Below are 249,113 nucleotides of genomic sequence, written 5' to 3'. Positions count from 1 at the left end.
TCTCCACCTTGACACCAAACTGAATCCTTCCTCAGGGAAACTTACCCGACAATGCATGGGAAACTGCAGGGAATTCAAACACCACCTCTTTCTCTGTGTAAAATTAGGCGAAACTCTGGTGTCTGCAGAAACAGCAGGTTTCAGTCAAAATGTCCTTAGAGCAAACTACTCTCCCATCGAGTGGAGGGAGGGCTAAGGGCCATGAGAAAAACACGGGTAATGTGTGTGGAAGGGCTCATGTAGAGGGAACACGTCAATCCAATCAGCCCACTCAGACAGAGGACAGCTAATCCTACTAATACACCAACAGAGGTAGGTGGGGGTGGATCCAAGGAAGGGGGTCAGTCTGTTCATGGAAACCAGAGAAGGGCTTCTTTTCCTGGGATGAGACCATGTGCACGACCTCTCTGTTTGGGCTGCAGGGCCAAAGCGTCCGTCCGCGGTAGGTCATGACCGTTCAAAACTCCCTCAGGATCAGATTCCAGTCGGCCCCATTCCTCGGCCCTCAGATCTTAGAAGGCGAGGCACTTAGAATATCACAATCTGTGCACGAGGTAATAAAATTCAAGCTGCTTTATGAGAAAGTAAAGCAGCAAGGATTTAATGTACAATGTGCATTTAAATGCAGATTTCAAGCGTACTGGGCTAAGACCTGCTGAAAACAATCTGATAAAACACTTGATCTTATTGGAAACTGCAATAACCTTTCAAATTTGTTGATGGAAAGTCGTTAAAGCAACATTTTGACTATTACAATGATCTATTTTACTGAAAATCCATGCATTATGTAGTTTCAGCTCTGTGTATGTTGCTATACATTTTTTGGGTGGTAAAACCAGTGATTTCTGTCTCTTCTGCATCAAGTTAGAAGAAATTCTGACCCATCTAGTGATTGATATTATGGACAACCTGACTCACTGACTGCAGGGAACTTTGGTCACGTGTTGGTGACAGAAATATAAAGTTGTGAGTCACTGGCCTGTTTTATTTAGTCGATGTGATTCATTTCCTGAGCTTGGGGAAGCAGTAAAATACTGAAAAAAGTGACCCAAGAACAAACCCTTGGGGATCCCCACATCGGATCTTGATCCGATTTATACCAGCCAAATGATTCAAAGTCAACCTGGTCTGCTGAGTATATAGGAGCTGAACGTGCTTGGCACAGTACCAGACAATCCTACCAACTTTTTTTAATTTGTCAATAATGATGCTGTGATAAAACCGAGTCCAGCACTGAGATCCCGTATTGCAGAGAAAGAAGTCTCGGGTATGTTGCCGCTCAGACGCGCATGTTGAGAATTTTACTAATCCAATCTGTCGGGATCAGGGAAGGAATCTTGGGGGAGAGGAGGAAAAGAGTAGCTAACACTTCTCTGTTTCACTTCTGCTTTGACATGGATTACCACAAAGTCTGCTTTCCTGTGTTCTTAATAAAACGTGCAGGCTGGCAATGAATTTCCCTGCAAGACGGCAGCCTTTTGATAATGAAATGCGGTTATTTATAGTGATCTCCCGCAGGCCGACACGGATGATCTTCCTCTTCTTCCTCAGTGAAATATCACAGTATCAGAGGTGCCCCGTTCGCTCATCAGGCCAGAGTACTCTGTAATGACATCAACGGTTGCCGTGACAACCTGCAGGAGGATGGATGACAACATCCTGCCGTGTCTTTCAGAGCGGGAGATCGCGGCACAACTGCAGAACAGCGATTCAGCGAGAATAAAGTTTTGGAATGGACTCGTATCGTCTACGAGGTTTGTGAGCATTGGTATGTTCAGCGAAGAATAAATGTACCCAATACATAAGTAATTACACATGAAATAAGTTCATTTTTCAAAATTGAAATGATGCCTTAATTATGTATTCATTTTAACAACAAAAACAATAGTTACTACAATGTATATTTAAATTTCTCTATTTACCTACTTACAAAAACCGAGTTCGGTTCCCTTTTCTACTTATTAAATAATTCATTCATTCATTTTTTTTAACCACAACTGGAAACAGACCTTACAGCTGAAGCAAAAGTCCTCCAAATGTGTGAGGATTATATATATATATTAGGTTATTGAAGGTCAGAGGCCTTTTCTTGTCTCTGATTTCTGGGGAAACTCATGCTGGCCAGCAGATTGGATAAACTCTTAAAATCCCAGCACACATGACCTAGTAGTGGCAGAAAAAAAAAAAAAAAAAAAAGCCCACCTGGCAGTGTGGCCTGTAGGACGGATGGTTGAGCAAAGGGTCAAACACTCATTGCTTCACAGATCCTCTGATACAGCTCAGAGAAGAACAGAGGGAGAGAGCTGGAGCGACAAGGTGACTTGAAGAAACGGAGCGGCCAGCAGCGCGGCTCCTCTCCCCGCCTGATGTTTGTCATTTGTCATCCTGAGAGGAACTGACCTCACTCTCTCTGTGTGTGTGTGTGTGTGTGTGTGGCACTGTCACACTGTGAGGGGGCTTTGCTTGACTCCGTTCGTTATAAATGACACAGTCCTGGGAGGCAGCTGCATTGACGTCAAGGCTCTCGGCTCTGTCAAGGGCTCAAGCTGCTGAAATCCTCCCAAATAGCCGGATCTAAATTGAGAGAAATGGACTGCTGCTGTTTTATTACTGCCTGGTGAACTCCAGTGGATTGGAGGGGTTGATTAGCCCCCCGTTTTTTCAGGTAATGGTGTTTTAATAAAAAATTTCCAGAAGAGCGTTGTTCTTGTCTCCCCCTTTCCCCCCCAGCATGTTTTGATCTGCGAGAGGAGAAGATGTTTTATTGTCAACCTCAAATGCTGCATCCGTTCTTAATGTTGGAGTCCCAAAGCCTTAGAAATGGGTTTGTATCTCTTACGACCGATAGATATGATGAGCTATTATTCAGATTTGTTCACCTACCTCATGTCGTCCATCAGGTGCTATTGAAGGGAAAAGGGCTAGAAGGTTTCAATTGTTGTAACACCACTAAAGATTTTCCAAATGTTTATTTATTCGAGTATGAACTTCAGCATGTCATTTTAGACCTAACCGTCTAAGGGGAGACGATTGGACGTCTTCTCCAAGTCTACAAATCATATGTACACTGATCTACAATAATCAGAAGAAAAGAAAAAATCCTCCAATTTCTGACTGGATTTTCAAATTAATTTTTAAAACACGACACCAATAATGCTATGCTGGCTAAATATTTTTCTCCTTACCTCAAACATTTTGTTCAAAATATCAGCCATAACCTTTTGGACATCCGGCCGCTGCAAGATGGGGCTATTTTTCCTCCCCCACCAATTAAAAACTGCACTTTATGTTCATCAATCAAAACCATTTGAGTGTGACAAAAAGCAAAAAAAAAAAAAAAAAACCCAAAGAACTCTGTGGCAGTGCACACTAAACCCCAGCAATGAGGTATACAGTCAGAGAGCTGTGTGGAGGACTGGGAAAGCTCAAGGCACCAGCAAGGGCTGATGGGAGATTTTGAGGAGATTAAAGAGAGCAAAGTTGAGGTTCTCATAAAGGCCTCTGCCATGTGATTTATCGCCCTAATCCTCTCCGTCAGCTGCTCCTTTGGAGCTAACTGAACGGATGGCGCATCTTAAATCTGCTTCTGCAAAACTCAACAGCTCAAATCTGGCTTCAAAATCCCCCCCTGGCATTGTTGTTTAAAAAAAAAAAGAATCCAAACATATTTCCTCCCCAAACAGAATGACTTGGGGCCCAGCCCTCGTTCTGCACGGCGCCGTACCCCAGCAGCGGTGAGGGTCAGGTGTCCGGAGTCCTGCTCGGCAAGCTCCTCTGAGGGCAAAGCCGACCAGAGGAGCCGCACTTTCATCTCCTCAGGAGCTACCGACCAGAGCAGATCTGAGCAAACACAGAGTGGGGAACATGTGGGACTAATTATCGAGAAGGACACACGCCAAGCTGAAAAGCAGAGGGTTCAATGTTCTTTCAGTTCGGTTTTACAAATCTGTTTACTGTCCTTAAAAAGGAAAAAAACACAAGAAATTTGGGCTGTTCCTGTGAGGAAACAGGATTAAAAACATGAAGCCAAGTGAGCAGAATTTTTAAAACAGCATCATTCCAGCCTCGTTTTAGACATTTCACTTATTTACATGTTTTTTAAAGCAGATCGCCTGCTTTAAATAACCTAAGCTCCCCTAAATAAATGATAACTGACAGCTTAACATTGCACATATTCAGGTTTATTCAGCTCTCACAGGGAAAATCCAAAAAAGGTTACAGGCAGTATTACGTGTTTCCCAGCCACATAATGCCATTTTATAGTTCAATCAAGTAAATATTTTACCTGCAGTGGTTATAAAAATGCTGTACATACCAAATATGACTTCACAATTTAACAGCTAGAAATTGGGCCTCTGTCTCTTTAAGAAACTCTTGCTCTTCAGGAAGTCATCACATCGCTCCTCTATTAGCCCATAAAAGACGTTTTCACAAGCGTTGCACTGAGAAGTGGCTTGTATAAGCAATTCAGCAGCATCAGCTAATTATTTGGTGTTTGCTAATTGCTCTCGGCTAGTCTGCAGGAGCTGAATGGCTGGAGTCGCAGGGGTGGGGCGCTTTGTGAGGCAGAAGCTGAGAAGATTGGAAGCTGCAGCTCTGAGGAGGAGCTTCATCCTCAAAGTCCCCCAAATGTTTTGCACAACTGAACGGTTGCCACGGGAGATTAAAGGATTTCTCAAACATGCATGAAAGAATCAAGGCAAAACCCCAGGTAGGTTTTTCATAAGGGAATATAATGTGAAGCTACAAAAAAAAAAAAGTTCATTTTACATGGCATGTAAAATTTTACATTTTACATGGCATGGTTTTACAAGTCCCCCCCGACTCCCCAACTCGAGACGTTTTGTAAGAACATTATGAATGGAATTTAAGATCATTATTTCCACAGAAATATATGAACTTCGTCCAGCCAACTGACAATAAATTTGCCCAAGTTAAAAAAAAATGTATGCTTTAGTATACTAAATTTTAACATACTTTGATGTACTTAAACTGTACTATTTTGGAACAACTAATTTTGTACTTAGTGTACTTTAGTAGTACTTAAGCTGTATAAAATTACAACTTTTAGTATACTTCACCATACTTTTTTGGAACAACTTCAAGTTGTACTTAAAGTATACTTTTAAATGTAATATTCAACAGCTTCATTTTTATATTGAGTGTACTAATTCTGTCATAGAATTATATTAATGTACTTTTAATATATTTTAAATATACTACTAATATGCGCAAGTAATGTATTTAAATTACACTTTTTATTTTTGATTTACTGCTATTGTTAATAAAGTACAATTTTAATTACTCATACTTTGTACATGACATGCATAACTACACTACAGTACTTACATTTTTTAGGCTACAATTACATGGAAAGATTAATTACACAAGATGCCCAAGGTAATTCAAATATTGTGTTTTATTACTGACATTTTAAAATTGTCCAATTTTACTCACAATTTTATGAACTTTACATAAATGATCAGTTTACACATCAAAAGTGAACACATGAACATGAAAATGTAAGTGTGACAATAAAACATGACTGAGGATCAACGACAGAACATTCCCGTTCACTGCACCTTACAGGAACCAGCGAAAAAGAACAATAGAGCAATTAAACAGAAAAAGTATTTGTATTTTAAAGAAGAAAGAAAAATGGCAAATAAAAAAATAATACAATTTTAAGATGTTGTGGACTCGCCATGTATGTGACATCATCAGAACTGATAGATGATTGGGACCGGATGCCTGGGGTGGAAAAACATTTCTGGGTGTCGTCTTTGCCTGTTTGTGTTAGAAGTAGAAAAAAATAGTCAGCAATGTCATAGAATCAGTTGATGTTGGCATTAGCTATGAAGCTGTTTTAAGTGTGGACTTAAGGAAAGAAACTACCTTAAAATCTTTCCATCCATGATCTGAACACACTGATCCTTGCAGGGTGGTGACGGGGGCTGGTGGTGCCCATTTCCAGCAGCCATCAGATGAGAGGCAGGGTTCACCCTGGACAGGTCACTAGTCCATCACAGGGCCCTGAAAGCCAACAACAAATAAAGTGTATGAAAGAGAAATGTTAGATTAACAAGGAGAATAAATTATGTCCAGTTATAAATTATGTCCAGTTAAACCAAATCATGTTTATTAAGCACTTGGTGTTGGTAACACAGCAGTTTTTGTTGTTGAAAATGTAGCTAGCTCCTCATTGAAAAAACAAACTTACATCATGAAGACAATGTGGAGGTTCATCCTCAGAGCTGGTTGGTGATCTGGTGGAGTCAGAGCCTCTTCTGAGACAGAAAGTCTTTAGGTTTTCTAACACCTAATTTCTCTGGCTTCTTCTTTCATCTTCATTTGCTTAGTTAGACTGCAAACATATGTTGAAGATAAAAACATTGATGAACGAGTTAGAACAACAACCTCACAATATCAAATTCTCTCTGTCTTATCAAGCTTAATTAAAACCTGGTTAGTTTATGAATTAAAGTTTAAGTCGCAACAAACAGCCTCCAAGCAGTTATAACATGAAGCTGAATGATTGCTATAGTAATAATCATACAAGTCACAATAAAATTGATAAAATAATTATTTATGAAACCAACATAAGTTATATATGAAGATAATTAATAAGCAAACTTACCACCAGCTAGCAACACGTTAGCAGCCTTCGTCCCCACGGGCTCCTTTTGTGACACACATTTCATTTCTATCGGTTGTTGTCCCGTTGTGTTGTCGTCTAACTCGGACTATGACTTCACCAGCTTGAATTTACCAAAATTAGTAACTATTGTCAAGGCCCTCTCTACTTTTAAGGCAATATTATGCGAGTAAAAATGGCGAATTTGAACAGCGTCTGTTATTTTCTCTGCGTTCTTTTTTTCTTCTCTTAGTGGCGTTTTTTAAATAAATGAAAGCGTGAAATACCGCCACCATCTGGTCTGGAGTGTGAACTGGACCGAATGCCGTTGATTATAAGGTTTTACATCACACATCTGAAAATGGATTGGGTACTTTTTTAAACATTACATCATGATTATAATTTTTTTTATTGTATGCAATTTTAATAAATATTAAAAGATTATTAAGGCACTTAAAAATTCATACTTTTTAGGTACTTATAAAGTATGCCTACATATTACATTAAACGCACATACTTCTGCACAAGTATTAGTTTTATTTTGTAATCGGGTTCCTGCGTGTTGCAGACTTCTGCCCAGGTCCCTCTTGAAAATGAGATCTGGATCTCAACTGGGTTCACCTGGTTAAATAAAGAAAATTAAGGCATACTTTATTAGCCTAAAATGTACACTGAGATGTAATTTAAAACCTACTGAAAACAATAATCTAAAGTAGTGTTAAGTGAATTTAAAAAAATTCTATTTTGAGCATATTTTTTAAAATATGCACAAGATATATTTTAAATATACTTGAGAAAGTGTATATTTACACTTGGGCAAATATATATTTTGTTCACTTATACTTTTAAAATATTAAAAGTGTATTTTGGTACAATTATGTTTAAGCGTGTTTAAAGTTCTAATTTCGAAATTGGTACAAGTATACTTCAGATATACTTATAGGTAGTACACTTAATACTTAGTATACTTAAAGTGTACTTTCACAAATTGTTTGAAATGTACTACTAAAGTATACTTTTTTTTCACCAGGGTGTGCTTACCCATGAAAAAAGACAATTCTCAACACGTGCAAAGCAGAGACTCATACCTACTCAGCTGTCACTGCAGCAATAGGTAGTCCTCCAAACACAGTGTGGCTAAACACAAACGCACAGCAACCGATTTGTGAAATGTCCTGAAACATCCATTTCACAACTATAAACTACTTTACTGAACCTTGACATGCAATTTCCGAAATAATGCATTCGTATTTAGTCGTGATGTAATAAAACGTGACAAATCTCTGCGGATGCGTTGCTTCGGTTTCACTTCTCGGTGCGAGTGGCTTTATGGATCGAGGTAGGTAAGATGTGCAGCGAAACTGCAACATCTGCTGAGGCAAACTTAAAAATAAACCTTGTTTATTTGCAGCAAGCTGGCAAGGAAATTAGAAACCAAAGGGTACACAGCTTGTTTGTTACTTTATTTGGATCAAGATACAGTAGTACAGCTTCCCAACTGTGAAGAGAATTCAAAGTAAAAATCAGAGCACAGACTTTGTGATACAGGACAATCGACAATTAAGGTTTACTCAAGAGAATGAGGGGGGGAGGGAGGCAACAAAAAGGAGGGAGCAGTTCAGAGAAAGACAAAAGTTTCTTTTATTAACACAGACCGACGTTTATTCAACCCGCCCTCTAACCACGCCACCACCCACCCCATAATAAAACATTATGCAGCTTTACGTACATAAGCAGCCCCTACAAGCCGTCTTTGAAAGCATGCACTCGTTTGTTCTCCATCTCGTCGAGGTTTCTAAGCAATAAGTCCTCTTACCTACTGCTTTCTGACCTCATGCTGAGCGGAGGACCTGGCTTGGCTTTAAAGAAAAAAAAACAACAAAAAAACTGATTGGCGTTAAAACAGCCGTGGTTTTCTGTTTGCCATGATAGCTGTCAACAATTTAGTTTTACCGTGCAACAAAATACTGAAAAGAATGGCGTCTTTTTAAAAAAAAATTTCCAGAGCAAAGCGGTTTATCCAGGCATAAAAAATAAAAATAAAAAAAAAGTTTCTTCTAAATGAGCAATTCTGTCAACAGATATGACGATAAACCTCACTTGCCTACAAAACATCAAAAAAAAAAAAAAAAAGGGGGGGGGGATCATTATGAGCATCATGCTAAATATGGGTTGGTCCCTGTTACATGATGGGGCAATGTGTTAATTTGACCAATTCAATCTGTGTTACTGCAGGGAACAAACAGTGCAGAGCGACACCTTCGTCTGGTAGATGGAACACTGTGAGACTGATAAGGACGTGCAACCATAGAGAAGGTTCATCAGAGTACATGCAGTAGTACACACCCGTATATAGATATCTATATTCCACCAGGGTGGTTGTTTTGGATGATTGTTCTGTAAAACATTGAAGAAGAAACACGTCTGGTCTGGAGTGCGACCGGAGCTGGGGCCTCGACAGACACACAGAGAGCAGGTTTCACCATCTGCAGCTCGAAGTTTCCGTCCAGCACTGGAGGGAAAAGTGCAGCAGCACAGAAAGCAAGCACAGTGCTGGGCAGCAAGCACAGACGCAGAATGCTGAAGTATGACAGCAGACTGAGGGGGGAGGAAGGGGGATGATGTATGGTTAGCAATGCTTAGCAAGTACACCAGGACATTTGTCAGCATGCACAACTTAATTCAACTTTAATCATCACTTTGCCTGGATAAAAGCGCCCATGTACAGCAAACGGTAAAGAAGCCTGTGCTAGTTTGGACATAGACTATCATTGAACAAATAAAAAATAAAACTAAACCAAAACAAAACTTGAGGGGTGGGGGAGGAGATAAAACAATTGTTAACAGCTTTTCTATACATCAATCAGTTGGTTCTGAACATCAATAAATATATTCTAAACCTGGGTGTATTTTTGTTTCGGGGAGGTTTTCTGGATTAGCCGTGATGGGGTTGGTTATGCTAGTGCCAAAACTGCAAAGAGAGAGAAAGGGGGGAGAGAAAGAAAAAAAAATGTTGTTAAAGACTCAAAGTAAAGCAAATAAAATGAATGTCCAAGTTGTTCCGCAGTAAGAGGAGAAAAATGCTCACCACTAATAGCCTCCTGGGCAAAGTACTTAACATCCATGTCCGAGTCAGAGGCCAGTTTCTCCAGCACTGGCTTCACTTCTGTTTGAAGGGCACTGGAAGTAAACCCAGAGAATGTCAGTTTAATTCATCAAACCAGGTTCTCCACTTTAGAAGAACCCTGTTCTGGTCTGGGGAGAAAAAAGCAAACAACCACCAAACATACTTGCTGTCCAGGACCGGTCCGATCTTCTGAAGTGACTTTGCTACGTTGAAACGGACGTTGGCCACCTGGTCGTTGGACATCTTGAGGACCACTGGGAGCATCTGCTTGGTGGTAATCTCCTGACCACAAGCCTCAGACAAAGCCTTACGAACCAAGTGGAGGGCGACAAGTTAGGATTTGAAAGAGAAACTAAAGCAGCCCCTGTATCCACGGTAAATGGAAAAACGGGCGTTTGCTCACGTTGATGCAGAACAGCGTGGTCATCCTGTGGAGGTAATTGGGGTCGTTGGCCATGCCCAGGACTTTGGGGACGATGGTGTTCTGGGCCCACTCGGCTCCGAACTTCTCAACAAGCTTGGTGAGGTTACTGGTGGCCGCTTCACGGATGGCGTACACTGAAAAACACGGTCAAATTATGCCGATGACTGATTACACATGTTGTTTCTCTGCAGGTTTTTACAGAGCCTGGCTGAGGCAGACCAAACCTTGAGGCCTTTCAGGTTTACGCATCGGAGCTGGAAATGCAGCAAAGGGTACAAAGTGACCAGAACCGCACAGTTTAGCTTAACCACTAAAATCCGATCCTTCTTCCAATGAGTGAACGCATCGTACCCAACCACTCAGATGTAGTGAAGATGAAGCTAGCTCAAATCTGTTTTGATGAAAAGGAAATCATGTTCTATAGAGATCTGTCAGCTGTGAACCACTGAAAGAAACGACACAAAGACGACACTGAACGCAACTTCCTTCTCTATAAAGACGGAGTGGCGGCAGATTTTAGCGGTTGTAGGATTTCTCTTATATCTTTGGCAAAAGACCACAAGCCATTTCACCTCCTAGTTCTAGACTCACACCTTGTTTTGGTTGTATTCACACAGCATGTCCTGCACTATTATCCGCTTCCTGCTTTTTGAGCGGTCACCAATTACCTTGATATTCATATATGCATTTGAACTGCACCAGAGTTCACTTCAACTGAACTAGGTTTTTGGCGGACCAGAGTTTGCTTTTTTGATCACCGCTCAATTGACACCTGCTGAAGCAAACCGGACATTCCAGCCGACAAACTAGATTTTGACTAAAGCAGAATAAAAAGGGCTGGTGTGAATGCATTCCTAGACTGCTTGATGGTGGTTAGCTATAATGTATATTTTTTTATAAAGTCGATCACCTCGTATTTAAAGAAGTTGGTATTAGAAGCAAACTTTACAACTTTACTTTTGAACACAAGATGGCTGAACATGTTGCAGCTGTGGGTGAGGTCACTCAGTTTGATGCTTTTGAGATCAGCCTTTGTCCTCATCGTCGTCTCTTCTGCCAAATACTTCATCGCTACTCGCAGCAAGACAGAGGAATACTGTGAACGTTGTAAATCACTGCTGCTAAAAAGACAGAATCGCAAATTGTGCTTGTATCACAAGCATTTGTGCTTGTGATACAAGCACAAATGCTTGATCAGTAATTTCTAATAGTAATCATATTAATGTCAGTTAAAATAAGTTTATCAGTGACCAAAGATAAACTCAAAATATGCTTGTATGCTTCAAGCATACAAGCATATTTGTATGCTTGAAGCATACAAATATGCTTCAAGCATCAACTCCTTGACCTCCTTAGACATTCAGAAGACATTTAGCTAAAAAACCAAAACCTGGATGATCATCCACCCAAAGAGCCAGCAAATATCTTCATGACATTTTAAAACAAACCACTTGTAAATGTCTCAGCTGTCCTTTAGCTCATACAATTACGCAATAACCCCAAGTAAGAAGAACAGAACAAAGTAATGCATTGCCAGAGTGGGTTCAACGCGCCGCCGAGTCAATTTTAGAACAAAATGCCAAAAAACTATCATGGCAGAAATAGGCCGTCTTAAAAATAAATACAAGGTGTTATCTTTTTAGTCGAGTGTGTATGAGAGAAGCTGTGCATTCAAGTCTGTAGTCCTGTTCTTTGAAAGGCTTATGTAAGGGTGGCACAGCCCTAACCCGAGCCGTTCACACATAGAAACTCACACCAGCAGCATTCCAATGATGTAACCCAGCTGGCCCTTTGTCCTCAACGGCGAGTATCTGCCTCTCTAATTGGAAAACTCGGTGTCAAGAGAACACCGCATACACAGCGAACGCTTCGTGTTAGATATAGAAGTTCCAAGGCTCAGCAGGGTGTGTTGTGCGGCGGCTCCTCCAGTGTTTCGAGTGCAGGCGGCTGCACCGCAGAACAGACATAACAAGCAGTGACGGGGGAGCCGACAGTGACCCGACTGGGTTGTTGGGTTTTTTTTTTTTCTTTGACTGCTTCTTTGTTGAGGTGTACCCCCATTTCATAACCACATGTTGCCATTTTATATCTAAAGTGCTGTGTAAGAGTTGACACTACAAATCAGCTTTTCTTTAGGGATTAAGATGACAAATTTCTGTGAAATTGCTCCAAACCAACTCATTACACATTTTCTCCTCAGACTTCATATTACTCAATTATTCAAGTAATCTAATCTCTGGTTTGATAAGTAGGCTCTTATAAAACCTCTAATACCCCTGATAAAAAAGAAAGAAAGAAAAAAAAAGTATGAACAAGCAACACCCTGCTGACAGATAATAATCAGACATAATCTAATTTACCTAAGTAAACTTGAGCACACTTGAAATAACTTGGTGTAATCAATGGGTGGAAACTACTAATGACCCACATGCCAGAATTTATGATTCATCTGATTAACCTAAAATCAAGTTCAGCTGCCTTAGTAGAACATTTCTGACATTTTCTTACTTGCATCCTTGAGTTTAAAGCCATCGTTTGCAAAAAAAGGGTAAAAAAAAAACAACTTATTGCAGTGGTTCCCAAACTTTTTCTCCTGCGCCCCCCAGTGATTTACAAACATTTTCTGCCCCCCCCATAAATTATAAATGGCTGGCTGGTTGAACGACGCGTGTGAGGGGTGGGGGTGAGAGAGAGAGAGGATTCTTAGAGACTCCCTGTCTCTAAGAAAGGGTGGGGAGGGGGCGCGCAAAATTAACGTACGTAGTTGAACATAGACAACAACATCGGTAGCCTATAAGCTACTTGTTGAGCTTAAGGTGATGTATTGATATTAGCTAGTCATCTTTTAGCTAACTTTACCTGCATCCAACAGCTTCACTCAACAGTCGGTTAGTTTGGGGGAAAAACAGTGAAAAGTTCTTTGTGTTTTGCTGCCATGATTCTAACACACCTGCGTAGCTCTGTACAGAAGCAGCAGGTCTACTTCACTGCTGCGCAGGTGTAAATCCAGCGCGAGCGTCGTAGCGCTCATGTTGCGTTTAAAGGCAGCTCGGAAAAACAGGTTACCACATGTTAACGGATTAAACAGTTTTAACTGCTGATAAAAGTGACAGAGGACACAGATAAGGGAAATGTGGAAGCCCCTACAGTATCAAATTGACAGAGGAATAACAGAGTTGGCCATTCTAAGGTAAAAACCCAGCGCATACAGCGTTCGTTTTTTTTTTTCATCCAGACGGCTTCCAGCACCCCCCCTGCAATGGCACGGCGTCCCCCCCAGGGGGCGCCCCCTACAGTTTGGGAACCTCTGACTTATTGTATGAAAGGCATCAGTCAGGAAAAGGCTGCAAACCAAAGTCCACGCCATTATACATGCACATACTACGGCAATGTATAGACCTTCATCAGCAGTTAAAGAAAAAACACACACCAGTACCAGAAGCTGCGTGATTTTCAAAAACTATTTCAAAAGAACAAAATGGAAACTTGTCAGGAAAGAGGCCTGCGCTATTCCTGCCAACAACAACAACCCCCTGTATTGTCCACACACAGTAGTTGAGTTGCAAAACAGAATCCATTTCCTCCAAAGAAAACATGAAGGCCCTAGAACCCTGAAGCATCATTTATTTGGGTTTGATGAAACTGGATGTAAACATTTGGGCCACAATTCCAACAAGTTTGTTTGGCTCAAAAACAACACAGCAGGTCACCACAGAAACAGCATTCCCAGAGTTAGACATGATGGCGGAAACATCCTAGTCTGCAGCTACATTTCTTTAGTTTTCCTGTAGGTGGATAAAATCCAACACAACCAGGTGATTTCTAGAAAGCATCCCAGCATTTATCCAAATCAGTAAAACAATGGCATCACCAGATAAAGTTACAGAATCACCCCATGAGATAAAACCCGATGCTAAATCAGGGGCATCATGTGAAAAAGACTGTGGACAAAATATTTATACAAAATCTGGTAGATATTGGTAGACTGGTGGTTTAATAATCAAGAGTCGTTAATAGATGCCTAATAATTGAAAGTTGAATTTTATTCAAAATATGATTCTACAAATGATCAGTTTGCCTACACTAGTTAAAATTTTTTTACTATGGATGTTTTATTTTTCCCTATAACAGATTTGTTAATTTTATAGTGAAATGGAGAGCATAAATGTGAAACTAAATGTCAGAAAAATCTTTTAAATGATGTATAATGTAATTGTTAAGCCTGAAAAATCTTGGTTTTTAAGAACACAAGCTTTTCTGTCGATGTATACAGGAAGTATTAAAACATTATATTGTTTAGCGACGTAACATTGACAAAAACAGCTTCACAACTGCTGTCCCTCCAATACAATTCTTTTGTAGCTGCAGAATATAGCACAGTTACAGCTCCTTTACATGTACAATAAAGCAAAGAGCTTCAAAGTGCCACATGTCATCCTTCCTCCGACTCGCTATTATCTCACTCCTAACATTCCTCAGTCTCATTCCTGAGCTCCAAAGTTCACTGGTGTGCTAATCATATACTGTCTGTATGGAAACAGAAGGCCTGTCATGTAACCCAGCAGATACGAGCTGCATCTGCGTCAGAGAAACTCCAAAACTTCAAACGTCGCATTATGACGGCCTCGCTGGATCCGACTCCTGAGGAAATGTCTTAAAGCTGCTGAAGAGCCTTACCGTGATCAATGAGCCAGGCCATGCAAAGAGTGTTGAGCTTCTCATCAAAGAACTCCACCCCCTGAGGAGACGAGAGCAAGCAAAATGAGACCCGACTTTTTTCAACACCTCCTGCCAAATCTGGCTCCGCTAACATGTTTTGTTTACAAACTGCTAATATTTCCGTTCACACACAAGACCGTTCGCATGATATCCGACCACGTGACTCACCAGCTGTCCTGCCAACAAAGGCATGTACTCGATGATGGCCAGGCGGACCCTCCACTTTGCGTCCTCGGCGAGCTCCACGATGGCCGGCAGCAGCGACTGGGACAGCTGGCGTATGCCAATCACCTCGTTCACACAGTCCAGGTTGGAGATGATGTTGAGACGGACCTCGGGGCACTGAAATGGAAAAGGAGACGGTAAAATGTGGAGCCCACGTTGAACTCTTACGCCTTCTTCCTCAAAATAATTGTGCAGTCTTGCACCAAAGTGAACCTGATGGACAATAAATGACTAAACAAAACCTCCAAACTTCCAGTCATGGTGGTAAAATAAGAGAGAGAGAAGCACACCGGAGAAAACGTAGTAACAAAACTTGAAGGTAGTTTGTGCTCAATGCTCAGTTTAGCACAGTTCTGATAAATCCACCACCAAGTGAAATTTGCAAGTCAAAGCCGTCAGTCTGGACTGTAATATAATTAGACAGTGATGGTTGGTGCTTTGAGGAAAATGGGCCATCTTTAAATAGGATTAATATGAGCCGAAGAACCTCCAAAACATTTACATGTCCTTGTGAACAAACTCTTCGCTAATTTCAATATGCAAAACCGTTTTCAAATTGGTGGGATCATTCAAGAGAACGTGAGCTGGAGTTTTTGTTCTGGATTATTCATTTAAACAAAACAACATTTTTTAACTCGGCCTCGGCTGCTGCAAAACAAATATATACTCATTGGAGAGTGAAAAGTACTTTGTTCGACAGAACAAACATCTTTAAAGTCAAACACTGGAACACAAACAATAGGAGATGCTTAGCTGAGTTTCGGTGAAATTACTTTTCTTTTTTAAATGTTTCAAATCTTTACTGTCAAACACATTAAGCGGGAGACTTTCTGGTTAAACTTTATCCAGATTTTCCTAGTATTCCCGTCCCCTCTTAGACACAGCTAGTCCCCAATTAGAAGGTCTCAGTTTGGCTGCCAACCACATGAATCATCCTCCTACCCATCCAGGCGGCAGTCAGGTACATCTGGTGGTTTTGCCTAGGTGGATTACTTTAGAAACACACAAATGATGCCTCAAATTTAACATATTGTGCTAAAAGCTTCAAGAACTTCAAAAACCTGAGCCAGATATACAAGAAAAAAAAACAAAAAACAAAATAAACAAACAAACAATAACCAAACCAAAAAACCTGGTGCTCATGATTTTAAGTGTCAAATTTTGGTCACCTCGTCTTTCAGCTGAGTCAGGAAGAGAGGCAGTAAGTGCTCTATTGTGTTGTCCTTGCCCAGAATGGTGGAAAGACCCATAATGACAGAGGCCAGAGCAGACTTCACATGCTGGTTGGTGTCTGAAACCAGTTCCTGGTCAGGGACAGGACACACAGGAGACAAAGATCAGAACAAACAGAGCAGAGCAGACAGGAAACAATCAACTCCATTGCTATGAATCAGACTAAAGAAAAAGAAAGAAGGAAAAAAAAAAAAACAGTCACCAAAAAAGGAACTGCTATACAAGATATTTTATAATAATAGCATAAAGAAACGGTTTCCAGGAATGAGTGTTGAATGTTCAGGTAATACAGGCTTGAGATGGCATTCGTTTATAGTTTTCTGAGAAAACGCACGAGTGTGTTGCCACCCGTTCAGTTTCACTGTTGACATGTTGACAAGATAAACAGAGCAGGTGTTCCGTTTTTTGTGATTTTGATTTTTTTTTTATACCAAAATTCATCTCTATAATCTGATAATTTTATTGTCACTGATTTCCATAAACTTTATCAAGTTTTAGAGTTGTAGAAATGATAGATTTTTTTAAATGACGTATGGCTTTCTTTAAACACAAAAAAAGCAATAGTGCCATCTACTGGTCAAATTATGAAATTGAGAAGTACACATGCAGTGTCTTCCCCACCACGTCTCACTTAACTCTACAAATAAAATGATACAGTCTTTTAGTAATTGAAAATTCTGCTGCATTTAGAGTTTGCAATCACCTTTAAAATACTGTGACTCTTGGAAATTAATGTGTCGCACTTTCCTGGAATGTCATGTAATTTATTAAGAGGCCAATAGCCAAATAATAAACACATTTTTAATACAAAGAGCTTAAAATCTACCTTAAAATGTATAAACTATATTTTGAATATGGAGTGTGAGAAATATAGCAGCTCACAACCAACCGAATCATCGTCATCAAAAAAATTAAATAAAACAATAAAATGATCTCTAGTCATTTCCAACATCTTGATATTTCAGGTGCACCATAGAACAATTATGAAGTTGCTGTAAAAATAAGTAAAAACTACATTACTCTAAAAGACAGATATCACTGAGACCTAAAGTCAAAAATTAACCAAGCAATATGAACTTTGTTCTCCAGCTCAGAGTAATGCCCGAGTCTGATTGGTTGCTTCAGAGGTTAAGATTAACATTATTTTTGTCTAATAGAGAGAATTGTGGAAAAAAGATGTTTATCAAGTTAACTGGATGTCTGATCTACAGAGAACTGAAGAATATTACACAAAGCCGTGTTGTATTTGGATCCGCTTGAAAAGGCAGGAAACTGTCTAATGACCAGGTGATATTTACACACAGCTGAAATGAAATGAGTACCTCAACATTATAAATTATATTATTTAATAACCAGGATGAAATTGGGATGCGTGTAATTAAATAAGAATCTGTGTGGAAAATTGGATAAATCTGATAATACATCTGTTTGTCTTTAGTGCTTTGTGATGTAATTTGCTGTGAATCAGCACTAAATAAGTAAACTCAATAGAAGTGAATTACATTAACCAAATACTAGGTAGTACATTAAACCAACTAACAAGTCAACTGGTTAAGTGAAAGGTTAAGCCTTTGTCCTAAATGTGGAAATAAATACTTCCAGACAACAACTTAATGATTTCCTGAGAAGATTTGTAACTGTATATCCTCTGAGGAGTAAAACAAGTGGCAATCAAGGACAGTCAACATTCTCAGTTCAGCAATTCATTGCCGTTAACTGACTAATGCAACAAATATATTTAAGAGTGCAAAAACGTTTTAATTCAAAAATAAAATAATGCAAAAACATTTACTATACTAGTTGTAGTCTCTTCATCTGATGGTAGCTACTGGTTGAAAGGCCACAGGCCACATGCCTTTTAAAGCTTCACTTTGTTATTGTTATCGTTTTTTCATATTCCTTGATACATAATAACTTTATTAGTCAGCACCAGTTTGACATATTTAAATCAATTAACTCTGGATAAAACAAACATGGTACTTTTAGGATGTAATACATCACAAATCCCATTAATAGGTGAAATGCAATCAAATTATTAGGTCAGCAGAGATTCATCAAACTAAACCTGGGTGGGTTTACTTTTATGAGGTGGAAAAATTCTCACTATAAAAAGTAAAACCAGCCAGAACAGAAATACAAAACAGAGAAAATGTCTTAAAATTTTAACATCTTAAACAGTCTTAACATATAAATGAAGTTACTGTGAGAGCATCACATGTCTACATAAAAGCCTTAAGGAAGACAGTAAAATAGATAAACCTCATCAGCAGCTAAACTCATGCTCCAGCACTCACAGCAAATGACCAAGCTAAATGTCAGCTTGGTCATTTAGCAAAACACACAAACAGAACCGTGACGGTCTTTTGTGACGGTGGGAGCTGAACCCACAGAAATGCAAAATGAGAAAATCTCCTTACCTTGACACAGGGCAGAATGTGACTCATGATGATCTGCTCACGATTATCTTCTGGAAGATTCTCACAGAACTCTGCACAACAAAACAAATTAAGAATGCAGGACGGGACGCTGAAATAGTTCAGGCCAATTTATTTCACCTTTAACTTTGTTGGCAGCGGCAGCGCGGACCTCGGCTTCACAGTCCTTCAGGAGGTTCTGGAAAGCTGGGACCAGGTCGTTCTTTGTGATCTCTGGGCCTACAGCTTTTTGCAGCTACATTGGAAGGGAAAAAACAAAAACAAACATCTTTATTAACCAACATATTTCTTTTTAGAATAATTATTCCAGATGAAAATTACAAAAATCAGATACAACAGCATTCAGTTGGTAAAAATGAAAAAAAAAAAAAAAAAAAAAAAACATATTCTTGGAGGATGGCGACACATGCAGTATCCTAAGATTTCAGGGGTTTTTTTAAATTGCATTTATAACAACTTTTGCTTCAATAAAAACATTTTTATATATATATATATATATATATATATATAATTACTAATGTTCAGTTATAAGCCTCTCGACATGAGAAATGAGGAAGGAAAAAAAAAGGCTACGCCCATATTTTTGTGCAAGTTTGTACCTGCACTTTCAACTTTGGAAACTAAACAGAACCTTGATCTCAGTTCAAAACATGTTTGTGATCTGTCAGGTTTTATCGATTTATAAAACAGAAATAGCCTTCATTTATCTAGAGTTGTGGTGATGAGAACAGCAGCATGAGAGGACTCCATTTACACATGAGGGTACTTATGAATAGATTTTGGTCACTAATTTTAAAGCACACCGGCGTTTCACTGACTAGCCGTTCAATATGATGTTTTTGGATTTTTCAGATTGAGAGACACAAAAACACAGTTTTATTCAAAGAAACCTTTGTATTAGGTTGTAGAGTTTAATATACGATACTCGGGCAAAACATCAGAAAAAAAGGCATGCGAACTCCCACTCTGAAGAGTTGTAAACATCTAATTCAAACTGTGGTTGCATATTTTCTGACAAACTGTTCATAGCTGCAAAATGACCTAAATTGAAACAACAGATTATTTTGCTGCCACCATAAAAAAAAAATGAACTCAGAAGAAACATGCATTTTTGTTCACAATATATACATTAAAATAAATTGGAATATTGTAAAAACAATTCCAGCAAAATTCTGCCAATAATCTGCTTTACTGAGGAGATCAGACAAAGATCATTGTTTTAACTAGATCACAGAAATATAAAATATGGACAATCAGTGCAATAGAACAAATAAGCACACTTAAAACAGAATAATAGTGAAAGAAGTCTTTAACTTACCTCAGAGAATTTATCAGCCACCATGTAGCGAACCCGCCAGGATTTGTCTTCGGCGGCTTGACGCAGCGTTGGCATCACCAGAGTCTCTAGGTCCTCCTGAGGCAGGAGAGTGGCGATGCTGACACACGCCTCCACTGCAAGCAGCCGAACCGAGTCCTAATGGAGAGACAATAAGGTCAGCTAGGTCATTTAGCAAAACACGCAAACAGAACCGTGAATGTTGCTCACGAAACTAATAAACAGCAAACTTGCTCATACCTGCTCATCAGACGCCAGAGCAGTGAAAAGAGGAATAATGTCGGTTTTTACATATTCCAGTTCCAGAACTTTGGCAAACTCCCCGAGTTTAGATGCTGCAGCGCGACGCACCATCGGTGTGTCATCGGAGCACAAGGTGCGAAAATGCCTGGTGATAAACACAACACTTCGTTTAGCAGCAATCCTTACAACACACCCAAGCATAGAGCTCTGCAAGAGACAGTGAAGTATGAATCACACTGAAAAAAACGGAGCGCCTCAAACTAAAGAATGGGTTCGCTCTCTTAAGTCGTTACTTACTGACGAATCTCGGCCTTGACCGTGCTGGAGACACGAGGATAACACACGCTAAAGAGGCCGCAAGCCGACGTGCGAGAGGTGAACCAGTCACCGCTGGCCAGCCGCTTCACCAAAGGCTCAAAGTGAACTTCCAGGTCAACTGGAGAGTGCTCCTGTGAGATCTTCCGCAGGGATTCCACAGCTTTGTCTCTGACTACCGTCTCTTCGACTGTAGCGAGGCTTTCCAGAGGGGGCTGTGCATCAAAAACAGATTGAGGTTAGAGGAGGGTAGGCTTCTGTGTCAGACTTTATCAAAACAAAAAAACAACAGTCACTGTCAGAAACATTTAAGCTGCAAAAGATTTTATAGACAAAAAGGTACATTTATACATTTAGAAAAATTATCCCTTATGGCCTCCCCAGTACACAATAACATTAAATCGAGTTTTGAAATATGATTAGTAGCATAATAAAGAGTTGCAATCCAGACGTTTCTGTCAAGTTTTGGGGTTTGCAAGCGTTGGAGCATGATGTTTGCAACACAGGACGATTCATTCTTATTCACAATAACAGCAAAAATATTATCTTTTCTAATCCAAGGTAACCATTAACTGAGCAGCAACAAAGGACAGACAACTATGAAATAAGGTCTTCTTATTATGAAGAAGACTGGCAGGTTTATATTGAAGTAAATTTGTTTTCCAGGCTCTGAATATCAGAAGGGTGTATATTTTTTTAAAACTGAGATGCAACAAGCAACCAGACAAAGATTGGAACCAGATTTTTTCTTTAACAGGACAAACAATGACAAATATGGTCTTTAAAAAAAAAAAAAAAAAAAAAACTATTATTAAATTAATAAAAATTAAGAACTTCCATTTTCAGTCTATTTATGCACACCAACCAACAGCTTCCCTGCTCTTTTTCTAATTTCAAATATATAGAACAAGATTAGGGACACTTGTAAATCCTTAAGCTTTATTGTACTCAAATCTAATATTTTTATCAAAATGACTTTATTCATACTCCAAGTAATATTTTGGAAGAAAAACAGACTTTTTAGGCAAACTCACCGAGCAAAAATTTTTATAAATAAAAAAATAATATTTTTATGAGTTGGTTTAAATTGACAAATTTGCTTTCCAATTAACTATTTGGACCAGTCTAACATAAATCCTCCCTACTTCACCAAGCTAAGAGGGAACTGACTTCTCTCTACTGCATTTTCAAATCAGAACAGCTACATTTCACAAGCCACTTCGAAATAAAGTTTTGTGTCATCTGAACAGATCTAAACGTACCAGGAGACAGTGGACATACTCCGGTCCTCCCACCAACATAGTGAAATTGCCAAGCTGCTCTGCCAATGCCAAAAGCACCTCATCTTCATCATAGATGGTGTCTGGAAGTTGGTAGAATGGTTAAGTGAGAAAACAATAAGACGACTCAATAACCTTGTAATTTATTAACAAGCATGTTACCTGTAAGGAAGGGAAGGAGTTCAGTGCGAGTCCTTTCTACGCCAAGAGCTAAAGCAATAGTAGACAGCTTCTTGATGCTGTTCAGCCGCAACTGTGGGAAAAAAAAATTACAAATAAAACAAATAAAACAGGAGATCGATTAATAATGGGTTCACAACTATTGGAGTATAAATCCCTTCTGTTCAAAATCATCATAGAAAACGACAGAAGTGTATTACTGTTTATGTTGATTCGATGCATCTTCATGACTGTAGGCAATTATTTAAAGCAAATCATCGTTCAAATAATCAATAAAAGATAAGTTGAACACTAAAAATGCGGAACTTAAAATACCTCGGCTGTAAACAGAGGCTATTGTCAGTATTTCACTGGGAATGCTAACTGTTATGTCAGTCATTTGGTACAAGATGCTAACGATGCAATAATGCTAGCAGTGGATTCAATGACCTGCTTCGGGTTTTCAAACCATTGCAACAAAACAAGTAACTATATTCATAAATCTTAGCGCCCACTAAGGCAGACCGACGTTAATAGTTTCTCTAGAAGGAGAAATCTTGCCTCAGCTACCAACAAAAACAAGGTTGTCCGGCCAGGGTACGCCCGGCAGAAAATTCCCGACAGGCCTCAACTTGGACGATAGTTAGCATATTTGCTAACAAGCTAGCCAGGAATATAGGGCCCGATTTAAAAAATGCGTTATTTTTACTTTACACAATACGAACAATAGATTTCGTCAATTAATAATACAACCTGGACGTCTTCATTTCGAAGCTCATCAATAAGGACGGCGATAGGGTAAAGAGAGTCGTCTCCATCAGCTCCTGCCATTTTGGATACTATTGCAGTTACCGAATGGCGCTGCTGTTCAGGGCGGCACTACGGGGTTTCTGCGCAAGATCAACCGCTGCAAGGAGCTGCCTCCTCGGTCTCTGCTGTTATGATGCCTTCAAGGTACCACTGAGAAGCGGCATTATTTAGATTCAGCCATTCAGAATACAAGTAAATACATTTGAATGAGTAATTTGATTAAACGCAAATAAAGAAGAAAATACACACGAGTCACAAATGAGTGAAAACGCATTTTTGGTAGAGTAGAGTTTATTTTTGATTAATTTTCAAGAAAATAGCAAGACGAGAAGAAAAACTAACCAGAATCTAAGTTAACTTGACTGGTTTAAAAGAATGTTTAATAGCTTATCATTGAAATAATTTAATGCTTATATTGTTACAAAAATACAATGGAGTTGGAGTCTAAAAGTCATTAACAAGAAAAATGAAACGTTCTCTTCTTATGTTTGATTGAATTAGTCCCAACCAAATAGACCTACATTGTGTGAAGGCTACATTTGAAATAACTGAAATTATAATTTTACTTTATTGTATTGTATGGGAAAATAATCTCAATGCTTCCATCAGATGGCTTCATCAAACTGCTATTGCACACAAAAACTGTACTGATTTAGTTTACAAATCTGAAGCCCAATTTATTAAAAATGACTTTTTTTCTCAAATAATTGCACAAGGAAAAAGAATGGAATGCAATGTATTAATTATCTAAGTACGAGAAGGTAAATTTAAAAAGACAAAAAAAATAATTTTCTGAAATGACGCAGAAGTTAATCTGTCTTTTATTTTGAAACAAGAGCAACCGGATATTTCGTATTAACGTTGTTGTGGAGGTGTCGAGATGGCGTCCCAGCAGCAGCAAGCTGTTGGTCAAATTTCTCAAGCCAATTTACAACAAACTGCATCAATGCAGCAGCAGCAGCAGCAACAGCAGCAGCAGCAGCAGCAACAGCTCAGTCAACAGCAAGACTTTGATCCAGTTCATCGATTTAAGATGCTTATTCCGCAGCTGAAGGAGAGTTTACAGGTAATTACCCCGCTATTAGCGAGCTAAGTACTAGACAATGGATACTGTTGATGCTAATCTGTCTGCTTTAATTTAAAATAGAATCTGATGAAAGTTGCAGCATTGAATTTGACTCATAACACTTCAATCGACAACGGCATGTAAGTACAGTGTCAGTACTTTTTACTGAGGTCCGTTTTAACCTCAGTAAGTTAGCTCTTGTTTTCTGTAACGTGTTTCTTGTTTCTGTCTGTTCAGTAAAAGCAGCGACACTTCTGTTCAGCGTTTTGATAAAAGTTTAGAGGAGTTTTACGCCCTCTGTGACCAAGTGGAACTGTGTTTGGTAAGCATGGACCAGTTACTATTATATTTTCTGCACCACTTGGACATTTCTCCTCCCACATTCGTCAAAATACAGCCAAAACTGGACAATTGACACCAATTTCTCATCATTTGTTGATAAAATCGCATCCAGTCCACATATGTAAAGAAATCAAAGCATAGATATCCATAAATTTATGCGTAATAATTGAAAGGACACTGGAGAAACCTGGTGAGATTTTCGTGTCAGTTGAGCCTTTAGACATACACTCCTGATCAAAATCTTAAGACCAGTTAAAAAACTGCAAGAATTTTCATTTTGCACTATTGGATCTTAAGAAGGTTCTAAGTAGAGCTTCACAATGTTAAAAGAAGCAATCAGTGTAAGAGACAAAAACTTTTGAGCAGGGAATTAATTGAAAACTGCATTTACACTCAAACATTTTTTCAGCTGATCAAAAGTTTAAGACCATAGCTCAACCCCCCCCGAAAACCCCCCAAAACAGAAATCAAAGTGTCCAAAAAAAGGACTCAGTAATGAGTAGCTCCACTATTCTTGTTGATGACTTCAAACAATCGTTTAGGCTTGATGCCAGTGTTTCCAGGAGGCTAGTGGAAACGTTGCTCCAAGTGTTGAAGATGGCTTCACGAAGGGCATCCACTGTCTGGAACTGATGTCCATTTTTGTAAACGTCCCTTGCCATCCATCCCCAAATGTTCTCAAGTGGGTTTAGATCCTGGGTACATGCAGGATGGTCCAAAAGAGTGATGTTATTCTCTTGGAAGAGCTCCTTTGTCAGGCGGGCATTGTGAACTGCAGCATTGTCCTTTTAAAAAACCCGATCATTACCACACAGACGAGGGCCCTCAGTCATGAGGGATGCCCGCTGCAACATCTCCACATAGCCAGCTGCTGTTTGACGCCCCTGCACAACCTGAAGCTCCATTGTTCCATTGAAGGAAAACGCACCCCAAATCATGATGGCGCCCCCCACCACTGTGCCGTGTAGAAAACATCTCAGGTGGGATCTCCTTGACATGCCAGTAATGTTGGAAGCCATCAAGACCATCAAGATTACATTTTTTCTCATCAGAGAAGACAATTTTCTTCCACCTTTCAATGTCCCATGTTTGGTGCATCCTTGCAAAAGTCCAAACGGGCAATTTTGTGGCGTTGAAGAAGACAAGGCCTTTGAAGACGTTTTTTGTTTCTGAAGCCCTTCTCTCGCAGATGCCGTCTGATGGTTATTGGGTTGCAATCAGCACCAGTAATGGCCTTAATTTGGGTAGAGGATCGTCCCATGTCTTGACGGACAGCCAATCGGATCCTGCGGCTCAGAGCTGGTGAAATTTTTTTGGGTCTATCACTTGACTTTTTGGTTCCATAATCCTCAGGATCATTTAAAAAATGCAAAATGACTGTCTTACTGCGTCCAACCTCAGCAGCGATGGCACGTTGTGAGAGGCCTTGCTTATGCAGCTCAGCAATCCTACCACGTTCAAAGTCAGTGAGCAAAAAAGCTCACTGACTTTGACAGAAAATGACATGGAATCCAGATTTTTGCGCAGCTTTTGGCTTTTAAAGACGATGGTCTTAGACTTTTGATCAGCTGAAAAAAATCATGTTTGAGTGTAAATAGAGTTTTCAGAAAATTCCCTGCTCAAAAGTTCTCGTCTCTTGCACTGATTTTTTCCTTCAACATTGTGAAGCTCTACTTAGAACCTTCTTAAGATCCAATAGTGCAAAATGCTAATTCTTGCAATTTTTTGACTGGTCTTAAGATTTTGATCAGGATATTTACTTTGAAAATTGGTGATGTGTTTAAAGCTTTTTTCTTGATTTATTGAATTAGGATTTAAGGGCTTTAGTAATCAGGTGATGTTTATTTTGTACCATGTATAATGTTGTAATTGGTAGCTTTAAATTTTCTAAGATTTATAACATTTTAATATTAATATTGTGTTTTTACGACTTACACATTTTTCCATTCTTTTTGTAGCGCCTGGCGTACGAGTGCCTGTCTCAGAGCATTGACAGCGCCAAGCATTCCCCCAATTTGGTCCCTACAGCCACAAAGCCGGACACGGTGCAGACGGAGTCCATGTCCTACGCTCAGTACCTCAGCATGATCAAGTCTCAGATCTCCTGTGCCAAAGATATCCACAATGCTTTGCTGGAGTGCGCCAAGAAGATCGCGGGAAAAGGACAGCCTCAAGGCATCATGTAGACTCGGACTGAATATTCTTATTCTATTTTTATTTTTTAATTTCTCATGACAAGAAGAAGCAAAGCCACAATTTCTCAGTTTTTTTTGTTGTGGTTTGTAAATGCTGTGTAAATATTCCTGATAGTTATGCTTTATGGTGACCAGCAGGAGGCGACAAAGTTTTCAAGAACTATTTTGTAAGGTATTTGTATTGACGATTAAAACCTCTGCTCATGTTTTCTTTTTTTATTTAGTATGAACTGTAAAATATGCAAAATATTTATATATCTGTTAATGCAAAAGCTGAAAAAAACCAAGGAGCCGACAAATAAAAAAGGTCAAATGTTGATGAACTAATTAAATGGCTAAGCTATGCATGGTTTAGCAACAAACTACACCGTGTAGGCATGCAGAAACAAATTTACAACTTCACCAAAAAGGTGGCAAATCCTTTACTTGTATGGAGCAAGTTTTTGAGTTGAACAAAAACTATCCATGTCCGAGGCACATGAGTGTCTTTGGTCTGCATGCTGCTGTGTTATGGTGCGATAATACAAGCATGTGAAAGTGGTGCATGGCCGGCCAGCAGCTGGCCAACACCTCAGCCACATCTGAGCTACTGACGAGTGCTGCCATCCAAAAATACTTCTCCGGGTCACCAGCATGCACAGAAAGTTCAAAGCATACTTGCGCATTCATAAACCTGATATGCTGTTTTATTAAAGCTAAACTGTTGAGCAGACATCTGATATGGGGAAATGAGTAAGAAGAAAAGATAGGATCAGGTTCATTCACACAACTTTATTTTCAGACATCCTGAACTGGCAGACCTCACTTTTAACACAAAACGTACAAGAAAAAAAAAAAAAATCTTCATTTAGCGAGAGTAATCCCTGCGTTCGTCTACACTCTGCAATAAAGCACAAAGTTCAAAAAGTAAAAACTAACCAATATAAAAAGATTAAGGGCAAGTGTGTTTGTACAAAGATTTCAGTATTTAAAACAGACACTAAAGAGAAACAAAACCGGATATATTCTATGTGCATTGCTTTATTTTACAACAAAAAGTATGAACATTGGCACCTGTTTATAAGCTAAAAAGATAATGTTTACATGACGTGTAAAATTCTATTTTTCAGATTTTCTGACAAAAATGCTGGTGACACAGCATAATGTGGTTTCTTGGTGGGAATGATGTGGACATGTTATGTGTTCAAAGCTTGAGATATAGCTTTATAACCTAATGCTGCTTTAAACTTCTCAGCTTTATCCCTGACTTGCTGTTCCTTTCGTCTTCGTGATGCTGCTTGCTCACTAATGCTCTCTAACAAACCTCATTGGCCTTCATAGAACATCTCCATTCAAACAAAGATTAAATCATACACTTTTTTTTACCAATTAGATGAACCCTGAAGACGATTGGTTACGCTGGATTTCCTTCATGGTTGTCAAAGTAATCATGACACAATTATGTAATACTTTGTGTTGGCTTATATTAAATCCCAATATTTTGGATTTCATTGAAGTCAATGTGATAGTAGTTTGTGATTGTAATGTGAGAAGACACCATTGGGCTAATGCAGTCTTTTACTTCCATCAGATTATCTGTTGATTTATTTTGCTTTGTGGCTTGGAGCTAAACAGGAACTCAAAGTATGTTACTCTGATCTGCTTAGTTAGTGCTCCTGTAGTCATTTTACTGTTTCAGTTGTACCTGAAAAGAAGCTCCATAGACTGAGATCAAGCCTTTTAGAGGCTTGATAATTATTCATCAGTTTAAACCAGATGTGATGGAACAAGGAAGCATCTGTAACATACACTACGGCGTGTGCATCACAGAACAGATATGCGCGACATAATATTTTGTGTCCAGCTATAATAGATTCTTTCTCTGTTTCATGTGCTGTGTGTTTCTGGGGTTGGGGGGAAGGCACCACTTTGAACTGCGAGATGTGTAAATGGCTTTAATTACACGTAAGCACAGAGGCATCAGTATTCGTACTCGGTGTTGCCTGAGCCTTGACGTCCAGCCTTTCTCCTACGATGACCTCTGGAAAAAAAATAGACAAAAAGCTAAATAAGCACCAAAAGTAGTCACAATTTGATTAATCTCAACTCTTAAGAAGTTTGAACCGTTTGCTGTGTACTCAGCAGACAAATGACGTGTTAATACTGACCTACAGGGATGCTCAGGACTACCAAGCTGACGTTGCATTGGGCCAGGCATGTGGACTGGTGACAGAAGCCTGGATACCTTCTGCTGCCATTCATTGTCAAAAGAGTCTGCTTCAGCTGCGGGGAGTAAGATAATGTTTAGAGTTACAGTCAGACTATCTTACAGGGCAGAGCTGCAAAGCTTTCACATACATTCATTCATATTCACGAAATCCTGTTTAAGCTCTTCGGCTCCAGTTTGCCTGTTGTGTCTCTTCTCAACAACATGCTGTCTGTCCTTGATTTGGTGTCCAATTTTCATCTTCTCCAGACCGCTTTCTGAGTCTTTAACAGCTTGACATGTCTCCTTTATCTGGGAGAGACAGCAGCGTTAAAGCTGTTAGAGTCATAATCTTTAAACAACATGTTCATTTATGTCTAAAGAGTTTAGTGAATCTATGAGATTGTTTCATGTTGATAATAAATTCATGCAAGATTGCGCCAAGAAATCGCCTAGTGACTGAAATCGAACTATTTTTGGCTCAACTGGGCCTGAACATCACAGACGATCCCAAGCATCCTCTTCTTTAGGATGTAATACAAAAAAAAAAAATGTCTTCAGTCAGAGGCTTCGTCAGAGGCACTGTAATAAACACCACTATAGGAGATCCTCCATCACCCTCTACTAACAGCTCTTTGAAGAAACTTGGGTAGTTTAAGCTACAATATTTATTTTCCTTTTGAGATTAATGAAGTACTTTTGCACTAAATTGAATTGAAATGTCAGCCATGTAAGCTTCTCACATTTCCATCACACACAGTGTGACATCTCCTCTAGTCCCAACATAAATAACTAATGATAGCTTGTGACAGGAAGGCTGTTAAAGAATACTTTAAACACCAATAATTGGAGCTTTTAAACAGGAGCTGGAATTGGTTAAAATCAATTACTTACCAAAAAAAAAAAAAAAAACAGATCTGAAATTATAGCTAAAAAGATCATTGCATATCTAGATAAATGTGCCAATAATAGCATCATGAATGTTTCTATTTAGAGAGTTTAACTTCAACTTTAGTTCATATTTTCTACAGACAGATTTTTTTTTTTTAGCATCTCTAGACATAAAGCAGGATTCTTCAGCACATCACCACTCATGTACTACAACACTTACTCCTCCCGGGGCGCAGCGAGTCGACGTAGTCGCCTGGAAGACCTTTGGAGGCTCATCTCCAACTTTTGAAAATGACATTACCGATGATGACCTGAATGAGTGGCCGTTTGCAGCTGGTGACACGTCCTCCAAAAAAAAACCCCCCCAAAAAAACCCCACAAGCACAGAGCGTAACATAAGACAGCTTTCACTTAAAAATAGATTTTATTGCTACTTATTTAGCACCATCTATAGAAATAAACAAAAAAGTGTTTATTAGTGAACTCACAAAACCTCTGCTCATTTCATCCATGTTTGTTCTCATGTTGGACATCATGTTGCCAAACATGCTGACAGGGTTCTGCATCATGTCCTGCTCAGACATAAAAGGAAATCACGATGAAAAGTCACTTTAAAAGCTGTACACTATGCTTGATGGTCACTTCACATTAACAAGTCATAAACAGCTGCATCATGTAGGTAAAAAAAACAACATGCATTTACATGCAGAAATATTTTTTTATGTGAATAACCACAATAATAGTGAGCAAACAATCCAAAAGAGGAAAACAAAAGAAGTCACTGAACTCTCACAAACTCTGATTATTGTTCCTGCCAAACATTGAAAGAAAGCCAGTACTTTGATAATAACCTGACCAGGCTGTTAATAATCATTAATGTTTGTTAATTATCGCTAAAGCTAAGGCACCAACCTTATGTTCTAAATAAAATGTACCAATCCCTCTGGCACTAATTGAATACGCCCAAATGAGACAGGAATCTCTCAAAAGACAATAAAATAAGTATCTGTTTAAGATATTTGGCACATTTAGGTTTATCACAAAGTAAGGAAGCACTTCAGTGATTACTCCTCATTTTGATTACTGTTTTTATTTATTGCTTGTTGTCCTATATTCATAGAATGACAGTACTGGTGCACTAATAATGCATCCTTACTAATGGAAATTACTTGCAATGAGTATTCAAGCAAAACCCACTCGTTTGCTGGATAATGCTAAAATCAGTCAGCTGCGGTTAGAGCATGCAGTCGGTCAGGTGAGTTTCTTTACACGCACAGACCCGACTCACCGTGCTGCCAAAAGGCAACAGTGACTGGCTCATGTCCTGAAGATTCAAACGATATCAGTTTAGCATCTGAATAGCTGCATGTTACAAAGACATGTTAAGACACGGAGATCTTCTATTTAAATCAACAGGTCTTGAAAAAGCACACACATTCATATTTCTTATACTTGTCTGCATTCTAACACATCAAAACTGATAAACACAAAACGGCACCTAATTGTGAAGTGGAAGGAAATATAACGTAGTTTTCAAATAAAAGCGTCTGTTGAAAAAAAGTGCCGTCTGTTTGCATTGTAGAACCAATTTTTACTAAAACTACAGCTCTGTTTCTTGGGTTTGTTTCATCCCAGGGCTGTGAGTGTAGACCAAAACCTTTGCCTTTTCTCCTTTATAAAATGACACAAGTTTAGTCAGAGTGAATTAAAAAAAAACATCCGTAGATTTTTTTTCCCCCCATCAGAACAACAAATGGTTGTCAGCAAAAAAAAAAAAAAACATGTTTCTTGAAGTTGTTCCCAGTAAGTGACTAGGTTTTCTTCCACTACTTGAAACAAACCCACACAGCAAAGATTTTGTTTTTTTTTAAAGGCGACAAACTTTTTGTAGCTGGAAACACCTCGACGTTGATAAAAATGGAGCAGCCTCCCACGTCCTGAGTCTGAGCTCTGCCTGCCAAGACCACAGGTGTTTTGTGACCGCACGGTCTTGACCAAACATCTCAACAGCTATCGCTATGTGTGTGTGTGGATTTTCTGGGGTTGCAATGTGCAGGGTTATCGTGTGTAATCAGTGGGGTGTTGAATGACTTGTGTTCCATGTGTAATTTGGTTGCATTGCCAGAGATTAGAGTGGGTTTAACACTGAAAGCGAGCCTCATTCTAGGAAGGCTGTAGTGGGCCGGGCTGGTCCAGTCAGGACATGACTCTCCGGGGGCTAAAGGGGGGTTGCAGAGTTCACGGCTGCACTCTCAGCTCTTTTCAAAAGGTCAAGCTGATGTAAAAACGCTCCCAAACTGCCAATTTTATCCCACCGTGGCATCTATGAACTAATAAATGTCAGTTGGATAGCAGTATGCAGTATATTTAGACATGAGAGAGAGAGTGCAAACAAAGTTAAACAGATACACTCGTCCACACACTGGCAAAAATCTTAAGGGGTTCTGAAATTTCACAATTTTTTTTATGTTTCTTTCACTGTGATTTTGAACGGAACCAACTGATCCAACACATTCAAATAAGAGATGAGAAAAGTAAGATGCACATAGTTTTCATAAATTCACTTTCATCACCTCCTCTACCCTGCAGTAGTAAGAACAAAAACTATTTGATTTAAGCATCTGAAAAGTATTTATTTGACAACTTAAATATTTTTTTTCACCTTTTATTCATTACACTTAAATGTTTCAGATCATTAAACAAATTTTTTATATCAGAGAAGATAGCTGGGTAAATCAAAAGAAAGAAAGTTTTTAAATTATTTAATTTCTTGGGGGACAAAAAGCAGTCCAGATAAACCAATCTATAGGTTTTCTGAAAATCTGTGCCAGTTTTATGAATGAGAAAATGTTCACTTTTATCTTCCTAGGCTAAGGAAAATGTTCCCAAATGTCTTGGGTATCATCAAGATGTTTCCTTACAAAGTGTTTGATGGGCCTTTGAATACTTGTTGCAGTGGTTTCTCCCCATGGATACCATTTTTACCCAGTCTCTTTTCTCATTTTGAATAATGAACCTGGATCCTAATTGAGGTCAGCAGTGTTCCTCAATTCTTTTTCGTCCTCCTGATTTGTTGAGTCGTTAATGTGCTTCTGGAGTAATTTTGGTGGATTGTTCATTCGCAACAATTTTACTGAGCTTATCTTTTCTGACATCAAAAAGATTTAAGTGTAACAAAGAAATAACAAGAACCGCAGACATTTTTTAAATCCACAACTGTGACATCAAGCAAACACAACACTGTTTATCATTATTATTATTAAGCCTTGGCACACTACAGCTTATTTCAATAATCTAATATGGCATTAGTGTTGTTATTTACAATCACATTTGTAAACAGGTGCCTTGATGAATGGAGGCTGTGAATGGTAACCCAAACCAGACACCGTAGGTGTTGGCAAAAGAGAGAAATGTGAGAACTCGGCTGTCGAGGAAGGTGGACGTTTCTTCCCACTGGGATTCTCATCACAGAAGCAAGTAGCGCAACCATCCAAACTTGTGTGAATATTGCGAGCTGGAACTGTGGGTTAGTGTGCCTACAAGCATATTCTGGAGCCATATGTGTGTGTTCTTCGGATGTGTCTCCGTGTGCACATTTGTGCCCGTGATACTGGAGAACAGCTTGGGAGCGAGGCTGTCTGTCATCTAGCTGCTAATGCAGCAGCGATGCCAAGTTCTGCGAAACAGACGGACGAAAAGAGCAACAATGAGGGAATAGAGTGCCCATGACATCTGAACACAGAACACATGCCGCGTCAAAGCCAGCAATCTGAGCGCCGCGGCTTCAGGATTTCCACCGCTGCCGGTCTCAACTTCCTCTGACCGCGAGGGACATCAGAAAGCATTTTTTTTTTTTTATATCAATAAACAGTGCATATCCTGGTTAATACGAGTTGGTTGCATACATCTTCTCATATTTTATGATTCTATTGATCACTTCTAAGTACTGAGAGAGCACACTGCTTGGGACTGAGGTCACACTTCTGATGTAAGCCATTATCAAGGATAAATATACCAGCTCTCATGGGAGACTTGGATTAAAGCAGGTGACTCCGGCTAAGTTTGACTCAGCGGATCAAATATACACCACTTCTCTGCATACAGTACATGTTCTTATTATTATTACAAGCCAGAGAAATTAACACCACAATGGTAAGGAGCAAGTTGGGTGAAACGACACAAATGAACCAAACCGTCAATGGGGAATTACAGAGGTATCCATTATCACCTACTTCAATATCTTTTTGGTGGGATTTGTGAAAAACCAACACAAAGTAGTGCTCAACAGTGAAGTGGAAGGAAAAAGATACAAAGTTCAGAATATATATAATTACTTTTTTTTTTAACCAATAAAATCAAACAAGTATAGCATGTAATCTGCTCTTTTTACAATTTTACACCCAAATAAAATACAGCTGCCTTCAAACGTCACCTAATTATGCATGTAATTTTTATCTCAACATGTTCTGAGGAGGCGTTAAGAGGTTTGGACATTAGAGAATGACAAGCGTCCCGAACAGGAAGGAGCCCACCACGCAAGTCAGCTGACTTTACAGCAGAGTCGGTTTATACGCAGGTTTGTCACTCCACAAAATATGGCTCATGAAGTGTAACAAGAAGAAAGTAATTGAAGAAATGCCCACGTTAAAGTTCAGCAATAGTCGTGAAGCCATCAGAAGGTTCTATTTTTAGATGAGAACAAAGTGTAAGTTTATCTGGACGGTTATGGGTGGTTAGACCCGTAATCAGTGGGTCGCCGGTTCAATCCCTGTTCCGTCTGCCAAAACACTTCAGACCACCTTGCCTGTTGGTGCAGCTGTGTGTGTGTGAGATTCGGTGAATGACTGACAGTTGTGTTAACAGCAGTGACTTGATAAAGTGCTACAGGCTATTTACCGCTGCCATAAAAGAAAATGTGAAAGACACGCTTTCTGGAGAACATGTTTTGTAACCCAAAATACACATTCCTCATTGAGAAGCATGGTGGTGGCGGCATCATACTCTTTTGGCATGCCATTCTTTAGAAGAGATAGAGAAGCAGGCCAGGGTTCAGATTTATACATAAAAAAAAACACACTAAAGTTTGTAGCTATAGTGTGAAAGATGCGAATCCCTTTGAACAGTGCTGTCAAATCTCGCTGATTTCAACAAATGTTCGAATCCAGAGAAGTTGTTTTCAAAAAGAAATGCACGAAAATATCCAAGAGGTCTGTGTATGCAATTATAAGAAAACAGTGTGTTAGTGGAACAATGTGCTATAAATAGGCCTTCTAACCGTTGGGAGAGGCCAACGGGGTTGCCGTCCTACATAACCAGAGACAAACATGGCCAATCACCTCTGCAAGTGGAGTATCGGTTACAGTGGAAGTGGCCAGTTTTCGGAGCCTAACCTTAGTAAACACAGCGCTTCTTCAGGAGAAAGCACTGGACATCTTACAGTACGACTGAAACACATAATTGGAGGGATGTAACAAAGGAGAGCAGTGCATCGTCTAAATTTGAGGAGAGGTGTTCGTTTTGTTTTAAAATCTACGTTCTCACCCGACGCTCATTTCTTCGATCAAAAGAAGGCCTTGGAAGTTCGACCACGTCCCGTCCACGGTTTCTCCCATCTGTGATGCGTGTGCTAAGGTGGGAAGAAGACCTTGGAAGTTCGACCACGTCCCGTCCACGGTTTCTCCCATCTGTGATGCGTGTGCTGAAGTGGGAAGAAGGCCTTGGAAGTTCGGCCACCTCCCATCCACGGTTTCTCCCATCTGTGATGCATGTGCTAAAGTGGGAAGAAGGCCTTGGAAGTTCGACCACGTCCCGTCCACGGTTTCTCCCATCTGTGATGCGTGTGCTGAAGTGGGAAGAAGGCCTTGGAAGTTCGGCCACCTCCCATCCACGGTTTCTCCCATCTGTGATGCGTGTGCAAAAGTGGGAACCAAATGGTTCGGAGAAACTGCGCATCATCCGCCTCATGTGCTCTCTATGAGCACGGAATGGATCCCTGAAGAAAGACAGAGTGAAAGAAAACACAAAAAAAGGGCAGTTTAGCAATCACATAGACTTGTGAAGGATACATGATTTCCAAAGGTTTTTGCATAAAAGGTGCGACGTGTACATGTAAGCAAGCCCCTCTGACTAAATCATTTTTCAAAATCCCTTTTTGAGAGAGTTCAAGTTATGAGTATATCAGCTTTGAGGATCCAGAGCCTTGCCAAGTTCTTCTTCACAAAAGTAAGACTGAGTGAAAAGCATCTTGACACAGATTCTCAATTAGAAGCTACCTCACCTTTTGATAGAAGATCATTCATAATTTTTTTTTTCTAAACACCTCATGGAAGTTTGCTTTAACCGTTGAAACACTTCTATGTTATTTGCATTTTTATCTTTCAGAACAAACTTCCATAATGAAAGAATGAATTCATTTTTTTGCAGTTATATTAAAACTCAGAGAAAGTACAAAGTTGTGGGCTGTGACCAAGAAACAGACAGCCATTTTTACTCCTCACACAATAACTTTACACATACAATGCATTAAAATATACTGAGGAAAAACTAATGCAATTATAACTATAACTGTATAACCTAGCCCTGCTTTAAACTTCTCTAAAACTTTATCCCTGACCTAGCAGGTGTGTTCCTTGAGCTTCATGATGCTGATTGTTTATTAATGATTTCTAAAAACCCCAGAGGCCTCCAAAGAACAGCTGGAAGGCAATCATATTTTAGGGATAACAGGCTGAATACATGTGCACGACACACCTTTTTGATTTCAATAAAAAAAAGAAAGAAATTCACTAATGTGCTTTTTTGGAGATCTACTGAAAAAGAAAATAAAATACATTTAAGTTTGTGGTTGTAACTTGAAGAAGTTTTAGGGTTGTGAATACTTTTGTAAGGAACTGCAATTTCACAAAACGACTCCTTTTTCCTCTCTCAACTCGGAGCTTTCCGTAAATGAATTCTTCAATGAAAGCACCACCATGAAATTAGAAGCACCCCCTAAAATAAATTTAGCCAGCCTTAACACTTGACTTAGAAGTCGGGTCAAGTGTGGCCACACTAACGCTCTGCAGGCCTCCGCTTATGGAACATGTCAAAGTCGGTGCAGCCCGATGACAGCGTGAACACTCACTGAGACATGAACAGAAAGTGTCTCTAAACGTATTTTATTTACCTCTTCACTTAAATCTGTTAAAAACTTCACATAATTGAGTTTTTTATTTGGTTTGTAAACGTTTTATCCTCAGCAGATGTTGCTAGGTAACTTAAAATTAAACAACTTTTCCATACAAGCTCATGACACTTTTTTAAGGATTAAATTGCGCATTGTGTTACATTTCCTGACACTTAAAATTTGTTTACCCACTATTAAAAAAAATTAGGCTGTTTAGATTTATAATAATGTCGGAAAATTCGAAATGTGTCTTCAATTCAAGCTAGAAAATTCTAACGTGTAAATTACTGCCCAGTTTTAGGAACTTACGAAAAGAATGGGTCCTCATCGAAATCCTCCAGCATGCTGTTGTACATTTCCGCTGGTTCCTAAAGACGTAGATATTTCTTTGTTGTCGTTTCTGATATGACTTCACGACCAACACTCACGTCCCCGCTTCGAAACTAACAACAGCAGCTGATCCCGAGAGTGATTAGAACCAAAGTCACTCTGACACCGGCCACGTGATACAACTTCGACACTCCTATTGGCTGTTGTTTGGGTTCCATCCACGCGCTGTCTGGTGGGGTTGGCTGCTATGGCAACAGCACTCTAGAAATTTCTTATAAAACTCATGTGGTTTATCGCTCTAGTCTAGTACACATTACTACAAATGTACTTGTCCTTATCAGAATTTTGCTGAGAGTTAATGTCACCCAAAGTGCAGATAATTTGTTTTAGGTAGATCTATTGTTATTCTTGAACTAAATAAAAAAAAAAGATTTTTTTTACAAGGAGCACACCTAGTTCGCACAAACCTGTAGAACATTTATTTTTTTGCAAATGCAAGTATGTCATACAACCAAATTTAACGTGGGCTTACGTATTGAGTTATATTATGTTCTTAATTATTATTTCATTTTGACACCAAGTGTCTGGAGACTATAATAGCGACAGAATGTCCCAGACGCTGTATAGGTTTACCATCTGGAGGTTCCACAAATAGCTCCGTGGGTTGACTCACCTCCATGAATCTATCTCAACTAGCAACACAACACTGAGAAAACACAAACTTAAATCCCTCAGTAGTACGCATGAGTAGAAGGAATAAAATTCAAGGCAGAGTACAGTGTTACAGTTTTGGTCAGAAGTTTATATCCAGTCAGTCGTGCTAAACGTTTAATGATACATGTACATTTCTTCTTCCAGGTGTAAGGAAGACTATACAACATATAACTTTAGTGATTTAAAAAAAACTGAGGAAGGGAAGCTGGTTCGGATTTTCATAAACAACCAAGTTTAGCTGATCATAAACTAGAAGCTGGTTGATTACCTGTATCACTGGTGCACCAAGAAAGACGTATTTGCTCCAGACAAATCAACACCTTTAAGATTGACTAGAGTTTGTATGTATATAGTTTTTATAATCCGAGGAGGAACAGATTGAACTCCTACATTACAATTACAAGGACTGTGTTTGGAGGATGTCAGAACACTGAGTGGTGCTGGCACCATGTTGAGGTTTTTTTTTTCATTGTCAGTGGCACTGGTGGGGGGAATATTGTAGACCTTTAAATTCTTAAATGTAATCTTAAATCAGAAGCCACAGTTGAAATTGAGAAAAGATTGAAATTTCCAACAGGATGAGGAGCCCAAACACTCAGAAAAGCTGGGTTTGGAACGTATACACAGGCAAACATTAAGCTTTCCTGAAATTAAATGCATGGAGGGTAATTGTAATACTGTATTTATTTGTACATATCTTTACAAATTCTGCTAAAAATTAAATTCTGATCCAAATTCAAATGTCCATTCTCTAAAAAAAGTTGCATTATCACTCCACCCTGAACAACAATCCAAACAAATCATTAAAGTCATATATAATTATGGTATTGCAGATGATTAGGATATGCAAACTTCTGTCTGGAGCAGTAAATATACTTATTTAACTTTAGAAACTCAACAAGAGCCACAGTTTTTTTTGTTAAGGAAAGAGTCATTAGTAAATTTTATTACAATGTACCCAGTCACAATTAACTTTTTATTGAAAGATAAAACATAATGTGTCAAAGTTCACATCTATGTAAAAAAAAAAAAACATCTAACAATAACAGAAATAACCAAATCAAAATCATCAACATCAGAAAAAAGCTTCACAAAAGTGGGGACAGGCATTGTTGTGATGTTCCAAAAGACGACACGATGAGACTGAAAGTGAAGACCTGAACTAAAAACCACGCTGGGAACAAAATGCTCTTGTTGGACGCTGTTGGTCTTCAGGCTACAGGACTCCCCATCAGTCGTTCCTGTCGCAGTGAATTCAATCTGCTCAGCCAGAGATCTTCAGTCGTCTCTTTATCCATGAACAACTGCAGGCCAGCAGAGAGAGGAGATGACACGGTAGGAAGATTAAAGAAAGAAACGGGACCAACAGCCTGAGTGCACTCAGCTACAGGAACAGCTGGGGCAGTTGTACTTTTGCACAAGAGCCACATTTGCCCATCTCTGTTCACAAACGAGCACACAATCATACACTGACACAGATCGGAAGGGTGAAGTTTAGGGGCTCATCAACATAATCTGGAATAAAACTCCAAACTTGAACTGCAATATGAATATTTAATTATTCTGCTTTTTGCTTTGCTAATACGTACATGTTTTTTTTGTTTTGTTTGATCAAGGGGATTAGTAGTTAAAGTATTATCGTTCACCATCACAATGTACAGACTGATACCAGAGTAATTCAAAAAAAAGAAATATAGCTGTATTTGCTATCAGGTTTTGTAATATAAGAGCTTACATGGAATTTGTTTTGCTCACTTTTTTCTCTCAAACTTCCCATAAATTAACCAGCAAATAACACCTTGCGTCATAATGTTCCACACAATAAACACTTGAAAATTACTACTAAAATTATATTTTATCCAATATATAACAATCAGAGCAATACATTGTTAAAGATAATATTTTACATGTAATAATGTGATCTATTATTTTAGCAGCAGTATGGAAAGTTATGGCTTTTGTAATTATAAAATCAATTAAGTCATGGATTTTTGTTATCAATCTTTAGGCTAATATAATTTTGTGATATTTGCAACTTAATGTAATCTAGCATTGAGAATCACTGTATTTGGTGTATTTGCTAATTAGCTTGGTGGACTAATTTTCACTCTCTATCACTCAAATTCCCAAGTTTTTAGTCATGTCCTATAAGACAGACAAGATGTCTCAAGATCTACATGAAGATCTGCAATTATACACCAAATATGAAGGTTTAATATGGATAAAATATTGTAAGGTCTGTGAAGAAAGTGAACTGATAACCCTAAATACATTCCTAACTGATTTTTATATACTTATTTAACGGACAATGTGTAAACAAATGAAATGTTTTACACATTAAGTCAATATTCCACAATGACGTAAAACTGTGTAGTATGTACCATCTTTTCCAGCACCACACCTTGTAGATAAAAACAATACAAATTACCTAAGAGACTGTTTTAATCCGCTATAATATGATGTCATTTATTCCTGCTATTAATTGTGTCTTGTGATATAACACAATCGTATGTCTCACATAAAATAATTTGGTAATTCTAAAAATTCAAAATTTAGGCATTTAATAAATTGTTAGCTTGCACTTTAACATAAAACACAAATATGCAGTTTGAACATCAAGAGCTTTCAAAACTTTGAAAACACCTAATTGAAATTCAAACATATTTAGGGAAGTCAAGCACCCGTACAAACCTCGAGCACCCCGAATACTGCGTCCTGCTTTTTGAGTGACGCCTACTCAGATCCAGCTGCGTGGAGTAAATTTCAGCACGTACCACCTCATCCATTCCTATAAGGCCCCATTGCTAGAAAACGCCTGCTTACTACTTATATTCAGTACATTACCGGCAGCGACGGCACCGACTGTGAGGAGGCTTTAACGCTGCAGCTGCGAGCGTCTGACGGATGAAGGCATCTGTTTATTAGGAAGTAACACAATGACTGGGGATGCAAAGCACCGAGGCACAGAGTGGGAAGATATCAGATTATTCCTATATCCACTGCGTGTGTTTATGCGAGGCTGAGAGATGACGTTGACATGCCGGCGATATGTACATTCTGTACATCTAGGTGTTGATACGTGTATTACTATGCAGATGGTCGAGCAGCAACCCCCGCCGAGCGCGTCAATCCTTCATCTCCAACCTACGCCGCGTACAGCTGCACCGCGTGTTATCTCGTGTTAGACTCGGCACCAGTTCTTGTCTGTCGGCCCTGGGCTGGTGTCACGGTGCTAATGAGGCTGTGTGTGTGGGATGACAGTATCTGAACCGGGCTAATGGGACTCATCTGTTCTAATTGGAAGTGGAGCAGGAGCTGGAGCCGAGGCCGGGGCCTGCCTGGGGCATATTGCTACCATATATCAGCCTGTCTGACAGTGTATGTATGCGTATGTGTGTGTGTGCGTGTGTGTGTGTTGGGCTGGGGGGCATGGTACATCTCTGCGAGTGGGTTATCTGCATACATCAGGGCATAATTTCGTTTCCCCCAGTGGAGATAGATGACTGGGAAGCCCCAGGGAGCGTTATTGGAGTTTAAAGTTTTTTCCCCTCTCGTTTTTCATTTGCAATCAGAGAAGGAGGCCCGTAAAACCGGCAAGCTGCAGAGTCTCGCACAACGTGATGCAGTGGATAGAAACGTGCTGGAATCATGGGCGCCGTAAATAGTAGAGGTGTTAGTAGAAGCAGTGACACCTTTTAAAGGCGGGTAGGGGGGGGGAGTGTCACAAAGTTTGTCCAAATCGCCGTAAACTCAAAGTGTCACACTCATAAAAAACAAGGCGGAAATAAAACCGTAAGGTGGAGGCAGAACTTCTTATCGAGGCTGTGGCGTTTTAGTGCTCTTTAAAAAGTCTATTCAATGAAACTGAGTGACAATTTGAGACGATTTTGGAGGAAGCGGTTGGAGAGGATTTGGCTGGAGGAAACTTACACTGGGATGAGCGAGGGTGCCGCTGTCATCATAGACTATAGACATCGGGAGGGAGTAGTCCTGAGAGGGAGCGCTCTCCGATTCCTGCTTCTTCTGAGCTGCAACAAGCTGTGTTCACAGAAACACATGAAACATAAAGGAATAAACGAATATCAGACTGCAAAGAGCATGCAAATATGGCACAATTATTAACAGAATTACAGCAACAACAAAAAAAGGTTAATTTTAAAACATCTCTAAAGTATGGCTCAATTAATACATTCAATAAGATTATCATACAGACTGTTGCAAACTGTACATTTAAATATTTTTGTAAGAGGCACTGAATTGCGGGGCGCAGCACTGAGACTTGGATCTTGTAATATGATCTTCGTCCAGCAGAGGGCACACACATATTGACTGTTCAATTGTGAAAAACGGTAATAAAAGCCATGCATTCTTGTTAAATTTCCCTGGACTCATTTATCTTTCAATATAAAAACAGCTGTAAGTTATGTATTGTTTTTTTTCTAAGTTATTTTTTTCTTTTATTTAGTTATTTTTAAAGTCCTTTTGTGTTTTGTGCTCAAACCTAGTTAGAAAAAAAACACACTGAACATTAAATTTACAGTAATTCTTAAGGCACCTGTGGGTATATTTTGACTCAAATCCTCAAGCACATCAATTTAATTTATAATATAATGGAAAGAAAAACAACAAAAAGAAAAATCAGAATGAGAATTGAGGATGTCTAAAACCCTGGCTCAATCTCAGGAATAATAAAGAGATCATTATTTTAATTCAGTTTATTAATAATTCACCATTTCACAACAGATGTCATCTTGAGGCACAAAATAAAAAAAAAAACTCATTTTGATTCACTCGCACATACAAGTTAATTGATCAAGTCAAACAGTTTAAAAGACAACTGTATCAAATACTGAGGAAAATGTATAAAAACTTCTGGGTTTAAATACAGTTAAAACATAATCTAAAAATTATCTCTATGGTCTCGCATCTAAAAAAACAATACCATTTTTGTAAGTCTATCTTTTTATACACTGTCTAAATATAGTTATATACCACCAATAAACATAATGCGCATACATGTATGTTTTGGCTTTTTTTTAAATGGGAAAGACAAGAGAACATATCGATTAATAAAGCCAGATCTGTTTAAAGCTTCACTAGTCAGAAAATGTCTAAAATGTCTACTCGCTTAAACCTGATTATACAGTTAGAAAAATAATTTAAAAAGTCTAAAACATAGATAAAGAACCGAGTTTATTTACACCACTGCGATGATTAATTTGATAGAAATGTTTTAAAGATCTTTGCGGAGGGCGCTCTGCATCCCTCACGTTGTCATTTATAGAGCTGATAGGCAGAAAGATGGCTTTTAGAAATGTTCACATCCTGCAGTGCGGAAACGTTACCATATGTTACAATAAGCATCGTATTTGAGTGGCTGGCGTGTCTTCACTGTTACATTTATTAAAAGACGAAATAACTACATTAACATTTCACCAAACCCATTACTGTTTTAAACACCCCCTAGTTCCAGCCCTGGAGCAGATGTTTACCCAGTTGGACGAATCTTTTTTAAAATTCATTTGGCAGGAAACAAAAAGTGAGCAGGATATGAAACACACTGACTAATAAGCATGGTGATGTGCCAAGTGTGAGGCAGAAAAAAACAAAAAACAAAACTACTCATCACATTCCTGGGGAACAATCTGCTGAATATACATTTTTAATAAATGCAGCTTGCTTGTTTTTCTTCTTTTCATTTATTTATTTAAAATGAGGGCTGTAGCTGACATAAAGGGCTTCACTAATCTTTCATCAACTTACGAGTGAAAAGGATTTAAAGTGACTTCTAACGGCACTAATTAAAAAACAGTAAACAATGTGGATTACAGAGATTAAATAATTATTTAAACGGAATATTCGTTAAATAAATTTTAATTGCTGGTAAACATTAGGTTAGCGTTTTTAAATAAGTCAGAAATGTATTGTGGTGTAGATGAAAAATGTTGAATTTGTACTAATTATGGTGGGGGGTTTTGTAATTGGAGGGAAATACGTAAAACATCATTTAAGTTAAGAAAGGTTTTCAACTATAGACGAATGGCCTGAATCTTAATTTAATCTGGAATTTTAAATATCTGATCTAAAATTAAGTGAGTGGAAGTTATAAAATTTCTTTGACTTGATTAGCTGTTTTGTTATAATTCATAAACATAAAAAAAAAACTAACCTGGAAAAATACACAACTTCAGCAAAACTACAAAAGAATTTTTGACACAATCTGTGAAAATGTTTTTCTCTTTTTTTTCAGATTTCATAATTTTTCCAGACTAGGACCTCTTCATTTAGAAATGTAAAACTTTGTTGGAAAAAGTTTTTATTGGATGAAAATTAGTTGACAAATTGATTAATCAGATTAATCAAGTAGACAGATTCATCTATAAAGTACTCTAGCGCAAAGGTTTACGAACTTGGTGATTTGTGTCCGCATGGGCAAAATTTTTATTATCCAAAAAATGTAATTGCAATGTACAAAAACAATCTGCAGGCTGTTCAGCGTTCCTTGTACTGACGCAATACCCTTGTTTGTTTAGCTTAGCAGTCACAGCTGTTTACTGAGCCGATAACTGGGGTCACAAGTCTGTGTCACAATTGTTGTGTTGGTCAAGAGCTGAAAATGTCTTAAAAACTAGTCTATATTCCAAAAGAGTAGCTGTTGTCATAACTTTATTTTGCATTTATCTCAAGAGTATTGATCAATAATTCAAACTTTAAATGGTCAGTGAGTTGTAAAAGAACTCACGGTACTTGCAAAATGATTTTTGATAAAAGTTAATGTGGAAAGCAACAACACAATACATTTTAAAATCAAAGTAACATCAAACTCAAAATTTAAGGTTCCGGTTGTTTTCTGTCATAGAGGTGCATTGCACTAAATCAGTCCTCAAAAATGAATTTGTTCCAATCACTCAAGTCAAAAAGCAATGCTGTGATATATTTAAGGTGCTTATTTCTGATTTAAATACATAAATCTTATTTTATTACCATGTTGTAGCCTACACAATCATAGGGATGATTGTAGACTTCATGGTTATCCAGGAGGTAGACCGGGACTGCTCTTAGAAAATGGTAAAGTCCAAAAAAAGTCATTGCTAAAGAAGCTGGCTGTTCACATAGTGCTGTGTTTAAGCACATTAATGGAAAGTTCAGTGGAAGGAAAAAGTATGTTCGAAAAAAAGCATACAGGTAGTGAGAATAATAGTAACTTTTAGAAGACTGTGAACATTAATGCTGTCAAGATTTTTGGGACAAATTTACAAAATGTGGATTATGTCTGGAGTCGGTTAACACAGAAATAACCAAGGAATGTGGACAACAACTATGGCATGATCCTCGTGTGAAGTCACACCTGAAGTATCTTTTCTCTTCTAGGGAGAACAAAGATCGAACCACTGCAGATTAAAGTCAATTTTTTTTCATTTCACTTAGAAATCAACGTACCAGAGTCGGGAGGATGAGCGGAGAGGCAGAGAAGTTGCTTGATGACACAAGAACGCGACTGCAGACCGCCAGTAAAGCAACATCAATACTTTAGCAGAGTCACATTAATGCAGCAAGTCATGCAAAAGAAACCATGGCCAACACTGTAGTGCATATACTGCTACAGTACCTGAGCATACTTTACAGTAGGACAACAGTCCTGTCTTAAAATTAATAGGTCTTATGTAATAATCTAATGTTGAAAACTGAATTTTGGATTCGGCTGTGAGTATTTGAAAGAAATAAATATTATAAATATTGTAGAATATTTTGAACGGAATCCCTAGAAGAAAAAAAATACTTTGTAATGATAAGATAACTTAAAGAGTCCTAATATAAAATAATTTTTCCATTTCATCCGGTAGATCTACTAAGAATGTTTGTTTTTGGACATGCTGTGTAGCGTGCAACTTCTGCAGCGATCTAAATCTCTTCACTCCCTTTGGCCACACGGGTCATGACTTTTGTGGGTTTGCTGTCGCATGTTGTCGCCTGTATTTTAAAAACAGTCATGAAGTCCAGACAAATCTAATTCCAGCTCTTTCAGAAGGCAGAAACATTTCAATAATGACCTCTGCATTTGGTCTGCCTCTGCCCAACCAGAAAGGCGAGGGGGGAAGGGGGCGCACGGAAACGCAGACGCAGGACGGCTGCCGCCTGCTGTGGCTTTTGTGTTGGGTGCTGCCGTCGTGGAGGAAAAAATAAATAAAAAATTTTGATGAAACCTTCTTGGGTCGGGAGCAAACGGCATTGAATGGGAACGTTTGATTTGGTCTGGGCTGTCTCTAGACAGACGGCGCGGAGCGACGCAGAGGGATGAAATTCAATAAGAAACGGAGCGAAAAAAGCTCAGAGAGTGAAGGGCCAGGGGAGAAAGAGGGACAGAACGCACCTTTGTGTCATCCCGGGAAGATTTGAAAGCCTGAGGAACAAAGGAATCGCTCTCGATGGCCTCGATGTCCTTTATTCTTCGCACTTGCTCCTCCAGAGAGGTTCCCTCTGAAAAACAAGTTAAACAAGGGAAACCATGAACAGAAACACACATACAGAGAAAGACACGCATGTTCTCCATCACAAAGAGTGTGGACCACCTCCTGTCATGATCTGAAAACATTTGGATTTCCTCTAGATTGGCCTCTTCTTCCAGTATAATACTATTTGACACATACAGTAAAAGAAATCTGATAATCCCCCCTATTTTAATCTTGTGCCTCCAAGAAAAAAGGTATTTATGCCTTTCCAAGGGCACGGACTCCCACAAAAGGTAAAGAGGGGAAAAATACTAACAAGGTAATAGCCAGACAGTGAATTACACTCAGATAATGGCATTCTAAAATAATCAAAATATGAACACAAGCTCACTGCAGTGGAATTTCATTACAGGGAATAAATGTGATTAAGTTTTATTCAGTTCAGACCTCATGTATCAGAGAGTATACTTCTCCGGCTTGTCCAATTTCACAAAAACAGACACAAAGGGTTTCCAATAAATTACTCCTGGATATAAACACATCAGGATTTCTGCATATCAGATGACAAATCACTTCAGGAATCTAAAAGCAGTCTTTGTGAGCGTGGGAGGGCAAAAATAGGTGTGCCGAGGAAAGTTAGCGACAGGGGGGGCAGGGGGGGAGACTGAATGCACTCATTATTTTCTGGCTGTCAATCTTTCTACTGATCAGTCAATATTCATCCCTCTCTTTCCCATCTATCCGTCCTCTCCTGCACTCTCCCATCTCGCTGTCTGTCAATCCAGCAGCCGTCCGTGTTTCTGAGCAGCACGGATGTAGGCTGCGTCAGTAACACAAATGGGAACATGCGTAACAGAGTACGATATCAGAAAACTTCTATGAAGGGTGAACCAGATTTTCACTGAGTGATTAAAATATAGTGGGGCCGTGATGCAACTCTTTTTGGACTGAATTAAGTCCTTTTTTAAGTTATAAATGTCTACATTGTAGGGATAAATACCTAAATACCTAGAGTACCTTGTATTTATATTCCTTGAACCCGTTTTACCATCAATACTTTGTACTGTAATTATAGCAAATGTATGTCTGGTGTATGACACCAGCAACTTTACACATCTAAAACTAAATATGTTATGTAGCTTGGTGAAAATCAGCCCATTTGCTTCACACAGAGGGTCTGGACCCCCGACTATTGAGAAACAATTGCTTCCTGGAGGCTTAGACTAAATTTTACCCATTTGCTAATGTTTTCTTCGTAATGTATGTAATGAGCCAGTTCGATGATATGAAGCTTACCGGAAACTGCCTGCACTGTAAACCAGGGATAAAATGTCTTAAACATTCGTGTTGCTCCGACTGTAATTTATTTTGGAAGTGTTTTCATTTCCAAATATAATAAAGACTGAATGTCTTTGTTCACTTCCTCCATTGGCATTACCACACCACAATCCTAATACAGGAAGATTATAATTCAAAAACAAAGCAGAAAATCAATGTCCTTGTTCATAATTCCTTCTGCTGATTGTCCCGATTGGAAACCAGAGGAATCCACCTCAATAGGAAAAAGTGAGATGAGGATTGAGCAGAATTGTGTAGGAAGGCAATGGCCGGGCTAGGCTTTACCCATTATTTCTTGCAAAACAGCTCAAGCCAGGCTAGATCAAATAATCAGCAATTTTCAAGTATTGCAATTCTCATTTAGATTTAGATCTAGATTATTCTAACACGAAATCACTTCAATCTAAAACATCCAATTGTAGCTCTGGCTGAATGTTTAGGATCATTGTCCTGATGGATAGCAAAACTCTGTCGTAGTCTAAAGGGTTTTGTAGCTAGCGTGTTCTCTTCCATATTGTCTTGTATTTAGTTTTATCCGTCTTTGCATTATCTCTAACCAACTTTACTGTTCCTGCTGAAGAAAATAACCCCCACAGCATGCTGCTCTTTGGTGGGCTCTGGGCTACTTCTCTGATTATTGTGTTCCGTTGTTGGCTTGGTTCCAACATAACTGGATTTATGTATGTCATAAAGATGATGTCTATGTATTGATAATTTGGCCAAGAGGGAATGTACAACAAAATGAGAAAAGACCCCAGAACAGGTCCTTGATGTACCCCACAGGACAAGTCAGCTTGTCATATTGCATGTTAATTCTGCTTTATCCTTGACCCATCTGTGTGTTCATTGGTCTTCAGTAATGTTTTCTGACAAACCTCAGACCTGCAGAGAAATGGCTATGTTCAAACCGCACACAGGTAGTAGACTCAATTTAACCAATCAGGCGACTTCTGGTAGTTAAACTGGATTCTATTGAGAAGTGTCAGAGTAACGGGGACTAAAGACAGATGTATGCAACACTATTCATATTTATACCTGATAAACAACTTAAAGACCAAATATCCAACCATGTATGTTTTCATTTTGCTTCACATTCATACTTGATGTCGGTCTATTACATGAAATCCCAACAAAATAACGTCCAGGTTTGCAGTTGTCATGTGACAAAATGTGGAAAAACCTGTAAGGGGTGTGAATACTTTTACCAGTATACTCAAATACAGTATGCATTTGGAGCTGATAAAAAGGATTTAATTCAATCCATTAGCAGCTATAGAAAGGGTGTCACAACACATCTTTACGGCCCCGGCGTTTAATGAATAAATGAATATTTGGTCCAGCCTTCACAGCAAAATGTCACCCTCTATCACGCACACACTTTATTAAGCTTCATAATAGCACTTCAACAACTCTGGTCTGATTTTAATGCGCTGCAGAATTGGACAACTGACTGACGAGTTGAATTAAGCCGTCCTATGTGACAGACTATCGGCTTGTCATCCAGCGCGGGGAGATGTGGCTCCAAAAATAGTCATTACCTTGACTGGGGCTTCTAGATGGGGAGCCTGAACACGGGCCCAATATCCTCCTGGAGGCTGTGGACTGTCCTTCACACCGCAAGCGTGTGTGTTTGTGTGCATGTTTGAATGGAAACTCACGCTTGTGACTAACCCACAATTAATTCAGCACAATTAATTCATTTTTTTCCCCAATTACCTTCCCATCTCTGCTGTCCTTTGAGCATGAATGCCCTACATAAACAATGCCCACACTCGTAGACACACACAAACAAACCCACACACACACACACATCTACCAGCATCTCGTTGGCGGATAGTTTCCGCGTGCAGAGCAGGAATCCATTAAGACCTCAGACTTTTTGACAAACACATTATTGGTAGATAAAATGACTTCCATATGCTGTTTGTCAGATGTCAGCGGGTAAAGATATGTATTTCACGAGAAAATCAAAAATAATGGACTTTGAGTGCGGGCCAAGTAAGCTCAGAGGCGGGCAAAAAAAAAAAAAAAAAAAAAAATCAATACTCCAGCTGGGTGAGCGCACTCTGAAGCTCAAGGAGGTCAAAGTTGATATTTAATATCGACACATTATCTGGCAAATTAATTTAACAGGTCGACTCGATTGTCATCGCATTTGGAACGCTTCTCTGTCAACGATGAGAGGAGGTTAGAGCGAAATCTGAGAGCAAGGAAGCAGTAGGGAAACAAAAGGAGGCGCAATTAAATGCACAGTAGCGGCTGGTTTATGCCGGAAATTTAACAACCCGGAGAAGGAATAAAGGTGAGAACAGCCTCATTATTAGCTGTGAAGCTGTGGGCCAAAAAGTCCTTTCGTAATTGCATCCGTGCAAACGTGTTTACTCTGATTTATATATATATAAAAAAAAAATAGAGTCAAAAAAACTCTCTCGCCATCTCATTACTGAAATTAGTAAGATAGACAGGAGTGCTGATGAGTGGCTCAAAATCAATAGGCTATTGTTCTCCCTAAATAGCTGTTTGTCCACTTCATTGATTAAGACCCAAAGACGAGGAAGGGAAATCAAACCAGCCAATGGAAACTGATTTCAGATGGTCTCCTTTAGTCCTTGAAGGCAGGAGTGTTTCTCAGCAGTTACGCTGAGACGCCAAAAGAGGGGGCTGTTCCACAGCGCAATATACACAGGACGGTCTGAAGCCTTTGGGCTGCAGCGGTGTTGTCTTTGTAAACTTGACTTTGCTCGAGAGTTTGTCAATCACGAGTAGCTGAGCTGAATATATTGCTGCTGCTGCTGATTAATTCCAGTAAGTGACTTCACCGACGAGCCAGCTGAATTACTGCAGACCTTGTTGTTGTTGTTATGTGGAAAAGATGAACAAAAGAGGAACCAACTGCTTGTTTTATAAAGACATGTTTGTTAGTATTTAGGAAAGGGAACGTAAAGTCATTTAATGAACATATTCAATAAATAAGATGTAAAAGTGTGCAAACTGTGTTCCTTAATTTATGATTGTAATGTAATTGATGTTTAGTTAAACAACATTGGGACTTGCTGAATGGTTTCTAATATAAACCAGCTGAATCACAGCGAGTGGGATTCCTTAAAGGGCTCAAAAATGTAAACGCTTGTTTTAAATGTAATTTTCTTTGCGTTACTTTTCTGCATTTCTCCAAGCACAACACATCTGACAAATTAAAAGCCAAACATTTTACAAAACATTATAGCATATTTTGACTGCTCATTTTAAAAATATCTGATTTTCTTGGCTCAAATTTTTTTATTTTAGTCCATATGCAACTTATTTTAAGGCTTGGATTCAAAGGTTAACTATGAATTTATTGGAGAAACTTGCACAGTGGGGAGGCTTTAAATATAGAACAAGAAACAAAAAATAAAAACAAGATGGATGGATGGATGGATGGATGGATGGATGGATGGATGGATGGAATACTAAGTGATTCCCTCCTGTAAAATAATTCCCACAGTAAAATGTCAGTGGGTAAAGACATGTATTTCACGAGAAAATCAAAAATAGCCTTCATCCATTAAAGCCCTTAAAGGTGTTTAAGTGCATGTGTGGTTTTTCACTCAGTAACTTCAAAAATACTTTGTTAATCACATCTAACTAAAAACCAGCTTACATTTATTGTATAAAAGCAGCATAAAAAGCTCACTGTTTGGAACAAATAATTTTTGGGGACTTTTTTAAAAGATCAAAATGAAGCAATGACGCAAGTTCTGAAACTTTTTCTACGCTCTACTGTTTTGTTTTCCCCACTCATCTAAAATTGTGAAATAATTGAATCCAATTTCAAATGGCTTCTAGACTGTGCAGGAAACCTGGGATAGACGTTTAAGTTTGGGATTTCATGTCTTATGTTCACAAGTACACACACTCAGCAGCGTCTCCTTATTTCCCAGGTTTGGGTAGCCATCTCTCTCCCTGCGCCGCAGTAAAAATGTGTAATTCAATGCTCAATTTAGGCCCCGTCTCAGTGGAGATTTTTTTTTGCCTGCTAATTGATAGAAATTAAGCCATTAATCAAGCCACTAGCCATCATTCAAGCCAGGGAAGATGAATACAAACTTTCATAATAACCACCTTCCCCATTTTAGCCCTCATTAGCATTAATTTTTAATGTAATTATGCTATTCTTTTACACTGAGCTCATAAATTACTGCTCTTTTGTTGCCGGCTGGCCTTGTAAAATCTAAAGTAATGCTTTGTAGTCTGATCTTTAAGGCAATTACTGGCTTCTTCACTCTTTTATCTCTCTGCATTTCCAATAACCTGCTCTCTAATGATTTATCTCCGCTGCCCCCCTCGCCATCCCCATCCCTTACCCCACTCTCTCCTGTTCTCTCTCTCTCTCTGCACCAGTGGCCAAGTGCCCTGCTGCCAGCCTCCACCTCCAAAATCCCGTCCGCCTACGTTCTCCCCATCTCTTCATCTGGGAAGCATACAAACACGTGCACGGATGCTTGCCTCCACCACTCTTAACAAAAGGAGCGCATTCGCTGTGTGTCAGCGCACTAACTTTGTTTACAATCTCCTTTAGTCATTTTCCAGCTTCATTAGCACAGATCCAGCTCCAGCAGTGGCGACAACATCAGGGGAACGCCGCGGTAAAGAGAGACCAGGCGCTGCATCTCGCTCTCTCTGTCTCGGCTGGTCTCTCGTGGGCCTTACCTGTAGGCTAAGCTGCTCTTGTTTATGTAACCCCTGAGCTGAGTAAACTCACACATGCACGCACGCGCACACGCTCGCAAGACTTGGCATCAAACTGAGTCAAGCTTAGCAGGGCTGTGTGCTGGGGGCGATGGAGGGGCTTCGGTCTGGCCCCGTTCTCAGCAGCAGCAGCATCCTGCCTGCGTCGGAGTCTTTAATGTGCGATTCTCCGGGCCCAAACAACAGGCTGCTGCAGTTGCATGCCTGAGAACTGGACTAAGCAGTAACAGGGAAAAAAAAAGATGGAGCTGCTCATTAAAATCTGTCTGAAGACATTTGCTGATCTGCACTAAACGATTTCACACGGATGAAGATTGACGTTTCTCCAATTGACGAAGGGCGGAAATCAAGAAACTGAAGCCTTGTGGCGTTATAGAAAGGCTTGCACCTCTTACAGTTCTTCTGTTTTTTTATTGTTTTTTTTTTTTTTGGTCACACTTAAATGATTAATAAAACTCACATGATCAGATAAAAGTGAACACAAAATGAACTGATGATTTCAGCTAACCAGACCTTTTATGAAAAGCAATTAGCCTCTAAACCTAATGACAGGTTATGCCACTTAACAACTTTTTACATTGCTGTGCAGGAGCTTTGACCCACTCTCCTCAGTCATACTAAATGGCCTATTGAAGGTCCTGCCACCGCATCTCATTGTGATTTAATTTGGGACTTTGACTAGACCATTATTTTTTGTTTTGTCTGAGTCATCCAGCTGTGAGATTACAGACGTGGAACTGATAGCCGAGATAATCGTACCAATTACAGCACGATTCCTGAAGCAGCCCCAGAGCATCACGCTACCACCGCCATGTTTGATCATAAATGTGATGGTGTTTTTCTGAAATGCTTCGTGCAGGAAGCAAAGATTCAAGGTGCAAATAGTAGGTGTGCATGAATACCCTGAGTGGACCTTAGCAAATGGGATATGACCCCGTTGTACCCCTAATTGTATGTTATCAATGTTAGTCGTTTCAGACTAGAAAAAAGAACAACATGACAAAAAAATTGATAGCATTCATGTCAGTGAACAGTGAATTTAAACCTATGGCCAGAACTGCAAGTGCAGTTTTCTTTCCACAATAAAATAAAAAAAAAGTGAACATTAGGATGCTCACATATGGTTGCAATGCAACAATGACTTGTGATGCTGTTTTCTGACACCTGCCTGAAACGCGTGGCGGCCGGGGTCAACGGGTCATGGTAAATTAAGGAAAACTCCACCAGTGTGAGCCAGATGTCCTGAGTCTGTCCCAGAGGAGCGCCCTTAGATGTATGTATGTGTTTGTAAGCTGGAATATGAGTGGGGCGATGTCCAATGACAGAGCAGGTGGCTGAGCTATTCTAATCTGAGCTCCCATGAGACCGCACACACCAAGCACGGTTACTTATACATCTTATGCCGACCCCCTCTTTTAAAAACGCTGCATGTGTCTGCAGCCGTGCTATAGTAGCGATGCTCTATTTAGCAAAACAGGCCAAGTGATCCCATGTGGTGCTCACCTTGTTATCAGTGTCAAACGGTCTCTGTGGATTTCTGTCAAATCCTGTCACGATCATCAAGGCCTGTCACAAATACTCTGCTTTCGTAGTGAAACCCTTTATTGGAACAATTTAGAGCAAAGACTATAATATGTCAAAAAATGCTGCCTTGAGCATTATTTAACCTCAGGCTTATATGATCTTATGTGATATCTGTTTGACTTCAGGAAATGAGGAGCAGCTGGGGACTGAGTGTCTCAAATACACACACTTCTGTCCCATCTTCTGCTGATAGTGATCTTCCACTCTGCAGTCAATAAAGGTCTGAATGATGAATTAAAGATCCAAATAACCTGCTAATGACAGGATGACACGGCAGCCACGCGTCATGCTCAGATATCGGCGTCCAAATCTCTGCTGATCCCTCCTTGCTCACCGCTTCTCTCTCCTCCGTCACTCAGCTGAATCCCTCCCGTTAACAGACGCCATCTTTACTCAACAATCCTATTAGAGCAGCTCAATGTGCAGGTCTGGCTTCACTTTGAAGTAAATCCACCTTTCGTCAACTGTCACATTGATGAAAATTATTTATTATAAAGCCGATCACTTTAGTGGAGCTGGTCATTTTACCCTTGACTTACTGTCGACAACCAACAATTTAAAGTAATTTTCCACTCTTGCTCTTTAAAGAAATGTGGTTTTATGACATAGTTCGTAACTCTTGCCCACAGGACACTTCTTTTTATTTGTTTTATCCTCAGTGTCCTCATGGCTTTGAGATGACTTTATGGTCTCTGTGGCTTTTCGTGTTCAGTTCTGTTTGTTAAGTAACAATATTTAAATTCAGTCGTTGTTTTTCACTTTGGTTTAATTGCATAAGTATCGTCAGAAGTCGGCACATTAGTCTGTCCCAAGCAGACATTTTTTTGCACAATTTGTGAAACGTAGCCTACAGATGCGGTCCTGCATAGCATCAAGAAAAATGTTGATGTACTTTGCTCTTATTTCCTAACCCTTATCCCTTACCTTAACAAAAACTTAAATGAGAAGTCATTAAATTATTCATTGTTTATTGTGCTGTGTGCAGTTGTGAATTGTACAAAACATAAAACAGAAGGTACGTCACAGACTGCAAAGGACTTTGGACGGTAGGAACTCAGAGTGTGTTTAGGGTGTGCAGCGACATACTATTACGCCAGTTTGATGATCTTGGCTCGTCTCACAAGAACCTTCTTGAGTTTTGATGATTGAGGGTGATTTCACCCCTTCACCAATTCCTACTTTTGCTTTTTTTAAGTAACGGTGGAAGTGTGCCAAGAAAAATTTCAAAATGACAATGCATCAATTTGCCACCACCTTGGGGAGGTTGACAAACCTCCCCAAGGTGGTGGGGAGGTATAAAGCGTAATATTACGCTTTATTATTGAAAGCGTAATATTTGAAGTAATATTTTAAAACCTTTTCACACACTACTGTAAGGAAATATGATCAACAGAAGGAGGCTACTCAAAAATTCTTTCCAAAGAGTCAACAGACCCAACTGAGATCTGATCTATAATAAGTGGAATACGGTGTAGTATAAAATATTTAGGGAAGAAAAAAATACAATTAAATTGAAGTTATACATGACTGTCTTGAGAATTAACTGATTTTAAGAAACCCCTTTACGCTTAAAGGTACCAACAGGAAGTAGGTTGAGATGAAATGGCATTTTGTGGACACAAAAAGAGAATATGAATTAGTGAAGGGGCAAATTGACCCGGAATGGTCCTGACTCACCCCGCTGACCTGCCAGCACAGTGATGACTGCAAACATGAAGAGCTAACCAAAACCAGCTGGGTGAGCTTCTCTTACACACATGTGTGTGTGTGTGCGTGTGTGTGTGTGTTTTTGAGAAAGAGGAAAAAAGAGAGCAGCATGAGTGTTAGTCGATGTCCTCAGTCTGGGCAGCGTCACAGAATCTCGTTAAACTGTGACGTTTTCACAGGCTGAGCAGTGAGGTGTTCAAGATATCACAGCTACTTTCTGTGTGAACTGTTTGCAAACGGGTATGGGCGGGGTTCCTTGCTTTATTAAATTTCGTTTCCCATTTGTCCCCAATTTGACAAAACACTTTGCCTTCAATGCAATTCTACTGCAAAAGCAAGAATTGCCAAAAAAGTTTATGAATGTCAGGATAAACACATTGTTTTTTTGTATATAGTCACTAATACATCTTTTTTATTAAGTAAAGTCTTGTTTTAGTGTGATTAGAAATGCAGTATCCGCCCTGCCCTTTACCAGAAATAACAAGTGTTTGACTGCATTAACTTGATTTTAAACCGGGCTGTGTGCGTGTGTCGAATGTATGCGTATTTGTGTGTGTGTAAGTGCAGGGAAAAAAGTGCATCGGTCTCCATTTTTCAATCCCAGGCTAGTCAGCAACTCTTTCATGAGCAACTCTATAATTAGGGAAACACCAAGCAACTAATTACTTAATTGGAGCAAGGTCCTTAAAATGAAAATGATGTAATCAGAATCCTGGAAATGGATTCGATTTTAACAGACTAACACATGAATGTCAGCACACACACAGCAGACTAGTACAAACACACACACACACCCTCACACACACACACACACACACGCACACGCACACACACACACACATACCTCGTGACCTACAGTCGTCTTGACAAGTACCCATCAAGCAGCCAACTCTTTCCCCTTAGTTGAGTTGTAATTGATTCTCCCTTTAACTCTGCTGGCTCCTGGCAGCCTCTGTATATGTGTGTGTGTGTACTTTCTGTGTGGTCTGCTACAAACTATATAAGTAAAGGTCATGGTCATGCATGCGTGCGTGCGCGCAGTGTCTGAGTAGTAATTAATTAGGCAAATGTTGCCCACCTCCTCTCCAGCTGACCTCAGTTGTGGACTAACAACCTTGGCAATGAGTTGAACATAACTCTCCTTTAAAGGAAGTCATGTAAAATCATAACGAACCTACAGTGACAGTGTTATTTGAATGTAAATCCATAAATGCCTTCATGGTCTATATAATAGGACGTAAATGCATGAATGAGTGAGCAATAAATGAGTGTATGAATCCAAGGTGAATGAGTAAAATGTCATTTTCGGATATCCTTGAATTCTAGCAGATGTGCAAGTGTGCTCCATGACTCTGTGTTAGTATAAACTTCAGGTGGAGCTAATTCTAAATACGTGGTCAAAGAAGACCCAAAAAGTATACAAATGCATTAATTGTATTTTGAAGCAGAAGAGAAGCACATACTTTTTTTAAGTAGGCATTGGCAAGTATGAGATTTTTATAGGATGATAACCTTCAAAAATGCTAGAGTACTGATGTATAAACAGTTTCTAAATTCAGAAAGAGTAACGTACTAATAGACTTGAGGTACACATGTTAAATAGTACTATATGTTTAGAGGTTCCAGTCCATATGGAGCATCACTGGAAGATTTACAAGTTGTTTAAATAGTTAGGCTACCTGCTCCGGATACCTCCGCAGTCAGCTGCTTAGCAGACATCTAAATTGTAACATGCCAAATGTCAAATTTTAACAGGAGTTTTAAATGAAGCTGGACAAAATAAAAAGATGTCAACGTTTCAAAAACCTTATGTGTTTGTTCTGATAACTTCAGTCGGACGATTCTTCTCTGGACTTTTATTAGAAGGTCATAGATGGTCAAGCAAGGGGCAGAAAACAGGGCGGGAAAGCATTCAGATCTTAGTTATATGCCTTAAAAATGCATCAGGCAAAAATAAAAAATTGTGTGTTAGCTTCATGGTTATTTCCTGCCTTGAACAGATACTTTACTTATACGTAGCACAATCGTATGGCATAACTGCTGGGTGTTTTAAATAGATACTCCATTGTCACACTTCATTATCAATATACATTGTCTGGGCAATGTTCAGAACAATATGCACCGAGGGAGTCATCTACTCTCTGCGCCTGCTGGTGTTTGAGGACAGGCACAGATAAGCCAGTTATCTGAAGTCCTGTCCGGTCTGACCCAGCTGGTTGTATTTATCTTAACCACTGAGTCGCAGCTGATTTTTCACATATCTTTGTCCTCTTAAACTGGCACTTAAAAAAGTTTTCATTCCCCTTCACAGGTTGCTAGAGCCATCTTGTGAATGATAATATTTCAACCTCAACAAAAATCTGTCTAATATTAACTAAGAACGTCTCTTTTTATGCTACAACACCTGATTGTACCTGATATACTATGTTAATGTTTATCTTATGAACATCACAATTATTACAACATTAACGTCTTCCTATTACAAAAAAAATATTTATATTTATGCTTGAATATGGCAACATGCTAAAGTTACTCGTAGGTTTCAGGGAATTCCCTTAATTGCCATAAACACAATGAAAAGTTTCAAATTTCAATGAAACCTTTTAGGAAGTTCAGTTGAAATTAGATGAAAAATAATAATAATAAATAAATAATGTCACCCTGCGTATAGTAGTATTTTTTACAAACTGCAACTTCACTGCTTTATTTGTTCATAAAATACTCACCTTAAAACATACTTGAGGGTCCCCACAGGGGGACTAAAACACAGCCACACAAAATCCTAAGAGACTTCTAATGTCTCATGACAAACCCAGCAGGGGCCAACACATGGCCAGGGGCCTCCCCAATATGTCAGCACTCTGACCCGCAGCAGTCTGTGGGTGTGTCTAATCACAGCAGTCTGTCCACCCTGTCGGGCAGAAGACTGTTGCTGATCAAGTCCAGATATGTGTCAGCCCCTGTGTGTGTGTGTGTGTGTGTGTGCGTGCGCGTGTGTGTGTGTGTTTATGTGGAGGTGGAGTATGTGCAGCCTTTTTATGTTGATATGTTGACAATGGTCTGGAATCTACATCTAAACAACCTTGAAAAAAACAACAAAGAAAAACGCCACAATATTGATGTATTAAGATGTATTGCTGATTAAAAATCAATAACATATTATTGTTTTATTCAACCCCCCCCCCCCCCCCCAAAAAAAATAAAATTGTCCTACTGCTACACACATGCGCACAAACAAAAAAAACAATTTGATATTTAAATTTAAAAACCAACTAAATTTAATATTTTTCATGTAAGCATCCTTAAAAATACTATGGGTTTAGCTATTCTGATCTAACTGGAGTAACACTGGATGTATAACCAGCTGGTTACTTAGTAAGGCTACCTGCTCCAGTTGACTCAGCAGTCAGCTACTGGACAGACTAAGAGAAGGTGTTCAATTTAGTATTAAATACAAATCTATAAGGTAAAAAACAAATACAAAGTAAAAAAAAAAAGCTTTTTAAAATCTTAGTCTAATAGAAGATTTTATTAGGTATCTGATATCTTCTACAAAGTACCCATAAAATGCTTTAAGCTGGTGACTCTTTGGACATTGGTTTACTGGCAACGGGTTAATTGATAAGGTAACCCAAAAAATGATTACGAGTGACAGAGGCTAAAGGGTTTCTGTCAATCATCTGCCTGGATGACCTGGATGAAGTCAGTGTAAAAAGGATACATGGTCAATTTCTGAGTAATGTCGCCTATGGCACAGATAGCTCCTCACTGTTATTGAGTTAAACATGTCATTCCATAGTCATCCTTACAGAAATTATCAAGCCATGGCTTCCTTCCCTGTGGATGTGACAGCCACCATGGGCGGCATCGGCATCCCATTAGCCCAGGACAAGGGGGATGGGAGATCAAATGGGGTTAGGAGAATTCGGCATTCACCGCGACTCGTTCACGAGACCAGCAGCGCTCAGGACAGGAGGTCAACTAATCACCTTGCTGTGCCATTTCCGAAGGGATGAAGGGGGTAGGATGTGAGGAGTAAGCGGGAACAGAAAATCAGCCTTAAATTTGCCGTGATGAAGAATCAATAAAGCAGTAATTGCTTTACTTATTACCATGCAATGAAACAAATTGGGGGGAGAAGGGAGGCAAGCAGAGGGCTGGCATGCAGCATGAACGCTGGGGCTTTTTTTCCCCCCCCGGCTGCTACGTTTGGAGATGAGCACAGAACGGAAAAGGAAAGGAGAGGAAAGGCATTTGGGCTTCAGTGGGCCAAGGCAAGGAAAAAAGGTCTCCTCGTGATAATTAAATCTTCTCACACTGATTTTCTGCCAAATTTATTTCCCCAGGGACCATAACTCTGATTCAGTGCTTACAAGCCATGCATAACTAATCATTTCAAGGGGGGGGGGACCACAAACCTGAATGAATAGGAAGAAAAAGAAGGATGGCTACACTCAATCCCAGGCTTTATTTATCCTTAAATCAGTCCTGATTTAGGCACGACAAAAATCAGATATAACCCTGACTGTTCTTCAGTAATATTGTGTTTGAAAAAGATCTTTAAAGTGATGGTGTAATTGACCGTCAGTGTGCTCAATTCGCAGTGCTGTACTGGCAGAGAACATCCTTTAATTCCTGGAACAAATAGAAGCCATGAAGCCAATGAAGTGTCGGTTCAATACTCCTCTGACTGTTCCTGGCATGATTGTGTTGAACATAATAACACAACAAATAAGGCCATTTATCTGAAGTAACGACAGGAGATGAGGCCAACTCCACTAATCAATACCCAGTCGATACAAACCAGATTTTCTTACATCAAAATCACTGAGACGGGTCTTTCTTCAGCTCGGAGTGCACAACAGCAATACAGTGCCTCCCTCGAGTCCAGCGGTAGATCATATAGCCAATAGAAAAACAACAGTTTAAAACTGGTATATCTTTTATTCTGAGAGAGGATAAAATAAACTACACACACTGGCCACTTTATTAGCCACACCTTGCTAGTGTCGGGTTGGGCCCCCTTTGCCTTCTGTATTGTTTTACTTCCTGACAGCAGAGACAATTCATGAAGGTGTTGGAAACATTCCTCGGAGATTTGGGTCCATATTGATATGACAGCAACACATTTTCTGAGACTTGCTTGCTGCACATCCGTGATGTGAATCTCCTGTTCCTCCATGCTCCAAATGTTTTCCACTGGATTGAGATCTGGTGACCAGTGACCTCAAGAAACCAGTTTGAGATGATCTGATCTTAGTAAATTGGTGCATTATCCTGCTGGTAGTAGTCGCCAGAAGTAAGTTACAGTGTGGTCAAAAAGCTATGGGCATAATCAGAGATGACATTCATATAGGCTGCTTGTGTGTGACACTAAACTCAACAAATTTACCTATTGATAGCTATGCTAGGTGCAGCCGGCTTGGAGTACGATTGTGACCCAGCATTTACCAAGGGGCATCGTCAGTGTGATGCCAGGAATGTGTAATTAACAGGGACGTTTAGTCATTTTTTAATTTATCTTGAGAATGTTTAAGTCAGTTTGAGGGGGATTGATGTTCTTCTACGACAGTGTTTCCTGTGCTCTGGCCAATATTTGTAGTTGAGGCGTTGCATAACTCCACTAAGTCAGAAATGAAACAAATTAATGTACATCAAGACCATCTACGAGTCGTTTTGAATTATTTATTTGCTCCTTATTGGTTTGAGTCATCATGTCATGCTGTGGAACAAAGGGTATAACAACCCCAAACGAGGAAATAGATGCACTTGATTTTTTTTAAGGGGTGTGATGTCAATGGATGACCCCTATATTATTAATATAGGGCCCCAAAGGGTGCCAGGAATATTTTCCAATGAGTGGCTAGTGGAGGAAAACATTCACTTCCACCAGTGGAAGTAAGTTAACTTTGAATTATTGTTTGCAATCTTTGGGATGCTGCTCTGTCTTATTTAATTTCCTACTAGTTTAGACCATCAGTGTTATAGTAAAACGCGTGATCGTACTCGCCAGGATAACAAAAAGAGTTATAGAAGTTCTCTACATTTTGAGGACCATCTATGTTACAGAATTGTGTCAGCTAATGAGACAACTTCCTTTCAGATCTTTACAATAAGAGCCATAAGCAGTATCCTCTAAGCTCATAAAATCATAATGATGAGAATGCAGACTGCATTCCTTGTTCTGGCTGCTGATGGTAAATAATCCCTGACAGTTATGATGTTATATAGACAACATTATGTGTGCATTGCTGATTAGAGAAATTAGATGCTGAGAAATAATACTAATCGCACTAGTAACAGTGATGTTGAGAAAACAGTCTGGGACTAGTTCAAGTCTTAAGTGTTTATCAAATGTCAGCTGTACTTGTGATGAATAGGGGAAATGGTTGATTTCAGAAGTGTCCTTTAGCCTTCTCTACTTCCTCTGCTGTAATTGTTATGTCTTTGTACGTGACAAACTGTCCAGCAAGTGCACAACAACAGCATGGCGAAATTCAAACAATCTCCTTCTTGAATCCCCATGTTTTAGTTAATGTGAAGAGATCACGGACACCGGATTGCTCATGTTTACCAGCACTTGAATTTCACTGCTTGTCCTTCAAGCCACGCGGCTCGGCGAGGTAGCGTGGCACGCCACACCGTGGCCCCGGTAATTAAAACATTTAAAGCAGAGCCAGCCCCCCCTGTGCTCCTCGGGTCTGATATGGGGGTCACGCGCCTGTAGATTCTAATTTGCGCTCCATTTGTATTCATGACAGGCACGTGCTAAATATTTAACAGCAGCCTGGCAGGAGTTTTGTATTGTTAGGCTTTCCAGGTCAAATAATTTGATTTCAAGGCAGATTACATTAAGCGTCAATGTCCAAGCCACCGCTCTCACTTGCCTCTCATTTCCTGTTCTTTTATTACAGCCAAGATAGGCCAGAACTGAAGGCACATGGCTGTGGATTATACAAGAGCTTGTTAGCCATGGATTAGTTATTTTCAATTAGAAAAAAAGGGATTGCATCATTTACTTCATGCACACACGCCCACATTATCATTGCATGTTCGCAAAGAGGAAATTTTCAGCTGACTGCCAAACTGCTCAGCAGAGCATTCAAAAAAACGACGGCGAAGATACGCTTTCCCTAATAACGTTATGTTCCGGTAATATTTAATTGTCCTTCACTGAGGTATCCATCAGTTCAGCAAGGGGTGTGGACTTCGATTCTGTCTTTTTAAGGTAGGAAACCAGAACCAGACATTTTCCAGTTTCAGGCGAGGCCCTGAGGTGATTGACAACAGAGCTAGTTAAACGGTGATGAGGCGTTAATGGATGCTGGGTCGAGAAGGAGGGGGGTAGGATAGTGAGTGGGGGGGTGTTGCGGTTGAATATTTAATGGTCATACAATTCCTGAACATAGACACACACGCGCACAGGCACACACAGGTACACATCCAACCCATGACCTGTCCTACGCACCACGTAATTAGGGAAACAGTCCTTTCGTTTAACAGCCAAAAGAGCAAACGGTAGGTATACTATATTCCCCTAATGATATGGGTTAAAGAGCTATTATACGTCTCATTAAAATATATGATCTCCCAATCTGGTGGCAGTTTGAGGTAATGGGGACAGAGCAGGTTTGAGGCTAAGATACCATCTGTAGGCTATAGGCTAGTGTCCAATCCATATCTACATGATTCTGTATTTTACAGAAGGGCAGCACAGATGAAAAGACGTTTCTCTCAGAGCCTCACAAATGACACACTGGGCTGAGGTTTCACAAGTCGACACTGAGTGTGTGCGTGTGTGTGTGTGTGGGTGTGTGTGTGTGTGTGTGTGTGTGTGTGTGCGTTTGGAGGCTTTTTAAGGAGCAGATTCAAATGAAGCTGTGTTACACTTTACTCTGAAATCTAAAGAGAAGTTGTTCAATTAGGGCAGTATGACACCCGGAAAACACATTGTGTCATTATAAGTTTATTCTGCAATGATGAAATAAGTCAACATTTACCTACATTTTTCTCCTTCTCTATTTTTTCCCTACCTTCACAATGTTTATGCCACTACTAACTATAGGCCTCAGCAAATCTGTGTCTAAATTTCACATCAGACGTAAGCATAAGACACAGTGAAACTTGATCTAAAAGATCAAAATCATTTTGTCCCTTAATATCGAGCAGCTCTCAATAAAACAAATTTCAAAATAATTGTTAAGATTAAAAGCATTACAAAAGATGAAAACAGTTGTGTTAAATTAACACAATATGTTACTGCTGAGGTTTGTGTTGCCATTCCTTGTTCAATAAGCTTTTAACAAAGTTAAAATATGTAAGCTTGGATGGAGAGACTTAGAAGTTAGAAAATAAAATCATGGCAACAAAACTGGAGGGTCTTTCGAAATACGTACAACATACATTATTATACAGCCATGTTGAATAATTTACTTTCAAAAGAATGATCCAAGTAGATCCCTGGCTCTCGATTAAGTGCAATAGCGCTTCAAGAAACACTGTTTGTGTATGTATGACTTATGCAATGTACTTGTTTGAGTATAAGAATCAAAATCAAAATAACAACAGATCCTATAAATAATAAAACTGCAACAATCAAGAAGGGTCTCCACAAACATTTCCATTTAAAAAATCTCACACTTTTCCAAATTCACTTATCTAGATTTGTCACCATGTTTTTAATTACACAAGGAGAAGGCTTCAGATTTAGCAACATAGTAAAATGCCATTTCATTTTGTTTGGGCATTTGGAGAAACATGCATATTGTACAAACTATGATGCTATTTAATGTTGGATCAGGAAATCCAACATTAACCAAAGATCCTTCAAATCACAGTTTAAGATAAGTAATGTCTTTTGTTTCACAAAATTTCAAAATAAGGAAACTTCTATCTTTTCTATTAGCATCCAAGGCCTCACAGTTTGAAAAGTTTGGGTGCAGCTTAAAATCCAGAATTTTAAGTATTTAAATGACAAAAAAGTTTGTGGAAACTTCTCTTTATTTTATAATAGGTGTTTTAACTATTAGTAACTCAAAGATTAAATGTTCAATGAGTTGTGTGAAAACTCAAGTTGTGGTGTGGCAAATTAAAAATAGAAGTCATTATCTAAACACACATTAATGTTAAAATGTTTTTTTTTCTCCCAGAAAAATAGATTTCTATGTTTCAGATAAATGAATGGGGCGTAAACATTTTCTTACTCTCAATAGTGTTGTATACCTATCCGTCCTTGGAAAACAACTAAATCAAATTCTATACTTTTACAGAGGTTTCAACTAATTAATGTAAATAAATTATTTTATGTTGGCATATTAGTAAAATAAATATATAAGCAAGTTGGAAATAAAATAAGAGCTAATTACTAACTAAATAAGTAAACTTAGAAAACAAAAAACAGGGCACAGCAGCACGTACTCCTCAGATAAAACAGGATAAATTGTTATTTTTAGAAAACTAATCACACAATAATGGCTTTTATTGTGACAACTGAGCTTTTATAAAGTTCCCCGTTAAAGTAGAGTCCAAACAAACCAGCTGTGTAACTTTGGCAGTGATTTCCATCTTATTATAGATGGGTCACCAAGTTAGCTTGAAGACCCCTGGGCAAACAAGCTGCATTTCTAAGCTTTAATAGCCTAAACAAGGCATGAAACTAACAAAGGAAGCCTCCACCTCGCTCATTCTGACCCCCTTTCATTTCCTACGCTTCCTATTTCAACCACTAGCATCATCTGGCTGCCCTTAACCAGAGAGCCAAACATTCCTTTTAAGCAGCGACTACTTTGTTAACTGATGACCACGGGGCCAGTTATTGATCCTCTTCTTCCTCTCCCTCCCAGTAAACCTGGCTGATAAACCCCGTCCACCCCACCTCCCATCTCTTCTCTCAGGGCTCAGCAGTACGCGGTTTGCTACAATAATAGCTTGCATATTATAGCATCCACATGAATCAGATCTCAGTGGTTTCGATTAGGGCTAAACTAACTCAAATGCACCGACGGTCTAGGATGCGGATCTATTTATGAACAAGGAGTGTAGGTGGTAGCGTTCACTTCTCCCCTCCCGTTCTCTTTAAAAGGATTTCTCATTTCAGTTGACTTAGCAGTTCAAGTGCAAACTTTGCAGTCGTGCTGACCTCTGAGAGGCCCTGCAGGGAGCGAGGAGACCCCTAGTGATCTGCTGTTTAGCATCAGCAGTGGTCCAACTCTTTAGTTTTAGTGTGCTTGGAGGAAGGGCAGAAGAGGATGAAGCTACATGGTTCTGATGGTGCATTGAGGTACTTGTGATGGAAGCACTTGCTTCTTTTGCAAAGAAAGAGGGCCATCAGGGTCACTTTAAATTGCTTTTCTAAACTTCCTTCGCGTGAAGAAAAAAAAATCTTATGAGGCATACAGCCGATTGTTTTTTTTGTAAGAACTTTGCTTAATAAACAGCTAGACAGAAAAAGAAAGACAGTCACAACTCTCCCTGCAGATGTGAAGTGAAGAAAAGTGACAAGGTTGGATGCAGCTTGAAAAAGGCACAAATCACTGACAGGGAGAAATGAAACTAGTAGATAATTTGCTAGACAAAAAAAAGGGAGAAAGTATTAAAACTATTCATGAAGAAAGAGGAGATGGAGCTCTGAGACAAAGAAAAACAAATTACATTAACGTGAATCATAACGAGACTGGACAGAAACAAAACGGGGCAAAAAAAACGAAGGAAGGGAATAAGTTATTCCTTAAATAAGTGAAAGAAAAAGAAAGTGCAGGGCTAATTAGTTCCTTATAGCTGCGCTTTCATTTGGCTGAAAGGTCAGCTAACTTTAAAGGTCACGCTGCCACCGATTGTACACACACACACACACACGCGCACACACACACAAAAACAAAGAGAGACGAAATTAAATCCAGCAACATCAACATAAGCACAAACTAGGACAAATTACAGTACGACACATATCTGTGCGGGCGTGCACATAGACACTTGTGGCACATTTGATATTCTCATTTATATCATGTCCTGGTCAGTAAAGGGACCTGGGTCATTATTCTATCTGAGGACTTTTATTACTGTTAGTATATCCACTGCAAATTACTCTTGACTTTATTTAAATGTGCATCAAGATAATCTTGAGGCAGTGTGCGTGTGTGTGTGTGTGTGCGTGTGTGTGTCTGTGTGTGTATAACCGATGCTGCTGGTCGTGAAGGAGCTCGACTGAATTTATCACCTGCAATGCTAAGCACGTTTCTTCCTTTCTGCCTGCATTTCCATGCAGATCACAGCTGTCCTAATAAAAACTACAGACTGTAATCAGCATCCCTGAATTTGTGGTTCGCGAAGTAGAGGTGAAGTGTAAAAGCAGTATCAGACATCGGTTGTTTTATGGCGACTGAATGAGACATTTAAATCCAGTTTTCATTGATTTCCATGTTGGCAATATAACATTATGTTTAACTCTCATACAACAGATGCTAATTCGATCTGTAGTTTATACTGATGGCTTTTTGAAAGGCATCACACTTTAAACAAACCTGACTTGCGCCAATACACCTTTTCAAGCTTGGAGCAAAAAAAAAAAGTATTGTTGGAAATTGCTGTACAGGTTTTTTATTATTCCATGGGACTGCACATAATATAGTCCAGGTTCACTGCTAAATTGACCTGCTAAACCTAGCCTATGATGCTAACAATGATGTTAGAGCTAATGCTAAATTTCCTTGAGAAAACACAACAGATCCAAAATATTGCAAAAATACTGCAGCTGTCTACTTTGTCCCTGTATTGAAATAGTTACAACTGTTGAACTAATAGTACTTTAAAATAAGTTAATTGTTTAATATTGTTATTTTTGAGCTAAGTTATATGTAGCAACTGAAAGGAAACCAGTGATTTGCTATTGACAGATTAACAAGTAGAATGAAACAACCAAGGATCAATTAAAAAAACAAAAAGGGATTAAAAGATCGTGCTAGGTTGGTTGGAGATCTATTTCCATTAACACTGTGTAGGAGTGGTTAGCATTGCTCAGATGCAGCAACAGTTTCTATGATTTCTTCAGGGTTTTTCTCCTTCAGTCAAAAACATGCGTGTTAAGGTAATTGGGGCCTGCCATAGCAATGCATAGGAGAGCATTGAAATGCCTTGCCAAGCCAGGCATTTCAGCCATGTAACCATGGCGATGTAATTAGCAAAAACGAGCCAAATTCAAATCAAAACAAATTCTAACTGACACTGTTTTGTGTCTGAAAACAGAGATAGAATTTTGTCTGTAAGATAAATAGTATTTCAAAAGGGACAAAGAAATCTTATGTTTTTGAACAATAACAATATTTGTTGGCAACCTGTTGCTAAGAGATGAGCGCATTTTCTGGTAACCAACTGCCACTAAGTAAACATCTGATTTTTAGTTTTGCAAAATTTACCAACTGACAAAAAAAACAAAAAACATTTTCACTTTTCTGCCAAATTAATTACCTACACAATTCTTGTTAAATAGTATAAGAGAAGTAGTATTTCAAAAGAGCAGAGGAAATCTTATGTTTTTGAACAATAATATTTGTTGCTAATCTGTTGCTAAGAGACGTGTGTGTTTACTCGTAACCAAGTGTCACGAAGTAAACAACAGATTTTTACTTTTGCAAAATTTACCAACTTTAAATTTTTTGTGTCTAAGCAGATAAGGAGTATTTCAAAAGAAATTGTGTTTTATAAACAATAATTAATGTGTTAAGAGATGAGCGATTTTTTCTGGTAACGAACTGCCACAAAGTATAAATCAGATTTTTACTTTTGTGGTAAATGTGTGTTTTATAATATATTTACCACTGACAAAAAATAAATCATTTTCACTTTTCTAAAAAATTCACCAACTGCATAGTTCTTGTTAAGTAGTATAAGATAAGTAGTATTTCAAAAGAGCAGAGGAAATCTTATGTTTTTGAACAATAATATTTGTTGCTAATCTGTTGCTAAGAGACGAGTGTGTTTACTGGTAACCAAGTGTCACGAAGTAAACAACAGATTTTTACTTTTGCAAAATTTACCAACTTTAAATTTCTTGTGTCTAAGCAGATAAGCAGTATTTCAAAAGACCTTATGTTTTATAAACAATCATATTACTTGTTATTAATTTGGAGTTAAGAGATGAGCGGGTTTTTTTTCTGGTAATTATTTATTAGCCATGTTTAGCACACTGAATGGAGGAAGTCCATGTAAGACAACGTGCTAGTTATACCACACATGCCACTGGCAGCATTTAGGCTAGCATTAGCATTTTAGCTAATTTGAGCTTACACACTTATTTTGATATACTAAATGGAGTAAGTCCATGTTACTCAACATGCTTGTGACTCTCCACAGGCTATTGAGTACAATGTAGCTTACTTTAGCAATGATGCTAAATTTTAGCATCAGAACGCTGGGTTCCAACTGACGGGCACACTTTGGCAGGCCTCATTTAAATTTCTTCTGAAATTTTCTAGTTGTCCATACTATAACTTGTGTTCCTGAGCAAGAAAAGTAGCTACGCTAAAAGTCATCTAACGACACACACCATGACCCTAACAGGATTCACCCGGTATAAACATTAAAGAATTTGAAAGATGGAATATATAATCTGGACTGGAAATGAGCTAAAAATATAAATGTCTTACATGACTTGCAAAATGTGCTAACGATGTTTTTGTCCATTATTGTTGACCTAAAAATTAGATCTTCATCTGTATGCAATTTTTGTTTGTATAACTGCTAAGCATAGATTCATGTGTTTGTGGGTCAAAACTACTCTCATTTATCACCCTGTGTCCATTTATTCCTGAATTTTGACACAATCTGTTTAACCCTACTTCCAGTTTTCATATTGGCTAAAAATAGTCAATGTTAGATGCTGAAGTTAGTTTATAAGTCAACGTTTCCAAGTTCTACACATCAGCACGAACACTTACCTTCTTCAAGCTTCTTTCGAGCCTCCTCTTCTCTTTTGGCTACTTTGGCCTTCAGAACTTCATCTGTCTTAGCTGAAATGACAAATGGCAGGAAACAAAGTTAAAGGCAAAGTCAATACTCTAAAAGTTGACTTGATTATTCAGATACAAATTGGATTTTCCTTGATTTCTCATCACGATGCTATTTTTTTTTGTTTTCTGAAGTAGTCTAAGCTAATATTATGAGCCTCGGATGTGAAGGTGAGCCTTTAAGTTTGACATCTTGCTCCAATGTATGAGGCTGGCAGGGAACATAATCATTAATGAAGCTTTCTCTACATTTAGTGTTGCAATATTTCGTGTACTAAGTAGAAAAAAGAAATTTAGAAAGAGTGACAGCTAAAGCACAAATGATTTATAAGTACTATGAAAATACTGGCAACCTGATCGAAAAAACTAAACTATTTCAGTTTTTTAAATGAGCGCATCTTCTCTACTTCAAAATATAACATATGTAGATGGAGTCGCCTCAAAATTTGATAGATATAAAAACTACAACTTATCACTTAGTCCGGTGATTCAAACCTTTTTTCTGTGGGCCAGTTTCCACTAACAAACCATATGCCTCATATTTGCACAATCATGCACGTGTTCACAGAAACAACACAAACAAACTAAAAGCCCATTTAAAATGTCTTTTTTAGTAAAGAAAAAAAAAAAGAAAAAAAAATGAGGAATCTGCATTTCTTTCAAACTATATCAGCCACCCTGATCTCATCTCTGTGTTCAGGGTTCAGATGTCAGGACGAAGCAGCTGGCACAGGCTTGTTTTTTTACTGTGGGAACAAACTGAACTGCCTGATGTGCATGCAGTGCTGAATGAGAGACTATTCTTAAGCGAGCCAGTCAGTCTAAGCTCTATAACTTATCTTATGACAAAACAATATGTTTTTCAGCCTCATCATTGAGCCCTGTGTATAATAACACAACAAGGTGCATAAAAGCAGGGTTTGGTTCACGAGTGCTAATAATTTAGGTGTAGAACATTTTAAATGTCTCCTTGCTAGTGTCCACCGTGACTCCTCTAATGCTCCTCCTTCGTAGGTCCAGTCAAACTTACGATAGTTGATACTATCAGTTTTCCACAAAATATTGCTAAAATCTTGTTTTGTCTCGATCTTGTGACCCCAATACGATCGATCATAATGATACACTTTAATGAGTGCACAGCTGTGCTAAAATTCATAGTAAATTTGCCTCTTTCTTAAATCAATTCTTCATGGATAAGTCAAGAAAGGAAACAATATTTAGCTTTTATGTTTGCAAAACTTATGCTTTCCTTAAGAAAAAAAAATCCCCCTTGCAAGGTATGAGGATTTATCATTGCATAAACATAATCTCACTGCAAGATGGTACCCTTCCTGGCTTTTCATTTATACCTGCGCAAAGTCAGCGTTTCCTCCTAAGAGGTGTTTATCGTTTTGGTATAATGAAAAGCTTAAAAGAAAGTGAGGCAGCGGGAACAAACACTCGTCAGGGCATCTTAAGCGTGGTCTCATCACGAACCGCGTTGTCCCTGCTCTCTCTCCCCCCCACCACCACCACCACACACACTCCCCCCACCCCCCGAATAATCAAGATGTTAAGCCGCATTAAAAAATATAATGCCGTGTATGGCAGGACTATCAATACTGCCTCTAAATTAATTACATTTCCGTTGCGGCGCATCATTTATTTTGCAGTGTTAGGGCCTCGGTGGAGCCATTCGCCTTTATTGCTATCTCACTTGGTTGATGAGTGAGCTATGTAAAATTGAGTCTCCAATATCATTACACTTAATGAGTTTAAACTTTGAAAAGAAGAGGGAAAAACAGGGGAGAGGAACCGAGGCGAACGAGATGACGAGAGCGAAGGGATAGGAAGAGAATGAGACCGCAGCACTGTTTTGGTTAATACAATAGGAGTGTGGGTGTAAGTGTTTGCGAGCGCTTGCAGCCTTGTTTGTTTTCGGGCACAGCTGTGGGTGTCCAAATGGGGTTTATTGCACCACTCATCATGCCTGCGCACACGTATGTTCTGATCGTTAAAAGAGTTTGTGCTACAAGTACAAATGGCCGTACACGAAAACGTCCGGACGCAGGAGGCCGACGGGCTGAACGGCCCGCTTTTGTTCGGTAATTGGTGGAGACAAAGAAGCCATCACAGGGCTGACACGGCTGGTTAAGTCTGGAGGTTCCGCATCTTTGCCAACAATGACTCTACACGGATGATTGAACGCTCCTCCGCCTCCTCTGAGCAGTGAGGGGCGAATGTGTTTGGGAGCAAAGCACTGAGAATTATTGGGCGCTCAAGTTAAGGTGCAGGAGCCTTTCCAGGTAGCAGTGAAGATTTTTGCTGCTTTCTTTCAACCCACAATGCTTTTGTTGCTGGAACCAGGGTCAAATGATTTTATTTTTAATAATTGCACAGTATTTTCTGTCATTGTCTTGTACGGTGTATTTTAATTATTATTACTATTAGCGTTGTTATTGTCAATCTTGTTTGCTATGTACTGTTTTCAACACTAAGAATTTTTTTTTGTGTGATGCTGCTGTTACACCTGAATTTTCCCTTTAGCAGGTCAACAAAAACTGCTTCTATTTCTATTCTATATCAGATTTGAGGACAGAAGTCAACTACTGAAAAACAGACAAATACAGCTCTGTGGAAATTATCACTGAGGTTGGAAACATTTTCATTTCAGTCGTCTCCTTTTCCACTATTTATGTTTTCTGGTCATTTGAAATGATCCCACAGGAATAGTTGGCATTTTGTTTGCAAACACAAAATTTAAACATTCATTAACTCATGCCGAATTTCAGTGCTTTAAAGTGGTTACATTCAAATGCCTTAATAAGATAATGTTTGAATACATTTAAAAAGAAGTGATAAGGAGTTGTTTACTCGTCACAACCACGTTTGAGAAATCAAAACTGGTAAAGTTAACATGGTTTACACTGTTTATGTTCCAAAATACAAATCATATCAGTCACATCTGCCCGAGATTGCGTATCATTAACCATTTTTAAGTTTGAAAAACAGTTTTGGCATAGACGGCATGCTGGACGAGCCCCCTATTTTAAACACCCCCTAACCAATCAAAATGCAGGAAAACATCCAAATTCTGAAGTGGGATAAAATGGGTACCAGTCCCACACAAGACATGCAAAGTACTCTAATAATCTATTCTTAGAAGCAAACAGGGACATTTCTGTGTGATGCTTGTGCACCCCCTCTCTAAAGCCGCCCAGGGCAACTGTCCATATCGAAAGCAGCCACTGGTGAGCAAACTTGTTTGGTTAAATTGATTTAAAGATCATTACTAAGTTGTAGAGTGAATCAGTATAAGCTTGTATAGTTTATACTGAGTGTAATTGTTTTGGCGTTGGGCGAAGATCCGTGTCCTCTGATTGAGACTGAACCAGCAACAACCTTGCAAGAGGAGAGACCCTCTGAGCGTGAGTAGAGGTAAAAAGTTTGGTTTTGGATGCCATTTTGGACACAGCTAACTGTTGGGGAAAAATAAAAGGTTCTGGCAAATTAAGTTCCAGGGAATAATAGTTCTGGGTTGAACATTCAAAACGTACCCCACCCCACCCAAAAAAGTCATAATTCAAAAAAAAACTAGGCTTGAAGAAATGCGGCTAAACCACCGCAGTTTGTAAAAAATCCTGCACATCTTTGCAACTGCTTCTTGTTTGTATGCACAGACACGTCTATGTGTGTGTGCGAATGAACTTCTGGTTGTTTGGTTCACGCCTTGCTCGAGGCTACCAGGAGGCAGGTAAGAGACAGAGCGGAGTGGGGTGTGTGTGTGGGGGGGGGGTTGAGGAGACAGGCAGAAAGATACGGGCCATGCAGGATGAAGGAAGAGCGAAGACAGCGAGGGAAACAGGCAAACAAGCAAAAAATAACAGAGAAGATGGAGGAAAAAAAACATTGCCTGCGTGCACACAAATTTGTACACAAACAACAGGAACGATTTGTCGCCTTTTTTTCTCTGCATGTTTATCCTCCACCTTCTATCCCTTCATCCCTCCTCCAACAGGTTCTCTTATCCTGTTCTTGCTTCCCTGCTTCTGTTTTTTTTTTTTTTTGCCCTATCCCACCCCTCCCAGTTTTTTTTTAGTTTTTTTAATGCTTTTCTCTTCCCTTCTCTTGCTCATCTCTCCGGTACACCGTGCCTGGGGGCAATAGCAGCAAATCAAACTGTTTATCCATCTCTCATCAGTGCACTGCCTCACGGGGGCTCCTGCCCCCTCAAAACAATGAAAGTAAGGCTGAGCGCCGAGCCCGGGATGTGATTTAATTACATCAATAAGGAGCCCTGCTTTAAAAACATGAAGGCAACATACTTTGCTGCACCATCATGAAAAGCCTGTTAACACTACAGCTGTAACAGCACCAAAAAAAATAAATAAATAAAGCATATGAAAATAATCAACAACTGCAACTCGTCTGAGTCTGCGAGCAGAGGCCCGCTTATTGGAAGTATATTTTCTCAGCAACTGAGTGGCTTCAGTTCATTGTAGGGTAATTCTGTGATGGACTTTTATTAAAGTGGGTAATAAACGGCCGGGTGTTAGCAAGAGAGGAGAAGCCTTTCACTTCATTTAGACTTCGTTCAGTCTTGGCTGCAGGGATGGAGAGCAGAAAGACGAGGGGACGGCGTCAGCGGGGAGGAGGCGGAGAGCGTCAGTGAAATCACATTGTGATTATGAGTGTAATTGCAGCTCAGGGGCCCAGGGGCCATGTAGCTCTGATGGCGCTAGAAGATGTTTTATGCGCAGCAACAGAGAAGAAGGAAAGTGAGAATGAGAAGAAAAGAGGGAGAGTGGGAGGCAGAGGCAGGCTGCCAGGATGGACGATTTTTTTTTTTTCCTCTCCCCCTCCTCTCTTACTTCCTTCTTCACCTCTTCCACCAAGGTTTTCCTCCTCTTTCTCTCTTCTTCTTTCCTATTCTCTTTTTCCGTCCTCCTCCCTTGGCAGGATTAGCCGGGTCTCGTTAGAGGGGAAATGTAATAATGCTCCCACCAGGTGGAATCGGGCCCGCTCCATTATCAGTCGGGAGATGGATGGGCCGTGTAGGGCCGGCGGGGGCCAAGCGCGCACGCAATTTAGATTCAATAAACTGGCAAAGCAAGACCCCCAATCTGATTTATCTCTTACACGCCGCCAATGCTTGCTGCTACGATGCTGATTCCCTATTACCGCTCAGAGAAGGACTATTCATTGGATGTAAGGCACGGCAGTCGGAGGAGCTTGTCGGGCCCCCGGGATGGCAGCAAAACAGATCCAGCAGAGGGGTTAATGCGTTTACAAACAGATAAGCAATTAAATCTAAGGCTTAGGTGAGTTATAGAGTTATTAAGGAGGGATATGTGTGCGAGTTTGTGTGTGTGTGCGAGGAGGGTTTGTTATTTAATGTAAAGGTGGACCAGATCAAGCCTTGGGTTGGGCACAATAAGTGACTATAGGTAGAGAGTGAGGCTATAATATTGTCAGGCTCCAAGGTCAAAGGGCAGTTTCCCTTTGTTGCTCAATAAGCTACCTACAGCACTTAGAAAATGGTGGAACAGTTCGACGTCCATCTCTAAACATGAGCAGGTTAGGCCGAGATGTTTGTGAACAAAATATCATATTCAACAAATTTGAATAGTATTGACAATATTATTTATCAAACTAACTCAAGTAAAAAAATAAATAAATAAAAGTGCAGCTTGTAGATTCATGGAAAAGACTGCTGGACGTGAGAGTTGATCGAGACCGTCACCGACTCCGTTAAACCACAAAAGGTCATCGAAGAAGCTGGCTGCCTCATATATGGCCGTTTACCATTCAAAGGTTAAGCGATAGAAAAATGTGCGACAGGAAAAGCTCCACAAGTAAAAAGGATAACAGCAGGCTTGAGTGGGATGTGGAGCAAAGCTTGCTTCGAGAGTTTCAAAATAAAGTAAGTAGGTTACGGGTTAGAATTGTGATGAAACACACCAGACCTAGAGATAATGTCAGGAAAAACACAAAAGATTGGTTAAATATCCAAGAAGGATTTTACCAGAAGCTTGTAGATGTTTACATGAAGGAGGTGAATTCTTTGCACATTTTCATAGACACCACTCAGTGGTTTAAAATCCTGTAAGGGATCGAAGGAGAATTCAATTCAGTTCAATGTATTTATGCCACTGCAGTATCAGTGTGTCCAATATTCATATCACAAAGGACTGCTTGAAATGCACCGATTGTTGGACGACATATTTGAAGTGTTGTTAAAGGTCGAAGAGTGACAGAAGAACAGCTAAATAACAGAGGAAAAAGAAAAACGCACATTTATCATCGCTCATATATCACAATATTTACCAATATTGCCACCATCGCAAGATTTCCTATTCTTGCAGCCCAATTAACAACACGTCATCTCGAGGCCCTTTATAAAGAAAAATGTCAATTTGATTCAGTCATACAGACAAACTTCAAGTCAGTCAAATACATTACGTTTTACCCTAGTTATCAGAGTGAAGTCAAGTTCAGTTTATGATGCAAATTGGTTAAAAGGTTTTCTACTGCCAGGAAGGAGAGGAGAGACCAAAATACAGACAAGTTGAATAAGAGTATGGAGAAACCTGGCCTTCCTGAACATCAGCACAGCAACAGGCTGAGACGGCTCCTGCTATGCTGCATTTGCGCTCACATCTTTGACAAAAAATATGATTTTTCTTCGGTCTGATACAATATTGTGATGTTTTCATTAGTAGAAAACCATAATCATCCTCAAATTCAACAAAAACATGTTCAATGTATCAATTTGTGTAGCGAGCGTATTTAAGATATGACTTTTACTTTTTGAATTCAATTCTTTTAATTCGATTCAGTTCATTTTTGTAACGCCACAACACATGAAGACTCAAGGAACCTTGCAAAAAAAGTAAATTCAATCCAAACATGTAGACAGATTCCAATGCTATCCCATTTGATCTTAGCACTCAAAAAATACAGCCCAAGTTTACATTAAGATAAAAAAAATCACTTTCGGATGATATTTAAAATCATTTTGATGCAACTGTAACTAAGCAAATGTGGAAAAGCCGTAGAAATGCTGGCGGGGCTTTGTCGCACCGGGCGTCATTCTGTCCGACCGCCAATCAAAGTGAATCCGAATGTCAGCAACAGAGGAGGCGTGATAAATCAGCCCCGCGCCCGACGACAAACAGAATATTAGAGGCAGCGCGGCGCCATTGGAAAACTGTCCCCTCCAATCAGCTGAGCACTTTACAGTAAACCGCGCCAGCCGGGCCCCCCGAACCAATACAGAACACCAGAGAGGCTTCTAAGACAATAAAGGAACAAAAAAAAAGCAAAAAATAAAAGACAAGAGGAGTTTGGAACTCGGGCAGACAAAAGTGTCGACGCGCTGATGAGAAGCAGTCCTGACAGGAAGAAAAGTCGAGACAAAAGAATCATAAAAAAACAATGGGTTGTTGGACAGACAGGTATGCACACTGACTGACACAAAACAGGACTGAAATAAGAAAGGCGAAGCAGAGAGACGGACGGGTGATGAGACAGACTGAGAAAAGACCGATTCCACACAAGTGTACAATCGTAAAACGGAAAATAGTTGGAGATGCACCAATTAGTGACCTATTTTTCTATTTGTTGGGGCTAATCTGTGATTGTACTGAAAAGTTTTTTGTTTTTTTTTCCATGCATGCATGAAAATTAATTAACACTAAGAACTCACACCACTCATACACATCAACCAATAGCATGTGTTTCTTGAGTTAGTTAAAACTAGATAGTGGTTTGGTCATCTGCTTTGATGAAGGATAATCTAATTCCTTAATTTTCTGTTAAAATACAAAGTCCTACCACCGTAATAGAAAACAACAACAACAAAAAAAAACCCAAAAAGACATGCAGAACCTTTTTGCCGTACTTTTGTCCTACGACATAATGATCAGTGGCAGCTCAATCTTCAAATAACCCCAGTTTATCAGCGTCAGCAGAGGAAAAAAAGCTTGATCCGTGCATCTTCAAAAACATTAAAATGTAATAGTAGTTAGAAAATGTAAGTATTAAACTGATGACTCTATATGGAAAACAATAAAACATACACCAACGTGAGCAGTGTACTAATGTCACTCATTGGGGTTTATTGTAGGCTTGGATGCCCCAGCTGAGTTATATAATAAAGAACGTCCTCAAAAGATGTCAGCTGAGTTGTTTCTAGAGCGAAAGCACACACACAATGCAACAGCAAGGGTGTCCAGTCAGTTTTAGCTCCAACACAGTTGATTCAAATGGTCCAACTTCCTCCTCAGCAGGTCAAAGTTCAACAAAGGTACCTACAAATGAGCAATCGTTTGATTCAAGTGTGTTGAACCAGGAAAAGAACTGAGACATGCAGGATACCGGCCCTTTGGACACCTCTGGTGTTAAGTTAAAAATTGATAAAAAAAAAAAAGAAAGAAAAAAGAAGGAGTAATACCCTGAAGATCCACTAGGTGGCACAGCACACAGCACAAGTCTGCCTTAGACCTGAGTGTTTACATGCAGGTGCATGAGGATCTCTGTTCACGGCTGTACAACAAGTTTGCACAGATTTTCTAACTACAAAGCATAATTTAATCTGGAATATTATGACAAGATAATATGCAATAGAGAAATTCTAAATCCTGGAGTCAATTTATAATTAATAAAACAATTTATTTTAGATAAATAATAATAATAAAAAACAAACAAAAAAATGTTCTTAAAAGGAGGACAGAAAATCGCAGTCCTGACATCTTTCAGTCAGGAGACTTGAGTGATTCTCATCCCCATGTTTCCTTTTACTACAATCACAAAGCTGAATTAATGACACCCATAAAATATTCACAAACTAAACAATTAGAGAGAGATATCTTACAAAATCAATCAATTATTCATTTGAAATCGTCTGAGAAGCTCTCTTCTTTTCACGGCTATATTGTGATGCTGAGCGCTACATCAATTAGGTCCTCTTCAGTTTAGATGTAATGGATGCTTCAGAGTCTAATTATTGTCTGAATGAAGGAGCAAGACGCCGGGGCTCATGCGATGTGCTGATCTTTGCGCGCTGCTATGGAGTCGTAGGGATGCTTTGAGCTGTTCATTTTAATGTTCAGGGAAAATGTAAACTAGAACCATAAACTTTGGGTCGTTCTACACTTTTTTTTTTATTTTAAGCATGCATCTAACCGCTGACACTTTTCATTTTTATTCCAGTGAACCTCCTGCATTAAACTCTAAGAAAACAGTTTTCTTAAAGTTTTCCTTTTTTATTTTTTTTAACCATGCTATAAAAACTAAAAGAGAGTTCACGGTAGAAGTCAATATCTGAAAATATGGACCTTGAAATCCGTTCTACCTGTGTTTGGATCCTTGCTTCAATGAGGCCAGTCTAATCCGTATGTCCAGAAAATGTTCTGCTTTGGAAAGAGAATCTGACTCCATTGATTGTGTAAACCATTAGGTTCTCTCATTTAGTTCTCTTCTTGCAAGACATGTTGTGTTATTTAGATGGAGGACTTCTGCCCCACCTAAACTGTTCAGTGGATTTCAAACATTTTGTCTTGCCTCAGCCCTAAAAAGATTAATTAATCTACTCAGAATCAGACTGACAGATTTATTAATATCCATGTTCTTTTCCTAAACTTTTACTCAAGTCTTCGACTCAATGATGCACCAAAAGCAAAGTCCACCACAGCAGTGATTTATGTAAATATAAAATTGTGTCATGTATTAGGCTTCACACTGCATCTCAAAGTGTACACACCTTTGTTAAATCGCCATGGTTTTGTGTGGGCTTTACGAAATAGTAACCTGTGGGTGGACACTTAAGTTAAGAAACTGAAAGAACTTGTCGTTTTGGCATCCAATTTAGTAAGTCTACCTAAACAAAACGAGAAAAGCCAAGATGGAAAAAGGGGTTTTATAAACTTAGAAAGTAGAGGTCAATACAAACTATACATCATGGTTTCTGTACCGTAATATTCAGTTAAGCCAAAGTTCAACCTTGAAATTCTTAGCATAGAAATGCCACTTCTAAATCAAGCATGTTCTCTTACTGAATATTAGAAGATTTCCTGTTATTTTAGAAGATTTCCTGTTATTTCTTAGGTTTAAAATGCCAGTGTTTTGTTGGTTTGTTGAAAATCTAAGCATCCATTTTGCATAAACACTAAAGTTCTACAGATGGAAACTTTCCTATCGGCATTGTGTATGAGCATCAAAAAGGTCATGAGAGGGCAATCAGAAAAAATCTATAATGCAGGAATCACACAGTAAAATATTAAGTATCCTGGGGCCTTTGTATGACACCTCAACCTCAAGTTCAAGTCTTTCATATCTCTAAAATCTACTGTCTCCTTCTTATGCCTCTGTAGTTTTTTCCTTTTATTTCTTTTATGTCCTCCGCTGTACTTTGTTTTCCTCCACCTTTTATTTGTCTCTCCTTCAGCCTTTAAATTGGCACACTATTACATAATAGCAACTCTTCCAGATGGAAGAAAAACAAGGTGTGAAATGCACCGTATTGATGTGAAAATCGGGAGGAAAATCTGCCAGTCAAACAACCAGAAAACAGCTTATAGAAGAAGCATATTTGTGTTGTTCACTAAGAGAAAGGTTCAGGAAGCACATAAACCAAAGCCAGTTGTTTTCTAGTATTCAAATCAGCTGTAGAAAAATTCTAAAACCATTTTTTAAGACAATTGTTTTCACTTGGGATTTTATTTATGTATGTTCTTGATAAAAAAAAAAACAACAAGAAGACTGATGCACACAAAAAATCCACATTATGTTGGATTTTTTTTTTACATGCACATTTTCACAAGACAACTGATATACTACTGACATATTTCTCTCTATAATTCCTTAACCTACATTAACTTGCCATACCCACCATTACAAAGGCATTTTATGTTTTTCCCAGCAATATCTGGTTCTGTACAACTGGGTTATAGTTTACTGTTGGGTTTGAAACAAAACCGGGCTACAGAAATTAGGTTTGTGACTCAGGATTACACATGTAGAAAGAAAGAAAGAAAGAAAGAGAGAGAGAGAGAGAGAGAGAGAGAGAAAGAAAGAAAGAAAGAAAGAAAGAAAGAAAGAAAGAAAGAAAGAAAGAAAGAAAGAAAGAAAGAAAGAAAGAAAAATTTAAATTTAAGTTATTAGCTAACAGAGAGCTAATATCAACCGGCTGGACTGCAGTTATTCCGCATGTATACATATTTAAAAGTATACTGTGGTACGTGTGTGCATATTAAAACTCTTGGTTTAAATAAGTGTGTCATTAAGCCTCTGAAAATTCAACACAGACGGCACTTGAACTAAAGTAATAGAAAAGTCAATCGATGTGGAAATGACAAAAGCTGCTTTTTTCCTCCAAGGATAGTAAATGCATATTAGTCATTAATAATGCCTATGATGAAAGTTTTCCACTCAACCGTTTAAAATTGAAGGCAGTTTTGTGTTCATGAATTGTAAAAATTGCCTCTTCGTTATTAGAAAAACAGGGATGAACGTAGAAACCGAAAGACGAGGAGGTTGTGTCGTAGATTAGAGGTGTCTCGTGAATGTGCGAGTTGTATCTGTTCAGTTGTTCAAGTATGAATGCACTTGAGCGGGTTGTTGAATAGCAGAGAATAGGCTCTGATTCCCAAGTTGAAAGCCTGTTGGATGCCATTGTAATGGCACACCACCTAGAGTGCGTCTCATGTCTTTCGCTGAGGCGGCAGTCGCTGCAAATGGGACTTAAATCTCTCGGGGACCCCCGCACATGAAAGGTAAAACGAGGGCCGCTAGTCGCCGCGCGGACACTAGGGGGTTCAAAAGGGCGGCCAATTGGAAAAGAAAGGCTGAAGCGCCGGGACCCCGGCGGTGTCAGCGGGGCCAAGCGCAACTGACATTACAGAAACAACCGCGGATAGACACAAACTTGGTGGTCCTGGTTTAAGCTGGTCCAGTGCTTGGTGTCGATATGATGAATATTCGTTAGATTCAGGGTGAAAAGGCCTTTCCCCCCCAAGCAAGACTGGTAAAACAAAAGCTGTAAGAATCGCTCACTCCAGAATTTTACCAGCTACTTGTCTCTGAACACACTTTAATGTATTCTTGTATAAAAACAAACAAAAAACAACATCTTTTTAATAATGTAATTACACCAACACAAACAGAACAAACAATATGTTTAAATGTTTACCACCACTTCATAGCAATCCCTTCCCAATTCATCCCTTCCTAGATAATTTTTGTAAAATCAGTTCATTTCTCAGGTAGTGAAGTAGTTTTAATAGAACGTGGAATATAGTCATAAAAATTCTGCAGTTATAATTACAGTACTTTATTCTCTCAAAATGTTATATTGTGCTTGTGTCCATGGCTTCTCTGATGATTTTCCAGGTGACTCTTCCAGGTAATGAGAGTTTAGATATTTCTACAAGAGACACACATAGAAAATAGAAAATAACATTATAATTTTTCCCATGCCGCCATGAAACTCTTTTAATAAGTCAGCAAATGCTGCAAAGGGCAGAACAGAGAAGATTTAAGATACTCAATACTGACTGCTTACTTACTAAAATAGCTACTACTTACTGAAAAACAGCTTTGGCATTAAGGCCAGTTTCGCTCACTCTCTATTTCCTATTGAGAAAGTTTGGGGGTCTGTGCCAGCAGCTTTAAATCAGGCCTGTAATGCCACACTGTTATTCTCTTCTTCTTCTACTGACTTCACTTCACCATCTGGAAGCTTGAGCGCCTCTGCTACTTGATCAAATTCACTCTGCACTTCATAAATGTACCCATGTGGTGGTGAGTAACCCATGTTGGGCTAAAGCTGAAGCGACATTACTGATACAGCCGCAGTCAACCACGAACTGCAGGTAAACATAACAGAGCAAACCATTGCAAAATTAATATAACTTCTAGGGCTGGGCGATAAATCGATTTTATCAGCTTAGCCAATTTTTGGTTTTTGAAGATTACATTTTTGGGAAATTTTAAACATGTTCCCCATCAATGCACTCCTTGGGTTTTCATAGTGGAGCATGCTGTGAAGTTATACTTTTGTATTGGTTTGAATGCTAATACTCATTAGTTAATGGAAATAACCTTTGAACACATTAATTAGCACAACTCACAGAAGGAATGATTGATACAAAAGCCACTTTTTAAAAATATTTATAATTTCCTTTTTTAGAAAAGGAAGTGAGACATAAAAAGTCCATTACAATCGGAAACTGGATCTGGTAAGGAAGAAAAAAAAATCGGAGATTATACTTTTAAGCCATATTGCCCAATCCTAATAAGTTAATCTATATTTTGGACCATTAAAGCTACTGTACCAGATTATGAAAAAAACCATAGAAACAACAGGCGTGTGTGTGGTGAGGAACGGGATGTAAAAGGGGGGGAGCCTGAATGCAGGAAAAAAAAAAAAAGAGGGAGATTTGGACAAATGACAGCCCCCATTGAAGGCAGTGCACTGCGCTACCTTATCTCTTCCCTCTTTCTCATCTCTTAATGCTTATTTTCATCACTTTGCTTAAAATATTGATAATCAATTAGCACTACGTCTGTTTTGCTACAGAATCTGTGTCATGGTCTATCACTCTGTCAGAGCCAATTCGCCACTATTTCAAAGTTCATTTTTCCTTGGCGGCTCTGTGCCTTTGGAGGAGTCATTACGTGGGGGAACATAGCCTGGGGTGCAATCACCTATTCTCTTTCATTACTGGGGAGATGGAGAAGGTGAGAGAGATTATTAGAACTTTGGAATGATCACAAAGCTTCACGCCGCCTGTCAGATCCCCCCTACGTGTAATTCATCTGGCCCCGCTACCCCCCCACACTCTCTTACTCATCCCCCTCACCTCTCTCTCTCTCCTCCCTCCTCCTCTGCGCCTCCCACCCCCATCAGCCAGGGGTTTGGCCACAGACATTATTCATGAACATCTGCAGCGTGCTGAATATTCCACAGCCTCCGCCGTGATGAAAAGGGAGCTGCCCCTTTGACTTGAAAATTAACATGCCGGCACAGAGATTAAGGACTCGCCCGCTCATTCCGAGCTGAACTGGACCACGCTGAGTCCGGCCGGGACGACAACTCTGGCTGGGTGGAGCAACGGCAGAATAAACGAATCTGGGAGAGGAATTTGCTCTTTGTAATGGCGAGGGAGCCGTTTTGGTGTCTAACATGGAAACGAGGTTTTGAAATTTTTATTCCACTTCAAAGCAGTGAAAGTAGCCGCGGTGTAAGGTGCACAAACACGGACTGAAACCTCCTCTTAAGCATCAATCAGATCTCAGGTAGAGCTTCAAAAACACTGCAGTCAAGTTAGTTTGATAAAGGTTAGGCAACCTACTCTATGCATCTGTCACAGTTTAAAATTACAAATAAAATGTGAAAACTTGCTAGTGTCTTTTCAGTGACTTTATAGTAATTAGATTTATAGTAATAATAAATTATTATTGTACAATTATTATTTGCAGAGATGTACCAAGAAATTGACCGTTGACCGCAATCAGACAAGTTTCAGTTTGACCAACTGGCCAAAAACGGACACACCTGATCATTTTCAGGTCAGTGAACGCACCACTGTAAGAGCAGCCAGGTCAGGCTGACCTCATAGCTCTTCAGTGTAGATGCCGTCACTAAGAAAAGAGACTTACAGTTTGGTTAGTTTCAGCATCAGTGACGTGTTTGCAAATGGCATCCAAAGAAGCACATCAGATGTAAGAAGCTGCCTGTAAAGGAAACTGTTTTCACAACCATAATGTAAGACATGTCTGAAATTTATTCAAACTGTGAGAGAGGGAATAAAATCTCCAGAACATGACAGAAAGGCTAAATGTAGTACAGCAAAGATTGCTGTTGCAGTTTAAAACCTGTTAGCTGGATTTAAAAAAATGTTGGCATCCTTTTAAAGGAAAAACTTTGGTTTTTAAATTACTAACAAATAGGAATCTAATAAGATCTGGTTCTACGAGATTTTACAATACAGAAGTTTTACCACAATACTTCTAATCAAAGTGAATTCAGTCCCTCAAAACACCTTCTAGTTGCTGTCAGTGTCCGACTTTGTCTAATTGTCTAATAAAGTAAAGTATGCAAGTATGATTAATATGTCTTGGATACGAAGAAAAGCAATTGTAGCTTTATGCGTTGGAGTGTCTATGTTTGAGACCATTATTTTGAAGTCAGAGAGCGAATATTTTCTCCTCTTATTAATTGTGGAGCTGACTGCCACCAGCATTGAAGAAGCCAACCAAGTTTAAATTACTCGCTTCCAATAAACCACCGAAAAACATAAACCTGCTAGTTATACTGGCAGTAGAGCTACAAAGTACAGTGAGAGGCAACTGCTAGCTGCTAATGGTGCTCTTTCGGAGCAAAGCACGTCTACATTAAAAACAATATTTCAGTTTGTGTAAAGACATTTTATCGTCTCTTGCGTGAAACCTAAATTAATTCAAGAGGCAAAACTTTAACTGGATAATTCCACACTGACAAGAGATTCCATAAAAAATATTTAACGTTATTGAGAATTTTTTACTGGCATTTAGACCATCTCAGAATTAGACTACTGTAAGGATTCTTAATCTTAATCAAAATCTTATCTGGATCTCAAAAACCAAATATTGTTCATCATTTTGTATCGTAAGCTGGATTTATAGTTACATGCTAATTGTTAATAGGTGCTAAAGTCAGTTTGAAAAGTAAACTCTGAAATTACTCTGACTTTGTTTTAAAACAAAAGCAAAACCATTTACTACTGTGACTGCTCTCTCAACTAGTATGGACAACTGATTACTGTTTACAGCAGGAAAGCTGTAGAAATAATACTTTAAAGCTGTTCTCGTAATTCCTTCGAATTACAGTTAGACATAAAAATCAGCTAAAATCTGTTTTTGCAGGTCAAAGCTTAAAAAAAAACTGATTAAAATTGTACAGAATACTTTGATATGTGAATCTCTTATTATTTAGTAGCAGATTTATCAGCTAGCATAGTTACTTGCCAATTACAGGCCTTACAGTTGCAGCTCCGTTTCACAGACTGGCGGTAAAGCTGGGTCAAAGCTTAAAAGCTCCTGATAAACACCTCATGGCACCATCTCACCTCTGTGTATCTCTTTCTTTTGTGCTCCCCTGGGTATCTCAACATGAAAAGCTCAGCCAGAGAACGGAGACTCTTCCTCTCTCACACCAGGAGCACCACTCTCTGAGAACAAGCATCCTTCCTCACCTTCTCCCTCTCTCATGTCTGTCTCTTGTCCTTTGTATGTCCTCTTGGACAGAGGATTCTTATTTTGTTCCTTTGACACGTCGGTAGAAAAATATCAACAGGGATTTGTGAGCGGGAAGTGCTCCAGTCACCAGGAAACTACTGACTGTCTGCATGCTAGCTAGAATTACACACATATCACTTGCCTATTAATTTTAGGATTTTTTGGGGGCTCTTAATTAATAAATCAAACAATTTCTTAATAGTGCAACATTAGGTAACAAATAATTTTAAAAATAGGAGTTTGTGTGCAAACTTTGAATTTATTGTGAATCTTTTGCCTAGCATGCAGATTCAAAATGAGAAACAAACACTGCATTTGCTTTTTAATACCCTTTTCATAGCTTTCACCAAGCAAACTTCATTCTGGCTGTACTCAACAGCAGAGCAGTCACTTTTTCAGAAGGGTAAAATGAGGATTTTCCTAATCGTAAGGGTAACCTGCCTCAATGAGTTTTGTTTGGGATTTTTGACCCCTTGGGACACAACCGTGTCCAAGTTTCAGTAATGACTTGAGATAGTGATTTAAAGTTGAACACTGAGGTAGAACTCTGTTTTCATTAATTAATCCATTTGGTCCAATGCACCAATGCCACTGACAAACAGCCCCAGAGCATGATGGTACCACCACCATGCTCGACAGTTTCTCACTGTAGTCCCATCAATGAGAGCTACAAAATAACAAACTTATTTTGGATCTGGTTTGTCTGTGTGGGAAAGATTATGTTTTAGTCAACATCCCTTGTGTTCTAGCAGACTATAGTTCATGGTAGGGTTGAGCCTCGGTGGTTCCTGGAAGGAATTTTCTTGATTTATGTGGAGAAGAAATTCAGAGTAAGTGGGTTGAACATGAAGACCAAAGTTGACCTTCATGGCTACAAATGAATAACCAGCATGTGGTGGAAGAGTTGTATTCTGACCTCTTGATTTGGCTTTAAAGATCTATGAAGACTAGATAATTATGAATCCAGTGCAGAACTTTAAACTTTCACTTGTAACCAAGTTTGATCCTCCTGGGAACATTGAGGTAAGGTTAAGCAACAGTAGTGACAGATTATTCAGCCGAGAAGTTTGGAGGCAGTGTGCAACAACTAAATGATGTCTTCTTTTAAGATTGGCTGCCAATCATTTCCTAATGAGGGTAAAGACAAAAGGTAGAGCAGAAACAGCTGCACTGACAGCAGCCTTGTGTGTGTGTGTGGGTGCAGTAGAACAATGCTTATTGCAGCGAACATTTATGTAGTTGATCTGTGCTGAATATCTGTTTGAGCAAACAAAGTCTATTTGAACTCATTAAATTTGGATATATTTAACTAAATATATAAAAAACTACTTTCACCACAGCTTTCTAAATTATCTCCAAAGTCAGATTACCGCTCTAGTAAATGTAAAACACACCAGTCTCCTGTTGTGGATTACTATTGCATGTCAATTTGAGGTCAATATTCAATAAAAACTAACAAACCAAGTATGATGAAACTTTGAAGAGCTTAGGCATGAAAAAAACAAGATTGTGTTGTTGCGGCAATGGCTTCAGTGCTGAAAAAGCTCTAAATTATATATTTTTTTACCTATAAGTATACAAGTTTTGAGAAAGAGCTAAAGGGATAAGAGTGTATTCCCCAGCCGTATAAAGCATTTAGAAACCCAGTGTAACCTGTTGATACACACCGGCCGGTCAGCTTGGTAAAAGAAGGTGATTACACTTTGCAAATTTAAAAGACAAATTTGTCAATTTGCAATTATTTCCAATAAACCACAGGCAGCCATGTTGTGGCAGCTAAAGGAGCAGCAGTCTAAGATATATCTGTTCTCAAACTCTAGCGGATGTGTTGTTAGCAGCTTGCTACACCAGCCGTACTCTACAGCTTACTTAAAAGTTTACATAAAAACCTTCACTATAAAATGAGTTGTTTATCCTATGCTTTTTCTTAGGTCTGTGTAAAACATTAAAAATGTTGCAACCTTATTGTTGCTGTAATGATGTGTTTGGGAGAATAAGAAATAATTATTGATCTTCTGTTTAAATCAATTTGATCATGTTCTAGATGTTTTTTATGGCGGGGGTGTATTTCTATGTTAATGGGTCAAACTGTGACGTCGTCATACGGTGAGGACCAGCTCATGCTTAATAACACCAATAATCCGTTTTTAAAGTCAAATAGTTTCTCATTTCCCTTAAGGCACGTGTCTGATTTAGATGACAGTGATGCTAAAGCTCATAATGAGTGTCGGGAGCGTCACGAAGGCAGAAAATGAGGAGAAATGTCAGTTAATCAAAAGTGATCCTACAAGATCTTTCCCTGATAATGATCGGCAAAATCATCCATTTTTCTACACATCCTGTGCTTGAGTGTGTCGGTGCTACAGAGAAATCGAACTAATTCGCTTGGGAAAAAAAAGAAGACAAAACTTGAAAAATGACACAGAAAAATCGAATCCATAAGTCTGAGGAATGAACACGTTCAAAAATGCTGCAAGGAGAGAAAAGACAAAGAGTAGAAAAATACACTTTCAATGCCTTTGAATAGAGGAGCAGTCAGAGGGTTCTGACACGGGCTGGGACTCTTTGCACTGCCTCTTGTTGATTGTAAATGGCAGAGCAAGTTTACTCTGTCAGCTGGAGCCAAAATGGAGTCTGACAGCTTTGTCAGGGAGTTTGAGCAGCTCAGTGGCAGGGCAGGAATCGGGTTGATTCAGTTCCTTTCATCTCCAAATCGCCGGCGTACGCTCGTGAAACCTCCGTGGTAATTTAAAAAAAAAAAAAAAAAAGTGGAAAAGCGGAGAGAGAAAGAAAATCCCGGCATAGTTTGTGGATGACGAGCAATTTCTTTTTCCAAAACACTTGTCAATATACAACAGAGGAGCAAAGACTGAGAAAACTGACAGACCAAAGTCTGAAAGAGCTGGATGCAGAACAAACATGTCAGGAGATGTTAGTACTTTCTGCAAAAAAATAAAAAATAAAAACAGATATTAATAATCTGAGTGCTCAGTCCTACCTTTTCTCCCTCCGCCTACGGTTTTCTTTGTAAATTATTCCACAAGATAGCTGTGCATTACAACCCACTCAAGATCGCGGCCTCTGCATTTCCTGACTGCAGCCTCTACATTACTCCGACCACCTTGGAAACCTTTGAGGCTCTTGTTCCTTTCATAACCGACCTAAAAATATGAATCATGTCAGCAAGTGTAAATGCACTCCAGGCCTATTTATTTTCTTCATTTAGTTCCATAAACATTCCACTGCCCCAAAACTCTTCAGCAGAGAAATGTAAATACCAGTCCGGAGCTGGTGTTTGAGAGCTCGGATTGAAAGAATAAAGAAAGTATTACGAGCGCCGCTTTGTTCTCTTACACTCCCATGGCTTTATATCTCCAATCCCCTCTTCTACCTCTGTATGCTTGCTTCTTTTTCTTAGCTTTTTTTTTTTTTTTAAATTACAGGATTCGTTTCTGACTAAACGCGAAGAGGATGTAGTGTAAAACAAATCTCTATCCGATTTTTTTTTCTCCCCACCTCGACAATGCATGTCAGTAATTAGCCAACCAGTTTGGATCCAGGGTTTTTTTTTTTCTTTTTTTTTTTTCGACGGGTGCCTCAGTTTGCCAACTTCTACCTTTTGTTCTTGCCACACAATAACCGCCCACTCGCCCTCGGTGTCTCTCTCTCTCTCTCTCTCTGCTTCACACCCACACAGGGCGTTACACAATTCATCCAAATGTGCTTCGCTTTAAAACCCCATTACTTAGCCCCTGATGCTTTGTTTAACACAATTAAAAGAACAGGCCATTCATGAGATCCGAGAGTCTTGCCCTGCCCCTGTATCCCTCCTCGGTTTCACTCAGCTCTTCTTCTGTGGTTCAGCGTTGGCCGGGGGAGTTACTGTGAACAGCCCAGCTTAGTTCCCCCTAATTCCCCGGGTTTTGTTTGCATATAGGCTTAGCTTGGTTCCATTTGAAACAACTCAATGCCATGCCTCGCACTGCCCCGCCCCCCCCAACTCCTCCCTGGCTGCAAACAGGCCAGTGATCAACTTTAAAGAGTGGCCAGCAAAATGGAAACAGTGAAGTCCACACACACACTCACAGACACTCAAACACACATGTAACTGAAGAGCCAAACAAGGTTGAAGGGCGCTGGCATCTATGTTCTGACACACTTCAAAAGGGTGAAAAGACTCAGAGGCTTTTTAAGTAATGACAACTTAGTCAGACTTGGCAAATGGTCTGCTGGTAATTTCAGGTTGGAGCTCTTCACACAAGTGTGTCAGTCCCGCAGGAAGGACTTAGTTTAAAGGCTAGAGAGGCAAATGAGAGACAAAGGATGCTGGTCAGGTGTGGCTGGCAGCTCCCTGTTGAAAAGCGACAGAAATGTCTAAACAAGTTTATATTTTAGATGGCTAGCATTTTTAAAAAAAAGAAATAGTTAATTGAAATAGAAATAGTTATTTGTGGTGTTCAACGAGTTTCTCGATATCTTGACAAGTTTCTACTCCCAGACTTTGGTCAAATTTTCTGAATAATTGACTTGAAATATGCGACTGCTTGAGGTAAAACTACATTCAATCATCCAATGTCTTCTGCTTATTCGGGTCACATGTATGAAAACTGTATCAAAAACGTAAGACAATAGAAAAACAGATTTTATAGTTTTTTTTATTGATCTATAGGTCTAATGATGGAGGAGAGCTCTATACACTCTGAATATCTGAACCATGTTTTCCCTCTCCATCACAAACCAAAGTAATTAACTCAACCTTTAACACTGATATCAGTCGGTACCGTGTTCTGTGTGCCCGTCAGGATGAGATATGGCAAAGAGTGGAGCGTGGCGTTGCTGCTAGTCTGCTCTGTGGATCAGAGGTCTGTGTTTTGGCCATTTGATTAAAGTTTAACTCATTTGTTCTGCGGACCAAACAGCACTAGAGGATCACTGACAACAATAATGAAAGCCTGTATTAATTATTTGACCATTTGCAATCAGGCCGCCCTGTACAAGCTCTCACTACTTAATCATGTTAATTAATAAAACAACCCGTTCTTAATAGGGTAATACCATATCCATAATTAATCTGATGAATTATGCATATGGGATCTAATTGTTAAGGGAACGGCTTTAATTGTTGGAACCGTTCATTTTCATAGTTTTCCAAACAGCACCAAATGTTGTGGTTTAAGAGGGAAGGCAAAGTAAATGTTAATTGATGAAGCTCACTTAACTATAAATGCTCCTAGGCACACACACTCTGCAGCTGAAATGTTCATGCTAGCCTATGTGTGACTTGATATTGATCTTTCTTTAAAGCTCCTCTGGTAATACACCCCTCCACCCCCAAAACACTGTCAGATAGGAGCCCAAAATTGGCTTAAAACCACTAATTACATCAGCGCTGAAAGGAAATCATTGATCAGTGGCATTATGGGAAATTAAACTGGCCCCCAAAACTGGATCAAAGTGAATGAAGTGGCTTAGTGGGGTTTCACTGGGGCTTTGCAGACGGGGGACAGGATTATCACCCTGCGCACACACACACACACACACGCCTCATTACAGAGAAACAGCAGCGCTAAATGATGCACATGCATTTATTAAAGACTATACTTGTTCACGGCGTATTAAAAACAACTGTAGCTAAATTTAACCGCTGTAAATCTCATCATCACCCACAGTCAAAGCACCAAAACACGTCAAAGTGTTTCTTGTTTGACGATGTAAATCATTTTTGCAGGAAGCGCTTTATATAAAGCTGGTTTATAATGTGAGCATGGTCCAAAGTGAGCAGGTCTCATGTGGACCTGTGGGCAGATCCACTGGGAGAATGAATAAAAGAAAAGGGGGCCCTGCTGGTGCATCTGGCCTTCTATTGGTGCCCCGAGACCAGAGTAATCTGTTTCCTCTGCCCCACAAGCCTCGCTTGCTGGCCTCTCAGGACTCCAGTTCTGATGCTTGGGGACACCTTCAAGTATATTTAACAGTTCCCAAGCTGAATCACACATGCTATAAAAAGTAAGGGGTCTTAAAGCACTAAATACATTCAGATGACCTTTAATTTCTTATTTGAACTCAATTAGGATAACAATCACACTGTGTTCTCAGCTTGCTCAAATTTCTAACACTTGGTTTGGGTTTTAACGCTTGTGGATTTGTGCTCATATCCAGATACAGATCAAGACTAAAGTGTGAGCGGTTTACAACCCTAATGCGAACCGCATGCACAGAAGAAGAATGCTAACTTTTACGACCGTATTTGGATCAGTTTAAAGTTATTCAGCAATGGGGGGGTGACATTATTGTGACATGATCATAACAACACCAAGTAAGCTAATACGAAGAAATAGCAAATAATATCAATGGCCTTTTTGGTGCAGAATTATACGTGTCTCATCATTGACATAAAAGTAGAATAAAATGCTACATCACTGTTCACAATGCAGATGCTCTGAAAATAATCGGATACGTATCAAAATTAGTACCTCATATGGAAGTACCACAAGTCAGATTTCTGTTGTGGTGGAAAGATTGGAATTGGGTCATTAAGTCTGCCACAAAAAAGTTGGATATAGGTTGCATGTGAACAAAAAAGTGGATTTGGGTCGAATTCGCCTGCTGTGTGAATGAAGCCTAACACGACAGAATCTCAAATAGATCATAAGAAGCTGTGGTGTAAGAAGATAGGAAAGTCTTACGTAACCAAATCTGCCAAACCTTTGTAGAGCTGTTCTGTTGGTAACCTACAGAATATGTTTCTAGTACAGCTGTTCAACAGACTGAAGGTACACTTATGTAGTAAAATGAGAAAAGGCTTTAAGATTACCTTCAAAACCAGAAATGACATCTCATACACAATAAATTTATCCACAGTCATCTTCTGCTCAAAATACATGCCTGGGCCAGGAGCCAGTGGTGTCATGAAGATGTAATCACAATTTCGAACCCAACCAAAATATTTACCAATGTCCTAGCTGCAAGGTTTTCTACATATTTAGGACCAAAATATTGTTACAGGACAGACACGCAGAGCATAAATCTGCAATTATCTAGATCACCACAATGTTGATTAAACATTCTTAAAAGCATTCACGTCTGATGATATTCCTGTATCTATTTCAAAAGGAGGAATTACCCTGAAGGAATATTTTCAAATTTTTTTTAAACTCACAATCTTCCTAAATCTCAACAAAGATTCAGATTTCATAGTTTTTGGTAAAAAAAAATTTTGTTTACTTTTTTTTTGCTACACTTTTTTCAGTGTCTGTTGTGATTAGTCTCTGCTTTGTCTTCAGCTGCAGCTATCGAAATAAGCCTTCTGCTCTTCTATGTGAAGATAATCAGATGTTTGTATATTAGGGCTGGAGTTTAGTTTATAGAGAAGGGACTACAGGTGGAGTACAAAGAAAGAAAACAAGTCAGGTTGATATAAAATCTAATCTATGAAAACACAAGTGAACGTGAGACATTAAGTAACAATGCCACAACATTCAATTGGAGGAGTGTCCATTGTGAAGTTAAAACTACAGAAACGTGTTAAAATGTTGCTTGTTATGGGAGTTAAACCCCTAGATTTACTCTTAAACCATCACTTGACCCATTCGAAAGCAAAACAACACTTAAGTTGATCTGTTTTTGCTGATCCTTGTTACTGACAGTGAGCAGCCCACACTAAGACACAGAAAGCACCACTTAGCACAAAGTTAGCTACATCAACCCCACTTGTACTCATATTGTGCATCAATCTTCTTACACTGGCAAATCCAGGGCTTACATTACATAGAAATAAGCAGTGGATATTGGTAGAATGAGCTTACTGGGGCATTGTTTTAACTGAGCTTTCACAGGGAATTTCCTGGCCTACAGTTAAAGAAAGAAGATATTGAGGACAAAAATAAAGTAGTTGTTGGCCACCGTCTACGGGAGATGGAGTTCAGCGGATTTAGGGGGTGTTAAGATGATTTGTAGGCTTTTTCTCCTATCAGATCATCTAAAATGTGAGTGATTACACTGGTAATCATCTGCAAGCCCACACTGGCTCAGTCTGTGCTTAAGAGATAAAGGGCGAGAGACTGACTTAAGAATGGAGGCAGGAAGAGAGCGAAAGACCTGTGAAGGAGACAACAAAAAGAGGGATAGGAGGAAGAAGGTGGCAGATTAGGATGGCCATTCTGCCTCTTCATCAGCTCCTCTGTCTCTGCATCTCTCTGTCTTTCTCTTCTGCACATTCAGATATTCATTTGTGCTTGGCCAAACAAATAGCTGACACTGCCTCATCAAAGCTTTGGATTGGCAGCCTGGGCCAAGTGGGGCTGTTGACAAGCAAGGGCACTGAAAGCAGAGGAGGAGAGGAAGGAGCAAGACAGAGAAATCCTTCCTGTAATTCCCCAAACCGTAATCCATTGGGTTTAATGGCGTATGTGTGTGCGGGGATTAGACGTTTATCATTACTGCTCTGGTGCCGTTATGTGTCGGTGTGTTAAGAGTGAGGGAAGAAAAGCCAAGCTTGCATGGAAGGCCGAACAATGCCGGCAGAGGGATTTAATCCACAGCTCTCTATCACATATCCACATATTTGGCCAATAGGAGTGACACCTAGCTTATTCACTTCAGCTGATGCCACCGATTAGGTCTGATCTGGAGACAACCCTCACTGCACTCCCCCTCATCTGCACTAATTCTCAGACATCTGTTGTTGGACTTTATTTTCATTACAAAAACATTACAGATTTTGCTCCTGTGGGAGTAAGAAAAGTCTCCCATAAACCCGTAGCTTCGTCAGGTTAAAAATCCGGTAAAAATGTAATTCTGTTAGTGGTACATGTCCACACGCAATTCGGTTGCACCACTCTACTCATCTCTGATAGAAATTACAAACAAATGTTAGCTGAGAGAAGTTATTGAAGAAGTTGTGAATATACCTGCAGGTCCAAAGAGAATAAAGACAAAGTCAAAACTAGTCAGGTTAAAATTAGGGCTGAGAAGTGGCTTTGACCTACCTCTCAAAGACTTGAGATCTTTGAGAGGTAGGTCTCAAAGGTATCAAGTCTTACACTAGTTCCTTAATGACTTAAAACTTATATGACGTTATAGATTTAAGACGTGCCTTGAAATTGTTCCTCGGAGGCTTAAGCATGACTTTGACTTGCCACTTAACAGAGGGTGAAAAACTGGACAATTTACTTGAACTCTTCCCTCAGTGACATGAGACTTCGCTTTGGTTTGGGTGCTACTGGATTGAAATCTAACTTGGAGCAAAATACTTGAGACTTTACTTGGAGTTAAGGCAAAAGACGACACCACTGACTCAAGTCTTGATTTAGACTTTGGACTTCACCTTAGATAAAAGACAGAATTTAAGTTGCACTTGCCACTGAAAGACTTTAAACTTGACTTGAAAAAATGACTTGGGAACATCTTTGCTAGCTTCTGGTTAGCTAAAACATGCTCATTAAACAACAGCTCAAACATGTTGTTTTTTTCTGCAAGTAGAAGCAAAGCTGATCACATCAATCTTTACTCTGGAGTCCACAGCCGGGATTGGCCCCGGCTTTGTCCATTGGCTCGAGAAAGACATGACTCAAACCGAGGGAGACAGATTAGCCTTTGGTAACAAGGGATAATGGTCAGAACATAAGAAAAACATACTTTCACCATCACCAGATACAAGCCTGGACATCTTTCTTTTAAGCTAACACGCACTAATTCACGGGTCGGCAGAAACCCTCCCAAATGTACACAAGCTGAACATGTGTCCTGCAGATGTAGTAGCTATGAAAAAAGGCCCCTGTTCTCCTTGTGTATATGAGATAGAAAGAAAGTGAGTTAGGGAAACACAGAGACAAGAAATACCTGAAGAATGCAAATACATGGGGGGAAGAAAGAAGGAAAATTAAATGAACATTAATTCTCCCTTAGAAATTCCCTCTCCTCAGCACAAGGAGATGAAAGAGGAGCGGTGTGCGTTCTGATATTTATGTCTTCTTAAACACACGGCTGGAGTTTTGGTTTGGTGGATGGGGGCCTTGGCTGCAAGGGTACCCAGGGGCCCCTTATTGCCTGGTTTGCTAATTAGGCATAAATCTGCACGATGGAGCCAATGGTGGATTAATTAACTGTTTATTTCTCTTCACTCCTCCCCTGGAACCAGCGGATCTGGGCCGTGGGATGTGGAGGAAGAGTGCACGAAGTATTGGGTGTGGCATTTTGGACAAATGAACGACTCTGACAGTTGCAAATGTGCGTGTGCGTGTGTGTGTGGCCTTCTGTAAATAACGTGTCAGCGCTGTCTTTTTAAATGAATGTGGGTGGATGTCTCTGTCATTAGTCACACCGCTATGCTTGTTAGGTTGGAGTGGCGACTGCAATGCAATACTAAAAGTACTAGGCGAGGGCACGAGGGACCAGGAAGCAGAGACCAGAGGAGTGGCTAAAGACTGAGGACAATGATGAGAGATGGGTGGGATAAAATGGTGTATTAAGGAAGGTAAAAGGAGAGAAATAAGTGGTCGGCTGTGCGTGTGTGTCTACTGGGGGATCCGGGTAACGCTGCAATCTGTACACAATTAGGACTCCATTAGAAGTTTAAAACAACTCATGACTTCCATCTGTTCCTGAGGCTGGGAATGTAAGATTGGAGACGACAGGTGTCTAAATGTTTATCAGCCCTGCTGCGTTTATTCTTGTGTCTCTGAGGTAGGAGGAAAAATGACCTGCACAAATCTTACTCAAACTAACATTCACCGCAGCAAGAATAAAACATGTGCTGTTCAAAACCTCGGGAGTCAGGACTACATGTACTTTGGCAACAAGAGTTTAACTCTATACAACTATGAGGTTAAACACAAATTAGGCACAAGCACTCGCATAAGCTCGCACATCAATTAACAACAAAAAAAAGGCTACAAAGACAAATCTGTTTACATTTGAGATGTGAAATGTATTGATATTAAGCCAAATGGATAAACAGGTTTTCAATTTCACAATCTTTGATGATCAGGGACATTCAGCTCTTTTTTAAAGACTAAAAACAACAAAGACGCAACACTAGCCTGAGATGATTATTTTTGAATTGTCAGCTACAAGGTGAAGTTAACTTCATACAGGGCTAAATTATTATACTACGTTTTTTTTTCAAGTAAAACATATAAATATTTGCCAAGGTAAAAAACAGTCCTTAAAGAAAACACAGCTAAAGAACATGGTAAACAGACTTTCAGCACTTTGTGCAAGTTTATATCAAGAACTTAATTCGGAAGATTTTAATTTTTGATTTGGCAAAATCAAACAGTGTTTTTTAACGGCACCAACATTTTCACCTTTTACTTCGTTCTCATAATCCGCTTGTGTACTTTAGCAAATGTTGCCAGTTTATTTCTCGTGACAGTCGGGTGTTTTTGATGCAATAGGGCTAAAATGCTTGAAAATGTTTAAACCATACATTTAAATTTAAATGTTTAGCATGTTGTGTTCAGCAGATTTTTTGAATCACTCTGCAATTGATTGTTTCCAGTTTTTAAATGATGTGAACTGGATGTATGTTTATAACCATAGTGCCCAAGAAACGCTTTTGGTTGGACAGGTAAGAAACAGTTTATGGCCACATCACAAACAGTTTATGGCCACAAAAAGCAACAACACTGAGTAAAGAGCAACGATTGGTAAACATGTGCTTTTATTCATAATATATGGTTAGGGTTGTTGTGGGTGGAATTGTATGATAATTGCTAATGAATTTGAAGAGTTGAATTTCGACGCATTCTGCAGTATGCTTCATTTACACTGATGAGAATGGCTCTCCATTGTATTTGGTCTAAAAAAAAAAAAAAAAGAATGACCTTCCCTAAAGTAAGTCAAATAAATTGAAATTATAGTGCATCATTAAGCAAGGAAAAGCAGAACTAGTTGCTAAATCTGTCCAGTGTCAAGCAAGACAACATGACCGTTTCGGTCAACATCGCTATGTTAGTTATACATCTGAACTTAAACATTAATTAAAACAACCATCTGTGCATCTCCAACGTCTATTGGGACAGACTATTTATTTCATCACATTGCAGCAACGTCTACTCATCATATCACAATCTTTATTTGACCAAGAACCTTCTTGAACCTACAATTTAGCTCCAATCCTTCATCCGGCTCCACATGTCACCCCCTTTGAGCATTTTATGCAGATTTGCAGCCAATTTGTTGCTTTCCAATTGCAAAATAAACATAATAATGAGTGGGAAGAAATTCATTAAACATGTGTGTAAAACACTTTTCAAGTGCAAAAGGAAGATTCATGGGGATGTTCATGCAGCGCGCAATCAAGCCGCCGTCTGCACAGCCTCCCCAGCAATGAAACATTTAATCTGCAATGAACACTTTTCTGCCGTTTTCTCTCCCTCTTTTGGACCTTATTCCTCTGCACCTCCCACCTTTTCCTCCCTCCTGTTAGCCTCTATCTTCTTCTCTCTCTCTTTCTCTGCCTTGCTGGAGATCTTTCCCTCCGGCTGCCAGAAACCACAATCATAAAATTATTAAAATGCTGTTTGGCTGCCATTAATCAGCAGTGGTGATAAATCCTCGTGTGGGAAGTGACAGAGCATTAGTAACATACCTCTTGGCCTCAAAGACAGAGAGTAATGAGCCACGAGCCGGACCGGGTCAATCATAAACTCATCAAATGCGTCATTTAATTTCTTCATTTAGACAAACACAATTTGTTTATGGGAAAGATATCAGGTGTTGTGGAATGAGAAACGGCGCTGAAATGCTGGTGCATTAATCAGGGCTTGATTACACGCGACTCTGCGGTTGTTTATCCTAATTTCATTCATTTCCATCAACAAAGCAAACACAGACGAACACAGCCATTAGTGATGGCTGGGGATGGCACAATTACAGCCTCGTATTAAATAAAGTGATGATGAATGGTCCAATACAAACTAAAACAAAGGGGTTTTTATTACTTCAAATCCATTCCAGCCTTTGCCTTCCTGGTGTGAAAAGAGGGGAGACGCCGTTTCAACTTTACCACCGAGACATATTGATGAGAAAGAAAGAAAAAAAAAAAGGGGGAGGGGGGACTGAAAAAAAAAAAACTTTTAGAGAAGTATTAACTCCTTTGAAATGACAGTTGGTTATATATGATAGCAAAAGGCTGCTTTATGCATGGAAACTTCTGTCACAGTTACATTTTTAATTGAAATCAGTGGGTGAGCTTGTTATTGAAGCAACCGAACCCGTGACGGCAAAACACAGAAACACACAAGCGCATAATCCATTTACCTACGATGCACACAAACGTTACGCGGCGAGCACGAGCACTTGTGTGTGTGCTCGTGTGTGTGTGTGTGTACCCCACATACCCCCCACAGGAGTTGATAAAGATGAAGAAACTAGCAGCAAAGTCAGAGATTTTTCTTGATCATGCAAGGCTTCAAGAACCTAACCAGCATGTTTGCAGCCTGTTGATGCAGGGTAACCGCAACGCTTCCAAAACAGCATGGGACGTCCACGTTTTTCTCCATGCTGTACTGCTGAGTGCGAGGGATTAAAAATAAAAAACACGACAAAAAGGCCTTAAAAGGCGCTGCAAGACTGACCATCTGTATTTAAATAATGTTTCATTATTATTTTTTAAGAACATCACACATTTTTGGGGGTAGGGGTAAACATTTAGCAGTTAGCTGCAAAATGAATGAAAGACAGATTGCTTTCCCTTTTCTGCATCAGCTACAACCTAGCTGATGAATTCCTTATATATATATATATATATATATATATATATATATATATATATATATATATATATATATACATATATAGAAATGGCAGGCAGATGAGATAAAGTTTGGACAGATGCTAAGTAAAGCTAAAGCTAACTCATTACAAAAACACATTGATGTTTAAAAGTCCACATTCATGGCTGTTTTTACCTATTTTGACAGAAATATATCTAAGCGAATGTTTATTTAAACTGTCCATTTTTAATTGCTAATGCATGTTTTCATTTACATACCTTCGATATTGTTAAATAAAGGAGAAAAAAAAGTTAACATTTTTGTTTTGTTTCCTTTACCAAAGATTTTACCGATTTCAAAGATGGTGAGCGAACTGGATGTTACATTTTAAATACTAATACGTGCTTATTTGCCATCCCAAACTTTCACAACACATTTATAGGAATGACAATAACATAATATTAATAATTAATATATATTTGCGCTCTCTCTCTCTCTCTCTCTCTCTCTCTCTCTATATATATATATATATATATATATATATATATATATGTTTTTTGTGGAACACCACAAACAGACGCATCATTAAACTACTTAACTACTTGACAGTATTTCCATTTCTTTTGCAGGGTTTCAGGGTACCAGCTGTTGTCTTCTATGTGTACCCTTGCTTCTTATGTGCCTTCTAAATTACTCCTAATTTGAGCAGCTGAATTGAATTTCCCTTTTGGAATAGTAAATTATTTTCAAAATGAGACAAACGGAATTAAATTAAACTTAACATCTGCTTAGAAACATATTTAATTTGAAAACGATGTCTCACAATGTAATAAAATCCTAGTGCATTGAGAAAATACAAGCAACATAAAGGACATTTTCAATTTCCGTATTCAGTTTAGGGTAAAGGAAAGTTAAGAAACTCTTCAACATGAGTTACCTCTTCTAACAAATTTAAAAAAGGGCTAAAACACAGTTGATTAACACGTCTTATCAAAGCGTGTCTTTTATACTCTTATTGCCTGATTGCCTGTAATTACTTTACAATTTATGTAGAAGACAGTTTTTTTCCTTTGATGTTAAAGTGTCTTCTCCTGTCAGAGGTTAGCGCTACTTGGGAGGTAAAGTGCTCCTTGTAAAAGATGAGACTTGTGTGCTCAGGGTGCCACGAGGAGCAGTCTCACCCTGCATAAATTCACAGACCACCAATCATGATTAACAACCAACACTTCTGTAATAGGTAAAAATGCGATTACATTCCTAGCATAATTGCACAGCGCTGGCCTTAACATGAAGAATAGTGTGTCAGAGAGCAGAAATTACTCCAAATCATGAAGCAAAGTGCAGGTCAGCGCCGCTGTAATCCATTTATGTCTAATTCAAGGCCAATTGAGCTGCCACATCCATTAAATCCCTGCAGAAACGTTTACAAAATGGAGGAGATGGCGTGATTCTACGAAAACATGATTTCACAAGACAGCCTGCTAAAATATTTACAGCCCTTCCCTCACAAAGATTACCCAGCAATAATGCCACATGAATTCAAAAACACAATCTCTACTGAGTTTTCTTTATCCTCAGCGTGATCTGCATTCTTTACCTTTCTGCCTTCCCTTCCCACCTCCGCCCAAAATGCTCCGCCAGCAGTCCAAGGTAATTAAATTACTTCGCAAAGTTTACTCAACAGTAAATGGTTAGCAAAATTTAAGGTGATTGCAAATTTGCTTTTATTCCACTTCAATGGCTGGCCTCTACAAGGCTCGTCTGCAAATAATTAGCACACGCATTTGCATCGAAATCGTTTAAAACCATATGTTGGAAGATTATGGAAAGCGGGCAAATTAAAAATACTCTTTTTTTTTCCTGTTATGGAAATGCCTACATGTCGAGAGAAGACGGGAGGAGGGAAGCGGTCGTCTGCATGTGTATTCGAACACCGACGAGTAGGGGAGCGAAAAACCTAAGGGGCTGGCGGTGGGGTGCGGGGGGTGGGGGGCTTACTTGGAGGAGTTCTTTCTCAAAAGCTCGCCAGATGCCGTTTGAAATCTGCCCACTGAAGGTAAACAAAGCTTACACAATCACTTACTCTCCTGCTCTTTCTCACACACGTCCACAGAATCAGAGTGGTTTCTTTAACAGGCTCCGACTGGCAAAGTATACACTGCTCCCCAAGGTAGAACGAGTAAAGTTGTGCATAATTTGACAAGCACGTACGGTGAGCAACACCTCCGATATCAGTGAAACGAATAGTCGTACCTGTGAAGACGGCGAACGCAGAAACAACACACATTAACAAAAGAAAATACACAATTTAGAGATGCAGGTCCTGGCTTGTTCCTGCAGTTCAATAAATTACCTCATTACCAGAAAATGAGCGAATGATTGCTAAACATGTTCTGTATGGAATTTCACACCAATTTTGAAGCCTTGACCTGAACATTTTTCAGTGTAACACTGCTAAACAAAGAAAAATCTCAGAAATGTACTTGTTTCCCCCTTTTCATACATCAGTACAAACACGAAGAACTTGGACTGTGGTAATCCTACAAAAGCCATAAAAGCCCAGAAAACTCTATTTAAACTTGTTCACAATGACACATTTGTCATGAAATCTGTTTTTAGACAAGTTCCTATTAAGCTTACGGTCTAAATTAAGAAAGTGACCAACTCTTAAGACCCAGTGATATAGAATATTGAGCTCAGTCAAGTGGCCCAGTCAAAGCCCAGACCTCAATCAGATGAGGAATTTGTGACAGGCTATTCACAGTGAATCGCCACACAACCAGGAATAACATTTCAGAAGCTATAGACCTACAAGCTGTGATGGCAGCAAAATGTGCATCTAGTTGAAGGGAGGAAGTATTTATGGAATCACTTACTTTGTTTAATATTTTTAGTTTCCACTTTAAAATAAAAATTTATTTTTGTTTTTATTAATAAAGTCAAAATGTGTTCATCATGGGTGAATACTTTCTTATAGGCACTGTAGATGTTGCTTTGAAAGCGGAGAACATTCATTTTCCAGCGAGACAACATAAAATACGGCTGTGCTTTAATATTGTGAAATCTCGTTTCAAGCTTTTTAGTAATGAAATATTCTGTTCACCTTATGGATATTATTTTCCCAATTTAGAAGAGAGGTTTCAAATGGCAAACGGAGGTCTGGATCAAAACATAAATGCAGTATTTCTTTGACCAAGATCTGCTGTTGCATTCCTGAACGTCAGGTTAATAAGGATAAAATGATTAAAAATATTTATTTTCATAGTATTCCTCTCAAATGCATTTCTGGCATGGAAGGTATTGCCACAGAGAACAATTCTGGTTTCACATACATGATATTTTAGTCAGTTTTAGTAAAAATTATCTTTTAAAACAGGGAGAAATAACCCCAAAAATGTGTCATCTCTTCCTTAAGCATGTCTCGGAGAAAACCGAGAAACAAATTATCCACACAGCATGGACACCTGTTATATACACTTGCATTTGAGTCCCAAAAAAATTTAAATAGCTGTTCAGAATTTCAGCTGGTAGTTCTGATGAAATTCTTGTACAGCTAATAATCAGTCCATCTTTAGTGCTCTGATGATGCTCACTTAAAACTTTTGGTATTATCATTAGCCTCCAGGATAAAGCATTGCTCGGTCAAGCTTTATTGAACTGACCCCATAAGTGGCAGGGCTGAGAGGACGAGAGGGGGCATCGCTGGGCCACGCAGAGAGGACGCAGAAGGGCCTTGTGTTTATTATACCCATAAAACAAACCAGAAAAAATCAATTGTACATAAACCTCTGATCCCGTCAGTTCTTAGGTCACCCCGTTCCTCCCCGCTGCAGCTTACAGGAACCTCCGAACTGGAAAACCTGTTTCTCATTAAAAGGAAACGCACTTGCAGGTACAGAGCACGAAACGTCAGGCAAATCCTTTCTTTGAACGTGCTTTCTCGTGAGAAGCCGGGAGAAACAGCTTGAGGCAAGAGGGTCCAAGTATGAGATATGACTCTATATATGAAGCTTGATAAAAGCTTTCTATCCATCCACTCTTCTCGTCGGTAGGTCAGTCTGTTTGACACTGCTGACGGCTTGCGAGCGGGTGAGCATTAGAGGCTGTTTGTTAAAATCTAATCCAGGTATTTGAGTCCGACATAAGGCCAAGCCCCACTCCCCTCTGTCTCAGAGACGTAATTACGAGCGTTGACTGGAAGAGTGAGGTAATGGCACATAAATCCTGCTGATCAATGGTTACTGAGGCTAAATTACAGGACAGCCCAGTGCCATTATCCTGCCGAAGGACGGCATTCCTGCGAGTAGGCAAAGGGACTTTCAGCCGCTGGTCAGAAATACTTACATTAATGCAAACAAAGAGGAGGCTAGTTCTACCTCTACGACACAGAATCTCAATGAAAATATAAAAGAGCTAAATGATGCGAGTATTCCAGCTGTGATATCAAGCTTAATTTGTGAGCTCCAAAGTAAAGTTTATAAACTGTGCAGTAATGTCTTCTTTTTTTTTTGCTTACTCCGTTCTTAAATTTGAATCTTAACCTCAGCTGACCTGTACGTGGATGAACATGCCTACCACTCTCTGTGCTTCTCTGTTTCTGAAGCTGACCCAACATGACATCAGCGTATTATCTGTGGTTCTCCAACAGTTTGGATTCTCACACACAAAACAGCAGCAGCGCGGTTCTGCAGAGCGTAATTTATAATTTTCCGACTGCACATGGGAATATTTATAGCACAAACCACCTGATCAATCATCACGGCGATGCTCATTTATCACCACTGAATTCATCTCTTGTAAGGAAAATGTTACTATTGTAAGTGCATCTCAATACAGTGAAATATCACAGGGAAGCTGTTTTAGTAATTTAATTTCACAGTTAAACCTAGTATGTTGTATATAAAATGCTTGTTGTTTTAATAGAGAAATGTTATGAGCCACACAGTCATGAAGAAGACAGTCACTGGCATCATAAGAATAGATTGCTCAATTGCGTTAACCGAAAGTTAATTGAAAGAAAAAACTGTGGTAGCAAATCGGGGCACAGGTAGCAGGAAGGAACAACCACATCTGGGAAGATTGTGATGCAAAACCCATAAAAGGGTTTGTCACAAATCCACAAGCTGCGGCTAGAGGAAGGACATGAGCTAAAAAAAATGTTACATTCCTTTTGTTCAGCTGTTGGCCTGTTGCTCATCTAGCAAATGAAAGTGAACTGTTCATTTAAATTGGAATTTATGGCCCCAGGAACAGAAGGAAGTGAAGTTTCCAGAGTCAGTGATGATTTGGGGGGGTCATGTTATCTGCTGCTGTTGGTCTGCTGTGTTTTATCATCTCCAAAGTTAGCAGTGCAGCTGTCAACTAGGATATTTTGGAGCACTTTATGCTTCCCTCAGCTGACAAGCTTTACAGAGACACTGATTTCATTTTCCAGCAGGACTTGGCACCTGCCCACTCTGCCAAAGACACCAATGGCCATTATGTTGCTGAGCTCAATTGGCCAGAAAAATCAACCTGATTACATGCAGCAATTCATGCAAAACGAGTCCTCACCTGGCACTTAGTCCACGTACTGGACCACAACAGGAGCTAAGGCTCCAAAACCGCTTTTGTTTTGTTTTCTTAATCTGCTTTTTTTTTTTTTTTTTTTTTACTTGAGAGATTAGCAAAAACCGCAAAACTTATTCTAGTATTGGTGGTTATTTTAGAGTGTTGCTGAACCATATTTAGATTTTACCTTTTAAAACGGCAACAGATGAGCTGACATGTCAAAAACGTCATCTTAAAAATCCCCTTATTGCATTACAGTACCCAGTTGTCACAGCAAAGTGGTATATGCTGAGGGTAGAATAATAAGACATTTTGAAACACCGACAAATAGCATGTTATTAGTAGTTATTGCAGGGTAACTCCCCTGAAGTTTTCTAACAGAAATCCCCCATGAAAGGAGGGTCATGTTAGAAGAACACCAAAATGACCACAGTGATAGGTAATTAAAAAAATAAATAAAATAAAAAACTTCAACTGGATTTCCAAAAGAATCTGTGTTGCATTCAAACAAACACATAAAAAAAAGAGAAAACACAGCATCCAAGCAGCAAGATCTTCTCTGAGACTCTGTGCCAATCAACTCTTATCCTCACAGAACAAAAGGTGGCAGCCTCCTAAATGTGGCGAATTAGCCCTTTAGTTCCAGAGGGGGTAAGGTGACACCCTCCGTGTATGTGGTCTGTTCAGCACACATCTGTCAGGGCGTGGGGCGCGGCGGGTGTGCCGGGGGGCAGAGGGAGGAAAAGCGGGAAGTGGAAGCAACGAGGAAGCTGAGAGCTTGAGAGAAAGGGCGTGTCTGTGTGTGAAGGACCCATGCAGAGACAGAAAAGCCTAAAACACGGTCTTCACTGTGGAAGTATTAATCATAAAGGGTGATGCTGTTAAGCTGAGCTAATCAGGCACCACTCTGCTCCTTCGTGCCTGTCACTCATTAAAAAAAGCAAACATAAACACACCAAAATATATATTGAACAACAGTAGAGATAGAATGATACATGCTGAAGATGATTGTCTTTCATATGTTAAAAATATGGCTTATGACAAACTTCAAGGCAAATGTTTAAATTGTTTTGTTTTGTTCAACACCGCCACTGTTGACTGAGAAGTTGAAGTTTTTAATGTCAGATTCTACACAGGTTGCAGGAAAGTTCAAAATATCAACACAAAATAAACACATTCTGCTTTAAAATAAGATTTTTTTTTAAAAATCAGTTTGTTTGTTTTTTCCTTTTTCTTGCAAGAGTAGGTTTTAAAGAATTTCACAAATACATGGAAGTATAATAAATACCTTCTTAAGTTACACATCATGGATTTTGGCCATCATGGATCTCTCTCTAGCGCCTCAACAAAAGTATTTCTGCCTCCAGAAGTTTTTAACATTTTCTCCCGTTTACCATGAAGGGAACATGGGAACCATGTGAAAGAAAGTTATCTGGTCAGTTGAGATTAAAATCCAACTTTTCAGCCAACATGCAACACACTGTATGTGGTGGAAAACTAACACTGCATGTTAACGAGAACTCTGTAGCCACTTTGAGACATGGTAGTGGCAGCATCATGCTGTGGGGATGCTTTTCTACAGCTGGTCAGGACAATCTTGAACGGAACAGAAGTTCTAATTTGGAAGACCATGTATTATTTTCTTCTTATTTCACAAAGAGGAGCTGTGTTCCTTCAATCTGTCGCATAAAAGTCCCAATAAAACACATTGAAGTTTGTGAATGTAATGAAAGGAGATGCTTTACACAGGAAACACAAAACTTTTAAAGAAAAGTGCAATAGTAAAAGGTACTGTTTTAAGCTTTTAGTTAAGCAGCATTTAGTAATAAAACTTGGACAAATTTAAGATTGAGAATGAAGAACTGAGCTTTCCTCCTACCAAATCCACCAAGATATCAAACCAGAGAGAGGAAATTAATTCAGACCAGTGAGGCCCTTCCAAGTTCAAGCCTCTGATGAGATCTTAAGGATTGTTTGTTTTTCTGCTGTCGAAGGTTCAAATAGGGAGAAGGAGAAGGTTTTGATGACCTCCGGCCTTCGGGTCCTAAGTGGGTGTTCTGCAAACACTCCCTATTGACGTGTGGATAAGTAGAAGCCCGCTGCCGTGCAAAGTACTTATGCTCATTTGAGTGGAAATGGACATCGCTGTGAAAAGAGCAAAGGCCCGAGCGAGTGGCTGAAAAGCAGAGAGAGCACAATATGAAGAGTGAAAGTGTCATGGTTGCTGTGTGTGCGCACAAAAATATGTGCGGATGCAAAAATCGCTCCTTTTGTGAACGTTTCACAGGGAAGCTGCAGCGGCTGCGGTTCAGTAGATGACGATGCAAAAACGCCCAGCAATGAGGAATAAAAGGCTGAACTTCCTCTGCAGTGAACACCTGTCCAGAGGGTTTGCTTGTGATGAGGAAATCAAAGTGGAGGCACAAAAATCACAAAAAAAAAAAAAAAAGTGATTTAGCAGACAACATAAAAGCATTGTTGCTGTTACTTAGAGCTACAAATACAGTCCTTCAAAAAACATGCAACACGATGCTTTTCTGCACTGTGTCGCATGACAGCCACAAGCTCAAAGGTTTTCCGTCATTTTTTAGCCTTTTGAGCCATCTGTCTACCAGTTTGGCACATCTAGCCATTGTAACGCATGAATATGCTTTGACCTAAACCATTCCACCGTATCTGTGGCTGGATGTTTGCCTCTGCCCCCAATCTCACCCCCGTTTCCGGGTGTAACATGGACTATAAGAACTTTTTTCCTCTAACTACTCACTTTTATTCAAATGTTTTTAATATCAACATGTGAAACTGTAAACAAATGAAATAAATAATATTAAATAAAATAAAGAAATGATTTAGAAAAGTATTTTGCAACTTCTAATACAATACAAAACTGAGTCATATTTTCCTCCCCATCAGGTTTGGTACCCAACATGATTTCTGACAAAAAGCCGTAACCCAAGCGCCACCAAATGGTTGCACTCAAATTTATTCAAGGGAAGCAGAATAAAGAGGGCTAAATAAAAGTTTATGCTCTATGTTTTTTATTTAAAGCACATTTCACAAACTTTACTTCCTTTTAGTTCTTCTGTCATAAGATAATAAGAAGTTTCCGGTTGTAACATGGCAAATTGCGACTAAGTTTAAGGGCTATGAATCGCTCTTCAAACCAAGGTGCTAAGGTGGCAAAAAAAATATTTACGTAATAATTTTAATTATTAATCAAAATAATAAGCATCCCTGTCTTGGAAACCTGGAGTTTCTCTGTGTGTTTATATGTGTGATATGTAGGCCAGGCAGGAAGTGACCCATAAACATATCCATCCAGCTCTTTCATTGGGGGCCAGTGTTGCCCTCCTCATCCTACTCCATACACACACACGCGCACACACCCATCGAAGGCCCCCAGTGAGCGTTAAGCAGGCCAGCGGGCCAGCCGAGGGGGCTCATTACAGGTTCACAGAGCCCCCCAACACAAAAGGCCTGAGCCGCTTTAGCCATGGGATGATCTGCTCTCTACTGACTAGAGAGAGTCCATAGACGGACAAAAGACAGGAGGAGGAGGGGAAGAGGTGGAAGAGAGCGTAGAAGAGGAGAGGAGAGGAGTGGAGAGGAGAGCCGCGGGCTTTAAGGATGTCAGGAGACCCCGAGAGAGAAAGCCTGGCGGGCGCTCAGAGAGGAACGGAGGGAAGGAGGAGGAGGAAGCTTAAGCTCCACGGCTACGTCAGGACATTAACATTCACACAACCTTCCAACATCTGCTGCTTCCTCCTTGCCCTCCATCCCTATCTCCCTCTGCCCACCAACAACTCTGGAACAAAGACAGGAGGATGGAGAGAGAGCTGAGAGACACAGGAGGGACAAATAGAAAAAAATATAAAAAAGTCACTAATAAAGAAATGTAGCCAAAATAAATGAAGGATTGACTACAAGATACTTAACTTAAGCATTAATAATGATTTTTAAATAAAGAAGATGGCAGTGAGAAACAATATGCATCCCTAGCTTTTATCTGATTGGTTAAACTCAAAAAAAGTGAATCAAAGTACACTGGACAGGGCCGGATTAACAAGGACGTGGGCCCCTGGGCTGGAGCTAATTTGGTGCCCGATCCGCGACAGAAAAATTCTTCTAATACAAATAACAATACATAAATAGGTAGTTTTATACATGAAGTTATGCATGATAGGTTTAAAACATCCTGTGAAAAGTAGCTTCATTTTGTTCCCAGAAAATTACAAGGACACCATCATTTTCAATTACTTGAGTATTGTTTATATTCAGAAATGTTAATACTTGATGTAGACCTATAAGGTTTATATAAAGTAAAATGCAAAAAGTGCATTCATTAATAAATAAACAAATAAATAATGTGTGGGGCTCCCCCAAACAAATTGGTGCATTAGCCACTTTCTAAAGTCTGGCCCAGCCATTATATATGTCTGATGACAGGAGGGAAACATTTATTTTTCTTTATTTCTCACTATTTCAGCTGCTGATCACCAATCAAGAGTTAAATATTTAACTCAAATCTGTCGCTAAACCAACCTGTATCCACAGGCCTCATGTAGACCATTCAATTCTCTGTTGTCAGGAGGACAATCTTTGACTGGGCCATAAACGTTTTATTTGGACGCCTCCATGAGAGATAGAGAGAAAAACCAGAAACCCAACCGGCGCATTAAAGCCTCTCCTCTCACGGTGCGCCAGGCCCTCAGCCTGCGTCTGCAACTGTCTGGCCCAAAGCACTTAAAGCCACAAGCTCAAAGCCGGGAGGCTTTATTGCCATTAGCGGAACATTAGCGTTAAGGTGGGACGGCGAGGTCGGGGCATTTCGCATGCCAAGGATAAATACTGAGTCAAGATCAAGCGTTCTTCTTAAACTTGACTGCTACGCAGAAATTAAGTTGTTCCCACTTCAAAAAATGAAAAATCTCCTGTAACCATAAGTAAACTATGTTGAGTAAATTTAAAGCATGACAAAGTACATAATACATGCCTCACAAAGTGCGATTCAGCAAAATCAGATCAAGGGATGGCAGTGTTGTTCTTTGGCCTCCGCAGCAGCTGAACAAGTCTTAAGTGAGGTGCGTATGTAGCTGGCGGGTGCTTTATAGATGATGTATAGATGCCTGGTCCTTTCATATATTTCCTGTGGTGAAATTAGAACCCTGTTCTGAAGTGCTCTGTGTATCTGAGTGTGTGCGTGTGTGTGTGCGTGTGTGTGTGTGTGTGTGCGCATGACTGTAAACATGAAGACATCTTTCTCCACAGTCAATCTCTGCCTGTCACATCTGGCTCGCAACTCTACCCCTCGAATACACACTGGAATATATACACCGTGTGCACGGTGACATCTATGACTTATGTACTGGGAGGAGCGTTTGAAATTAAGCTGCAGTGAATATGGGCCCGCGAGCGGTCAGAGTGGGTAGAGCGCGTGCGCTCCCAGTTGTCTGAGTGTAGCTGTGTGCTCGAGATGTAGCTGTAGTATGTGTGGGGAGAGAAGTGTGAGTCATTTGCGATAAAATTTCAGAAAACAGCTGACAGCTCTTCAGATTTTCTCAGCTTTATTTATCCTCTACTCTTATATTACTTCATAATTAGATTTTTTTTTCTCTCTTCCCAGCCAGAATATTGTGTATTCTGGGAAAGTATTTATATTCGTTGTTCGTTTTCACAGTCTATCAAGTTACAGCCCCAAATTTCAGTGTGTTTTATTAGGGCTTCATGGGAGAGACAGACAGAAATTAGATGCAACACCCCCCCAAAATATCTGGCCTTTAATCTGAAGCGGCAACCTGAGTAAAGAGATAAGAAAAAACCAGCCAAAAGGATGGTGGTAACTCTGGAGGAGATGCAATGACCTTCTGGTAGAAGAAACTACTGACAGGACAACTATTAGCTGTGGACTACACAAGTCAGAAGTTCGTGGAAGAGCGGCAAGAAAGCTGTCATTGAAAAGTGTAAAAAAAAAAAAAAAAAAGACTTGCATCACTTGTTGCCCTTCCAAATGAAGTAAAGGAAACAACACACATGTGGAGGAAGGTTCTCTGGTCATGTGAGCCCAGGTTGACATTTATATAATTATACATTAGTATGTATGAATTTGATAAACTCTATTGTCTTGAGTCCATTTGTACTACTCATGTTCCTTGAAATGGCTTCTCGAGGACAAATAGGGTTATTTGAATTGAATTTAAAATGACATGTGTGGCAATATATATATATATATAAAAGTCACACTGAACACAACATCTCTATTGTGAAACATGATGTTGGCAGCATGGTGATGTGTGAGAGCTTTTCTCCAGCAGTGACAGAAGCTGGTAAGTGTTGATGAGTAATTCTGGAGGAAAATCTACTGGAAACACAAACAGTCGGAGAAACTCTGGCACGATTTGAATCAAAGCAAAGTCATCTATTAGAGTGGCTCAGTCAAAGTCCAGTTCTAAGAATCCATTTCTGTCTCTAAATATATGGAGAAGTCAGAGACTTGCACGGAAGTGGACAGACATGAATGTTATGCACTTACCTGCTGCCTGCAGGACCAAATGCATTCGAACCTTCGCCTGCTCTGCTGGAGTCTGCAGGAAAGAGACAAACAGGTGGGGTTGTCTTGGTTACAGGTCATCAGGAGGAAGGTCAAGTTTGTTCAGGGCAAATAAGCAGGAAAAGAAATGACAATAAACAGAACCAAACCTGCTTACAGAGAAAAGTAATAAAAACATCTGTGTTAAAATGAGGTATGTGTATTTGTTTGGCTTTAAGAACAAAGCATTTGTAAGAAACTCCAAATAAATTGCGTCATGATATTGATATACTTTATCCAATTACTGACGACTGTCTTCACGTTACCCTTTGCCTGACTGATACCTTTGTGACATCTTTAAAAAATTTGTTGTGCTAAAGTACATAAATAATTAAATGTCAAGAATGTCCTTCTAGGACAGCTTAGCATCATTTCAGTTCAATTAAATTCACCATCATTTATGACCAGAGTGAACTAAAGAAGTTTAAAACTGGATCAACTGAGTCTGTTTCAGGATGTGAACACTTATTCAACCAGGTTCTTGCAACTTTTTTTTCTATGTTTAAAAATTTAGCAAACTCATTTGTTTGTTTTTCTGTTGGAAACTGTGGCCCAAAAGTAGAAAAAGTTTTAAGTATATTAGTATCTAGTTTTTTATGATAAAACATGGCATTTTAACAGGGGTGCCAACACTTTTGAAAGCTTCTGAGTCAATTTGCTTCTCGGAGTAAATCAGATACAAAGTCGGAAGAACAATCAGCTCGTTTACTTTGCCGCGCCGCCTGAGAGATCACACAGCCCAGGACAGATGCCATACTCGCACAACTTCATCCGTGTAATATTGTGATAAAACAGCTGTGTCCCTTAGGCTAAAACAAATTTCACCCATGATAATCTTTATCTGCCACTATTAGAGCGAATGCACCCGTAAAAATGTCCTCACGGAGTACCCAGGGACAACTTTAGCAAGTTACTAACCCCGTCATCTGTGGAAGGAAAAAAGAAAAAAAAATACCCTGCTGGTGAAAAATAAAAAGAAAGCAACAACTCTGACACACCAGGGAGAATCAATGAAAAAGAGATAAAGAGAAATTTAGAGACAAAGAACGAGAGCGAGAGAAGTGAGAGGGGAAGAGCGAAAACAAAAGCTGCTGTAACAAGTCTTTGGAGAGTTGGATAAGAGGGCACAGAGAGCACATTTTACAAAGATCACAGCCAGAGACTCAACATATTCCCCTTCCTGTTGTGTGCGTGCTCGCTCGCAGGCGCGTGCGCGGGACACATTAAGCGGGAGCGAACCGGGGAGGGCCCTGCGCTCTGACAGCTGTATTGGGAGGCGCAGCTCTTTTTCCTGACATGCCCTCTCAAAAGGGCCTCGCTGTAATTCCAATATCATTGCTATTAGATTTGTGGGTCTTAATTGTCAAGAAAGAATGATGGCTACGACGGAGCTATAAAAAGGCAGCGCGCGCCGCAGATTGCTCTTGGAAGGTTTTTGTGTAGCACTGCCGGAGCACGGCGGCCCCTCGTTACCATGCAGCGGCGGAGACGGCGTGTAGGATTAGAGAGAAATTAAATGCTAATGGGGATGGGATCTGAATCTGCTGCCTGGGAGCATCATTTAGACGACAAGGCCGGGGCGTCGCTGACAGGCAGCGCTTCCTCCCTCCTCCTCCTCCTGCTCACCCAGCTTTTCCTCTCACTGTTCCCATCTTCTCACTCCCCACTCCCACCGCTGGCAGGAAAAAAAAATAAAAAATCCGATTTATCAAACTGTAAACTTGTCACTTTGTAAAAATGTCACTTTTCTGTGGCAGTCGGGGGAAGTATAATGACCCGCTTTAATGTCGTGATGTCAGGGTGCCGTATCCTAGATGGAACACGCTTCAAGGCGCCGTGCAGACACCCGCCGGGATGCACTTAATGCAAGTTAGGGGTATAGCATGCGTGTACGGGTTCTGCTTGGAAACCTAAAATAAAATGTACTATAATGCCTTTAAAAAAAAAAAAGACACATCGATTGCTTCCATATCGGCGTCCACGAGAAACCGATAAAACGATATCTGTTAGCATCTTTGAAGCTGTTTTCCTTGTTTGCAGCAAAGGCGAGGGATTAGAGGCAATGACGTGAAATCGCTGTACTGGATTCAAACCCGCTGCTCTTCAGCTTACCCTGCTGAACAATTACAATGACACACAGCTCAGTCACGGTACAATCAGTCACCTTAAGCAATAGCACCACACATAAATACATCACAATCATTTTAGTTACAGTTTATTACCATGCACACCCAGTAATTACATTAGCATTTGTTTGCGTTGGCCTTGAGGTATATGTAGGACCACGCATTGTGAACTCACAACCGCACGCACACACACACACACACACACACACACCCTCACACGCACACACACACCCGCACACACACACACACAAAGCAAGCTCAAGTGGAACTAAACAGTGAATCCTAACATGCTACTCTGCTCTGTCAGCACTGGAGCAGGATTTCCCCCCACCTGTACCGCGATATGCGAGAAAAGTTATAAGTGAGAGATTAAATTAAGCTGCATCTTCATTACTCTGTGGTATCAGAGCTCAGGATGACCAAAGCAACAACTTTAAAAAGTTACAACAGTATAATTCAGTTTATAGTGTTAAATAGGACATTTAAACTGTTTTGAGTGACTTTCACTAGCAATTAGCACAGTTAGCGTCTGTAACTGTTTCCTGCATTGTACATATTTCTACACAGTGTCTGCTCTTCCATCAGTCAGACAACATTTTCAAGCAAGGGGAGGAGTGGATATTCTTTCCTATCATTCATTCCTCTCGGTTTATTTGAAAAAAACAACATTAAAGAAATAAGTGGAATACAAACCAGTTTTGCAGCAATAAACGGAGACTGATTGAAGAAAATGTGTCCCAAAGTATAAAGGACTGTTAAACAGTCTTACAATTACAGATTTTTTGCTTTCCAACACATTGTTCCCTTATTTCACGTAGTTATTTCCTCTGCGCATAATTAATTAGCTAACAATAAAGAAGTCAGTAACTGAGCTCTCCAGAGGCAGATTTTTGCACCTCCCACAGGGAGGAAGGCGTCTGAAGTGCCATCCCAGCGTACGCAAACAAACATGAGGGAGAAGATGTTCTGGGTGGGTTTCTGTTTAGAGAGACATTTTGATTTAAACAAGCAGAGATTGAATGCTAAGTAGAACCAGGTGATAAGTCGGAGATGTGTTGCTCAAAAGAGAGAGAAAAAGAAAAAAAGAGAGACAGGAAGGAAGAAGGATAATACACTTCTTCTATTGAACGGCGTTACATTACAGAGCAATTCATACAGTTAATGGACTTCACTTATGTACTGCAGTGCTGTTAACCAGTGAAAAGGATGACGTGCCTGGCAATAACTCTAACTGATGTAGTGTGTAGAGCCTGTGTCCAAACGCTGTTTGTCCCTCTTTGATTTTTTTTTTCCCTAAACGCCAGCATTTTTTCCTCCTTTGTTCCTAATGAGGAGACGGCGTATGCGGCCACCTAGAGAAAAACAAAACTGCTGCACCCAGCATATTTTGTCAAACATTTCTACAACAATTATTTGTTCTTTCACTTTTGGTTCAAGATCTCAAAAATTCCCGTTGAGGCTGACAGCATCGCCCTGGTAATGAGAGCAGGAGAACAGACCTTAAATCTTAATCGGTATTAAATAAGAGGAGTAAATGATCACAAGGAAGACTAAAAAAAGGAGGGCCGGGATCAGAGACGAGCTCCAAATGTTACTGCTGAAAATGTGATGAGGATGGAGTGGAAACTGCTGAAAGGTAGCCTGTTTGAAATTTCTCTCTTGTTCATAGAAAATCCATCCAATTATACAATCAAATCTCTGCAGGCCAGTCTTTGCAACCTGCAACAGCCAGACACCTACTGAAATATAGATATAGATATACTTCCAGACTCTTTTTTTTCATACAAAATCAGACCTATACAAATCCAGATCAATGGGGAACTCTGTTGTTAGCTAGAGTAAATAACCTGAGAAGATTCAAACTTAAACTGGAGTTAAAATAAGCACATCAGCTGGACACTGGACATTTCATACACACCCACATTAACTGTTGCTCTTTTATGACTAAAACGCTGGTACTCCTAAAAACTACCAACGCAAAAATTAATCAGATTCTTCTAGATTTTATATGTTCTCGCACATTAGGGTTTTTTTTTCTGTGACAATGTTATTTTTGTTGCTGCTGTCTCCTAATTTCATTTAAAATGTTCTATTAAAACATCTAATTTTACAAAAGTGGCTTATTTTTGTTCATCTTGTTAATCTGCATTAACCATCCAAAATTCAAAGTGCACATATTTTCTCTTTGTGATACGTAAAGCAGACTGCTGCATGTGAACCAGTTGGAGCACCACTGAATGCATTTAAGGCAAAAATCTTTCCACCTCACCATCAACGCTTATAGGAAGAGTCCTAAAAAAAAAATTTTTTTTTAAATTAAAAAGTCCTGCTTTAGAAAAATCTACCACTATTTGTTTATTACTGCCAGATAACACTTGCCGTACACATGACAGGAAGTCCAGCATGCTCCCAGTAAGCCCTTTAGTCTGCGCCGCTACCTAATCACAGCGACGACAGATGCACCGAGACACGCTCAGTCGAGTTAAGTGCCCAGTGTCTGTTGCGCTACTCAAAAATAAACACATCCCATTAGAAAAATAAATTATCCTCACTCTGCTTTGTAAAGACAATGCAATCCTGTGTATAATGAGCATGCAGGAAATTTAATCTATTTGTAGCCTTGTTCTGGTAAAGCAGGAGATTATTATCATCATTATTACCACTGAGGCTGAGGCCAGGAAGGCAAAGCGGGAGCGTGGTCGGTCAGTTCATAACTGGAGGACACAAAGAAAGGAAGAGCAAAGGTCAAACAGGACGTTTCTGCCGAAGTCGGGACCAGATTTGTTGGACTGCTTGTCTCACACTAAGTGATTTATTTTCTCACTCACGTTTTGGCAAATAAGAGAGAAAAGGAACAAACCACAAAACTGTGCCAAACGCCTCACTGTCGGCAGCGGTTTGTCCCTCGCATAATCTGCGTGCCCGTTTGTTTTTCACTAATCTCTCTGTCAATCTGTGATAATGATCTTCAATTCACGTCAGTCTACCAGCTCATGTGAGAAATTAATAAAATCTGGGGAAGAGAGCGGGAAGACGGGGTGATGAGGGAAGCGCTGCTCATCTTCCTCCATGATTAGTTGATCTCTTGAATCGGCAGACACAATAAGCGATCATCACTCAGGCAGCTCCGAGGAGCAGCAGAAACTGTAAATTATCACTGATAGAGCAGCATTCAGAGAGAAATTAGGTCAACTCAGGAGGAAAACTGCACAAAACAAAGCTTCCATATTGCACCATTAACTAGTTTATGCTTAAAAGCAGGTGGAAATTATTTAAAAAAAACTGTAGAGAAGCAACATTTAAGCTGGAAAAGGAAACAAGAAGAACTTTTATGCTGGAGCAGTCAATAGAAATGATGATAGATTAACCTACTGAATTCTGAGACTGTACTAATATAGTTATTTTCAAGCTGGAACTTTTCTTCTTATTTACATGCAAACAATTGTTTTTGCATAAAAAAAAGTGTGACTTTTCAATCACACTCTTTAAAAAGTTAACAGCAGAATGATAGGTGATAGGACATTTTCCCAGTCTGTTTTACTTCGTTTCAACTCCGCTTCCATTAAACTTCAATACAACAATGAAGAGGTTAATGACTGGGAGGAAAGGGTAACCAGTTAGCAGCGTAATACTTCAAATTTTAATCACCTCACAGCTTTAATATATGTAACATGACCATCATAAAGAGGTGATTGGATGCAAAATTTGATGGGCCATAATATGTCATGTGCCTTACATTCACACTGTGCATGACAATAATATAGTTGGCCAGCTAGATGGACTTTCACTGTCTTTTAGAAGTCGATACTTGACATAGTGGCTAAGATGCCAACACTCACAAGGAGTAGTGAGGAAATCAAGATGGCGGATTTAAAATGAAAGTAGCTAGAAAAACGTTATTTTATTGCAAATCGAACATTCAACAATAACATAATAAATTTATGCTTTCCTAATAGTAAGTGGATCTTAAGATCTTTTGCTTTCAAATGTTAATTATGTTGCCGCTCATCTGTCACCACCTAATGGTGAGGACTTTTGAAGAGGTGTTCAGTGACGGTATTTTCACTAATGGTTCTCTTACCTGTAGTGCTAAATTAATTAATAAAAAAAAAAATCACATATCAAAGTGGGTTTGTAGAAAAGTGAATAAATCCTCGCAGCTGGTGAGAAGGCAATGCTGATTTCAGCAATTTAAAACGACTCCACCCGAAATTGTTAATAATATTATAGAAGGGAATTCATGTGAAATTGTTGGGAAACTGGGGAGATGATAAATGGATGAAATGCTAACATCTTTTGGACATAGGCTACATTTTACTCAGCTATTCTGACCTAACTGCACGTCACTGTAGGCACAGAAATGTAGATCACTAAGCACATGCAGCACAGACCAACGTTTGATTTTTTTTTCCTTTTTCTTTTTTGTTTTTTACAGTTCATATCAGCCATAAGTATTTAACAACCTTGTGTCAGTTCTGCTCTGAGGGAGGGAAATGTTCATGTTTTATAACTATCCTAATTCATTTCCATCGAAAATGGAGGAGGAAGTCAGATGTACAGTGATTTTATCGGTCAAAAAGTTGCTTCATTGTTTGACCAGAGGAGCAAATTTTGGTTCCTAAAGTTACTTAATGTCTTTATTTATTTATTGCCGACACAAAGCCAGAGTGGAAAGTCCACAAACACTGACACTGAGCCTGAGCAATAATTCATCTGAAATAATTCGTGTTCAGGACGGACAAGACGCTTCATTTTTCAAAACTAGAACTGGTTGCAAAAGTTTCAATTTATTCAGAATTATTTCTGAAAAGATTAACGTTCTTTCGATAACTGAAATCATTAAAATTGCTCAGTTTATTAGCACATAGTATGGATTGGGTCGGGGTTTTCCATCGGCTTATCGTTATTAGCGATCCAATCCGAAACCAGCTCCGATGTTTGTTTGGGACGATTGTCCTAATGCTCCAACTGAGTCAGAGTTTCCACTGTCTGACCCAAACTGACAGACTTCAGAAGATGAAAAGTTATTAGTAAAGATGTTAAAGAATACTCCAAGAATCATTAAAGCTAAACTCAGATAAACTGGAAACTGCTCGAACATCAAGTGGTTGAAACAATCCACCTCCACAACTCATTAAATTTACCATAAATCAATAACTTCAAAACTTTAAGATATGTTCAGGTGTTTCAACAGAACAATAATACTAAATACATATCAAAACAGTTTTTTATAATGGATAAAACAGGCTGGCATTATACTCCCGGAATGGGCCAAACTTTAACATCATTCAAAATTTATAGTGTATCCTTAAAAGCCCAGCTTGTGCCAGGAAACCAATTTAGATAAAGTCCAATGATTCTGAAAGGAAAAGTGGTGAAGCAGTCACAATATTGACTGGTTAACGGCTTTTTACCAAATTTTAGAGGAGACTGGGGGGTATATGATGGTGCTAAATAATCAATCCACCCTTAAGAAGGGCAGCTCACTATTCATTCATACCCAAACGTTTCCCTAGCGATGTAAGCCAAAACAAATAGACAGTACAGAGTGAAACTTTTATGCATTTTTCTGACTTTGAAGACAAGAAAAATCCTAAAAAAAAATCCTACTTTCAGCTTTGCAATTCAAACTGAAAAAGTCAGGAATATAAATGAACGTCTCGGTAAAATGTCAGTAAACTCTCCATACATTTGAAATCTCTCTCAAGCAACCATGTTGGGGGGGGGAGAAAGAGCACATCATCTGTCCATACGCTGGAACATTAATCCTAATTGCGACACCTTAACCATCATTTTCTGTCAATAACCTGTTTCCAATATGCACACGCGCACGCGAGGCCGCCTCACCCAAACTAACTCTCCTTATCCTGCAGTTGATATGCTCAATATTCATCTCATTATATTTTTAAAGTCTTCATCTGTTTCCATTTTCTTTTATTTGTTGAATCCCGCCCGGGCTTCTTCTGCATCTCCTCGTTCTCCTCCCCGCCCTCCCAAACAAACACGCAGATATATCCCGTACCCAAAAGAGGCCAGAGGAAAACAGAGCCCTTCGAAAATGCAATATTTCTGTTTTTAATATCGAGGTCTATAAGATCAGGGCAGAGATGGGTTCCACGGCAATATGTTTATTTATATATTTTATAAGAAGAGAGAGGGAGGGGGGGGATAATCCTGCCTATCAGTGTATGTATTTGGGAGGCCGGAGCCACTGTATCGGAGCTCATCTTATATGAAAAATAATGTTGTGTATGGATATACTTTTATATATAATGGCAATATGGGATCAGGGCTCTTTTACAATGTGCCATACTTCAGGCTAGGGCTAACAGCATTTTATGACCCACCAGCAGTTCATCTTCATGTCTCAGGCAGGCAGGAGCACTGCATAATAATGTCGTTTCCTGCCCCCAAATGCTATTTCACAGGCCGGGGCTCATTTCTCAAACTTCACCACTTTTACAATTTCCTAAACTTTTATTCCCGTCATTATTACCAACAAGATTTCATTACGTATTTAGAATGTAAACAAGTCTGAGTAATGACACTCCCCCTCCCCGTCCTCCTCTCCTTCCTCCGCCCTGCCGTCTCCCTGGATTCATTCCCGCTGATGGCTCCGTCGCTATCTTGGCTGCAGACACGAAAAAGTACAAACGCGCACGCACCAAAGTGTGCGCGCGAGTTCAAGCGACTCTTTCGCTACGTGTTGGGAGCCACACACACGCGCGTGCGTGTGCTCTGGCATAAACAAGTTGCGGCGCGAAAACCCGCGGCCGTTTACCGCTCGGCGCTCCGAGACGTGTTCCTCGGCGCGCGCGTGTGCGTTTCTGATAAAGGGGGTGGAAGGAGTTTTATACTCAACTCACATAAATCATGTAGAAGAAAAATGAGCAAATGTGCAGGCTAACTCATCTTCTCCCCATCCGGAGAAAATGAAATTCACTGGAATACCTATCAAAACTGCAATCATCCAGAGATAATATCTTCTTTGGTCTATCTGCACTTTCCGATTTAATTTCCTCCATGCCCTTGACATCCAGCGATACCATTAAGATGAAGCACATACAGTAAGGGAGTAGTTCTCACGTTCTGATGTATGAGATCTCCCCGCGCTTAATGTAATATCATCATTTGCAAATTAATGCAATCTTTCTTTTGTTTGGTGATGCTTTGGGTTTTCTTTTTTTTTTCTTTTCTTTTTGGTTGGGGTGTGAGAGGATGGAAAGACACTGACGAGGATGCAAATAGTGGGGGGGAACATGTGATTTGTGAGAAAGGAGGGACAAAAATGGAGGTATTGCAAACACTTTGAACCCCCTGTTCAACGCTAGAATGACATGCAATTATGTGTAGGCCTGCCCCGAGTCAGGGGTCAGTCAAATTACTCCATCATTTAGCCCTGGTGTGGAGATGAGAGGAAAAAAAAGAACGACACCCCCCCCTCCTCATTCACACCGCCACCCTCGTTTGCTCCTGCATCTTGCAAACATCCGACACTGCATCAAATCACAAAATCATTAGTGTAATAAGCATGGAAATCTGTTTGCAGATTATTACTGACATCCCCTCCCCACAAACCACCACAATCAGCACCCCTCCCCTGTTCTACTCCTTTATCTGTTCGCCTTCTTTATCCTTTTTATCCCAAACAATCACTCACAGTGTAATGATATATTCAGCTCACCAAAGAAAGTAAAGATTTTAAAAATCATAAGATGTGGGGCGAAAAAGGAATCTGTGTGGGGAGAGCTGAAGATTAGGGTGATGGCAAGGAGGCCTTCCAACCTCCAAAGACATCAACAAAGATAAATGGTCAAAATACAAGAAGAAAGCTGATTGTTGTGATGCCACTAAAGGACTTCCATCTGATTATTGTAAGGAAATCATTTGAGACATGCAATTTTTAATTAGAAATATTGTTTTTCAAAACTGATGCTGTTTTATTCATTTTCCATCCTTCTGATGTCTTTATTCCATCAGAAGGAAACTTCTTGGCTGAATAACTCCTTAGTTAAGAGGTTATATCTCATCTAGGCTGGCTGCAATGTCAAAAATAGCATTAAAAATTCTCAGATTTTGAGTTTTCGTACATAAAAACAAAGGTTTCATAAAATGTGGACACATCTCTGTTGAATGTGTTGAAATATAAAGTTCAGGTTTGATCAGTCTGATTTTTTAAGATATCAATCTCAAGATGACAGCAAAAAGTTACAACGTGTTGAGCTAAACTAACACATTATGTCTAATTCAATGAATGAGTACTTAAAATGTTTAATTAGTGATTGAATCCAGCCCAGATTGTTGTAAAAAACCAACACACAAAAGAAACTGGTTTTTTGCCTTTCACTGCAACGCAGACAGAAAAGTCAAGGCAGATGCTAACTACTATCATAGAAACAAATGACTTCATATGAGTTTATTACTTATGGTAGTTGAATGTTTTTGTTTAATTATGGAGATGAATAATCAGAGAAAAGCAGAAAAGTCACCTTAATTTCTTACAATTTTATATTACCCAATGTATTTGTTATTTGTTACATGACGAACACCTGCTGTTAGTATTACTAAAGAAGATTGACTTGCAGCATTCATCAGAAACTAGCCAGTCATTTATCTTTCAATAGTCAATCCTTTTTCACACTTTAGCTCATATTTATCGATATTTGTCGATTCTGTCAACCACATTATACCCTTTTCGACAACTGAAAAGGGTATTTGTAGTACTATAGCTGCCCCTCCAACCAGGTCAGTTGCTGAAATTTAAAAAAATTATTTTCCAACAACAACCCCCACTCCCTTACCAGCAGCTAGACATTGGTGGGTGCAAATGTCCACCCCTAAGAACAGTCGACTACAAAATCAACACAAATTCAGAACTACTTCCCTTTGTACCTTCAAAATGCAGCTTATAAGATGGTGATTGCAGCCAAAAATTCACAAAAATTGATTGGAAATATACTGACGTTTTAAAAGTGCATGACTTTGAGTTAGCTAGGCTAGCTCGATACAACTCAATCACTTTCATTGAGAATAAAAGCAGAAGATCCAGCAGCAGCGGTAATGAAAGGAAACGATTTGATCGAAGAACATCCTTGAAACAACAATGGTCCCGTTCCAGACTAGAGTCACACATTTGGACTTTTCCGGGCGGATCGTATTCCACTTTAAGTGACGGCAGGTTTGTCTCGCTGTTGTTGTTGGAGCATGTTGTCTTGTATACAGCTGCTGCTGCCGCTCTGTCAGCAGGCCGACCAGACCATTCACCTCAGTAAACTTTTCAACTCACCAAGGGACGTTTAACACAGCAGCCATGCCTGAAGTAGGCCATGTGGCCGACAGAACGCTGGCATCAAACGCAGAAAGATGCCTGATTCTAAACTGTCTCTAATTGATAAAGCAGCATTGTAGATACAGACTATTAAGGAGGTACCAAGATCCTTCTGATTTATGACATGTTTGTAGGCAACTGCAATATTTACACGCATTAAAAGTGCATTAAAACAAACGCGTGTTTTGCTTTTAAGAAAAAAAAGCAAAAAAAACATTAAATTTCACCTGAAGAGCTCTAGCTGAAACCTCACTGTGAACATAAGATTTCCTAGCTCAGTTTCCAACAAAATGCGACCTCAACTTAACCCCGTGACCGCAGACTGACCTGTAAACTAGCCTCTGCCATCACAGGGCGTCCAACCCTCTCTCCCCCGAAACTGTTGACACGTCTTCTTCATCCCCTTCTCCTCTCCCCTCCCCTTTTTTCTTTTCCTGCTCTCTTTCTGTCCATCCTCGGGCAGTGTGTGCAGTTAAAGCGATGGGTACAGCTGCTGATTGAGCCAGCAGCCCTGATGATGCTGATTCCTCGCGTTATTGATTGAGCTGCTGGCTTTCTTCTGCTTTGCTCTTAAAACGCGGTACATCTGGACCGATTAGCTGCTGTAGGCCACCTCTTTCTCCCAGAGCAACAAAATCCGCCTTGATGCTTCTCTCGTTTTGTCCGCTCGAGTGTTATTTGGACGCGTTGCATTCGCGTACCGCAAGCTGAAAGTAAAAGCGGAGCGCTGGGAGCAATTAACTTCAGTGTTTCCCTCCTCATGGCTACTGATTCTATTCAGTCAATCTGGTGAAACACAAAGGGGAAAAAAAAAAATAAAAAATACAAAAAAAAACAAACAATGAAACAAACCTCAGACCACACAGATCTTAATTGGGTGCCTAATTACTTCAGCAGTCATTCACTTTTTACAGTTAACAGAAGAGGGTAATGCTGGCAAGATCAAATACAAGGAAAGCGGGAACAAAAGAGCCTGCCTGTCACACCAGCTTAGATGCTTAACAGCTACTCAAAAACAATTATTTGAGGAAAAAATATGGAATAATCTTCGTTTTCTTTCAGAATCAAAAAGACGCAACTTTGCAGACGACATGTTCAAGGTACTCGTTTGACAACATGACGTTCCTTTGCCTTATGACGCCCCAAGCCGAACGTAAATATCATTTATGCTCCAATCTTAAGCGCGGTAGATCAACAGAGAGTCATAAATGCCTGTTTGGAAATCTTCAGGGTTATGCGTTATACATGTAGATTGAGGCATTGAAAGAAAAAAGTGTTTGAACAGCCCCGCAAACTCCGGCTCCGAGTGAGATGAGCTCCATTATTTACAGTTTTCCGTCCCGAATCGTAATCAGAGCCTTGCGCTCCGCAGGCAGCTGCCTACTGGGGTGCAATCTCCCCCCTAAGCATAAACACGCCCATAAATCCAAACACTCGGTATTCGGGGATTCAAATTCCCTCACATATAAATACGGAGAGTATCCCGGTAAATACACAGATGTGAGCTTGTGTGTGTGAATATGTAGCTCTTATAAACAGGGTCACCCTGATTAGGAGATAAGGACGTTGCGGGAGGCAGTAATTAAACAATACATTTTAATAAGAAGTCCTTGTGGGTAAACTCGTTGAACCAGTTGAGGTTGCGTGTTACTTGGAGAGCTCAACAAAATGCGTAACAGAGACCTTTTGTTGATTATTACGAATCGGGCCTGGAAAATCTGGATTAAAACGGAAATCAAACAGCAGTTTCTATAACTATTGGCACTATAGATAAAGTGTTGTAACTTAATATCTTAATATTCCTTTATGCAGTGTGTGTGGTCACAAGTTGGTTCAGCTTTGTTCAAAAATCTACCTGTTTTTAACCTTTAAAAACCTGCAGCCATTTACTGACTTTTGAAGGAAAACATGCACCTGATCAAATCAAATTGCTTGATCTCACGTCTTTCCCATTTTGAAGAATCGGTGTGATAAATGGGGCTCTGTGTTTCAACAAGTATCAATGCTATTGTCAAGTTGTTTTTTTAACAGCACAACTTCAAAACAACTGCGCTTTACCAAAGTCTTTGTTTTTACTGTCAAGCTAAAACAAATAAAAATAAATAAATAAAAATAAAAATGTTGACTTCTTTGCCACCTACAGGCGCTGACATTGACCGGAAAAGAAATACACTTAAATGTTTGTTTTCAAAAATAATTAAAAAATAAATAAAATTCCCATTTTGACAAAAAAGGAGTAGTGTCGGCACTTCTTAAAAGTTGCATTAAATCTGTACAGGAAAGAAAAACAAAAAAGCCAAAAACACCAACACCATCTTCTACAGGTTCTGATGGGATAAAAGGCAATAAATATAAAATTCTGTTAATTAAAGAATAAAAAGTTGTCAGACAACTTAAAAGAAAAAGTTAAATTGCAAAAATTTACAAAAATATATAAGAATGCCTACAAGTGTTGCAGTGCCTACAACACATGATCTGTTAACCCACTAAATAAACATGCGCGGATTAAAGTTTGGATTTATTTGTCATTTTCTTTTCGGTGTAAGGTCACACTAATGCAAGAAAAGAAATCAATTTCCAGCTTTTCATAAACAAAGATACCAAAAACGTTAAATCCTAAATGCGTTTCCTCAACATCTGAGTGAACTAAGATAAATGCTTTGCTTTTAGTTATGTTAGTTCAGCAAAATTAAATTAGAAACTAAAAGTGAATTTGCAGCAGAACTCAGTGGATAAGAAAACCGTAGAAGGGCCACTCAATTTCAGAGCTTTTTTTTTTGTTTTCTTCTTTTTTCAAAATAAAAAGTTCCCTTAAGGTTAATACTTTGCTCCCAAGAACATAAACAAACTGCATCAGCTGCACTCATTTGTACCTTCAAGCACACAGCACTTAAGAGTAAAGCACTTGCAGATGTATTCATCAGTACACTGACCCTGAATCGTTGTGGCCTTTCCTATTTCAGTCGCATACATAAGAGGAAACACTCATCTCAGCATTAGATATAGGCGCTCATAATGTTTGCTTGGGTATAACCGCCCATAAGAGTATTGATTACCGCTGTTTATGCATCTAAACCCCTCGTGAATAATTTAAATAACGTTTTACGGTGACGTACATCAATCACACCTGCACACCCACAGCGACACAATCACAATACCCAGGAAAGACCATTTCTAATTTCCTATTTAAAGATATGATAGGCCTAATGGATGTTTAACTCTAGAATGTTTTAGGAAAATGTACCCCATACACTACTTCACATTCAAATTTGATTGTTTTTTTTTTGTTTTTTGTTTTTTGGGGAGGACAGCGGTTAAGTCTCCTACGAAACAGTATAATATTAAAGAATTTCTGGAGGAGGTCCAAGTAGTTACACACTCCACAAATCTGGTTTACATGGAAGACTAACACCAGATATCCTACAAAACAAGCAATCCCCACTGTGGAACATGGGCATGGCAGCATCATGATGGAGGGACAGTGTCATCAGACTGAACAATGGATGGGACAAAAATTTGGAGTAATTCCGGAAGAAAACATGTTAGAGACTGCAAAAGTCTTCTGACTGAATTGGAGATGTGGATCTAAAACTGTAGTATAAGTTGCTTCCATAAAATGTGCTGAATGCAAATGCATGTGATATTTTCCAGTTAATCTTCTCTTTGCTTTTCACGATTACATTATGTGCTACTTCGTGTTGGTCGATCGCAAAAATATAAAAGAAAATGTATGGACATTTATTTATTTTTTGTTGCCATGTGACCAAATCCAGTAAAATTCAAGATAAATAACTAAGCTCTGAAGACCACTCGATTGAAATTTGTGTTTTGAAGAACCAATTTCAATCTGGAGATCCGGGGTCGGTCATTTCTGTGGCACATTCGGGGTCATTTGCGTACAGCGAGGTGGGGCGTGGGTCATTTGTGTAAGGTGCTGGAAGCTGCGGTTTTAGTATGCGGGGAGGCAGAGGAGGAGGGAGGGCATGTGACATCCACAGAGAGGCGGGACCCTCTTTGACCCCTGTCTATAATTCATCCCTGGAATATGGGGCGCATCAAACCTTGCTTTCTTCCCGCCCAAAAAGAGATAGAGAGGAGAAAAAAAAAAGACCTTCTCACTTTGTTGCATGGAACTCTGACCCTGGATTAAAGCAACCAGCAAGAGAAAACCTGGTGATTAAATTTTCAGGCCCGTCCCAGGAGAGCAGAACCAGAAGGTCCTTGATTCACAGACTGAGGAAAGAAACCATGTCGGCAGGATAACCAATACCAAACGAGGAAGGCAAGGTGTGTGTGTGTCTAGGTGATAATCAAATATTTTATGTGGAAAAAAATAATAATAATAAAAATACACACAAGAACAAAACATGCCAATATTATCAACTAACAGTTAGGATAAAAGTTGATACTTTAAAGATAAATGCAATGCTAATAAGAAAGCAGAAAGCAGTGTCTTTGTGGAGGCATATCCATGATCTATGTCCGTGTTCTGTCAGTGCCTCCCTGACCGCTGGTGGAGGGTATTCACCTCCAACTGCACAGGTTTCATTAAGAATGTTGATATCAATGTGCACACATGTGAGTGCGTGTGTGTGCGTGAATGTGTGTGTGCTGAATACAACTTACCAGATGCTCTAATTTGTCTTTGATACTCCCAGAATCCCTGAAACACACAAACACAAATTCCCCTTACTTTAAAAAAAAATATTCAGACATAAAAACTCATTCCATAAAATTTGAATTTTTCTTAAGCGTTCACACACACCAAAAACAATCTACAACACACTCTTGATCGCATGTAATAGTACGGGATCTGGTTTGTTTTAACATAAGATGGTTTGGGTTGCAAATTATGCAATTTCTGTTTGTTTATAACAAAGTGGCGCGAAAAGTAGACAAAAATTGTAAAAGCTTTGTTTGAGTCCAACAACTAAATATGGAATAAGCAAATATAATGTCCAGGTTTCTGTATGCAGTGCATCTCTAAGAATTAACAAATTATTTTGAGCTTTTGTTTGTTACAACTGAAATGATAAAATTAGCAAAAAGCACTACTCAGTCTCGACTGGCAAGTATGTTGTGAGTTTCTTTGCTAAGTGCATCTACAATGCTTTTATTAGTTGAGAAGCACCTCTAAGCTATTTTCATGAGTTTTTAAAATTGTGGCATTTTAAGGTGAAAGGGCATTTTTTCTGTTCTTATTGTGAATGTTTTAAGGAAGTTGTGTCTACCTGCCCGATTCATGCTTTAGGAAAAATACAAACACTACCCTGACTATTTCAGGTAAGAAGACTATCGACTATGGTGCAACTAGTCCAATAAATCTGGTAACAAGTTGAACAGGCAACCCACACCGTCCTGAAGTCTGCTGCACATATCCGGTTAAATGCTAACTGGCTTAGCGCTAGCTGCAGGCAGAGTGAGTGAAGGCAACAGGTGGAGGCTGAAGACGAAAGCAGTGTTTGTGCCGTCAGTATGTTGAACAGATGAACAAAAAAAATAAAAAAAACTGGTATTTACATGAGAAAAGACATGGAAAATATTAGGCGCATGAGTGCAACCAAGATGGATTTGTGGTCTCACTCTGGGAGACATGTTTTAGTCGAGGGGAAAAAACTGCACAACTCGCCCACTGAGAATCACAAAGATTATCCAAAATCATCTCAGTATTAACTGATGTTCAGTCAGCAAGCCTCACACTGAAGAAAATCACAATAATCAGAGTAAACGGTCTTTATGACATCACAGAGGTTTTGGCTAATCAAACGGAAAATAACCACACAGATTTATCCTAATTGCCAACCTCTAAGGCTGAAATGCAGAGCGCATTTCAATGCTTTCTGCATCTAAACCAGACTGACGTTAACTAATACTGTCGCCACACTGCTGGCAGGCGTGATGATCATTTCCAACTACAAAGAAAGAGCTGGGAGCTTATGATCTGTGAATTAATAATAATAATAATAATAATAATAATAATAATAATAATAATAGAAATGTGTGTGATTATCAGGGTAGCAACAGCAGACTGAGCTGAGGAAGGTGGCGGGGGGGGGGGGGGGGGGGGTAGGGGGGAGACTGTAAAAAATAAAATAAAAAAAAAAGCAAAAGCAAATTGGCAGTAAATAATAGATGCAATTTTGGCACATTTCAAATTTGCAGCAGTGCAAATCAAAAGATCAAGAGAACACAAACAGCACCCACCTTCCACCAGCCCCCCACCCACCAGCTTGACATCTCCGATCACCAAGCACCCACTCCCCCCCACCCTCGTCCGATTCGGGCCTCCATTACTGACAACTCCACCCAGGCTGCGGCGCTTTACAGTGTCGTGTGTATGTGCATGTGTGGTGTCTGCGCTGAGAGGGAGGAAGGCTTATCGACAGGCATCAGTTGCTAATGCAGCTGGCAGCATCGCTGTGTAAATCTACACCATCTCTAAAATTACATACTGTCTAATCTATCCGACTCCCTCCGCCTCTCCGTTCCCTCCGTCCGTCCGTCCTGCAGGACGCGTCCGACGACCACAGACATATATGCCCATCAGCTTCTCTAAAATAATGTCACGAAGGAGAAGACGGAACGAGAGGCACATGGATTAAAAAAAATGCACAAGAAGTGAAGAGAAAGGAGGTTTGTTTGTTTGCTCTGCGCTCCGTCAGAAAAACCGCAAGACAAGTCGACCACTTAAGGCAAACTTCATCTAGCTGTAATTACATTACATTCTGACAAACACCCCGCCACATTCATTATACATGACGGGCGCCCGGCAACCAGACAGCAAGACATTTGTTACTGTGGTGACAGTGTGTGTAATCCGCTAATGAAGCGCAATTAGCGAGAAACAATCCAACACTGGGGAGACGCAGCGCTCCATCCTTCCTCCTCCACTCTCCCCCACTCTCCTTTCATCTCCCTTCTCACTCTCATTTTTACAATGACATCTTTTTCTCCTCTTGCATTTTTTCCCCCCCATTTGACCTTTATTTGGCTCTTCACATACAATTAATGTCCTGCTCTTTCATCTGCCTTTTTTTTACTTTATCAAGGACAAGCTGTCCAGCAATGTCCTCAGCAGGACCGAGGGGATCGCTCTGAAGTCACACACACACTCTCTCTCTCACACACACTTATCCCATATTACATCCTCATTTCTCTTTTCAAAACATCATACAATCTGCCGAGGCCTTCTGGGAGGCAGTTTTCCCTTTTCGCCCTCCCTCCCTCTCTGCACACGATGTCTTCAACACAGAGGCAGCATCGATTTCTGAATTACGCCACAATATTAAATAATTAATATACTTGCAGTGATTGATGTTTTGCATTAGGCCAATATTAGGTTATCAATCAAAATCCACTTGGTTTAATGTAATAATATTGAAAATGTGTCAGTGCCTGTTCGTCCAATTTGTAGTGGAGGCAGGCCAGATAGTAATGGTGGTGTAGCACAAGGCCTCAGAGACATCTATGGCCTGCTCGCTACAACCGCAGGAACACATTACAGCCGCGGTACACCGGGGGGGAGAGAGAGAGAGAGAGAGGGAGGGAGAGAGAGACCGGAGTCATGGGGAGGGAGACAGAGCACAGACATGGAAGGACAAAGGTGAAGAATGTGACAGAGGGGGAGGGGGAAGCTAGCATATAACAGTACAAATGCTACATTAAAACATCATTTTCATAAAGTTACGTGTGCTTACTTTCCATTATACCAGAGCTTTTAAAAAAAAAAAAAATTATGTAAACTACAATTCCTGTAACTCTTCACAAACTTTGAAAGAACGATGGTACTACTAAAGGAATATGTTTGTTTTTTTACTTTGTTGAGTAAAAACATTTAAAGAAAAAGTTTCATAAATCACAGGCTATATCTTAGCAATATTCATGCCTGTCTTGAGCCGAAGTAGTCTTATAGTTAAAAAGAAAAATAAGTACAGGAAATGCATGCTTTGTAGTTTGCTTTCTTTAAGATCAAATCCATAGAATAAAATTTTCCAAGGTAAATTTGAGCAGTTCGCATACTTTAGATTTTAAATGGGAAATATTCAAATGAAATCCAGATTCCTTAAAAATTGGGAAATATCGCTTTACTTCAGGGCCAAGCGGAGCTGACAGGCCTCAACAACTTGCTATTATATGTCGGGCTCATTGAAGTAGCTTTAGCTTGCAGCGGCAGATCAAGTCCCGTTTTGTCCGCATTAGTTCTTCCTAAAAGACGGACTTCACTTTGACAGGAATTATATAATGTCAGAGCAAGACAGAAAACCTTGCACCAATGAAACTAGTCTCTGCTCTCTGGTCTCTTTCCTTCTAGAATCTGGTTATAAATTGGCTTTATGTAACATTATTTATTATTTTTTAAGTAAATTTAACAGATCTACATGTCTTTTTTCGATACGCCATAAAAGGTTTTTTCAACAATAAAGTTTCAGTGCTACAGTTGTGTGAATGCTTGAATAACACTAATTCATTCAGCTTTCACCCCTACAAGCACTTACTACCTCTTATTGTCATTTCAACACCAGTGCTAGAGATAGGCCAGAGACCCACCTGGATCAGAAACAGGGATCTAGAAGATCAACAGCTGATCAGCAGATTTTGACAAGCAAGTTTCAAATGTCTGTGCTACTTGTGCTACTGAGCTGCCAAATTCAACATAAAACCTTTAAGTTTTCACCTTAAGAAAAAGTTGTAGTTAAACATGAATAACTTTACTCCTTGGTGTTCATTTTGATGTCTCTCGTCACATACAAATGTTATCAAAATAATGTTAAACATCCCGTTTTTAATTTTTGATCATGCTGGTCCATCTTCAACTCTTCTTTGAAAGCTTTCCAAAACATTCGCAGCCATTCTTGTGCAGTTTTGAGCTCAGGCACTGATGTGGAATGAGAAAACATGGCTTGCTAACTCCTCCTTAGATCATTTCCAAGCCATTTCTGTTGGGTTGAGATCGGATCAGTTTTTTTCACCATAAATTAGTATTTAATAAAGCTCAGATTAGGGCTGGACCAGGGTAGAGTAGGGTAAAACTCTCTTTGTAGCAGCTAACAAATAGTCCAAAAGCCACATCCTGATGTACCCTGTTATCATCTTTGCATAAGTATTTGACATTAGAGGACAGACTGTGTGGGACTCTGACCAAGCTAATGATGAAAAGTTTTCTAACCCATGTTTTTGGCATGATCGGCTCTTACTGCGCGGCCTTGGTAGAGACCTTAAAGATGGAAAATTTGAATGATGAAATATCAGACATCAGCTTTATGTTCCCAGCCTGCTCCTCTTTTCCCTTGGAAAGATTTTCGAGCCACCGCGACGTGGAGACTGACAGAAAATGGCGAGTGAGTGAGAGAGGACGGAGACAGAGAGTAATGTACTGCGGTTCCAGGAAACGGTAATTAGTTATCCGTGGTCAATTAAGTTAAACTGGACAAACAAGTGTGAGTGTTAAAGTGAGCCTTGGCAAGGTCAATACTGACCAATTTAACATGGTGGCTGGATCCATCACACTGTCTGCACTCTGCTGCTTCCCTGTCTCAGCTCCTTGCCTACGCTCGCGTACTTTTTCTTCTCGCCAACTCTTCTCCGCATTCTTCCTGCCTTCATCAGTCACGGTGCGTGTTCCATTTCCAAGTGTCCAAACCCCCTTTTTTTCCCCTGTCTCTTGCTCCGTAATGACAGTTTTGAAGCTGTTGCCTCACCTTACCTCATTCCCTTCCCTCTATCTCTCCTCTCCAGTCATTTTGTCCTCTTCCAATCACCAGCCTGCCGCTCCTTTTCTTCTCCTTCTCGCTCTCCCCCCCGCCCTCCCACCTCACCCTCCCGCGAGCCCATGCGCTCCTGCTAGCAGACAATTAATTACAGGGCCAGCACTAGATGAGTTGTCATTTGTGGTCAAGTTTCTAATAATTGCATTAGGTCTTCAGGTTCCTCTAAGATGCCCTTCCTTTTCTTTCCCTTAGCCTCTCTCTTTTTCTTCCCCGGCCCCTTGACACGGCAGAGATGAATATCTTCAGTCAGTCAATGGAGGCGACACAGGGACTTAAAATGCAGAGGCAGTCATTTGATTTCCAGCTAACAGAGCTGCCCATTAGCCCGGCACTCATCAGCCATGCATTACCTCTCAGACCTGCTGTCCTGAAAGTGAAAGCTTTAACCCTTTCGCTGCCCGCTGCTCGCCTTCCTGACCATGCAATACAAAACAAACTTCCTGCAGAGCACACTGTAACTGAAAAGACAATGAAATTTAATCCAATTATATTTGATAACCTTAAAACTCAAAGCATTTTTTTATGTGCACAGATAACACTTAAGGGCTCCATTTAACTTATTTATGCTATCCTGGACATGACATCTATATATTTATCTCATAATTTACAGTGCAAATGTTTTTTTGTTGTATTATAAGGTAGGCATTCACTGCAAAAGTGTACTGTTAATTTAGAATAAGAATCAGCTTTATCCGCCAAGTTTGTGCTCAGACTCTGTGGAGGCTTGCTTTAACAGATAACGGTCGGTAGCACCGTCCAGGGAATAAGTCTCCACAGTTAGTGTCCAGGATGTGTGGGGTCTGCAGAAACTTTAGCGTACATTTTCTTGACCTTGGATCTTTACGAGTCTAGGACAGACAGAAGGTCAGGCTTGATGATTCTCTTTGCAGACCTTGCTGCTTGTTGCCTGTCCTGTTTTGTCGATGAGCCAAACCACACAGAAATGAACAAACGCAGAGCAGACTAAATGACGGCAGTGTAGAAGAAGACTCGAAGCTGCTGAGGTGAGTTGTACTTCTTGAGTCGCCACAGAAATTACAGTTTCTCCTTGGCTTTCTTCCGAACAGTATCTATGTCTGTCCTGGGTTGATGGTGCTGAAGATCAAGATGAGGTCTACAAATATGATTCGTCTCTAGGTGACTTGTGTAAACTTGTGCAAGTTTACACAAGTTGACTGCATTGTCTAGTTTTCCCAATAAGAAAATTGCATGGGATCCAGAAGGGAGCCTGTGGTGTCATTCAGATGCTACAGTAGCAGTCGCTCAAGGGAGTTCATGAACACAGATGTCCCACTGTGGTAATTTAACCTGTGATGGTGCGCTTGCTTGTTTGTACACAAAGTATGAGAAAGATGTACCAAAGCTGCAATCTGTGGTGACATTTTGACTTAAAAAAAAATAAAAATAAATAAATAAAATACATTTTTTGTAAGAAAATTATTTATATTATTTGAATTTCAAAAAAATTATCAATAGAGTATTTTAAAAACTTGTTAGTGGCAGCCCTACGAAGGTTTCTACAGCGTTTTTCAATGCAGCTATAGAAGAGCTCAGAAGAACATATAGTCATGATATTGTTAGTGAAAATGGTAAAGCAGAAACTCACAATTTTCCTGACATTTTCCCTCATTACAGTTCCCCCACGCCGTCCCTGTGAGTGTTAGCATCATGGCCACCAAAAATATGCATTAAGTGTGTTCATCAAAGGCAAAGACTGTCTACCCAACACGATAAACATTCACTGAAATACTTTACAGGAAAACTAAATTTGCATTCTACCAAATGTTTACAACAAAGCTGTCCTTCATGATTGTGGTGTTCCACAGATTGATACTATGATAATGACTGTAGTTCGATATATTGAGTAACTACTTTTTAGCCCCAAAAACCATAAAATACACTCCGCAAACACACATCAGTATCTGACAATACTCTATATAGTTGTAGAATGTGAAGATGATGATTATTAAGTGAGCAGATGTGTCAATATTATCATTCAATATGTGAATTACATGTTAGGAGACAAATGTCCTGAACCGAGTTCAAACTGTTTCTGACCAAATAACTCGTAAACATAACCTAAACATCGGTTTTTACAACGTTGCTGTTAAAGTACACCTATGTTTTCTTCCTGGCATCCCTTGCATGCTAAAATACAACTTGCCCTTCAGCAGGCTCTCAGCCTGATCTCAGTGAGTGATGGTGAGAGGACGACTTGAGAGGAGCAGCAAAGGAAGATGGGACATGGCAACGCTATAAAAGAGACATCATACATAAGAGTCGCCGTGTGTGAGAAAGAGAGCGAGCGCGAGTGTGCGCATCCCATTTGCCACAGTTGCATGCCTTGTCAAGCGTGTCATTGAGCATTCATATGTTGTCTGACTGCTGATAGAATGGCAGGCGTATTTATTAAAGAGTCAATGTGATGAGGGACACACACACACTCAGATAGCACACACAATCCACTAATACACAGTCCGCATCAGTGACATCTGCCTGTTTAACTATTAGAAGGCAAACGCTTGATATGCAACTGAAGAACAGACACACACACACTACAATACAGGAGGGCGCAGCTTTCCCTGAGGCCTGATTGCCATCTCCATAGGCCCTTTTTAACAGAGCCGCCAATTGAAATTGAAATTGTATTCTTGTATGTGCTATCAGAGCTACCTCTCAGGGTTTTATAAAGCTGAGAGGAAGTTAGCGGGACACACACTCACAGACTGACAGGGAGGGATAATGTGGAGGTAAGTCAGGAGCTGTCACTCTTCTATACAGCACACGAGAGGGGGAACAAAACACAGACTTATCGTTCCCTGCTTTCTGCCTTGTTCCACATGCATGTACGCACACACACGCACACGCACGCACACACACACACACTTGGCGGGGTGCGGTGGCGGGGTTACTTTAGCATAATCCCAAAATGGTAGAGAGAGGCAGTCCATTAAAAAGGGAGCTAACAAATTCAGCACTTTAAGTTACTCGGAGGGAGGGTGAAATGCAGTCAATAAAAAAGTCGGGAAGGGAAGAATAGGAACGAAAGAAGCTAATTTATAGCTGCTCCTTCTGCTCTTTGGATCACACACACGCGCACACACACACACACCTACTCATGTGGGACTGATATTTGGAATCTAAAAAACAAGAGAAATTAGCTTTACTCTGACTCTTATAATCATGAGGAGCACGCAACAGGACAAGCTGTACTAAAAATTTGATTCTTGTTAGTTTATTTGCCAAATAAAATCTGCAATATGTTTAGCCATCCCTACGTATCTCTACAATATATATCCAAAAATATGAGGTGACTTTTTTTAAATTAAATGAGGTATTTGAACAATTTCAGATTGATAGTCATAAAAAAAGAAAAAAAGTTTGAAATACAAGTTTTATTGCTCACTTTTTGGTATCAGTTTGTGAGCATCCGTCACAAAAATGGCAAATAAAATGCACAGAGTTCTGCAGCCGTGACGTGACAATGCACGTAAAAGTTTTGTGAAAACTTTTCCAAGCCAGATTTAGAGGAAAAAAACTGATTTAATTTCAGTGTTTCATATTCAGGAGGAGTTGGAGACCGGACAAAAAGTAAAATGGGAACAGAGAGAGCAATCAATTTCCCCGTGGTTTTCCTCAATAGCGCTCAGCCCTTTCATAGCTCCCAATTACAACCAATCCTAATCAAAGAAATACCTCTCCGTTATTGAGATCCAGACAATGACACTCCACATTTCTCCCTGCTCCTGAAGCATGTACATTGCCCTACTGGCGCACAAAGAACGAAGCGCCGTGCTATACCACGGCAGTCGGGACGCCTGTCTTTAAAGGCGTCCCGAAGAAAGAAAAAAAAAATCACATGTGGAAATCTTTTGGCTCTCCTCACAGCCCCAGAAAACCTGATGGGAAACAATGGCAGCCCGGTGCAGCATCTGTCATGGCACAATATAAAAAGATGATCTTGGCAATGAACGGACACACACACACACACATACACACACACAAAAAAAGGAGAAACAGAACACAAGAGAGGGAGTTAGATGGAGGGGCGGGGAGGGCCGGGCGACGGTGGTAATTCATTTGCAAATCAGGCCCTGGTGCTCAGGTCTATTTCAAGCTGCTGGTGGGTGCCAGGAGTTAACAAGGTAATCAGTTTCAATCCTGCCCTTCAATTGTACATCACACCCTCAGACGGCTACTACCCAGGTCTTTCTATAGGGACAGAGGGGGAAATAGCAATCTGGCTGCTGCTGGCAGCATCCTCAGTGAATAAACGCACACACACACACATACACACGCGCGCACAAAGACCTAAAGTAAAGTTGTAAATAGATGTATACCCGAATGCAAAAAAGTAGAGTTAAAGCAGGTCACACTGCAAAACGTATTTTTGGTCTAAATGCTAGTGCACATATCTTGGTACACGTGAAATAAGGCAAAACTGACTAACAAGTAAATTTTCAGCAAGTAATAGGAGCTTGTTTTAAATCAATAATTCCTTAATATTAACGAAAAAGTTCTAGTTCCACTGGCAGATCATTTCACTTATAACGTTAATAAAAAGCTAGTCCACGTGAAATAAGACCAAACTTAAGACATTTGCACAAGGAACTAAACTAAACTACTTGGCAAGATTGTGCTTTTGCAGTTTGTCATGCTTTAACTCTACTTTTTGCATATGTGTTTGAATGTTGATTTCGTGATTTTGCATCATTAGAATATTTGATTGCCATTTTTTTTATTTATTATGATCTATAAGGCATGATGACTTGTGGTTTGGTGATTTGAAATGTTTGGCCATCCTGTGGGATATTTTAGAAACAAAAACAAGATATTTGCTCCAAATTTGAATAACTGTGAAGTAAAGCATTTGCATTTCAACTAACATATTCTGCTGGGTTTCCAGAGTTTCTGATACGTATTGTAATGCCCACAGGTCACCTGGTCCACCTGCTTGGATGTTCTGCAGAACTTTTTTGGTTCTATTTGCTTTGCCAAATACAGAGTGCCAGCAGAGACAATGCTGCGCCGCACCCCAAAGTGGTACATGCAGAGTGTTAGAAAGAAAACAGAGCTAAACCTGCTCTAATCCTCTCTTCCTCTTTCTGTATCCCTCTCTTTTAGCCTGTGTCAGCTGTAACCGGCTGGCCTGTGAGCCAGTTAGTCCCTGCTAGTCCCTCATCTGCATAATCAATATGACAACCTTATTTTTCTGATGCAAACAGGATTTTGCCTGCGAGCTGAATTTGCCGGTGTGTGTGTTGGGTGCCCAGTCTGCTCCTGGCCAGCCACAGTCATGGCCCTCTTTAGCCTTAATTAGATTAGGTGCGATTATCCCAGCTCTACCTTACAAGTGTACGGGCAGGATAAAGGGGCCACAAAGGCCCGGCCTGTCACAGGCACCGGGGCTCTGGTCCGCAGGTTATCAGAGTCCGCTGAGACACGCCGCAGACATTGTTATTCATATCATCCACACGCCGTTTTCTGCTGTTGCCTTTCTCGCTCCTTTTTATTTTTCCCTCTTCTGTATCCGTGGTGTCAAACTGGCGTAATCGCCGGCCTGGGTAAGTCTGCCACTCTTTCTGTCGGTCTGTCAGAAAACAAAACAACATCGCCCCGAGCACTTTGCAGTCTGGCCTGGAGGGAGAGATATCTGGAGTATGTGCGCTCTTGTTGCGCGCTTGTGTGTCTTTTACGGTTTTCTGTTTGGCTGCAGACGTTGAGGAAAAGGGGCGTAGAAGGGAGAGCCAGCCCAGTTCCCACGCTAATGCAAATCAACAGCACAAGGCTGAAATCCACACAGAGTGGTTCACGAGGTACTCTGCTCTAAACGCATAAATGTAACCTAATTAGCTCTGCGAGAAGGTGAGCGTTGTTTGTTAAAGAAGTATTTTTATTGCATAAAGACTTACAATAAAACTGTCTTTTACTGCAGTAGCATAATCTGATGATAAGATAACCCTTTTTTTTTTGTTTTCCTGTTGAGACAAGATTTTCATTTGAAATCTCCTCACATTTCAAGGATTTAACAACGTTCTGAAGTCTAACAAGAGTCATTGGAAGAGAAACTAGACCACAGATCCTCCATCAGTGGGCATCAGATGTTTTTGTTTTTTTTCTTCCACATATTCATTCTTTGTCTCGTGTCCAACTCATCTGGAAAGTTTACAGAAGAAAAGATCCATCAAAGTCTAAACTGGCCCAAAAACATGGTCCTTGTTAAAGTCCAAAAAGCTAACGGAAATCTTGTCCAGTTTTTTTCTTTTTCTTTTTATCCCAACCATTTAGTTATTCTCACAGCAGTTATTGACAGGTTTAGATCAATACGTGCCCACCTGCTATAGATGACATGTTTTCTTGTATTTCCCATGCTGAGGAATGGCTAGAAGAAATGTAACTGTCACAAATTTATATCTCAATGAAGGATGACGGATTACTGCTCCGTTACAAAAAGTTACAAAAATGTACAAAAGTAAACTAGAAGATAACAAAAAAGTGCTTCAATTAGTTTTATTTTGAAGGAACTGGTAGTGATTACAACACTTATAAACTTTAGCACTAAATATGTCTACTCAAATTAAAGGTTGGATTTTTCTAAATGTTTGAGTGCAAGATTATTCCAGAGCAGTAAAACATAAATTCATTCTAATTTTTTTTTTTTTTTTTTTACACAACCTTACGGTTCCAACCACAAAAGGTTATAATACTAATGAACTATTTCATTGCTACAAGTTAGGCCAATTTGTAAAACTCCAGATTTCTAAAAGCACACAAGGATTTGTACAAGAGTTGTTAAAAATATTTAATAGGAATAAAAACATATTAGCTATTATCACCTCCTATCCACAGCATCCAGATACTTAATGCTGCAAAAAGAGACTCCGAGATCCTGTATGATCTCATACTTCTAACAAACTCTATATGCAGCCACACAGCAGGTGCCATAACATTGTGTCTGACTGCATTATTCAACCTGATTAATATCTGTTTGAAAACTTAACAAGATGATTTGCTACACTGTTTTATTGTCCTCCATTTTCCACTTAAACAGTTTCCAGGCAGAGCGCAGCACTGACTGATTTCTCACAGTCTCTATTAATGTCTGCGTACACAGAGTGGATTTTTTTAAAATTATTATTATTTTTTTTTTTCCTTTGCTGTTTTGAATCTTTCATTAAACACGCCGTGCAGAGTGTCCGTATAGCCAGAGCTGGGCACACACAAAGGCAGTTACAGGAAAAACTGAAAAATTTAAAAAAAGAGCAAAACGACTGAATTTTGTTCTTTTCAGCCGTTTTGAAAAGAGCAAAAGTCCCCCAAAAACTGAAAAACAGAACATCTTTTGATTTAGATCAAAAAGATGAGAAGCAAAACAGATGATCTGATGAGAGCACATAAACACAATGTTTCCAAATTGAAAGCATAAACATAGTCTGAATGCCAGTTTCCCTGCACACATGTTTGTGCCTGGAACTGGCAGGGATCCACGTTATTAGTCATCATCCGTGGATGAAATGTGACCTATTAGCTACACACACACAGACAAAAGTGACATTTTTGTTTAGTGAAGTATGTTCACACTGTATGCTTGAGAAAGGATAAAGCATAACAGTGATTTTGATTTTTGCAGATGTTTCTATTTAAGCTTAAGTAAATGTGCCAAACTATTATGTCTTTCTAGGATATGATATTTGTTGTAAATATTTAGTGGGCTTTGTCATGTGTTTCATTTTTCACAAAATCAGATTTTAGATTCATCGCTTTATATATATATATATATATATATATATATATATATATATATGAAAAAGAATTTTACTGTATTATATCGTCATTTTTTGTTGTATCGTATCATGTTGCAATGTAGGGCATCGGAAATGCATGTATGTAGCGACAGTGGAGAGGAAAAACTCTCCTTCAATGGGAGGAAACCACCAGCAGAACCAGGCTCAGTGTGAACGGCTATCTGACACGACCGGCTGGAAGTTTGAGAAGTCAGAGCATACACACAAAAAGAAGCAGAAGAGACAAAAAGTATTTGATCTTTCTTTGATAAAAAGAAGCAAAAAGTTAATGACAGTAGTAACTCCTTTAGTGGCTTCATATAAGAGAGAAACATCTTCAATTGAGCACACAAAAAAAACGACTCGGTCTTATTTTTTACCGTAAAACTCAACTCTATGAATAGCTAATGCACTCAAATCAAGACTGTGTTTACCTCAAAAAAAAAAGTGTGAAGTTGAAAAACCTGAGGGGTGTGTGTGTGTGCCAGAGGGGAATGACTAGGAGGCAAAGTAGAACACCTCCATTAGACCACCACCAAGGCTAGACGGGCGAAAGAACAAGACAGAGTACATGAGAGTAAGACCGAGCGAGACATTAGTAGAAATGAATTAAACATTGGCCAAGAGATCTAAACTTCTTCTACTGGAAAAAAAAAGTGCCGGGCTAAATGGGCAGGAATGGAGGGGAGGAGGGAAAAGGGAAAGGACGCTTCAATACCCTCCTTCTGCTGCTAGGAGCGCAATCAGAACCCTACACAAATGCCAAACTCTATCAGTGACACTAATAAGTGCTCCCATCCCTCTCTCATCACAGTCTCACATTAATCCCACTCATGTGACTGGCTAAATACACCAAGGTCTGTTTTGTTTTGCCTCATTTCAGCTAAAAGAAAATGCTCTGGAAGTGGCAGTCGATTTCAAGCCTCCACTGAGGACGATTGTTATATGCGCCTCTCAGGCAATATTTACTTCCAGCACTGAGTCATGGTACTTAACTGTACGTCTGAAAAGCTGTTTACCCAGTCTGAGAGGGGTATTCTTGTAATGATCAATGCCATTAGGCAATATCTGCAGAGCTGTATTTCTGTCTCTGAGCAGTATGGGTCAAGTGCACGGAGAAAGCTGTTCTCTTCTCGCCTCCCTCTTTTCTTTCTCTTTTATCCGACCAAAAAAAATAAAAAATGTTATTCGGTAATATGTTTTTGTAAAGACTTCTGCCAACACCGTCCTTTAACCATGGCCCAGATGAATAAGCACAAGAGCCTGGAGAAAATGAAACGCTAACAATTTGTTTCTTCTTTTTTTTTTTTTTTAGATTCAACACTACTTTGTTTCCTTCAAACAAAACCTACCTAGCATTTCCAGAAAAGGAAAAAATAAGCACTTTTTGTCAAATTCCCATTTACATAACCCTCCAAAATCGACACTGGCCTGTCATGTTTGCAGCTCATAACCTGCTGCTTATAATACCGCCTGCATCCTCTTTCTGATCCGTGAAAGCGGAGCAGCCAGCAACTTCGACAGCACCTGCTAAGACGTGGCGGCGGAAAGAGGACAGAGTGGAGAGGAAGGACAGGAGAGGAGAATATAAAAGAGAGGAAGAGGCTAATTGGATTGCTGGGGGTGGGGGTGGATGAGGTGTGGGGAGTCTTCTGTTTGGCCAGGTCTGGTCTCTGTCATCACGCTCCAGGACCTGGCTTCTCTCTGAGCCTACAGCAGGTCTCAAAAACACACACACACACACACACACACACACACACACACACACACACACACACACACACACACACACACCATTCCAAATATGCAACCCGGTTCAGGAGTCAAACTCTCCTGTGTGCCGCTGCAGCCTGCAGGGTGTCTGCTGTGTTCTTCCCCTCTCGTGTGTGAGTGTTTGCATATTCCCTTAACACCTCACTAAATGGTTAAACAGATTACAGAGCGCAGTAAGTGGATTGTCACAGCTCTCTATCACACACTCAGAGTGTCTCTCCGGTGATTATACGTAGCCAGATTCCCCCCCCTTTCACACACACAGTCAAAAAAAAAAAGGAGCAGAAAAAACTTCTGTTATCGTTCGTACACTTTTTGAATGCTTTAATATTATTAGTGAAAATAAATAAAGTATAGATCGTAATTTGGAATCACAGATTATCTGATAATCATAAAACTTTTACTTTTGGAGATGTTGCCGAGCAACTACGCAGGTCAAAGCAAAAATGTCCACACGCCCCATTGAACTTTGTTATATTCACGTTACAACCAAAAACTTTCATGTATTTTATCTGGATTTGAAGTGATTTAACTTTTCCACAAATAAAAATCTAAAAATCAAACCTTGGGCACCCTAACTGTGAGAAACTCATTGTACTTCAATTCCAGCTGTGAGTCTGTCTCTGCAAGCTTTGCACATCGACGGACATTATTCCCCATTATTCTTTGCAAAATAGGTTAAACGTCAACAAATTAGATGGAAATCACTTGTGAAGTTCCCTTTTCAAATGTTCTAAAGTTCATTTGCTGATTCTTTTGACTTTTATAACATATTAACTATTAAGCAAGATTATTTAAGATTTAAGAACAGGGATGAAGTACTGTGTGTGTTTTAAGTATTTAATATAAGGATTGTTGTCATAAGTGCCAATAAAGTGAGGCACTTTAAACAAAGACTGTCAATATGTAGCCTATAATATGCAAGCCAGCCATATTGGATTTTGAGGTCAGGCGATGTCAGAAACCTCCAATTCCAGTTGGAATTACACTACTATTACACTATTACACTATTACACTAGCTCTTGTTGACAACAAGAACATGAAAACAGGAATGAACGACAAAATACTTAGAAGAAAAAAATGATCAAAGTGGTTCTCAACTCGTTAATTATCCTTCACATAGTTATGAAACCAGTCAAAGTTGGGATTAATTTCAGATGTTTATTTCAAAAGTCTGCATGGATTGCTGTTGTCTTCATCGCCTGGTATTCTGAACCTTTAGAAAGGGCAGCAACAACATTCCAACAACATCGTGTGTATAAGTATGTACTGTATTAATGTGTGAATGAAAAACTGCATGAAACTGATCTCGAATCTGTTTATATGATTGGACTGATTTAATTTAATATTTCTAGACTGGAATCGTTTGTCTTGTAAAGTGCTTTGAAATGTAGCATGTTATGAATTAGCGCTCCATAAACAAACTGAAACCAAAGTGAATTACCCTAAACACCCAATCAAGACATAAAAAAAAAACCTACACTCTTCAAGAAGATATTAATATTATTGCATTTACACATTTTTGTTCTTGCCTATTAGGTTTACAGAGTTACCACCAGATGTCTGGGGGTTTTGCATTTTATCACAATCTTTAATTTGTGTGCATAAATGTTTTAATGTGAAAGTGAGGATTTGGGCTGTTTTCCACTTAGAGTTAATGTTATGTTTGCTTGATGACAAAAAAAAAAAAATCTAATGACTGAATAGCTACGGGCCATGAACCACAGCAGCTGCACCCCTCAGTGTGTGCAGGCGTTAGCGTACAGGGACGTGAGAGCGTCTGGGTGGGTGTACTGTCCCCCCTTTTGCATGTAGACATCACTTCAACTTCCATCGTTTACCACCCACCCAAAAAAAAAAAAATACACACACACATGCACACGCACGCACGCACGCACGCACGCACGCACACACACACATGACTTTAGCCTCACCCATCCGTGTCTCTTGCTTCTGGCCACCAGACTCACCTTCCCCTCCACAGACTCCACCCCCACCCCCAATTGGTGCGCACACAAATAAAAACCCACACTTACAGCTCACTGATTCAAGTCAATGCGAGCGTATCCTAACCTTCCGAGGACGGCGTTTGAAGTCTTTTTTACCTCCCCAGACCCACTTTCCCAGTGCCAGACACAGCCTAAAGTCCTGCAGACACTCACAGCAGCCTGTGGTCCCATCCACACCACCCATACACACATTCCCAGCAGGCTGAGAGGCAGCCGCAGGCAGGAGCTACAGACACAAACACACGCGCGCACACACACTCACGCTTACTTTTTCGGTGTATTATCAAACCTAATGAGCTGATAGATGTTCGACGGAGGCAAAGAAGCAGACAATCAGTTCCTCAGAGCGAGAAAAGACGGGAGAGAAAAATCAACAACGCTAAGTACAAATGTGTGTGTCTGCTTGTGTGTGGGTTTTTTTTTATTTTATTTTATTTTATTTCTACCTCGCAGCATCTCGCCTTTCAGAGGTTAAAGCTGAGTGATGGAGAAGAGCTAGCCAAAGCAGGGCCTGCAGGTCCTGCCGGGATCCCTGCGGTGGAGCTGGGCTCTGTTTGGCTTGTCGGGGAGGAGACACGGTAATGAGGGGAATTATTAAACAATCACATTCGCGGCACTCGGCTGCAATCAGTGGGCACTGCTTTATAGGCACGAATCAGACAAATACCTACGGTGTTAAAAATGTATTCCTATCTTGATAAAAAAAAAAAAGATTCTAGCTGAAGTCCCGAGGCCAGAAAATCCTTCCTATGCATCGGCGAGAACATCAATGGGAGGCTTTAATTAAAGACGGGCAGTTATCTCATTTCTTTAACCCTCAGCTCATTATATCAGCTCCGGTATTAAATAATAAGTGTAAGAACATTAAAGGTCTTTGGAGGGATAAGAGGTCTCCGTGGCGCTCCCATGGCCTCGCTTTTGCCCACTCTTCACTCGGCTGACACTGAAATAACTAAGATGGCCCTACGCACTTCAATGAACCAGTGTGGACACCGAGTTCAGCCTAATTGGACAGACCTCGCTGATTGAGCACGAGACGACGGCCTGTTCGCGTTCTTCTCCAACCCTGACGATCCGTCACAGAGAAAAAGAAGCTGGCAGAGCTCACGGGAAAGGGCAAGGATTTCTTTTAAAAAAGATAAAGCAATTGAATGTGTATATAGTTTGCCAGGTTTAATCATTTATAACAATTTTTATTCTTTTTTTTATTTACACACACCAGCAATAATATAGAATTGCCCATCTGCTGCTAATTTTTGTCATTTTGATTGGTGGAGCTCCTTGAGTTTCCCTGCTGTGACTGACCGTATAGTTTCCACACAAAGATATTTGTTGTACTAGTAAGAAAGGGAAAAGTGTAGCCTTCACGGAGCCAGTTCACTGGCACTGGGCAGCAATATGTAGGGGAGGGATATGCAACTCTTTGCATGATGACTATGATTACCCCCACGGTTTTTCTGGTGCCTCACTAACATTTTAAATATTGGGAATGGTATGACAGAATATTTGAAAAAAGTATTTTTGTTTTACAAATATTATCTACTTTTGTTTTTCTATTTGTAATTTTAGCTCTTGCGCCCTTTTTTGAACACTAACTTGACAGAAAAGGAAGTGGAGACCGAAGAGAATGACTTGCAGCAAATGGGTCAAGTCCAGGAATTGAACCCGGGACAAACTCTATCAAGAACTATCGCCTCTGAACATGGTGTGACTGCTCTACCGACTGAGCCACCCAGAAACCCTTGATTATAGTTTAGGAGAACTAAAAATGATGTACAAAAAACACACCTTCAGCTGGTGAGTATGTGGAATTAAGCTTTTTCTAGTTGTTTACCTTTAACTAATTATTATTGAACCATGCAGGATTATGGCTACAATTCAACTGGACCATGCATCATTGAATCTGATATCTACAGTCCACATAGGTGTTCAGCCTATTTACCTGGATTTCATAGAATCTGACTGATTATATACTGCTGGTTAAAATAAAGTGCCTTGATGTACAATATGTACTGAATTAGTGCTAAATAACTGGAATAGTTTTTCAGATAAGATGAGAACAAATTTTAAAAAGTTACTTATTTGCAGATTGCATTCATTTTGCCTGGTTCATTTCAGAGGATTACATCAGGTGAATGGAGAGCGAGCCGGCATTTCTGAAACATTTCAAACATAAAATTATGTGTAATCATTCAGATGTTGCAAATTAACCATGCACTGATGAACACAGCTTTGAAATGACCAGTAATTCTATATTAGTCTTATTTAACCTTACATCAAAATAAACTTCAGGAAAGCTTTGTCCGACTACGTAAAAAGCTAAACTTTCACAGAAGAAAAAAGAAAAGTGATTCCTAGAGGAAGTAAGATGGACTGAAACTGAACTACCAACCTTGTTCACAAGCCTTACTAAACCCCTGCATGCACACGCACACACGCACACACACACACACACACACACACACACACACACACACACACACACACACACACACACACACACACACACAGAGAACCCTATCATCAACCACTTACCCTTTGCCACTGGTGAAAGGCAACAAGATCTCTTAACAACGACTCGTCTTTTTCAATAAATTTTGCATGAAAACATACCGCCGGAGTACCAAGTTGCCTGCTGTCATCCTAGAGGAGTCTTAAATGTTTAATGACAACAACACCAAACACATGTGTGCGCACACAGAGTTGGTGTCAGGGTGCCGCTGTGATGGGGCCCCTCTTTTATCCTGACAGACACTATAAAGCTCCGGAGCCTCTTCACCACCCAACCCCACTCTTCGCTCTTCTTCTTTCACCCAGCGAAGGAACCTGGATGGAAATGAAGTTGGAGTGTTATAATAGGTGTATGAGTGCGTGTTTTGGGTGCAGGTGAAAAGGAAGAGGAACACGCTTGTATAGATCCTACCCTCGTCTTTATGAGGGAAAGTCGGATGGGAGGCGAGGGGGGAAAAAAAAAGGATGCGTCTTATTTTAGACAGGATATAGGGTTTCAAAGATTCCGTGACGGAAAAGTCTTTTACATTTTTTCTTTTGCTAGAATGGGGACTTTTTCTGAGCCCCAAACTCAAACTTAAACCTCAAACTATTTTAATTGTAACTAGAGAGGAGCACAGGAGGCACATTGTGAGGGATGCCAGAGATGCTTCTGGTCCTTGTAGGATATCAGAGAAACGTTTCTCTGCACTCTCGCCTCAAAGTCAACCTTGCTCCTGGTGAATGTTGGACCACTTTAGGAGAAAGGTCTGCTTTGTCAAAAATCCAGTGTGCGGTATTCATGGGCAAGAAGGTGTAAATAAGGAGAGGAAATAAGAAGAGGAACTGGCGCGGCAATGAGAGTCAGCTCTTCTACAGGCGATTTCACGCCAGATCTGATTGGTCCACTTTAGACTGGCTTTCTGTAGGTTTCACCAACTCAAATTTAAGGCTTTTCAAGACCTTATGAGTGAAACTTAAGACTTGTATCACAACAGAAATGTAGAAAAGAAAATTGCAAATACATAATAACATCCAATGGGGTGTCAACAGAAGTGAGCCAATGGCTAAGACAAACATCGTCCAGCCAACTTGAGATAAAAATGTACTAACTCCTGATATATGTACAAAAGCTAGCTAGCTTGACCCTTGCTAGCTATCTAATCAATCAAAAATGAAATGATAAATAAACACACCAAGAAAGTCCAAGCCTAAATGGTCCTGCTCAAAATTTACCGTGCAAGACAACAGGACACCCTTCCTCCAGCCTCCTTATCAACATCCCAACAATACTCATTGTTTCCTTTAATGTTAAGGCCATTCGTGTCCAGTCAGTGTTACAGTTTCATCAAAATGATTCAATCCTAGCAGGTTTAATCAACTTGCCTCCGAGACAGCTGTATCAACCATTTGCAATATATTAACACGTCCACAGGTGGAAATGCAAACACACAGGTACACAAAACAACAAACATCCATGCAGGCAGACCAGCTAAAGCAGGGTCAGAGATAAAGAAAAAGATTCCTATCGATGCTAAAGGATATTGAAGCCTTAATAAGAAAATAGATATAGTCTCCCGGCCTTACGTTGCACTGTTAGCTTTATTTGTTTTTGTGATTGTGATCTAAGAAAGGCAATAGCTTAAAATAAATAGAACATGTTTCCTTCAAAGTAAGGCTGCTATCCCCGCCTCTGTTAAATAATACACTTAAGGCTTGATGTTTTTTTTTTCAAAGATTAATCAAAGCGTTACATTTGTTGTACAACACTTTGATCAGCTGTTATGTTGTTGTTATTTAAGTCCTTTAGAAATAAAGTTGTATGCTATGGTATGGAAAATCTGCACTCAAAATGAAATGTTTTTATGTCGATCATATAGTCAGTTACATATGTTTTACTTTGAAGTTTACAAAACATTGGCCAGCTTGTGCAATTCTAAGAAAATAATCAAATTGTGAATATTTCAATCCTACCTTAATATTTAATTGGTGCCTGCCATAGCAATGCATAGGAGGTATGAGGGAAAATAGCAGTATTTCAAAAGAGCTTATATTTTATAAACAATAATATTACTGGTTATTAATTTGGTGTTAAGAGATGAGCATTTTTTTCTGGTAACGAACTGCCACGAAGTATAAAGCAGATATTTGCTTTTGTGTTCAATGTGTGTTTTATAATATATTTATTTGTAATATATTTATCAGCAATGACAAAAAAATTCACCAACTGCACAATTCTTTAGTGTAAGAATGTAGTATTTCAAAAGAGCAGAAGAAATCTTATGATTTTTGAACAATAACAATATTTGTTGCTAATCTGTTGCTAACAACAAGTGCCATGAAGTAAACATCTGATTTTTACTTTTGCAAAATTTACTTTCTTCTGTCTAAGCATATAAGCAGTATTTCAAAAGAGCTTATGTTTTATAAATAATTTGGTGTTAAGAGATGAGCTTTTTTTTTCTGGTAACAAACTGCCACGAAGTATAAATCTGATTTTTACTTTTGTGTTGAATGTTTGTTTTATAATATATTTACCACCAACGACAAAAAAAAACATCTTCACTCTTCTGCAAAATTTACCAACTGCACAATTCTTAAGAAGTATAAGACAAGTAGTATTACAAAAGAGGAACAGAAATCTTATGTTTTTTGAACATTAACAATATTTGTTGCTAATCTGTTGCTAAGAGATGAGCACGTTTTCTGGTAACCAAGTGCCACAAAGTAAACATCTGATTTTTACTTTTGCAAAATTTACCAACTTTCTTATGTCTAAGCAGATAAGCAGTATTTAAAAAGAGCTTATGTTTTATAAACAATTACGGCCTTTTTTCTTTGTTGTTGATGACACTGAATGAAAAAAGGCTCAGCTCCGGTGCGCTCCACTGACAAATCCCTTCCTCATTTCCTTAGTGTAATGTCCAGCGCACACGACAGGAGTTGTCGGCCCATTTTCAAAGCCTGAGAGACACATTAGTCGACAGAAATCCTAGGTATAATGGTTCGATCGGGTTCGTCGTACCATGTGGTGTCCATCCACATGGGCACAAAATAATGGCTATAAGTCCAGTTAACTAATTTTAAAACCAGGCATTAATCAATGCTTTACTAGAATCTACCTGTGATGCATGTGGCTAGAATCGGTGTAAAGTCCTGACTGAATGAAAATCATTATAACCTATTTATGTCACATTAACGAAGAACAGCTGAAAACTTACCGGGTTTATCAACTGAGATAGCAATTTGGCTCCAACTCCTCCCCTTGTCATTTCTATATTTTTTTGCATGAAATGCTGAATAAACATTAATGATACCACAAATCATCTCCGATGTCTGCTGGACTTCAGGTTGCACCGTTTCAGCTGTTTGGGATTCCCCTCCGTAATTTCCCCTCAGAAAGCACAGAGGAGAATCCACGCTTTCTGATTGGCTACCTGTCACATTCAACGAGCAGCATTAAGCTCCCAGATGGGGAAAACCCCTGATTTAGATCGGAGCGCCACAACGATCTACCGTAACACACCACACACCGCAGGATGATCGGTTAAATCGGCCAACGATCTAAGATTGTCATAAGGGAAAAATAGGGGCAAAAAATGGTGTAGTGTGAACTATTGCATTAGGTAGTCGGATGTGCCCATTGTCTCTATTTAAATCTAGTGATTACTGAAGGGCAATACAGACTTCATAATCTGCACTCTTTTGGTTGAATGCAGTATTTATTTCCACTTTGGCTTTATGTTGTTTATTTATTCAAGTACGTTTATTGTTAATGGAGTCTGAGAATCCATTTTATTTTTGTTTTTGGTTGTTTTGTATATTTAGTTTATCAGTTCCAGTGTTATGTGTTCTTTTGAAAATAAAGTGTATTTATCAGGAAATCGCATGTATTAGTCATTTCCATTAAATCAGTGTCAAAAGGTCTTGAAACAATATTATTGTTTATTGCAATAATTTTTTAGACAATTAATCGTCCAGCAAAATTTGTTATCGTGACACGCCTAGCCAGATCATTAAGTGCTAGTTTGTAGATCTTTGAGGAAAATATACAGAAATTTATATTAGAATGATTTTGTAAGGCAGGTCCAATTAAGAAAAAGTGAAGGGGTGTGATACCTTCAGGTATACAGAGGGGCAAAAAAGTATTTAGTCAGCCACCAATTGTGCAAGTTCTCCCACTTAAAAAGATGAGAGAGGCCTGTAATTTTCATCATAGATGTACCTCAACTATGAGAGACAAAAGGAGAAAAAAAATCCAGAAAATCACATTTTCTGATTTTTAAAGAATTTATTTGCAAAATATGGTGGAAAATAAGTATTTGGTCAATAACAAAAGTTCATCTCAATACTTTGTTATATACCCTTTGTTGGCAATGACAGAGATCAAATGTTTTCTGTAAGTCTTCACAAGGTTCTCACACACTGTTGGTGGTATTTTGGCCCATTCCTCCATGCAGATCTTCTCTAGAGCTGTGATGTTCTGGGGCTGTCGCTGGACAACACGGACTTTCAACTCCCTACACAGATTTTCTATGGGGTTGACATTTGGAGACTGGCTAGGCCACTCCAGGACCTTGAAATGCTTCTTACGAAGCCACTCCTTTGTTACCCGGGTGGTGTGTTTGGGATCATCGTCCTGCTGAAAGACCCAGCCACGTTTCACCTTCAATGCCCTTGTTGATGGAAGGAGGTTTTCACTCAAAATGTGACGATACATGGCCCCATTCATTCTTTCCTTTACACAGATTAGTCGTCCTGGTCCCTTGGCAGAAAAACAGCCCCAAAGCATGATGTTTCCACCCCCATGCTTCACAGTAGGCATGGTGTTCTTTGGATGCAACTCAGCATTCATTCTCCTCCAAATACGACGAGTAGAGTTTTGACCAAAAAGTTCTACTTTGGTTTCATCTGACCATATGATATTCTCCCAATCTTCTGGATTATCCAAATGCTCTCTAGCAAACTTGAGACGGGCCTTGACATGTACTGGCTTAAGCAGGGGGACACGTCTGGCACTGCAGGTTTGAGTCCCTGGCGGCGTAGTGTGTTACTGATGGTAGCCTTTGTTACTTTGGTCCCAGCTCTCTGCAGGTCATTCACTAGGTTCCCCCATGTGGTTCTGGATTTTTGCTCACCGTTCTTGTGATCATTTTGACCCCACGGGGTGTGATCTTGCGTGGAGCCCCAGATCGAGGGAGATTATCAGTGGTCTTGTATGTGTTCCATTTTCTAATAATTGATCCCACAGTTGATTTCTTTACACCAAGCTGTTTACCTATTGCAGATTCAGTATTCCCAGCTAGGTGCAGGTTTATAATTTTGTTTCGGGTGTCCTTTGACAGCTCTCTAGTTTTGGCCATGGTGGAGTTTAGAGTGTGACTGTTTGAGGTTGTGGACAGGTGTGTTTTATACTGATAACGAGTTCAAATAGGTGCCATTAATACAGGTAACAAGTGGAGGACAGAGGAGCCTCTTACAGAAGAAGTTACACAGCTGTGAGAGCCTGAAATCTTGCTTGTTTGTAGCTGACCAAATACTTATTTTCCACCATATATTGTCAATAAATTCTTTAAAAATCAGAAAATGTGATTTTCTGGATTTTCTTTTTCTCCTTTTGTCTCTCATAGTTGAGGTACATCTATGATGAAAGTTACAGGCCTCTCTCATCTTTTTAAGTGGGAGAACTTGCACAATTGGTGGCTGACTAAATACTTTTTTGCCCCACTGTAGATCTACTAACAATTGTGTACACTCCTATCACGTTTGGCAGTATTGTCTTGGGGCAGAATTGGGAATGTGTTTCTGGTAGAAGCAGAGAAAGGTCTCTAAAGGTGTTATAGCAGTAGTGCAGCATAGATGCATCTACTACACTAAATCTGATCTTGGTCTGCATTACAGTCATAAGAGGCCTCAAAGTTACCAGTGGAGATGTCAACCTTTCTTACTTCAGTAAGATGTCCTTTTGTTCCTGGCACTAGCTACAAAGACACAGAAGGCGCATATGATCTTGTTTTGTTTCTAGACTTATTGTACCTGACCCCAGAGGGAGGAAAAACAATCACCATGTTGTTCTGGTGACCAAAGCGCTCTTACAAGCTAAACCTGCACAGAGTACCTTTCTACCACTTATTTGTCTGACTGTGACGTTTTTTTATTTTTTTTCCTGACAGCAGGGAATCGCATGACATTACAAGGCCTATGCCTAATAGCAGGATGGGAGAAGGAGAAAAATATGAGCTGATGGATTGATGAATGGAGGGACTGAGTGATGGATGGAGCAGCAGACTTTCTGGACTCAAAGTTTGTATCTGTATATCACCAATCAACATATTCTGGTCCCACGTGGGGATGGTAGTTTCAAATGAGCTGTGCAGCAGGAGCAGCCATGTCAACACGCAACTTATCCTTCCGCTCACCCTTTCTTGTCTTTACTCTTGTCCTTGTCTCGGTCTCTTCCTCGGTCTCGCTCCCTCTCTTTCTCCCTGTCCCGGTCGCGGCCCTTGCGCCGACTCCTGTCCCGCTCCCGGCTGTTGCTGCGGCTCTTTTTGCGGTTGTGGCTTGTTCGGTGGCCGCGGCTGCTGCTCCTGCTGCGAGACCGTCGGTGACGAGAATGAGACCTGGAAGAAAATAAAACCACTGTTAGAATACGGAGGCTGCATCGAATGAAAAGATTTTCCAAGTCTTGCCACACTGGATTCAGGTCTGGACTTTGACTAGGACATTCTAAAATGTTTCTGGGTAGAGTACTCGGTATCTGGAATCTATGTTTGCCTTGAACCCAAAGCATGAGCACACTTATTTTTTTCTTACATAATCTATTTTGTTCTTTTAACATTCACACTTCTTAATTTCATACCAGCCTAATATAAATACTTCAGCAAGACAACCCATGTTTCTTTAACCCTTTTCATTGTGACTCCCTGCTGTATTATTTTTAAGTTTCCACTTGAGTTATTTTCTGTAGGTATTTACAAAAAGGCCATAAATCATTCTGTCCAAATGTAGTTAGGGCAGTTTCATCAACTAGATGTATGTGGTAGTAGTGACAGGAAACAAAACTGACAAACAAGTTGTGTGAACCTGGAATTTGTAGATGCAGAACAGAACAGGTAATGTTTCGCCGGATGATTTTTGTACTTCGCAGAGAAAACTCTCCGAGCAAAACATATTTCAGTGTAATGAAGGCTTGTAGCTGGGTTTTTGGAACTACAGCAGACCTTAAATCAAAACCAAATTGATGAAATCTACTCAAACACCCATCACAAAATTAGATCAGCACTGTATAGATTGCATTATACTATCACAGCACAGTAATGTTTGCATCCTTTAAACCACAAAACGATACTTAATCTGATCAAATTTCCCAAGAGTGGAAGGATTCATCTTTCATTGGATGGGTGTAATAATAGTTCTATACAAACCAATACACCATAAAACAGACACACACACACGCAAACACACACACACCCAAACACACACTGCAGAAATGGAGCCAATTAGAGACGGGCTTAGAGGAAGACCTGTCCTCAGTATTGATCCTGACGCTGGACCTCTGGTCTCCGAGAGATTTACAGTGGAAGATTTACTTTGTTAGCTGTAGCACACAAAAATTTATACACTGATTTAAACAGCAGAGAAAAAAAATCTAAAGTAACTTATGTGTCATTGCAACTAAATGATCTAATAAACCCTATTTATGTGTCACAGTACATAACACAGACATGCTGTATAAATATGAGTGTTTACGTGATTGCAGTTTGTGTCTCGAGCACATTGTGTGCGTGTGTGTGCGTGCTCAAATGGGTTCTGGGTGGCGGGGTTGGGGGAGGGCCATGATTGGTTGCCTCAGTGGAAATCGGCAGCTGAGATGCCGTTATTTTCCATCATCTATCATTTTATTGATTTGTCTATAAAAACAGTCAAACCTGCTGTCCGTGAGCTTTATTGCTTTCCCCCCTTTATTAGTTTGCAGTTTGGGACATCCAGAGCTGTCTCTCTCCCAACAGAGAACTAATCATTTTCTTCAGACACCTGTCACCACCCTAACAGACAACACTCCGACAACTGTTGCAATCAATTAGGCCTCGGCGATCCTGATCACCCGAGGGCCACCGAGCCATGTCAAAGTCTCTCTGTGAGGGAATCTTGGGGAAAAGGAAAAAAAAAGGATAAAAAAAAGAAATACAAAAAAAACCCAAGGCACTTTTTCCAAAGTCACTGATGCCCAAGCAAAGAACTTTCTCTTTAGAAGTTAAAGTCTCAAAATGATGTTTTTTTTTTGTTTTGTTTTTTATATTTTGACTTGACTTGTTTTGTGCAGGAATAAACCACTGGATCAAGACGTTAATCCCTAATACACAGCGAAAAATACATTATATCGCAATAACTTATCCTACAGCGAAAAGTGAGAAAAAGTGACAAGAGTTAGAAAGCAAAGGAGAGGAGAAAAGCAACAGCTACGAATCTGTCATTTGTTATCCACTTTATGGACTCTTGATGATAATGTTTGTCTGGTGGATCTGCCCTCCATTCGGACTGACTCAGAACTGGGCCGGCTTGACCCGTTACAGTTTGCTTACCAGTTATATGTTCAAGCATCTTGAGGGCAAAAAAACCCATGCACAGCTTTTATTTAAGGATTTTACTTCAGCTCTTAATATGATTCGACCCCACATCTTGCTGAACAAACTCCTCCACCATCTTAATCTTGAGGTTGTCTTAGTGAAGTAGATTTTAGACTTTTTACATGCACAGGCCGACAATTAGAGCTTGCAGTTGACACTGTTAGTCAGTCTGCTGCAGTAGGAAGCGATTCATCATGGACCTGTTTTTTGACTACTTTGTGAAGTGGTGTGATGAACATTGCCTGAAGCTGAATGCCAGAAAAACAAAGGACATGGAGATAGAGTTCAGGAAAACTACCCACCCTGCTGTAACAACAATAATCAATAAATCTCTAGTGGAAACTGAGGACAGTTACAGATGCTCAGAGACAATCGTGGACAATTCAACTTCGACCACAACACTGCAGCAATTTGAAAAGAGGGCCAAGAATGACTTTGTTTCAATAAAATCTGAATCGTTTTAGCTTTGATAAAACACTCCCGTTTTTATGTTGCAGATCTTTTATCGAGTCCGTTTCAACATTTGGTATCACTGCTTTGCATGGCAATGTGTCATAGAAAAATAAGAACAGTCTGTTCTGTCTTGTTAAAACGGCCAGCAAAATAATTGGCATTCGGCGGCGCCCCATGTCTTATATCTGGAACAGACAGATTGTGAAAAAGGTCAAAACAACCGTAGCCAGCAGAGACCATCCCTTTTAGAGGAATTTGTTCTCTTTCCCTCAGGTCGAAGGTACAAGTTGCCGTCTATAAGGTGCAATCATCCTACGCCAAGGTTGCCCTTTGTCAGCGATTTTGCTCGTAACCTTTATGGATGCTAGTCCTAGGTGCAGCCAAAGTGTTGATGGGATCTGATTAGGAGTTTACGTGGCCTTATGATCGGGTCGCTCCTTTGTGCAGATGATGTGGTTCTGTAGGCTTCATCAGATCGTGATCTCCAGCTTTCTCTGGAGCTCACAAGCCGACAGGATGCAGATTAATACCTCCGAATTTGAGACTATTGTTTTGAGCCGGAAAAATGCAGAAAGTCCTCAAACCAGGTTTCAAAGATTATTGTTAAAAACAACTCTGTGTAGTGTGTTTTTCTTTCCCACCGGAAGCAATCTTGACTTCGTGTTTCTTTGCTTATCTGCGTCTCAATCCTGGAGCAAATCACTGATGAAGCTATTGCTGCCATTACCCATGTGTAGCCTTATTCTTAGAAAATGTGTGTCTGGCTTACTCTGTTTTGTTGATAGACAAAGCAATTGTCAGAAATTGCTGACATAAACTCTGTGAATTCTTTTTTCAAGAGAAAGTACACCCGTCCCTGTGCTCTTGCAGGGATTTGTGCTTCTTTTCTTAGACTGGAATACGAGTGTTTTTCAATTCACCTCACTGTTCTGTCACTTTACAGCAGCTTGGGGCAGAAAGTATACCACTTCCCTTAATAAGCCAAGTTTTGTCGGAGGATTCTTTCTCTAAAAGAGAGTGTTTCATTAAATATGCTTGCTAAGGAGGAAAGATTGCTGCATCGTCAACGGGTTTATGAAATCAGCTGGTTTCCTTAAAACTGCTTCTTCACTGTGCTATTAATTGATTGGACCAAACTGGACTCCAGATAACCAAATATAAATGGGATCTGACTGATTTGCCTGGAAATGACATTTATTGTAAATGTCTGTTTTACAAATAAACCAAACTGCATGGTGGTTTAGTATTTTGCCCAGGCACACTTGGAAACGTTAACTGGAAAATTTAAGGTTCGAATCAGCTAAATGCTGATCTGCTCAGGATAATAAACATAACGACACATGTGATTCAGAGGTACATGTGAGAGTGGTCGCAAGAGATGTGATTTATAGTGTTTAATGCACTGCACACAACTTGACAAGGCCAAAGTCAGAAAATGAGTTCTAATGGAAAAAACATGAAGAGAACCATAAATGAGTTAACATTGTTTGTGTATGTTTATAATCAGCAGTACATGAGGAAAAATGCAACAAAGCCACAGAGTTCCAAGTCTGAATCCTATATTTACAGCCAAGCAAATTTTGGCCAGAAGCAGAGGAAGCAATAACCCCAGTTCAGCTTCTCTGCTCTTGTTCTCCCTTCCCTTTCTATGTCTGATGGCAACACAAACATCCCACTTCTGGGGTGTGCAGCAAATTAAATTTACTGTAGTTAATAGAGTGAGCCTGTGCTGCTAAATGTCAATTTCCTGACCAAGTCCTTCCCCTTGGAGAATGATTAGCTAATTTGAGGCTGGGAATAAATGGGCTAATGCAGGACACACACAGATAAACAGCCCCAGTTGGACACCATTCCAAGCTCTTCCCCTGCTTTACATTTCATTGGCTTTATTATCTCCAGGGAAAATGGGTCCCCCTATGACCTAAACATATTTTCATTTCTAATAAAAGGCCCTTGCTGCTTGCCCCCACATGCAACCCACCCACATACACACGGCCCCTCGCAGCCTTCTACCTCCATTCGTTCCTCGTTTCATCGTCCAATCCATTATATCGGAGCTCTGCAATTGGCTGGGTCCATTTTCCTGGTGAATTATCAATAGAGTAATTATGCTCCATGTTGGGAGCTGGGCTGAAGCTTATCGCCGCTGACCCCCCACGGCGTGCAGGGATATGATCCCTCACCACGGCCCATTGGGGTAATTATGTGTCCGGGTGTGAAGCTGGATGGTGCGCTGCCTTTATCTGTATGCTATTTCTGTTTTCATTGAAAATTGGACATTAACGGCAGCCATGCGATACCCACTAGTGTCAGATACAGGTGAGCGTCTCCACTGGAATCTGACCCCAGCAAATCATTATTCATAGTGCATCATTTGGCAGAAACAGACGGATCGTCCGAGAACCGTTCCTCTAACCTTATCTTGCCCCCCCGTTCAATGCGGTGATGGACATTCACCGTTTTATTTTTACCCCAAACTGCCAACCCGGGAGAGGAAGACAATGGTAGGCTTAGCTTTAAATTATATGAATTCTGCAAAACATGGAGCTCATCTCATTGGTGATGATACCCAAAGGAGCTAGCATGCCCATTAAGCCAGTGTGCACAGCAGTGATTGATGTCCATGTAACTTTAACCCATTTCCATCTTGGTAGTCTCTCGTGGCAGCCTGACGAATGATTAGCTAAAAAGCAGAAATGCACTTCCGATGTAAAATGATGGCCATCTTGTTTTCCTGAATAAAAATGGCAGCGTATGCAACAACAAAAAAACACTTTTTATCTCAAGTCTTACATTGTTTTACATTTGCATATCTAAAGAAGCAACTATAGGAGTGTCCTTAAGCAAAGGTTTTCATTTTACTAACAGCTACAGCTTTTTAAAGTTTGTTTCCTTCAGCAGGCACTGGAACACGAGTGCTAAAGTTAACGGTTGTCATGGAGACTTGATGATCCTGTGCTGCAAATTTCTAAAGGTTAAATTAGGTTATTTTAGGGATTTTTGCCTTCCTTGCCATGCTCCTCACTATGCGCAACAGTAAAATAAACATTGTTTTCCTCAGTTCCAGTCATTTCACACTTCTGGTATTTCAAATGGTTCAATATGCTGTGTATCTTAACTAGCCTCTTAGCCATTTAATAGAGAAACAAGCCCACAGCATCACAGACAACCCACCTTATTTAACAACGGGGTGCATTTCAACATACACTTTAACTGCAGAATACAAATTTAATCCATCTGGATCTTGAAATCTCCATTTAAAATACAGGAAACAGGTTCCAACTCACCTGAAAAATGAACAGCACCCAAACTATCAGCCATATTCAGCATAATAACAGGCCTTAATCCCACACAATAGAATTGACAGAAGAATTGTAAAGGGAAACATTAATACAATTGACTGAGCACAGTTTCTGTGGGACTGTTTGATATGATGAACAAGAATGAGAAGTGTTTTTTTTTGTGTGTGTTTTGTTTTGTTCGAAAGGTAAAAAAAAAAACAAAAAAAAACTCTTCAACAAGAAACGAATGTTCCCAGGGTCTTAATGCGGCATCGGAAACATCTGGTTGTTCAGATATGCTCGTATTTACAAGCTATGCTGCATTTATCCATCCTTTCCATCCTGACCTACCTCAGGCTTTGTCTTATTGAGCCAGTATAACAATACTGGTTCAAGTCTACAATAGTGTTCAGTAAAAGCCAAATGTGGGTGTTGGTGAAATAAAAACAGAAAAAAAAAATCTGTTGGTATGTATGCACTAACCTACATCGACGTTAAACTGGCATTTTCCCTTGAAACTTTACCATTAATGACATGCCATACAGACTAAGGGGGAAAAGTGGCGAAACTGCTGCAAGTAGAAAGCAGGGTTAAGAGTACAGGACTATTCATGTCGTATGAAGGTAAATCAATAAAAAGAAGGACTTGAAATGCATATGTCCTGAATGCTTCTGGAATGAAGAGGGTTAAAAAAAAATCAACAACACAATCAACTGGGAAGTCCCAACGTTAACAGTAAACATTTAGATCTAATTGTTGGACAATATAGTTTATGTTACCAGAGTAACACAGACTAATAAGTAATCAAAAAGTACCCACAAGCCACATGGAAACTACCGAAAAACTCGCCAGTCAACTTTCCAAGCAGCTGATTGATTGAAAAGGAAATAAGTCTATTAAATCTAAGGCGATCCACGTTTGAAGAACTTCATTAATGTGCCGCTCCCCGTCGAGTTATTTCCAGTAACGGAGACTCGCAGCAGCTTCATGTTCAACTAAAAAGTGACTTTCCTTTTTCTTTTCTTTTTTTTTTCTGCTGCCATTTCAACGTATCTAAAAGCACCTTGAGTGAGCAATGAGCATTTCCTGCTGCCAAAAAGACGTGGAAAACAGCTGTTCCCGCCTGACGCTGCCTGCTGAATGGAATGCAAATATGTTAACCATCCAGAATTTATTACTTTTGAGTGCTCTTCAAACGCAACGGCAGACACAAGTTTAATTTATGATATTCCTCTAATTATGAGAGCTGTTGAAATCATTTCCCAAGCTGCCTCCTCCCTCCGAGCAGCCACATTATCTGTTCCCCTGGTTCACAGAACACACACACACTCTGGCTCGGCTCCGTCATCCGCCGCGCACGACTCTGCGAAAACATAAATATAGCTCCGCACGCTAAATAACACGCCGGGAATCACTGGAAAGTAGCTGACTGTGAGCACAATTAACATAGCAAAAGATGGAGCATGAAAGATTCGGAGAAACATTTTTTTTTTACTCCCCTCTCCCTCTTCGTTCCCCCCTCTGCTTCATAAAAGCGGTGTTTAGATTTGTCATAATCTTCAGTTTGCTTTTAATTTAGCAGTCGTCAACACAAACGTCTGCAATGCCGCAAAGCAGAAATGAGACCCCATGCAGGCCACCCACTCGCTGTGTCCCACCAAGACACACTCACACAGTCAGATTCAGCCACAAGCCACAAGGTCAAGTCATTTAGCAGAGTTCAAAGGCCTTCAAAGGCACCTCAGATCTATATGAACCTACAACAGCCAGCCAACAATGAGGGAAAAGACGACGTTCAGCAGCTAGACGTGGACGACATCTGCATGCTTGCATATGCGCATGAGTAGGTGTGTGTTGTTAAATGTTGCATGTGTACAATGCTCAGCCACATACGACTAGCATCACTCCTCGTCGCAATCCTAAACGTGGCCGTCTGGCGCGCCCCCGCGACCCCTGACCTCCGTGCAGCCGCAGCTCGACATGACACCCATTAGCAGCTGGAGTTATGGGGAAGGGTTTTCTGTGTGGCCCCTGCTCAGCCGTTCAGTCCAGACACTAGGTCAAGTGGAGGTCTCTTTCTCAACTAGGTGCTAACTTGCCAACTCTCTTACAGCTACTCGCGCAACCATAACCCACTTTTTTTCCTCCTTTCCTTCTCGTGCGGATTAGGTGTAGAAACAATTAGATACTCTGTGGTCGAGTCAGGAGAGAGCTGTTTTGGTTCTCAGCGCCTCCATCTGCAACTTAAGTAGTGGGCTAGTATCTTGAGGCATCATAACTTTAGTAAAAAATATCAGCTTCACTGTGTTTAATTTGACTCAACTCAGTTCAGCTTATCGTATTTATACAGCACAGTTCCCCACAATGCATTTTGGTGCTGAGCATAGACGGATAAAATGTAGAGGGTCTCTACATCATGGCTGTATTTTCTAGATTTTCTCTAGTTTTTGAGCATTTGAATGCAAAATATCAACCTCGAAACTGCTTGAATGTTGGTTGGATTATTTTACTCATTTATTCCATAAATTAGGAAGCAGGACAATCCTTAAACCAGCTTCTAATTTTCAGAGTGTGGCGTCATCAGTCTATTTAATGTACTTTTTTGGCAGCAGCACTAGTTTAGATTAGCTCTGTTTCAAAATCAAAAACTAAATGTAGATTTTTAAAAATAGAGATTGTGAACTTTGGTATCTGTTATTTTGTTTGTTAATTTGTTTTTTTTAAAAGATAGTTTTAGAGCTTTTCTGGCGATTTAGTCAATTTTAAGGTCACTTGTCGAGTTGAACTTGAATCTAACGCATACTGGTGAGCAAACAGACAGTGTGTGAATACCATGTAATGGACTGATATGTAAATTTGGGCCAACATCAATATACAATATCAATATTACTGTTAAAATGAAGCAATTCTACTTATTATTTATATATTTCACCACCCTTTTGACACTTTGAAATTAAACGACAACACTACCAATTCCAACACTGCTTCAGCTGAACTCCCCACAATCCTGTGTGCATCACTATCACTGCCTCATGACCAACCTCTTTCAATCTCCCTGCAGAAACAAACTGCAACAAAAAGGAAATAAACATAATTTTTAAATATCGAACCGATACAGCTACCAAAACATTTTAAAAATGGCTAATATCGGCCTATCTTGATATTAGGTTTAATAGTGCATCCCTGGTGCAATCAGTCAGATAATTCAAAACATCCATCCATCCATTTTCTAACACCCTTGTCCCTCAGTGGGGTCGGGACGGGTGCTGGTGCCCATCTCCAGCTGGCGTGCCGGGCGAGAGGCGGGGTCACCCTGGATAGGTCGCCAGTCTGTCGCAGGGCAACACAGAGACACACAGGACACACAACCATGCACACACACACTCACACAGTTGTGTGACAGTCATGTTTTTGGACTGTGGGAGGAAACCGGAGTACCCGGAGAAAACCCACGCATGCACAGGGAGAACATGCAAACTCCATGCAGAAAGACCGGGGCCGGGAATCGAACCCATATCCTTCTTGCTGCAAGGCAACAGCTCTACCAACTGCGCCACTGTGCAGCCCCTAATTCAAAACACCAATGGGTAAAATGTTTATGTGCCGATGTGACAAATCAGTGATAAAAGTAGTTTTTTATATATATAAACCCATTTTCTTTTAGACAACAGAAGAAGAAAAAAGTTCTGAAAAACTTCTTCCAGACTTAACCAGACCAGAAAATAATAAAGCAAAGTCCAAGATGTATGTGCATGCCTGCACATACATCTTAAGAATGTGCAGGTATGCTCCAATGAGACACAAAGAAAACAGGTGAAGGACAATGGGAGGACTAAGCACTGAAAAGAAAGGATAGGAAAATAACCCTCGACGTGGCAGTAAAGAATAAAAATAGAAAAATAAAATAAAATAAAAAAAAGTGATTCTGGGTTTATGGAGAAGACAGAGCAGACAGCCGTGCTTTTCACATCAAGCTGGCTCCAATTAGCAGGTGTGCGCTCAGACACTCACTGCCCCCCCTCCTTCCTTCACTCTGGTCAGGGAAGATGTATTTTTCTGCCTTTTATACGCATATATTTATGAAGTGATAGGAGATCTAAGGGCCTTTAGCATAACAGCCTTTTACTGTTTAAATGTGGGGCTACTCAGGCCCCGTGTACTTAAGTGATTTAGGAACCTCACAACTCTGGTATAAGAAAAATCATAAACGCTGAGACAAACCATGTGGGCGGACTGTAAAAGGCATGGAGGAACAGGACGACAAAAAGCAGGCACACATTCCACTATTAAAAGGAAACTACACTTAATTAAACACCCAAGACACAAATGGAGTAGCGCCCCATAAAAAGCGGGAGGGGAAAAAAAAACAGAGAAAAGAACAGCGGCAATAATTTTTCCTCTTCGCTGGAATAACATCAAATTGTCTTCTGACAGAACAGAGACTTCCCTCACAAAGAAGTTTCAAGAAAATCATTTTTGTTTCCCATACGCTGTCAAGGCTGAACAAGGAGGAGAGGAGGAAAACACACAAAGAAAAACCAACAAGTGAATAGCGAAGAAAAGTCTTCCATCCTCAGAGAGAAAGGCCCTCTCCTCTCCAATAAGGCTCTCGCTTCACAGACCACAGAGGGCAGATTTTAGCTTCTTTCCAAATTATGAAGGGGGAATTTCTGCAACGCGAGGATCCGACAACCCGCTGCCTTCGTCTGAGCAGATTCAACGCACTTCTACTAAAGATGCAGAGAAATCGTCCGGTGACTGGACTTGGATGATTTAGAACTTGATCGGCTCTGATTTAAAACAGTGAATGCGCCGCAACCGAACGACGTAGGGTCACATTGACAACACTTTTCTGTCTCGAGGTTGTTACTGAGTAAAAAAAAAAGAGAGTTAGCTACTTTTAGCATCAAGGAGAAGTTCGAAAACAAAGTTTGGAAGCACACAAGATCTAGGAAGCTTCTAGGAAAGAAAATATTTTCCATGGAGGCGTGTAGGCTCATTTCTGCTCCCTGTTTTAAGCAGGCAGTCAGACTCCAGCAGAAAATAGGAAGCTGAACATACTAGATACCCAAGTTTGAATTAAAATCAAGAAGAAGCTCAGCAACAAATTTAGTCTGTGTTAAAATCCCAAACCAAACCGATTTGACAAAATTGTTCACTCCATTTAAAATAAGCATTTTTTTCTTCATGTTAATGCCAAAATTGTGGTTGAAATTTCTCAACCTCGGCACCGACTCTTTCTGCTGTTTGTACAACACAATACCCGGCCACAACTGTCTCCGCTTGCTTCTCCTGTCCTCTGCTCAGCCAAACCCCAACTGGATAGACGGAGCAAAAAAAGAAAGACAAACCTCAAATGTAAAACCCTCATGAGCACACCGAGAAAGTGTTTCATTACTTTCAAACTGACTGTCAAGTTTTCTAGTCAAGACGCACATGATATTCATTTCAACTCTCCGCTATTGATTCTCCTTTTTTTTTTGTTGCTTTCACAGCTATATTCCCAAATGTGAGAGTGAAACCACATGTTGGCGGGTGTGTTTGCGTTGTGCATTGCTTGTCCAAAGTGATCTGACAAGTGCAGGCAGTGGTTTCATTAGCAGGCAATTTGCTCTCGAGTTGTTCAGAGGGGAGAGAAGGTGTGTCACAAAGTTGTTGTTTTTTTTGGCAACACACACGGCTCTGCTTAGAATAAGTTAAGTACTTGCACACAGAAACCTAGAGATCAAAACAGTATTTTTTTTTATGCCAAATTATATCAAAACTTTGTACATCTTTAGTTTGACATAACTAGTATAAGGGAACCTAAAAACAAAATGCAAGATAACTGCTTCCACAGGTGATCTGACACGCATCATTCTTTGTTGACAGACCTTTTAAAGGGTCAATTTACAGCTACGTTGTTGAAATATATCAACATATGAGTCAGAACATCTCTCATTCACATCTCATTACTTTCTTTTAATTCAGAAATTGGCATACATTGTCTCAGTATTTGGTAGAATTGCCTTTTTAAACTCTATGACTTGGGGGGAAACATCCTTCCTCAAGATGTTGTTTCAGAATTTGTACATTGTTATTTCTTCACAATGCGAGCTTTTTATTAAGTACATGAGGCCCACCTGAAGCAAAACACCCAAACAGTATGATCAGTTACGATTGTGTTCTGTTCTGACCTTATATTTCGAAATATAACAATATCAACAAGGCTAAGCAGCTGACTTTTAATTTCACCAGACAACAGGACGTCTCAAAAAATGAAGTTCTTTCTCCCCGAGTGCTTTTGCAAACAGTAACCTGCATTTCATTTGTTGCTTTTGGAGTGATGGCTTCTTCTTCTTTTTCTTCTTCTTCTATGAGCCGCCTTTCAGCTTATTTCAACTATGTAGCACATATGTCACAACCCAGTCTCCTTTCCTAACAGTGTTATGTCTGAACAATCCTGAGGGTCTGTTGAACAGATGAATGTGGATTTGGACATTTTACCCAAGGGTCAGCCAGACTTGTGGAGGTCCACAGTTCTTTCCCTGATATCTTTTCTCAATTTATTTTGACGCTTCCCTGCTGTCACACAAGAAAGCAGAATATCTGAGGTTTACCGCAATTTATCTCAAATGCTGAGAATTAACCAAACAGAAGCTTGCAAATTCATGAAATTACCATCCAGGCATTCTCAAATTGTTTAAAGGTTTAGTAATCTTAGTGTATGTAAACTTTTAACTTTGAAGAAAAAAGAATCCCTCATGTTATTCTGGCATTTAGCAAATAGAAATAACCGTAGCAATCCTAACAGACAAAATGTGGTAAAAGTCCAACAGTGGAAAAGGTTGTCTTTTCATGCAATGTATAAAATAATATCTGTCTCCTAATGTATGCATGTTAGAAAGTTAACACTTAAGTCTGTGCCAGGGTCCTCCGAGTGTCGGCGTCCATATGGTTGGAGCCCCAGAGTGAGCAGCTGACTGAGGTCGGTCCATGCATGCACTCTCAGCTCCAGTCTCAGAGGACTGGCTCAGAACCTGGCCACCAAATCACACACACTGCATAAACACAGCCCACCGCTGTGTTTCTTTAAAAGTATAAGAGCCGCACGCGCGCAGCGGTGTTTATCTGCGCATAAATTAAGACCACAGGCATTTCGATTAAAAGACGGGAAGACGGGCAGAGATAAAATGAAAGTTTGGTAATTGAATACTTGTTGGGGTGACCTCGGAGCGCGCCGGACCGCCGATGACCTGATGTCCTGCTGGGAGACTGACACCAGGGTCCGATGTGTTGGTCCGACCAGTGGAGACTCCCACACACACACACACACACACACCCTCCCCTCCTCTTCACCCCGTTCGTGTCACTGTCTGCCTCTCTCTCTCTCTCTCTTTCTCTCCCAACCTTCTCCGCCCTGAGCGTTATTAGACCCAGGGCTCTGTCGCCGCTCCCAACAGCTCAATGACAACACACAGGGCCTGCCAATTAGAAATAATTAGACAGTCATTTCAGTGGCAAGTCTTTTTAAGTGCATATATAACGATGCAATGATGCTTATTAGCCGGTCTGAGCCAGCGAGGACCAGGGCCTCAAACGCTTTGGTGCTGGAGAAAATAATTATGCCAGTGATCACAAAGCAAGCTGCATATCTCTGTACTTCACCTCCACGCGTTTCAAAAATCCACTTCATTAGCTCCCGTAATTAATCCTCCATTAATTGCAGGAAAAGCCCAGTTTACCTCCCTTCGTTTCTAATTATCATCTTATAAATAGTTATGGTTCTAATTAATGTGTTCATTAGGCAGGATATTTCTCTCAAAGCCTCGCTGGGAGCCAAAGGTCCGGCTCGGCTCTCTCTGAAGCCTAACCAGCCAGAAGGTGAGGCCATCCTGCCTGCATTTGCTTTTATTTTACTACATTCAACCTCCTAATTGGCATTTAAAACCCAATTTGGAAGAACTTCAAGAAGCTTAAATGGGAGCGAGAGACCGAGAGAAGGCTAGAAGGAGGCAGGGAGAGACGGAGATACATTTGGTGTTCATTTTCTTTCTGTTGATCCGGCCAGACGGACGAAGCTTTTCACTGTCACAAAGTAGACGCAAGAAGGGCGGACTGAATGTTATTAGTCTTTGGCATTCTGGAGGTTTCATTACCAAAACAGGGAAATCTGCCTTTTCACCAAAAAAAAAAAAGGGAAAAAAAGGTGGTATTACAGATTTCTACTAGATTTCAATTATCAAAAGAACAGATTCTTTGTTTGGTGAACAGATGTAAATATATATATGGGCACCATGTCTGGGACATTTCAGTCACAAAGCTTTTAAAAATTGTATATTTGCATCATTTGAGATGCGGTTTTGAAAACTTCTGCCAGCTACTGAATTAACTGGCCAATGTTTGAACTTGAAAAACATTTCAATTTGAGGACATTTTGTCCCTGGAGATACATTGTTACAAAATATATATGTGGTGATTTTAGACAAACTAAATATTACCTAATATTAACAACCGATATTTATTTTCATCTTATTGTTATCAGTTTGTGAAAGGGGAGTGAAAGAGATTGGTAAGGGCTACGTGTTTGGTCACGTCACAGTGATAGTGAAGTAATCGAGATTGTGGTGAGTTTAACTGAAGCAGTGGTGAAGGGCTGTTTTCAAGGTGTCAAAAGTAAATATTTGTCATCGGCCAAAAAGAGTGATGTTGTATCAGATATCGTTATTGGCTCAAATGTTCATAATTATGCACCCTTATTTCACGAGGTTGGAACAGAGACAGAGCAATGTTTGAATTATCAGGACGGTCAAAAAACGTTGTACTGTTTAAAGTATAAAACATCTGAATCCGAGACGGCCACGAAAAAAGTTAATTTTGCACTTTGTGAACCAGTTCCGTTTTGATTTGGTTTGTTTTCCTACTGATAGACCAAATCATGACTTGTTTTCAGTTTTACAGCAGAAACTGTTGCTGAAAAATCATATTCCCAACAACTATTGATGCCATGAACCGGGTACAACCCCACGGCGTCACATACATTCCTACTAATGATCATGAAGTGCATTTAGACGATCACTTCTGTTTCACTGTTCTGCATATCTGTTGCAGAAAAGTTTCACCTGACCAAAGGCAAGGCACTTGTCTTTATTTAGCATCGTTACACAAGCCAATCTGAAGTGCTCTATGGACGTAAAACGAAAGACAAAAAATACATTTTTATGACTGCATATTAAATGTAAACGGTTCAGCAGGAAGCAGTGTTTGCAATAAAACAATTTTGTATGCAGTCAAGGAAGGAAGCACATCAGTCAGGCTGCCACTTTGTGACGCACTAGCAGGGATGCAATCGCTGCCCTGGTGGAAAAGAAACAAGAAAAAAATCAGCTCATCAAACGTATTAGTATCCATTTGATTTGTGGGAAATTAAGGAATTTGTCATAAGAAATTTATGCAATTAGTACTATCAACAACAAAATCTCAACCGTCCGCTTGGCTCGCAGGATATGCACAGTTCGCCTGAGGATGCAGAAGCCTTTGGAATATGCTGAAATTGGTACCAAAAGCTTTACAAAAAATAAACACTCAAAAAAAATTACAACAAAACTAACACTGCTTTTCTTTAGCAGGCAGCAACATAAGCTAACAAACATATTGTTGTACTGCCTTGTTTTTCTGACAAAAATCTGTGTTCCCGACCAGTAATTTAAAGATATTTCTTTTATTTAGGGACAGAGTTGCTATTAACTAAGCTTTACTTTAAGATGATAATTCCAGACAGGATTAGAACAAAAGAGGGTGCAGAATAGGATGTGAAGCTGAGCTTTGTTTGAGTCCATTTCATTTGATAACCTGCATGAGAGGAGCGGCTGATGACTGTTGTGAGGTGAACTTTCTGTTTGTGTGTCTGCGTGCTACTCGGTGCAGACTCTACAGCTAGGTTGCTACCCGAGGGAGCGGGGTAGGTGTGTTGTGAGCCTGCAGGATGCAGGAGTGTGATGGGAGGGTGAGGTGGGGGAGAGAGAGGGGACAGCTTGGCAGAAGTGAGAAGAGAGCAGAGGGAGGGAGAGGGTTTCCTCTGGCGGTGGAGGGGAACACTGCTCGCGGCGAGAAGGGGATGAAAGAGGCTGTCTGTGTCAGTCACTTATTCCTCCCTTTGGTAAATAAAGGTTTCTGACAACAAAGCTGAGCAGCGCTTGACTGGCCTTTACAGCAGATAAATAAAAAAGACAACACAGAAAGAGAGCAAGACAGAGAGAGGGAGGAAAAGAGAGGCGCAACAACAAACGCGCTCAGATCTTACGACTGGAAGCATGTTGATTTTTATGGAGTAGAGAAGACGTAGCTGAACCAAACCAGGTCATCTTTCAGTTTAAATCAACCCTCTGCAGGTCCGGTAATAGGGGAAGAAGGAAGAAAGGGCAGAGTGTCATCTTGTGGAAAGGGGAGAAGAGAAGATGTTGAGAGGCCATGGGATAACAGACAGTTGGATAAAAAAAAAAAACTAAAGAAAAAAGAGGAAAAAAAAACACAGCCAGGAGCTCGCTCTTAAATTCCAGTGTTGCAACACTCCAGCACACTTTAGTTCAACGGGAGATGAATATACACAGGTGAGAACGCTGTGGCAAGAATGTGCATCCTAAAGAAGATTTAAGCTTTTCTACTATTCCTCTTGATTTCATTTTGCATCCATCAGCACGCTATTAAAGCTAATGGTTCTCCTGAAACAACAAAACCACATAGAATCCACTTGTCACATCTTCAAAACACACTCAGGGCTGCTTCCTGGTGAAGCCAGCAACACCCAACGCCACCTGCTGCACTGCATTCACACACTAATCTCTGTGAATGAAAATACAAGGGCCACAAATGTACCAATATCCCTCTTCTTACTAGGAAGGACGACTGGTGATCAAGGCCGTAGAGGTCGCCTACAATAGGGTCCTTCCCCACCGGAGTTCAGCCTTCTCACACATCCTTTTTTCTCTCTCTCTCTCTCTGTGTGTGTAAGACCTTGTTGCACCACCCTTCGGTTCCTCACCTCAGTTCTCCCCAATCCCAAGCAGCCCAGATGACCTTGTGCACTCTTCATGTCGGAGCAAGGCAGAAAAAGCTATCTAGCAGATGTACGACACCTCATCTCATACAGGGGGAAAATTGCTGTGTGAAATAAATACCAGGTCATCGCTCAACTGCATGTGCGCACACACTCACTCACACACACACTCACACACGCTAAGAGCTTTACTTTGGCCTCGTACGAGGGGCAGGGCTGGTGTTGTACAACAGTAACTTCGAAGTCAGTATGAAAAGGGGCCTTTGTCTCAACCTCGGCGTTACAAAGCATCACCGCTTTAAGATATCTGACTAACTTTACCACAGTATAATAGTTTTTAATCTCTCTACTTTAACCAGGCCCCAGTTGTGAGTCTCACACGCAGGTGTCTGATCCAGTTTCCTGGGTGGAGTGCTTAGTTTGCCGTCTCCCCAAAGGGAAACGCCGATAATTAAAGGTTTCACTCTCCTTTGACTGAAGAGAGGTACTCCAGTGTTAGCGGGGCCAAACCCTGACGCCAGCACTCTGACCTGCTAACTCAACACAGCCCTGAAATATTAATGAAGTAAATTGGCGTTGTCAGCTCCCATGAAGTAGATGCTAACCTATGAGCACGTGTGTGAATACCCAACAAAGGACGATGCACTCGGCTTCGCTCCGACTGGTCAAGTGGTGGGTCTGTTGCGCCAGAGATTCCTACTCTGTTAGCGCCATTAGGGCTGCGGTGAAAAAGCAACCGAAGAGATTGACTGACTGAGCCACACACGTTTAGCCCCTGCTGCGGTTGCCGTTAACAGGCGAGAACTACGGCGCTCCGGCGTGCTCACCTAAAGACGAGCCTGTGATCCGGCTGTGATGAGAGGCTGTGTCGTCTTTGTTGCACCGATCAGATCACCGTACGAGGCAGCTGCCACGATCCACACTGCTCTCCCCCAGCGCACTATTCACTGACACCCCCATATGAGCATGCGTTCATGGAAATCTGCACATACGTGCATAGGCTCAATCACCCTTCCACAAGCAGGCCTGTTACACACACACACACACACACACACATACACTGCCTGATATGCCTGCTCACATCAAAGAGAATAAACATTAATGGCAAATAGGTAATCTGTTCCTCTTGTCTGTTTTACATTTCAGGGCAAGATTGACTGCCTCTGGGGGACCCGGCGCTTCTCTGATTGAGGGCAGGAATAAAAGGAGGAAGGGAGAGAAGAGAGGCAGGTAGCTCCAATAAATAGTAAACGCATGATGGAGCATTATTCTTATTTCATGGATCTTTCTATTTTTTATTGATAGGCGAGGGATCCAAAAGAGGGTAATAAGAATCCTCACTTCAACCCGCGCCGGCCGGCCACGGTTCTAATCTTTCCTCCTGGAATATTCTGTTGTGGACGTGATTATTCTCATTTCTTTTGAATAATATCCCTCTCGAGTCCATCTCCTGCTTCCTACGCCGCTCGCTTTCCCAACTGAACCGGCACTTTTTCCATTCTCCCCTAACTTTTCATCTCCTCTCGTCTCTCCCCTCTCCTGTCACCGTCTCCCAGACGCTCCTTCACATTCTGAAGGTGGAGCAGGTTCTGGTGCGCGGCCAGGTGCGGGGTGGCAGGCAGCGCCTTATATCTTGTCTAAGTATCAATCACGAGGTCCTGTCCGCTCAATCCTCCTCTGATCCATCAGAGAGCCGCTCACACAGTCTCATCCGCACATGCACGCACAAACACACAGAGCCCTGACAAATGGTGGTCATGGCACCGAAGCATTGTGCAACATCTATTAAACTTATAGGGTGTTGGACAAGCAGTGTCCAACGTAGACGTACAGGCTTGAAAATTGCAAAATGTCTCCTTATAAAATAACTATTAAGTACTGAAAGGCTGGATAAAGATTAAACAATTAAGAAAAACTACGTACTAAGGAGTAGCCAGCTAATGTGTAAACTTATCAGATTACTGCAGATTAGTAAAAATACCACAGGTTGACACAAAATGTTATGACAAAAATGAGCCACTTTACAAATTCCAGTTATAGCAACAAAAACAAACAACTAAATAGTAATTATAATACAATGAATGTTTAAAGGAAAGAAAGACAATCTTGTGTTTTCCAAACAACCAGTTCATGCAAAAAGACAGAGCTTTATTTTGAGGAAGCTTAGACTTAATTAGCAATCAACGTTTTTGGAGAATTGATTCAGCTATTCAACAATTGCCACAGCGATTGATAAGTTAATCGTTTGAAGTGGTAAAATTGTGCATGAAAGCATCTTGCCAATCACAACAAAAATCTGACATATTGCTGTTTAAGCGACTTATTTTAAATACAAAGCGCCATGAACAACAATACTACTTGTGAGCGTCAACAGTAAGTTCGGCTTACTACACCAGCAGGAACAAGTTGTGTTAATTTCTGGCTGGCTTCGTCTGTGTCAGGAACCAGGGATTGTTAGCTGATCGGCAAACAGCTTGCAGTGTTGTTGGTTAGAACACGCTATCTTAGAACATGGTCGCGTTAGCTCTGGTCAGCATGGCATAAGAGCGACTAATTAGAACTGATACTTTTTATTGAATCAATAGTTGGCATACCAGCCTCCTGCATTCAATCGTCCACCTACTTTCTGATTAACTCAGCTAATTATTACTTGACCAGTTGGGAGATCTCAAATTGAACTTTAATCATTAGACGTTTAGTTTCCACTAAGTTTGGAAAAACAATAAAACGAGATCCTGCCAAAAGCACACCAAGGTAAAATCGCAAATTTGGCACCTTTGTCTTGGCACACACCAACTACACAAAATGAGGCACATCACAGGTGACACGTGTAATTAATGTTTCGCCAAAATGTTCTTCCATTTCTTTACGTTTTAGATTTAGGTGAAACACATTTTTAGATACATCAACAGGTACGGGCGAGACAAGAAACAGCGTGACAGCAGACAAAAACCACAAACGTTTTAAAACCACAAACTGGAGACGCCATCACTCATCCGCATAAATTTATAATTAATGCTCTCGTTTTGCACATCCCTAACTCCGCCTCGCACCCCCTCCCCCAACTAACTCCCAAACACGCTCTCTCACTAACGTCAGCCAGTCCACCTGCTCCTCGCTCACCATTAAGCCGATTACACAACGGAGCCCTCCTAATCACAGCGCAGCGTTTTGCAAACACCGACGTTCACCGTCGTCCTAAATCTCCCCAAATCCCTTCCACCTTTCATCTCGCGACACACCAGCGACGCCACTTTGCACCAACGTTTTCATCGGAGGCAGTTCCGCCGAGTGACGGACTCACCGCCGCAGAGGGTTGGGAGACACAGGCGCTTGAAACAAAACCACTCGTCCGAATCCCCTCAGCGGTTGCAGTTTCGTCGCTTATTCTGTGGCGGGAGAGTGGGAGTGTGGTGTCTTTTCATGACACCATCAGCCACACGTGTCAAAGCGTCTCTGTTGCATAATCCATTCATCCCAAAATCTCTGTAATGAAGATATTAAATCAGTTTTTCTCTTTGTGATTAAAATGATCTCTGCTCTCCCCCGCAGCCATACACAAGTAAACAAAGGGCCTCGCTCGCGCATATATTATAACAACCTTTCCCTCAATTGCGCATCTGTGCATGTTTTTGTGTGTTTCAGAGTGGTCGGTGTGTGTGAGGGATTTAAAAAAAAAAAAAAACAGAACAGTTTACTGGTTCATTAGCCACAGATTAGTGATGCTAATGCCCTGGATCACCACACACAGAGACGTTCTCTTTATGTGTCTGAAAGGGATACGAGACTCGCCATTAATTATTACTTTATTTTACCGGGAAAGACCCATTGATTTTTAAGATCTCCTTTACAGGGGTGACCTGAACAAAAACAGCACTAAATGACATTGACCATAAAATGTATGCAAAAATAAAAAATAAAAAATTGAAACCTGAGTGATCACCACAACATAAATAAAAATAAAAATGTCCAACAACATGTTAAAAAACATAATCAATCAAAACCAAGTTTTTTCCAACTCAGTGCGAGTCCTTGGCAGCATCAATAGGAAAAGATTTCGCCAACATATATAGTAAGATCCTACACTTTTCCGGATAATGTGATATGTGACAGAGTCAGACGTAAGGGTGCACGGATTGCAGTTTACTGGCCGATCGCCGATTACCAATCTTTAAAAAGCCTGACCTGCAGATTCAGATTTTGGCAGATGCCATATATTTTTGTCTGAAATATTGTTAAATATGGCAAGAAAGTTGCTGAGTTGGAAACAGCGGGGGTGATTATTGATAACTGCGAACGTGCAGACATGACCCGGTCTGTCAGTCAAACCTCTCTCACGGCAGAGTAAAAGAGGACAGTGGTTGATTTTTAGATCTTTGGCGAGTTAGATAAAATCAATCAATAAGATCAGCTTCACATCAAAGTATCGGCTTATCACCGATCTCCCATAATTAAAGAAATCGGGGCCGATTTATCGGTGCGTGCCTATTCAGAAGACCAATGAATGATTTCATCTTCGCCCTGACAATGTAGATCATCCTACAGCAGACAGCCGCGGCCCTGTGTTTATGTGTGTGCGTGACATGTGTGAGCAGGTGCGTACACATTAGTTTAGCATAAATAACTGTGTCCGTTAGGGAACAAAAGTAGTGAAATACTAGAATAATAATGATCACCATTTGCATTTGTATGCTTCCTAATGTTGTAATTGCAGTAATGTCTATGAGCAGAGGTGTATTAGTGTATTAATATTAGCATATATGCTGCTGTTTCTCTTGTGTCTCTGCATCATCCACACTTGCCCACCTGCACACACACATAGGCAGGGCAGCTGAGACTGCATGCACACATAACTACGTCCTGCTGACACGTGAGGATCCATTTGCTCATATCTGAAAACTTTGAAAATAAATATAAAACGATGTGTTTATGTTACGGTCATGTTTCAAAAGGCAAACACCCAAAAAGAAAAAAGCATTTGACACCATTTCTCATCTTCCTGGCTTAAAGGTTTAAAGCTAAAACCCAGTCAAATGTCCTACCTTCTCTCCCGGCTGCGGGATCTGTGTGAGCGGTGGCTTCTTCCTTTGTCTCTGTCCGCACTTCGGCTCCTTCTCCTGCGAGACGAACTCTGGGAGGAACTGCTGCTGGAACGCCGTCTTCTCCTGAAGCGGACACACAACAACCTGATTCAGCTTCATTCTACTTTCTGCTTCCTGTTGAACTACAACAACTGTGCCGAGGAGTCTCTTTGCAACCCACAAGTTGTCCGCTTAATTCCAGTTCTTTCCACATTTTGGTCTGGCCTTAGGGAAGACACATTCGTGAGTGCAGTTGGGAAAATGGTGTTTTAGTGTAAAGTGCTTTGAGTGGTCAGAATAACTAGAAAGATGCTGTTAATATTACACGGTTCTACATTTTTTTCACAGATAAAAAACCTGAAAAGTGAGCCGTGCGTTTGTATCAAGCCTCCTTTACTCTGATATTCCCAAATTGAGCCCGGTGCGCGCAAGTGTGGGAATGCTGGAGCGATCCACAGCTTAGATGGGAGGATCTGTCAGCAGGACAATTATTATGCCTACACTCCAAAAAGTTAGGCTTTGAAATAAGAGTGGCAAGAACAAAGCCTTTGCTGAAAGAGAACAAACAGAAGCTCAAATCAAAGTTTGGAACAAGCCATGCAGGCGATACATGAACCTGAAAAATGGTGCTCATGTTCGATGACCCCAACATTGAACATTTTCACCCTACACGCAAAAACAACATGTTTTGGAGAACAACTGCTGCACGTCACCCAGAACACACCATGTCCATGGAAATATTATGCTGCTGTTCTTCAGCAGGGATAGAGAAGTTGGTCAAAGATGAGAAGTTGGATGGAGCTAAATACACACGAGTCCATGAAGAACATTTAAGAGTTGTTTTTTTTACTTCTACCAAATGTTTCGACCTACAAAGACAACTCTGCGCGTTTTGTTTTATTCACCAGTTTCCTGGAGCTCATGTGAAACTCTCCCCTTCCCTTAAAAACACAAGCAGCATTCCTTTTCAGCAGCTAATTCCAGAAGTAAGCAGCTCTGATAGCAACTTTGCATTAGTAAACACTCTCATCCATGGCCCAAGGCTGCAAAACCGCGCTGGCTGCACTACAGTTCCTCCACAGGGGCCCTTTGGTGCTCTTTAATGCAGCTACAGCAGCGTGTGTAGTGCCTGTTTTCCCAAACACCGCTAACACCATGGTTCTATTGATATCGTGAAGTAGGAGGCATTGACGGGGGTGAATGTAAATGCAGAAACCTCCGTCCTGTACTCCACAAACAGTCTGTGCAATACTCATTATCTGAAGTCTCTCCTTTTGGTTCACCAAAGCAAAAAATAAAAAATAAAAAATAAACTAACCAAACCTTCAAAAGCGCATCTTAAAAAAAAAAAAAAAAAAAAAAAAACACTTACTCCTGTGGGACCTCAGCAAGATACAGAAGAGGAGGAGAGGCTAGCAATACAAATAACACAGAGGCTGAACTATCAAACCAAATTTGTACCACTTAGAGCAGCGCAGCAAAGATCTATTAGTATTCTAAAGGCTTGATCCCGAGAGCGAAGCCTTATGAAATCACTTCCACAGCTGCTCCGCAAAAACCACTTCACACATCCCACAGAAGAAACGCATGCACGGGTCAGCAGAGGTTTCCTTGGAAGGTGGCGTTTGCTCACACATTTTCACCAGCGCCTGTGCAGATGTGATGTCACCGAAAACAATAGCTTGAACAAATTTCAGGGGAAAACGTTTTTTTTATTTTTTTAAATCATAGAAACTCTTAGACGGCAGCCAATGTGTTCGGTAACTCAGAGCAAATCAGCTGCCTTCTCTCTTATTCATTCGCAAACACTTTTCACCATTTTGTTCCTTATTCACACACACACACACACGCACACACACACACACACACACACACACAGTAAGGGTTACAATCACTCTCCTTACATATACATGCTAATTATGTGGTCATGATGTCACCCACCCAGAACATAAGCCTTCTTCTGTTTTACCACAAGTGAGGTCACTTGTTCGTGGCTTGCGCGCACGTGTGTGTGTGTGTATGTGTGTACTCTTTTAAAGTCTATTTAAAGGAACTTGTTTCGACAGACGCGCAGAAACAAATTCAAGGTCTGGGTTAATTGATCAAAATGCGCAGCTAATAGATGAGGGACTGTGGTCCCATGGTTTACACTGTCCACCCAGACCCCCTCTGTGCAGGCACGCAAGTACTTTCCATCAGCGGTAATGGACCTTGACCAGGTCTCATAAATAATTACCATCAACTGGCCTTGTCTGAACAACCAAGGCAGTCGCGTGTGGGTCAGAGGAATGGATGGAGGGACTGACGGACGGATGGATTTGTTAGTGGGCAGACAGATGAGAGAAACTATATAAGACACAAATACTAACTCCACAATTGTTTGAAGAAAAAGATCAATGACACCCATGCATTATTTCAAGCTGTTAATAAATAGTTATTGTAGCAAAATGAATTCAAACACAAATTTACAATCCAAAAGTTTTTTGTTAGGTTTTTTTAAGCGTTATTTTACCAGAATAAAAAGAAAAACTCATTGCGATTTGAAAACCTGTTTTCCAAGGGAGTCTTGAACAAGAGGCAGCAACAAAAGCAACACAAAAAGTCAAGTTTCACATGTCAGTTCATTCATGAAATAAGGAGTATCATACAAACATCAGTTAGAGAGAGTATTTTTTAAGCAGAAAATATAATACAGAGTACTTCAGTAAAGGTAGTGGATAATCACTGAGTTATTTTTCAAAATAAAAGTTTGACATTGGCGCGAGAAAGCGGGAGAACTTCTTAATACCTGCGCTTGATTTGTGAATAATATAATTTCCTTGTTTGTAGCAACTTGTTAGACAACAAGAGTAATGTTGAACCCATCTAAAGACTATAGGAGATGAATTTATAGCACTGAGAGTCATGCTTAGCACTTGTCCTTCATGACGTGATAGGTTGAATTGAGACAATGAAGACTTAAGTTGCTTAAAGTGATGCATACTTATGAGACAGGATGGTGGCATTAATGAAAATAAGAATGAAACCACATACAGTTCAGAAACTTGAGCAGAACTGAAAACCGAACTCATTGCTTAACTTAGGAGTTCTGCAGACCACCACTGTTAATAATAGGACACAACAAAATAGATACTTATGTGACGGAAATTTATAAAATGTATTAAGAATCGAGAGCTAAAAACACTGAGCATACAAGTCTAGAAATTAGGCTTATTCCAACAAAATTTAAATTGACTTTGACTTTATTTACATTATGCGTCTTTATGATTATCTACATTTTTGCTACATAAATGTAAGAGGCGGGATTTTTTTTTATATTGATTAATGTAACAATGAGGAACAACATCAAATTACATAAAGTACATTTCAGAATTTGGCTGACCCTGACTTGTTGATCATTAGATATGGCTGATCAAGGAAACACCAGTTATATAAATATGTGAGTTTATCTTATGTTCAAAGTGAAGTGGTCCTCAATAATCAAACCTGTGTATGGTTTGGAGATTTGTTAATTTGGAACTGAACTGGGATATCTTAAAAATAAGGTGTATGCAGGATTATGTCAGTGTGGACTAGAGGATCATAAATCGTACTAATGCCAACAATCCATACTTGAGGTAATATTTTCATTGTATGGCTATATTTGATGAATTACATTTCTTTATTAACTTACTTCAAAGATAAGAGACTGTGCAACTTTATGTCAAGCTGAGTAAATATGTGTTATTACAGCTGTCTCGGCATTATGGGTGAATTACTTGAAAATAATAGAATTGTATGCTATTCTGTATGAACAGACGGTAATGGCCAAAAAAAATGTATTTCCTGCTTCTGGAAAGGCAAACATCTTTAGCCAGTTATTACGGGAAACCAGCTTTTAAGCTTCAAACCATTGTACAATACGAAAGTTACACTTTTCATATCACTGGATGAATGGATCCACTGATTTTATCAGCCTCTGCAACAGAGACTGATAAAAACCAAGACTTAGAGAGGTTAGTATGATTGCTTTTATTTTTTAATCGAGGTCCATGAGCAGAATCAGCACCAAAGCAACCGCCTGCATAAGAATCTTAAAGTATCTTCCTTAAGACCACTGCTGTATGGCACAGTCTCCATCCCTGCTATCTCACCTTCTGTCTTTGGAGCGAGAACGGCTCCTACGAGTGGATCTCCTGCTGCGGCTACTCCTCACCCGGCTCCCAGAAGAGGAGGAAGACGAGGAGGACGAAGAACGGCGACGCTGTTTTCTTTTCCTCCGGCTCCGACTGTCATCCTCGCTGTCAGAGGAGCGCCGACCCATGCTGGCTACGGGTCAGCTGGGATAACAGCAGCGTTGAGATGCGGTGAAAAAAATACTACGTTAAACATGGAAGATCAGCTGTCAAACTCAATGTTTACATTGACTCGGCTCATTTAGAGCTCATTTAACATTGTCACTCAGTAACGACCGCATTCAGAAAGGAGGTATGTGTGTCAAATATGTCATTGATTAAGCAGCAACGACTCTGTAGTGCCATAATGCAATAAAACCTGTGTGATTCATACGTCTCATTGATTTGTATTGAGGCTACAAGCAGGCTAACTGTGCTAACCAAACTAGCTAAAATACATAACTTCAAAACACAGCGTTTTAAGAAAAGTATTTAACCTTCGTGTCGGTTTATTTGCGTGTCATTTCAGTAGCTCAGCTGTACATTAAAGTTCAGTGAAGTAAAACAGATAGAAACCTGATAGTGAACGTCTCGCTCCTCTCTTTTACACCATTGAATTCCCCACGACTGGAGCGACGCACTGCTTACTAGGCTCTACTCATCAAGCACGGAAACATCGATCGAATTCAGGAATTAAGAGTTGAACACAAAACAATCGATTGAAGCGTTTTATGTATTTTAATGTTCATTGTTTGGTTTATATAAATATATAATGTTGTTATTGTTTTGTTTTGTTTTTTACTCCAGCAGCAGTAGTTTTTTGTTAATTTTTTTTTAAAAGGTGATTTTGAAAAATATATTTTTAAATTAAATCCGTCTTACATGTGTGTTGTCAAAATGCTTCAATGTCTTTGTTGTGGTTCTTTTTCAAAGCAAATGTTTGCTATTGACTACTGGTTTCAAATTATCCCCAATCTTCTCCCTGGTCAAAAATAAAAATATAAAATAATCCAGAAAATTTCTGGGAAAGCCAATAATTTTTTACAACTGGACACAGTTGTAAATAGATTGTCTTTATACTTTGTTCAAAGTATTGTAGCATGTAAAAATAAATAAATAAAATCTGCCAGTATATGTTTAAAAAGCATAAAGTCATAAATCACTATAAAACTAATTTACATATAAAAATGTTAAATTATGATTTGTTAAATGATGATTTGCACAACAAATCCTCATTTTTTTGTATCACTGTATTCCCAGTGCAGAAAATCAATTTTACTTATGTGTCAAATGGAGTTCTCTCTGGGGTCCCTTGCTACTTTGGAGCTATTAGTTTCCATATGCCTTGAACTGGCTCTACAAATTGGATTGCATGCAACTTGATTGTAGGTTCAGCTTTATGTTGTGTTTTTCCATTCTTCTTCAAAAATTTAATTTGATATATCTGTTTGTAAATAAACAAAATAATTTAACTCAGCTGAAAGTCATAATTAAGCAGCAACCTTTTTCTTTTTTGGGGGGAGGGGGGGGGGTGCAAATGTTTTCTAAAACACAAAAAAGTAAACCCAAAGACAAGTTTCAACAAAAAAGCTAATAGACTACTCCAGAAACAGTAAAATAAAAAACAAAAACAAAAAACACTAGACTACTTCTAAAACGCATACACTTATAGCCTAATTCTGATATATGTACAAACAGACTGCTTCTAAAAAGTGTGGAAAAGCAAGCTTGTGTTTAAAGAGTAATACAACAGCTAGTTCATTTTTAAAATGTGTAAAATCTGAAACCCAGAAACGCCAAACTTTCTGGACCAACTTCATTGACTCTCAAGATTCATGGGGAGAGTCAAAAATCTGATAATTCTAAGATTCCAGTGATATCTGAAGTGCTAAGAAACAACTTTAGTAGACTAATGCATTTTGGCTTGCATTTCAAAACACTAATCTGATAAAGCTCACAAATCGAAATGTGCTGGATTGCTAATAACGGTGTTTCTTAGCACTTAAAGTGTTGCTGGAGTCTTCATCTTATAAAATCAGCACCTTTACACCAACTCTTCTAAAAACCTGCTAGCTATAAAAATTGCGTAAAAATAGAATAAATCCTAGTCTATTGAGCAGCAAAATATTTTAATCAAAAAAAAATGTGACCATACTGACTTACATATAATTTTAAATATGTAGAATAATTTTGTTTGTGCAGAAACAAATGCCTTTGTAATCATGATCAGTGAGACAACGTCCCTGCTCTTGGGGGCCACCTGTTGGTTTGGAGGCCAATAGCAGCTGCTTACTTTACTTGTCTATTTGGCTGCACTGCTTTTATGTAACGTGATAACAGGCAACCTTTAACTTGAAATATCTCTGCGTAAGCAAACTGAATAGTTTAGTTATCCTGAAACTTTTATATAAAAACGCGTAAAAAGGAATTCATTTATTTATTTGGTTTGTTTTGCTTGTTTTACCATGTGTGCAGATTTTTCGTCTTCAGTTTCAGACTGAAAACATTTCAAAGAAATATATGTATGCACTAGCGCTCCGAGCTTCTAGTATTGTCTTTTTGATCTGGCTCCACTCTACCAATATCTTAAGAAATGCATATTTATCTGAAAAATGTCAGCGAGCGTTAACGCGAGCTCATCCGCTCAGATAATAACAACACTCAGTCTAAACTGCAAGGTCAGACAGAGCGCACGGGCAATTTGCAGTAAAGTAGAATAATTAATTACTCGGATGAAGTTTTAAAACACACACCGGAGCTGAAGGTGAAACGACTAATATTGTACACCGACTGATGGATCAACAGCGCGCACGGGCTGTAAATAGCTGCTGAGAAACAAAGTAATCGGAGTGCGCACTGCAAATAGATAAAAGAATCTGTTTAACGTTATCTGAATGCTTCCATGCTTTCTGATGCGGCGGGATTAATAGTAATTAATGCCTACGGTCCGAGTAGAAGCGCCGTTAATAATTAATTAGGAGACTTGTTCGGGCTCTGCGTGTGGAAATGGGGCTTTTTATAGATTATCAATAAACATGCGTAATTTTGCACATTCATACTCAACCCAAAGCTTTTCAAAATCCAGCTGTATCCCATTTCATATATATATATATATATATATATATATATATATATATATATATATATATATATATATATATATATATATATATATATATATATATATATATATGGTATAAATTGCTATCGCATTTATACCACAAGCCGTTATTTTTGTGTATTCTTAAACGTAGACATTTATTTCAGCAGGAAGAGGAGGGAGGGGTAAAAAAAAAAAAAAAAGCAGGGGGGATAGAAACTTTAATTAGCGAGCCCAATGGCAACATATCGTATAAGAAGCCACTGGGCTATAATTAAGCGTTTATTTGCTGTTTAACACCCTAATGGCTTAAAATGGCCCAGTGAGGATTAATATTAAGCGATATAAACTGGTTAATGATGACAGTGTGCAGCGCATAATTACTGGTGAGAAACGCACGTAATGCTTTTTTCAATAATAATAATAATAATAATAATAATAATAATAATAATAATAATAATAATAATAATAATAATAATTTTAGCGTCACATTTATTAATCTAAAGGCGAAACAATGGCAAGGCCTCAGGCCAAAGTTTTGGGGATGCGTTCCCTTGATCTGGAGCTCGGAGCGCTGCTGCTCCGCTCTCACCTCTCTCCACTCCGTGTCATCCTTGTGCGTCTTATTTTCCCTCTCGCCCGCAGATCACAGAGATATACAGTGAGGAAGAACTCCTCATCTCATCCGTGTGCTTCCCTCACTACTTGTCATTTTTCGGATTTTTTTTTAAGCCACACCCCTGCAGAGAGAGAGAGAGAGAGAGAGAGAGAGAGAGAGAGAGAGAGAGAGAGAGAGAGAGAGAGAGAGAGAGAGAGAGAGAGAGAGAGAGAGAGAGAGATCCATGACCATCTCCCGGGTGTTTAAAAAACTAACTCAGGACAATAGCGGCGAATGAGCGCGTAATTAAATTAATTAGTCCTTCTTGTCAATCTTGGATTAATGGCCAATAGCGGCGGTGCTGCTTAATGTTTTTACTCCTCTCTCTCTCTCTCTCTCTCTCTCCCTCTCGTTTTTTTTTCCTCCCATATCATTGAAAAGGAAGGGGGGGCTCATCCCGGCATCCTGAGGGGAGGTAATTTGCACGGATCAAGGGGGCAAGGCGCCGTAAAGTATAAATACTGTGACTTCAATAGAGGATCACCAGCAGGTTCCCTAACTCCGCTATACCAAAGGAGGAGGAATTGGCTGAGAAGATATATATATATATATATTTTTTTTTCCACCTTCATCCACAGTTTGGCTTGCATCATCTCGTATCATTTTCAACGAGCCACACCATTGATGTCTTAAGCAGCGAAGGGGGAGAGTGTGTGTGAGAGAGGGAGTGAGTGTATGGTGTTTTTTCCAAGAGGAGAGGAAGCAGTGATGGAAGAGCTCACCGCTTTCGTATCCAAGTCCTTCGATCAGAAAGTGAAGGAGAAGAAGGAAGTGATAACCTACAGGGAGGTGTTGGAGACCGGGGCGGCGCGAGCAGGGAGCCGGGAGTCTTTATCCGCGGAGCCCGGGAGCCGAGAGGAGGCGGCCGCGGTCGCCCGGAACGTGGCTCTCTCGCCGGGCAGGGAGACGGACATGCTCGGGTCGGAGAGGATCAGGGACGCGGGGAGTCCCAAACTCATGGACGGTAAGGGCTCTGCGCGCTGTGTCCGCTTTACGAAGAGGGGAGGGGGGGGGAATCGAAAAAAAGGCCGGACAAAAAAAAAAAAAGTTAAAACGTTTTTAATCAATAACAACAAATGTTGTTAAATGGAAAAGGCGAAAGTAGTTTTACTTTATTTGCTGACATATGTCACTCATATTAGCTTACCCAATGGCAACAACTACTCCGAAACTAGTCTATTTTTGTTACGCATGTCGATCTTTTTCAGATTTTTAAGAGGTTTGCTGAAGTTCATTTGGACAAGTTTCAAATCACACAGCTTCACAAAACCGGAGAAAAGCGTGATTGCATGTAAAAGTCATGCAATTTCGTTGCACTTTTCTAAAGACAAAAAGGGATTCTTGCTGATGATCGAGGCAGATCTAAAAAAAATATGTATGAAAGGACTCAATTTACTCGCGTGAAAATATCACAGGCAAATTGATGTTTATTTCCAAAAACGATATCTTCTGGCCTTCTTCATTTCAGGCGACAAGATAAAAGCTACCGAGAGTGAGTTTCCTCAAGAATCGTTCATTATGTCTGTTTCATTTAAGCGCATTTTTTTCCTATGCATATAGTAAACCGCGTCTCAGCTAAAAAACAAAACAAAACGTCACAAATATAGATTTTCGAGACAAATCACATCATAAATATCTGAAAACAGGCTTGTAACTCCAGATGGAAGAAACATTTTTGTCATGGTTTCTCCTACATTAAAGTAAAACTCTGTTAAATAATATATCAAAAAAAAATAATAATAAGAAGAATTAAATAAAAATGAATAAAATCAAATATGTAAATATTCTAAACTAAATGAAGTCATGCTCTGAAAAGCAAGCGTTACGTTTATCCAGACATATATTCCAATAGCTTTGCTCCATATTGCATGTGGCGTTTACGTGCAGGCTATTTCCTCTCCCGTGTTCTGTGACAACATGCTGGACAAGATATCTTAGAGTTGGGAGGCTTGTAAAAGTGACATCTGTTCGTCATGGGCAGCGTGGTTAAAAGCGGAACCGCGACAAGCATGTATCAGACACCCAACAGTAGGCACGGCGCTGCATATTTATAAGCGGTTAATAATTAAAGAGCTTTATGTAGCCCGACAAAACATCCGAGGTCTGATAGCTGTGTGATATTAGAGGGCAAGCCTTTTCTTCTCTTTGCTCTCTCACTCGTTTTTTTTATTTTTTATTTTATTTCATTTTTTTTTACGCAATCCTATTTTGTGTTGACATTTTTACACACGCTGCGTTCTACGAGCTTTGTTTTCCCTCCATGAAGGAGGATGTCATTATTTCTTTCTTTTTAAATAAAATTATTTAAAAAAACGAGCTCAGATTCGAGACAAACTCCGTGCCATCCGGTGAAGTAAATCCTTTTTATTTTTATTTCAGTTTTTAATTTTAAAAAAAAAGAAGAAAAAAAGAAAGAAACGAAACTATCCACTGGGGAGGTTCTGTCGTGCACGATGCTGATCGCGGTCCTCCCCGCCCCCCTCATCTCCCCCTGCTATTCTCGCAGGCACCACGGACGTGAAGGAGCGGAAAGAGGACTCGAAGCCCATCGAGGATGAAACGCAAACAAAAATCAAGCAAAGGAGAAGTCGGACTAACTTCACGTTGGAGCAGCTCAACGAGCTGGAGCGGCTCTTCGACGAAACCCACTACCCGGACGCCTTCATGCGGGAGGAGCTGAGCCAGAGACTGGGACTGTCAGAGGCCCGAGTGCAGGTAAGGCACGGTTCAGAAGGAAAATAAATGAATACATAATAATAATAATAATAATAATAATAATAATAATAATAATAATAATAATAATAATAATAATAATAATAAGCTTCACTTTTTAACATTATCAGGGGAACAGGGGAATAATTCTAACATTTTTTTGTCTGTTCATCCTTATATTTTTCCATGATAAAGCTTCAGGATATGAACATGTTTCGTTGGATATTATTATTATTATTATTATTATTATTATTATTATTATTATTATTATTATTATTATTATTATTATTATTATGCTGTGTAGGTGCAGAACTGCTCTGCTTGGCCTTGATTTGTGAAAATTCGCACAGCAAAACCAATAGTGCCTCCAGTACTTTAACAGATTACATAAAGAAGTGAAGATAATGCCCCAAAATGCACTCTCTCTCTCTCTCTTTTAGTATTTTATTTATTTATTTTTTAAAAAGTACTTGTCTCAATTAGTCCTTATTTGCTTCACCACTGTTCATCTAATCTTTATTATCCAAATTGCACAGTAAACAATACGCCCACAGTGTTTTTTTTTTTGCATTTAAGATATGTGTTACTAAGTCAGTGGATTTTCATAGGGATAGACCATCTGTGCAGAAACCCAGTATGAGTGGTGGGAGATCTGAAAGGTGTGGAGGGGAGGGGAGGGGGTTCTCAGACATGTCCTGTGTAAGACGATCAGGGGGAGAGGATAAACACGAAGGCAACTTTTCCCCCCCACTCTGTTTCATAGCAATAATATACATTTTCACAACTGCTATGCATTAACAAGTTCTTTGGAGGAATACGGTTGTTTTTTTCTTTCTTTGAATATTTATCATAGACGGGCCCAAACTCACTCTCTACTACATCCTTTTTTAAAAAAGAGAAGAAGTTCAAACCAGTTTTTTGCGGGGCTCCCCAAGCCCTAAACTGGAATCCCCCCCCCCCCACCCCCCCCAAAATAAGACGCATTGTGTCCCGGACAAGGAGCACAGCTCGAGGGATTTGCATAAATTATGTATTATTTTCAACCCAATTTGAAACCAGCTTTCGCCTCCATCTCTCTGTCTTTTTTTATTTTTTTAATCTCCATATGAGTATGACATCTTTTCATACCACATATTATTTAGATTGTGATTTTGGGCTCCACCACCACCACCAACAACAACAACAACTTCGGTGCGTTTGGGTTTTTTATCACAGCCATAAATTAGTGCGCAAGAAAGGCTTCCGAGCGACATGCGCTGTGATCAATAAATGAAGCCAGCTGACAGCCGGATCGATATGATATTTCAATCATGCTTTCATTGTTTGCGAGGCATAGTGTTACAGAGGCTGCGGGCAGACACGTTGCATTGTGGCCTTCTTTTAGCCCAGGCTTTATCCGACGTATTTAAGGCGGATTATCATAGTAATAAACCGTTTAATGCGCGTTCCAAGGCGGTTCTCTGGATTTCTTCGGAGAGAAATGTGAGCCACCGCGCTCTCGCTTTTTTTGTGCACCAAGTGTTATAGCGGTGATTAGACATTTAAGCATGCCTCCGACATGGATTTTCTGCAGATAAGGGTAATTAATTTCAGCGGTCAGAGAAAGAAGGGAGATGAGCGCTCAACATCCCTCTCTTGCTCTGATCTCCAAAAAAGCCATGATAGCATTGCTGCAATTCGATATCGGAGAGTCCATTCAACTCTTCGGGGACACTCATCTATAGAAAGATGAAACCATCGCTGACAAGGTTATTTATTATACCAGAGAAAGTCCTGCTCATTTTCCAACCGGAGTCATTCTATTCTCCTAATGAATTTGACATCAGATTTACTACATTTAGCCTTTTTTTTTTTTTTTTAAACCTTCTCTTCTCTCTGTCTCTGGCCCCTCCCGCTCTTTTGCTTTTCTTCTTCTTGTTGGAGGCTAAATGTATAACAATTAAAATCCGGGGTTAAGCAGAGGCATTAATATTTCAGTGCTCCTCGGGGATATTGTTTTTCTGCGGTTGTTGTCACTTTGAGAGGAATTACACATGGCCTCACAAGCAGCTGCCAATCAGCGGGTCTCTAATTAATTTCTGTCCCTGCAGGTTTGGTTCCAGAACAGAAGAGCCAAATGCAGGAAGCAGGAGAACCAGTTACATAAAGGTAACTCTCACACATGAGAGCAAACCTATTCTATTCTAGTCTATTTTATTGCACAGCTAACATCTTTGTTAAATATCGAGTTAATTATGCTCTCTCAAATTTCTTCATTTACTGTGTGAATGGTGTAAAGCACGCACAATATTGTGATCCTGTTTCTGTTTTTGGTATTGCTGCTTCCACATACTATGTGCTATCTCAACCATTCAACTAAAATGTTAAGTTCAACATGCCAATGCCTGCTCTGACTTTAATCTTTCCACAAAAAAAAAAAAAAAAAAAATATATATATATATATAATAAATTAATCTTTGTGCTTTTTTTAAAAATTAAAAACCTTTAACAGATAAAATGCCTTTACAAACGTCAAATGAGTTGCAAGGCATTATGCTGTTACAAAAAGATTCAACTTTTTAAAATACCTTTCACTGCTCTTGTGCAGCCACATGTGAAGTTTTCTCAATTCTGCAAGGCAGTTTCATAAAAAAATACATTGGTTGCTATGGTTGCCAAAGAAAGCTCCGTTATCTCCAACTTTTATACATTTATAAACCTTTCTAAATGAGACATTTTAGAATCAAAGCGCTGGTGTTTCTCCTCTAGTGTAAGATCCACTGTACAGGGTTGTGTTGTGCCCTATGTGGCTCTGACTATTCCTCTCACAATTAAACTATCATCTGTGTTTTCCGCAGGAGTCCTGATTGGAGCAGCGAATCAGTTTGAAGCTTGTCGTGTAGCGCCATATGTCAACGTGGGGGCTTTACGAATGCCATTCCAACAGGCAAGTAACTTTGAAGCTTTCAGTCTTAAAAAATAATAACAAACAAAAAAAACAACAAAAAAAAAAGAACAGACCTTCCCCTTCTCCCATCTACCCCCACCATCCACACATCCAACCCTGCTGTCTTGGCACAGGATGTGCCCTAGTGCTATATGCAGAGAATCCCTTTCCATGTGTCTGTGTGTGTCTGTGTCTGTGTGCGTGTGGGTGTGTCTGTGTGCGTGTGTGTGCGTGTGTGTGTGTGTGTGTGTGTGTGTGTGTGTGTGTGTGTGTGTGTGTGTGTGTGTGTGTGTGTGTGTGTGAGAGGGGAAGTTGAGGGGTAGTGGGGGGAGCTAAACTCTTATTACCTCACTGGTGAGAACACTGTGCCAGCACAGCACAGCTTAATTGGAAAAATCCCTCTCATGTTTTGTTTTTGTGACCATCTCTGGGCCTGTTTTTACTGCAGGAAAACAAAACATTTTAGAAGACTTTGCATGAGACAGCGTCTTATTTTCAGCTGGTGAACAGAATATTATTTCTATACCGGAACTGATTTATCCTATGCAGATTTTCTCATGCTTTTGCACTTGTTTTTGAAACAATGACCATTGCATTTTTTTTTTTTTATGATTGTTTTAGAATTTGATCGATGTCATGAGATTGTCATAAAAACAATAGCATAGACAATAGTTTTTAGTGACAATAGTTTTTAGTGATGCAGTTATTGTTGAGACTTTTGCTTCAAAGTTCACAGAAAGATTAAAAGCTCCTTGCGGCCTATAATCTGCAAATGGCATACGTAAGCACATTGTTTTCATAATAAACTGAGCTACGCATAGTTTTGCATGAAATGTCCTCAGTATTGAAGGTGAAATCTATACTGCAAAAATGTCTTTGAGTTCAGACCCTGCTACAAAGGGCCAAAAGTGCTACGTTCTAGATGAGGGTTGAACGAATATTCTGATGCGAGCTATAAGCTTGCTGCTTTATAAATACATATGGATCAGTGCTATTGCTTTATTAATGAATGTAAACTGCTTCAAATGCGGTGAAGGTCGATTAGACTATAGTTTCCTCACTTAGGAGGCTGTCAATCCATAATATTACGTACTTACATACTGTGTAGTTTTTTTTATGTGGCTCATTGCCCAGGGTGTCATTCTGTTGTGGGCAAGAGTTCCAGATTAGGACAAAAGACATAAAAGTAATAATTTGGATGCTTCTATCACCTTTGGACGTATGTCATGTTAATGAGTGAGAGGGCATTTGTTTGTGTTGTGCGCAGTGTGACTCCTGTACGAAAATGTGTCTGATTCCTTTTCTCCACAAAACTAAAGAACTATTTCACAGTTCTTCAAAGTATTTGAAGATCCCTAGTTTAAAATCTAAGCTAATTCCAAGAGTAAAATAGATTGTTGTACGTTGTACATGGATTCTTTAAAAGACAGTTTGAAATGTGTGAAAGCCTATTTGTAAAAATGCAAAAAAAGAAAAAAAAGGCTATTTAATGAGTTTTGGGGTGTCAGGATGAGACCCTTAGAAAATCTAGATGGGTTCAACTTGAAATGAATTGCAGTTTTTATAGAACAGTTTTGATTGGTGAAAATTCTGCATATGTACAGAAAGTTATGTGACTGGTGAAAAATGATCAGGTTCTGTTTTTTTTCTATTTACAAGTATGTGTTTAAGTGAAGTTAACATTTTTATTTTATTTCATTCTGAAAAATTCTGACAGTTTCTACTAAATTATACATAGAGATATTATCATTTTGAGCATTAATGTTGGGAAATGTCAAATTCATTCTGAATTTTAGAAAGCAGTTAGCAGATGCCAGAAAAACAAAACAAAACAAAAAAAAGCACAATCATCTTACTTTTTAAACAACTGTACCCATGTTTTCCCTGAAGAGTTCAGAAACTAATACTGTGTGGAGTAACCCTGATTTTCATTTAGGGCTTTTATGTCTCTCAATGCAAGCCACCAGTCCTTCACATTACTTTTAGTCTCAGCTGATCTCTTAATTAGCACATCATTAAGCACAATGAGGTGTGAGTGTGTTGCCACTGGAATAGAATGGCGCTCATGCTTGTCTTTTTAATTGTTTCCAATTGTTTGTTTTTGTAGTTTATTAAGCAGGGGCCATGTATACTTAACACCATTTTATACCTCTCAGAGTTCATTTCCATCAACAGTCCATAAGACACACCCACATTAATTTCACAATACATCATATTTAAAAGAAACATCTGAAAATCTCCACATGGAAAAATGACATAGAGAAGTAAACAGATGATCATTTGTGTGGTAACTTGCACTGATTTAATAATGCAGTCACAAATACAGTCTTCTGGTGAAAATGATCCTGCGTCCATCCCACTGCAAAGTTAACGCATGTTCTCCCCCTTCTCTCCCTCCCCATCCGTGCGTCCCGTCCCGTAGGATAGTCATTGCAACGTGCCGCCCTTCTCCTTTCAGGTGCAGGCGCAGCTGCAGCTGGACAGCGCCGTGGCTCACGCGCAGCACCACCTGCACTCTCACCTGGCGGCGCACGCGCCCTACATGATGTTCCCCGCGCCGCCTTTCGGGTTGCCCCTGGCGACGCTCGCGGCGGAGTCGGCCTCCGCCGCCTCAGTGGTGGCCGCCGCCGCTGCGGCCAAGAACACGAGCAAGAACTCCAGCATCGCCGACCTGAGACTGAAGGCCAAAAAACACACGGCGGCGTTGGGACTGTGACAGAGAGGACACGAGGAGACACTGAACCAAAACTGCTTACAAAGTGAAGTGGGAGGTGGGGGCGCGAAAAAGTATCGACGGACGTAATTTATGTTTTCTCATTGAAGGAGGACGAGTATAATTATAAAATATAGGCTATTTATGAAATACAATGAGGAAGACTGTGACGTGATAGCCTACACAGAAGCCTAAAGAGGCGGACGGGGTGGACGGCGACGCGGGGACAGACACCCCGACGACGAGGAGGAGGAGGAGGAGGATGCAGCTGGGTCGGTCGATTCTTTGTCAAACAAGGCGAACCATTCTGCAATTTTTCCTGTTTAAATATTGTATTCTTGTTGTTATGATTTCTTTTCGATTCTACATAGAGGCTGGCCTCATAATATTTCAAAAGAAAAGGAAAAAAAAAAGAAGAAAAAAGGAACAACTAAAAAACAAAACCCCTCTGCTAAAGTAGCGGACATTCTTTGTCAAAATAGGGACAATATCTCTCCCTCCACTGTTTCTTGTCCAGTTTGAAAATGCCTCTGCAGTGTTTGCATGAGTTCGTGAGCCATCTCTACCCCACTTCCCCCCCCCCCCCCCCCCCCCCCCCCCCCCCCCCACTCCTGTCAGCTCTTATCCTCTGTCCTCCCCTCTCAATTGAAAGTTTGGCCTTCCTGACCCTTGATTAGACCTATCATGGCGGAAGGTGAAACGGACTCCACGCCAGAAATGTGAGATTATAAAACAAGATGAGCGTTTTTGTTTTTTTTAAAATCATCATATGAGCCAGTGTCCATATATTTAGCCTACAAGGTGATTTGCGACTCCCCCCCACCCCCCCCCCCCCATACACACTTCCCCTCCTCTTTTTTTCTTCTCTTTTTAAAAACTTTTTTCTAAAGGAAGGCAAATCTCATAAACAAATACCATCTCAAACACAGTATGCGAACCGGTACGGGCACATGTAAAATATGTTTATACTCAAGAAGAAGAAGAAGAAAAAAAACATGCATTATTTTTTATGATTTAGTGGCTTTATGGATGCCTCGTTGGGGATTTGTTCATTTTGTATTATTTCCCCGTGCATTAAAAATCATGTGCTTTCTGTATGTAATTTTGGATGTTTTTTATAACAGTGAACATGAACTCACCAAACGCACGGGGTTTTTAAAGGGGTTGGGAGAAAGAATGACCATAAAATTATTTTTATTTGTTTTTTTCCATCACATGTGAAACGTGAAACCACCTTAACAAAAAGTTGACTTTTTTTTTTTTGTTCTTATAATAAATTAACAAAGTTTCTTTAATGACTTGATTTTTCTAATTAATTCGATTACTTTTTATACCCACAGCAGTCATTATTGTTATTGTTGCAATCAGACAAGGTTTTGAGAGCAATAGATTTTTTAAATAATTTATAGGTGGAAGTCTTTTGATAACATCAGAGTTGTGACAGGTCCGTTTACTCGGGAACATTAGTGTGTGTATGTGTGTTATGTCTCGGTGAGTGTGTGTGTGTGTGTGTGTGTTGCAGCGCCCTTGCCAAAGCGATGCATTATTCATAGTTTGCTTATAGAGGGGTTTCAGAAGAGAACTGATCATTTCCAGAACAAGTTAACAGGCAGATAAAAGACCCAAAGCCGTTCAGTATCTCAAAGATGACGTTTTGAAGCGTTTTAATAAATACATACAGTATATTCTATGTGGATATCATTGAGGCATTTTAATGTAAAACCTTATTGTTACTGGAATTTGAATCCCTCCTGACTGGAGGCCTGATAATTAGTTAAAACAAGTCTAGATGTTAATTTTTTATTATTCCATTCACTCCGGCTCGCAACGATATAAACGCACAATTAGACTCGGCCTTGATCCATTTTACATTATTTTCCCACAACATGTTGCAAGTGATTAAAAGACCAACAAAAGATGAAATAAAGTAAAGCATTAAGAGGAAAATTATACAGATATATCCCTTGAATTTGGCAGCCTGCCCATCTCTGTTGAATGCAAATGTTTCCAGCATTGTTTTTTGTTGTTGTTGTTGTTGTTTTATGACCTGAAGATTGACATTGTGAATAAAAACATACAGACAGCCCACAGCTTAGAAAACAAAGCCAAAGGCTGCGCACAAAAAAAAAAAAAAAAAAAAAAAGATTAATTAACGCTTGCCGTACTTGACTCACAAATTTGCCTGATCCGTTCCCTGACATCTTTAACCGCCTCTTATTGAACATTTAATAAACACCTGACACGGGAAGCCTATAATTATAGGAATCCAGATCGCATTACTCTTCCGATATTTTTCCACGCAAAACACAATGTCCTCAGCTATTAATTAATACCGACCTCACCGAGTCTGCACGGCACGGGAGTCTGGCGTGTTTGTGTGTTCATCGGTGTTTGGGGCAGGATTTAGACGCCAAAACTATTGAATTATTGATTGTGAGTCCTCGCCAGTAAATGGAGGAGACGGAACTGGGAAAGTGCTGATCCGGGGGCGCGCATGCTTGTCCCGCGATGGGGCTTAAACACAGGAGTCGGGGGCGCGCACCTTCCTCAGATTCTCCCAAATTAATTCTTTGCTTGTAGAGACACAAGCTCTCAGGTCAAGTTCACCCTATCGTTAGGTCTTGATAATTATACTGTACATCCATAATTTACAGCTATTATAGCAGTTAAATCGCCGGAAATGATAATTGAGAGCAGGTTGAGCTAACGTAATCTGAATATAACCGAAAAATTAGTATATCTCACCATTTTAACGTATAAAATGAAGCTCATAAGTCGATACACATACATCACATGTGCGTATTGCTATTTTAGATAATTACAGCTTACTCTAGATGGAAACCCAGAATTAGTTTTTCTTTTGAATTAAATGTTTCATAAAGCAAAATTAAAAGAAATTTTAAATGCAGAAAGGCTGTTATGATCATGTAAATTACAATCACTCATTGAAATCAAAAGGAAGAGTAGGCCACGAAAAAGTATAGATAAACAAGCCAAACATTCAGAGGTAGCCGTATCCAGGCAGATCAATGGAAAGTTGAGTGGAAGGAAAAAGCGAGAACTGCACCATGTGAAACATGTTTAGGGTTACACTTCAAAGCCACAGCAAACAAAACATTCTTTTTCGATGTATCATGCAATATACAAATTTCATATGATGCTAAATCTGGGCTTCCCTTTGTTGTTAGCCATATTTTATCATTTCACATTAACAAAAATACGTGCTTAATTACACTAAGAGTGTAATTAATCCCCACATGAGCTTCACTTCTTACTATGAATTACTAAAAGGTTATTTTGATTGTATTCAAAATTACTCAGAGGCTCATGCATTTTAACTTGAATGTAAAATTAATGACAAACTGATATACAAGAGAGCATTAGTACTGTGCAACTCGCAATTGTTCTTATAGAAAATGGAAAATCAGAAATGTTGAATAAAACGCACCACAAACCACAAAAAAATTACTACCGTAATTTGTTGCATTGTATAGAAAATATATATCTTTTGGCTCATGTTGAAGATCAGTTAGCAAGGCCAAAATTCAAATATGTTGTTTTCCCAGAATGCAATGTAAGATTGATGGGAATGCAATAGTTTTGCTTTGAAATCCAATCACTACGGTGACTCTGCATTGTTTAAGCAGTAAAGAACAATATAAATACATCAGCTTACTGTCAAAATGAGAAATATGTGTTTACAGAACTACAGCAAAAGTTTTCGCCATTTTGATTTCAGTAGTTGGAAAAGCGTTCACTAAAGTTTTAGCCCGGTTACAGTTTAGAGTTCTTACACCAGAAGGTTATCGCCACACCAGAGCACTTTAACTTGAATCATGTTTTACACCTTTTTTGACGGATATTTCCCTTCATCCGTCTAGTCCTTGGTCTTGTAAATCGGAGGTAGAAAGAGGTCTGTCCACCTGTCAGCTCGTCCACGAGTCGCACACAGCAGTGGTGGAGAGGAGGGTCTTTGCTCTGAGGGGCCCAGGAGACAATGAGACGGGGACACACAAGTGTTTTGATTAGACATGGAGGCTGGCCATGAGCTCTCACTCTCCTCTCAACACACTCTTTAAGACACACACCCCCCACACACAGCCAGCCAGGAGCCAGCCGCGCCGGCTTCTTCTTCTGCACAGCCATATATCCCACTCTCACTTGCCCACCCCCCACTCCCCCTGCTTAACGCGCTCATACTCTCACCCGGGCGTTATTGTACACGGAGCTGGGTGAGTCAGGAGAAGGGCAATTATATTAAAGTTAATCAATTGCAGTGGACATATGAATCCAAATGCACGTCTCGCAGACTCACACACACAGAGATCTCCATAGCCTGGTGAGTCACAACAGCACTCGACACCGTGGAATCCTTCATATCAACTGGTGCTGTCTTGTTGCTATATTTACCCCACTACAACCCCTGAGACAAATGCACTACTCTCTCATTTCCCGCTCTTGGCTCTTTATCAAATTAGGACACTTTAAACAATCTCACAGAGCAGTTTTTTTTTCTTCTTCTTCTTCTTTTAAACGACAGCGGAGGCAGCAATTTCTTTTTCCTGCATTTGAATGACTGTGGCTGGATCTGTTGTAAATGGTGTTTGTGCATTTATGAATTCATGTGAGAACACAGGAGAGAGCGCTCCCTTTTCTCTTCTTCTTCTTCTTCTTTTTTTTCTCTCTTCCTCTAAGGGCTTGCCTTTGTTACATGTTTGGAGTGCTCAAAGAGCAGGGCGCACACAGCACTGCACCAAAGACAACAGCCATCAGGAGCAAAGGCAGATAAAAGCCCAACTTCAAAGGCGTCAAATGGAGTGAAAGTGAGAAAGAAACCTGCTGAAAACTCCCTACAATAGCACTCACAGGCCCAGCAATTACGACGCCATATCACTGCCTGTTATCAAATGGGCACGCTGTATAAGGGCCTGGGTGGCTAACCACAGCACTTGGTGTGGGTTGCAGTCAGTGGAGAATTACAGCATTTATGCGAAGTGTAACATTGTATTTAATACCACTGTAGGATCAAAAGTGGGTGTTTGCTCTGATTTGACCCATATTATGGACAGGGAGGCTTAACCACAGTGATTACAGGCATAGAGAGAGAAAAAACAACAACAAAAAACAAAAAAGACGCACATAACAGTAACTCTGCTCAACTGTGCTGCAGAACAAAACAAAACAAAACATGAACAAAAAGAGAGAGGTCAGAACAAAACAAGAAGTCTAATTGTTTCACTGTTTCCTGTTTAGGCACCCCACGGCAATCTACACATATTTTATGTACCAGGCACATTTTATTTGTTATTAATTCAGTTCCAGTTACAGCTGCTGTTGGAGATTAGAGAGATAGCATAGTAAATAAATCCCCCGCCCTGGGGAAAAAGACATAACCAGGGTATATGATTTGAGACCTGTGGCATTAGTAACCCTGAGGGGATTTTATGGAAAGAAAAGGCGACACTTGGTGCACCGCGGATGCCATGGGGAAGGGGGGACTTTGTGATGCGTTTTCTACTCTCGGTTTTATCCAGTAACTTGGAACAGGATACCCCGTGAACCTGAATACATTTTTACAGATGACACTGACTTAAAATAATTATAATGGAATTGTATGTGGAAAAAAAAACTAGCACAATTCAGATTATTGTGAGACAGAAGGAAGGCATGCGTGGTTTTTCAAAATGTATTACAACTAAAAAGCTCAAAAGTGTGGCCTGCATTTGCATTCAGACCCTCTCACTAGGATAACCCTAAGCGATGCAGTTGTAACCCGTTTAGAAAACAGAATCCAGTTATGTATGGTGTGCAATTCCAGAATAAATACAGGCAGTCTGTAAAAATCAAGCAACAAATAATGCACTCCGTGGGAGTTGCAGAGATACGTGGTTCAGGTGGGAAAATCTGCTGATGCAGCCATCGTCACTTTCTTTCAAAAACTGTTTTTGAAAGGTGTGAAGTGCACAACTAATAGTTGATATGGTAATTTGTAGTTTGCAAACAAACAAAGAAACAACAAAAAAACATGTGAGTGATGGTGTGAACTTATAGAAGAAGGCGGTCGGGTCAAATGAAACCAAAACAGGATATGGTGGTCGCAGCATCTTGCTGTGGATAGGAGGAAACATTATGTCTGCAGTTGCTTTCCTTCTTATTATTGCTTTCCAAGTATACAATTGGAAAAGCTTAGATGTGCAAAACTGACAGAGGCGTGCATTTCAAAACATGCATCTGTAATTAGAAGAAAAGGTATTTTTACAAAGGGTGAAATAAATTGCTCACTCCACTCTTCAGATTTTTTATTTGCAGGTTCAAAGTGTTGGTCTAAAACACATTGGATTTTGTGGTTATGTGACAAAATGAGAAAATTAGAAGTTTTGTGAATACTTTAGCAAGGCAGTGTGTGTGTGCGTGTGTGTGTGTGTGTGTGTGTGTGTGTGTGTGTGTGTGTGCGTGTGTGCACGCTGTGTTGTCAATGAGAGGGGCACACGATAAATGTTAAACATTTGGCCCGTGCCGCTCTATATTTACAAGCCGGTGAGATTCAATCATTTGTCTGTGAGCATAATCGAGTACTTGCTTTTCATTCATCAGATGTTTGTTCACAGACTCTTAAATTACACAAAGCCTCCTTTGGAAACTCTGGCCTAACTAATCTCATATTGATTGTGTTCGCGCCGTCTGAAGTTTGCAGATTGCCATTTTGAAATGTCACGAAATTACAAAAAAATGAGCTGACAAATTACCCCATATTTGTATTTGGATGCTCGGGTGTCTTTTTAATGTGGGCAAAGCCAGGGAGGTCTACGCTCATTCATCCCGTGGGGTTAAGTGTTTTTTTCAACATTTAGTCCAGGGAACCATTTATGGCGATTTATATATCTGTCAGCTGCCTTCAAATGCTCTCCTAACTGGTGACAGACATGTGCGGCCGAGGCAAAGTTTAGACGTGATGGAAAATGGCCTCTGGTTTTCAGTGTGAGCATTAATCACCTGCGTACTGTAAATGTTATACTCACGGAACCGTTCGCTGCTTTCACATAACCATAAATCTGGATGCAGTACAAAAATCAATACATCATGCTGATGTTAAAAAACATACAACTCTGTGATGGATACGCTGGTTGCATTTTTCTTACAGTTTTTCCATTTGGTCCCGTAGTTGTATGCAAACACGTCATAACTTCATAAAAAATGACTTGGGGGATCTATAAACAATAAAAATATTTATTTTATAAAAATTGCATTGAACTCTGGAAATTGGGTCATAAGTTATGTTGTCTGACAGGTGACAAGTCACTGTGAACTAACACAAGTATATTCAGACCCTTTGAACATTTTCACGCTTTTGCCGTGCAGCAACCACCAAACTATCTTGCAGTTTTATGGGATTTTATGTGAAAGTTTGATAAAGTGGCGTATCTTTGTAAAGAGCGTCAAAGTGCATGGGGGCATCTCTCTACCAGCCTCGAGCATCTGGTGACTAAACTTTGCCTCTGTCTTTGTAAAGCAGCTCCAGCTTAGTAAGACTGCTTGGAGCGAGTCCACTTGGAAACCGTTTCCACGTCTTGCCACAGATTTTGAATTGGCTTGAGGTCTGGGCTTTGACTGGGCCATTCTAACGTATGCAGCATTGTCCCATCAACTGTGAACAGCTTCTAAGTCCCTACCAAAGAAAAGCATTCCCACACCATGATACCGCCACCTCTATGCTTCTCAGTGTTGATTTTCCAATGATGGGCTGTATTGTATCTGTGTGACCCAGTATGATGCAAACCATGAAAAAATAGCATATTTGTGAATAAAACAGAAGCAACTACTTCAGTGTAAATAGCGTAAACGCCACTATTTTTCTTTCAGCTCTCTATATTCACAAATTAGACAGCCATAAAACAGCTGACATTTTTTTTTACGAGAACGTTAATGCTGGTTAGCAGAGAATATATTCAAACCTCACATTTTTTTCTGATCATTTATGCATTAAAAAAGATAGAAGTTAATTCCTAACATTTAAGGAAAAGTTAACAAAATGTTAATTAACAAAAATGCACTGTTTGAGAAAAAAAAAGAAACTTTTTCACGTATAGGTGCGTCTTTATATATATTATAAATTGTGCTTATTACAAAAAGGTGAAGGTGTGCACTGTGTGATCTTGAACACTTGAAATTAGAGATTAAAGAATTTCACAACTTGGTAAAAAAGAAAAGAGACAATTAAACCTTAAAATTAAAAGGTGTATTTACTTTTTTTTTTTTTTTTTAAACCAGGACTTCACTCAAGCGATGGTTCAACATTTCTTGAAGTGAGGTCCTGTTAAAATGTTACCAGCAGACGGTGAGTACATTTTGTAAAAATTCAGATTAAGCGGTCCAAGGAACAAGAAGAAAACGGATTTCTACCCTCTCAAAATAACTACAATATCAGAACAGTTGCAGCAGCTCATGCAAATGCTATTTTATAAACTTTTAGACCATTATTAATTCAGGATAAGACAGAGATTTAGGGTCTCAAAAATCCCAGTTTTTGATTCAATAGAATAATGCAGATTTACGATTTTACGTCCCTAATGGACTCAAGCCAAGCATGAAAAATGGATTCTCTTTGGCTCTCAAAATAAATAACATATCAAAAAAAGTTACAAATTTCATGGCTTAGTTATTATAGATTCTCAATAGATTTTAAACGCTGGTCTTTCAACAGACAACAAAACCTTGGTATGCACCAAGTGGCATTCACCATCAAAACTTCTTCCTAAGTTTCTCTCTCTTTTTTATTTTTTTATTATTATTTTTTACTGTTCTCTTTCTCACAACAGCTGGTTTTTCCACAATCTAACCTTGTGTGAAGAGCATCCTGGATTGAAACAGAAATGTGTGGCATGATGTGAACAATTAATTAAAAACTGAAAAACAACAAATATTCCTACCATAAAATACTGTGATATCTTAAATTTTGTAGCATATTCCTAAATTTGTTTTTAATTTTCAAATAAACATACTTACAGGACACTACAGGAGTCCTGTTAGAGACGTGTAGTAGCCTCTTTTCAGCCTGCTGACCAGCAATGTGCAACACCAAGTGCAGCATGGGCCATATGAAACAGCATTCTTGTTTTGTCTCCAGCATTATCCCTTGCAGTACTCATAAACCCCCCGCCCCCCATGTAAACAAATAATTTAAATAGAAATCTTGGTAAGGATTTTATAAGTCTGTGAAACGCAACTGGAGGATCGAAATACAAAATTGTGTTTTGAGCACAGCGGTGAAGACCGATGTTTCTAAACACTATTTAGGAGGGCTGAGATTTGCTGACTGCAAAAGCTGCCTCAAATGATACATCTAATTTTTATTCTACTGAAACATTTCTGTGACCCCTGGAAAGCCATGCATGGGGGCACTGGCATCGTGGAAAAGACCGTTTCCTTCAGGGTTGAAATGTTTCATAATGAAGAACAACTTTGTATTGATTGGAAGTGACCTTCTTAGCTGTAAGGGCAAAAGCAGACCAAAATCCATGCCAACAAAATGGCTCTAAACACATCACAGAGCAAACCGCATGCTCACTCTGCAGGGGTCAAAGGTTCACTTTCGTTCTTTATCTGTTTAATTATAGGGAAAAGTAGCTCCGACAGAACCACCTACTGTTCATATATCTTAAATTATTGTTGCATTATCAATAAAAATGAAAGTTTACCTCAACCACACAGCCTCTCGTATAATAATAAGGCTTAAGGGCAGAGGAACATGGGGGGCAGGAGGTCAAGTGTTTTATGGGTAATAGAATTTTAGAACAGGATGTCGTCCAGAACATCTTATTCAAATGTTTCTCATTGATTCCGCCACTTGTGTCCTCTTACTAATACAACAGTATTGACAGCTTCATTGCACTGGCAATTTACTCCTTAGGCAAGTGCATGCTATGCTGAGCACGCGCTACAAAACACAGTGACTTGCAAAGGTATTCAAACCCCTTGAACTACAAATTTTTTAGCACATTTTATCAGGATTTTAGATGTTAGATGAATACAAAGGCACATATAATTGTGTGTTTAATGAAATGATACAGGGTTTTAATTTTTCTTTTAAAAAAAAAAGAAATATATATAAATCTGACTTGTGGGGCTACACAGTGGTGAAATTGTTACCACTGTATTGAGTATGTATGTTTTCCCAGTGCATCCGTGGGCTCACTCAGGTTGCCCTCACTTCCTCCCACAGCTCAGAAACATGACTTTTGGGTTAATTTGTAATATAAAATGGTTCTTAAGAGTGAGGGTCTATTCCTGTGTTGTCCTCATCGGAGTTGCCACTGGTCCAAGGTGTTTCCAACCTCAAGCGCTGCTGGATAATGGGGTACGGACAATGGATGGATGGATAGAAAATGTGAAAATCTGTGACAAGATTCGAAAATTGTCATTCTGAATAAGATTGAACTATTTTACAGAGACGAGTGGCCAACTACCCAAACTCTTGCTGCTGTAATTCCAACCAAAGGTGGTTGACTTGGGGATGCTGAAAGAAATGAAGGAATGAATGACACATTTTTTAGATGTGTCCCATTTTTTTTTTAAATGTGAAAACAAGGGTGTACAGAAAATGGATGGATGGATGAGAAAAGGGATATTTACTGAGGCACCGCAAATATATACAGCAACTACGCACAGAGACGTCTACACGCATCACAATGTTGACGGACAACACGTACATAAACAGTAATACATTAGGCAGAGGGTCCCTGTCATCTTCAACAGGGCGAAAAAACCCACTTGAAGAATATGGCCGGCTTCAGAGCTGGCAAACACAAGCGGCTCTTGCAAGCAGAGAGAAGGGCAGACAAAAGTTGACGAGCTGACGGTGCTGCACTGTGGAGCCAAGGAGGCATCGGAGGTGGCAGCTTCCCCTAGTAATGGGAACCTCTATTGGATTACAGTGTTGGCCCAACAATCTGCCAATGCCTAATTAAATAGACCCACATTATTTTCTGCCCAGGAGAGGTGAGTGTTTGAAAAGTCCACCATTTCATTCTGAGATGGGATGTAAAAATAGATCTCATAAGTTTACCGTCACATGCGATCTGTCCCCTCTTTGATAACGTAACGGCGTTTGTCCGACCCTCTTCGGCTCCGACTTTCCTCGACTCTTCCTCAGTGGTGGTTAATAACATTATTTATGATGTAAGATAAACAGCTACTCCAATGTAGCTGCTGCACCTCAAAATAGACGGTACAGAAGAAGAGGGGGGCGAAACTGTTTTAGAAAGTTTAACAGCACTGAAGTGAACGGCACATTTTCTCTGAATTTTTATTTTAAAGGTGGAAGGTAATCTTGAAGAAGTCACACATGTATCGCGAATAACTCCAGCACTGTCCTAAAATAGCCGACGCTCGCGTTTGCAGATAACCTACTCTGTTAGAGACAGGAAAGAAACCAGCTCACCGAAAACAACCATGCAACCTTTTCACTTTTTTCAAAACAGGGAGAGAAACTAAATTCTGAATTCTGTGCACCCCATAGCGGTACAGTATGAAAGGAGGTGAGATGGATGGAAAGTCAGAAACAGAAAGAGACAGCCGTGCGTGGACAGAGGCAGTGGTAGGTGCGGGACAGGGAGACGAGGCAGAAGGCAGGCAGACGTGCCAAAGACATGAGTGCGACAAAGAGGAAGCACTTTGTTGAGCTAAAGTATGTTGGAGAGACCACCTCTTATCTTAATGATGACAGAGACCCTTTTAAAGGGTCACATGTAACAGACTGGAAACTGGAAGGGCTCTTATAGGATCGACTAAGGAGAAGCTGGGATTGAACAGGACTGTGTTTTTTATTTTTATTTTTATTAAACGTGCAGAAGTAGAACGCACTGCAAATTTCTGGACCTGTGAAGTCGAGGTTCTAAAAGTCAACTTGGCTTTCTTTTGTGTTGTCAATTTCATTTAAGCTGGGTTATCTGCCAGGTTTCGAACAGCTGAAATCTATGGTTCAGTCATTTTAATGTATATTTGGTTAGAAATACCAATATTTTCTGTCTGTAATAATCTTATGATGACAGAACTTCTAGGTTTAGTGCTGCTTGCAAAATTTCACTTGTTTTTCATCTTGGTTTGCCAAATGCGGTAGAGAATACAAATAATAGAGATTATATTGCAAACAAACCCTGCACCACAGCTTTAAAAAAAGAAATAAATAAAAAAAGGAAAAAAAAAACGAAGCTCATCTTATTTCTGCGATATTGTAAAACTGAGCAGTTATGACACTTTAAGCACGGATGCCTTCCACTAACATTCAAGACTTTTTTTCCCCCTTTTTAATCTAGTAAATCTTTTTTTTTTCCACCCCAAGTATAATTATGTGGTTTTATCGGCTACTAACATCACAAATTGCTCATATTAGTCAGATTTGTTTGCTTTATTCACCCCCCAAACCCCCCACCTCCCCCAAAAAAAAGAAAAGTCATTTTCTTTCTGTGGCGTAGGTCGCATAAATATAGCTCGCCTCTCTGAGAGGAGTTTTTAAGGGCTTGGCGATGGAGCAAATACAATATATCTTTATCATATTTCCTTTGGGTGATATTTACAATCCCAACACTCATATCACAGTGATTTCCCCTAAATACTATTAGGAATAATTGGGAGGAGCAGCAAACGTGCTGGAGTGACTGCAACTTCTCATAAGTGCTCACTCAATTGGCTCCATGACCAAAATGCGAAATGAAAACCCGAGCCGAGAGCCGGCGGACCGCAGAGAGACGCGTCGGCTCGGTCTGGAGGGCTTGCGTGGACACAGAAGGGATCCGAGTGGTGTAAGAACACATCCCTCTGGCACCATTATATAAGCATACATATGGGACGGCAAAAATGGAAGACGACACTTTAAATGACATTATTATAAAATGCAATACTCCTGGAATGATCCCTTATTAAATTAGGCCCTATGATCCAAGATGAATTTCCCGCTTCCCTAATCCATCAAGAGGGGAATATTAAAAGATAGGCCTCAACTGGCATTAGAAGCTCACTCCGTCTTGACTTTCATTATTCTGCATTAGGGTGCTGCTGGGGGAGAGCCTCTTAATGAGAATTACAATGATTCACTGGCCCCGGCCCCACTTCTGACAAGTCAAATATTAACTCCTCAGTCACAGCTGTCGGAATTAAAATACTTTGTAGCTGTGGACGTGCCAAATTAAATTGGCCTTTTATGTTCCTTACATGGCTGACCCCCGTGGGGGCTCTGCTTCCTCAGTCGCCATCGAGACTTGCATTGACAGAGCAAGCTGAAGAAGAAGACGAAGAAGAAGAAGAAGAAGAAGAAGAGGAAGAAGGGACGCGAGTAAGCGAAAAAAAAAGAAAAATAAAGAACGGGATGAAAAAGGATTTCCACATGTGTCATTCTGTCATCTTCTTTCGCCATCGCTCCGGCTTCACCCCGCTTCTTTCATTCTGTGTCTCTCACCAGAGGCCGTGTCTCTGACAGACATCTTCACCGCGCTGCTTGTTTGATTGCCGCTGCCAGCAACTGTCGACTGCTGCCTTCTCTTTATTAGTGGGGCCACAGATGCTCAGAAAGGCCCCTCACCTGTTGCTCGGCGTTCGTGCTTAGCTGTGAAATTGATCAAAAGAAAAGAGGAGTCTTTTCCCCCCCCCAACAGCAGAGGATCTTCACTCAAAGAGCTTAATGAATTACATCTACAGGCACGTCTCAACAAATTAGAATATATTTGAAAAGCAACTCATTTCAGTGACTTGCTTCAAAAAGCAAAACTGAAATGGAGATACATTTTTCAAGCATCCGTTCGATTTGATGCAGATCCAAGTTATCCAAAAGCCAAAATTGGCCATTGCTAGTGAAGCCAGTTGTCCACCAAGTCCTGTAGATTATTGTGAAGTTGAGTGGAAGGAAAAACTGTTGCAGGAAAGGGCACACACACACACGCACACACACACACGCACACGCACACGCACGCGCACGCACACACACACACACACACACACACACACACACACACACACACACACACACACACACACACACACAACAAGAATAACCATAGCTTTGAAGGAATCGTGCACAAAAATTGATTCAAGAATTTGAGGGACATTCACAATGGGTGGATTGTGGATGCTTAAAGAGTCATCACACGCAAATATGTGCTTTTAATTTATATTTTGATTTATTCATTTCAAACAGGTTTTAAAAACAAGAAAACGAGCATATAAACTCATGTATAGATTCATTGCACACAAAGAGGTGTTTGTTGGTCGTATAAGGAGGTTCTGAGCTCTGATGAAGAGCTGAATTAAAGTCTTCAAGTAGCTTTTCAAGAAAGAGAGGTGCTTTAAAATATCCTGGTAGATGGTTAGGAATTTGGTCAATTCACTTCTTTATTTTATCACATTGAGAAATTTGACGTGAAGCAGCAGTCAAAGCACAACATGGCATCATAATTACTACACATAATTACTAGGAATAAAACCGTGAAACCTTCTAAAAATGTGATAAAAGGTGATTTCTCCAGACAGGGATCTTGACTTACAAATGAAATACGAACTACACTTTTTCATCTGAAAGGAAGAGTTTGGACTACTGAGTTTGGACTACTCTGCTTCAAGAGTGGCTCAGTATACTGAATACATTTGTAAGTCTGGTCTGTGTTCATCTGTATCAATGGACGTTTTCAGAGTGAAAGAGGACGAACTCTTGAATGAGCTTCGCTTCAGAGTCCACTCAGGCCCGTCCCTGTTGCTCCTGCAAATTTACCAACCACGCTTTTGTTCTTCCCCTCACCCTGCCATTAATATACTTGGATGCAGCAATTTGTAAACAGCCAGCTTCTTTATTTCACCATCACATTTTGCGCTTGCCTTCCTTGCGGCATGTGCCGGTGACTCAGCATCGCCTTAACAGTAGCGTACGAACAACCTCTTTTATTGACCGGGTGTGATTTCACATTTTTTTTATGAGAGGCTAAATTTTGGATTTTCGTCAGCTTTGAGCCACATACATCAAAATTATCCCCCCCAAAAAATGCTAATGAGTTTCACTTTTTGATATTTGATAAACTGATACTATTCTAGTTTACTAATATGCACCTGCATGCTGACCGTTGAAGGTTCTATTTCAATTGAAATCCTCTCACTCGAGCAGACGGGTCGAGGCCTACGGAGCGGCGCCATGTTCTGTCTTCAGAATTCCTCTGTGTACCACCACCGCTTGCTGGGTGGATCCTCCGCTAGCTCGCTGTGGCCCCAAGGTCACGAGTGCTGACGGTGCGAGTGGGGAGGATTTCTTGCCTTTCGCTTGTCTCTTTCCCCACCAGCATTTCTGCTCTGCCTGCTGTTGCCAGCAGAGCTCTGAGTCCTTTTTCCCGCTCCGTTTGAGCTCCTTGCAAACAAACGATCGATTTCGCAAGCAGAGGGAGCGAGAGAGAGAGACAGAAGAAGAAGGAGGGAGGGAGGGCAGGGAGAGTGAAAATATAACTGCCAGTGACCCTACAGTTTGCACATGGTGCACTTGAAATCTCTGGAATACATTTTTTTTAACACATACGAGCCCCAAGGCATGGCACCTCTCCCCTTTCAAAAGTCAGCTGAATGAATAAAGAAATGGATGGAGCTGATAAAGAAAACAAAGAAAAAACATCCAAATGGAAGAGAGTGGAGGATTAATTCAGTGGGCAGATGGGTCTTGGTGTCAATTTGAGCTTTTCTGATCCGCAGAATTGAAACCAGAGCTTGAGCCAAGCCCCAAACAAGTCACCTTTGACCCCCCATGACAGGCATGATACTGATGCTCTATATTCATTCAGTTTCTCTGCATGCTTTGTTTTGACAAAAAAAAAAACACACTTTTGCCTTTACTGATCTGGCCTTACTTTCAAACCCTGAACTTAGGTCAACTAATTAGAATAAAGCAGTATGCAGCGGACCGTAATAGACAGCTTGTTATAGCAGCTTTCTAGGCAGTAAGCAAGTAATCTCTGTGTGTCTGTAACGGAGGCACTTTGCTCTACTTGGAGCAACTTCTTAGCTTCTAAATTTAATGTATCCTTAAGTTATTGACCCTGGGTTACTAGTTAGACTAGTGATTACAGTTCAGAAATAATTACTTTCATTTGAAAGTATGTTCTTGTAGTTTCTTTCTGGGCTCTATTAGAAAACAAACACTCTGATATTTATTGCTAGGAAAATATATTCTGACCACTTGAACTTTCGCCCCCCCCCCACTCCATTTTGCTTTGTTTTCATTAGAATTTAATTTGATAGACCAACACAAAGTAGTGCATTATGTGACATGGAGGGAGGTAAATTTTAAATGGTTTTGAATTTTATTCACAAAAATTGGAGAAAAATGTCATGTGCATTTCCAGTTAGCCCCATGTAGTTTGGAGAGCAATCGTTTTTGGGGGGAAATTATGACTGCAAGTCTGTGTGGGTATGTCTCTACCAGCTTTGCGCATCTACAGACTGAAAAGTCAATGCCTCTGCAAAATAGCATCAGTTCAATCGCAATCCTGCTCAGGATCTTCTAACACGTGCAAATGCTGGAATCTTTGCCGCACCTTTGCAGCTCTGGCTTCATGTTCTGCTGGAAGGTGAGCTTCACAACCTGACGTCTTCTGCAGCGATTAAAACATGACGCTGTCACCGCATTTAATCTGTAGGGATTGTTTATTTGCAATTATATACAGTGTGCATAATTAAAGCTGAAGCTCAAATCAGGACCACATTTTTTCTTTTTATAAAGCTGCTCAAAATATTGAAAACCATGTGTTTTCTTAATAGTTGACTTGTTACATAAAATCCCTGTTGTGTGAATTCTTGAAATGTTCTAAAAATTGTTCTGACCTACTAAATGATCACCGAGTGTTCTTACAACTACACAAATTGTCACACATGAGCTGTAATGTGTATGTAAGCAGTAAATGTTTACAGCTTTTGTGCATAAATGGCTTCATTATGGGACTGCGAGGCTTCAGACGAGAATGATTTAGACGATGCCCCTGGAAGCAAACCATCAGTCACTCTTTTAGTGTTAAATAAGCCATGTGAAGGACTGTTATCCTTACTAGCTTAAGCTCTCATTAATCAGTCCACTTCACCTGTCAATACAGCCACTGGCTCCCAATCAAACAACCATTACAGAGCAGAGCGTCCCAATAAAGGAGATCTTTGTTTCTTATTGAGTTAATCAGCCGATGTGCATGCACCGCTCTCGTCATTGTGGCGCTGCCGGTGCGTTCTGCTCTCTTTTCGCGTGGGGGAGTGCAGGGGTCAGGCCCGGCCTTCACAACAACTTAGGTTGCGGAGGAGGTGGAGGATGAAGCATATTATGTAGATGCTTTGCACTTGCAACGGTGTGGAGAAGGATCATGCTTCAGCATTGTTCTTGAAAAGGTGTCGTCCCGAACAATGCAAGTCAGAGTTTCTACGCGTTTCACCAACTCAAAATTCAAGAATTATTAAGAACTCTGGGAATGAAATACCTAGATCTCCGCAGAAATGTACAAGCTTCCTCCAGCCAACTGGAGGTAAATATACATTTACCCATTTAAAGTCACAAAAAAAAAACATGCTAGCTACCTTTCAAGGATATGCTAGCGGTAGCCTCAAAAGGCCCACAAAAACATTAACAACAGAAAATACATGTAGAATATACAAGTCTTTTCTAGACACAATTTAAGACTTGGAATTATTGTATTTAAGTCCAACTTACTTTAAAAAAGAAAATAAAATAATTTAAGACATTTAAGACCTTAATTTTAGGTACATTTACATAAGACTTTTTAAGACTGTATGGATTTGATGATACCATGCAAAATGACAATCAGCAAAATACATAAATGATTAATTTCAACATCAGTAACCTAATGAAGTGACAAATCTTCATGGCTTAATGAAGTGGCCGAGGTGGTTCGAGCTGCCGCGGCGTGATGGAGCGATGCGTCATCCACAGACGGCACTGGAGGATTTAACTCTGAGCAGGTGGGAGTGAGCCCACCCCCTCTTCTCCGACAGCCCCTTTCAAAATGACAAAATCCATCCTTCTGTATTGATCAGTTATTCTTCTGTCTTTTAGCAGACACCTTCAGACACTCCCGTCCTCTCTCCATCCACATGCTCAGCCACCCCCGTAACCTGGCCAGCCGCTCCCTATTGATCCCCAACTGTGACTGGTTGAGCTGTAATTTGAGATGGACAGTGACGGATGAGTGCAAACTGTTTTTCCTTCTTTCTCCCTCTTTCTTGCCTCTTGGCGGGGTGATGGAAGTCATAACGCCGGTGACAAAGCCAGACAGGGACAAATTCCAGTGGAGCACCAGGCTGAGTAATGTGAGGAGCTGGAGCAGGATGTCCTGTGCTCTGCTTCATGTACCTCCAGCAGGTTACACGCTGCTCTCCCACCATCCAGGGAGCCGGGGCAGAATGACAGGAGGGCAATTCCACATAGGACCAGAACCATCTCTGAACTCCATTTATCGTGTATCCTTGAATCTCTGGTTGTTTGTCATGCGAAGGAATATGGAACTACTCTGTTCTCTCTTGAGTAAAACTGATTTCCTAAAGAGTTGGTAGGTAGAAGACAAAGTGAAAGCTCTTCATCAGACCAGGCTGGGTTTTTGGACCGTTTCTAAAGTCTTTAATAATGTAAAGTTAATGTTGCAAACCAGCACGGTGATGCGCCAAAGTTTAGTTCTCCGTCCATTATCGTTGGTTACATCTACAGAGTTATAATACAGTATTTTTCACATCATAGATTTACTCCTTTTCTACTTTTTGTCAATTAAATATTTCATATCGACAAGCTAATGTTGTTCTCAGATAAAATGACCTTTCATGAACGATGACTTTATAAAATGAACAAAGTGATCCAAATTCACTTAGCCCAATGTGGAAAACAGTACGTGGCCAGTTTGTTAAATTTAGAAATAAACGCAACTAACGAGTTTATTGGACTTTCCACTCCCAGTTTATGTCATGTCTGGATCCATAGAGTTAAATGATCTCCTAAAAGTAACTTCCCTGGCTGCCTGTACTCTTTGAGACTTTTAAATAAGCTTCTTTCTTCACATTTTTTGCCTCAGGTCAGTCATGCCTCAGAGATGTAGTGAAATTTCTTTTGACTTCATGCTTGATGTTTGCCCACTGAGAAGCATTGTCAACTGTGGGATCTTATGTAGACAGGTGCGTACCTTTCGAAATTTAGTCCAGTCAACCAGATTTACCACAGGTGGACTCCATTTAAGCTGCACACAGGATGAGAGGTGGAAACAGCTTAGCTTTGAGCTTTATTTGCGATGGCTCATTTAAAAAAACTCAAACACTTTTTTTACACGTTGTCATTGTGGTTATTTGTGTGCAGGATTTAAGGAAAAAGAGTAACTTAATATGATTTGGAATAAGGCTGTCGCGTAGCAAAATATGGAATAAGTGAAGCATTATAAGGCTTTGTGACGGCACATAATAGATACTCGCTTTGTTGTCCTTAAACTGCTCTATGACTAAAAAGTCTTTCGTTGCTTAGCATAATTGTCTGTTTAGAAAATCAATTTGCGGCCAAAATTTAACTTCCAGGCTGATGCCTTTAATATTTCCTCAAAAGGTTATGAGGGTCAGTGGTTCCTCCCACAACAAAACACCAACGCAGCATGCAGTGTTGTTTTAAATAATGGCATTTTCTCCCATCTTCACAAGGTCTTTTGTTTGGTCTCTCATCGGATACGGAGCAGGAATTCACATCTGTTGAACTTTTTCACATTTTGTCACATTTAATCATAAAAATCTATTCATAACGTTGAGATGTCATGTTGTATAATTGACTAACAGTAGCAAATACGCAAGTAGCGCATTGGAAACCAACACTGCACCTCAAGCACATGCCTCATGCTTACACTGAAAGCATGGTGGTGGCAGTGTTATGCTCCGAGGAATGCTTTACTTCAGCTACACGCCACAGAGAATCTGTGGGAAGACTGTAAACTGAGGCGTGAACCTGTTCTGCAATAAATCTGGCAGACGTTTAATATGAAAAAAACCCAGTAAAAATGCACCCTACAACACTTACAGCTGTTTTTGCCTCTACAAAGTATCGACTTTGGAGGGCTGAACACAAACCTCTTTAGTTTTAAATTCCTAAATTCAGTCCCATTGAGTGCGAATGATACACAGGTACAAATTTAACAGATCTCTTAAAGTAACATGTCTTAAAATGATCCTTTTCTGTTTTTGATTAGAGCGAGACGTCTCGCTTTAACTGCTCCCCACCCCCCCCCGCTCTGTAATTGCACACGTATTGGATTTTAATAATGGTGTGCAATATTATTAGACAGCGAACACACTGATAACAGGTCCTGTGCTTTGACTGCTTGACAACTCAATCTCTCGCAGCGTTTACTCCAGCAGTCGCTCCTCTGCGAGAGAACGGCTGCAGAAGACGTTTTGATTAATATTTTCCATTTGTTTAGCAAGCTTTGAGCTAAAATTAGACGGTCACCCCGTCCACTGACAGGACAGCAGTGACTTTGTTTTTCTTTCTTTTTTCTGTTGGGCCAGTCCCAAAACACTCTCTCTCTGTCTCTCTCTCTCTCTTTCTCCCTGTCACACACACCACACTGATATGTACAAATACACAGCAGCTCAGCTTGGAGGAGAAGAAAAGAGGGGAGGGCTGGTGCGGGAGTAATTTCAGCGGATTCTGAGCGGACAGTAGCTCCGCTGGGAGAGCTGGCAATCATGGGGGAAACAATGTTTACATCGATCAGCTGTCAGGAAGATTTATGGCCTCATTTTGCTGTAATGGAGAATTAGTGGGGAGATTATCAGCGACTCAACACCACTGCTTGTTATCCGTGTCCAGGCCTGGCAATTTGTCTCTCCCCGGGAGCTGCCCAAACACTTGTGACAGCACCAACACTTGCCCTAATTCAATCAAGAGAAAATGTTGGAATTAATTTGTTACAAGAAAATTTAAATATGTTCCAGTTGAGCAGTGGCCCGTAGCCACTGGAACAAGCAAAGGGGAACGAGAGAGAGAGCGAAGGAGAAAGAGAAAGAGAGAGAGAAAGCATCTGATTTATTGTGCAGGGCAAGATATTGATCCAATTCGATCTTGGCCTGTGCGCAGAGGGTTTAATGTGTAATAATTTCCAATTTAAAGCTCCTTCTCAAGATCACGGCTGTAAAGAGAGGAGAGGTGAATGCGGGCCAGGGATCTGCAGCCAGCCAGCTGATTAAGGCGCCTGTTGCTGAGGTTTTGTCAAAAGCTCAGTTCGAATGTAAATGTAGGCTTATCGTTCCTGGCGTTTCCTATTTTCCACAAACAGACACAAAGGCGGTTGGTGATTTCAATCCAGCACCAATTCTGGCCTAGATTTGGCAACTACTTACACATACGATATACAAAGGACTTTAAAGGAGGAATTAAAAAATAATAATAATGTTGTTGTGTTTCATTAACAGAGGAAGAACAAGAGAGCAAATAACATCGGTTGAAATCAAAGAGTCGAAGTGGTCGAGGTGCGTTTTGCTGCATTTTGTTGCCTCTGGAGCGTCCTGGACACACGATCGCTCGAAACGACCCGCTTTCCCTCGATCCACGCGGTCTCTTGCTTCTAGCCCGGACCCCGAGGACGGCTGTCAGCACACTGACCTATTGATCAAGCTGTCTGTACGCTGCTAAGAGTCCTCATGGTGAGCAGCATGGAGTTAAGAGATCACAGAGAGGACGCCAGATAACCATCACGGACAGCAGCCGTCGGATGACATGTGGCATGTTAGCCGATGCTGCACGTTGGGTTTTGTTTCAGGTGACATTTTGGTATCGTGACCAAAATATTGACAAAGCCAAGCCTTTGTCAATAAATGGGAATTATTGTGTTTTTTTTGTATTAGAATTTATTATAAATAAAAAAAATTAAAAATTGTGGTGGGTATTTTGTATGGTGACCCCTTTCACTCTAATGCACCGAAAATTATTTTGACACTACGTTCCAGTACAGTCAAACCTATGACTGTGAGAAGACCTCTTATAGAGTTCAAATGTGTGTAATCAACCTAAATAATTAATGTTAACCTAAATAATAAGGATGTAGAATAAGGAGAGAGTTAAATGGAGAAGTTGTCCGGAGGCCTGTGGTAACTTTGGAGGAGCTGCAGAGATTAATGGATGGGAAGGATCAACGAGAAACAGTAGAAAAATCTGTCAGTTTGCACAGTTCTTAATTTATATCTCCAAATCCTCTCTACTGTCCACTTGATCAGAAAGCTGCAGGGGGCGACCAGGCGTCTCTGCAGACCTCCAGGTGCAGGCCAGATTTTTGGGAGCAGGTTAGTGCATGCACCGGCAGGAACAATCATACTCCTTAGGAGAAGTTGGTGCCAAACAAACATTGAGTACAGAAACCAGAGTTTTATGAACAGACGAAGAAAAACAACAACAAACCTTGAAGAATGTCCTTGTCAGCAAGGTACAAGGGGATTACGCATATGGGTACAGAGAGGTGAATCCATGCAAAGTCAAGATCCAGGTCTATTTGAGAATTTCTTTTAGGAAAGGAAAATGGGCAAAAAGTTCCAAGCCAAATTCTTTATTTGTTTGTTGGTTAAAATTTTTTTTAATTTTCTTTACAATTTGCACCTGTTATCAACTTTGTGCTGGGCAATCACAACAAATTCATTGAAGCTTGCGGATGTATTGTGACAAAAGGTTAAATAAATTATAGCTCTTTTCTGCTCATACTGACCTCTGAAAGCACTTTACACTTTAATCAGCTTTACCCAGTCACACTCACTGACATAAACCAGCATGCGGATTGGTAGGTCTGGTGTTTGGCTCAGGAGCCCATTGACATGTGACACAGGGAATAAAATCTACAACTCACAGATCGCTAGACGACTCTTCCCACTGAGTCTCAGTCACCTATGTCATATGGTATGAATACTTTTGTATTGCACTGCACATATTTGATGCACATTACACAACTCCTTGAATTTTCACAATAATCTACATATCCAGTGAATGCATATTCTCCTCTTTCAGCACATGTGGTGTAGCCTTCTGGCGAAAAAAGAGCAGTGGCAGTGGGCTTAAAAGACACACACACACACACACGCACGCACACAAACACACACGCACACACACAAACACACACGCACACACACAAACACACACACGCACACACGCGCACACACACACACGCACATCCCCCCCCACACACACACACACGCACACACACGCACACATACGCACACACACGCACACACACACACGCACGCACACACACGCACACTATGTATTTCTATCTTAACCTGGACTTTGCATTGACTTCTGTTCATTGTTCATTCATTTCTATAGTTGAACCCTGACTCTTACCCCTAAACCTAACCATTACCAGTATCTAACCTTAAACCTAACCTAAATTCACACCAGTTCAAAGCCTGATCTGTGACCCTACAACAGCCATTCTTCTTATGGGACCGGGGTATTTATTTGGGCCCCATATGGTGCGGTGGGTCCTCTTAACGTAGTACTTGTGGAAATGGGCCGTACATGGTGAGAAACGCTAAAACACGAGCACTCACACACTTTCTCTGAGCTCTATACCTTTGGGGGATTTGTGCAAAACCAGAAGGCTATTGAAAGTAAAGCGGCAAATAAAAATGCCTCTCTTCCCTTTCCTTCTCCTGCCTCTCCCTCCATCTCCTTTTCTCACTCTCCGTTTCTTTCGGTGTATCTTTATATGTGCGCATCGCGTGCGTGCGTGTGTGTGTTGGTTAGCTTGCAGGCCGTTTCTGACCAGGGACACGGCTAAATGAAGAGGAGAAGCAAACTCACAGTGCTGTGACCTCTGCAGGCCACATCCTCCTCCTCCTGTTTATTAACGTCTCAAGGCTTTTTGTCTTTTCCGCTCTGATTTCACATTTTTCTGTTTGCGCGAGAAAACAACCTACAAGACTCTGTCTGTTCTCGCCTGTTGACGTTTCTGCAAAACAGTTTTTACAAATTAGTTAACAGGCGGGCTCTTAAAAAAAAAGAAAAAAAAATCAATGCATGAACATTAGCATGAGTTAATTGATGCCTAATTAATTTCTGCTGCCATGCATAAATTTGGGCCGACTCCCCTCACTGCCACGAGAGACGGAGACAAGGGCGATGATTTCCAAGCTTGCCATAAATAAATGAATAAACATCGAGATGGACCGGAGAGAAGCTGGTCTGGCAGACTAGCCAGGTGTGCAAGGTTAAAGTCCAAACTATGTGGGCGTATACGCACACACACACATGCACATGGTGCACCAGGACCAGGTGCAAATACAAATGATCTTTGAAACTCACTGAAGGTACTCTGGCACTGCACTGGGATAACACACACACACACACGCACACCCCCACACACACACACACACACACACACACACACACACACACACACACACACACACACACACCCACCCCCCCACACACACACACACACACACACACACACACACACACACACACACGCACCATGTCAACTGCTCAAATTCTGAACATTTGCACGCTCCAGACTCTGTGTTTATTTCTGTGTTTTTAATATTTTTTTTTTTTGCGCCCCCCATCTCATTATTTATTCTGTATCAGCAGCCCTCTACATCCCACAGAAGCGTTGAGAAGAGTGTGGAGTGGATGATAGAAGTGGCCTCTCTCTCGCCTAATTTGTAGTAATTGGTAGCTCATTAGGTGAAGCAGGTCAGTGTCACGGGGAGCAGGCTGTCAGGGCGTGAGGTTAATGACAGAGAGGAGACACAGACAGACAGATTAAAAACTCTGCCGACTGCCATGCTTCTCCTCTGCTGGCTCGTCTCTTATTTCCGGAGGTCCAGCTGTCGCCGTGAGCGGAGACCCCTCGGAAAGCACAAGCAGTGGAAACGGTGGCTTCTAGTTACGTGATAGTGTTCAAGTTGCCTCGCAGGAATCTGCCGTAACTTTTATTCAATTGTTTCATTTTGGGTTTGGGTCACGTTTTACTTACTCAACCCAGCAGGTTTAACTCTCTCCTACAGAGTTTACCCCTTTGCTACTAAGGATTTGGATTTTTGTGTTACTTTTAAAATGGTCTTTGGTTTTGATCTTTTTCTTCTTTCTGCAGCATGTAGCTAAAAATGAAGAATGTAGACATGTGGAATACAAATAAAAAGTTTTGAAGCCTAAAAAAATTAAAATTAAATAAATCTAGCTGCAGCAAACGGACAGTTTCTGAAAGACACCTAGAAGCTGAGAGATATCACGCTTCCATGCATCGAAGTCAAGCGGCTTGCAAAAAGTCTACACACCCCCTTAAAATGCCGGGTTTCAGTCTTCTTTTGTAGACGTCTGCCAGCATCCCACATCTTGACTTGGTAACAGTCACAAAAGTAGCTGAGAGATGAAATCATCCAAACACATCCTTCCTACAACATGTTGCACTGGCAAACGTGGAGCATCAGTGTAGTTTGGATTAAGTTTAAACTCATACAAAAGCCAAAGACAAATTCTGAAATCCTACAAATAATAATAATAATTATAATAATAAAAAAAATCAAAACTATAATTAAAAGTAACTTTTCAAGTGTCACTGAAATAGAGTTTTTTTGCACCATGGTATTCCGATTCAGTCACACCTGCCTCAGTTTGTCATCTGACACACTTTCAAAACACACATTCAGACTACAATGGGCTTCTCCGTCCTTCGTTAGATGCAATTAGACACAAGTGATCAAAACAGATTCCACAGGAAGAGGTTTTAAATACACTTGCATAGAAAGTGAAAAAACAAAACAAACTAAGAAACAAGATGAGTTGGAAGAAAAACACTTTACTTTATGTGTAGGATAATGTGACCCAGCTGACAAACAGAGATTAATGTCCGACTGAGTCACTGTTCAATTTGGGACTCCTGCATGTTGGCCCGCTATTCATTTCCCCAGAAATGACCACAAGATGCATTAAGCAAAAGCTGAAAGGACAGGCCTGCGTTAACCTGATAGCGCGACACCAGTTAGATTTGCAGACCTGAGAGGGCGGCGTCCAGGTGGCTCGAACACGAGCCAGCGCCGAGCAGTCGTGGCCGAGCGCTTGTGCGAGTGAGGTCACCGCTGGGGGGGGGGGAAATGGATCACCTAAAGAGGGCCACAAAGTAACCCAAGAGCTGACGTCTAAATGAATGAAACCGAGCCGGTGAGAGAGCCTGTAAATCCAACCTGAGAGTCGTCCTTGTTTATGCGCGTCGTTGCACGGGGCCCTCTTCCCATCAGAAACCTGGAATGGATTACTGTACCTGATTTAGATTGTGTTTCATCAGTTCCCCTTTCGCAAAGATTTCGAACCCATTCGGCGTGAATTGTGGGTAATTATCAGGTGCCAGTTTCCCCAGACATAATCGGGTACTTTTGACAGCTGAGTTATTAAAACGTCCTCCGTACCTGATAAACATATTAATTTATTTCAAGATAGATAATTTCATCAATGCAGGAGCCACATCATATATGGCCAGACGATACCCTCTCCTTTTTAATTATAGAAATATCACTGTCGTCAAAAATGACGGGTTTTTAGACATTTAACGCCTTCTCTCCTCCGGCGAGGCTTTGATTAAAACGAGGAACGGCTCTGAGGATGAAGTTGTTTGTTAGGGGACGTCTGCTCAGAAGCTGCAGTTGTTTGCCCGCGTGCTTCCCTGCTAATATCAAAACAATTCGCAGGGAAAGGAGTTCAGAGTTATATCTTATAATGCATCCCTTTACACAGCATGATTTATTCACAAGAATCATTAAGCCTTCAGCCCGGCTCTCGCTTATACCAGCTCTTAAAGGATAATCAATGGTGTCTTCAAACACAAGAGCAGTCTGCGTCAATTTAGCTCCAAGTTGATGTGTTCTCTTAATGAAAATACTCATTATGTTCTCTAAACGTTACTGGCGTGAGGAGGGGTTGAAGTAATAATAATAATACTAAAAAAAGATGCTCGCAAATGTTTGTAAAGCATGAAGGAAGGTGAACATGACTGAAATGGAGCTGAATTATACATAAGGAGAATTGTTGGTACGTAAGAGGTAAAAAAAGGCTTTGAAATAAGTAAAATTTACTTTTTTTCCCCCTCTTTTGCTAAATCTCTGATGGTGTCTCTAACGTTATTTATAACAAGAATGTAACTGAAGCTGCTTCTCTTCAACAATTGCACTTTTAAGTTGATCGGATTAAAAGTGCGTCATGTGAATAGGATGTAGCGTAGAAGCTAAATTCTCTTCCCAATTTTCCAAACTGTTGTAACGTGTTTGGAGGACGACGACCCTTTTGCAGTGGGGTTTTGATCCCCATGTGCAAACATCTGTGCAGCGCCTGTGCATCCATTGTCCCGAAACAATCAAATAATAATAAAAAAAAAAGATCCATGGCATCAGGATAAATGTTTATACCGCTCATCAACTGTGTTAGCCTGGTCACCAATTACACTTAAAACTGTGCAACGTCACGCGAAACAACACTGAAACTCAATAATGATCTTGCATGGCATCAATTAACTCGGATCAAAATGACTTTGTGCAACAAAGAAAATAGTTTCTTTCAAGGTGGATTGTGTGTCTCTCAGTCTTCTGGCTTTCAGCTCTCAGAAAGGAAATATGAAACAAGTAAAAGTGGACATTCGTAATTGCTGATGTTATTGTTATTTTCCCCTCTTTTGTATAACTTACATGGGAACACATTGTGCTCCAAGTAAGGTTTGCAAAAATTCAAAACTGCACAAAATTCAGGGGAATTTCTTTTAGTATTGGACAGATAAATCAGATTTGCTTTCATCCTCTTCCCTGCTATTGTTGCAAGGGATGAATCACTGGTTTTCAGTTTAGAAAATCTGAATAAATTCTTATCCAATTGTCTACTTTAAACATATTTCTCTTAGAAATATAGCATATTTAATATAGTACATTCACAAAAGAGTCTGCAGAATCACAAAATTCCCACAAATCATCTGACTCAGAGTGCAAGATGAAACAGAGCTGCTTATTATTAACTTTTTACGATCAGCGTCAGTGTACGGTTCCACACAAACATTCACATTCACCTGTTTAAATATGTAAACTTCTGTCATAAATTTTTAGCTTTAAATGATGCTTATTAGTGATTTTTTCCTAAGAAGTAGGATTGGGAGCACCGGTGTTAATTTATTGCAGGTTTTCTCCAAAATCAAAAAGGTCAAAATCAGGTATAAACACTCAAACATATACATACGTGCCCAATTATATGGACTTGACCGCATCCGTATGTGGCCGTCAACAAGTCTGTCTAAAACTTTCAACAATCTCACTCAAATTTCTCTGCTCAGATAAAAAAAAAAGAAAAAGAAAGTAAAGGGATTTAAGATAAATCAAGGAACGACCAACGATCAAGTCTATCATGAATGGAAATGTTTTGGAAGTAAAGGAAATAAAGTCTGTAAAGCAATGGACTGACAGGATGCTACAGAAGACTCCTAAACCAACACACAACCACAGCTGTCTGCAAATAGGTAATACTTGAGATCCCCTCCAGAAATGCTTAAAACGGCATATTTTAAAATATATATATATATAATTTTGCCCAGAGAAAAGTTCAAATTTCCAGCTAGAATCCTGCCAAGGCTACCTTGTGTGTAGGGACGTATGTCCAAATATTATCGGGTGTGTATGTACACATTTGAGTCTTTGTGTGTCATTTTTGACCCAGAACATGCAAACTTGTGCACCCAAGGCTTAAATCGTAAAATTCATTGAGGTCACATATTGTGCAGTGATTCAATCAAAAAAAAAAAAGAAAGAAAAACTCAAAATCAGTAGAAGCCCAACATGACTATGACATTTAAACCGTTGCTCCAAGAACTCTTTTACTCAAAAGGTTTTGGGACCCAGGATTCCCTGCTTAAGGTGACCCCTGTGGACCGGGGCTTCAGCCTGCAGCAGGGTGATTGACAGGTAAGGCTGACCTCATCTGTGCAGGTGGGTCCCTAAAGACTGATCACTATCACACAACATGCGACAGATGGGATGAAACCATCACTAACGACATCACTAAAGGGACACTGCAACACCCCGAGGCTCCCTCTTCTTCTCACCTTTCTCTCTCTTTTGCACCATTTTGGTTTTCTATCTCAACATCCAACTTTATTTATTTTTTTTTAACTTTTGCCGTATTTCTTTCACAAGCGTGTGCATGTCATAACACACATTTTCACACCCCAAGTAGCTGCTCCAAACTCACACACACACACACACACACGCACACACACACACACACACGCACGCACGCACGCACGCACGCACGCACGCACGCACGCACGCACGCACACACACACACACACACACACACACACACACGCACACACACGCACACACACATTGTTTTAAGTTGCAAACAGACGCAAAGCACCGCTAACAACTTTATAAGAAACTGTCAAGTTTGAAATAAAAGTGGAACATAAGGTCCACGCTGATCATTAGGTATCAATTAATCACTCAATTATCTAAATGGTTGAGTGCGTGTGTTAAGACAGAGAGGATCTAAGACGGCAACATCAGTTAAAACAGTCTAATGAACTGAGGGGGGATTCATCATGAAACAGCAAATAATTAGCAACCATGTCTTAGGGGAATACTTCAAAAGCAACCTCAAAGTGCTTCGGTTTAGTGAAGTTTTCCCCTTCAAAAGCGGGACATAAACACACCGCTTAAGACTACAGAGGCAGCAAAAGCTGTCCCTCATGCCTTTCATTTACAGCAATAAATAATGATTCATCACCAAAAAAAAAAAAAAAAAGTTTAAAGAGGCTGTATTTGTTTGCTTCAGAAGACTGTGACCTTTGTGGTGTTGTTCGGAGATTAAAGTGACACGGCAGCCAAACATGCTCGGCATCAACAAATTAGCATTAAACCGGGTCCGTCATAGCTTTGGTTGACGAGGAGAAGAGTTGGGCTTATTGTTCTTTGTGAGGCTCTGCAGGGACCTGGCACACAGGCGCCCGCCGCAGCCGAGCTAAGACACCGAGGGTTCACTGGTGGCTCCGCTGCTGGAGACCATAACGTAATTAAAATGACACAAACAAAGTGAATCTAATTAGAAATCCCGGCGCTCTAGCTCGTTAGTGCCCGACACAGCTAAATTATTTTTCCTCCATGGAAATAAATGAGGCCACTTGTCTTTGCAGATTTGGGGGCTGTGAAGGTGCTCGGGGATGGAGTGTTGCGCTGAAACTAATTATTGAAGTGGAGCGGCGTGCCTCAGTGGTAAAAGTCCTGCGCACTGACATATGCGGACTTCTGTAGCGGTCAGTGAAGCCACTTGTCACTGCGACTGCACACTCAAAAATGCTCGGTTTTGAGAATCGACGTTGCTCGTCTGCTTCATTAGAGGAGAAGCCGTGTGAGAATGGGAGATTTACAGCTCGAAAACCAATAATATGGACAATCAAGCTCGTTGCAAGCAAAATGACATCTGTGTCTTTTAACTGCTAAATAAGGTGTGTGTGGCGGAGGTCGAAGAAGGATGTGGCCTGAAGAGCCGGGAGCTGAAGGTGGAGATGGGGCGGAGGTGGGTTGCTTGCAGCTGGTAAGCGGAGGAGGCCATGGATGAAGGTCCTTATGAACTGGAGCTTGATCGATGATTGGCCATGATGTGGCTTGATCCGGCGCTGATAGGTCCAGGGTGATGAGAGGGAGGCGCTGATTGATGAGGCAGATGAAGCTAAAGAGTCTTCCAGATTGAATTTGTGCCAAAGCTTCATTAGTGGCTACAAAAGAAGACCTGGACATAAGTTCAACTTCCAGCAGAACGGTTTCACTACCATGCAGCCACAACTACAAGAAGACTGGCTTAACCCTGGTGCGTGTGAGGACTGAGGCAAACGTAGAGGTCTGAGGCAAATGATACAAGTTTTACGTGTGTGGGGTCGCTTGGACCCTATTTCTAAATACATGGGTTAAATCAAATCAAGTTCACGTCTTAGTGGGTTCAAGTAAGAATCCAGGTTCTTGTGTCACTGAAAATGTCTAGCTCTCAGCTGTTTTTTTTTTTTTTGCTGAGTCTGACTGAGGTCGTGCTCTCAAAGCTCTTCCTGGTGGCCTTGAAGTTGATGCAGCTTCACTTTCAGCTCAACAACTCCAGATAAGCTCGTAGCTCTATTTGCAATAAATTATGGTTCTACAAAGTATTGAGTCAGTGGGCTTGGTCCGTAATGTGAAAATACCCCAAAAACACACTGAAGAATGCAATTGTATTGTGGGAAAAATTGGGGCATAAGGGGTTTAAATACCTTTGCAAAATATTGCACACGATGCATTCTTTGCAGTACACCGCGATCGCCCGGCACAGACCCCCCACACACATGGCGTGAGCTGGCGCGGTGAGGTAAGTGAATCCAGTGGCTGATAGTTTTGAGGGAGCCAGGGGAGTCATTGGGAGCCCATTAGGAGGTTAAGTGGAGGAAGCTCTCCATTGTTCTGCTGTTTGATTCCTGCTCTGTGACCCACAGTCTCCTGGCCAGAGCCTGGGAAACCCTGTTAGTGATGACGAGGGGGAATAAAAAAAAACAAAAAACCCGACGGACGCACGTGCACCAGTGCACATTCGCAACTCACACACGGACCTGACGCAGAGCTGGAACCGCGCTGAGCACTGACAGTTGGATGACTCTCTGCGGACCACCGGCTGTCTGTGAGGGCGGGGAGGTTTCCGGCCAGACGACAGTAGCAGCGAGCGAGGCCAACCAGAGGTCAAATGCAGATGTTACCGTTTGCATGGAGAGACTGTCTTTACTTTCTAATAAAACTACAGTTAGGGTTTTATTTTCTTTTAGAGCTTGTTGATAGAGAATGCCACCAGTTTTCAGTCGCTCAGATCCAAATTTGGTTTGATCAGTGTTTATTCCCCTGGACGGTGGTAATTCTTTGTGCTTTCAGCTCTTTTAGTTGCTGTTGGAAGAGCCCTCCAACGGACTGTTTGATCAGCGTCCTGCTGTAAAAGGCCACGCTGAAAGATGAGTCGAGACATCAATCCTGGAGTCAAACACACATTTACAGACAGCCCGTGCAAGCTAGCACCTAAGGCCAACATAGAATGACTAATTAGTTCGCCCTCAGAAGCTTTGGACAGCAGGAGGAAGTTAGGAAGCTGAAGGAACACAGCGAGGAAGGTCCAAGCAGCAAGGAACCAGTCGAAGAGCTGTTTTAAACCATAACCCAGAGCTCTGTGAGATTCCAGCAGCAAAGTTCAGCAATAATTAATACTGATGTTTGACCAGAAAATATTTTGTCCATTTTGCACTTCACCAGAGCCTTCCTGTGGAGCCAGAATAAACGGAGGAGTTTACATGATAATTGGGATTTGTGAAGTCGTTTAGGATTTTGACAACCACTAATTTACCTCTAAATTAGGCAGTAAAACCTCAAACTCATGCACCATGTGTCTTACGAGGCCTTGTGAGATTATGTCATCTCAGTCTAAGCTTTGACAGAAACAGACAAGCTGAGCCAGTGGAAGGGATTCATAACAGTCTGCACGTGTTAGCGTTGTCAACCAGCCTCGTGTACATGCTGCAGCTCTGCTAACGGCAGAGAAACAACTCATTGTTACAGGAAAACTCTTTACCTGCTGTCATCGGTGGCAATGCTAACTAGTAGTGTGTTGTGATCTCCTGAGGACAAACGAGAATGCAGTCCATTGAACGTGACAAGTAGCCAATCAGAAATTTTGCAGTTATTATACAATTATTAATAATGATCACACACACACACAAGAAAACTGCCATGGCGAACCACAAAGACCGGAGGGCATCAGAGAGACCTTTTTCTGCTATTTTTCTCTGTCTCCATTGTTTCTTCCCAGTCGGCCATGTTTGTTTACTCTTAGTTCACATTTGGTCTCAAGGTTTTGCCAGATTTCTCGTCTGGCATCTGAATGTTGGTGAATGAAGTCGGTTCTTGGCGAGGTGTGTTGCTCCCGCCTTGCGGCTGCGTACCACACACTGTACGACCAAACCTTATATGTCTAAGATATTTTATTGTCACGTGTTCGGACTCTCGGGTATTGAAAATTGGCCAACAATTTTAAAATCTAGCCCTGTCAAACCAGACTTTAGGACTGTCATCTAGAATCACAACACATCTGAGGCGGAGGAAATCAAACAAAAATCTTTGAAGGAACTTTACACAAAACTGATGGATTTCATGGTTCTGCTTTTCTGTTTTAAAGTGAGTCTCATGAATTTTGCTGCCTTGGAAACCAAACGCTCCTGTAAAACATGCAGCTTAAGAGGACTTGAGACAACCTAGGGACAACTCTTAGATAGCCAATGAGAAAAGCAGATTCCTCAATTTTTTTTCTTCATTTGACCTGTATGGCCATAGTACTATACTTGCAAAATAATGACGTATTAATAGATATTCTGACAGCACTTCAGTATCATAAAAAATAAGAAATTTTAATACTTTAGATTGCTGTTGCTGTGGGATGGGAGGCCTTTCTTTTAAAGGTGATTATTTAAAGTAGGCGTATGAAAGGTCATATCTGGTGTTTGTCCTGATAACACAAATGAAGCAACTACTGGCAATAAAAGCAGCCAACTATAGAATAATTAAGTTTTATTGCGAGAGCTACTTAGACCTAAAATCTCTTCATTTCACTTCTGGCTTCATTTCATTTGAGGATGATCAGTTGGAAAAAATAAAAGAAAATGGAGCAACTGTAGCTCAGCAGGAGGAGGTGATGGGTTACAACCACAGGGTGGAGGAACACAGGAGGATGAGAGAGAGGTCCTGCTAGTGGATGGGCTGGGGGGGGGGGGGGGGGGGGTAAGAGTGGAAGTGGAAACAGAAGAAGAAGTGGACTGGAGGGTAATGAGAAAGATGGCACTGGAAGGGTGAGTGAGGGAGGAAAAGGAGAAAGGAGGGAGGAGGGGAGGTCCGATGTCTTGTTTGGGTGATAGTAATCTGACAGCTATTAGAGAGGGGAGAGTCACAGGGGGTGGGGCGGTATCACAGCGGTGGGGTTGTAGTGGTGGTGTTGGGGTGATGTGATATATGCTCTTCTTTACACTGAAACCTGCCTGCGTGTGTGTGTGCGTGTGTGTGTGTGTGAATATGTGTGTGTGCAATCTCTGCGTGTACGTCTGAAATACTTAATTCTCCGACATTCAATTCTCTCTTAGCCTCAACGGCCTCCCCCCTCCGCCTCTCTCTCTCTCCTCTTCCTCTGGTGAAGTGGGTGCCACTGTACATTTTCAGGGCCCCACCGTGTTACAAGGCTTGCCCTTAATTTGACAGTGTCACAGGGATCCATCTTCATTCTCTTACTCTTTTCATAATCCGATCCTCTTCCTCCAGCATGCAATTAGTGTCCCTCCCCTGTCGTCCGTCGAACCGCCGTTCCGTCCAGCCGGTGGCCCCCTGGCCCCCGATCAGCACGCCGCTGCCCCCTCCGAGCGGCCTGGATGATTGCTACAGCTTTCTCTGTGCAATCCATTTAGAGGCATAGCCCTGTAATGAATATGTACATTGAGAGGGACCTCGGCGGGGGAGGTTGCGGGGGGGGAGGGTCACGAGCAATCAACCTTGAATTCAATTATGCCAGTGAAGGTTAATGACTGTGCTCGGTGGTCAGAGGCACGCGCCACATCGCCCATTAAAACTGCTTGTCAGAAGTGACAAGGTGGGGGCAGGGATGCAGAGGCTTGGAGGGAGAGAGAGAGGATTGGTACGAGAGGTGGGAGAAGAGATAGGTGCAGGTGGGAGGGGTAGAGGAGACAAAACAAGCACGGTGGGACGGATGGATGCCGAGGTGGACGAGGGGACGGGCCGGACTGGTGAGCGGAGGAGGAGCCGTGTGACAAGCGCATCCAGATAGATGGAGAGACAGATAAAGCAGCATCAGTCAGAGGTGCTGGACTACACTGAGTTATCCTGGATGAATCAGCCTGTAAAGTTCGGCAGCCTCTCTCTCTCTCTCTGTCCCCCTCAGGGTGAAGCGGAGCGCACTGGCTGTTATATGATTAGTCTACATAAAGACGTGTCTGGAGTGTAATTCACTGCTCACTAATGAGGCCCTGTCTGAACTCAGGACTGATGAATCCCCCTGATGGCAAAGACTCACCTGCTGCTTGAGAACCACCACCAGCAGCACTCCTGCTAGGCTGCTTCACTCAGAGCCCTTACTGCCAGACCCACTGCCTTACCTTCACCTCATAAGAGTCTAAGATGTGCTTTGGTCTCATAAATCATAATACTGATGTGTGAAAGCTATACAATTTCCTAAAGTTTTGTAGTCAGTTGTTCTCCGTTTTCTTGGTCTAAGAAATGGTTGAGCTTAGAGGATTTACAGGACAGCTACTAGAACAACTGGTAGCTGTAAATATTTAAATAATAATCTGATGTATGTGTCACTTTTTCTTAAAAAAAAAAAGGCTACCGTTTAAAACAAAAAGGAAAAGGTGAATTTTTAAAAAAACGAAAACTGCAATTTGTGAAAAAAAGGTAAACACATTTTAATAGGTTTCCAACTATTGCAGACCTTGTCTATGCAATGATACAGCTGCATGAATTTTATTATTTCTTTTCCCTCTTCCTCCAAAACATGTGGATACTACCTGGAGTATTATTGACTTTTATACTAAAGTATGTTTTTGGAGTGTCCCTCAAGTCTTTAAAAAAAAAAACTTCAATAGCACTTACCAAAAACTTGATAAAATTAGAAAATCCTACAGGACTTTCACTTTAGCTGCTCTGCATTTACCATACGTGAAGAAAACATTGCCATGGGGAATTATGAAAAAAGGTTATAAAGTTTTGACTTTCATAATCAAGAGACAAAGCAGAGATACATCGATTCATTTAACAGATAGTTAAGTCTTGGAACAGACGGTGAATGTAAATCAATGAACGGTAACTTCAGGGTCATGCATGGGGCTGCGAGGAGTCGAGTTTGTGTGTCTTACGCCGCACCCACAACCCAATATTTGTATCCCTCCTACTCTGACTCACAAAGTATCCATCAAAAGAGAATATCTAAAAACTAAATTTAAGGATGGGAAGAGAAAGTTTGCCACACCAGCATCACTCTTTAAATAGTTTATGTTGTTCCCTGATGAAGAAAATATCGAATTCTCGATGAAAATTTATGGAAATTAGATCAGTCCTATTATGGCAGCGACTTTTTAAAGCAATATATTCTTTCCAGTGACAGTCTATCCATGGATGACAAATAGAAGGTAGTCAGAGAGAGTTGCAAGGGTCCTTCTTCCTGTGGAGGGGACCTACGTTATCTGTTATTGCATTTCAGCCTAACAGAATCAACATGCATACTAAAAAATGCAGCTTCCCGAGAAAACCCCCATCCCAACATTCCTGTCATCCTCCCGCTCTCTACCTTACTTTCTTTATTTGTCATCTAGAATCTAATACCATTTCACCACAGTGGAGTGCCAGGTTATTGTAAATAAGATGATATTTTTCTGCAGTGTGTGTGTGGGTGCGTGCGTGCGTTTGGAAAGTATGGGTTTATAATGTTGATTTATCAGCTTGTCAAAATCAAGTATCTTTTAGACCCTAATCTGTATGTGCATATTTGTGTGTGTTTTGCGGCGCGTGCGCGGGAGCGTGTGAGTGACAGTGCCTCATATGCGGGCGTTGTGCTCTTGCTTTGATTCTGTCACAGTCCCACAGCAGGTCCCGGCTTCCCATCAGCTTCTGCTGATTGGTTCAGTCACATCAAACCAGCCGTAATTCTGCTCATTTGTTGGGCTCTCTCTCTCTTTTTGCTCTCCAGCTGGTTTGACTGCATGAGTGGTATTGGCTTTCCAATCAATGCATTTATTGTTATGGGGTGGGAGGAGGGGGGAGGGGGGCGGTATATGCAATTGTGTTATGTATTCAAAACTGAATGCCGTTTTGGTGCCTCTACTACTTCCGTTAATAGCACACATTATTGATTCGATGTTCTTCACAAGAGGCCACCGAGTTTCTTCTTCCACAAGCGATGAGTTGTTTGGACGGGAAAATGATCTGATCAGCTGGCGTCAGACGGCGTCCAACAGTATGTTCCCTTCCTTGTTCCTGTTGGATCACATTTAATTTACCAATGGGAAAATGTTTTTTTTTTATTTTATCTTCATATGCTGTAGTTGGATCTCCACTTTAACGAACAAACATGAACAAGTATATCGTTTACGTCAGGTATTTACATGCATTATACAAAATGACATATAACCCATTTTCTTACTGTCATGTACATTAAATTAGTCAAAGTCTTTTTTGTTTTAGGTCAGTTAGAAAATAACTATGTATGCTTCGTTGACAAATTATCTCAGAAATAGGACAAGCTGTATTCAGTTTGATCGTTTGTGTTCTGAAGCTGTAGCAGCTCATAAAGAAGTGGCTCAGGGATCCGTATTAGGTCACCTTCTATTCATAATTTATATGAATGAATTGGAACAGAATTGATCAGATTTTTTCAGGATGGTTGTATTTAATCTTGAGGATTCATGGACACACAGTGGTCAGGGCTTCTGGTTTAAGGCACAAGTTTCAAAGGCATAAGCCCCTTTAAAACTCTACAAGAACAAGTGGGAATACATTGATGGATGGATGGATGGATTCAGGACATCACGGCTATGCCTTTTGGTATTGACATCTTCAGTAGTTTATGAAATTCTCAGCTTTTTGTGATCGTCTTGGGCCCCATTGAAATGAATGGAAAATTCCACAATTTCAGAAAAATTCGGCTAATAGCTGTATGCTCTTTATCACAGCAAACTACTTCCACATACTTTGATCTACAAACACCATTCAAAATGTAGTCACATCCCTCAATTACTTCTGTTTGTTTCAGCTTTTTCATATCTTTTACAGATTTCATTAAATCCCTTTAAGTGTTTGCTCATGTTATGCTCAGTCTTAATAAAAAATAAATAAATAAAAAAAAACTGGCTCAATACTGTGGCGAATATTTTTTCGCCAAAATATTCAACTGGCAGCATTCTTGCAGGAAATGCAAAATGTTCCCATTGATTCTGGATTTGAAAAGAAAAAGTTTTTCCATTTGTTTTAAGGAGAAAAATTAACAAAATTTGAGAGTCTGAGAGGACATCGCCTCTTTTTTCCTTTCCCCTTTCTGGACCCAGTAGCGGGCCGTACGAGACAATGAGTTGCTGAAATGAATGCAGGGAAGTGTGATAATTACTGCTATTCTGAGAAGCAGACACAGAGAGCAGGAGAAGGAGGGAATTATTGTTCTGCAGTTAAAGAAGGGAAATACATGTTTCCTTTTCTGGACCTAAATATTTACCCTCCAGGACTCGCAGCTGACTCATGCTCAGACGGAGGCTCGCACGGATCCGGAAAGGCCCCTCACAGCCCTAAGTGATGCCTGAAAGTCCGGAGTCCACTGTCTCCTGAAAACATGACTGCCATTAGCACTCTCTCATGGGTTCACATGCCAACCCCCCCCTCTCTCCTTCTCCCTCATCCAATCTCACACACATACAAAAAAACACACACACATGCTTTCTCTCTGCAGGACACACACACCCTGCTTCCTGATCTGATTAACAGACCGTGTTGCCCTGTTAGCCTGATAACAGCTCATTTCCCATTTTCCCATCAGGCCACTGTTCCACCTCCCTCCTGCCGTCGGCCTTAGCTGCTGTAGGTGACAAAAGGTTGTAGGAAGTACGGCGACGTGCGCGCGCGCCATGCATGCTGCAACTCCCGTCCAGCCAGGGAAATGACTTTTTAAATAAAAATTTAATGAGCACTACCACTTTTGAATTCATCAGAATTAAAGCAGAAGCAAATTTCTTTCCCATTTCACATATTAAGCTTCTTCATGCACACGCTTTTTGTTTTTCCAAAAAGTAAACGCATATTTTTGCATTTTGAATGGCTTTAATTTTAGACAGTTGCGAGAACAGGTGGTCAGAGTTTTCACACAGTACAAGGCAACCTTTTAGAGTCTATTTATTGTAATATTAGTACGTGGTGACTGAAGGAAACAATAGAAGGGGGCCAAAGAATCTAATGTTCACCATCAGGACCTGAAAGCTGGAGTCCTTCTGTCACCTGTGTTTTGGTTGTTCTTGTTGTTTTCCTTGTTTCGTCCCCCAGTGTGTGGTCGATCTGTCTTCGTGACCCCGACACAGCAACACGCTGGGTTTGCTTTCCAGTGCTTCAAGTCCCACTCCTCCGCTAATCCTCTGCAGTTCACCGAGACACTTAGTTTGCAAAGAAGGAGCTGCAACCCGACACTAAGTGCACGCAAACACTTAATATGAAAAGAAGAAAAGGTCAATGTTTGCGGGTCAGTGAGTTAGAAAAGTGATTTAATTAGAAAAAAAAGTTGTCGCTTGTTAAAGAATGAGCATAAAAAAAATAGGGAAAGTTTACGAAAAAATGTTTGATCAGACTTTTAGTTTAAAAGTCAAATGCAGATAATTCAAGCATGTTTGAACTTAAATTGCCTTTTTTTTTTTTTTTTGGAGTTTGGACAGAAAATTGATATCGAACCATAAAAGACATCACATCTTTTTACTTTTAAACTGAAAGGAGGACAAGAGGGAAGAAAACTCTAAAGTATTTATCCTTCAAAGTTGCTTTATGAAGGATTCTGATATTTGCCTGATTGCTTTTTATCTACTTTTACAATTATTCTTTTCCAATTCCTACAAGAGACTCCTTCATTATCTATTAAAAGGAAAAATGGGTCACTTGAGAAAATATTAGCTGCCAGCAGGAAGTCACTCTTTCAATTAATAATCAGTCATAATCCATTATTTTTTCAATGAGTTACCCAAACTGAACAGGAATCAGAACCAAAATCAGCTGAAACAGAGTATAATTTAAGATCTTCAGAAAATATTAATTTACATTTTATGTGTGATTTGTACTATTTCTTGTTTATACTTCTCTGTACTTTCTTCTTTTTTCTTCCCCCCTCCCCATTTGTTTAGTAAAGAAACTGAAAAAAAAAACAAAATTAAAGGATGCACAATGAGTTCATGTGTATGAAATTGTTTGTTTTCAGGTACAAAATGAAAGCAGGAATGAAAGAAATCTGTGATCTTTATCAGGAATACAACGAAAAAGGGAATGGCTTGCCAGTTTAGCAAAAAAAAATGTTTTGCCTTTGGTGAAGATGCATCACTTAGTTTGTTCAGCAACATTTTTTGGCGCTAGTGGTCATTCATTGACAGCAATATGGCAGGAAATGGTGAAGAAAGTGAAGAGGGAAGACAGGTAATGCATACGTAGAGGAAGGAGTCGAACGCTGAATATTTGTCCTCATGAACGCATGAGGACAAATAACTTCATCATACAGTCAAATTGGAAAAATTTGAATATAATTAAAAAGTTTATTTATTCCAGTAACTAAATTCACTGGGTAAAATACATAACAAAGATTAATTGAACACATGTTGATGCTTTCAAGCCGTTATTTCTGCTAACTATTGTGATTTTCAGCTCACAGTGATTTGAAACACAATATATATGACTAAAATATTACGGAAAACCAACAAAAAAATTGTTGATATAGACATGTGGACTTCATCCTTACATTTAATGCCTGTGTTTAAGCTTCATTTTACTTTCCAAAAGCATGTGTAATCTAACGTGAAGAACAAGTATATAAAAAAAAATCTGTATTAAAAGACGTGTTACTTTAATTTTTTATGGGTAAGCAGAAAAACATCATAATTAGATAAAAATAGAGGTTTGAAAATCAGCAACTAATCTATGTCACTTGTTTTCCATAAAATAAAGTGCTGAAATATTTTTCTTTTTAAATACATTCTCTCATCTAATTGTCAGGAAGATGCTGCTGGAAATTAAACACGACGGGGAATAAAAAGCCACCAAATATATTTGCATCTGTTGAATTCATATTGATTTCTGTTCTCACCATCACAGGTTAAAACACGTGATCTTGTTTTTATAGACTGCAGCTGAACAACTCAAATCAGTTCCTGCCTAAGCTTCAGAAGAAAAAGACATGCGATAAAAAAACAAGAAACAAGCAAAAAGAGTAAGAAATGCTTAGAATTTACTACATATTTACAGGAGATGTTAACTTTAGATTCTAAAGTTAAGAGCTTTAGAGACTTTTGATATCAAATACAAAACCAAATGTTTTTATATTATTTTAGATATAAAACAACCTTTAAGTTGTGAGGACTGCGTGCCTACTTGTTGGTGAGTGGAGCTGCAATAGAGAAAATCAATCCAGGTTTGAAAAAAAAAAAATGTTGCTTACTGAACAAAAGCACAAATGTGAAACTAACTATAGTTTTCTGAAACTACAAAATCCTTTTGTTTTTATGTACTACATATGACAGTGATACCAAAAAAAAAAACAAAAAAAAAACACACTGATAAATATGTAAATCAATCGATTTAACTTTTGCATCAGGAGCCACACTCTTGTTTCAAAGCAGCTTTACGGAGGCAGAGACGGCGATGTCATATTCATAGCTTTAATCCCAAGTGAAAACAAAAGACAATAAATAATGAATGCTCCTCTTTAAGCTGTGTTCCTAACATCAAAAAGTAATGGCTCTAATATGCATCTAATATCCCATATTTTGTTCTCAGTGGAATCTAATGAATAACAGAGGCAGGGCAATTAGTTGCAGGGAGTTTCTGTTAATTACATTTCTAAGTTCTATTATGTAGTTAGCATGCATTAATCACAATGTTATTTTTCCAAATCACATTTGTGGTTTAAGTGGAGTCAAAGTTTATTTGGAGTGGATTGTTGCTCAGAGATAGACCCAGATAGAGCATGGCTGTGTTTTATAAGATAAAAGGGGAAAAAAAGACACATTTTTAGAGCTGTCAAGCTTAATAATATATATCCAGTCACAGTGGGAGCTCATACAATACAGTATATCATAAAATCACACCAGAGCAAGACTGAGGTCTTTGTAGTTCCAGAAAACATTTTGTACAATTAAGGTGTGTGAGTCAGTTTGAAGAGAATGTTTTTGTGTACTTCAAATGGTACAACAAAAAACAAAAAAAAGCAGCTGTTCATAACTCTCAAGCAAAATCATTCCTCTAAAACGTGTCAGCACTAAAAAATGACTTGCCAGAAATAGAGGAACAAAAATCAGCAAAAAAAAAAACAAAAAAACAAAACTTTTAACAAACATCTAACAAGTCCAGTGACGTCTGATGAAGTTAGTGATATCAGAGGACCATGTCCTCACTTAATGTTTGATAATCAGTTTGCTGACTGTCAAATTAGTTGCCAATTCTTTCTATTCTCTGACAAAACTATGTGTTTGACACGTTTGTTTTAACTCAATTTGGCTTGTTGAATTATCTAGAAGAATGGGAAAGTGGATATGCTTACAAGAACAGCTCACAAAGAGCCAAAGTGACAGCGCAGTGCTGGCTGCGCAACCTGCTGAGCATGCAAAGGAAAGTGACAGAGGGTCGAGAGCCGAACGGAGACCAGTATTGTTTTCCTGAGGTCAAAAAGAGAGTGCATGGAGATAAACTTCCTTCTAATCAAACCTAGAACAACAATTTCCTCCTCTCTGCACTGCATATGCTCCAGCTGGAGGAAATACGAATCTACACAGGAAACGTCAGATTATAAAACCGGGAAGTAAGTGTTAGATTATCAAATCGCAGAGGAAGAGAAAGTTTAAAAAAAACAAAACTCTGAGATTTTCACCCAACACTGTGATCCATCCATCCATCCATCCATCCATCCATCCATCCATCCATCCATCCATCCATCCATCCATCCATCCATCCATCCATCCATCCATCCATCCATCCATCCATCCATCCATCCATCCATCCATCCATCCATCCATCCATCCATCCATCCATCCATCCAGTCTTTCGCCTGCCAATTGAAAGCGCTCTTCTTATCTAACCGTGTCGTCACACTGACTCATTTTCAGTGGGACAAACAGTGCAGCCAAACAAATGAGGGAGTCAAACGGGGGAATTGTTTCAAAGATGATGAACAATGGAGCTTGTCAACATTCGGTTCGCTTTTAGCCGAGCTGCTCCTAAAAATAGACAGAAACATTCAAAAAAACAAAAAAAAAAGGGAGAGGAACGACGGTTTCAGTCTCTCACTCTTCCTCTGACCTTAATCCACTATTCAGCAACCAAGAAAACCTATTGACATCTGTTAAAGCCCGGATTGGCTTGAAATCAATGTTGTTATCAATCCATTCATCAATAGCCAAAAGGCCGATGCTGATCTCTGTGTTTTGCCTCTTCGTCCCTGCTGCCTTTCCCGTGGCTCTGGGGATGCCGGTGTCATTCAGCTAAATGGTCCATCGATGTATCTGAGCCCAAATTACCTGAGAAACTTAGGAGAAGTTTCCGCGAAGGCTTTCACACTTTCATAAAATTCATGAATTGTTATGAAGTGACTCTCTGTTTTTTTAGGAGCTTTTCTTTTTTAATTTTTAAGCTTTTCTGTGATTGCCTGTGGCACTATTGTGAGTCTTTTATTCTGGACTTCCTTCCAACCAAAAAAAAATAAATAAATAAATTGCAATGGCTTGGATATGCCTTCCTTCATCGACTTTTATGGTGGCCAAGTTAAAGTAGCTCTGCATAAACTAATATAAAGAGACCCAGCTTCAAAAATAAAAAAATATATTTTCAAGGGCTTTACAAATGAGATCGAACTGACAAAACTGCCATTTTCTTGTCCTGGTAACAAAAAAAACATAAAAAAAAAAAAACATAGCACCAGGTGCACGCTTGTGATATAATTTCGCTTTATTAATGTAACCTGAACGTGATGCGCCGCCTGTGGTAACCCCCAGCGGTGTCACAGCTCATAACCTGTTACTTTTATAGGAGGCATCCCGGCACGCGCCACTGACGCGTGATCCGATAACGGCGCTAATGGGCGTGTCATTGTGCACAGAGTAAATCAATTAAGCCAAGAGGATCTCCAGGGAGAAGGTGAGGTGTTGTTTGCAGACCTCAGCTCCCCAAAGACCCGTAAAGTTTACATATGATTTATAAAAGCAATCTGTATTTCTGTCATGAATAAATAGATATAGTCACCTGCGTGTATTTTCTTTGTCGTTGTACCTGTTGCCCCAAGATAGTTTTGGCGTTTCCTGCTCTGTCTTATGCATGAGAATGATGAAAAACAGGTGCTGAGTTAATATATTTGTTCAATTGAAGTCAGTATAAAGTCTAAAAACGTAACCCTCGAGGTACACCAGTGTGACTGAATCAGTAAAATACTCAATAATTTAGATTATTTATTTGATGCCAAAGATCTTGGGCATAAAAATGACTCTGTAGCTTATATATATGCACATTGTCAATAATTGTAAATAAAGATAAGCACTTCAATAATCACGTTGACTGCTTGTGGTGTTGCGCAAGTTAAACTACGGAGGTCAGAGGTCAGAGGGTGGAGTCAGTCGGAACCATCTAGGGTAGGTTAGCCTCTTAAACAGGAAAACCCAAACTCTGAACCTCAAAGGGAGGTCCACAGGGACAATGCTACTCCCTGTTTTGTTTTTGCTTTTTTTCTGTTTTTTTTTTTTAGAAATTAATGATTGAATCTCCAAGCTTTTGTTCTTCACCTGCGTGACCAGAGTAAATGCATCAAATAAATCAGTGCACCGTTTTATGGCAACACGGTTTCTAATTGGATGTTTACGTCGCAAACAAATTACCGCCAACAGATCGGCTTCACCGGCGCATCCAGGAGGGGCTGAACCCTTTACCCTCCCGGTTCCCCACCTCCATTCTCACCCTGAACCTTTTGCTCCCGGTGAGCAAGAGGGAGGGTGATGGGCTGGGGTGATGGGGAGGGGGCAGGGTGGCGGTGGTTACGCAGGAGGCGAAAGATGAGGGCAGCGAGAAAAAAAAAGAGATGCGTTTTAATTGACACCCTTTAAGTTATGTGCAAGATAATTATAGCCAACAGCTGTAGACGGTGCAACATGCAACAATGGGACTTATTAGCATGCCGGTGGAGGTCTGTCAGGGAGAGCCAGACTACATGACTGACACAATGTTGATGTGCATGTGCAATTTATTTATTTATTTTTACACATTTTGCAAAGAAACAAAAAAAATAAAAAATAAGTGGAATAAGCACAGGAGTGAACCGTCCTGACACGCAGCAGCTTTGAAAAATGGCTATGAAGATGCTGCAGCTGCTGACTTTTGTGGTATGGCAACACGGAGGGGTCACAGCTCTATTAAAAACTTTGCATTCTGCCTCGAAGCGGAAGAGGATCCCACCGAGCTTAAGAATATGTGCTCTTCATTTTAGCTCTAATATGAGAATTAATTATGAATTAATTACCATTACACTCAGGAGAGGCTACTTTTAAACCTCTCGCTGCCTTTATTTTTCCTCTTTCTTTCTCTCTCTCTATCTTTTTTTTTTTTTGCCCAGTCAGGAATAACTCAAGAGAGGAAAAAAGGGAAACAAAGAGCAGGAATCGAGATATGGACGTATTGTGTTCTTACGTCTAAGAGTGTCTCCGGGTTATGAATTACAGAATGTGTGTGTGTGTGGAGTTTGTTTCTCCCGGCGAGCCATTAAATATTTCATGGTGGTGGTGGTGGGGGGGATAAATGGTGGGAGAGCACCTCTTCCCAACCTGATCCGCACCGCAATTAGAGGCCCATTATCCATCTCTCAGCCCTCACGCTCTTTACAAGCCAGGGCCTCAAAAAGCTGCGATAAGGAGTGCTGTGATGAAATATGAGAACAGGAGAGACTTATTTTTAGAGTCCACCGTGAAATTACACAGTTTTTTTTTTTTGCTAAACAGTGTCGCTCCATAGGTCATTTTCCTCCAAACACGCATTACGAAAAAGAGAGAGAGAAAAAGAAAAACCTCAAGCTTTACAAATTTGGGTTTCATTCATTTCATTTGATTTGACATATCATGCTTCTGTGCCTTGGCAATAAGGACACAGCATTGCAGCATATTGGCAAGCTCATTTGCTTTTCATAGTGAGCGTTGTGTCCAAAAAAAAAAAAAAGAGAAAAAGAGAGAGAGAGAGAGAGAGAGAGAGAGAGAGAGAGAGAGAGAGAGAGAGAGAGAGAGAGAGAGAGAGAGAGAGAGAGAGAGAGAGAAAGTGCCCCCTGGGATAAACACGTGTACAGGGACCGCAGGCTCGCCGCCCCAGCAGCAGGTGGCCCATTGCTGCCTAATGAACACCGCAATCTGTTACTATCGCAGCGGTGCTTTTCAGCAGACAATTAAGCGACTAAGCATGTCATTATTCCAGGCCAACAAGAAGAGCCTCTTCTCTAATTTCATCTTTTCATTCCTGTTTACTCACCCACACTCCCCTCATTAACGAGAGATTTTCCAGTCCATGCTAATTGGTTTCAATAACATTCATTTTAGTTGAAAGGAAACGATTCTGTTAATTGAGGAGCGCAGAGAGAGGAGAGACAGAGAGAGAGAGAGAGAGAGAGAGAGAGAGAGAGAAAGGAAAAAAAGAAGAAGAAAAAAAGAGCTGCTTCTTTTCATTTTCAAGTGCGTCCATGAGATGACGCCTTTGAAACGGCGCTCCGCAGGTTCAGAGCTAATGAAATTAAGTGATGCCGGCCATGGCAAAAAAGGGAAAGCCCAAATTAAAAGCAATTTAATTTCATTGAGGCATGTGGCACTGTTCGGCTACAATTAATGGGCTGAGCTCAGACGCGGAGATATTGGGGGGAGAGAAAGGGTGGGGGTGAGGAGGGGGGGTGGGGCTTTGGGCAAAGATACAAAGAAATGACTGATGGCACAGATGAGTCAAAAAAGAGAGCAAAGTCTAGACCTGGACAGATTAAGTGTAATGACTTTTATTATTGTATTTTCATCTCTTTTTTCCCCACCCTGTCCATCTTAAACTGAATTGGAGTGGATGATCAAATATTTAAAACGATCTCAAACGCACCAGATGTTTGCCTGAAGTCTGGCACAGAGATAAAATAGATTCTGCAAATTATTCATATGATTACTAAAAAAAACAAAAAACAATTTGCATTAGTCGACCTTTATCACCTAAGCATAAAGTCTAATGGGGGAAATAACCACCACTTTACCTCTCTTGATCAACAATAAAGTGGTGCTTTTTATACAAAATAACTCAGCGTTTATGTTTTTGATCATGTCGCAGTCATTTGGTGAAAAGGTGGAAAGCCTGCCTCTAAATTGCAGTTTGTATTTTTTTTCCTGTTAGGATTCAGAAAAAAAGATAAAAAAAATGAAAGTCTTGACTTATTATTATGATTCTTTGATTTTCTTTCTTATATACTCCATAAAAATATGTTTATTCCAGATTTTTTCCTAACTTCACTCATATATATATGTCAGTTTTTTAGCATTAACATTGGAAACCAGAATAGCTTCAGTAGTTCTCAAATTCATTAGAAATTATTTCAATTTTTTCCATTTTAAAACAAAAGCCAATAAGTTGCTTGACCATGCAAATGCACTGCAATCCATCTGGATGGTATTTCAACTGTTACAACATATTACAAATTGTAACTTTTATTTGTTGTCAAAGTGATGTTTTTTTCTTAATTTAAAATATCCCTTTGGCAATGACTTTGATCATATTGTCATCAGTAGAAAGATTGAAAAAGTTTGATCCCCTTTCTTACAGGACAGGAAACACACAGGAACAGAAAATGATTTAGAAAAATACTTTACCAGATTGATTCTACTTTCTAAAAAATTTTCAGGAAAGAAGTCAGTGTTGCAGTACTTGGCCAAGGTAACACCATCTGTAAACAACAGCAGTGACGGATCAAACACCGAGTCTGCAATCAAACCGTTAAGCACAAAAGGATGACTGTGGGAATTGTTTGTGAGCATTTCTTTTAAGAAAATGCTCTTTTTTACTGATCATCAGCTGCAGTAGCATGACTCTTTTTCTGCTTAACTGCAGAGGCAACCTGAATGTTTTAAGGTCACTTCCAAAAACTCAACAATTAGCTTGAAGGGACTTTTCAGGGGCTGACAATGTGTTACTTAAACTGAGTGCAGACAGACTTGAACTTTTTCTGAGCCATTATTACTAATAACACTTAGTACTGCAGTTAAATGCTCACAAGTACTGAGTGCACATAAAGTGACAATAATTTAGATTTACACAACTACTCAGTGACTGTGCCTTAGCTCTAGCCATTTACTTGATTTACAAAAAGCAAAATACATTTTATTATTAAGTTAATCAAGATAAATATCATTTTCTTCTCCTAAGTAAATATTATTTGTCTCTGCCAGCAGTGCTTTTACACAAACCATTTGTATTTCTTGCCGATATACTATAAGTTTCATGATATTTTCAAGCCAAAACTTGATCATCTTGCACTTTTTCATGACAAAGTAGATGCTATTATGGGTAACTAACAAGAACATTTACTGCACTGCATATTTCTGTTTTATCATAAAGTAATAACACTGAACTCCTCAGCAAAATCTACACCCAGTCGCCTCCCCTCCCCCTGGATGACATTTATCACGATAAAAGTTGAAAGATGCAATGAAATACATATCTGGGATTCAAGATCTATTATGTAAATACTTAAGACCCCAAAATAATGATACTTAAATTTAAGAAACTTTTATACTTCAGAGAACTCTGTAAATGATGATGTAAAACCTCCTGTACAAATGTACTGCTAAGACGTCTTCAGATCTCTTCCACCATCCCTCTGGATGCTAACTCAAACAGCTTAATGTCATTTACCAAAAGAAGATCCTCAGTAGCTCCTCGGTTACGGTCAGCCAGCTGCCTAACCAGCCTTTACATGGTTGTTTGGTGATGGCAAACTGAGCGTGTCAATGGTCTGTCGAAACAGTCTCAGCCGGGTGGGGGGCTGCTATAGGGGAGGGAAGGCCCTCTGGTCCGCTTTGCGAGCTGGACGTGTCGAGAGTGAAGGCATCTACAGAATGAATGAGCAGAGGGGAATTACTCAAGCAGTTTTAATCATTATTGATCGATATGTTGACAAGCACAAAGAAAGAGAAGGGAAGGTGTGGGCGAAGAGGGGAGAGTGGGTGGTGAGGGGCTTGAAATGTAAAACAATTACACAAATGATTTTCAGGCTCCTGTGCTGTCTGCTTCCTCCTTAACCATCGGCATATCTGCCTCTGCCTGTGTTCGCCCAATGAGAAACTAAACTAGTCTAAAGTATGACTAAATGCCCCGCGAGTCTCCGAGGAGCCTCCGAGTGCGCAGCTAGAGTGAGATCAGTGCAGTTAATTTGCATAGCATTTGCATTATGTCAGGACATGAGCTACAAATAGGTATGAGTGTGTGGCTTAATTAGAAATGAGCCAAGCTTTACAAAAAACACCCTTTTGCATCATAATTGAGTCAGCTCGGCGCTGGATAAACGGCAGCAAGTTTAAGTGTGGGGGTGAGGGGAAGGTGGGGTGCCTGTTTCTGCACACTCTTACAGATTATTGGTAATTATGATACACACATGAGCTCAAGGCTAGTTGTGATATACATGCATTAGTGCACATGTTATGAAGGGGGGCGGGGGGAGAAACCCAGCTCTTTTATTAAATGAGCATATAGCTGGGTGAGTCGTATTGCTAGTGTTTAGATGTGTGGGCAGATTGGATCAATAAAATGTGCTTGCTGTAATTATTTATATGTTTCAAAAAACAAACAAGCAAAAAAAGCAGAACATGTTTCATGCCACTAGCAGATTCAAACTTAATCACAAAGCTCAAAGTTAAAGGTTACGAAAACCAAAACCCCGTTACATTTTAAACATGCTAAATATAAACACAATAATACCAAAGACGATAAAGGCGTAAATTACAGAAGCCATCCCAAACTTATGTTCTTTCCGTCACCAACTTCACTTTGGATTTGATGAAACCGTTCTTCATATTTAAAAGATTAAATTAAATGTAGCTTCTCCATGGCTTAGAGTGACATCAACACATAGAGTTTCCAAAGAAACGAGTATTTAATTACAGAATAAGATCATGCAACATGAAGAAACATTAGACCAGGTATTCACAAAGGGATCGGACTCTTCACTGTCGTGAAACAACAAAGGTGAGTTCAAGATATTATCTGTTTCAAAAAACCAAAAAACTGCAGACTTAAATCAGCAAACATTGCATAGTGCTTGACGAGGCCATTGTATTCGCACTATGGCCTTCAAACCAACGTCTGCTTCACTGATTTCTTTTGGGGTCAAAAAATGAAAAGTTTGCAAACCAGTAACCAAAATATATATGAAATCAAACATCTTTCCATCTGAAAAACATGATCATATCAGCTGTATAGGGAAGCCGAACTCTACGAACATTTGAGAGAATATTGGAAAGAGCATGGAAATGTTCTTCTGAAGCACAAATTAAATCAAAATGCCTGTCAAAATTACTCAGAGAATTGATAGGTTCTTTAAAAAGTCTGTCCCGTTTTAGTGGAACCACAAATTTCACAAGGCCGTGTCAAACAAAGCAGCAGCAGGTGTGCTGTGGTGGCGCAGGGGTTAAGCACAACCCACATATGGAGGCCTTAGTCCTCAACGCAGCTGTCGCAGGTTCGATTCCCGGCCTTGGCAACCTTTGCTGCATGTCTTCTTCTCTCATTACCCACTTTCCTGTCAATTAACTATCAAATAAAGGCCACTAGAGGCAGAAAAAAGGAGTTTGGGAATTTTGAAGAAGAAAAAAAAACAAGAATATTCTAACAATTATTATTTGTAACAATTGTTCATAACAACTATTGGTACCCATTTTCTCTTTGATTAAAAAGGGCCAGTATCTTCTTACCATGGCACTTATAAATTCATGAATTTACAATTTCTTTTGGAAAGGAAAAATATATAAATATTACCATTAAGGCCACTGAATTGTGCCATCTTCCTTTACTGACAGCCTAGATCTATGGTTATGAAATGTATCTGAACGGATATGTTGTTGTGGTTAAGCACCATCATAGACAAGACCGTAACAAGGTGATGAAACAGTCAAAGATCTTATATTTCTGTAGAGCTTACACTATGCATTCTTATTGATGTTTTCATACATTTTGCTTCCTGCACTCTGAATTGTTTATTTCCTTTCTGTTTGTGTTTATATAGTTGCTGGTATGTTTGAATGTATGGCACACAGATTGTGTTAATGTATTGTGTGCATGCGTAGATGTTTATTTATTTATTTTTTTATTGCCTTTTCAAAGTAATGTGCCAAAAATCAGGTGATTTGTGATGCAGAGTCTGGTTGTTCTGAGTACCTGGGGTTACCAAGGTTACCAAATTGAATCGTCCCCTCAGACATGGCTGATTTACATAATTTGGTGGTATCATTCACAGCGTCTCGTGGCCCGGGTGATGAATGGCACCCGCAGAAGATAATATTTCTGCTTGGATGTAATAAATCTTATGTAAAGTGCTTCACTGCTTATATAAAAAAATGGCAAATAGGTGATGAAAAATAATAATAAAAAAAAAATCACTCTTTTTTTTTTTCTCCACAATCTAAAATTTCTTTTCCTTTCTCAAACACAAACATGGAGTCATTACCAATATTTCGCAATCGTTTTTGGCCAGATTAATTTAAATGCTATAATCCCAACATTTTTGTATTTTATCTTTTCACTGCACGCTTGTTCATTAGCATCAATGTTGGTCTCCCCTCAGAGAATTGTTCATTTTGCTGCTTTCTCAGCTGCTTCCTGTACCTGTTGTATTGATTGCAGAAAGCCTTCAGTGGCCTTTCGTTACAAAAGAAGCCGCTGGCTCGTGAACTTGTGACCTTCTGCTGCTGAGCTCCGGTCCAGTGAGGGTGGCAGGGGGGGTATGACCCCCATGAGAGGCCAGATGCTCTTTGGGAATCTGTATAAGTTGGTAATGGCTTCGCATTCATCAGGTGTCTGCGTGTGTTTATCATGGATTAACACATATTAAAAATACTCTAATCTCTGAAAACAGTTTACTCACACTGTGCCTGGCAAAAGTCTGCATTACCTCTTGAAGTTTTTTTTTCACATTTTTCAAATTATGTGAAAAACTGAGATGACATTTATTTGAGTTTAATGTTTGTGATTTGTTTGCTTGCTTATATTCCTTGAGCGTACTGGAGTACTCACACCTGATGCTGATCTACTGATTCGATTGCAGGGGACTTAAAGACGATGCATGCAGCTACACTAAGCGTCGTCCGATGATCAACCTGCTGTGCATAGCAGTCTAGCATCAATTCTAGTTACTTACATGTCTCCTGTGCCCGTTGGTTCATTCTTTCTGAATCTGTTCACCACCAGAGATGCTTGACAGTTTCAGCCGAGGAGCTCAAACTGTATCCTTACCCTCCGCTGCCTTTGCTTCTACATCCAGTCAGTGTTTTCTCCTATGCTTACCTGTGGATTTATGTGGGAGGAAACTCCAGCCACACCGGACCACTTCGGTTTTCATCATTTCTGAAAACACCAGGACAAGTTTCTGTGGACTTCTTAGTCCAACCATCCAAAAATGTTAAAAGTTTGGTACAACTACAGGCATTTCTTCCCATCAAAACTGGCAGAGCATAGAAACCCATCTGTAACAGGCGACACAGTGGCAGCGTTGTACGGTAAAACTAGTCAGAGTTGAAACCCCGTTAGGAGGTCAAAACATTTTGAACCATCTGGTCTGGAGGCCGGCATCATGGCTACATGACAATTATCTACCTTGTAATGGTTCAGATCAAAACCTGTTTTGGAAGGGTCTAGACAAAAAATAGATGTAAACTCAATTAAGAATTTGGTGTAAGACTTTAAAATGTATGTTCATATTCATTCTGTGCAATCTGACAAAGCTTGAGCACCTGTGTAACAACTGGTCAAAGACTGTGTCTTTTACTTGTAAGCACAAAGACTTGCAGCTGTAATTGCACCAGACAGAAGTTTAACAAAGTGTTGACTCAGAGGAACTGAATTCATATAAAAGCCACACTTTTGGGCTTTTTATTTTTAAGCCCACTGTAAACCATGCATCCCTTTTCCATTGAGTTATTCCTCCTTTTTACTGGTTTTATCACATAAATTCCCAATTAAAAGCAGTGAAATCTGTGGTGTTAACGTGACAAAATGAGCAAATGTTTTGGAGTATGAACAGCCTTACAAGGCGTTGTGTGCGTGGACTCAATAAACTGATAAACTGTTATGTAGGGCCGCATAAACAGTTTTAATGAGATGCATATGCAAATGAAACGTGTAGCTTAATTTAACATAAAGCAAGAAAAGGGCTCTGTAAGTCAGAGTCACAAAATGTCTATTTATTCTGAAGATTACTAACCACAATTGTTTACTAATTACGTTTTTTGTTCTCCTTGCTTCTATTAAGCCAGTTTTTAATAAGCTGTGAGTCAGGTGTACTTGACAGTAATGAATGACTGATTTTAGCTGATCGTTATTGCTGCCCTCCTCCTTGCCAGCTCTGCGCTGCGGTGTGTGTGCGCGCGCCCGTGCGCGTCACGGCTGCCTAATAAAAGGGATAATTGTTCCATCTTTGCTTGCAGACACATAAAGCAGTGTGTATTGACTCCTTGACAGGCTGTGATTCCAGGGAAGCTAATGGCTTTCTCAATTCTCCTGCTCCATCCATCAGGCCCCGAGAGCACCCCGTCATGTTTTCAATTAATGAAGAGAAAACCATAAAAAAAGTTAAAAGCCGGTCTGACAAAGCAGACGACAGCAGCTACACACACTTGCAGACAAGGGTGCACGGGCACACGGACGTTTAAAACCTCTAATGGCAGACATACGTGTGCACGCAAAGTGGGAAAAAAAATAAAATAAAAAATTGCATGGCTGCAGCTTTAAGAAGAAGAAAAAAAAGAGATGTTAGAGCTTTTGGTTGTTGTAGGTTTTGATGTCGGTATGTGTCTCAAATCACACCTTCAGCTTGTTATCATAAAATATATGTATTCGGGTGCTGGGAAGGCTTAGCACAGGTGCGCCATGGACCCTTTATTTAGGAGATAAAGGAAAACTTCCGATCCGCCTGGGTGAGCGATAGTTAAACCCTTCAATTCAGGCAGGAAATTGTAGAGTAAGTGGCTCGGTGGCTGATAGTCAAATGAATCCCGGGCGGCTGGATGTCTGCTCTAATTAACTGGCTGTCAGGTTTCAGCAATATTAGGAACTGTAGTGACCAGTTTGATGCCGGGACAAAGGTATGCACAGGACCACAGGCAGACACACATCCACTATTATTCAGGTTTTCCTGGTCATTTCAGGATCTGGTTCAAAAGCTTGTAAAGAAGGATTTTAATGGTATTTCTCCACTTTATTTACCTGAATTAAAAGCACTAATCAATTGCTGTTTTCTTATGTTACAAGTTTTAGGCTCAAAAGTAAAAGCAACAAAGCCTTTGTAGATTGAAGTCAATCATCTATTGATCACTTTTTAGATCTTTTTACAATTTTATCCATTCACTTTGGTTGGTATTATTGTGTTTACATTTAGCATGTGACAACATATTAGATTTACTTTCATATATATTCCATAAGGAAACTTCTTTTCTTTAAAAATCACAGCGTTTCTGTTGTGTATAAAGATACAAAGGATTAAGTAAACTGCTCTCCAGCGTCGCCTTTTCAACACTTTTGATTCTGCAGCATACATACATAATCAGATCTCTTGTGAACAGATATTATATCTAGCACACATTCATTCTGCACTTGACACAATTCTTGTGCAAACGCTGCGAGCCATATAACTTACTAACGTTTACTATTCTCAGGTGAAACAATGCAGAGACTCTGTCTGTGCTAAAGAAAAATGCTTAATGGTTGAAGTGGCTTTAGCTGAGGAGTTGGGTCTATTCTCTTATTATTTCATCTAGCAATAATTTGAGCACTTGTCCAAAGTGGTCAGGCAGACATCAGGTACAGGAAAAACAAGATTTTGACATCAGCGATAAATCTACCTTAATCTCAGTAAACTCAATATTTGTGAATTATACATGGTAAACATGTATTCAGCACCAGATCTTTCACAAACTGCTGTTTATTTGTTTATGTTTCCATACAAAAAGTGTTTTCACATCTTTGGGTTAAAATGAGACATGATTACAAAACAGTGCTACATCTTAATCATACTGAAATGTCTAACGCTTAGTTTTTAGTCATTGTTGTTGTCCTGAAAAAGTCAACTGTGCTGATCATCCATTGCATCATATGTCATTGTTGTTTTTGGAAAAATATCCAGCAAAGAGTAGAAATGCACGTGACTTTCACCAAACAATCCCAATTTTGAACTAGAAGAAAGAATTTTTTTTTTTTTAAATCACCTGGAAAGTTACATTTTCAGTGACATAAGGCTTCTGTCCAGTGGTAAAAGAAAAAAAAAAAAATAAAGGAATACTTTTTCGACTAATCACAGAGATAAAAATAAGCCGTGATATAAATGTCACGGTGACGAGTGGGCCTGCTGGGAAATGTTTAACATGTTGTCCATGTTCCTGAAACATGTTGGCAGTGTTTACTCCATCCAGACAGTATGCAAAACATTCATCTTCACTGCTAATTTCACAGAAAATAATCAAGGGGATCACTTACAGAGATGAATCCTTTGAAAGAGAACATTTCCTAGATTTTCATTGCACGCGTCGTTGTGTGTTTGACATTTGCCTTTAGCAGAGCGAACATGTGTCTTTCCTTCTGACTTTCCTCTGTGGGAGTTTATAGCTTACCCTGCAGGCACCTTTAGTTTCATGACCAGTAATAAGTTCAATATGATGGATATTTAAAGTAAAAAAAAAAAAAAAAAGAGAGAGAGAGAAAAAAAACACAAGTTAACTTGATGTGATGGACTTGATAAGAATCACATGAGCTGCTAGTGCAATGCCTGCACGCCTCCTCACTTTAACCAAAACAGAGCTGAAGGTGAGAGTGCTACTGGAGGATAGATCAGGATGGCGTAATCGCGCGTAGGAGGGAGACACAACCAATGCTTGTCAATCATCATCAAGTGCTCTTCCTTTCCCTGCCAGTTTGACTCTCCTCATCATTCAAAGATAACTTCCAGCTAGATGTAGCTCAGGCCCTTTTTTTTTTTTTTCACTATTATTATTTTTGATGCAGTTATCTCTCACTTTGCGCGTGGAAGCTCAATGTGACGTCCACCTTATTTCGTCTCGCAAACACACGCTTGCATCTTTGCCGCAACGTTTCTCAGAAAGCTGGAAAGCAGGAATGGCAGCTGAGGATAAAATGCATTTTTCATTATTATGGATTCTCTCCACTTCTCTGCTGGCGGCGAGAGCAAGCTCTTGCTTAAACATCTCCTCTCTGCCCCTCGGCACTCCCCCACGTTTGGACGCCAGCCAAGCCTAAAAAAAACTAACCAAAAAAAAAAAACATATATATATATAAAAAATTTAATGTTCAGAGGAAATTAAATCTCACATTTTCAGTGTTTTTTTTTTTTTTTTTTTACCTTATAATTTAAGTACAACAAAAGTGTCGCCCATGAATTATGGAGTCAAGCTGAATTTCTCCCCCAGCTTCTGCACTGTAACTGTAAGCAGCCGTGACAACCGGCTGTAGAGGTGGAGGCTATGCCGCCACCTCTCTCTCGGATGGGGTGCTACAGCCAATCAGAAGCAAGCAAGTCAGGAAGTACATGTTCTTAAGGGATCAGATTGAAATATACCAAAAATGAGATGAGAGTGTGATTTGCACTTTTTTCCCCCCCTCATATTGTAGCATAAAGGTTGACATTTATTCTTTAAGGTAAACTCTTGAATCGAGTGCTATAGCTTATATTAAGACACCACGACAGTTATCCCGATCAGCGGCTAAAACGTGTCTTATGTTGCGTCTTATTCCTTAAGCACAGCGTCACTGCAAAGATAGTACATTCACTTCATATGTCTCACACGCAGGCCAAATTATATTTGCTGCTAAATCATATTTCTGATGGTGCAGCGTTATTAGAAAATTGCATGTTGTGCGTTTGATTTATGTCTCAGTATATCTAGAAAAGAAAAAAAGAAGAAGAAGAAGAAGAAAAGCCCTCCCACCTCCCACGCTCGCAGGTGAGATGAGTTCCTACAGATTGCTGTTAGTGTCATCCTCTGGGCTAAGTGTTGTATATTAAAGAGACATCGTAGTGGATTGTCATCCAGGCGCCCTGCCGCCTAGCAATGGGCCATCTTTAATTACGGCCGATGGAGGCGAACGCATCAGAAAAGGCCTGACAGAGCAGCGAGTGTGTAGATTATTTTAATTTGTGCCACGCCTCTAGGTGAGCGATGCGGCCGGCCTTGACCCTCCTCTGACTGCATGGATTAATGCATGGCGATGACTGCTGAGGCTATCATTGCAGCGGGCATCATTAATTATCC

The 249,113-nt window shown here is 40.0% G+C and overlaps 5 protein-coding genes across 9 annotated transcripts; 2 read left to right on the top strand and 3 right to left on the bottom strand.

Moving 5' to 3' along the window:
• Nucleotides 1-8,076: 8,076 nt before the first annotated feature.
• On the bottom strand, nt 8,077-23,042 carry ppp2r1bb (protein phosphatase 2, regulatory subunit A, beta b). The gene is made up of 15 exons (XM_008425692.3): nt 22,884-23,042; nt 22,134-22,224; nt 21,954-22,054; nt 20,674-20,906; nt 20,374-20,521; nt 20,116-20,271; nt 18,918-19,032; nt 18,780-18,850; nt 16,299-16,433; nt 15,073-15,246; nt 14,863-14,923; nt 10,165-10,319; nt 9,925-10,067; nt 9,723-9,814; nt 8,077-9,605 (listed from the first exon to the last, which is right to left on the bottom strand). The coding sequence occupies exons 1-15, from the start codon at nt 22,959-22,961 to the stop codon at nt 9,589-9,591; spliced, it is 1,770 nt and encodes a 589-aa protein (XP_008423914.1). The 5' UTR covers nt 22,962-23,042; the 3' UTR covers nt 8,077-9,588.
• A 749-nt stretch (nt 23,043-23,791) lies between these two features.
• Nucleotides 23,792-26,749, top strand: med29 (mediator complex subunit 29). Its single transcript, XM_008425693.2, has 4 exons — nt 23,792-24,006; nt 24,088-24,146; nt 24,244-24,328; nt 26,307-26,749. Exons 1-4 carry the CDS (start codon nt 23,821-23,823, stop codon nt 26,532-26,534), a joined length of 558 nt encoding a protein of 185 aa, XP_008423915.1. The 5' UTR covers nt 23,792-23,820; the 3' UTR covers nt 26,535-26,749.
• A 545-nt stretch (nt 26,750-27,294) lies between these two features.
• Nucleotides 27,295-37,301, bottom strand: LOC103474597 (myeloid leukemia factor 1). 3 transcript variants are annotated; one of them, XM_081614505.1, is made up of 9 exons: nt 37,094-37,301; nt 35,161-35,611; nt 30,908-30,943; nt 30,108-30,191; nt 29,840-29,965; nt 28,881-29,040; nt 28,691-28,805; nt 28,516-28,563; nt 27,295-27,423 (listed from the first exon to the last, which is right to left on the bottom strand). In XM_081614505.1, exons 1-9 carry the CDS (start codon nt 37,138-37,140, stop codon nt 27,417-27,419), a joined length of 1,074 nt encoding a protein of 357 aa, XP_081470631.1. In that variant the 5' UTR covers nt 37,141-37,301; the 3' UTR covers nt 27,295-27,416. The 3 variants fall into 3 exon arrangements, with proteins under 3 accessions (XP_081470631.1, XP_081470630.1, XP_081470632.1); XM_081614504.1 differs by lacking the exon at nt 27,295-27,423 and having other exon boundaries at nt 28,458-28,563; nt 37,094-37,300; XM_081614506.1 differs by lacking the exons at nt 27,295-27,423; nt 30,908-30,943 and having other exon boundaries at nt 28,458-28,563; nt 37,094-37,299.
• Nucleotides 37,302-37,895: 594 nt separating this feature from the next.
• Nucleotides 37,896-180,362, bottom strand: rsrc1 (arginine/serine-rich coiled-coil 1). 2 transcript variants are annotated; one of them, XM_081614507.1, is made up of 10 exons: nt 180,234-180,362; nt 179,637-179,822; nt 175,465-175,587; nt 153,446-153,646; nt 127,830-127,866; nt 111,693-111,744; nt 69,570-69,641; nt 46,200-46,306; nt 41,759-41,866; nt 37,896-39,132 (listed from the first exon to the last, which is right to left on the bottom strand). In XM_081614507.1, the coding sequence occupies exons 2-10, from the start codon at nt 179,804-179,806 to the stop codon at nt 39,040-39,042; spliced, it is 963 nt and encodes a 320-aa protein (XP_081470633.1). In that variant the 5' UTR covers nt 179,807-179,822; nt 180,234-180,362; the 3' UTR covers nt 37,896-39,039. The 2 variants fall into 2 exon arrangements, with proteins under 2 accessions (XP_081470633.1, XP_081470634.1); XM_081614508.1 differs by having other exon boundaries at nt 179,637-179,861; nt 180,234-180,324.
• Nucleotides 180,363-183,592: 3,230 nt separating this feature from the next.
• shox2 (shox homeobox 2) lies at nt 183,593-193,061 on the top strand. Of its 2 annotated transcripts, none has more exons than XM_081614755.1 (5): nt 183,593-184,379; nt 185,922-186,130; nt 188,218-188,275; nt 188,965-189,053; nt 191,512-193,061. In XM_081614755.1, exons 1-5 carry the CDS (start codon nt 184,091-184,093, stop codon nt 191,767-191,769), a joined length of 903 nt encoding a protein of 300 aa, XP_081470881.1. In that variant the 5' UTR covers nt 183,593-184,090; the 3' UTR covers nt 191,770-193,061. The 2 variants fall into 2 exon arrangements, with proteins under 2 accessions (XP_081470881.1, XP_081470880.1); XM_081614754.1 differs by having other exon boundaries at nt 183,594-184,379; nt 191,476-193,061.
• The last annotated feature ends 56,052 nt before the right edge of the window (nt 193,062-249,113 follow it).

The sequence above is a fragment of the Poecilia reticulata genome, chromosome 13, assembly GCF_904066995.2.
Source record: "Poecilia reticulata chromosome 13, P_reticulata-male-v2, whole genome shotgun sequence".
In the NCBI taxonomy this organism is placed as follows: domain Eukaryota; kingdom Metazoa; phylum Chordata; class Actinopteri; order Cyprinodontiformes; family Poeciliidae; genus Poecilia; species Poecilia reticulata.
This window is presented reverse-complemented; position numbering and strand designations above follow the sequence as displayed.

Bases quoted from the DNA above. Each gene is read 5' to 3' on its own strand.
- LOC103474597 (XM_081614504.1), bottom strand. From the start codon at position 37,140: ATGTACAACAGCATGCTGGAGGATTTCGATGAGGACCCATTCTTTTC. The intron at 30,944-35,160 runs GTGAGAACGTAG...TTGAATCTTCAG, and splicing joins ATCGAAGAAATGAGCGTCGG to GACATGAGCCAGTCACTGTT. The intron at 28,564-28,690 runs GTCAGTATTAAC...TTTTTTTTCCAG, and splicing joins AGTCCTGAGCATCCCTGTAG to AGGTCATCGTAGGAGAAAGG.
- rsrc1 (XM_081614507.1), bottom strand. From the start codon at position 179,806: ATGGGTCGGCGCTCCTCTGACAGCGAGGATGACAGTCGGAGCCGGAGG. The intron at 69,642-111,692 runs GTAAGTGCATAA...TTGTCATTTCAG, and splicing joins TTTGGTCCTGCAGGCAGCAG to CTAAGACAGATGAAGTTCTG. The intron at 41,867-46,199 runs GTGCGTTCTGTC...CTGTGAACACAG, and splicing joins CTTCCCGGGATGACACAAAG to CTTGTTGCAGCTCAGAAGAA.
- ppp2r1bb (XM_008425692.3), bottom strand. From the start codon at position 22,961: ATGGCAGGAGCTGATGGAGACGACTCTCTTTACCCTATCGCCGTCCTT. The intron at 20,522-20,673 runs GTAAGTAACGAC...GTTTATCACCAG, and splicing joins GTCAAGGCCGAGATTCGTCA to GCATTTTCGCACCTTGTGCT. The intron at 19,033-20,115 runs GTAAGTTAAAGA...CTTCCAATGTAG, and splicing joins TGGCTGATAAATTCTCTGAG to CTGCAAAAAGCTGTAGGCCC.
- shox2 (XM_081614754.1), top strand. From the start codon at position 184,091: ATGGTGTTTTTTCCAAGAGGAGAGGAAGCAGTGATGGAAGAGCTCACC. The intron at 184,380-185,921 runs GTAAGGGCTCTG...CTATTCTCGCAG, and splicing joins GAGTCCCAAACTCATGGACG to GCACCACGGACGTGAAGGAG. The intron at 188,276-188,964 runs GTAACTCTCACA...TGTTTTCCGCAG, and splicing joins GGAGAACCAGTTACATAAAG to GAGTCCTGATTGGAGCAGCG.
- med29 (XM_008425693.2), top strand. From the start codon at position 23,821: ATGGCGTCCCAGCAGCAGCAAGCTGTTGGTCAAATTTCTCAAGCCAAT. The intron at 24,007-24,087 runs GTAATTACCCCG...AATTTAAAATAG, and splicing joins AGCTGAAGGAGAGTTTACAG to AATCTGATGAAAGTTGCAGC. The intron at 24,147-24,243 runs GTAAGTACAGTG...CTGTCTGTTCAG, and splicing joins ACTTCAATCGACAACGGCAT to TAAAAGCAGCGACACTTCTG.